At 40.9% G+C, this 282407-nt stretch overlaps 2 protein-coding genes across 4 annotated transcripts; one reads left to right on the top strand and one right to left on the bottom strand.

Moving 5' to 3' along the window:
- Window positions 1-85580: 85580 nt before the first annotated feature.
- On the bottom strand, window positions 85581-182434 carry LOC124712515 (ras-related protein Rab-35). The gene is made up of 6 exons (XM_047242825.1): window positions 182215-182434; window positions 181927-182101; window positions 181725-181849; window positions 180804-180928; window positions 180276-180426; window positions 85581-86184 (listed from the first exon to the last, which is right to left on the bottom strand). The coding sequence occupies exons 1-5, from the start codon at window positions 182264-182266 to the stop codon at window positions 180301-180303; spliced, it is 603 nt and encodes a 200-aa protein (XP_047098781.1). The 5' UTR covers window positions 182267-182434; the 3' UTR covers window positions 85581-86184; window positions 180276-180300.
- Window positions 182435-182469: 35 nt separating this feature from the next.
- Window positions 182470-237417, top strand: LOC124712513 (protein ABHD11-like). 3 transcript variants are annotated; one of them, XR_007005584.1, is made up of 7 exons: window positions 182470-182709; window positions 182789-182936; window positions 183014-183187; window positions 203341-203514; window positions 203591-203775; window positions 225791-226174; window positions 237119-237254. XR_007005584.1 is itself a non-coding variant. In XM_047242823.1 (6 exons), the coding sequence occupies exons 1-6, from the start codon at window positions 182570-182572 to the stop codon at window positions 237255-237257; spliced, it is 960 nt and encodes a 319-aa protein (XP_047098779.1). In that variant the 5' UTR covers window positions 182470-182569; the 3' UTR covers window positions 237258-237417. The 3 variants fall into 3 exon arrangements, 2 of the variants coding, with proteins under 2 accessions (XP_047098779.1, XP_047098780.1); XM_047242823.1 differs by lacking the exon at window positions 225791-226174 and having other exon boundaries at window positions 237119-237417; XM_047242824.1 differs by lacking the exons at window positions 203341-203514; window positions 225791-226174 and having other exon boundaries at window positions 237119-237417.
- Window positions 237418-282407: the final 44990 nt, after the last annotated feature.

The following is a 282407-nucleotide window of genomic DNA, read 5'->3' as shown; positions in this document are numbered from 1 at the left end:
CAGAGCATAGACACAAGCACAACTGCTATCCCCAGCATTGTAGCATATCTGAGTTGATAGTTATGTTGGGTGGAACCAGTGGCGGATACAGAAAAACCTCATGGAGGGGGCCCATAAAGATATCTTGAGCTACCTTTACTTTTACCATAATAAAAATGAATCAAGTCACATGCAAAGTTTAAGAAAGTTTTATTGAAGACAATGCCATCTTATGATATAAAAAACTTACAATTGTGGTTCTCTTCCTTAAATGATGAATTCTATGTGCCTATTCTTTCTGGCAAATTGGTTAATCACATCATCAATAGGACAATCAATGTCAGGCTGAGTGTTCAACCAAGATAAGCCATTAAGTTAAACCTCCTTCATTGCTGACCTCAGCCATATCTTTGTACGCCGCAATGGTGAAAAACTTCTTTCTACTGTAGCAATAGATGCAGGTAGACAAGCAAATATTTTGTGTAGTATGTGCCAAGTAGGATAGTCAGATCTAGGACAAACAGACAACACTTGAATCATAACAGAATCAAGATAATTAAGGGTGTTTATACTCGTTTGCTTGTATTGAAGAATCTATCCCATGAGTCTCTTTTTAATCACAAGGAGAGATTCTTCTTCAAAGAATGAATGGCAGTGCGGGTGGCTCTGCAGGGGGGAGGGGGGAGATGTACACCCCCCCCCCCCCCCCCCATATGTATCTCCCACTGGATGGAACAACTGTGGTCAAAAAGAAAGGTGAAAGGAGATGTCACACATCCCTGCCTTGCAAACACTTGTTCATCGTCATAATTTTCATCTCTTTGAATTTAATTTACTGCCAGTTCCCTTTTAAATGTTTACAGCCACACACCCCAAAAGTTTTATTTCCAGATCTCATTTATATTCTCTTTCTCATCCTATAACTACATCTCATGTGTAATAGCTTCTTGTCGAATATAGCTAAGTCAGCTCTGGAAAATGTCCTTATCTGTAGCAAACACTCAGTCCCATATCCTGTTTCTGAAATGCTGCCTAATCTGTTGACTTCATAACACCCCCCTCCCCCCCCCCCACTCCCTTCCTTAAATGCTGTGACTAAAAATACCCAACTCAGGAAGTCACACTTACTTTCACAAGGACCTCTGCAAGTCTTAAAATTCCTGCAGTCCCTAGCCTTCAAAAGTCCAGTAGTTATATGGCACTGGCATCCCTGAATTACTGCAGCATCTTTGGAGAGTTATTTCTGTCTTACGCACCTAGTTTCATGCACTCGTTCCTCTTCACCAACTGGAGCTAGATTGCAAAAACAGTAAGAAAAACATTTCCAATCTATTGTAAAAATCCATTTATGCTGGACTAATTAGAGGTATAATCTTCTTCACTCATTATCTCCAATGGAAGTACTTCTCTGCCCCAACTTTCCTGACCAAAACCAACTTGGGGAACCTATCTTACCTTGCATCTGCTACTTTATACTTCAGTAGAACAGTGATCTTCTCCCAGCACCACAGATCATCCCTTCGTTGATTTCCAGGAAATCCTTACCTCCAACCTTGGCTTGTCTTTACCCCTTGGCTTGTCTTTCCTCAAACATCGTGATGGGAGAAAGAGCAGCCATTTGTCTTTAAAAGGCCTTATGTGTTCATCCTAACTAAAATGTCATATTCCAGAAGTTCAGAATAGCCTCTGATCCCTAACCCTCTCCCAAATCAGTCTCATTCATGCTGTCTCCACACTCCCACCTTCTAAAATCCACAAATCTAAACACTCCTGAAACGTTTGAATGTAGGTGGTTATTGTGGCTCCGCAGAAAGGCTCCCTGTCCAAGACGACCAATACATTTAACTCATTTGCTGCAGTGTATATTCCTTCATAAAGTACACCAAACACTTAACACAACACAGAGAGGCAGTGGTTTACCAACAGATTTTTTTTTGTTTTTGGGACACACACACACACACACACACACACACACACACACACACACACAATGAAGAACCAAAGAAACTGGTACACTTGCCTAATATTGTGTAGGACCCCCGTGTGCACACAACATGGCATGGACTCTACTAAATGTCTGAAGTAGTGCTGTAGGGAATTGACATTATGAATCTTGCAGGGCTGTCCATAAATCCGTAAGAGTATGAGGGGGTGGAGATCTCTTCTGAACACCACATTTCAAGGCATCCCAGATATGCTCAATAATGTTCATGTCTGAGGAGTTTAGTGGCCATTGGAAGTGTTAAAACTCAGAAGTGTGTTCCTGGAGCCACTCAGTAGGAATTATGGACATGTGGGTTGTCACATTGTCCTGCTGGAATTGCCCATGTCTGTCAATGCACAATAGAGATGAATGGATGCAGATGATCAGATGAGATGCTTACATACGTGTCACCTGTCAGAGTCATATCTAGACATACCCAGGGATCCCATATCACTCCAAATGCATATGCCCCACGCCATTACTGTGTCTACACCAGCTTGAACAATCCCCTGCTGTCAAGTAGGGCCCATGGATTCATGAAGTTGTCTCCATACCCTTACACGTCCATCTGCGTAATACAATTTGAAATGAGACTCATCCGACAAGGCAACGTATTTCAAGCCAACAACTGTCCAATGTTGATGTTGACGGGCCCAGGCAAAGCGTAAAGCTTTGTGTCATGTAATTATCAAGGACGCACAAGTGAGCTTTCAGCTCAGAAAGCCCATATCAATGATTTCGTTGAATGATTTGCATGCTGACTCTTGTTGATGGCCAAGCACTGAAATCTGCAGCAATTTGTGGAACAGTTGCACTTATGCCACGTTAAACAGTTCTCTTCAGTCATCATTGGTCCCGTTCTTGCAGGCTCTTTTTCCAGTTGCAGTGATGTTGAAGATTTGATGTTTTACTGGATTCCTGATATTCATGGTACACTTGTGAAATGGTCGTATGAGAAAATCCCCACTGCATCGCTATCTTGGAGATGCTGTGACCCATCGCTTGTGTACCGACTATAACACCACATTCAACCTACTTAATTCTTGATAACCTGCCACTGTAGCAGCAGTAACTGGTCTCAACCACTGCTATATAGGTGATGCCGACTGAAGTGCCCTATTATGCCTGTTAATATATCTCTGTTCAGTGGTATTTTGTTTTACAAAGAGAAATCTTTAATTAATATTAAAAAATATCAGTGTGGTCCCCATTTTATAGACCGTGCTTTTTGGAAACTTTGTCCATTTAATTTAAAAAAAAAGTCACAAGTAGGAAGAAATCAGTTCTTTTCTCTGAGGTCACTTACGAACAATAGCTCAGATTTACTATAGACTTCAGTAACAAAAGGCCATTGATCATTAGTATTAAGAAGTTCTGTATATAACAACATAATTTCTTTGAAAAAGAGGAAGGCATTTATGTTGTTTCTTTTTAGATTCCAAAACTTTTACTTACAACAATTTCTTAAGTTTTGGGGGGGTGGTTGATGGTTCAATTTTCAAATTCACATCTAGCCAGCTACATTTAGGTTCCCTAAATCACTCCAGGCAAATGCCGGGATGATTTCTTTGAGCAGAATCAATTTCCTTCCCCATCCTTGAACCAATCTGAGCTGGTCTTCCATCTCTAATGACTTTAATGTCAGTGGGACTTTAAACCCCAATCCTTCAGGCCATCGTTGATCTGTGGCAAGTTTTTAAGTTGGCACAGTGCAATGAATGACCTCTCAGAGGCTGACAGTGATTCTGGAACTGTCTTTACGAGACTGCTCAAATGGATAATTTCTTGAAATAGTTCCTTAAACGTACCACATTCAGCAATAAGTTGTCTTTTGAGAGAGGATACATTATATGATTTCACACCAGCTGTAACGGTTTGCAGTATTTTGAGCTGTGCATGGAGCTTGTACATGTTAAAGCTTGCTGTGTGTATACCCCAAGCAAATCTTCCAAACTCTTGCTGAATGTCTACAGAACTTCATGCTCCAGTTATATTAGAATGTGGACTCCATAGAGATCTGATCAGTTCTTTTCATAGTCAAAAGACTTCAATAGCAACAGTCATACAAAAGTAATAGTCCCAAACTTTTTGAGCTGCTTCACGTAACCTTACGGGACTGACCATCTTTTGTCTTTGATTGGTCACTATTTTGTGGCACATATCAATATTTTTCCTGAAATGCTTCAAAGGTTTAACCTATACCACTCATGGGGTCAAGCACATTGGTATTGTTGGCTGTTGAACTATTTGGATTCATCTCATCGACACTCGATGATAGCACTTCATCTACTTACATGTTTTTTCTGTTTGTAAGATTCCATAATTATATTTGAGACATCATTTCAGAGATACAAAGACATCACACAATGGATCACAGCTTCTTGAAACTTCTTATAGTGCAAAATCCAAACTATGATTAATGCGGTGGAAGATCTTTTGCTGGTCTTGGTGGACTTCTTTCATATCCTTGTTCCAACTAGAAATATTGGCTGTGCCATGGAAACAGTGGGCAAGTAGAAACTTTCAATAAATTAAGTAAAAATCGTGATTAATGAAGTAAGGACATCATCTTGTGCATAAAATGTAGGCTTGCAAATGTTGGAATGTAATAAGCACAGAGACAAAATGGAAAATGTTGCTACTTGTAAAACTGAATATTAATTATCTCATAAATTAATTAGTTTATAGAATTTGAAATATGGGACTTGAAAGTTGGACTGCCAATCTTTATAACTGGTGGGCTGTTGTTGCGGTTTTCAGTCCGAAGGCTGGTTTGATGCAGCTCTCCAGGCTGCCTTATCCTGTACAAGACTCAGCTCGAAATACTTACTGCAACCTACATCTTTCTGTATTCATCTGTTTGTCTTCCTCTATGATTGTTACCTTCCCTGCTCCCCACACTTCCATCCAATACTAAACTGGTGATTCCTTCATGATGTCTCAGAATGCGTCCTATCAACCAACCCCTTCTTCCAGTCAGGTTGTTCCACAAATTTGTTTTCTTCCCACTTCTCTTCAGTACCACCTCATTAGTTATACGATCTACCCGTCTAGTCTCCAGCGTTCTTCTGTAGCCCCACATTTCGAAAGTTCATGTTCTCTCCTTGTCTAAACTGTTTATCATCCATGTTTCAGTTCCATACATGGTTACACTCCGGACAAATACTTTTAGAAAAGACTTTCTGACACTTAAATCTATATTTGATGTTAACAAGTATCTCATCTTAGAAAAGCTTTTCTGACCATTGGTTTTCTATCTGAGCTCTTGATATGATATGGAGCATGGAATGTTAGATCCGTTATGAAGAAGTTTTGCAAATACAGCTACCAGTCACAAAATTTGTTTACTTCTAAATTATTTATTCAGCAACATGTTTTGAGTTAACATCTCTCTGTCAGGCTATAGTGACATTACAGAAACATTTAACATAACTGTGTACAAATATTAAAGTTCCTTTACATGACTCCTGTGATCATCCTTTGAAGAGAGAGAAGAGGATAATCTAGTAAGGGTTTTCAAATTATTAGAGCACTTAATCGGGCAGGTAGGTTAGAAAATTTAAAAAGGGAAAAGGACAGTTTGAAGTTAGATGTAGTGGGAGTTAGTGAAGTTTGACGACAGGAGGAACATGACTTCTGGTCAGTTAATTACAGTATTATAAATACAGAATCAAAGAGGCCTCTGGCAGGAGCGGGTTTAATAATGAATAAGGAATGCGAGTAAGCTATTACTAATAGCACTGTGAAAGCATTATCATAGCCAACACACACACACACACACACACACACCACCAGTGGAAGTTTATGTGCCAACTAGCTCTATAGGGTGATGAAGACATTGAAGAAATCTATGATGAGACAAAATAAATTATCCAGATAGATAAGGGGAAACGAAAATTTAATAGTGATATAGGACTGGAATTCAGTAGTAGGAAAGGAAGAAGAGAGGGGGGGGGGGGGGGGGGGTTCTTATGAAAGAAGGTTATATACATGGAAGATGCTTGGAGACACCAGAAGTTGATTACATAATGGTAAGACAGGGCTTTTGAAACCAGATTCCAAATTGTAACACATTTCCAGGGACAGATGTGGAGTCTCACCACAATTTATTGATTATGAACTGTATATTAACACTCAAGAATTTGCAGAAAGGAAGGAAATTGGACATGGACAAGTTAGAAAAAACCAGAGGTTGCAGTGAGTTTCAGAGGGAACTTGAGGCAACTGTTGACTAGAACAGGGGAAAGGAATATGGTAGTAGATGAATGGGTAGCTTTGAGAGATGAAACAGTAAAGGCAGCAGAGGATCGAAGAGAGAAAAAGGCAAGGCTAGTAGAAATATTCGATATCACTAGGAGATATGAACGAATGAAAAGAGAGAATATAAAAACAAACCAGGTGAAAGGGAATACGAACATATGAAAAGTGAGATTGGTAGGAAGCACATGATGGCCAAGCAGGGATGGCTATAGAACAAATGTAATGGGTTTTTTTTAGAATGCTTTGCCCGTGTGAAACTTGGCTTGCCATTTTCTCGCATTGTATTCTGCGAACTATGGATAAAGGGCAACAGGCAGATTCCATATATCTGGATTTCTGAAAATTATTAGACATGGTACCCCACTGCAGATGATTAACGAAAGTATGAGCATACAGAATATATTCCCAGATATGTGAGTGGTCTGAAGACTTCTTAAGTAATAGAATCCAACATGTTGTCCTCAATGGTGAGTGTTCATCAGACAAGGGTATCATCTGGAGTGCCCCACAGTAATGTAATAGGAGCGCTATTATTTTCTGTGTACATAAGTTATCTGATGGACAGAGTGGGCAAAATATTGCAGTTGTTTGCTGGCGAGGCTGTGGTGACTGTCGGAGGATACAAGATGACTTAGACAAAATTTCTAACTGGTGTGATGAATGACAGCTAGCTCAGAATGTAGAAAAATATGCTAGTGCGACCTATTCTTGATTACTGCTCAAGTGTTTGGGATCTGTACCAGGTCGAATTAAAGGAAGACATTGAAGCAATTCAGAGATGGACTGCTGTATTTGTTACTGGTAGGTTCGAACAACATTCAAGTGTTATGGAGATGCTTCGGGAACTCAAAAATTAGAATCCCTGGAGGGAAGGCGACATACTTTTTGTGGAACACTATTGAGAAAAGTTTGAGAAATGGAATTTGAAGCTGTTAGTAGAATGATTCTACTGCCACCAACATGTTGTTGTTGTTGTTGTTGTTGTGGTCTTCAGTCCAGAAACTGGTTTGATGCAGCTCTCCATGCTACACTATCTGTGCAAGCTTCTTCATCTCCAAGTACCTACTTCAACCTACATCCTTCTCAGTGTGCTTAGTGTATTCGTCTCTTGGTCTCCCTCTATGATTTTTATTCTCCACACTGCCCTCCAATACTAAATTGGTGATCCCTTGATGCCTCAGAACATGTCCTACCAACCAATCCCTTCTTCTAGTCAAGTTGTGCCACAAATTCCTCTTCTCCTCAATTCCACTCAGTACCTCCTCATTAGTTACGTGATCTATCCATCTAATCTCCAGCATTCTTCTGTAGCACCACATTTCAAAAGCTTCTATTCTCTTCTTGTCTAAACTTGTTATCGTTCATATTTCACTTACATACATGGCTATACTCCATACAAATACTTTCAGAAAAGACTTCCTGGCACTTAAATCTATACTCAATGTCGACAAATTTCTGTTCTTCAGAAACGCTTTCCTTGCCATTCCCAGTCTACATTTTATATCCTCTCTACTTCAACTATCATCAGTTATTTTGCTCCCCAAATAGCAAAACTCATCTACTACTTAGAGTGTCTCATTTCCTAATATAATTCCCTCAGCATCACCTGATTTAATTTGTTTGCATTCCATGACCCACATTTTACTTTTATTGATGTTCATTTTATATCCTTCTTTGAAGACACTGTCCATTCCGTTCAACTGCTCTTCCAGGCCCGTTGCTGTCTCTGACAGAATTACAATGTCATTGGTAAACCTCAAAGTTCTTATTTCTTCTCCACGGATTTTAATTCCTACTCCAAATTTTTCTTTTGTTTCCTTTACTGCTTGCTCAATATACAGATTGAATAACATCGGGGAGAGGCTACAACCCTGTCTCACACCCTTCCCAACTACTCCTTCCCTTTCATGCCCCTTAACTCTTATAACTGCCATCTGTTTTCTGTACAAATTGTAAATAGCCTTTTGTTCTCTGTATTTGATCCCTGCCACATTCAGAATTTGAAAGAGAATACTCCAGATAGCATTGTCAAAAGCTTTCTCTAAGTCTACAAATGCTAGAAACTTAGGTTTGCCTTTCCTTAATCTATCTTCTAAGGTAAGTTGTAGGGTCAGTATTGCCTCATGTGTTCCAACATTTCTATGGAATCCAAACTGATCTTCCCCAAGGTCGGCTTCTACCAGCTTTTTCATTCATTTGTAAAGAATTCGAGTTAGTATTTTGCAGCCGTGGCTTATTAAACTGATAGTTTGGTAATTTTCACATCTGTCAACACCTGCTTTCTTTGGGACTGGAATTATTACATTCTTCTTGAAGTCTGAGGGTATTTTTCCTTGCTCACCAGATGGTAGAGTTTTGTCAGGGCTGGCTCTCCCAAGGCTATCAGTAGTTCTAATGGAATGTTGTCTACTCACAGGGCCTTTTTTCGACTCAGGTCTTTCAGTGGTCTGTCAGACTCATCGCACAGTATCATCTCTCCCGTTTCTCTTTCATCTACGTCCTCTTCCATTTCCATAATATTGCCCTCCAGTACATCGCCCTTGTATAGACCCTCTTCCACCTTTCTGCTTTCCCTTCTTTGCTTAGAACTGGTTTTCCATCTGAGCTCTCGATATTCATACAGGTGGTTCTCTTTTCTCCAAAGGTTTCTTTAATTTTCCTGTTGGCATTGTCTATCTTACCCCTAGTGACACATGCCTCTACTGGCCACCCCTTCTTAGCCATTTTGTACTTCCTGTCGATCACATTTTTGAGACTTTGTATTCTTTTTTGTCTCCTTCATTTACTGCATTTTTATATTTTCTCTTTCATTAATTAAATTCAATATCTGTTCAGATACCCAAGGGTTTCTACTAGCCATTGTCTTTTTCCTACTTGATCCTCTGGTGCCTTCACTATTTCATCTCTCAAAGCTACCCATTCTTCTTCTACCGTATTTCTTTCCCTCGTTCTTGTCAGTTGTTCCTTAATGCTTTCTCGGAAACTCTCTACAACCTCTGGTTCTTTCCATTTATCCAGGTCCAATCTTCATAAATTCCTACCTTTTTGCCATTTCTTCAGTTTTAGTCTATTGCTCATAACCAATAAATTGTGGTCAGAGTCCACATCTCCCCTGGAAATGTCTTACAATTTAAAATCTGGTTCCTAAATCTCTGTCATAACATTATAATTATTATCTATCAGAAACCTTCCAGTGTCTCCAGGTCTCTTCCATGTATACAGCCTTCTTTCATTATTCTTAAACCAAGTGTTAGCTATGATTAAGTTGTGCTGTGTGCGAAATTCTACAGGTGGCTTCCTCTTTCATTCCTTACCCCCAGTCCATATCACCTGCTACATTTTCTTTTCTTCCTTTTCCTACTGTAGAGGGGATCTTGGACGTGGATGGTAACTGTCAGGATGTGCCGTATTAAAACCCATCCGAGTTTTCCAGGTGATTTATTATTTTCAGCTACAGTGCCCCTATTCCTCTGTCTCCCCCCTGCGGGTTCGGGGGTAAGAATAGGCCCGCGGTATTCCTGTCTGTCGTAAGAGGCGACTAAAAGGAGTCTCAAACGTTTCGGCCTTCTGTGATGGTCCCCTCTTGGGTTTGACCTCCTTTTTTTTCCAAATTTCCGTTGTTAGTGCGCGCCATTTGGGGAAGGACACTTTACGTGGTGTTTTTCTGTTGGTCCATCATGCTCCACCATCTTGCATGTTACCTATTGTCGTGTGGGGGGGACTACGCCCAACACCTTCTGGGTTGTCTCCTTCTCGCCTTGTGCGCACTCTTCTTCTTAGCGCCTACGACGACTGTGGACCCTTCCAACACCTAAAATCCAGCACGGTAGCCAGTCCGTTGTGGTGGGGTCGTCATGTACCCTCTTGGTGGTAGCCCCCTGACCACGCAGGGATCGCACTACAGATGCCAGAGCTGTTTCCTCCCCATGCATGCCAAGGAGTATGTGCCCATCTTGTCTGGGGCACGGGGACTCCAGGCAACGGGATATCGGCCAGGTACCCGTTGCTTTGGCTGTGTGGCGCCCTTGGGGAGAGCCCTCGTTCGAAGTAGGTGGCATCTGGGCGGATGTGGCGCAATGAAGCGCAATAAATCACACCAAGCTGGTGGTCGCACGGCCACCAGCGTCTCTAAGCGTGGTAGAGTAGACTTTGATGCTGCACAATATGACCCTCAGTCGTTCCCCTCGTTGGCTGCGCCATGGGAGGGACGCCGATCTGGTGCCAAGCGGGAGCCTTACGTACCGCAATACCTTGTCTGCAGCAGGACTGATGGTGACTCCTTTTTTATGACGAAGCCTCTGTTTTTTGTGGAACACCTGGAGGATAAGTTTGGGGAAGTGGCGGGGTTGTCTAAAATGAGGAATGGGTCCATCCTCCTCAGGACGTCCTCCCCAGCCCAGTCACGAGCATTGCTCTTGTGCGATAAGCTGGGTGACGTCCCTGTTATCGTCACTCCCCACAGTAGCTTAAATATGGTCCAGGGGATTATTTACCATCGTGACCTCTTGTTACAATCCGATGACGAGCTGAGAGCCGACTTGGAACGACGTGGTGTACATTTTGTCCGTTGTGTACATAGAGGGCCCAAGACTAACAGGGTGGCCACCGGTGCCTTTATCTTGGCCTTCGAGGGTGATGTCTTGCCCGAGAAGGTCAAGGTGATGGTTTACCGTTGCGACGTGAAGCCATACGTCCCTCCCCCGATGCGGTGCATCCAGTGCTGGAACTTTGGGCATATGTCCTCCCGTTGCCCATCCAGCGCTACATGTCGAGATTGCGGACGCCCCTCTCATCCCGATTCTCCATGTGCGCCTCCGCCTGTATGTGTCAACTGTGGGGAGCACCACTCTCCATGCTCGCCGGATTGCCCCATTCTTCATAAGGAGCGGAAGATCATGGAATTTAAGACCCTGGACCGGCTTACTTATCGAGAGGCAAAACTGAAATATGAAAGGTTGTATCCTGTTTCCATTCGACCATCTTATGCTGCAGCCACGTTCTCGTCGCCCACGCGAGCGACGGTTGTCGCCTCATCTGTGCCGCCTTCAGTGGGCCCTCGGGGCCGTGTATCTCTGTCTGCCCCCCTCGTGTCTGGGGGCAAGCCTTCCTCTGTTGCCCCCTTAGCAGTTGGGGGCAAACCCTCTTCTGTCGCTCCCCCCACGCTTACTTCGGGAGTGACATCTGCTCCACAACCGGGAGGCTCGATCCCTCCCCCTCCCTCTCCGCCGGCGTTGCCTCCGCCGGTTCCTCTCTCGCGGAAGGGGTCCCTCGGGGCTCTCCCTTCCTCCGTTTCTTCTCCTTCCCAGCCAGATGTCAGCCAGTGGCTGAAGGTTCCACCACCTGCTGGTCGTAGGGCTTCTGACGCAGAAGCGTCAGCCTCCGACGCTCCTTCAGAGAAGCTCTCCCAGCCCTCTCACCCTAAGGGCCGACGTGAGAAGAAGGAACGGCATGTGTCCAAGAAGAAGGACGTTCCGGCGGTTTCAGCACCGCCTGTTGTACATAGTCCTGGCTCTGGGGATGAGGTGGAGATCCTTGCCTCTGCCGCGGATCTCGCCCTCACGGAACCCTTGGGGGCCTCTCCTATGGACTCAGCTGACTCTCCCCCGGTGGCGGCAGTTGGCTCTGAAGCGCTGTCTGCCTCTTAGTCGCATTCACGCCCTCCCAGTCCCTTCCTGCTTCCATTCTCCAATGGAACTGCGGCGGTTATTTCCGCCACCTGCCTGAGCTCCGGATGCTTCTGAGTGATTCCCCTGTTCTCTGCATTGCTCTGCAGGAAACTTGGTTTCCTGCCCTGCGGACTCCCGCCCTTCGCGGTTATCGGGGATACTATAAGAACCGTGCTGCCTGTCAACGAGCGTCAGGTGGGGTTTGCCTCTTTGTTCACCACTCTGTCTGTAGCTCGCCAGTACCCCTTCAGATGCCTTTAGAGGCAGTTGCTGCCAGGGTTGAGCTCTCGCCGGCTATTACTGTTCGCTCTGTTTAGATTCCTCCGGATGGGGAGCTCCCCCGACATGTCTTGGCTGCGCTGCTGGCTCAACTCCCGCCACCATTGCTGCTTCTGGGCAATTTCAATGCCCACAACCCTCTCTGGGGTGGGACTGTCTCTGATGACCGCGGTCGGGCCGTGGAGCATTTGTTGGCTCAGCTCGACCTTAGCCTCTTGAACACCGGTGCTCCCACGCATTTCAGTGTTGCCCATGGCTCGTTCTCGGTCATTGATCTCTCTCTTTGCAGCCCCGGACTTGTCCCATCCCTCCACTGGAGGGTGCACCCTGACCTGTGCGGTAGTGACCATTTTCCCATCTATTTGTCACTACCCCAGTGTCGTTCTTCTGGGCGCCTGCCCCGCTGGGCTCTCCACAGGGCAGACTGGCCGGCTTTTACTTCTGCTGCAACCATTGAGTCTCCCCCACAGGGTGACATTGACGAGGTGGTCCGTGTTTTAACCACGTCCATCATTTCAGCGGCCGAGGCTGCCATCCCCCGATCTTCTGGCCTCCCTCGGAGGAAGGCTGTACCCTGGTGGTCACCGGAGATTGCTGAGGCTATTCACGACCGTCGGCGGGCTCTCCAGCGTCATAGGCGGCACCCGTCTCTCGAGACCCTCATCGCCTTTAAGAGGCTCCGTGCCTTGGCCCGTCGTCTTATTGCACGGTGTAAGCAGGAGTGCTGGGAGAGGTATGTCTCATCCTTGGGCTCCCATGTCTCCCCCTCACTCATGTGGTCCCGGATCCGGCGGATTTATGGATACCAGACCCCTATGGGTGTCCCTGGGCTCTCCTCGGACGGCGCTGTCTGCACGGACGCTGCCAGGCGTCGGACAGTCCACCCTCATCCTGAACTTTACCTCGACGGCCACCTGCTTGAAGTGGTGGACACTTGCCGCTTCTTGGGACTCGTGTTTGATGCCCGGCTCACATGGGTTCCTCATGTTACTCAGCTGAAGCAAAAATGCTGGCGGCACCTCAACGCCCTCCGCTGCCTTAGCCACACTTCTTGGGGTGCAGATCGCTGCACGCTGCTGCGATTGTACAGAGCCCTTGTGCAGTCCCGGCTTGATTATGGGAGCCTGGCCTATGGGTCTGCATCACCCTCAGTGTTGAAGTTGTTAGACCCCATACACCACTGTGGGGTTCGGCTTGCCACTGGCGCTTTTCGCACTAGCCCCATGGATAGTCTACTGGTGGAGCCCGGGTTCCCCCGCTGCGGATTCGCCGCCATCGTCTGCTCGCCGACTATGCTGTCCACGTGCATTGCTCACCAGGCCATCCCAATCGTCGCCTACTTTTCCCTGCCATGGTCCTCCATCTGCCCGAACGGCGACCTAGGTCTGGGCTTTCCGTAGCTGTCCGTGTCCGGTCCCTGCTGTCAGAACTGGGGTCATTCCCTCTTCTGCCTCCCTTCCGGGTCCGTGCACCTACGCCTCCCTGGTGTTTGTCCCGGCCGTCCGTCCGTCTGGACTTGGCTCAGGGACCCAAGGACTCGGTTCCGCCTGTGGCCCTCCGTCGCCGTTTTCTTGCGCTCCTCACCTCATTTTCGGACTGTGAGCCTGTCTACACGGATGGTTCCCTGGTTGATGGTCGCACTGCCTACGCTTTTGCTCATGCTGCCCATGTTGAGCAGCGCTCCTTGCCGGCTGGCTGCAGTATTTTTACTGCAGAGCTGGTGGCCATATTGCGCGCTCTTGAGCATATGTGCTTCTGCTCAGGTAGGTCCATCGTCATCTGCAGTGACTCCCTGAGCAGCCTTCAGGCCATCGACCGCTGCTATCCCTCTTCTCCTCTGGTGTCCTCTATTCAGGAGTCTGTTTCCGCCATTGCCCGCTCTGGTCGTTCGGTGGTCTTGGTTTGGACGCCAGGTCACGTTGGCATCCCGGGGAACGAACGTGTTGACAGGCTGGCCAAAGGGGCGATCGACACCCCAGCTTTGGAGGTTGGCCTCACAGCTCGCGACCTGCAGCTGGTGTTGCGCCGTAAGGTGCTTGGGGTGTGGTCTGTTGAGTGGCATGGCATGACAGCCCAGAATAAACTGCGGGCCGTCAAGGAGACGACCGCTGTGTGGCGCTCCTCCCAGCGGTCTTCTCGCAGGGAGTCTGTTATCCTGTGTCGGCTCCGCATCGGCCATACATACCTGACGCACGGCCATCTTTTGTGCCAGGAGGATCCCCCACTGTGTCGGTGTGGGTCCCGACTGACGGTCGCCCACGTTTTATTGGAGTGTCCCCGACTGCGCACCCTTCTGCCTTTGATTTTATGTGACGATGCCTCCATGGCTGACAGTGTTTTACATTTCATCCGTGCTAGTCCTTTTTATGGTTCCATTTAGAGTGGTCCTGCACCTTTCCCTTTGTGTGTCTCTTGTCCTCGAGTCTCTCATATTTGGTTGCAGATTTTAGTGTGTAGTCGGTTGGTTGACTCTTTCCCTTTTTTGTTGTCGTGGTCAGTCAACCAGTCTCCCATCATCTTCTTTTGTTCTGTTTCCTTTTGTCTGGTGTCTTCGTGTCTGTAGTGTTCGTTACCGCATTTGTGTTCTTTTAGGGCCTGGGGGGGAGTCTCCTTCCCCTTGGGGTTTTACCTGCTTCGTGCATTTCTGTCTCGCCTTTTTTTTGGAATGGGGGACTGATGACCTTAGCTGTTTAGCCCCCCTTAAACATCCCAACAACCACCACCACCATCTCAGTCTCCATCACAGGGTCCCGCAATGCTGAGGACACCACTTCACTGTCTGCGAAATGGCTTGGTGCGGAATGGCTGCCTCAGCAACCCCGGCAGTGCGCTGCTGTGTGTCGGCCTTGTATGGCTGCGGAGCTGTGACGATGTCAGGAGGCGCCGGCAGTTGACTCAGTGGTCTTTGCGCCTGCCGCCTCAGTGCCGCTTGCGGGAAGTCTCAAGGTTTCCGCAGCATGCTTCTTCGCCGGCATGGCTAAGATCACGGCGACTACAAGCGTCCGCGATCTGGCGTCCGAATCTGCAGCCTTTGCCTCAGGATGCCTCCGGCATGTGTTGGAAGCTAACAAGACTGCCCGTGGTAGTGAGCCGTGGCATGGCCCGCCACTGGCTGGCTGCGGACCTCACGTTGGCTTCTGAGGGTCGAACTAGTGACCTGCTGTGGACTGGAATGCTGGTGCCCCATCTGCTGCTGTATGTAGCCAGTGGTGTGACAGCCCCACCGTCCAGGAGAGCTGTCACATGATTGCCTTGTTAGGGAACCGGCGCCTATTTGTACATGGGTGGGTGCCTCTGTTTTGCTAACGTGCCACTCTGAGTCATCCGCTCATAACACTTAGGAAGGCCAGTGATCCCCTCCTGCCTGTAACTTACACCCTGCAAACCACTGCGTTTACTCTTTTCAGTGGGTCTAAGGCCGTGTGGCCTCCATTCTACTTCACAACTGCTGGTAGCATAACTTACTGTTAACAGGCCCATGCCTGGCTGTAACTTGTGCGCTCAGAAATATTGCACTGAAGCACTTTTTCCCATCTTAAACGATCGTGCCGCTACATTTTCCCCCCCTTCAGAAAAGCCTGTTCCCCGGGTCGATCTCTAACTACTCCTAAACTTGTTTGGGTCGGCAGGTATTTCTGATATATTTACTACTACTATTAGGAAATGTAGATTTGGTCTAGTCCTCTTGAAACACGACATGAGACAAAACGTAAAAATTCCTTACTGGATGACCACTCCACTTAATACTCGATCAACCCCTTATGCTCTCGGTATTCAATCCACTGGGATCTGGACTACCATCGGTTGCCTCTTGGAATTGACTCTCCGCCTGATCAGAATGAAAATAACGCACAACAAAGTTAAGGTTGTAATGGCACTTGGCACAGAGGTGCTCAAAATGATTGTTACTTGTCATTGCCTTTCCCTATATTGAGTGACATGCTGCACAAGCTGCTCAGCTGATATGTGCCCCTCTCGCTCTGAAATGAACTGGTTTACGGATCTCAACAGACCTGACTCCAGAGTTTGATTTAACAAGGTCAGATTCTGTCTTGGCAAAAACTCTTAAGTTGCTTTTGGCCAGTACAGCTGTGGCTGTGTAACATTCAATTGCATGACTACCAAAATTGATGCTGGCAGATGGAAGGTTGGTCTTATCACACTTAGTTCCATTGACTGAAATTCCAGCCCCCCTCGAGCTCTATATGTTCCGCTTCGGCAAATACTCCCTGCTCAAAACAACTTGCTACTACTTTTAATTTTTCGTAGGTGGAGAAGATCTAATGCATCCCGACCTGTGGAAGCTCAATTTTGACTCCACAGTGTCCCTTGGACAGTCTATTTCTTTCCTCCTGGCTAAAAATAACTGCATATGCTTGTGTCCGGATCAAAGCTTATCACCCTGGCTAGCCATACCATTACCTTCCCTCTATGGCAACTCCATAATTGCTCCCTTGCCATCTCGGTGTACTGGCTGTTAACTGCTGAGATCAGCAATACATCCTCAGTGACCTGAGGGCAGAGTATCACTATTATCCTTCCTCCCTCTTCAAAAAGACTGCTGCCCCTAGCAGGCTCACAATATTCGAAAACACATACAACATATGAAAATACAATGCCTAATTAATCTACGCAAACCCAACAACACATAACAAGGAGAAGAAAAAAAAAACTACATCACTACTTCCTGAATCACAAAGCATATGGTACATCATGCTGTACTCTATCTTCCTGGTTTTCTCTGCGCCGAACACCTCTCTTTACTCTCTCCTTCCTCCTCTTCCTTCCCTGTGACATGCCTGGAATCACATCCGGACAACCCTTGAATGACCACAGCCGCCCAATGTGTACTATCATTGTTCTAGTTGGCAGCTGAAGCTTAACATTAATGGGGTATGCGGTTTCAACTACTTGGTATGACTCTTGATACCTCATGGCAAACTTCTTCATTTTCCCTTTTGGCGTATAGGGCCTGGATAGAATTACCCATTGCCCTACAGTAAACTTCCTTTCTGCCTCACTGTGTGTGCCTGGCTTTCCAAAGCCTTCAAATTCACCTTTTGTATCCATTTACAAACATCCCGAATTGTTCTTGCGAATTGACATACAAAATCACCAGTCCTTCCTTTCTGTAGCTTCACTAAATCAGTGATGACATTTATCGCCTGTACACTACCTCGTACGGAGACAAACCAGTATTGGTATGAACTTTTGCATTGTATGCGCATGCAATATGCTTCAAATACTTGTCCCACTGATGATGATGAGAATCCACATAAAAACTCAACATCTTCCCGATTGTTCTGTGTACCCATTCTGTGGATGCAATGTGCTCCTCCTCAACTTCTTTACATTCAACAATTTACACAGTTCCTTCATTAAATCCGACATGAAGTTGGTCCCTTGGTCAGTAATTATTGTCTTCGGTGCACCAAACTTCAAAATCCAGTTATTTACTAACGCTTGCGTGACCATTGCTGCCTGTTGATTTGGCATAGCCACCATCTCCACATACCTCGAAAAATGGTCTATTATCGTCAGAAAGAATCTGTTCCCCAATGGTGTTTGACTGAAAGGTCAAAAGACATCAATTCCCCACATAGAAAATGTACATGTCGCTTCTGGCAATCATTGTAGCTGTATCCATTTCCTACTCAAATTTGCTCTCTGTGCACATGGTATACAATTCTTGACATACTGTTCCACGTCCACTTCCCTACCTCTCCACCAATACCTCTCCGCCACTCTCCTATTCGTCGCTTTACACCCTCCATGACTAGATAACACGTGATCGTGTGCTTCCTATAAAGCCTTATCTCTCAGTTTCGCTGGCACCACTATCCTTGGCCCTGCACGGAAGACCATCATACATATTAAATTGTGGCTGTGTCCGATACACTTTACAATTGTTGTCAGCGTGCTGTAATTCTTGCCATACTGCTGACTTCTACTTTTGCCACCTTTCTACTCAGTGCATCCGCATTCCCGTGCTTCTTCCCAGGCTTGTGCACCACCTCGTAGTTGAATTCACTAAGCCTCACAGCCCACCTAGCAAGTCTAGTGGACAGATCCTTCGACCCCAGCAACCACTTCAACGCAACTTGATCTGTCACTACCCAAAATCTTCTCCCATATAAATAACATTTAAAATATGTGATTCCATAGATTATGCTTAGCATCTCCCTCTCTGTTGTTGAGTCATTCCTGTCTGCTGCATTAGGCTGTCTAGATGCATAGGCTACAGGATGTTCTTTCCCATCGCATGCTAGAATAAATTCCTTTTCAAAATCTGGAAACACAAGAACCAGACTTGATGTTAACACTGCTTCCAGTTTGTCAAACACTTTCTGACACACTTCTGTCCACTCAAATTTCACACCCTTCCGTAAAAATCGCATCAATGGCTGTGCCAAATCTGCGAAACCCTTCAAGAACTTTCGATAGAAATTGCAAATTCCGACGAATTATCGCACTTCCTTAACTGTTTTCGGCTCCCGAAAATCCCTTACAGCCTGTACCATCCTCGGATCTGTTCGCACTCCGTCCTTACTGATGATATGACCTAAATATTTCACTTCTTCCAATGCAAAATGACACTCCTCCAGGCTCAACGTTAAATGAGCTGCTCTTAACCTCATAAAGACTTCCCTTAACTGCTGTCTATGCTGCTCCATACTACTTGAAAACACTATAATGTCATCCAAATAGACAAGACACTGCCGTGGTTTGAAACCCCTCAACACACTGTCTGATGACCTCTGAAACATTGCCGGAACGTTTTTCAAACAGAATGGCATTCTGATGTACAGGTAATGACCTCCCAGAGTAAAGAAAGCAATTTTTGGACGATCCTCTGGAGCCACCTCTAACTGATGATAACCATTTGTCAAATCCATTGCAGAAAAGTACTGGCACTGTCCTAAGTGATCCAAAGCCTTCGGAATGGGGTATGCATCCATTACTGTCTTGTTATTGAGGTATCGGTAGCCACAACAGAACCTGTATTTCTTAATTCCATCCATAGAATTTTTGGGCAGAACAACAATGCCCGCTCCCCAGCTACTATTACTATGCTCTATAATACCGTCCACAAGCTGCTGATCAATGAAACCCTTGGCAATCAGCTGCAAATACCTCGGTTTTCTGTATGGTTTACAGTAAACAGGTGCTTCATTCCCTGTTGGTATCCTATGTTGAACTAATGGAGTTGCTGGTAACGGCCCTAGCAGAAAAAAAAAAAAATCCTTAAATTCCCACAACAATTCTTCCATATTCTCTTTTCCTTCTCCTTTAGATGCAAAAGTTCGTTATACAATGCAGTTCTATCGGCAGTTAGTGGTTGATCGCTACACCTACCTCTCCAACCCCAGTCTTTGTCATCTGGAACATCTAAATTCACTACTAAAACTCCTTTTCTCAAATTCACGTCTACAATGCTAAAATTATCCATGTTCACGGGGACTACTCGCTCATCGTTTCCCTCTTGTACACGTACAGTACTATGTTTCACAAAACAACTTAATCGATCCAAAAATTCATTATCCTCCAATGGTTCAATAACACATACCATACCCACAAGTAGATTTGACTCTACACTTACCCAAAGCGACTTCCTGGTGCCACTAAACACACACTCATGCGAATTAAGCCTTAATGCTAATGTATGCGGTTCAATTGGTTTGTTCGTTATGTTGAATACCCCTCGCGGCAGCTCTGCATCAACAACAGTTTCCCCTAGCTGAAATAACATTCCACCAAGTTCCATAGTTTGATGTCCAAGGTCAATTTTGGCATGACGTTGATGCAAGAAATCTACTTCTAGGATCATAGCCCTCACTTACCTTTGTTACTACCTCCATGCATGCATCAAATCAGACACTCCCTATGCGAAAGTCAATTGTCACTGGCCCCACAGGTGTAACCTCCTTATCCCCCACTCCACGCAACCTATAACGTGGTGGGTCTAACTTTCTTCGTCCCATTAAACTCTTAGTAGCCACTGACACTTGCACCCCTGTGTCCAACAAAATCTTAATATTTTTAGTTCCTATGAATCCTACCACTGATCATTCCACCTCCGCATACATATTTGTAGCATTGAAATTAAACGGGAGCTCCCTAAGGTGGGTCTTGGGCCTCCTCTGCCATTCAACGATTGTCCACCTCTACCAACTCCACCTCTCCATCCTTCACGCTGCTGATTTCCACTCCTTCCTCTATTCCTCGGTGACTGGGTACATTGCCTCTGCATGTGTCCCGTATGACCACACTTATAACATTTATACCCACTGTAAACACTGCTAGTCTATCATGTACCCCTGTTGCCATGTCTATTTCCTCACATTGGATTGCCAGCTGAATGACCGAGCACAATTCTTTCAGAGTCCTTTCACGCACTTTCCACGACATATGCGCCAGTAACACCCTCAACAATACAACTGTCCTTTGCTCGGCCTCCTGCAACCGAACACCATTTTCTTCATCGCTCTGACCCATCTCGTAAGTATACTCATTAATTTCTCTTATCCTGTCCGCAAATTTCTCTACCATCTCCCCCTGCATCTTTGTCATTGTAGTCAACTTCTCCATTAAGTACCGAGCTCTATTCTGTTTCTTATTGCTCTTTAAAAGCCCCTCCTTCAACTGCTTAAACTGTCTCACCTTCCTGAAGGCCTCAGAACCCCTTACATATGTCTTTGCTTCACCTGTTAATCTAATCTTGGCTACATGTAACAACTGTTCATCAGACCAACCATTCATCACAGCTGAAGTTTCCAAGTCCTCTACAAATGAACATACATCCTCAGATGCCTTGCCAGAAAACTGAATAATGAAACTTGCAATGGCTGGATCAATCTCCTGCTGTGGCATCCTAGGCAAAAACAACTGATCCAATGCGGTTTCCCGCTCATTTCTAGATGTTAACTCACTTCTCAATTGCGTATTGTCCGCTGTCAGTTGTGCTGCCTTTTCCAACAAAATCTGTACCGCTTCTGGGTCTGACACACCTTGCGTCCCCGACTCTGCCATTGTGTTGCTTTCGTTCCCAGTTAGTCCCGAAACAAAACATTTAAGTACAAGAATAACCTGACTTCCTACAGCTCCGTATCATCATACTCAGTATCATCATAAACCAATACAAAAGTAATCCAATGCCATGGAAAACAACATCTTACTGCCTCAAACACACTAGCACTTATTCTAACAAAAAAAAAAAAAAAAATGCCTATACAAAACATCTAAAATGACCTGCCAGAAGCCATATTCAAAGCACAAACAAAAGAAAAGAAAGAAAACGTCCAACACTCAAAAAGAAAAATTGGTCAACTCTCACCACATTTTGTGATTGTAATGCAGGTGATGGACTTGAACGTCGTACTGTACAGACAACGCCCACCATTATGAATCCAAATGTAGAGGGGATGTTGGACATGGATGGAAACTGTCGGGATGTGCCATATTAAAACTCGTCTGAGTTTCTGAAGTGATTTCTTATTTTCAGCTACAGAGGCCTCGTTCCCCTCAGTCTGCGTCTCCGGGTCCCGCAATGCTGAGGACACCACTTTGCTGTCTGCGAAATGGCTTACTGTGGAATGGCTGCCTCAGCGACCCGTACAGTGCACAGCTGTGTGTTGGCCTCATATGGCCGCGGAGTTGTGACAATGTCGGGAGGCGCCGGCAGTCGACTCAGCGGTCTTTGGCCCTGTCACCTCAGTGCCGCTTTTGGGAAGCAGCAAGGCGCCCACGGCGTGCTTCCTCGCCAGCATGGCTAAGATCACGGTGACAACAAGCGCCTGTGATCCGGCATCCAAATCTGCGGCCCTCGCCTCAGATGCCTTCGGAATGTGTTGGAAGCCAACAAGACTGCCTGCAGCAGCGGACTATGGCGGGGCCCGCCACTGGCTGGCTGCGGACCATGTGTTGACCTCAGAGGGTCGAACCAGCAACCTGCCGTGGACTGGAACGCTGGCGCCCCATCTGCTGCTGCGTGTAGCCGGTGGTGTGACATGCCCCACAGTCCAGGAGAGCTGTCACACTTGAATGCTTGTTAGTGAACCAGCACCTATATATACGCGGCTGTGCACCTCTGTTTTGTTAACGCCCCGCTCCAAGTCATGTAATACCTAGGTAGGTCAGTGGGCTCCTTCTGCCTGTAACATGCGCCATGCAAACCACTGCATTTACTCTTTTCAGCAGGTCTACCGCCCTGTGGTCTCCATTTTACTTCGCAACCGCTGGTAGCATAACTTACTGTCAACAGGCCCGCACCTGGCTGTAACTTGTGTGCTCAGAAATACTGCACCAAAGCTAACCTTTTCACATCTTTAACAGTGGTGCCACTACACTACTATTGAATTCCAATCCCCCATGACTATTAAATTTTCATTTCCCCTCACTATCTGAATCATTTCTTTTATCTCATCATACATTTCTTCAATCTCTTCGTCATCTGCGGAACTAGTTGGCATATAAACTTTTACCACTATGGTAGGCATGTGCTTTGTGTCTATCACAGCTGCAATAATGTGTTCACTATGCTATTCTTAGTAGCTTACCCGCACTCCTATTTTTTTTTTATTCATTAGTAAACCTACAGCTGCATTACTTCAATTTGATTTTGTATTTATAATCCTGTATTCACCTGACCAAAAGTTTTGTTCCTCCTGCCACCGAACTTCACTAATTCCCACTATAGCTAATATTAACCTATCATTTCCGTTTTTAAATTTTCTAACATACCTGCCTCATTTAGGGATCTAACATTCCATGCTCTGATCTGTAGAATGCTAGTTTTGTTTCTCCTGATAATGACGTCCTCCTGAGTAGTCCCTGCCCAGAGATCCGAATGGGAGACAAATTTACCTCCGGAATATTTTACCCAAGAGGCCGCCATCATCAATTAACCATACAGTAACGCTGCATGCCCTTGGGGAAAATTACGGCTGTAGTTTTCCCTTGCTTTCAGCTGTTCGCAGTACCAGCACAGCAAGGCCGTTTTGGTTAATGTTACAAGGCCAGATCAGTCAATCATCCAGACTGTTTCCCCTGCAACTACTGAAAAGACTGCTGTCCCTCTTCAGGAACCACACATTTGTCTGGCCTCTCAACAGATACCCCTCCGCTGGGATTGCATCTACGGTACAGCTATCTGTATTGCTGAAGCACCCAAGCCTCCCTACCAACGGCATGGTCCATGGTTATGGGGAGCCATGCCACCAACATACATTTCACATAATGACCATGAAGATAAGGTAGGATAAATTAGGGCTCATATTGAGGCTTAGACAGACTATTTTTCCTTCACTCTATTTCAGGTGAACTGAAAAGGAAGTGTCTGTTAGTTGTACAGGGTACACTCTGCCATGCACCATACAGTTGGCTTGCGAATGTAGTTGTAGAAGCCCATTTCAATAGGGGGAAGATAGATACCACCTACAGGAAAATTAGAGACTCTGGAAAAAAGAGAAGCAGCCGTATGTATATTAAGGGCTTGGATGGAAAACCAGTAGTGTCACTATACTCGGAAATATATATTATCTCACAAGGTTTTTGCCTGTCATATAATGAGATGGAATTTTCAGTTATGTACTACTTTTAATTAACTGATTTGCCAGTAATACTAAGTGCAGTATTTCGATTAGCATGTCAAAATTATTGTCTTGAATAATGAATCTAAGTGGGAAACAGTTTAATTGACATTTTGGAGTATTTGAACTCCCCTCCCACCTGTACACAATTTAGAAAACGGACAAAATTTGAGAAATAAGCAAAGGAAATATAATTGTTGTTAACATGAGTTGAAGTCACTACAGATGGAATACTACCAACTTGCTATGTCAGAACACTGTGAAAAGGCCTGATGCATTATATATGGCACTCTCTTCTTTGTAATATAGCCATGGATTAGACATGAACTATTCTGGTTTACAAGATCTTTCACTTCTTCACAGAAACTGATGACATGACAGGACAGGGTAAGAATGTAGTTGGAGTTACAAGAGGTTCAAGATTGTCCAGCATATGGTTGGATGGGACAGTTTGACTTCGTTACAAGTGAAAATTGTTTCAATCAAAATACTAATTGCATATTTGTTGACATAGAGAGTAATTTTATTGTTGGCTCTGCCTGTAGATCAGTTACATCTCTAAATGATTTTTTTTTTTTTGGGGGAGGGGGGGGGGGGGGAGGTCATTAGCAGGAACAGTAACTCGCACACTCACTTCCTGCCAGACTTTGAGGTTGTTGGGCGAGGGAGGGGCGGGGGGGGGGGGGGGGGGGCAGGGCGTCATGGTGTCCTCCCAGATGATATACCATTGTGGAGCATAATGCTCACTGTGTTTGTGGCCATGTGCTTGTTGGGTTGCCCCAACTGGCAAGTGCCTAAGAGAACATGGTCTTTGCGGGCCGGCTACTGGTTTGCAAACTGACAAGTGCTGCCAACCACCTTCTACTGTAAGCTCTGTGAACACTTCACTGATGCTAATGTGATGTGGAGCATTGTGGCACAGGCAGTGAGGATCTTGATTTAACCACACCCATCACTCCATTTGAAGAAGACAAGAAAAGCGTACTATGAACTAATGAGATTGTTGGTGGCTGTGATGAAAGAGTCTTTAGCAACACACTCTGGGAAACATGCCACAGCTCAGTTGTATAAAATATGCTCCAGCGAATATAGCTCTGTTTGGGTGGACTTCTATATCCCTAGCTGCAGATGGAAACACCATAAAATTTTTTGTAGAAGCATCTGCTTCTCTGCAGACCAGCCAATAACAAAAGTCAAGATTGCTTAGCGATTATCCAATATTTACAGAGCTTCACAAGCTGCTAAACTACAGCAAAGGGTGTGTGTCATGCAGAGATTTGACAGGGACAGGTATCCAAGAGCTGAGAAGATGAAAGTGTTTTTTACATACAAAGTGTAATGAAACTATTGGATGCCATGCGAGAAAACAGCTGCAATTTGCATTCACCTTCATTTCATCATTTAAGTCATATCGGAGTAGAGCAGAGCTGGTGGATGTATTCGTCTTGGGTAAATCACTATGTGCCAAATCCAATGTGTTGCTCATAATGTCAGTTCTGTGGGCACAACACTATAAATTACAAAGATCAGACTGCTTGTGGTAAATCACCTCGTGAGCTTAGAACACCATGTTCTTCGTCTCTGTCCAGCATTAATTGCATTGGGAATCTTGCTGTCTGTAGTCACAAGTGGTCAGCACTCATTGAAGGGAAAAGATATCAAAATCACAAAGAGAATCCCTTATACTGAAGGAAAAGTAGCATATTGGTCTGCTGGCTGCTGTGGCTGAGCGGTTCTAGGCGCTTCAGTCTGGAATCGCGCTGCTGCTATGGTCGCAGGTTCGAATCCTGCCTCAGGCATAGATGTGTGTGATGTCCTTAGGTTAGTTAGGTTTAAGTAATTCTAAGTATAGGGGACTGATGACCTCAGATGTTAACTCCCATAGTGCTTGGCGCCATTTGACCCATGTTGGTTTACACAGCCGCCAATATTTTCAATGTTATTTTGCTGCTGTGACTACAAGTTTAGCAGACTATTAATTTCTCTATCCAAATATCATCGGTGGAAGCAGGTACTAGCACCCATACTTGCAAGCACTTCTGCCAACAAATACTTGCTGTAAAGTCAACCAGACCTATCAAATCGTGTACAAATACAATGTTATTCTTAAGAACCTCTGGGGTTTCAGAAGATGACTATGCAAAAACTACAAGACATAAACAAAACAAACAGAAATCAGTGGACAGAGCAAGTTTTTATTTCACATTGCAGATGGTCAGTGTAGGTACTATGTTTCTTCAGCTTTTCTGGGAATGATTCATGATAAAATAGTTATTTATGTATATTTGGCGATGCTGGTGCTGATTTTGTGCTTAACGTTTGACGATGCTACTATGGCTCCAGTAGATTAGGACATGTTTTTATAAAACAGGTATGCCTCTTCATATTCAAAGTGCACAAATGCACATGTATGTCAGTGATACTTTTCATTATGGTCTATTTTATTGTTTTAAGCTGTAGACAATCTGCTAGTGTATTTGTGTTTCTCCCAAATTTTGCTGCACATCTGAAGTTGGTCATTATAGACCAAACCAGTAGTCTGATGACAAAGAAATTTGTGACCATTGATGTGAAGTAAAGGAAATGTATTTAAAACACCTTCACCATCTAAATTTTCAGTTGTTACTTTATTTGAGTGACCAGTTTCAGCACTATGTCATGCATCTAAAGACCCCCCGACTGACATATAAGGAAGAATCCCACCTTGTGTCCAGTTGAGATAGGGGCCAGCATACAGTGACTGGTATCCATAGATTTCTGCTTGACACACCGATCCCTTAGATCACTGTTTTCTGACTGTTAGTCAGCAAGTGATGATTGAAGAGGTCACCGTGTCAAGTAGAAATCTATGGATGCCAGTCACTGAGTGCTGGCCCCTGGTTTGACTGGATATGAGGTGGGTCAGGGGCCCTGAATATGGTGTGACGTAGTGCTGAAAATGGTTGCTCAAATAAAATAACAACTGGAAATTTAGATGGCTGAAGGTGTTTTGATGTGACATTTCACTATTGTCAGATGAATTGATGAACTGACTGCTTAATAGCTGGCATGGCAATTTTCTCTCATCCCTCCTGACCTGCTGCTCTGTCTGCTGTCCATGCCCAGCAGCTCTTCTCCCATTCTTCCAGCTGACATGTTGTTCCATGCTTGGTTCGTGCCCAGTGATGTGTATTGACAGCATATCTACTGTTGCCCTGCATACTCCCAAAGTCAGTTGGTTGCGTGATACCTCCTTCCTCTTCTGAATCAGACTAAGTGCTGATCCCAAGCCATATTAACGATGTAGCCACTATCGCAGTTGATCAGCAGTTCCCTTACTTGACTCTCAATAGATTATTAAATAACTCAATCCCAGAAGTTAGACGTCTGTGTCAGAACCGTAGTATGATTATAATCCATTTGTGTAATTTCAAAAGGCAATGTTCGGTGACAGCCAATTTGTCACGCTGCTGCAATATGGTATACCACTGGTGTTTTTCTGCAATGGTCTGTGACAGTCCACACTGTCTAACTTATATATTACTTGCCACATTGCCAGAGTATCTGATAGACCTCAGATTTTCATAATCCAAGGTTGTCCTCCCCAGCACTGCCTGTGATTTATTTGTTGAATGGAAGACAGTCTTCACTTGATGATTCTGAAGAATTCAACCTTTTTTTTGGTGCAGGTAATGGCTCACAAAACTGAGAAATGCAATGGCTGCATCCTCCAGAGCTGCTTCTTCCATTTCCGCCAGTTGTATCGTAAGTGTAGGATATGGAGTTCTCCTAATTTTGCCACTCTATGTAGCCATTTTACTGGCTTTTAGGAAGCTTTAATTGTCGAGTGCTATTAATAGTGTTCCATAGATTTCGTGTTTGTTTTGAATACAGTCAGAGAGAGTCCCTTTAGTCAGCCATAGTGCCAGTAGTGCTAGTGGTTGTTTTCAATACAGTCCAGAGACAGGTAGTCCCATTTTCATTGTTTTCTACAAGAAGTGGCTAGCAATCGCAGTTTAGTCAATAATCAGCCGCCTTTAGTGAATTAGCAGTCTAGCTAAAAGTTGATTAACTCTCTTCAGTAAATTGATTCCTTAGGATGGATAGGATGTGTGACTGCTGTGTACGGACGCAGGAGGAGCTGGCCACTGTTCGCGAACAGCTGAGCGTATTGATGGCCACGGTCAGCCGTCTTCAGGCTACTGCCTCGGAGTGTAGCGGCAGTGGGGGGTCTGGTGCATTGCAAGGTACACCCCAGGTGTTACATGCTTCACCCACTGTCCCTGCTGTCGAGACATCTTCGCGGGTACTGGGCACGGTTGGGCCACCCTCTCCCCAAGGGGAGTGGGGGGTTCAGCGGCGTTCGCGGCGCACGAGGCGGAGGGTAAATGTGGAGGCTGGCCGTGTGGCATCACCCGCTCTGCCTGTGAGTGGACATGTGGCTGCTCCTTCAGCAAGGTCCGAGCAGGCACACAGGGGGAGGGGTTTATTAGTTATTGGGAGCTCCAACGTTAGGCAGGTGATGGAGCCCCTTAGGGAAATAGCGGAAAGGTCGGGGAAGAAGGTCAGTGTTCACTCTGTCTGCTTGCCGGGGGGTCTCATCCGAGATGTGGAGGAGGCCCTACCGGCGGTGATAGAGAGCACTGGGTGCACCCGACTGCAAATTGTTGCTCATGTCGGCACCAATGACTCCTGCCGTCTGGGTTCAGAGGTCATCCTCAGTTCGTACAGGCGGTTGGCAGAATTGGTGAAGGCGGAAAGCCTCGCTCGCAGGGTGGAAACAGAGCTAACTATTTGTAGTATCGTTCCCAGAACCGATCGCGGTCCTCTGGTTTGGAGTCAAGTGGAAGGTTTAAACCAGAGGCTCAGACGATTCTGCAGAGATCTGGGGTGCAAATTTCTCGACCTCCACTATCGGGTGGAGAAATGTAGGGTCCTCCTGAATAGGTCAGGTGTGCACTACACGCCGGAAGCGGCTACAAGGGTAGCGGAGTGCGTGTGGAGTGCACATGGGGGTTTTTTAGGTTAGAGAATTCCCTCCCTAGGCCCGACAAGATGCCTCCTGAGACGCGGCAAGGTAGGAGTAGGCAAAATGCAACAGGGAATAACAATATTAATGTGCTAATAGTAAACTGCAGGAGCGTCTATAGAAAGGTCCCAGAACTACTCTCATTAATAAACGGTCACAACGCCCATATAGTACTAGGGACAGAAAGTTGGCTAAAACCAGACGTAAACAGTAATGAAATCCTAAACTCAGATTGGAATGTATACCACAGAGACAGGCTGGACAGTGAAGGGGGAGGCGTGTTTATAGCGATAAGAAGTGCAATAGTGTCGAAGGAAATTGACGGAGATCCGAAATGTGAAATGTTTTGGGTGAAGGTCACGCTTAAAGCAGGCTCAGACATAGTAATTGGATGTCTCTATAGGCCCCCTGGCTCAGCAGCTGTTGTGATAGAACACCTGAAGAGTGATTTGGAAAATATTTCGAGTAGATTTCCCCACCATGTTATAGTTCTGGGTGGAGATTTTAATTTGCCGGATATAGACTGGGAGACTCAAACGTTCATAACGGGTGGCAGGGACAAAGAATCCAGTGAAATTTTTTAAAGTGCTTTATCTGAAAACTACCTTGAGCAGTTAAACAGAGAACCGACTCGTGGCGATAACATATTAGACCTTCTGGTGACAAACAGACCCGAACTATTTGAAACAGTTAATGCAGAACAGGGAATCAGCTATCATAAAGCGGTTACGGCATCGATGATTTCAGCCGTAAATAGAAATATTAAAAAAGGGAGGAAGATTTTTCTGTTTAGCAAAAGTGACAAAAAGCAGATTACAGAGTACCTGACAGCTCAACACAAAAGTTTTGTCTCAAGTACAGATAGTGTTGAGGATCAGTGGACAAAGTTCAAAACCATCGTACAATGTGCGTTAGATGAGTATGTGCCAAGCAAGATCGTAAGAGATGGAAAAGAGCCACTGTGGTACAACAACCGAGTTAGAAAACTGCTGCGGAAGCAAAGGGAACTTCACAGCAAACATAAACATAGCCAAAGCCTTGCAGACAAACAAAAATTACGCGAAGCGAAATGTAGTGTGAGGAGGGCTATGCGAAAGGCATTCAATGAAATCGAAAGTAAAGTTCTATGCACTGACTTGGCAGAAAATCCTAAGAAATTTTGGTCTTATGTCAAAGCGGTAGGTGGATCAAAACAAAATGTCCAGACACTCTGTGACCAAAATGGTACTGAAACAGAGGATGACAGACTAAAGGCCGAAATACTAAATGTCTTTTTCCAAAGCTGTTTCACAGAGGAAGACTGCACTGTAGTTCCTTCTCTAGATTGTCACACAGATGACAAAATGGTAGATATTAAAATAGATGACAGAAGGATAGAAAACCAATTAAAATCACTCAAAAGAGGAAAGGCCGCTGGACCTGATGGGATACCAGTTCGATTTTGCACAGAATACGTGAAGGAACTTGGCCCCCTTCTTGCAGCGGTGCACCATAGGTGTCTATAAGAGCGTAGCATTCTAAAAGATTGGAAAAGGGCACAGGTCATCCCCGTTTTCAAGAAGGGGCGTCAAACAGATGTACAGAACTATAGACATATATCTCTCACCTCGATTTGTTGTAGTATATTATGTTCGAGTATAATGTCTTTTCTGGAGACTAGAAATCTACTCTGTAGGAATCAGCATGGGTTTAGAAAAAGACGATCGTGTGAAACCCAGCCTGCGCTATTCGTCCACAAGACTCAGAGGGCCTCAGACACGGGTTCCCAGGTAGATGCCGTGTTTCTTGTCTTCCACAAGGCATTCGATACAGTTCCCCACAGACGTTTAATGAACAACGTAAGAGCATATGAACTATCAGACCAATTGTGTGATTGGATTGAGGAGTTCCTAGATAACAGAACGCAGCATGTCATTCTCAGTGGAGAGAAGTCTTCCGAAGTAAGAGTGATTTCAGGTGTGCTGCAGGGGAGTGTCATAGGACCGTTGCTATTCACAATATACATAAATGACCTGGTGGATGACATCGGAAGTTCACTGAGGCTTTTTGCAGATGATGCTGTGGTATATCGAGAGGTTGTAACAATGGAAAATTGTACTGAAATGCAGGAGGATCTGCAGCGAATTGACGCATGGTGCAGGGAATGGCAATTGAATCTCAATGTAGACAAGTGTAATGTGCGGCGAATACATAGAAAGATAGATCCCTTATCATTTAGCTACAAAAAAGCAGGTCAGCAACTGGAAGCAGTTAATTCCATAAATTATCTGGGAGTAGGCATTAGGAGTGATTTAAAATGGAATGATCATATAAAGTTGATCGTCAGTAAAGCAGATGCCAGACTGAGATTCATTGGAAGAACCCTAAGGAAATGCAATCCGAAAACAAAGGAAGTAGGTTACAGTACGCTTGTTCGCCCACTGCTTGAATACTGCTCAGCAGTGTGGGATCCGTACCAGATAGGGTTGATAGAAGAGATAGAGAAGATCCAACGGAGAGCAGCGCGCTTCGTTACAGGATCATTTAGTAATTGCGAAAGCATTACGGAGATGATAGATAAACTCCAGTGGAAGACTTTGCAGGAGAGACGCTCAGTAGCTCGGTACGGGCTTTTGTTAAAGTTTCGAGAACACACCTTCACCAAAGTGTCAAGCAGTATATTGCTCCCTCCTACGTATATCTCGCGAAGAGACCATGAGGACAAAATCAGAGAGATTAGAGCCCACACAGAAGCATACCGACAATCCTTCTTTCCACGAACAATACAAGACTGGAATAGAAGGGAGAACCGATAGAGGTACTCAGGGTACCCTCCGCCACACACCGTCAGGTGGTTTGCGGAGTATGGATGTAGATTTAGATGTAGACCACCAACCTCAGATAATTACGTTCTTGTTTGAGGTTCACATTGTCAGAGTGGGTACAAGCCCTATGTACCAATGTTTTGAACATGCTATTCCTCTGTGCCAGATGATGTCAGCTGTTCACATGTAAGTATGGGTTGGTGTGCGTCTTCTAACTGAACATATTTGAGTCCCTCATGCCCTATGCCATTTTTATCAGGACACCCAGAAATGGGAGCATTCCATATTATTTGATTTCCGTGGTAATACATGTTTTGGTGTATGGAATTGAGGTGCATGAGGAAATCATTTCCGTAATCTGAGGTAATCTATGACATTATCAAGCAATGCCTGTGTTTCAGGTGCTGGATGGAATGGAAGACTGTTTTACTTGGCATTTCCATAGACTCTGTCGTATCTTACCGGACAATAGTGACTACATCATTAGAAAGGCTTGGAAACCAACACATAGACCGATTAAGAAGAGAAAGAAGCTATGCCACAATGAACTCACTTCAGGGATAGGCAGAGCACCAGTGGAAATGTCACCACTACACAACACTAGGCATGAACGAGGCTGGAGCATCATGTCAGTGGAAGGAGTGGGGGAGGATGTACAGGGAGTGGACATTGTGCCAGGTCAAAAGAAAGGTGGGAAGAGATAAAAGCGCAGCACCTGCTTCTAAACAGCCAGTTCATCAGTGTACCTGATGATGGCAGTGTGGTCGCTTGCTAAATATTATGCCCATTGGGTACTACCATCCAGCCATCCCCTCATGAACAGTTTTGTAAACAAGGGCCCTGTCTGCGATCTGACAGATGTAAATACTAGCACAAGAGCATGTGTGTGCAATTCATTGAAATCGCTTTCTGCCCAGGAAGACACAGCAACAGCAGTCCACTTTGGAAATCAGTTCATTGGTTGCATATCTGCAGGTGTGAAGTAATTCGATGCAACAGTATGGAGCAAATGATTTTTCTTCATGTTGTGATATGCCTTTCCACTTAATACTATGCTGTTAACTACACCATGGTGCGTGCATATTACGAATCAGAGCTTGGAGAGATGCTCTGTCCACTGATATGTGGCATTTTTGTCAGTCACTTGTAGTTTTCGTGTAGTTATCCCAGATCCTGTAAAGAAGAAAGCAGTGAATGGAAGACTACAATTTTAACACAGGTAAATGTGGAAAACCAAACCAGAATGTTTCAAGCAGGTAAGATGTCAGTTTCAAGCCTGAAACACAAATAAGAAAAAAGCTGCAGGACCTCTAGAATTGGACTGAAATCATCAGAACAAGCTGATCTGATTCTGAATGGCACATCAGATCATGCTCTGTCAGCAGACTCTGTGAGATTTGAGGTATTGCTAAGGAAAAATAAAATACAAACACCATCCGAACAGGCAGTGAAGGCCCAATGGTACCGACTGGCCACCGTGTCATCCTTAGCCCTTAGGTGTCACCAGTTGCAGATATGGAGAGGTATGTGGTCAACACTCTGCTCTCCTGACCTGTGTTGCTACATCTAAGTCAAATAGCTCCTCAACTGGTCTCACAAGGGCTGTGTGCATCCTGATTCCCAACAGTGCTCAGCAGACCCGAAAGTGACCAACAAAGTGCTATGTTGGAGCCATGAACGAAGGCGGTAGAGTTCAGGCTTGTTCCTTGCACTTGGCATGACGTCATCCTCTGACAGCCAATGAACTTCCAGTAGTTTTCTCAGTGCTCTACTGTGAACGTCTTGGTCAGTGCAACTGTTAAATGTGATTGTGGCAGTTATTCGGTAAATTTTTATTCACTTTGTTGTGATATGTTATGGCTGATCATGATAGTAAGCAACAAATTCTGCATAAACCAGCAAGAAACATAATTTACAGGAAAGACGCTTTCTTCCAATGTGAAGCAGAAAATGCTGGACCTATCACAGATGTTGCCCGATCTCTGGAACGCACAACAGAAGCGCATAGTGTCAGCTTGAGAACTGTCCAGCAGATTGTCAGGTAATGTATCTGTCCAGACCAGTGGAAGCCCAGTTTTCAGATCACCAGGAAAACATCACAGTCATGAGAAGCCTATCACAAATTTAGACAATCTTGACACAGCTATAAGACGAGTTGTGCTAAATATGTACAAGACAGGCACATTTCCTACTGTCAAAAAAATTACATTGAAATTGTGTGAAATTATAAATTGTGAAGGCAGTGTTACCTCATTGCAATGAATACTGAAACACATTGAGTTCAAATATGCAAATACAAGTGATGGACAAAATTTTTCATGGAATGTTGTAACATCGCTGCTTCAAGGGCAAAGTTTGTAAGAAGTGCTCTTGAAATAAGGAAATGGAAAACAGAACATTTTTTACTTGGATGAAACATGGGTAAACCAGAATCATGCAAGAAAAGTGTGTTGGAAACTCAGCAGTGCTTCCGGTGGTTTTAAAGTACCGGTTGGTAAAGGGGGACAAATAATTGTACTTCGTGCTGGTTCTGCTTCCAGATTCATTCCAGAAAGCAAATTAAGTGTTTTGGGTAAAAAAGAACAATTCAGGCTGTTATCATTCTGAAATCAACTCAGACATCTAAATTATGGTTTAGGAAACAGTTTCTCTCTTACTTGCATGCAAACTCGGTTGTTATTATGGACAATGTGAGTTATCTCTAAGTTGTTGACAAGAAAAAGAAAAAAAAAAAAAAAAAAGCTGATGTCATGCTGTGGCTTGTGAGTAAAAAGATACCGCACACTGCCAGTCAAACTTGTGCTGAATTGTTGAATCTTTTAGGGGTTCATAAGTCTCCTGTAAAAGTGAGTGAAATCTATTGTATTGCACAGGAAAATGGGCACACACTCTTGCCTTTGCCACCATATCATTGCCAGTACAATTTGACAGAGCTCATATGGGCACTAGTGACAGCGTATGTTGCAGAATGAAACACGGCATTTAAAACTGCTGATGCAGAGAGGCTTTTGCACACAGCACTTGACAGCATAACTCCTTGAGCATGGCTGACATGCAGAGCAGTTATGGGAGGACACACACAAGAAAATTTTAATTGAAGATCTCTTTGATTCCACCATCATTATTCTAAGACCAGATGAGTCAGACACTGATAATGACTGCAGAGACGTAGATGACAATGGTTGCAGTGATTAAAAGCAATGAAAAGTGAGGCACACATGCAAAATGCATGTTGTCTTTTCTTTTTCTATTACTTCCTCAGTTGCAGTTTTAACACTAATATTGTAAGAACATATTCAATGTTCATCTCAATGATCCATATTTTAGCAATCAATTGCTTTTGTGTATGACAGACACACTGAAATAAGTTTGTTTTTTAGCACATTGCTCTTCACTGACAATATATTTCAGTTTTTATGAGTCCACAACTGACTTTGTATACTTTTTCAACTAAGCCCTACAAGGTTCAACAACTCAGCCTGAGTTTAACTGGCAGTGCATGGTATCTTTTTACTTGCAAGTCACAGCATGATATCGCCTTTTTTATTTTGTTCTTGTTACAGCAGCCTTGTCAACAACTGAGTGATACCTCACACTGTCCATAATAATAGATGAGTTTGCATGCAAGTAAGAGAGAAACTGTTTCCTAAACAATAATGTAAATGTCTGAGTTGATTTTAGAATGATTATAGCCTGAACTGATCTTTTTTGTCCAGAACACTTAATTTGCTTTCTGGAATGAATCTGGAAGCAGAACTGGCATGAAGTACAATTATTTGTCCCCCTTTACTAACAGGTACTTTAAAACCACCGGAAGCATTGCTGAGTTTCCAACATGTATTTCATCCAAGTAAAAAATGTTCTGTTTTCCAAATTTTCTTATTTCAAGAGTACTCCTTACAAACTTTGCCCTTGGAGCAGTGATGTTACAACATTCCATTAAAAACTTTTGTCTGTAGTATTCTTTTCATTGAGGTAACACTGCCTTTACAATTTATAATTTCACACATTTTTTATGTAATTTTTTTGACAGTAGAAAATTTGTCTGTCTTGTACATATTTAGCACAATTCGACTTATAATGTCTGCATCAAAATCAACTAAATTCGTGATAGGCTTCTCATGACTGTGATGTTTCTGTGGCAATCTGAAAACTGGGCTTCCACTGGTGTAGACAAATAAATTACCTTCACTAGCAATCTGCTTGACAGTTCTCAAGCTGTCGCCACGTGCTTCTGCTGTGCGTTCCAGAGATCTGACAACATCTGTGATAGGTCCATCCTTTTCTGCTTCGCGATAAAAAGATGTACCTTGTTTAATCTCATGGAGAAGACTTTGGATGATGCTGCAGTTTCAGGCCTACAGAAGGGTCTGATTTCAAATAACAAAATACAATTGACTTGAAGCCTGAATGCAAGAAGACATGCCAAGAAGACTTACTGTGTTTAAACTCATGGCAAAGAATTTGGACAACGCTGCAGTTTTGGTGCTACAGAAGGATCTGAATTCTGCACCTATGTCGGGTGCCACTCCCATATGAGATGCAGTTAGTGGAATAGAACAGGCTGTTTCGAAACTTCCTAAGGATGCTGCCAGAGAGATTAGGCATTACACATGCTGCATCTTGATCCAAGCTCCACCTAAGAAGTCTAGCTTTAACATTCCCTCAGCTGAAAGAAATGCTCTACAAGAATTGAGAGGAGACCAAGACATCCTCATCCTTCTTGCTGACAAAGGAAATGCTACTGTGCATCTCTCACACACAGAATATAATGGCAAGATACACAAACTGCTCGACAATCCTGCATACAGTAAATTAAAAAGTATCAATGTGAGGCGGCATGTAGGCCAGACATATTGCATAGTACAAGAATGCTGCAGTGAACATCAGTGTCGTACATACCTATGCAAACCAGCAAAGTTGGCAATTGCAGAACACTGAATACAGGGCATTGCACTGATTTTTGAAAAGATTTAAGTTTTGTTCCCTGGCATCATCTTTATGGGATTGCATCATTGAGGAAGCAATACATATCCGTACAGCTTGATAATCTCATCAACAGGGATGCGGGATTTCAGTTGACCACAGCCTAGATCCCTGGATTGGCTGCTATTAAATCACAACAAGAAAATCAAGATTTTTTTTTCAATAACAAACCCGTCATAACATTAATCTAGCATTGTTTTTTAGTGAATGATGTCTGACCACACTGCTAGTAAACATAGCATACAGCACACACACAGGAGGGTCATTCTGTGATTTTTGGCAGAGGACGTTTGAGTATGGTGCCAGCTATCTGCATATCATTGCACACGCATGATTTCCATGCCAGAGCATTCTTGGTGCATGTGTTATATATACAGGGACATTGACATGTAGGTACCATCAGTTGTACCAAGCCACCAGCAAGGTTCGATCACCTGAAGAACTAGAACAGTTGCTCCGAGGAAATATTGTGGAATTCACACATCATCATCCGGCGGCAAACCTATGAAGACTATTTACAGCAATAGAACTGTTCTGCAGTCAGTTGCAAATGCCAGTTATTTAAATTTTTTTCTCAGCAGTGACAAAATAGTTTACAAGTGAATGGCCTGATGGCATTGTGCAGCAAGTAAAATATTTTGGCAAGCTTAGCTCTTACGTCAGAGAATGTTTACATCATATTTTCAACTCCATGGATTTTGCTGGATGCCTTCTTTCTGATTCCTACATCCTTGTGAGCTTCAGCAGAAGGCCTTTACAAGAGTCTTTGGAACTTAAGAGACAGAAATTTGATATAGAGATGACCAACATTTTTGGGCATGTCTTAATGTTGACATACTTTCCTTTAGACAATGCTCACTACAAGCAGATGGAAGAAGTAGCTATGGGGAGTCCACCTTCACCATTTTTTGCCAACATGACGGGAATATTTCAGGGAGGGATCCCTTGAATCAAGCCAATGGTAGTCTAACTGTTTTTCTGGTATGTCAATGACACCTTCAACATATGACCACATGGGAGAGACAAGGTGAATGATTTCCCCATAAACCTCAGTTCCATACACCAAAGATCAGTTTTATCACGGAAGTTGAAGTGTGTGGAGTGCTCCCTCTTCTGTGTGTCCTGGCAAAAGAAGAGCATATGACATGATAGGCCATAGAGTGTACAGTTATGTATGGAAAGCTGTCACCACCCGGCTCAGAGAAATGTCCTGTTCAGAACATTGGTACTGGGCTCGCATCCTCTCCAACAATGAGAACCTCAAATAAGGACTTGAACACCTGGAGATAGTGTTCTAAAAAAATGGCTACTTGGAGTCGCAAAGTAGGAGAGCTCTGTGTCCTACTCTGACTGTACAACTGCTGGAAATAGAGGAGGACCCTCAGGAGGATGCAGCCATTGCAGCTATTCCATTTTGTGGTGCATTATCCAGAAAAATAGGTCAAATTCTTCGGAAAAATCATGTGAAGACTCTTCCACCCACAAACTAAAACACAGGTACTGCCTGGTAGTGGCAAGGAAAACCTTAGACTATGGAAATCTGAAATCTATCAGGTCCCCCGTCAATGAGGCATGGCTTACAAAGATCAAATGGCGTGTACTGTCAAAGATTCAAAGATCATTGCTAAGAACACCAGTGGCACACCAGACTGCAACAGCATAACAAGTCAGCAGTTGCAGAGCATTGCCTACTGTAATTATACAGAATGGATTACAACCATAGTAAGGTTCTGACACAGACTTCTAACTTCTGGGTCTGTGTCATTAAAGAATTTATCAGGATTCAAGAAAGGGACCCACTGATTAATAATGACAGTGGTTACATCAGAAGTAAGATCTGGGAACCCTCATTGAGTCTGATTATGAAAAGAAAGGAAATATCCCACAACAAAATGACTTTTGTGGCGAAACCAACAGTGGAGATGGCACCAGCACACTTACCTAATTGTAGCCTGCATAGAGAATGCCAGGCTGTGGCAGGGGGTGGGGGTGGGGAGGAGAAATAAGCATCCTGGCAATCAGTTCATCAAAGCACCTAATGGGTTGCTCGCCAAAATGTGCCCATTGGACACTGACATCTGTTCATTCATCCATGAACTATTTTATCATTAATTACTATGCCAGGAGAAACTGCATAATCACTTTCTCAATTGTGTTTCATGAAAATATTGTTGTCTTGCCTCCAGGAATTGCCATTTAAGCTTATGTAGCATCTCTGTAATACTTGCGTGTTTATATAACCTACTGATAACAAATCTAGCAGCATGCCTCTGAATTGCTTCAACGTCTTCCTTTAATCTGGCATGGTGGAGAACCCAGACACGTCTTCAGTACTCATGAATGGGTGACACTAGTATTCTATATGCAGTCTCCTTTATAGATGAGCTACATTTTCCAGCAGTCCTGTCGATAAACAGAAGTTGACCATTCGCCTTCCCTACTACCAACCTTACATGCACATTCCATTTCATATCACCTTTCAGCATTATGCCTGATGTGACTGTGTAAAGCAGCACATCACTTTTGCAGTATTCGAACATTACAAGATTGTTTTTCATACTCATCTGCATTAAATTACACTATTTTGCATTTAGGACAAGATGCCAGTCTTCACTTCAAATAGAAATTCTATCCAAATCATCAGTGGTTCCCTTTCTTGAATCCTGATAGATTCTTTAATGACACAGGCCCAGAAGTTAGAAGTCTGTGTCAGAACCTTACTATGGTTGTAATACATTCTGTATTATTACAATAGGCAATGTTCTGCAACTGCTGACTTGTTATGCTGTTGCAGTCCGGTGTGCCATTGGTGTTCTTAGCAATGATCTTTGAATCTTTGACAGTACACGCCATTTGATCTTTGTAAGTCATGCCTCATTGACGGGGGACCTGATAGATTTCAGATTTCCATAGTCCAGGGTTTTCCTTGCCATTACCAGGCATTACCAGTGTTTTAGTTTGTGGGTGGAAGACAGTCTTCACATGATTTTTCTGAAGAATTTGACGTATTTTTCTGGATAATACACCACAGTGTTATCAGCTAACAGTCACAGGTTGCTGCTCATCATATTCATCAGATCGTTTATGTATATAGAGAACAAGAGTTGTCCATCATGCTTCCCTGGGGCGCTCCTGGTAATACCCTCATCTCTGATTAACACTAGCTGTAAAGAACAATGTACTGAGTTCTATTCCTTTAGAAGTCTTTCAGCCACTCACTTATGTGGTTACCTATTTCATATGCTTGGACCTTCATTAACAGAGTGCAGTGGGGCACTTTGTCAAACACTGTCAAGAAATCTAGGAATATGGGATCTTCCCGTTGCCCTTCATCCGAGCTTTGCAGGATATCAAATGAGAAAATGGAAGCTGAGTTTTGCATGAGCAATGCTTTTTAAATCTGTGCTGATTTGTGAACAGAAGTCTATTTCAAGGAAATTAATTATATTTGAGTTTGGAATATGTTCCATAATTCTGCAGCAAGCTGATGTTAAGGATATTAGTCTGTAATTTTGTGGGTCTGTTCTTTAGCCCTTCTTATGTACAAGAGTCACGATTGCTTGTTTCCAGTAGCTTCAGACTTTGCACTGGACAAGGAATTCATGATAATTGAAAGCTAAGTAAAGAGCTAAGGTCATAAAGTACAACCTGTAAAACTGAACTGGGATTCCATCCAAACCTGGCAAGGTATTTGTTTTCAACTCTTTCAGTAGCTTCTCTTTGCTATGGGTGCCTATTACTAAGTCCTTTCTATGTGAGTCTGTGTAATGGTCAAGCACTGGGGCATCTACACAATCCTGCACAAATGATTTCTTAAATGCAAAATTTAAAACTTCAGTTTTCCTTTTGCTGTCTTCTATTGCCACATCAAGTTGGTTGACATGTGACTGAATAGAAATCTTTGATATTATTGGTGATTTTAAGTAGGATGAGAAATTTCTCAGAGTTGTCAGCAAAATCTTTCACAAAAGTATGATAGTGGAAGTTGTTGTATGTTTTGTACACTGATCTTTTTCCAGATGCACAAATTTCTACTAACTTTGCTGCAGTCTCATCTTCCTCAGCATTTTTTAAATTTTGTTATTGAACCACAGTGGGTCTTTTCTGCCCTGAATCCACTGACTCAGTACATACTTCTCTTGAGTGCTATTTATAACCAGTCTAAACTTCGCCAATAATGACTCAATATCATCATATTGTATCTAAATGATGTCCATTCATTGTCAAAGTAGGATGCTAACACCTGTGTATCTGCTCTTTCCAACATAAATACTCCCCTAGCCTTCTTGATCGTTTTATTAGCTTCAGTAACCATTGTCATTATGATGACTTAATGATCACGAATCCCTGCCTCTCCAGTGACAGTGTTGATAAGGTCAGGCCTGTTGTAGTTACAAGGTCTAAAATATTTCTGTTGTGTGTGGGAAGACAGCTGTGGAAGACAGTTTGTGGAAAATGTGTTCAGAATTGCTTCACAAGACTGTCTTTCTGTACTACCTGTGACTGATCTATAGATTTGTAATTAAATGAAACACCATCAGCTAAGGCCTGAAGTTGGTTTATTGAATTACCAAAACAAAATAACATCAAAATTATGGCTGCAGGTGCTTCATTTTATTACGTAACTGGATGGCCAGTCCCACAGACTATCAATCACAAGGATGGACAAACAAAACTATATCTATAGATGTCCCCACTACTATTTGGTAGGTTAATGTTACATCCTACTAACCATGCATGATTGGAGTATTTTTGAACTACTGAGCTTTCGTTGATTGACCGTACAACTGTTATGGTGGAATCTTATGGCTGGCAAAAACATCCAATGATTATCTTGAGTACACCTGGGCCACTAACTTGCATCCAGATAACTTCACAGTCAGATTTAATTATGACCTCAATAGACACAATATTTTGTCTACTGCAATAAACATTTCCCCTCCTATGGTGTACATATTAAGGGTGGCCTCAGAACCCAAGCAACAGTTGTTATTGATGTCAACATGAGCCACACATTGCATCCTCAACTGCAGATGGGCCACATCTGCATCTTGGATGAGGCCTTCCAGCAGACATACTGAGCACATGTTAGACTTATTTCCATCCCTGGATGCTGTTTTTCCAAAGGGCTCTGTAACATGCCCATCATTAGAGCTCCCAGTAATTAGTAAACGCCTATAGTCTAAGATCCTGGCTTACATCAACCTTCCTTCATTGAGTTTCCTAATGAAATGTACATTTCATGTAACATAATTTACAAATAAACAAAACATACTAGGATTGCTGCCCCATATTCCAGCACAGCTGTTTATAATTAAAAATTGTGTAATTAATTAATGTTTTTCATTAGTTACTCTTAAGCAGTTTGTCAATAAAATTAGCACCGATCAAGAGAAAAAAAGTAAATAAAATGTCAAAGTAAGGTTGCCTACCTTCTTCTAAGCAGTAATGAAAGGTTGCCAGGTGCAAACAGGTAAGGCAGTTTCCATATACAATCTTAAAGAAAATGTAAATAATTGTATTGTGAACACATTAGTATGCAGTTGCCTTAGCAAAAGTGGGCCTATCTTAGCTTTGTCACAATTTTAAATTTCAGTAACTGAGTACAGAAACAGCATTCCATAGAAATGGTGAATGTACAAACCTATGGGACAGAGAAAGATGCGGAAGAGTATGGGACACAGAACAGTTCCTTGACTCATGGAAGGACATTACTTTTATTTTCCTCATTAAAACAGGGAAAAATTGGACATACCCAGGTACCTATCATAGCGTTATTCTCACCAGCTTTGTGGAAAAGGAAAAGTGGAAGGTCAGTAGGCACCTGTCTGAAAGCTAGAATCTGGGCAGCAGATTGCTCACTTCCAGTGTAAGTATAGGAATTACTACTCCTCCAGTAATAACTGTATCTCACTGCACGTAGTTATGTAATAGATTTGAAAATGCAATAGCCTTGGATAGCGCCAACATGCGCCTGTTGTGGACATCTCCTAGTATTTTTACACACCTTTCTCTTGCCAGTTTACTTCAAATACTGAGTCGAGCCTGTCTGCTTAATTCATATGAGACAACAGTAGTCATCTCTCAACCAGGTCGAGAACAGCAGCAGCCACATTTGTCCATGCCCATCATTTAGATTTTATCTTACCTGCTCCTGCAAGAAATCATTGGTGTCTATTTATGTATCTGTGTGGAGTAGCGTTAATTACATTTTGAAAGCATTTGCATATTTTTAGAGCAGTAATCACAACTGACTTTGCACTGATAACCGGCATCAATGTAGCAGCACAACTTGTATTGCATTGACTGCTTGGGTTAGTGTTAAATTCCTTATTATACTTGTATATTTGGAAGTAGATTAAAGATGGATGGGGACTATGCTTTCCATGTGCAGATGCAAGGGGAATTGGCCACTTGTCCATAAACAGTTGGAAGTTTTGCAGGCGATGGTTGACAAGCTTCAGGGTGGTGGTCGAGATCTGGTGGAAGCTATGCCAGTGGCAACAGAGTGCATTGGATGCAGCTAGCTACAAATCATGGCTCGTCTCTGAATGAATGATGCCTGCTGCATTGGTTCAGAGGCCATCCTTGGTTCCTAGAGGTGGATGGCTGGTTTGGTCGAGATACCTAGCCTCGTGCAGGCAGTGCCAGTAAAGCTAGCATTATGGAGCATCATTCCCAGAATCTATCATGCTACTCTGGTCTGGAGCCAGGTGGAAGGCTTAAACCAGAGGCTCAGATGATCTTGGATGCATATTTCTGAACTTCTGGGTGGAGGTTTGTAGGATCCAGCTTAATAGATCAGGTATGCACTACACACAGGAAATGGCTACTAGACTAGAAGACTACATGTGGCATGCACATGTGAGTTTTTTACAATATCAAAATCTTTCTACAGGTTTGATAAATTATGTTCTGGTTTCAGAGAAGGAAGAAAATCAGATAATTAATTACAGAAAGTATAGGAGGGGGGGGGGGGTGATCGAATGAAAATGTGACGGGGGGAAAAAAGTAAGTAAACCATTTATTGCCTCAAAAGTAATTACTTTAACCATTAATATATTTATCACACTGTGAGACAAAATGGGAAATGCCCTCATGGAAAAATGTTTGCAGTTGCTTATGAAAGCATGATTGTACGCAGGCATGCACCTCTTTGTTCAAAGCAAATCGACAGCCATGGCTCCAAAGGCTTCCCAGCAAAACTTCTGCAGTGTCATCGAAACAACCTTGGCAACAAGTGGGCCCGCTCATGTGTTCCTGAGGTTGTTTTGAGTATGCTGCTGAAGTTTCACTGGGAAGCTCTTACACATCCTTCATTAAGTCCCTATCTCTCCCCATGGATTCCTGTATTTTTGGAGCCCTGAAGACAGCATTTGTGACCATTGATTTGCTTCAGATGAATAGGTGCACACAGGATACAATCGTGGTTATGTAGGTAACTTAAAACATATTTCCATGAAGGTGTTGGTCATCTTGTCTCCAGTGAGATAAATATATTAACAGTTATGGTGATTACTTTTGAAATAATAAACAAATTACCTACTTTTCTGCATCTGTCTCATTTTCATTTGACTCCCCATATAGTATTCAATATACCACAATGGTGAAAGAAAATTTTCAAAGTGTATTAGTTAAATGCCATAGCGTCCATGGATAGGTCCCAGAACTACTCACTTGTAATCAGTAATAATGCCCATATGTGTATTAGCAGCAACAGACAGTTTGTTGAAACCAGATGTCAATAGTGATGAAATTTTAAATTGCAATTTGAATGCACAAAGGGTGTTCAAAAAGTTTTGTACAGTCATCTCTATTTTTTTATTTTTTGCAAGAGGAGAATGAAATTTTTTGTGAACATACTTGGAACATTTAGCTATGAGTCGGTGTATAAAGTATTTTCTTTTATCTACAGGTGAGCCATAATGGCCCATGTAGTAGATGTCAGGTTGCGACAATGGTCAGCGGTGGAGTTCCTCTTCAAGACCGGCGACGACTCTGCCACATCGATTCACAGGAAGGTGCTCCCTGTTTATGGGGAGGACACAATGGATCGCAGAAGTATCCAGCAGTGGTTGCAGAGGTTTAAAGAAGGTGATTCCTCTGTACTGGACAATCTGTGGTAGACCATCGGCGGCAATGAGTGATGTGAATAAGGAGACCATTGATCAAATCGTCCAAAATGACAGACGTGATGACACGACAGCTTGCTGAAATGACTTGTTTGTCAATGGGTAGTGTGGTGTCACTGGTACAGTCACTAGGGTACAGAAAAATCTGTGCACGTTGGGTGCCTAGATTATTGACAAGACAAATAAAAACAATGAGGAAGAATGTGTGCAAGGGTCTCCTGAAGACCTTTACTGAAGAGTGGAAACAGTGTTTTGAAGGTGTCATTACCCAGGATGAAACATGGTTGTTTTTGCCTGAACCTGAGAGCAAAACCCAATCCATTGAGTGGTGTCATCCGAGTTCCCCACAGAAGAAGGAACCAAGACTTTCATGAACAGCAGGCTGAAAGGTGATGGCCTCCTTCTTCTGGGATCAGTGTGGTGTCATTTTCATTGCCTTTTTGGAACCTGGCTCCAAAATTAACCAGGACCATTACTGTTTGTCATTGGACAAGCTGCAATGTGCCATCAAGACCCACAGACCACAGCTTCAGGGTCAGCTCATCAGACTTCACTATGACTATCCCAAACCCCATACAGCCCTTATGACGCAGGAGAAAATCAGAAAAATGGGTTGGATAATTGTTCATCTTCCCCACAGTCTGGACTTGGCTCTGTCTGAGTTTTACCTCTTTGGTCATCTGAAGGCCCACCTGTGCGGTAATACATTTGACAGTGAGAAAGACTGTATTTCCTGTGTCAAGCGATGGTGTAAAAGTCAATCCCCAGAATTTTACCAAAGTGCGTTTACATCATGTAAAGAACATTGGGCCAGATGTGTCACAGCTGATGGAGGCTACATTTAGTAGGCTCTATGTACAGCTAAATGTTCCAAGTATGGTCACAAAAAATTTTATCCTCCTCCTGCAAAAATTAAAAAAATTAGAGACAAACTTTTTGAACGCCCATTATATATTGTATACTTTAGCTAGACACCTGTTGTAAAGGCACATTTGTAGCAATAAATAATATGTTAGTATATACTGAGTGTAGAACACATTTGAAATAATTTAGATGAAGATAAGTTTTAAAGGTGGATTAAACATGATGATCTGATTCTTTCATAAACCTGCTGCCTCAGGAGCTATAGTGACCAAGCATTTCATGGAAAACTTGGAGAAGTTTGTGTGTAAATTATTTCCTGGTCATGCTATAGACTGGGAGACTTAAATGATAAAGCCAGGTATTAGGAACAGGGAAACATGAAATTTTACAATTACCTTATATAAATACCTTATCCAAAAATTACCTTCAGCATTTTGATCAGAGAACAGACTCATGAGGGCAACAGTGTAATGACGCTAGTACATTTGTAACAATAACACTACAACAGTGGTAACCATGCAATTGGACTTCATCTGTAAAGCAAACAAACGTAGTAAAATATTTGGAAAATTTGGTTGACAGGCTACTGGCCCAAAAACCTGCACTTGAAAGTAATGTGAGTTTGCCTCAGAGATCAGTGAAGTTACAATCTGTATTTTGTGAGAAAGACACTTTTGTCTTGCAAATTGTTGTGGCAAATATAGAGTGTAATAAGCATTAGTTTGTAGATTGCAAAAATATGTATGTATCCATTAAAAAAAGTTAATGAATCTCTCATGTCACATGCTGGGAAGTAGTCTTTAATATTGGTTATACCTCTGAGAGAGAGGGAGAGAGAGAGCAAAGCATAGACACACTGCAGTGGATTGTCTTTAAGCCAGTCTTTTGCTCTGCATGAAAGGGGGTAGGCTGAGTTTCTGATTTGCTTTAAAAATACCTTTCTCTGCATAGAGCACTCATTCTTAAGGTTTTCTTGTTTAAAATCACTCAATCAATTTACTGAGGTAGCTAGTATGTATATGTAACACACAAGGTTAGTAGGCCCTGCTATTTCTATGAAATCTCATCATCCCATGGCCAGAGAATTCAATAAAAACACACCTAGCATCGCCAGAAGCATTGGTGAACATTTTCTTTCTAACAGAAGTTGTTCCCCATGACATGGTGTATTGCACCTAGACATTTGATGCATAGACTTTGAAATACCCACTAGACTGCTCTCTGACAAGAAAATTGTAATCAGTCTCCATAAATGCAATGTGACGGTTTGATTTACAGTTAACTGCTTCCTCTGTCTCTATCTCTGTAACAGAAATCTTTAAAAAAGTGGCAGGCTGCTATCTGGATAATGAAAAATATTTGCTGTTGTTCAGGTACATTTGCTAAATCATGATATCCAACAAAATACAGTCTCTCTCTCTCTCTCTCTCTCTCTCTCTCTCTCTATTTACAACATCAAACAATGTTTCCTAAATACATCTCATTTTTAACATCATGAGATGTTAAGAATGAGATGGAGTTGGAAAAATATATATTTATCTGTGCATTTCATTAAAAGAAAAACACAAAAATTCTTTAATGGTAGTGATATGCACCTAAAGCAAAGAACATTGTATTTTTTATAATTATGCAAATGCCACATATTTAAAATATTGTCTGGTTTTTTCCAAACTTTTTTCACTCACTCACAGGTGATGTCCATGACATCTGTCACAGATTTTCTATATAGTTCTCATCTTTCACACCCAGATGGCATTTGCATCTCTCATGGATTTTTATTTCAAGTTTTATTTTTCACATAGAGATGACACTCATTTCATCTTTAGTTGATTGTCTCTTTTTCCAGAGCATACAAAAACCTCACACATCAAGTATGAAATTCACTAATTCTTAAAGTGTTACCTTACGATGACTTAAGTATTCTGGCTACAAATAGGCTCAGTCTTTCCAACTTAGTTGTTATAGAGCAGAGAACAGGGGATTGCAAGACTATTTTTGCACAGCTGATAGTGAGTGTCAACAGGAATGTAAAGAAAGGTAAGAAGATACTTCTACTTCGTGAATGTGACAAGAAACAGTTTCATATTACCTTAGGAGTCAAGCTCAAATATCATTTCTGAGGCTAAAAATGTTGAGTGCAAATGACAAAGTTTAAGAGTATTGTACATCACATCTTTTACACACAAGAGCTGGATAAAGTTGTGACAGATAGTAAATTTGCTACTGTGGTACAATATGTTGGAGAACTGCTCCAAAAACAAAGATAGCTTCACCACAGATTTAAATGTAGGTAAAGACTCATAGACTGACAAAAATGGAACAAAGTCAAAATTAGCATAAGGAGAGCCATGTGTGAAGCTATCAACAAATTTGAAAGTAAAATTCTGTCTATTAATGTGACAAAAAATCCTAAGAAATTCTGGCCTTAAGTTAAATCAATCAGCGGATCAAATCCTTTAGTCCAGACACTCAGTGACCACACTGATATCAAAACAGAGGATGACAGAGAGAAGGTTGAAATACTAAATTGCTGTTTCCAAAATTGTTACACTGAGAAAGATTGTACCGTGGTTCCTTCTTTCAAGAGCACTGACAATAAAATGACAGATATCGAAGTAAGTGATGGCAGGATAGGAAATAAACTAAATTCACTCAACAGAGGAAAGGTAACTGGACCTGACGGGATACCTACCGATTCTACACAGAGTATATGAAAGACCTTGCTCACTTTCTAGCAGCAGCCTATCGTAGGTCACTGGAGGAATGAAGCATTCCAAGTCAAATATAAGCATGCAACTATAGATCACTTCACTGACATTAGTGTGTTGTAGAATTCTGTAACATGATTCATGCTTGTGTGTTATAACCATTCTGTTGGCTGGAAATCTCCCATGTAGAAATAAACATGAATCTGCAAACGCTAGCCATGTGAAACCCAGCTTTCTCTGTTCATACACAAGACTAAGAATGCAGTAGATACTGACAACCAGGTTAGTGTCATGTCCCTTGACTTTCTTACACACTGTGCCCTAATTGACAAAAGACAAGTGTCTGGAATATCAGCTTTGTGAATGAACTCAGCTGTTCCTAGGAAATAGAACACAGCATGTCATTCTTAATGGGAGAAATCTTCAGATGTAAAAGCAGCCTTGGATATATGACAAAGAAGTGTCATAATACCATTACTATTCATAATATACAGAATGAATCATCTAAAACTCACACCACAAATATTTTGGAAATGGAAAGCATTACTGATGTGTGGTTTTCACAGAATGGATTGGCAGTCAGGAGCTCATAGTGTTAGCTAATAAACAGATTGTAATAACACTTAGCAAGTGTATTTTTTGTGCAAACATACACTTTTTAAATGGAAAAATTCCTGTTGACATTAACAAACTAAAAGTAGGGCAAATGAGAATGTCAGTGGTGTTTGTTGCATGATTCTAATGCAAGTCATTCATGAGATATCATATTTTGAAAAGTTGGAACCATTCAGTCTGCATAGTTGCTAGGTATAGTGTTGTTATGTTTGCTTACAGTGTGCTTAGTTGTTCCTTGAGTGGACTGCAACTTGCAGTTATGTGAAAGTGGCAGGGTAACACCTAAACAACATAAAAGAAGGAAAAAATGATGACAGAAGAGCGGGAAATCAATGTTCTTGCTGCTGTTGCAGTTGATCTGCACATTAGCTCCTGTGCGATCACACGAGGAAGTCGCATGAGTCAGGTAAGTGTCCTATGCATTCTCCATTGACATCGGTTCCATCCCTACAGCATCTCTCTCCATCAAGAGCTCCATGGAAATGATTTCAAGAATCATGTTAACTCCTGTACATGGGCTTTATGGCAGGAAACTTCAGATTTACCATGTGTCTTGTTTAGTGATGAAGCTACATTTACCAGTCATGGCCAGGTAAACTGCCAAAACATGCAGTATTGGTCTATTGACAATTCCCGTTGGCTTAGTCAGGTGGAAAGTCAGCATCCATGGGGTGTAAATGTGTGGTATGGGACAGTGAATCATCAGCTAATAGATCTATGTTTCGTGGACAGAATACTGAACACGCACGAGTATCGCAGCCTCCTAACAGACCATCTTCCAAAGATGCTGGATGATGATCCTCTGCAGACTAGGAGGAACCTGTGGTACCAGCCCATAGTGCACGAACTACTACATCATGTCTTCATAAATTGTTTCCAAATTGTTGGATTGGACACAGAGTACCTGTACCTTTGCTGGCCTATTACCCAGGTTTTATGCCTGTAGACTTTCTATCATGAACCCCATGGAGATGGAGCCTTTGCCTCCTCCGCCTCCTCTCATCCTACTGATGGAGCTGGACTGCCCATGCCACAGCAGCTGATGCCTTCTACATCTTACTGTGGGCCTCAGGAGGTGGACACATAACCTTCTGGTCGTTTTCCAGGAGATGTTTCTGCCAGAGCGAAGGCCAGATGGCAGGGTATGACTGGAAGCCTGACCCCTGCAGCCACACATTCCAGTCCCTCAGAGCATCCACACTCCTGCCTCCACCACCATTGTCGAACAACTTATATGACAATGGTCCATCGCTTTGAGGGGGGAGGAATGTCCCGGTGTAAAGTCAAGTGCCGGTATGCCAGTTGTGAATGACAGAGCGGAGAGAGCTGTGAAGATGATGTCAGCCAATTGCACACTGACTGACCCCCTCTCTAGGACAAAAATGCGATGGCAGCAACCTCTGAGTGAAGAGAACATAAGCACCATGCCGACTGGCCACAGCCCAGTTCTGCAGAAGTGTCAAGACCAGTGACCTGGATAGAAGCAGTCACTGTATTACTTCACTTGTATTGGAATCGTTTTACTGAAGGCATTGATTATATTGCATGTCACCCTTTGCTTGTGACACATCTATGTATTTCTCAAAGTTAAGTATTATCATTTATTTTCTGTAATAAAACTCTTTAATAAAATTTGCTTGCTAGCGATCCAAGAAGCAGGTTTGCTAAACACCCAGCCTTAGACAACTAGGCAGGATACAATACTTTGTACTCCATCAAATGAGTCTAGGACAAACGGTGCTCTGCAACCAACAACTTATAGGGACACATTAGTCGAGTGTGCCACTGGTGTTCTTGGACCAGTCATTCACAGTGTACATCGTTTGTCTACAGTATGTCTTGCCACATGGGTACAGAATCTGGTATGCCCCAGCCTTCCATAAAGCAAGGCCATCCTTCTTGCTTCCCTGTAATGCTTCTGTTCTGTTGGGCAGGGAGAACATGGTTTTTACTTGCTGCTTTTTTCGTATGCACTCGATATTTCCAATTCATTTGATAGCATATGATATAAAGACTGTGGCTGCCTCTTTCTCTATAACTTCTTCCACCTCCACAGGCTGTTCAGTAATGGCAGGGTGCAAAGTGCATCTAATCTGCATTTTCCAGAAACTGTTTTTCCAGAATACCATCATTCTAAGGCATTCCAGTTCCTGGGGAAGACTCCATACTCAGCCTGTGTACTAGTGTTTTGAGCAGCCCATTCTTTGCACAGTCTGGTGGCAGCTGTCTGCGTGCTGGCACAGGACAGTGTGAGCTTTTTTGTAGTAAATCCTGTGGCCCAGGCTGCCATTTGCTCCTCTCTTGACCATGGCATCATAATGTTTCAATGCTTCTGGGAAAAAGCTTGAATACTTATGTATCTGCTTTTCATTGAAAGGATATTGTATCTCTTCATAAATAAATAACTTTTCCTTTTTGAAGCATGCCTGGTATCCATATACATCATTAACCTGACAGTTTTTCTGGTACAATAATTATTGAATGAAGAAGCGACACATTGGAACTGATGTTTCACCTATTTATTTCTACTAATACATACACATACTTCTCATCATGAAATCTCACCCAGGACTGACTCAACGTTCGTGGAACTAACTCAACTGCATTGCCCCTGTGGCTACTGCCACTAAAGCTTATATAACATGCAAAAATTACGAACACTTTCTATGTATTGTCTGACCTGTGCATAATTAAACTTACAATTGAAATCTATATGCTTTCGTAACACTGATTACAGAATTTAGTTTGACAGATGGTAGTAACAAGTTTGATATAATTAGTAGGTTGAAATAAATCAGTTTTCATGTCAAAATTTCATGAAATACCCACTAATAACAGTAGAGTGATTATATCCTTTAATTACTTCATAAATGCACCATGACTTTTGATGGTAATATGGTTTCAGTGTCTTTACATTGGGTTCTGTCAGTCATTATTACTACTGATTTTTTTGAATCCTGTTCTAACAAATAATCATCTCAGTGTCTGTTTACATTTGGTCTAACACATTTTGAGTTTGCAGTACATTTCTACCACAAATCAGTTAGATTTGTTTGTTATGCCCCTAATTTTATTTAAGGTAATTAGTTTCCACAGATATAGTGAGTGTAAGACAACACAGTTGAAAGCAATGAATTTTTATGACTTGGCTTAAAGACTGAATAATGGTATCACAATCTCTGAAATGCATGGTATCTCTCTATTCATTTTATACTGCCCTATTTTGCTACGTTGCAACTTCCAGGAATGTTAGTCAGCCCTCTGTCCCAGTTTCTAGAGTGAATCTGATGTAGGGGTGTATAGAGTTTGCATATGCAAGGAAGTCATGGAGTTTGTCTCTTCCATGCAGCCAGATGAAGAACATATGGTCCACATAATGGAAAATGTAATTAGGTTTCCACCTGAATCATATCAGGACTTCTTGCTTGAAGTGCCCATATACAAATTGGCAACCACAGGTGGAAGTGGGCTGCCTATCACAGCCACTTCTTTCTGTTCATGGTATTCTGCATTAAATAGAAAATATGTTGAAGTCAAGACATGCCTGAGAATGTTTATAGTATTTGGGTGAAAAAATCTGACCAGTGAGTTATAGTGACTCTTGTAGAGGTGCCCTGGTAAATAGTGAAACTTCAAAGCTCACCAGGACGTCTGAATGGTACAGCCTGAAGTTGCTGAGGTGTTTCACAAAGTCTAGAGGATTGTGGATGTGATGTGGGTCTTTACCCACATAGGGACTTAGCATGTCTTTGATATATTTTGTCAGCAAATATATGATGGCCTTGACATTGCTGACAATAGGACATAACGGCACCCCCCTCTTTGTGAACCTCAGGGAGTCCAGAGAATTTTGACAGTCTGTGTTCAAGGAACACAAAACTGACCAGCATTACTTTGGTACATAAGGGAGTTCCATTTATTCGCTGGAGCCTGGGGAGCATCAGACAAAGTCTATTTAAACTACATTTACAACATTTTCAGTTCTTGGATCTGGCAACAGGTTGATTAGGTTACACAGGCAGCACCTGATTCCTGCAATTCCTCACTACATAGAAATCTTCTCCTGTGTCTTTACAATCCTCTGCATGTCCCTGCCACCATAACAGTTTCCTCCCATTCTGCCTTCTCATTTACTTTCCCTCTCCATTCTCTGATCCTAGGGCTCTGATGCTTCCTTCCACATCATCCAGCCATTGTTTATGTGGTCTTCCTTTTAATCCTCTCCCTGTTGGTGTCCGTAGGAAGACTTTCTTTGCAGTTCTTGTGTCCCTCGTTCTTAAAATGTGCCCACACTATTTTTTTTACTTTCAATTAGCCTTACAATCTCAGCTCCCTCTATGAGACAATCCAACTCATAATTAGTCCTTGCTCTCCAAGTAGCATCATTATCTGGGATACTACCATAAATTTTCTGCTGTATTCCTTATTCAAATATTCTGAGTTGCTGTTTGTCAGTCCTGGTTAGTGTTGTGTATGACTTCATACACAGTGGTAAGGAGAGACGGGCTACAAAGTGGCGCAGCAACTGTTGCCATAGAAAAGCTGGACAGGAGCAGAAATGATTAGGAAACAAGTTAACACAACGAACAGACGATTTACTTAACTTGCATTTCTTCAAGCAAACAAAGCCTCATTACAAATAGTACAGCAAAAAGTAGAGTTCAGCTATCACAATATCAACTAGGATGAGACACTCTGAACAAAAGCATGAAGTATGGATTTTTGTGAATTGTAATTTATTAGTCTCATAACATACACTTACAAATCATGTGAGTATGGTACAGGAGACACGTCAAAAATTAAAAACTCAAATCTAATATTAATTTTTAAAACTATATTTAGTCTACATACCAGTATCCATATTTTCTTATTTTCCAGCATAGGTAAATATCTTTCTTGATAATGGACAATTTGTTTTCTTTTCACAATATAATGCTAATTTGCATTTGGATTCTACTCAAATTATCAGTTCATCTTCCATGAACTCTTCTAATGAGTAATACCATTTGTGTAAAAGAATTTCATGCAACTTCTTTTTTAGTATCCCTAGTTCCATGTTTAGAACGTTTTTGTCTTTAAGTTTGTTGTAGACTTTCATGCCCATATATTATGAGGTCTGAGCAAATAATTTCAATCTATGGGCAGGAAGCATAAAATTATCTTTATTCCTTGTACTGTATGGATGATCAAATTGGTTTTTAATGAACAATTCCAGTTTGTTGTGTAAAAATATCAATAGCTCATATATGTATAGGGAGAGGACAGTCAAAATTTTTAGTTTCTGTAATAATGGACGCTTCCCCCCCCCCATGAACCATGGACCTTGTCGTTGGTGGGGAGGCTTGCATGCCTCAGCGATACAGATGGCTGTACCGTATGTGGAACCACAATGAAGGGGTATCTGTTGAGAGGCCAGACAAAGGTGTGGTTCCTGAAGAGGGGCAGCAGCCTTTTCAGTAGTTGCTGGGGCAACAGTCTGGATGATTGACTGATCTGGCCTTGTAACGCTAACCAAAACGGCCTTGCTGTGCTCGTACTGTGAACGGCTGAAAGCAAGGGGAAACTACAGCCTTAATTTTTCCCGAGGGCATGTAGCTTTACTGTATGATTAAATGATGATGCCGTCCTCTTCGGTAAAATATTCCGGAGGTAAAATAGTCCCCCATTCGGATCTTCGGGCGGGGACTACTCAAGAGGACGCAGTTACCAGGAGAAAGAAAACTTGTGTTCTACGGATCGGAGCGTGGAATGTCAGATCCCTTAATCGGGCAGGTAGGTTAGAAAATTTAAAAAGGGAAATGGATAGGTTGAAGTTAGATATAGTGGGAATTAGTGAAGTTCAGTTGCAGGAGGGACAAGACTTTTGGTCAGGTGAATACTGGGTTATAAATACAAAATCAAATAGGGGTAATGTAGGAGCAAGTTTAATAATGAATAAAAAAAGTAGGAGTGTGGGTAAGCTACTACAAACAGCATAGTGAATGCATTATTGTGGCCAAGATAGAGATGAAGCCCATGCCTACTACAGTAGTACAAGTTTATATGCCAACTAGCTCTGCAGATGATGAAGAAATTGATGAAATGTATAATGAGATAAAAGAAATTATTCAGGTAGTGAAGGGAGATGAAAATTTAATAGTCATGGGTGACTGGAAATCGAGAGTAGGAAAAGGGAGAGAAGGAAACATAGTAGGTGAATATGGATTGGGGGTAAGAAATGAAAGAGGAAGCCGCCTGGTAGAATTTTGCACAGAGCATAACTTAATCATAGTTAACACTTGGTTCAAGAATCATAAAAGAAGGTTGTATACCTGGAAGACTCCTGGAGATACTAAAAGGTATCAGATAGATTATACAATGGTAAGACAGAGATTTAGGAACCAGGTTTTAAATTGTAAGACATATCCAGGGGCAGATGTGGACTCTGACTGCAATCTACTGGTTACAAACTGTAGATTAAAACTGAAAAAATTGCAAAAAGGTGGGAATATAAGGAGATAGGATCTGGATAAACTGACTAAACCAGAGGTTGTACAGAGTTTCAGGGAGAGCATAAGGGAATAATTGACAGGAATGGGGGAAGGAAATACAGTAGAAGAAGAATGGGTAGATCTGAGGGATGAAGTAGTGAAGGCAGCAGAGGATCAAGTAGGGAAAAAAGACGAGGGCTAATAGAAATCCTTGGGTAACAGAAGAAATATTGAATTTAATTGATGAAAGGAGAAAATATAAAAATGCACTAAATGAAGCAGGGAAAAGCAATACAAACGTCTCAAAAATGAGATTGACAGGAAGTGCAAAATGGCTAATCAGGGATGGCTAGAGGACAAATGTAAGGATGTAGAGGCTTATCTCACTAGGGGCAAGATACATACTGCCTACAGGAAAATTAAAGAGACCTTTGGAGAAAAGAGAGCCACTTGTATGAATATCAAGAGTTCAGATGGAAACCCAGTTCTAAGCAAAGAAGGGAAAGCACAAAAGTGGAAGGAGTATATAGAGGGTCTATAAAAGGGCGATGTACTTGAGAACAATATTATGGAAATGGAAGAGGATGTAGATGAAATGGGAGATACGATACTGCGTGAAGAGTTTACCAGAGCACTGAAAGACCTGAGTAGAAACAAGGCCCCAGGAGCAGACAACATTCCATTAGAACTACTGATAGCCTTGGGAGAGATTAGAACTACTGATAGCCTTGGGAGAGCCAGCCCTGACAAAACTCTACCATCTGGTGAGCAAGGCAAAATACCCTCAGACTTCAAGAAGAATATAATTATTCCAATCCCAAAGAGAGCAGGTGTTGACACATGTAAAAATTACCGAACTATCAGTTTAATAAGTCACGGCTGCAAAATACTAATGCGAATTCTTTACAGACAAACTGGTAGAAGCAGACCTCAGCGAAGATGAGTTTGGATTCCATAGAAATGTTGGAACATGTGAGGCAATACTGACCTTATGACTTATCTTAGAAGCTAGATTTAAGGAAAGGCAAGCCTATTTTTCTAGCATTTGTAGACTTAGGGAAAGCTTTTGACAATGTTGACTGGAATACTCTCTTTCAAATTCTAAAGGTGGCAGGGGTAAAATACAGGGAGCAAGGCTATTTACAATTTGTACAGAAACCAGCTGGCAGTTACAAGAGTATAGGGGCATGAAAGGGAAGGGAATGAGACAGGGTTGTAGGGAGAGGCTCCCTGATGTTATTCAATCTGTATATTGAGCAAGCAGTAAAGGAAACAAAAGAAAAATTCGGAGTAGGTATTAAAATCCATGGAGAAGAAATAAAAACTTTGAGGTTCGCCGATGACATTGTAATTCTGTCAGAGACAGCAAAGGACCTGGAAGAGCAGTTGAACAGAATGGACAGTGTCTTGGAAGGAGGATATAAGATGAACATCAACAAAAGCAAAACGAGGATAATGGAATGTATTCGAATTAAGGCGGGTGATGCTGAGGGAATTAGATTAGGAAATGAGACACTTAAAGTAGTAAAGGAGTTTTGCTATTTGGGGAGCAAAATAACTGATGATGGACAAAGGAGAGAGGATATAAAATGTAGACTTGCAATGGCAAGGAAAGTGTTTCTGAAGAAGAGAAATTTGTTAACATCGAGTATTAATTTAAGTGTCAGGAAGTCGTTTCTGAAAGTATTTGTATGGAGTGTAGCCATGTATGGAAGCGAAACATGGACGATAAATAGTTTGGACAAGAAGAGAATAGAAGCTTTCGAAATGCGGTGCTAAAGAAGAATGCTGAAGATTAGATGGGTAGATCACATAACTAATCAGGAGGTATTGAATAGAATTGGGGAGAAGAGGAGTTTGTGGCACAACTTGGCTAAAAGAAGGGACCGGTTAGTAGGACATATTCCGAGGCATCAGGGGATCACAAATTTAGCATTGGAGGGTAGCATGGAGGGTAAAAATCATAGAGGGAGACCAAGAGATGAATACACTAAGCATATTCAGAAGGATGTAGGTTGCAGTAAATACTGAGAGATGAAGGAGCTTGCACAGGATAGAGTAGCACAGAGAGCTGCATCAAACCAGCCTCAGGACTGAAGACCACAACAACAACAACAACAATGGATGGGGACTGATGACCTTAGCAATTAAGTCCCATAAGATTTCACACCCAATAATGGACGACATGATTCTCTTTGCTGTGAAGTGCACATATTTCTGATAATTTTCTTCTGGAGCTTCAGTACACGAGATATATTATTGGAGCTCCCCCAGAAAATAATGCCATATCTTATCACTGATTCAAAGTAACTTAGATATGCTACTTTGCGAGTGGACATATTAGTAGCACTTGATAATATATGCATGGCATATGCAAAGCTACCCAGTTTGCTGCACAGGTACTCAATGTGTGTGTTCCAGTTTAAATTCTTACCAAGGTGCAGACCTAGAAATTTGGCAGAATGCACTTCTGTTAATTCTTCACTTTTATGATTTATACTAATTTCCTGGTCTTTTGACTGTTTCGTTCTGAATTGAATCAAGTTTTTTTTTGATATGTTAAGCTTCAGACCATTTAACTGGAACCATGACTCTAGCCTGTCTAATGTACCAGTGACTCTATCAGGAATCGTTTCTGTTTCTTCGCTTTCTATCAAGACAGACATGTCATCAGCAAACAGAATGGATGGTGAATTTATGTCTAATGTTAAGTCATTGACTTACAGCAGAAAGAGAATTTGGACTGAGGATCGAACCTTGCGGGGACACCCTGTGTTACTGTTTTCCAGTCTGAATGGTAGTTTACACCATTTGATTAGATGATTGTTCTTTGTTTTCTATTAGATCAGTAAGAAGTAAGCCATTGAAGTACTGCACCCTTAAACCCATATTTTTCTAGTTTGTGGATTAGCAAGGAATGATTTATGAAATCGAAAGCCTTTGTCAGGTTGCAGAAGATTCTGGCTACTTTACTGTTTTTGTCTAGAGCTGTGCTAATTTTTTCTATGAAATTATTTACGGCATCTGTTTCGTTTTTCCCTTGCTGGAAGCCATACTGATTGCACAAAATAATCCCCTGCGATACAATAAAGTTTTGGATCTGGATAGCAGCTACTTCTTGAAAATTTTTGACAGCAATGGAAGGAGGGAGATAGGACAATAATTCCTCATATCGTCTCTTGATCCTTTCTTAAAAAGTGGTTTTATTTCTGTGCATTTTAATGATTCTGGAAAACAACCTTCTTCAAATGATTTGTTGATTAATTCAGCTAGTGGAAGACTTACTATTTTGTACACTGATTTAATTACTTTCGCAGGTATCCCATCTCAACCCACCGAATTTTTATTTTTTAGTGATAATATAATGTCTTCTATTTCTTTCATTGTAATATTTCTAAATTTCATGGGAGATATATTTTTTCGATCAAGCCCATATGGACATGCATTTTTATTGTAATTTATAACACTGTCGTTTGATTTTGTGACATTGATAAAGAATTCATTGAAGTGTTCCGATATTTGAGCAGGATTTACAATGGTAGTGTTTTCATGCTTAATTTTACAAATTTCATGGCTGCCGACTTTAATGCCCAATTCTGATTTAACAACAGACCACACTGCTTTTGATTTATTCTTATGATTTGAGATTAGTTTGGTGTTAAACATTTGTTTTGCCGCCTTTACAGCATTTTTGAAAACATTTTTATAATGCTTCACATATTCAATAAAAGCTAGCTCTTTGTTATATTTCAGTTTCAGCTCTTTGTGCAGCTGTCATTTCCTAGCACTAGAAATTTTTATCCCTTCTATTACCCAAGTTAGTTTACTTGTCACTTTGGTGTTGGCACACTTAGGTGGAAAGGTTTCATTGAATACAAGAAGAAAGCTGTTAAGGAATTTTTGAAAGTTTTCATTAATTGACTTGTTATTGTTACATTGCCAGTCTGTCTTTTGAAATTTCTTTTAAAGTACTTAGGCTTATTTTTAGGTGAGGTTTCTGTGTTTGTTTCTGCCAGTTCAATAAACAGTGCTTTATGATCAGATGTTCCTATATCTAAGCAAAATTTATGAACGTCTTCAAACACATAATTTGCAGAATGTTATCAATGCTGGTTGCTGACTGGGCATTTTCTCTGGTATATTAAAGTTTAGTTTGAAGCTGGATTTTTTTTTATTAGATCAGTGAATTTGTCAGCTTCATGGCATTCACTTAACACATTGATGTTGAAGTCAGCTACTATTACTACTTTTTTCTTTTTTTTCTTTAATTAGGCTTTCGAGCATATTTTCTAATTTGTATAGGAAGTGGTTCGTTATATGATTTCCCAGAATTCTGTAAATTGAAATTACAATAATACCTAGATGTACAAGTTCTACACAGCAACTTTCAAAGCTGCATTCCTCATTTAAATGATCAAACTCATTCCTTATTTTAAATGTTATGTTTGAATGAACAAATATACATGAGCCTCCATGTGATTTATTTTGTCTGCAGTAGCTAGCAACTATGGTGAAGTTTTGGATTTTATTTAGAAATTTTACAGTGTCTTTCATCAACCAATGTTTGTTCAGACATACAATTTTTTTCAAAGTTGCATTCAAACAGAAATATTTGCAATTCATCTATTTTACATATGCTATTCGAGGAGTAATGCATAATATACATGGTTCGGGATTTATTTATTACTGTGTGTAGATTTTCGTTTGGTAAGCATTTTGATATAATTTGGTTTTTTTGCTTACATGTAATTTTGCATCCCCCTCTCTGCTTATTCGTTTCCCTTTTCAGTACTTTTTAAGATGTGGCACACATCAATAAACATTTTACACATAATGAGGCTCCAAGTGCAAGTGGGCTGTGCAGCTGCTGGATGTATGGCTTAGTAGTCATTCATCGGATCTGCCAGATCCCCCATGACTGCTGTCAGTGTTGTTGTTGTTGTTGTTGTTGTTGTTGTTGTTGTGGTCTTCAGTCCTGAGACTGGTTTGATGCAGCTCTCCATGCTACTCTATCCTGTGCAAGCTTCTTCATCTCCCAGTACCTACTGCAACCTACATCCTTCTGAATCTGCTTAGTGTATTCATCTCTTGGTCTCCCTCTACGATTTTTACCCTCCATGCTGCCCTCCAATGCTAAATTTGTGATCCCTTGATGCCTCAAAACATGTCCTACCAACCGATCCCTTCTTCTAGTCAGGTTGTGCCAGAAACTTCTCTTCTCCCCAATCCTATTCAATACCTCCTCATTAGTTACAAGATCTACCCACCTTATCTTCAGCATTCTTCTGTAGCACCACATTTCGAAAGCTTCTATTCTCTTCTTGTCCAAACTGGTTATCGTCCATGTTTCACTTCCGTACATGGCTACACTCCATACAAATACTTTCAGAAACGACTTCCTGACACTTAAATCTATACTCGATGTTAACAAATTTCTCTTCTTCAGAAATGATTTCCTTGCCATTGCCAGTCTACATTTTATATCCTCTCTACTTCGACCATCATCAGTTATTTTACTCCCTAAATAGCAAAACTCCTTTACTATTTTAAGTGCCTCATTTCCTAATCTAATCCCCTCAGCATCACCCGAATTAATTTGACTACATTCCATTATCCTCGTTTTGCTTTTGTTGATGTTCATCTTATATCCTCCTTTCAAGACACTGTCCATTCCGTTCAACTGCTCTTCCAAGTCCTTTGCTGTCTCTGACAGAATTACAATGTCATCGGCGAACCTCAAAGTTTTTACTTCTTCTCCATGAATTTTAATACCTACTCCGAATTTTTCTTTTGTTTTCTTTACTGCTTGCTCAATATACAGATTGAATAACATCGGGGAGAGGCTACAACCCTGTCTCACCCCTTTCCCAACCACTGCTTCCCTTTCATGCCCCTCGACTCTTATAACTGCCATCTGGTTTCTGTACAAATTGTAAATAGCCTTTCGCTCCCTGTATTTTACCCCTGCCAACTTCAGAATTTGAAAGAGAGTATTCCAGTTAACGTTCTCAAAAGCTTTCTCTAAGTCTACAAATGCTAGAAACGTAGGTTTGCCGTTTCTTAATCTTTCTTCTAAGATAAGTCGTAAGGTTAGTATTGCCTCATGTGATCCAACATTTCTACGGAATCCAAACTGATCTTCCCCAAGGTCCGCTTCTACCAGTTTTTCCATTCGTCTGTAAAGAATTCGCGTTAGTATTTTGCAGCTGTGACTTATTAAACTGATAGTTCGGTAATTTTCACATCTGTCAACACCTGCTTTCTTTGGGATTGGAATTATTATGTTCTTCTTGAAGTCTGTGGGTATTTCACCTGTCTCATACATCTTGCTCACCAGATGGTAGAGTTTTGTCATGACTGGCTCTCCCAAGGCCATCAGTAGTTCTAATGGAATGTTGTCTACTCCCGGGGCCTTGTTTTGACTCAGGTCTTTCAGTGCTCTGTCAAACTCTTCACGCAGTATCTTATCTCCCATTTCATCTTCATCTACATCCTCTTCCATTTCCATAATATTGTCCTCAAGCACATCGCCCTTGTATAAACCCTCTATATACTCCTTCCACCTTTCTGCCTTCCCTTCTTTGCTTAGAACTGGGTTTCCATCTGAGCTCTTGATATTCATACAAGTGGTTCTCTTTTCTCCAAAGGTCTCTTTAATTTTCCTGTAGGCAGTATCTATCTTATCCCTAGTGAGACAAGCCTCTACATCCTTACATTTGTCCTCTAGCCATCCCTGCTTAGCCATTTTGCACTTCCTGTCGATCTCATTTTTGAGACGTTTGTATTCCTTTTTGCCTGCTTCATTTACTGCATTTTTATATTTTCTCCTTTCATCAGTTAAATTCAATATTTCTTCTGTTACCCAAGGATTTCTATTAGCCCTCGTCTTTTTACCTACTTGATCCTCTGCTGCCTTCACTATTTCATCCCTCAAAGCCATCCATTCTTCTTCTACTGTATTTCCTTCCCCCATTCCTGTCAATTATTCCCTTATGCTCTCCCTGAAACTCTGTACAACCTCTGGTTTAGTCAGTTTATCCAGATCCGCATGGAACTTCCGACACTATCTACTAGGTCATTTATATATATATTGTGACAAGCAATGGTCCCATAACACTCCCCTGTGGCAGCCAGAGGTTACTTTAACGTCTGTAGACGTCTCTCCATCGAGAATAACATGCTGTGTTCTGTTTGTTAAAAACTCTTCAATCCAGCCACACAGCTGGTCTGATATTCCGTAGGCTCTTACTTTGTTTATCAGGCAACAGTGCGGAACTGTATCGAACGCCTTCCGGAAGTCAAGGGAAATGGCATCTACCTGGGAGCCTGTATCTCATGATTAAATAAAGTGAGTTGGGTCTCACATGATCGCTGTTTCCGGAATACATGTTGATTCCTACAGAGTAGATTGTGGGTTTCCAGAAAGGACATGATATGCGAGCAGAAAACATGTTCTAAAATTCCACAACAGATCGATGTCAGAGATATAGGGCTACAGTTTTGCACATCTGCTCGACGACCCTTCTTGAAAACTGAAACTACCTGTGCTCTTTTCCAATCATTTGGAACCTTCCGTTCCTCTAGAGACTTGTGGTACACAGCTGTTAGAAGGGGGAAAGTTCTTTTGCGCAGATTGACAGAAAGACCTGGATTGTGGAACGAACTGTAGTACAAAGTGTAGGAACCATAAAGGGAAATTTGCTGAAAGCATCAAACGACAATGAGCAAACATGTATTCAAGTAATGACCCGCAAAATCCAAGGTGCTTGAGGTCCGGACATGCAAAGAACTGCTGAGGCGGGGCTAACTGATGTTCAGCATGGGCTTGGCAGTGGGACGTCAACAGTTCAATTTGCGCATCCAGACCGTGCCAAGTGCAATGATGTCACTCCGACTGATGCGAGCGACAGCCTAGTGACCTTGGAGTAGCAAATTAAGCATATCGCTCTGGAGAGCCTGGGGTACCATAGCACATGACTGGTCATTATTGGTGCGAACCAAAATTACACCTTGGTGATCTTCAAGAATGTGTCAATGAGCAAAGCATTGGCAAACCACTGAGCTACGAAATACCTGGTGAATGTGGCCAACCAGTTGAGATGTAGTGCAACAGAATCTGCAAATCAGGATCCACTGCTGTGGCCTGGGCAATTTTCTGGTGATTAAGCATAAAGCTATGCAAAGCATCTGTGTGTTATGCCTCAATGTACCAACAAGAAGCAGAAGAATCTGGGCCAACAGGAACGTGAGAAAGGGCATCTACTATGGCATGCTTAGAAGTGGGCTGTACACAATCTCATACTGGTAAATTGACAAAAGAAGAGCCCACCATTGCAGCTTCTGTGCTGTGTGAGTTGGGACCAACTGAGAAGGGTTTATCAAAGATTCTAGAGGCATGTGGTCAGTCACCAAATCAAATTTTCTGCCAAAAAAATACTGGGGAAACTTAGTGATGCCACAGACAATGGTGAGAGCCTCCTTTTCAATTTGCCAATAATTACATTGAGCTTTATTCAACAACTTTGAAGCACAGGCAGTCAGCCTGACAACAGAACAAGTTTATGTGGCAAATCTGCAGTGATGCTGTACGTGGGAGCATCCACAGCCAAGACCACAGGTTTGGCTGGATCAAAATGAACTTCTGGAAAGCAGACTGACAGTCTTTCAACCAAACAAAAGAACATTTTTCCTGTGCAACTGATGAAAGGGAATTGCATGCAAATATATTGTGAGCAGCGTCAGGAATAAATTGGCTGTAATTCATGAGCTGCTTTAACACATATTGCAATTCCCATACATTGCTGGGGGGTGGAAGGTCACAGATAGCAATCAAATGTGGTTGCAATGGGTGAACACCCTGGCTGTTAATGACATGTTCTAAGTACTCAAGTTCCATCTGGAAAAAAAAAAAAAAAAAAAAAAAAAAAAAAAACGCACACACACACACACAGTTGTCTCTGTTGCATCTGAGACCAGCTGCAGAAAACACATGAAACAAAATACGAAGATTGCTAATGTCTTCTTGAGGAATGTGGCTTGAGATGACAATCTCATCTAAATAATTCAAACATCAATGAACTTTTGCAGTCATCTGTCAAGAAAGCACTGAAAAATGGTGGGTGCGGAAGCACTGACAAAAATCTCAAAAATTTGAAGAGAGACAGATGAGTAGATGAGCATAAATGACAAAGACCTCATACGACTGCTCATCCAGACAGATTTGCAAGTAAGTATTGCACAAATCAATTTTGGAAAAGTGATGACCCGCACCCAATCAATCCATCAGTTCTTCCAGGCATGGCAAGGGATAACTGTTGTTTGATACAATCACAGGAGATCTTACTAGTCACCACCCTCAACTATTTATAGTGTGCTGAGAGAAACACTATGGGAGGAGAACACTGAAACACTGATGATGATTAGTGACAAGAATACACACATTTATTGACAAATACTCAGCTCTGTACAAATCATCACACACAGCAGATCCTGAAGTTCAACTAATATTCCAGAAGCTAAGGTTGGATAGTGAACAGTTCTTGTCCCACTAGAATCTTCACTGAAGATGGGCTGGTATGGACCTGCTAGAAGCAGATGATGTGAAGTGCAGTACAGAAGTAGAAGGCGGTCTTCTTGGTAGTCGAGCTGATGTGGAACTGCCCACTCTGCTGTGGCACCCACAAACATCACTTCTCTGGTGGCACCACCGCAATGGCAACAATCGCTGGGCTATACACCATCTCTGGAGTGGGTTGTCAACCTGTCAACACCTGTGGTGCTGCCTGATGGTCCATGCTGTGCTTATGACACCAAACACCTCTCCCCCCAATCTCCTGGCCATGGTTGCATATGGTTGTGGTGCAAACCAATGGCAAGGGGGAGGTCTGCATGTAGGCAACGCAGATGGGACAGGAACTGGGACTGAAGCCAGCGACAGGCCCTGTCCGTGCTCTGGCATTCACCCTGAGTGCCCATGGGGGAACACCTGACAAGCCACAGGGAGGGTGCATGGCTCCATCCAGGACTTGGGTCTCAAATGCTGGAGGACCCCTTTGGATAGGAAGACAGCAGGGCACAGAGGTGTCACCTGGAGTGACATGGGCTGCTGTCATGATGGCATGGGGGATGAGGGCAAGCCCACCTCCTTGGACAGAGGTGCCACTTGGTCCATGGTGGATGGCAGCGATCCTGGCTCCTGACTGCATGCTGAACCTGTAAAACAAAATGCAACAACAGGATCTCTGAGGATGGAGCTGGTTCTGGTGTCTTTTGAAAAGCAACCCTGTAGTGGGTGAAACCAAGAATTTGTTGTGTCCAAGGACACACGAAGTGGTCCTCTGTTGTTATTGCTTCCTGGGCTGGAAAATACTGAAGAGTACTGCATCCTGGATCTGAAAATGAAAATTTTCATACTGACTGGTACTCCTCATTGATGGGTGCAGTAGGTAAGTCAGGGTGCGAAGCCAGCAGCCAAACAGGAGTTCAGTCGGGGAAGGCACCACATGGTAGGTGGACAGGAATAGTTGCAAGCCTGCTACTGTGGGTGAGTTCCATGAAATGTACTCATCTGCACCTTGAATGTTTGCACAACTTTCAGCTTCACCATTTGATTGCAGGTGGAATGGCATTGGTCAGATGTTCAATACCATTAGCTGCACAAAATTTTTCAAATTCCTATGAGGTAAACTGTAGTCCACTTTCAGACACTAAACTGTGGATGTTTCCATGGGCCACTGGGGTGAGACCAGACAGAAAAGGATTGAGATGGAGCCGCCTGTTGCTCGATGCAAGCTGTACAGTGTGACATCATGTTTTCAATCTAGGCATCGATCCCTGGCCAAGAGCAATGGTATCGAGCAAGCTGCTTTGTTCTGCCGATACCCCAGTGTCTATTATGTAACAACCTTAAAACATCCTGCTGAAGAGTGCCTGGGATGATGACCTGGGCCTGGTCATTCTCAAAGTGCAACAGGAAGACACCATGCTGTACTGACAAGGCTAGACAATGAGGGAAGTATCAATGTACTTCCTGCTGAACAATGTCTTTCACTCTCCTTGGTCACTCTGTCCACATGTAATTCAGTACAATGCTTAAACCTGCATCTGCAGTTGTCTCCTGTGCTACGCGATGAAAATCCATTGGAAAATTAAGAACTCCAGAGCATCTATCTGACAATACAATGCTTTGGAGGAGTTGAACTGATCATCCTTGCCCACCACCAACTTTGACAACACATCGGCACAGGAAAGTTGAGCCATAGGATGGTACAAGATTTCATAGTTGTAGTTCGACATCAACAAAGCCCATCTTCGAAATTTCTGCACAGTGTGTTGCGGAACAAGCTTAGTTGAGTGGAAGAGAGAAGCGAATGGCTTATGATCCATGACCAAGTAGAACGTCCTTCCATATGTTGAAACTTCGTTACACCATAAATCATTGCTAATGCTTCTTTTTCAATCTGACTGTAATTTGCCAGAGTCTTAGTCAGAAGTTTGGAGGCAAATGCTGTTGGATGATCCATTGATCCAACATGATGTGACAGAACAGCACCTAGGCCAATAGAAGAAGCATCAACCACTAACACCGCTGGTTTAGCCAGATCAAAGTGTGTGAGGCATGCATTACTAAGTAGTGCCCATTTCAGTTGATCAAAAGCCAACTCACATTCCTCAGTCCATGCAAATGGGACATCCTTATACCATAACTTAAACAGAGATGGAATCTGAGAGGTGCGAGGAATGAATTTGAACTAGTAGTTCAGTTTGCCTAACACTGCTTGCAGTTACTTTCAGATATTATGGAGCTAGCAAATCTTTGATGGCTTGCATTGATACCCTGCAGATTAATGAGATGTCACAGACATTCTATTTTTATCTGGAAAAAAGAGCACTTGTCTCTGTGATACTTGAGGCCTGTTGACAAGGTTGAGAAGGTGGAAAAACTTGAACGTTGCAGCAGCCATGGGTGTCCCCCCCCATCAAAGTAAGTGGTTAACTTGCTAACTAAAGTCTCTATCTCTAACTGTTCTGGTTTTTTGTTAGGAAACAATTTCACTATGACCCTGTAAACTTATCTATTTGTCACCATTCTCAAGACAATTGATCTGATGTAGCATGCTCATTTGCTATCACACCGTGCCAGCCATAAAAACAGAGTGAAATATCCACAACATCCCTCATATTTCATAAACGGTTTCAGTTATCGAAAGGAGATTTTGGCAAATGATAGCACGCAAAAAGAAGAGTATTTTGCCATACCGTGATTCCACTAACCCCAGGCTTTCTTATGATAAAATGTAATTTTTAAGGGCCATCAATAGTTGATGAATCAAGAAATGCTACGAGTTTTAGAACAACATAACTAATACATTACACTTTTTTTTGCACCAAGGATGTACTTCTTCATAAGCTATGACCTTAATTTTCCTTAGTTCCCCAGTTAATAAGCTATTAAGTTTATTAACCACTGCATCAGAATTCTCTTGCAACTGTGAGGTGAGACTACATAAACTCCACTGTGTTTTGGCAAAAGAAGCAAATTTTAACATGGCAACCAGAGAAATGTGTAGGTTTTACTCAAAATTCGCGACTCATGAAGCTTCTCTGAATGTTATAAGTGGTTAACAAGCCAGGTGAAAATAAATCTCTGCATTTTCCGCAGAATTCTTTTTAGATACAAACCAAAGCAGAGGTGACAGCAGATCTTTTTGAATGGTCATCACACAAGTGTAAGCGTGAGGGTCTAGACTTAATATTTACAAAAAATGTGAGCATAGACTTCAGCCGGCCAGGGTGGCCGAGCGGTTCTAGGCACTTCAGTCTGGAACCGCGCGACCGCTACGGTTGCAGGTTCGAATCCTGCCTTGGGCATGGATGTGTGTGATGTCCTTAGGTCAGTTAGGTTTAAGTAGTTCTAAGTTCTAGGGGACTGATGACCTCAGATGTTAAGTCCCATAGTGCTCCGAGCCATTTGAACCATATGCTTCAGTTTTGAACAGCATTTACCCTCCAGCACTCAGCATTTCCATACAAAGCCTGTCCGTAATCCCCCACCCCGACTACTGCTCTCCCAACGTGTGCCATGCTGTCTTCGCGCCTACCAGTCAGTGCGGACTGTACATGCTGCTGCAAAATTGAAACTAAACAATTATGGGAATTGTCATGGGAGCGCCGTATTTATGGAGTTGGTTAAGTGTTTTACAGCAGTTGAAATGGAACCACCTTCCCATTACTATGTGCAGATCTTAGTGTCTACTTTCATTTTTATGCAAATATGTGCAGATCTTAATTACGCATTTTACCATGTGCAGATTTTAATGTCTATTTTCAGATTTATGCCAATTGTTAATCAAATCTTATCATGCATTTACTAGTGTGACAGAATTATCGATATTAATTCTAGTGGTTACATCACTAATCTTCCATTTCCAAAGATGTTAATGTTTTTTCAAGTATCACTTAACACTTCTGGGCTGAAATACCATGGTCCATACATAAGACTCTCCTGTGACGTTTGGCCTTCAACTGCGGAAGGCATCCTCCGAGGACAATCGGCAAACTGCGACGAGAGCACCGTATATATAAGACATCCAGAGGGTGCCGCTGTCAATCACATGATGTCGGCTGTGATATGATCTCTGATATTGCCAACTCTCTCAATTGAAATTAATCGATTGTCACGCTATTGCTGCAATGTTGACATCCATATCTTATCCAGCTTAATGCCTTCATCTTTTCTATTAAAATTATTGCAGTGTTTGGCAATCTCAATGGCCTCTCGGTATATTCGCACATAATAATGCGATGTCTTTGCTATGATGGTCATCTCACTAAACTTTATTTCATGATCACCTTCCTGAAACACATCTTCTGCTACAGCCGATTTATCAATACGTCCGAGGCGGCAGTTCCTTTTATGTTCACCCAGAAGAGTGTTGACGCTTCTTTTTTTTGTGCCTATATAGACCTTTCCACAACTGCATGGAATTTTATGGACGCCTGGTGTAGCTAGAGGATCTTAAACATTCTTTTATTTTCGTGGTGGGTCTGAAGACAGTTTCCACATCGTACTTGCTTAAAATTTTTCCAATTCGCTCAGTGACCTTACTGATGAATGGTAAGAACACTTTCCCCTTGGGTTGGTGTCAATCCTCGTCCGTCCTGGTTGTCATTCTAGAGTGTAGTGCACGATCTATCTCTCTGTTGGAATACCCATTCTCCTTGAAGGTCGCTCTAAGGTGTTCGCTCTCATCATCTAAGTTAACTGGTTCACATATTTTGTGTGCCCTGTCTATTAACGTTTTAATCACCCCTCTTTTATGTCTTGGGTGGTGGTTGGAATCTTTCTGCAGATAAGGATCAGTGTATGTGTTTTTTGTAAAAACCTTATGACGAAATCGTCCGTCCTCTCGTTTGATCACGGTCACATTTAAGAAGTTGAGGGGACCATCGATTTCGATTTCCATAGTGAATTGAATTCATGGATTAATACTATTCAGATGTAACAGGAAGGCATCCAGTTCCTGTTCCCCATGGGTCCATATAACAAAAGTATCGTCTACATAACGACACCATCTGGCTGGTCTTTTTCTAGCTATTTGAAGCGCCCGTTGTTCAAAGTTCTCCATGAACAAGTTAGCCACAGCTGGACTAAGAGGACTTCCCATAGCCACCCCGTCAATCTGTTCATAAAAAAAAAAAAAAATTATTATATTGAAAATAAGTTGTTGTAAGGCAATGTCTGAATAATGCCAAAATATCACTAGGAACAGTGAAGTTTCAGTACTTGCTAAGGGTGGAAATTTTGCAGTGACGCCTCGAATGGTTCCTACGGAAGATATTGTGGCTAATGTTGAGGCAGGTGTCTGTCAGTTGTCTGCTGATGTTATAAGCATGGAAACAGCTTGAATCTTGCGCACATGTAAGCCACCTAAAAGTAATCTATCACAGGCACAAAGGAAGGTACTGAGGGACATCAACGCAGATGAAATCATCATTGTGCTTTCTGCAGATAAAGATTATCATGAAAAAATCATGGACATTTTGGATCCCAACAATTACAAACAACTTCAGAAGGATCTGACATCGAGGATTTTAAAAATGACCAATCGTTTGGTGAAAGCGTCTTCCCCCTCTTCAGAAGACAAGAAGCAACTCTTAATCAGAAGCTTACCCGCGCAGACTCTATGGGTTACACAAGGTACATAAACCGCTGGTATCTTTGAGACCTATACTGAGCACAATAGGGTCTCCCACCCAGACTCTCTGCAGCTCGTGGTCTTGCGGTAGCGTTCTCGCTTCCCGCGCACGGGTCCCGGGTTCGATTCCCGGCTGGGTCAAGGATTTTCTCTGCCTCGAGATGACTGGGTGTTGTGTGTCTTTCATCATCATTTCATCCTCATTCACTCACAAGTTGTCGTAGTGGCGTTAAAGAACTTGTGGAGCGTCAGCCGAACTGCCCCGCAAGGGGTCTCCCGGCTACCAATGCCATACAATTATTTTCTATATCTCCCCCCATGAACCATGGATCTTGCTGTTGGTGGGGAGGCTTGGGTGCCTCAAAGATACAGATAGCCGTACCGTACGTGCAACCACAATGGAGGGGTATCTGTTAGGAGGTGGTTCCTGAAGAAGGGCAGCAGCCTTTTCAGTAGTTGCAGGGGCAACAGTCAGGATGATTGACTGATCAGGCCTTGTAACACTAACCGAAACGGCCTTGCTGTTCTGGTACTGCGAACGGCTGAAAGCAAGGGGAAACTACAGCCGTAATTTTTCCCGAGGGCATGCAGCTTTACTGTATGATTAAATGATGATGGCGTCCTCTTGGGTAAAATATTCTGGAGGTAAAATAGTCCCACATTCGGATCTCCGGGCAGGGACTACTCAAGAGGACGTTGGTATCAGAAGAAAGAAAACTGGCGTTCTACGGATCGGAGCGTGGAATGTCAGATCCCTTAATCGGGCAGGTAGGTTAGAAAATTTAAAAAGGGAAATGGATAGCTTAAAGTTAAATATAGTGGGAATTAGTGAAGTTCGGTGGCAGGAGGAACAAGACTTCTAGTCAGGTGAATACAGGGTTATAAATACAAAATCAAATAGGGGTAATGTAGGAGTAGGTTTAATAATGAATAAAAAAATAGGAATGTGGGTAAGCTACTACCAACAGCATAGTGAACGCATTATTGTGGCCAAGATAGACACGAAGCCTACGCCTACTACAGTAGTACAAGTTTATATGCCAACTAGCTCTGCAGATGACGAAGAAATTGATGAAATGTATGATGAGATAAAAGAAATTATTCAGGTAGTGAAGGGAGACAAAACTTTAATACTCATGGGTGACTGGAATTCGAGAGTAGGAAAAGGGAGAGATGGAAACATTGGGGATAAGAAATGAAAGAGGAAGCCGGCTGGTAGAATTTTGTGCACAGCATAACTTAATCATAGCTAACACTTGGTTCAAGAATCATAAAAGAAGGCTGTATACCTGGAAGACACCTGGAGATACTAGAAGGTATCAGATAGATTATATAATGGTAAGACAGAGATTTAGGAACCAGGTTTCAAATTGTAAGCCATTTCCAGGGGCAGATGTGGACTCTGACCACAATCTATTGGTTATGAACTGTAGATTAAAACTGAAGAAACTGCAAAAAGGTGGGAATTTAAGGAGATGGGACCTGGATAACCTGAAAGAACCAGAGGTTGTACAGAGTTTCAGGGAGAGCATAAGGGAATAATTGACAGGAATGGGGGAAGGAAATACAGTAGAAGAAGAATGGATGGCTTTGAGGGATGAAATAGTGAAGGCAGCAGAGGAGCAAATAGGTAAAAAGACGAGGGCTAGTAGAAACACTTGGGTAACAGAAGAAATATTGAATTTAATTGATGAAAGGAGAAAATATAAAAATGCAGTAAATGAAGCAGGCAAAAAGGAATACAAACGTCTCAAAAATGAGATTGACAGGAAGTGCAAAATGGCTAAGCAGGGATGGCTAGAAGACAAATGTAAGGATGTAGAGTCTTATCTCACTAGGGGTAAGATACATACTGCCTACAGGAAAATTAAAGAGACCATTGGAGAAAAGAGAGCCACTTGCATGAATATCAAGAGCTCAGATGGAAACCCAGTTATAAGCAAAGAAGGGAAAGCAGAAAGGTGGAAGGAGTATATAGAGGGTCTATACATGGGCGATGAACTTGAGGGCAATATTATGGAAATGGAAGAGGATGTAGATCAAGATGAAATGGGATATATGATACTGCGTGAAGAGTTTGACAGAGCACTGGAAGACCTGAGTCGAAACAAGGCCCTCGGAGTAGACAAAATTCCATTAGAACTACTGACAGCCTTGGCGGAGCCAGTCTTGACAACACTCTACCATCTGGTGAAAGGATGTATGAGACAGGCAAAATACCCTCAGACTTCAAGAAGAATATAATAATTCCAATCCCAAAGGAAGCAGGTGTTGACAGATGTGAAAATTACCGAACTATCGTTTAATAAGTTACAGCTGCAAAATACTAACGCGAATTCTTTACACACGAATGGAAAAACTGATGGAAACTGCCTCGGGTAAGATCAGTTTGGATTCCGCAGAAATGTTGGAACATGTGAGGCAATACTGACCCTATGACTTATCGTAGAAGAAAGGTTAAGGAAAGGCAAACCTACGTTTCTAGCATTTGTAGACTTAGAGAAAGCTTTTGACAATGTTGTCTGGAATACTCTCTTTCAAATTCTGAAGATGGCAGGGGTGAAATACAGGGAGCGAAAGGCTATTTACAATTTGTACAGAAAGCAGATGGCAGTTATAAGAGTCGAGGGGCATGAAAGGGAAGCTGTGGTTGGGAAGGGAGTGAGAGAGGGTTGTAGCCTCTCCCTGATGTTATTCAATCTGTATATTGAGCAAACAGTAAAGGAAACAAAAGAAAAATTTGGAGTAGGTATTAAAATCCATGGAGAAAAAATAAAAACTTTGAGGTTCACTGATGACATTGTAATTCTGTCAGAGACAGCAAAGGACCTGGTGGAGCAGTTGAACGGAATGGACAGTGCCTTGAAAGGAGGGTATAGGATGAACATCAACAAAAGCAAAACGAGGATAATGGAATGTAGTTGAATTAAGTCGGGTGATGCTGAGGGAATTAGATTAGGAAATGAGACACTTAAAGTAGTAAAGGAGTTTTGCTATTTGGGGAGCAAAATAACTGATGATGGTCAAAGTAGAGAGGATATAAAATGTAGACTGGGAATGGCAAGGAAAACGTTTCTGAAGAAGAGAAATTTGTTAACATCGAGTATAGATTTAAATGTCAGGAAGTCGTTTCGGACAATATTTGTATGGGGTGTAGCAATGTACAGATGTGAAACGTAGACGATAAATAGTTTAGACAAGAAGAGAATAGAAGCTTTCAAAATGTGGTGCTACAGAAGAATGCTGAAGATTAGATACGTAGATCACATAACTGATGAGGAGGTATTGGATAGAATTGGGGAGAAGAGGAGCTTGTGTCACAACTTGACGAGAAGAAGGGATTGGTTGGTAGGACATGTTCTGAGACATCGAGGGATCACCAATTTAGTATTGGAGGGCAGCGTGGAGGGTAAAAATCGTAGAGGGAGACCAAGAGATGAATACACTAAGCAGATTCAGAAGGATGTAGGCTGCAGTAGGTACTGGGAGATGAAGAAGCTTGCACAGGATGGAGTAGCGTGGAGAGCTGCATCAAACCAATCTCAGGACTGAAGACCACCACAGCAACAACAACCACCCTTGAATTAGCCGGACACCTTGCCTCACTGCTTAAACCTCAGGTTGGTGGAGCTGACAGTCATTTTAAAAATTCATATCACTTCATCGATATTATTAAGGATATTAGTGTGGGCCCTCATGATCTCCTGGTCAGTTTTGATGTGGTGTCGTCATCTACCATGATTCCAGTGAATGAAGCGATCACATGTATAGTGGACATTGTTCCTAACGATATTTTGGCATTATTCAGACATTGCCTTACAACAACTTATTTTCAATATAATAATGTTTTTTATGAACAGATTGACAAGGTGGCTATGGGAAGTCCTCTTAGTCCAGCTGTGGCTAACTTGTTCATAGACAACTTTGAATAACGGGCACTGCAAACAGCTAGAAAAAGACCAGCCAGATGGTATCGTTAAGTAGACGTACATTTGTTATATGGACCCATGGGGAAGAGGAACTGGATGCCTTCCTGTTACATCTGAATAGTATTAATCCAAGAATTCAATTCACTATGGAAAAGGAAACTGATGGTCACCTGAACTTCTTAGATGTGACCATAATCAAACGAGAGGACAGACCATTGGGTCATAAGATTTTCAGAAAAGACACACACACTGATCGTTATCTGCAGAAAGATTCCAACCACCACCCAAGACATAAAAAAGGGGTGATTAAAACATTAATAGACAGGGCGCACAAAATATGTGAACGAGTTCACTTAGATGATGAGAGCGAACACCTTAGAGCGACCTTCAAGGAGAATGGGTATTCCAACAGAGACGTAGATTGTGCACTATGCCCTAGAATGAGAACCAGAACGGATGAGGATCGACACCAACCCAAGGGGAAAGCAAGTACGATGTGGAAACTGTCTTCAGACCCACCACGAAAATAAAAGAATGTTTAAGATCTGCAAAAGATAAACAACATCCTCTAGTTACACCAGGCATCTATAAAATTCTGTGCAGTTGTGGAAAGGTCTATATAGGCACAAAAAAAAGAAGCGTCAACACCCGTCTGGGTGAACATAAAAGGAATTGCCACCTCGGACATACTGATAAATCGGCTGTAGTGGAACATGTGTTTCAGGAAGGTGATCATGAAATAAAGTTTAGTGAGACGACCGTCATAGCAAAGACGTCACATTATTATGCGCGAATGTACAGAGAGGCCATTGAGATTGCCAAACACTGCAATAATTTTAATAGAAAAGATGAAGGCATTAAGCTGGATAAGATATGGATGTCAACATTGCAGCAACAGCGTGACAATCGATTAATTTCAATTGAGAGAGTTGGCAATATCAGAGATCATAGCACAGCCGACGTCACGTGATTGATAGTGGCGCCCTCTGGATGTCTTATATATACGGTGCTCTTGTCGCAGTTTGCCGATTGTCCTCGGAGGATGCCTTCCGCAGTTGAAGGCCAAACGTCACAGGAGAGTCTTATGTATGGACCACGGCTTCTCAGACCGGAAGTGTTAAGTGATGACAACACCTGCCATGAAAGCCTTCATTCTATGGTTTTGTCAATTGTTTGTTCTTTGGAGGAGATGGGTTGGAGTGAAGCTGGAACGGCAGTTGAATGCACGTGGCTGGTGTTGATGCAACGATCGGACTTTGAAAATGTTTTGTATTTTTCATGAACAAATGACGATAACTCAAAATTCTGCAGAATATTATTGCAACATACACATATAGGAAGACCAGTTGCAGCAACCTACATTCAAAAGAATTTAGGTTAAGCATTCCTTAACCAGCAACAAAGCAACATGTGCTTCATTCTGTAAGTGCCGATATTACTATTCGATGCAATCTTTAACATCGATAGTAATTGGAATGCTTCCCAAGGTAGCGGGAACATTTCAATATGGTGGAGGAGCTAGGATTGCAGAAAGCTGGTCTATAATATGTTGGCATGTGTGCAGTTAATAGTGTGTGTTGCCATGAACAAAATTCGAGCAAGGATTTGCGGATAAAAGAACATGATATGTGAAGGGTGACCAAATCATCGCTGGACTGCCACACAAAAGATGAGTACAATAATTTTCAGTAACTTGCTCTTCAATTCCTTTCGTAGTGTTTGTGAGTGTCTATATTGTAGGCAGAATAATGTGTGAAATACGTGTGACGAAGTCTGAGGTTAGGATTTGCTGTTCTGTATACTGTGTCTTGCTATAGCAATCACCATGTCTAGATCCGAGAGTAAAGACGTTACAGCAGAAACATCTACTCCACCACAACAAATCCACATGTCGACACCCAACCAGCAACAATCGTCAGAAAACCCGCCATTTTTGGGATTTGGACCAAGTGAGCAAGCATCTGGTTTACTAGCAAACTGAGCAGAACTATTAAAACAAAATAACAAGGACCTGCAACATGGTTTACAAAAGGACATTAAAGACCTGAAAGAGGACACTGATAGCAAACCTGAATGAATCTGTTAGAACAATTAAGCAAGATATTACAGACACTAATGAACGTGTAGCAGGCACTCTGTTAGAAATTGATCAGCTAAGCAAATATACTGCCTTAGATTTTCAAATAGTTAATGACAAGCAGGAAAATGAAGAATCCCATGTTAAGAATACTGAGGATACCATTTGCAAAGAGCTGGATAGACGCAAAGTAGAGTTTAAGGTCATGAATCAATAAACTGAGCAAGAAAGCGCCTTTATTGAGGAGAAACTAAAACAGAATGATAATCAAATGCAGCAACATTTTTCAAATGTTACCTGTAAAATAAATGTTGTTTCAGACAATACTCAAACTTTTGAATCTGTCTGAACAATGTAGAATCGGCTACGGTGCACCAAGGTAACAGTAGCTGTGTACCATCCTGAAACTTATTGCTTAAGCATTTTCCCGGGGATTTTAAGATGCACCCAGTTGATCTTATTTGTCAATGTAGGGATAGCTTTCCTGCTGGCATGTCTGACTCGGCTAAGATAAAATTAACAAAACGGTTTCTTGATGGCGAAGCCTTGCCTTGGACCAATCAGCATATTAAAGCTGAAATTACGTTTAAAGATTCTGAGTAGTTATTCTTAAACAAATTCTGGTCGGTGAACAAACAGGCCAGCATTAAAAGAGCATTTTTAAATGATAGCCATTATAGGCCTGGTAATGTATCAATGAGGGAATTCAGTGAAAGACAGCTGCATAAGCTTGCTCATCACGACAAACCACTAGATGATTTAATACTTATAGATGCTTTAAGGAGACGTTTGCACGGAAGAGCTCAATGGGGTCTAGTATGCGGTCCCGATGGCTAAATTGACAATTTCTTAAGACATGTTGATAAATTAGGAAAAGCTTTAGATGAGGAAGACAGATACAAAAATTCACATGACACAAACGGTAACCAGAATGGTGGTTCTGCTAATCATAACCAGCAGAACTTTCACAACAGACACAGAAGGAACCACCACAATAATTGGAATGGTAATAGGAACAATAACCACAACTCCCACAACCAGGTAAACCAATAATTCCTCCACTTGAGGCCTGTCAAGTAGAGGAAACTAGTACATTTTATGACCAGGCAACTCTGAATACATGTGCAGAGGTATCAGATAATTGTAAGTATGAGTACCCAGTAAATTTAACTGTTGTTGAAAGTAAGTTTTGGAACATGCACCTAAAGGAAATGTATAGTGGAAATAAAAGTATTGTACCTGAATATGAATTGGAGGAGGGTGTCTTAACAAATTTATTTTCTGATTGTTCTGCCTGTAGTGATGGCAAAGACTGTGATTTCTATGGGATTGCTAATCTTGTGTGTTCTAAACATACAAATTCTGAAACTTATGGTCATGAAGGTAGGAGAGCTTGTCCTGACTCTATTTTGTTGGAAGTGGGTGACACTCAAGAAAGGGGTGACAACACAAATGATTCTGTTGAAAATGCAGTGATTAAAACAATAGATTTGAGTGAGCTGGACAGAATGGTATACTTAGAAATATTCAATAATAAATGTATCAGTCATTCAATGCAGTAAAGTCAACTAATCCCCATTGATGTAAGTGACATTGTAGCAAACCAGGACACAAGTAGTCAACATACTGAAATTGACAGTAGAATTAAGGAACACTTCAGAAACTTTAGGGAGGTTGCAACAGATAATATGAATGATCCTCAACTTGATGTGAACAGTCAGTTAAATGTTCACACCAATCCTCTCTTTAATTATGAATCGAATCAATAAAGCGAAGACGTTCTTAACACAGATATACCCATTCATCCTATACAAATGTCCAACAATGGTGTGAACCAGTTATGTGACTTAGACTTTAAGGAGGTTGAGAGTGGTTTATTGAGAGAAGATAATGTTAGAGAACAGCATAATTTTGTGGGTAGCCCACACATAGAGATATCGGTTGGTAACTGGACAGGTTTATGTCTAATTGACACCGGCAGTGCAATTTCAATCATATCTGAGAAATTTAGAGACAGAGTACAGAATAATCCTGACTACAATGAATTTCCTATCTCCAGAGTTAACATTAAGGTGCAACTGGTAAGTACAGCAAAGTAATTCATAAACAAGCATTAATTACCCTCCAAATAGGAAAGACTGTGTTCGAGCAAGGTTTCCTGATTGTCAGTGATCTCAACGAGGAGATACTCCTGGGAATGGATTGGATCCTAAAGAATAATATATATTTTGACTGGGTTAATTCAAAGGTCTGGTACGGAATTGACCGTTGTGAGAGTGAAGTTCAAATTTCTGGTCATGCTAAGCTACATCTAAGAACTGGTGATACTACAACTAACAAAGTGTGTGGCTATGAGATAGAAGTAAAGAAAGGAGTTTTAGATGATGATCTTACAGGTGTTGATGTTACTGTTAAAGACTTTGATCATTTGGTTAGTGATAAGGTCAATGAGGCTGATAGCTTACTGAGTACGAAAAATCTGAACTTGAAAGTGTATTGAGAGAGTTTGAAGATATTTTCAGTGAAAATCCAGGTAGTTAACAATTATTCTTGTAAGCTTCGGCTGAAGCAGCATCAGCCGTTCTTCATAAGACCATACTCAGTAGCTATATGTAAGAAACAAATTGTGGAGAGGGAACTCTGAAAGTTACAAGAGTGGGGAGCTATTGAAAGAAGCCTAAGCCAGTGCAACAATCCTCTAGTTGTCGTATCCAAAAAAGAGAGTGGAGTCAGGCTTGTATCTGATTCCAGACATCTAAACAAATATTTGGAAAGGGAGACAGATCACCCAGAGTCAATGGAAGAATTATTAAATAAATTCCATGGTGCCAGGTATTTTACTTGTTTGGATCTGACATCAGGCTTCCATCAGATCACTCTCGATCCTAGTTCCAGAAAATACACCGCCTTTTTAGTCTCTGGAAAAAGTTACCAGTACTGTGTAGTTCCTTTTGGTCTCAACGTGTCAATTGCAGAATTTATAAGAGCCTTTGATTTAGTGTTAGGTAGTGATATACTATCGAAGCTGGTTATTTATGTTGATGACATCCTCGTTAAGAGTAATTCATTGAACAAGCATATCAAGACAATTAAGTAGATAACAATGAAAGTCAGAAAAGGAGGTATGACCCTCAAATTAGCTAAATGTAGATTTGGGGTTAAATCTTTGAACTTCTTGGGTCACATCATCAGTGAGGAAGGAATTCTGTCCAATGCAGATAAAATTAAAGCTATTACCGATTTTCCCACACCTAGAAATAAAAAGAAATTAAGATCCTTCTATGGATTATGTAACTTCTACTGTAAATACATAAGATCACAAGTCCTGAATGAACCATGTTTACTTCATTTAGTGGAAAAGAACACATTATGGGAATGGTCTACAGAATGTCAAACAGTTTTTGATGAGATCAAAACACAGCTTTGCAATAGTCAGATTCTATGTAGGCCTGATCTTTCCTTACCATTTTGCCTTATGACAACTAGTTGTGATTATAGACTTGGTGCCTATATTTTTCAGCAGAAGGAGATTGATGGTCAGATGGAACAATGTGCAGTAAGTCCTGCAAGCAGAAGTTTACTTAAGCACGAGAGGAATTACACGGACACTGAGAAAGAGTTGCTTGCAATTGTGTAGGGTTTCAAGAAATTTAGGAACTATCTCACTGGACAGAAAGTAGTCGTATTCTCTGATCACAGAGCTCTGAGCTATTTACAGGAATGTAAGCTGTACCATAACCAGATCACTCGCTGGGCATTATTTCTTCAGCAATTTGATTACACTATTGCCCATATCAAAGGTGAGCAAAATTGTGTTGCTGATGCCTTATCTAGGTTGCCACTTGGTAATGATCAGGAGAATGTTGAGATTCAGGAGGACAAGAACTTTGGAATTATGTTTATTAAGGGAGTAAAGTGAGAGAGAGAAATTAGAAAAATTTGTGAACAATTACGGAGACACCAAAACCAAGATGAGGACTTGAAATTAGTGAAAAGCTTACTCAGTAAGAAAGGTGAGGATAAAGTTGGACAGTGTTACCAGGTGCACATGGGTATTTTGTTCAGGAGACACAGACCAGACTGATAACTGGAAGCTATGTTGGCCCAAACAACACACAGAATTACTAATTAAGTTTATACATGAGAGTTTTGGCCACTGTGGTAGTATGAAATGCACTCAAAAGCTACAAGAAAATGTTTATTTCAATAATATAGCCAGGAGAGTAAAGTGTTGGCTAGCTTCTTGTGATAGATACCAGAGAGTAAAGGTAACAAACCAGTGCCATAATGGTGTTTTAAATAGCATTATACCCAAAGGTAAATCTGTTGGGGTTGACTTCTTTGGACAATTATCTCGTTCCAAAGGAGGATACAGTTACGTCTTTGTCATGATTGATTTGTTTAGTAAATTAGTTAAGTTGTATCCATTGAAAAAGGCTACCAATATGAAAATTATACAATGTTTTGAAAATGATTACTTCACCAATGCTGGCAAACCTAAAGCTGTATTGTCTGACAATGGAAGCCAGTTCATCTCACATGTATGGAAACAGTTTATGACAGATCACAGCATCAAATATATTTGCATTTATATTTACTCACCATCTTGCAATCCTACTGAAAGATACATGCATGAGATTGGTCGGCTTTGTAGGACTTACTGTTCCAAAGATCATTCAAATTGGTACTCATATGTAACACAATTTGAGGATATTCTCAACCATCTGCAACACACAACAACTGGATTTACTCCTTATGAGATACATTACGTTAAAAAACCAACTAATTTATTGTATGAACTAGTTAAGTTTTCCAAGTGTTCTGAGTTGTTTCCTGCTGAGAGAGACGACATTGTGAGGAGAAATATGGAGATGTATCACAGCAAGTAGTTAAAGCATGACAAAAATGTTAAGGTGGTTCAGTTCAAAGTTGGTGACCTGGTGTTAACAAAAAGTTATAGAAATCAAAAGCTATAAATAAGGAGATAAAGTTTTTTGATATTTATATAGGTCCTTTTGAAATTAGTGAAATGTCACATCCCAATGCGTACAGACTCATCTATCCTAGATCCAGGAAAGTGTTTGAATTGGGAAACATAGTGCAGCTTAAACCATATGCATCAAAGTTACACCTCAGTACCACATCACTCATATACAGATTGACACATTTGATTTTTTGTTGTTGTTTGCATATATTTGAAAGTGGTGAATTTTGTATTTTGAAAATCTGTGAGTGATGCATTTGAGAACTTCTTTTCAGTACTGAGACAAATTAGATTGAGAATTTGAGAATGTAGATTGATGGAAAAAGTGTTTCACATTTATACATCAGCTTATGATATTTGACAAACCTATCAGGAATTTTGACTCGGACGTGCTTTTCAACATCTTCATGATTCTATGCTTGCTTGAACACACTGCTTTATAGTGAAGATGAGTTGTTGATTGTTACATGTTCCATGCATATTTTGGCATATACTACAATTATTTGATGATATTACGAAGGGATGATCTTACTTATGCCTTGGTTTTGTGAATATTATTGCTACTCGATCCAGGGGGACAGCAGCAGATAGGGGAGATTGAAGTGACATTGGTTGATATCACTTGAGTTTTTCTTTACTTGTTAGAATTGGTTCATTTGTGTGTGTATTTATAACAAACCCATATTTACACTGTCCGTACTGTTTACACAAAATTTTGGTAGAGATGAGTAGAGCAAGCTATTTAAATTCGGGGTGTTGTGATTATCTTGACTTAGCTATTTGATACCACACATGGATTTGACTCCTCCATAATTACTGAGGACATGTCAGAATGAGAACTATCCTATGATGATTTTTCTTATTTGTATTTTGTGCCATTTTCATTTATCTTGGTTAGTGTATTTTCTATATTTGTATGCATACCTGGATTTGGCTAGTCTGACTGATTTCGTGCCAGGACTAAAGACATTATGGGGAGGAGGAGGGGGGTGGAGGAATTCATTATACTGTGAGGGATGATATATGATAAATAGGTAACATGTAATGTTTAAGTTAAAGGACACTGATTTAAATGATTGTGCACGCAGTATATTCAAATGAACTGGAACCTGATAAAACTAGTTTCAGGAACTGAAAACTCAGTAACATATCTGAGACCAGCTAATATAAAGGACCAAATTTGAGAGCAGACACCTCTCTACAAGAGATCTGGCCTCTGGCAAAATTGAATTTATGTAAAGAGAAAATTTCTGTAAGTAATTTACAATGTCGTTTATACTTATTAACTTCTGTTACATTAATTCTAAAAAATTTTCACTGTTTAACTTGTTTCATAAAATATGTTTCACTGCCTCACACCAATGTATGGAAAACTTTATGGCACTGTGTTATGACAGTTTCCTTATAGAATTCTAGAATGAACTTTTCCATGCCACTTTACTAGTTTCATGTAACTTTTGCATTTTGGTTTCTTTTGTTAAGGTGCCTAACACCATTTAATATAGTTTCATAATTTATGTTGTTAATGGTGTTTCACACAACATGACTCTCATATACTTCATTTATTAATTTGATTGGTGCATCACACCATTTAAAACTTATGTATGATTTTGGGCTTACACTTTTTGTATTTCTACATCAATAGCTGCTTAACACCATTTTAATGTTGTTTTTATGATTTATGTTTGACAATGTGCTGCACACAATTCAATCTGCATTTGAAAGTTTGTTATGTAGGGTTTGAAACTTATTCACTCTTGTTCGTCTACCACTCGTGGTGGAATTTTGCTTACTTTTCCAGATTTCACATGCACTGTACCTGCTGGTTGTAGAAGAGTTTTCCACTAACTGACAGTAGTAAAATCTCTTCATGGGGTATTGAAATGGAACCACCTTCCCATTACTATGAGCAGATCTTAATGTCTACTTTCAGATCTATGCCAATTGTTAATCAAATCTTATTATGCATTTTCTAGTGTGACAGAATTATCAATATTAATTTTAGTGGTTACATCATTAATCTTCCATTTCCAAAGATGTTAATGTTTTGTCAATTGTTTGTTTTTTGGAGGAGATGGGTTTTGGAGGGAAGTTGGAATGGCAGTTGAATGCTTGTGGCTGATGTTGATGGAACAATTGGACTTTGAAAATGTTTTGTATTTTTCGTGAATAAATTCTGCAGATTATTATTGCAACATATACATATAGGCAGACCAGTTGCAGCAACCTACATTTAAAGGAATTTAGGTTAAGCATTCCTTAACCAGCCACAAAGAAACATGTGCTTAATTCTGTAAGTGCCGATATTACTATTGGATGCAATCTTTAACATCGATAGTAATTGGAATGCTTCCCAAAGTAGCGGGAACATTTCACAGTGAGCTCACATTACTCTGCAGGAAAGCAAAATGGACATGAATATTAAAATACAATATAATATGCACATTTATATATACATATATATATATATATATATTTCACACTGTGGATTTGTTTGTCTTTACAGCCAGATCAACACACGATTGACACATTACAATAATACAAAAACTGTCAAGATTAAATTTGTTTTAAAACATTTGGACGACCTGATATGCACTTGTATTTGAAACAGTATCTTACATTATTTCTTACAATACATGTACATAGAGCAAAGAAGTTCTACTTTAAATTATTCCAAAACGATTTATGAAAGTCAAGTTTGTAATAACATTTAGTTACTCCTGTATGCTCAGTTTTAAATGTTTTTCCCAGTTAAGTATGAAAAAAAGAAAAAGAACTACTGTTCAAAGCTATTTTCATAAATGGAGAAATCTTTAAAATAAAGTCAATGAAACAATGATTTTGCCTTTGTTTCATTAGCACATCTTCACACGTAAAAAGACACAACTGAAGTATAGTATGCTGGAATGTGATGATATACTTTGTGTCAAAAAGTGAACTCTCTTTAATTCTAATATTACAAGTGGTCTTAGAAAAAAATTCATATCCCAGATGTATAAAACAGACCCGAAAAAATTTGCTCTATATTTCATATACTAATTTTGTGTCTCCAGCACATCAATGACTGTTGCTGCAAGACGATCTTATCCCCTCACCAACATAATAATACATGGTTGTAAGAGGCTTTCAAGTGCAACACTACAAAGTTCAGTATACTGGTAACATTTAAGATACATACTGAGGTACAGGGTCTTCTGCAAATAAACAAATAATTAAATTAATACATGGAAGTTGCCATAAATCTGCTAAAAATTGAAGATGCATAAAAGCAAAACAGCTATGTTAAAAAAATACTTCTCAGCAACAGTGTGAAACATCTTTTCATCTCAACTAATCTGTTATCTACATTGCTATTAATTAAAGAGTCTGTAGTACTCATTTTATTTTTTACTGTGTGTGTCAAATCTGCTTACAAATACGTTAATTATTGCAACACATCTGTAACAACGTACTTTCAGATGTGAAAATGAAAGTACTACAACTGCAACTGGGAAACAAATACTGGGACAAAAACACCATATCATTGGAATTTGTGTACCTTGGAAAATTAATTAAAAACCTGCAACTGGAATGTACTTAGAAAATGTAATTAAATATGAAATACGATACGGGTTTCAAGAACATTTAACACTCATTTATAAATGCACTCCCTTCACATAGTATTCATTGACAGCAAGAGGTAAAGAGCAAAGCTGATGATGCTATGAAGTATCTGTTGTTGACAATTATTGGTACCCTGTAACTGCATCCAAATTCCACGAAATAATAGGACAACTTGTTTTAAAATATTTAATTTTGTTTCATGCATCATCAATGAATTACAACATCCACAATACTGTAATGCTTTTGAGAACTTCTGACTTATCTACACAACAAAACAAGGCATATATGCCTTACATCTGTAACAATTCATTCACATTTATAGAATACTAATACAATACAAAATTTATTGCATGAAAAATAAATAAAAATATATTCTTTATTTTTCCTATACATTAGTAAATTATTTGAATACATAGAAATGTATGTAAAAATACCAAAGTGTATAACTAGAAATATAATACAATGATTTCTTGATTTCAAATACATGCAGAAAATTAAGAATGACAACATATTTCATATTTGGCATTATGCAACATCTATAAATGCAGACATGCATACACGAATTTCCTCACTTATATTTAGAAAATACTTTTGTTACAGAACTTCGATGATTTCAGACACTCGAAGCAAATGTACAACATGCACACCATCCATACATGCACGCAGTTTCACTCTAAAGAGTATTCTCTAAACAATGTGTCTTTTCTGCTTATTTTTCACTCCTGTCACTCAATGCTTATCCTGTCAGACATTCTATAAATATTTGTGGGTGAAAAGGACCTACGACTGTTGACCCAATGTAGCGAATCAAAATGACGAAACACCACACACTTCAATCCTTAGCTGCAGCTGAATTCCTCAAGGACATTTTCATCGGTTGGAAAAACTTGATTTGATACGATTTTTATGTAATATGTACACCAAACATCAAATTTAAGGAAAAGAAAGCAGTGCTGACAGAGCAATCTGTTCAATGCTGTTCTGCACACTCTGCAGCACTTCTTGAAACATTCTTGAAGTTTTCTGCTCCACACCAGGAAAAAATGTACACCTGAAATGGAAAAAACATTTATTCACTTAAATACTTTTAAAGATGGCTATCTGAAGAGGAACAGTTTGCTAGTATTTTAGTTTGGAGATTCTTTTTTCACATCCCCCCCCACCAGCCCGGCAAGCAGGCGGGGGGAGGAGGGGGAAAAAAAGGAGGGGGGGGGGGGGGACGGCCAACCAATGTTCTTGGGGCGATGCAAGAAAAGCATTCACAGTCCAAGTTGATCAAGACTTGCTATAATAAAACTTGTTATGCTGAAATAAACGTACTACCCGATCTTGAATCACATGAAATGACTGATTCCCATATTGAAGGCTAAAAACCCAGAAATCCACTACCAAGTAACTACAGAGTGGCACACACAAAACCGGTCTGAACCAGAATGCGCATGCGCGTGAGTAGCATTACTAGCTTTTCGGTTTCTTTGCCACCTTCCAACAGCAATATTGTTTGAGTAGTTCATACGGAAAGTAGTCTATATAAACCGTGTACATCATTGTCATGCCTTACTCCATTGAAGAACGTGTATTCATTGTTGAAGAGTATGTGCGGTCTGAAACCATAAAAGTTGTTTGTGACACCTTTCATGAAATGTTTCCTGAAAGTAATATTCCTGCAAAATCAACGGTTCAGGATCTAGTGAGACAGTGGTGTTCGACAGGCAGTGTTGTTAATTCAAAGAGAAATAAGGCAACGATTGTACGTACACCTGAAGTTGTGGCAAGCGTGATGGCACACATTGAAAGTAGTCCCTACAAGTCAACACGACGATTATCACAGCAATGTGGAATATCTCGCAGGTCACGTCAATGCCTCTTTCATGGCTTGAAAATGAAACCTTACCCTGTGAGTGTTGTTCAGCAAATAAAAGACGCGGACAAGGGTAAGAGTACACATTACTGTAATTGCTTGCTGGTAAATGTTGCTGGGGGACATGTTGATCCAATCCTCCTTTTTTCGATGGATGAAGCTTGGTTTCATCTGTCGGGTTACGTTAATTCACTAAACACAAGACGCTGAGCTACAGAGAATCCCCCATGGCATAATGCAAAAGCCGTTACACAATTTAAAAATTGGTGTATGGTGTGCAGAATGGAAATGGAAGAGGGTGTAGATGAAGATGAAATAGGAGATATGATACTGAGTGAAGAGTTTGACAGGGCACTGAAAGACCTGAGTCGAAACAAGGCCCCCGGAGTAGATAACATTCCATTAGAACTACTAACAGCCTTGAGAGAGCCAGTCCTGACAAAACTCTACCATCTTGTGAGCAAGATGTATGAGACAGGCGAAATACCCTCAGACTTCAAGAAGAATATAGTAATTCCAATCCCAAAGAAAGCAGGTGTTGACAGATGTGAATATTACCGAACTATCAATTTAATAAGTCACAGCTGCAAAGTACTAACACGAATTCTTTACAGACGAATGGAAAAGCTGATGGAAGCCAACCTCGGGGAAGATCAGTTTGGATTCCGTAGAAATGTTGGAACACGTGAGGCAATACTGACCCTATGACTTATCGTAGAAGAAAGGTTAAGGAAACGCAAACCTAAGTTTCTAGCATTTGTAGACTCAGAGAAAGCTTTTGACAATATTGACTGGAATACTCTTTCAAATTCTGAAGTTGGCAGGGGTAAAATACAGGGAGCGAAAGGCTATTTACAATTTGTACAGAAAGCAGATGGCAGTTATAAGAGTCGAGGGACATGAAAGGGAAGCAGTGGTTGGGAAGGGAGTGCGGCAGGGTTGTAGCCTATCCCCGATGTTATTCAATCTGTATACTGAGCAAGCAATAAAGGAAACAAAAGAAAAGTTCGGAGTAGGTATTAAAACCCATGGAGAAGAAATAAAATCTTTGATGTTCGCCGATGACATTGTAATTCTGTCAGAGACAGCAAAGGACGTGGAAGAGCAGTTGAAAGGAATGGACAGTGTCTTGAAAGGAGGATACAAGATGAATATCAACAAAAGCAAAACGAGGATAATGGAATGTAGTCAAATTAAGTCGGGCGATGCTGAGGGAATTACATTAGGAAATGAGACGCTTAAAGTAGTAAAGGAGTTTTGCTATTTGGGGAGCAAAATAACTGATGAAGATCGAAGTAGAAAGGATATAAAATGTAGACTGGCAATGGCAAGGAAAGCATTTCTGAAGAAGAGAAATATGTTAATATCGAGTACAGATTTAAGTGTCGGGAAGTCTTTTCTGAAAATATTTGTATGGAGTGTAGCCATGTATGGAAGTGAAACATGGACAATAAACAGTTTGGAAAAGAAGAGGACAGAAGCTTTCGAAATGTGGTGCTACAGAAGAATTTAACTAATGAGGAGGTATTGAATAGAACTGGGGAGAAGAGAAATTTGTGGCACAACTTGATCAGAAGATGGGATCGGTTGGTAGGACTTTTCTGAGGCATCAAAGGATCAGCAATTTAGTATTGGAGGGCAGCGTGGAGGGTAAAAATCATAGAGGGAGACCAAGAGATGAATACACTAAGCAGATTCAGAAGGATGTAGGTTGCTCTAGGTACTGGGAGATGAAGCTTGCACAGGATGATTGGCATGGAGAGCTGCATCAAACCAGTCTCTGGACTGAAGACCCCAACAACAACATATTGCAATTAAGCATATTATATTATATTTTAGATATTATATGGATGGGAAAATGCTAGTCTGAAAGTGCTATTGGAAAACAAGGAGGGAGAGGAGGAGGAAGCTGAGGATGGGGAGGATCACTAACTGCACAAACCACTATCTGTTGCTGATGGGGGTGAGGAGTCTGATGGTCAAATAGCAGAGAGTGATGTAATATCGATTCAAATGAGGATGCTAGCAATGATGGAATCAACGGACATGATAAAATTTGATGACTTCTACCTCTGAAAGAATGGTGTCACCAAGTGGATGAAGAATCCTCCAGATTCACAGTAGTTAGAATCAGATCTTGGAACATCATTAAAGAAGCTCCTGGACCCATGAGAAATGCAAAGACTCCCAATGAAGCCCTCAGCCTTTTCATTACAACAGGGATTGTCGAGATCATCGTCGACTACACCTACAAGAAGGCAGAGCGTGTACTGAAAACTACAAGATCAAGACAGGTAGTCTGAATGGGAAGACAGACAAACCTGAGGTCATGACTCTCCTCGTGCTTCTCTATCTAATGGGAGGATTCAAAACTGGACAAGTGAACCTGGCAAGCTCCTGGTCCACCAATGGGACCAGTATTGAGATCTTTCCCCCTGATGATGACCATGACTTGAGTCAGATTCCTCCTGCACTGTCTCCGGTTTGACCATCTCAGTACCTGACAGGCTCAGGGTGCACAGTAATAACACTGTCCAATCCGTGAAGTCTTCGACCACTTTAACTAGAACTGCCAGGAGAGTTATATCCTTGATAGCAACGTTACGACTGATGAGAAACTAGAGAGTTTCCATGACCAATGCTCTTTCATTCAACACATCCTGACAAAGCCGGGCAAGTACGGTATCAAGATCTTTGCCACGCGCAACGCCGATGTGTTCTACAACTTCTGCATGGAGGTGTACGTCAGAAAGCAACCTGAAGTAGTTTTGCACTAGATCAACTCCCCATCTGATGCGACTGAATGCCTCATAGCCAGGCTATCTGGATCGGGAAGAAACCTAATGAATGACAACTGGTACACCAACATTCAACCTGGCCACTACGCTTTTATGCAAGCACAAGATGACCCTGGTTGAAATGGTTGGGAAAACAAAAAAGAAATCCCTAAGGCCTTCACTGAAGCCACTGTCCACCCAGTTTGCAGCAGCGGAATTAGAAGAAAATGGGTGCCTACCCTTCCTCGATATCATGATGAAGAAGAAAATGGACGGCACACTAGGACACACTGTCTACCAAACGAAAACACACACACAGACCTGAACCTCAACAGCAACAGCTGCCATCATCCAGCACCATGGAAATCTGTGCTCACTACCCGCTTCTGCAGAGCTCATGGCATATGTGACAAGGACAGTTTATCTACTGAGATTCAAAACCTGAAGAAAACCTTCCAGAAGAATGGCTGCACTGAAACACAGATTAGATGCACCCTCAAGATGAGCAAGGAGGAGGAGGAGGAGGAGGAGGACTTCAGGTAGAAGACAACAACAAGGGCCAGGTGCTGCTTCTATATGCAGGGCCACCCACAGCAAAGATTGCCAAAATACTGGAGAAGAACAAGATGATAACCATCTTCCGTCCTCCAGCAAAAATCAGGAATTGCTGGGCTCAATGAAGGTCAACTTGGATCTAAGAACATTGGGTGTCTACAGTATTTCCTGTGAACGTGGAAAACAATATATCGGACAAGTGCAGCATTGCATCACACAATCTCTGAACACGTGAGAAGCTTTCGCCTCGGACAAAAGGAAATATCTGCGGTAGTGGATCACAGCCTCAGTGTAAAACACAAGTTTCAGTTGGAACAAACTAAGATGCTGTGTAGAGTGAAAGGTTTCTGGGACTATTATTAAAGAGGTGGTGAAGATACGAATCAGTGAAACCTGATCAACTGGGATAGCGGCTTCCAACTCAGCACCGCGCGGAACACAACTTTAACAAGAATATGACGAGAGCGCACCGATCGAGGCAGGTCGGAACCCAGCACTTGCAGTCTCCCTCCCCTACCATATGTAGTGAACTATGTAGTTATAGTAACTTATTATTTTTGCTTATGGTATGTCACTTTTCTACAGATTGTAAGCAACTCATGATTTTTATTTTATTATGTCCTTTCATGAAAAGTTTCTTTACAGTGTTACCTGTCAATATTTAGAGTAGTGTTTCGATTAACTGATCATTTGAAAAGCTGAAGCTCTGAGTACAAGTCTCACTCAATTCCTGATCATTTATCCGGTTCTTAATATAATTTTCTTTGTGGTTTATGAGTTAGCACTTGTGATACTTCCACTTTATATTCAAGTTATGATTTTTTCGTACAAGACTCTGGAATCTGAAATGAACATTATAGCATTTTTTTTTCTGTCTAAAATTATTTGTCATCCAATGAAACTTTGATTTTTTTTGTGTGTAGTAGTTTTGAGAATGTGTATCGAAAGCACCATACCATTTCTACAAAATAACTGCAATTTCTTGTGCTGTATACAATTTACTTGTGTTTTAATATGGTAGATATTTTTCTGATGTTTAATGTTATTTTTGTCTATGTACTGAATTTTCATGTGAGCCCACTGAATCGATGTGTTTTACGTATATGTAAAAGAAGAATTTAAATATGAACAATGTACAAAAAGACAGACTGCTAATTACCATAAAGACGACACATCAAGTTGCAGACAGGCATAATTAAAAGATACTTAAATACACCTTTGGCCACAGCGTTAGTCAGTAAAAAAGAGACTCTCTCTCTCTCTCTCTCCCCCTCTCACACACACACACACACACACACACACACACACACACACACACACACACACGCGCACACACTTGCCTGTAAAGGGAAGCACGTAAACGTATGGAAATAAAGGTGATCTATTTCTCATTTTTAACTACCTAGTCATTTCATCCTTTGTGGAAATAAGGATAAATTGCTGAATAGTGAATGTTTAAAGAGGAATTAGATGCCAATGTTTGTAGAGGTACAGATAGTTATCAAACTCTATTTAAAATTATATATTGCCATGACAATGTACAAACTATTTTCATTGTACTGTGATGGGCTACGTCTCCAAACATACCTTATATTTTGATAGTGCGAATTATATAGCATATTCTTTTTATAAATTCTGCTTTTATTACAACTAAGCAGATTAAGTAGCTTTAAGAGCAAGAATGAGGTTCAATCAACAACCACAAAACTCTAAGCTTGTCTTAAAATAAGAAGGAGTAGTCAAAGTTTTAATCATTGTCCCGAAAAAATAAAGGTATATAATTAATTTTTTGTTGTTTGTATGTGAATGCCTGCAGCCCTGGTACACAGTAGAATCGCCGCCATAACATTCAGAAAATAGTACAGAATAGAAGTTTGTAACGGCACTTCATTTTTTTTAACAACATTTTGTCAAACTGTAATTTGACAGCAGAACCATTATTAGTACCTGTATACAATAACAAATACTCATGCCCCAACAAATGAAAAAAATTGTCTAACAAAAACAAAGGAAGAGGTAGATAAATTTTGGGACCTTCTAGAACAAACTGTGAACAGAGTAAATAAAAAGAATGTAAAAATCTTATTGGGAGATTTCAATGCTCTGTTGGGAAAAGAAAGGAAATATAAAGATATAATTGGAAAATGGAGTCCACATAAATTTACAAACAAAAACGGTCAAAGACTTGTATAACTCTGCAGAGAACACAACCTTATATCTAAATCAACATACTTTAAGAGGAAGCAAAGTAAACTTAAAACAGGGAAACATCCAGACTGGAGGAAGGGGGAGTGGCAGCTAGACCATGTCTGTATGAACAAAAATTTTCATAAGGAGATCCACAATGTTAAAGTACTGAGAGGAGTAGACACAGGCTCAGACCATTATATAGTTAAAATTAAAATCAAATTCACTCCGTTAAAGAAGAGAACCGGAAAAACTAATAAAATAAAATGGAGGTTTGACCCACATCAGCTAATTAAAAATCAGAGAATCTAGCTCCCTTGAACCCCCGAAGGAAACATGCATGGTTGACATCAGAATGTGAAAAATTCCATGAAGATAGACACCAAGCATGGTTAAAGTTTCAAACTGAAGAAAATGGCATCAACCTAATAAATGAAGGAAAAAAATTCACACAAAATATTAGAAGAATCAAGAGAGGATTCCATAAAGATATTATAAACCCTATAGAAGGTAATTATCATAAAACCAACTCCAGGAACTACCATAAAATCTTTGGGAAACAACTACAACAATATGAGGCCCCTACACTAATACTGAAAGATGAAGATGGAAGAATGACACTGTAACAAGGAAAATGCAGAAATCATGGCAAAAGCATTTAACAAACTTCTGAATTGCGAGGAACCCAAAGAACCCTCACAAATCAACATAAATACCCCAATAAAAACAAAACCTAACAAACTAGACCCTCCAACTTTCCAAGAAGTAGAAAAAATTCTTAAAGAACAAAAAAATTATAAGGCATGTGGAGAAGATCAGGTTTTTGTTGAAACGTGGACATATGCAAGTGACACAGTCAAGACCTCCTTACACATGGCTCTAGCAAAAATTTGGGTAACAGAACGATTCCCCGAACATTGGACCACAGCTATCATCCATCCACTACACAAAAAGGGAGATAAGAGCAACCCAGACAACTACAGAGGAATCTCTCTTCTAGATTGCACATACAAAATTCCATTCAAGATCCTATATGGAAGAATCAAGGAGCAATTAGAACAGGAGATAGGGGAATATCAGGGAGGTTTCAGACCATGGAGAAGCTGTGCAGAGCAGATAATTAGTTTAAAATTGGTTATGGCATACATAGTCTGGCAATAACATTTGTAGATTTTAAGAAGGCATATGACTGTCTCCACAGACTTTCCGTATCAAAAATTTTAAGAAATCTAGGACTCCATCCAAAACTAACTAAAATAACACAACTGACTCTAACAAACACCAAATCAAAAGTGAAGTTTATAGGAGAAATTTCGGAACCATTCGTCATAAAAACAGGCTTAAGACAAGGTGACTGCCTATCACCATTACTGTTCAACGCTGCACTGGAATACATAATGAGAGAATGGTCCAAGGACAACCCAAAGATGATAAGAATTGGAAGTGCAAAAGATGATATTAGCTTAAACTGCTTGGGGTTTGCTGATGATCTTGCTCTCCTAGCCAACACTGTTCAAGAAGCCAGGCAACAAGTGAAATCACTACAAGAAATACAGAGAAAGTAGGCCTTAGAATATCATTTGGGGTGGGGTGGGGAAGCACAGAGATTATGCTAACTGATCCACCACTTGCAAACAAAATTACAACAGGAGAACAGGAAATCAAAATTGTTGATAAATTTAAATATTAAGGTGAAATAATAACATACAATCTAAATGAGAAGCCATCATGGCAGAATAGGATAAAAAACTGAACTACGCAAATTACATTACCAAAACTACATACAACAACAAAAGCCTATCTATAGATGCAAAATTAAAACACTATAAAACAGTTACACAACCAGAAATAACGTATGCAGCTGAAACTATCTTCAAAACAACTAATACAGCAGAAATTGACAGAATACTAAAAATAGAAAGAAGAATAATTAGGACATGTATAAATAAAGAGCATAAAATAAATGGACATTGGAGAATAGCATCAAATGAAACAGTATATAAGAAAATAGAACAAGTCATGAGCACGATCAGGAAAAAACGCATCACATTCTTTGGACATCTGATGAGAACTCCAGAAAACAGAATTAGTAAAAAATTGTGGAATAGCAAGAGCGACATTAAACGGATCACAGAAATTAAGGAAGATATAAAAGAACTCCAAATTACAGTAGATGACCTAAAAAAACAAGACAGAGAAAACGAGAATACTGCAAGCCAACAAACCAGACTACAAATGAAAATCATTAAAAGGAGTACAGGAAGAATTGTCTCAGATGAAGAAACAAAGAAAATATCTGAAAGAATGAAGAAATATTGGGCAGACAGAAGAGCAAAACACATTTCATATAAGAATAGACTCTAATAATTATATTACCTAAATATCATATTAAGTTATTGTTGAGCCAAATTGTATCCCTGTGCAACAACTTGTTTACAACTTTGTATTTTTGACTAGAGTGGTCCAATGAAGGCCATATAATAAATAATAATAATAATTATTATTATTATTATCATTACCTGCTTCTCAATGCAAATCAAATCAAACACTATTAATCCATAACCAAATCTTTCTGGATGCAAGAGCTGAATTAAAAGTAATGAATTTTGATCAACAAAATAGTGAATAAATTTTGTCTATATTCATCATCTAGCAGAAGAAACATATTTGGTATTCATATATGTTTGAAATCCCTGAATTATCATACATGTTACTGTGGTTTGTAGCAAATTTTTAAACACTTGCAGAGAAAAGCAGATTGGCACAGCAAATAAAGTGCTGGTAACAGAAGGTGGTGGGGACTGCGCACTAACATAAATGGAAATGCGATGTCTCATTTCCAATTTTATTTGTACTTTTTTTTTCTTCCAAGCAACAATTTTGAAGTTAGGCCGCACTATAATAAAAACTTATTGAATAAAAGTTCACGGATTAATAAAACAACAATAGCCATAATCATCAAACCAGACCCGTTAACAGAAAAGGAAAAATGAGCCAACAATATACAGTACATGGATTATTATCTCAGTAAATGTTATGCATGCTGTAAAAACATTGTGTCAATTGTAAAGCATTAGTGCTCTCAGAAGTAATAATCTAGGTACAGAAGGAAAGAGAGACCTAACACACACACACACACACACACACACACACTCTGTCTGACACATTTAAGAGAATGAAGACGTCATTAATACAGGGAGTACTTTCAGCTCGATCTCAATTTACTCTTATGCCTGGCCACTGACACCCAGACAAGGGGAATGTCTGAGTTATTCTAAGAAGTGGAGACAAACGAAAGAATAGAACATCAAGTGAGAGCTTCTACGATCATCATTTTAGAGTTACTCTAGGAGTAATTCGGAATCTGTGGCTGCATTGGTGAACCAAAACATTAAGACCACCTGCTTAATAGTGTGCTGGTCCACCTTTGGAACACATCACAGGAGCAGTTCTGCATTGCATGGATTCATTAAGTTCTTGGTAGGTTTCCGGACATATGTGCACCAAATGTCTACACACTCACACAATTCATATAAATTATGTGCTGTGGGTTTGTGGGTACAGATCTGGAGCTCAATAATGTCCCAGATGCGTTCAGGTTCAGGTAAAGCAAATCTGTTTGCCAATACATCAACACGAGTTCACTAATATGCTCCTCAAACCACTGTACTACAATTGTGGCAATGTGACACAGACACTTGTCCTACTGTAAGACATCACCACTGTGAGAAATACATTGCGCATAAAGGCATGTAGGTGGTCCACAATAATGTTCATCTGGTCTACATTTGTCATACTGCCTTTGCTTCCTGCCAGAGGTCTCATGGAAGCCCAGGTGGACTGTCCCTACAGCATAATACTGCTCCCACCTGTCTGCATATATGGTTTGCAGGACATTTTGAGCAGTTATTTGTCTGGAAGACAGTATATTCGGATGCAACCACTGACTTGTTCTAATGAGAAATGTGATTCATCTAAACAGATGACATGTTTACATTGATCCAAGGTCCACACTCTGATTCCATGCCCAATGCAATCTTGATGATCCCGTTGTGTCAACATGGGAACACATACGGGTTGGCTGCTGTGGAACCTTCCAGTCAATAATGTGCACTGAAATGTGTTGTTAAAAGCACTTGTGCCTGCACCAACACTGTATCTTGTCATCAGATCTGCCACAGATAGTGCTTTACATAGTTAGCAAGCCTCTGACCACCACATTTTGTATTCAGGCATGGATGTCAAACATCTTGTCACCTGCTTGTAGCTTCACCATCTTTATGTTCATTCCCAGTCACCGGGCCATAACAATTTGCCCTTTGTCTATGTCACCTGTCAATGAATTTCTCAATTTGCACTTGAATCATTGCTAGGATTCCAATTTGTCCTTGTTCCACTTACATACTTCCTTCACCATGTAAAATGCCCTCACCACCATCATGGGGCATTCAGTCTAGTGGTGAACAGGGTCAATAATTTCACTCTGCAGTACACTGGTTAAGGTCATTTATTTAAGTTTACTCCAGCCACAGACCACTGTGTTGTTCATCACTGTGTGTCAACTGCTGCATGGATGACTAATGAGATGGACCATGCCCCTGCAGAATTATCATTTCACTATTACATACAGATGACAGAAGAGAGCATCACAGCTGATGTCCCACCATGACAACTTGAGGCAATAGGAAACAAAGACAGAAGGTTACAAAATTATGAGACACATTTTGAGGTAGTGGTATTTATAAATTGTGGTCAGCACAGTAAACTAGAGAGCAATCAACAATATATTGGTAATAGCAGGATCGAGATTCTAAGCTGGACAAGTTCAAACAAATGCATTTGTCTGAAATGTTTCCCCAGAATCCTCAGGTATATCCAGGTGTTTTTCGGTGACCTTGGTTCAATAGAAAAAATTGGAAGACTTGTGTGCTACAGCAAACAACACATTATACTGTTGGCTGACAAACAATAAAGACCTTTTGGGTCAGAAAAATATTTAGTGGGCCTTTCTAAATTTCCGACATAAAACCTGATCACTGGTAAGCTGCTGCAGAGACTTGGTCCATGACATTTACGAAAGTGAATAATAAAGCTGGACACCCCTTGGAATTATATGTCCCATCAGCTGTGCAATCTGGCAACATTGTTCAAAGAACAAATGATTTCTTTATCTTGAGCTTTTACAGCGCTGTATCTGCTCGTGGTCTAGTGGTAAATATAGCAGAATATACACACAAAGTAATGACTGAGTCTACTCATTCCTTGATTTCTTTAATCGCTTTTCGGCTGTCAGTGAAAGGTATCTGCATGAACAAATGATAATTTGGTTCAGTTTCTAACCCATACATAAAAGGAACACTTTCCATGAAAGACCTTGCAGATGTTTTAAGTTAAGAACCGTTCGCACTCCAGAGCTTCCTTGCTCTACAGCAGCCGCTAGCCATTAGCCTTTTGATGTCAGATCCCATTCAACAAGGTAAAAGTGACGTGGCGCACCTTGGGTGCTTTTCTGCTCTCTTACTGATATGCATAAAATAGTTTCTTATGGTAAACTGAATATATGGGCAAAATACATCACCTGAACTGAGTGAACACTGTGCAGATACAAATCTTGCATACATTACTATGAGTGTTATTATCTTATTTGAAGTTCTAGTATTTATCTTGCAATTACAAAATGGATTTTGAATACCTGCATCTTATGAATGTTGCTTGATCACTGGGGCATTGTATGCCAAGTACTCTAATCTTCCTGCATGACCGTCACAGATTTTGCTGAAACTGTGTCAACATTCACACATATTTCTGAAGAATACTGGAAAAGTTTTACTTTCACCTATACAATACTTCTGGAGACAGCCACTCGTTTGAACCCATAGCACAACTAATCAAAAGTGGCTGAAACGACAGTGCCCAATACAAAACCTAGCTAAAATAATCCCCTAGCGGAGAGACTCCAAGAAGTCAGTTAAGCCGCTGGGAGACGTTTAATTCTCCAGAGCTTGTTCCCATGAAGGGAAGACCAGCTGTGATACCCGAGTGACACCACCTTATGACAGATGGCAACAGGGAGATCATAGGAAGGAACGGAAGAACTAGGGGGCCGAGGTAGGATGACTACAGCTTTGGCAGTAGCCTCGTTTCCCATCAGAACAACGTGACCGCGATCCCACAAACATCAGAGTGGCTCCTTCAAGAGTGACCAAGTGGAAGCTTTCTTGGGCCCATTGCAGTAAAGGATGGAATGTGTACAGCACCAATGCTCGTAGGGCACTGAGGGAATCAGAGCAGGTGACACAACTGAAAAGCCTGTGTCACCAAAAAGCCTGTGTCACCAGATGTACTGCGTGGCCTGATAAAGGGCAAAGAGCTCTGCTGTAAATATTGAGCAGTGTACCAAAAATCGCCTGTACCAATGATGAACAAACACCCATCACCAGGGCCAGACTGAGAGACATCATTGTACACAAAGGTAATATGCTAAGTTCCGTGCAAAGGTTGAGAAACTTATCACGATAGACCATATCTGGAGTAATTTCTTTCAAAAGCGAATGAAGTCCAAGGTGAACACGGCTCGCCTCACAAAACCAAGGTGGTGAAGTGTTCACACCTATCAGGAAAGTGGCAGGTCGCTTGAAGTTACGTTGCTGGAGCAATAACCGAAAGCAAACTGCAGGATGTAACAGAGGAGAGGGACACACCCTACACTGGTGGTCAAAGGAGTCTTCAAAGAAAGAGGTATAGGACAGTTGGCCGGGCATGGCAGACAAATGGCGTGCATAACTGCTGAGAAGAACATCAATCAGTATTACAGCAAGAGTTTGGCAGCTTCTGCATGGAGCTATCAACTGAGCTAGTGTAAAAAGGCGCCAGAATCCAAATGGATTTACAATGGTGCATTGTATTTAGACAGCGAAAGATGGACACATGAGCAGATGCATAAACAAAACACCCCTAGTCTAGTTTTGAATAGACTTACTTACAGTACCACTTAGGACACGTAGGAACTAGGTGCAGCTGGTGGCCAAATAAGACACATGGGAGGACCAAGAGAGTTCCCTATGAAGCATGAGCCCCAGTAATGTCATAGTTTCATCAAACCAAGGAGCAGTAGGCTCAAGATTTAAAGGCACTGGAAGAAACCAATTGCACCATCAGAAATTAAATTAATAAAAGCGAAAGCCATTGTCGATGCATCATGAGTAAAGACAATTGAGACATCACTGACAATGTCACTCAAGGAGACAAGTCGATGGAGAACTGCAATAGATCGCAAAATTGTCAACGAAAAGGGAGCCGGAGATGCCCGGTGGAGAGAGAGGCAATAATAGGGCTAATGGCTATAGCAAAGAGGACGACACTCAGGACGGAGCCCTGAGGCACCCCATTTCTTGGATAAAGGTGTCCGACAAGGGAAAACCCACACATACCTTTAAAACCCTGTCTTTTAAAAATTCCTGTAGGAAATGGGCAGGCGGCCTTGGAAGCCCCACAAGTAGAGAGTATGGAGAATATGTCTTCCAGCAGGTGTTGTTATGCTTTTTCCAAATAAAAAATGACATCCACAGTCTGGTATTTCTGCAGAATACTATTCACGACATGGGTTAACAAAGCGACGAGATGGTCAACTGCAGAATGGCACTCTAAATCAACATTGTGCAGTGATGATAAAATCGCGAGACTCTAGCCACCATACCCGCCGGGCATGAATCGTACATTCCATCAACTTGCAAACATGAGTGATAAGAGAAATGAAGCAGTAGCTAGATGGAAGGGTTTGTCTTCATCGGGCTTAGGTATGGATATGACAGTGGATTCATACCAACATCTAAGAAACGTGCCATCTGCCCAGATGTGACTACGTATGAAGGAGAAAGTGCTTGCCCGCGAGAGACAGGTGCTACAACATCTGAAAGTTAACATTGCCTGGGATGACAAAGTGAGTTCATGACCTAGCTCCCTCATAGTCAAGGTGGCATTGTAGCATTCATCATTCTGAGAGGAGAAGGGTATCATCCGAGCCTCTCCCATCAGCCTCCTCCACTTGCTTCCGATGGGGGAAGGCAGGGTGATAGTGGGTGGCGCTCAAAATCTCTTCCAAATAGCAGCCTAAAGTGTTGGAGATAGCAATGGGGTTGGCAATGACATCATCTGCTATGGTCAGGCCAGAAAATGATGACTGGGGCTTGGTCCCAGAGAGCCGAGGAGACAGGCCCACACAACAGAAAAGGGAGAGGAACAGCTATAAGAACTACTAAATGAAATCCAGCTAGCTTTTTGCTATACCATAGAATGCAACAACACTGCACACTCAACTGTTTGTAACAAATACAATTTAACATCGTAGGATGATGGTTAAAAATATGGAGAGCATGTCTCCATGAGCAAGTTGCATCGCGGCACACCTTAGTCCACCTGGGTACTGAGACATAGTGCACTAAAGAAGTGCGAAGAATGAAACATTCGGCGGTGGTAAGGATACCGTTTGGAATGTATTCTATCTGGTCATTACAAGTGGGGAGATAATGTTCATCGAAGGTCACCAGGGAGGAGTAAAGCCGCCAGTCAACCTTACAAAGCTGCCAACTGGGTTTACACGTAGGTGGGATAGGAGACAGCAAAGAGTCAGCACACGAGAAATGATCGCTTGAGTACATGTCATAGAGAATGGACCACTCAAGACGACAGGTAAGGTGGATAGTGCAAAACAAGAGGTCCAAATGGGAATATACAGGCTGTTACAAAAAGGTACGGCCAAACTTGAAGCATTCCTCACACACAAATAAAGAAAAGATGTTATGTGGACATGTGTCCGGAAACGCTTAATTTCCATGTTAAAGCTCATTTTAGTTTCGTCAGTATGTACTGTACTTCCTCTATTCACTGCCATGATTTCATACGGGATACTCTACCTGTGCTGCTAGAACATGTGCCTTTACAAGTACGACACAACATGTGGCTCATGCACGATGGAGCTCCTGCACATTTCAGTCTAAGTGTTAGTACGCTTCTCAACAACAGATTCGGTGACCGATGGATTGGTAGAGGCGGACCAATTCCATGGCCTCCACGCTCTCCTGACCTCAACTCTCTTGACTTTCATTTATGGGGGCATTTGAAAGCTCTTGTCTACGCAACCCCGGTACCAAATGTAGAGACTCTTCATGCTCGTATTGTGGACGGCTGTGATACAATACGCCATTCTCCAGGGCTGCATCAGCGCATCAGGGATTCCATGCGACGGAGGGTGGATGCATGTATCCTCTCTAACGGACGACATTTTGAACATTTCCTGTAACAAAGTGTTTGAAGTCACGCTGGTACGTTCTGTTGCTATGTGTTTCCATTTCATGATTAATGTGATTTGAAGAGAATAAAATGAGCTCTAACATGGAAAGTAAGTGTTTCCGGACACATGTCCACAGAACATATTTTCTTTCTTTGTGTGTGAGGAATGTTTCCTGAAAGTTTGGCCATACCTTTTTGTAACACCCTGTATGTACACGGAGTCTGAAAGGAACAAGGGTGCTGCAGTGTTTAGGCAGATGTGGTTTAGTTAATTGGGATGTTCATCCAAGAGGGCATTTCTTGGGCAAGTTCTGGAAGAGCCCCAAAGGGGATAGTGTGCATTAAAGTTACCGAGCAACAGAAACGGGTGAGGGAGTTGACCAATAAGCTGGAGGAAGTGTGCCCTGCTGACACCGAGCAACGGAGGGATGTAGACATTACATAGAGGAAAGGTGAAGCAAGGAAGGGAAATGCGGACTGCAACATCTTGCAGCTGGGTGTTCGGTGAGATGGTTTGACTATGAAATCATCCCAGATGAGCAGCATGATTCCCACATGAGATGGACAGTGCTGTCCTTAAGGTGAAGGTCAAATCGGACTGGAAAGAAATGCAAGAGGTCAAAGTGGTCACGAGGATGCACTTTCATTTCCTGGAGGCAGGAAACAAGTGGACATTGTGATGCCAGATACACCCATAATTCCTCCTTGTTGGATCTAATGCCATGAATGTGTCATTAGAAGAGAGAGATGACAGCAGGGGGGGAAAAAAAAGAAAGAATGGCTTTCACCTCGGCAGCTGCCGAGTGCCACCCTTCTAAGACTCACTGCTACAGAGCGCAGAGACTGGAGGGAACTGCACAATGATACCTACAGACGCATTGGCAGTCTCTCTGGGTTAGCCTGCGGATTCCAGGGCAGAAACACGATTGGCGGTGTGCATCCGCAAAATGGAGGTTGGCAAGATGAGGGTATCATGCGGCAGCACCACTGAAGAGGATCTCAACGTCAATGAAGGAGAAGACCATTTGTCTTTGATTTCTTAGAGCCTTTGCAATTGGCTGATTGCTCAGAAGTTTCCTGGCTGGAGGGACGTAAGAAGTCTTTGTGGGAATATTTCTTCTGTCCTTTTTGGCTGCCAGAGATGAAGACTTGGTGGCTTGTTGCACAGCTGGAGGAGGAGGAGGAAGAGGAGGAGGAAGAAACTGGGTGATCTTTTAGCTGCAGTGCTGAATTTGAGGTTGCAAGGCTGCATGCCTATGTCCTCCATGGAGCGGGGCGTCGCAAGAATGGTACGGCAAGTGCCAGGTGATAAAATGCAGGGCTTTCGACTAGCCAACAACTTGTGAGCGACAGGGTACGGCACTTTTTCCTTCACCCGGGTCTCCCGGACGGCCCACTCATCGAGATGCAAAAGACATTCCTGGTATGAGGCTGCATGGTCACCATTGCAAGCAGGGAGAGGGAGGCGGAATATCGCCCTCATGAGCATCCCTACTGCAAGCAACACATCTGGCACTGTTTCAACAGGAGATTCGTGTGTGGTTGTAAAGCTGACACTGACAGCAGCGCATAGGGTTTGAAATGAATGATCGGAACATGAAGAATTAATATCCTGCTTTTATCTTTGAGGGAAGCACTACTCTATTAAACATGACAAAAAGAGTGTGTGTAAGCACTAATGTTGCAGTAATCTTTTTTATTACCCGGTGGACTGCACTGACGCCCTGAACAGGGATGTAAGTTTGGATTTCTCCATCAGTCAGACCATTAAGCAGCCTAGTGTAAGTAACACCACTCACAGAATTCACCCTTCAATGGACCTTGACACGAGCAGGATAGCTGTGGAGGAGCGAAGTTGGAAGCAGTTGTTGGGCTTCGAGAATCGCAATTGGTCTCCTAAAGCAAAATGCCATTACATATACAAGAGCAGGATTTCTCAGGACCTGCAGCTGTGTCAACAACTTTCTCAATAATAAATGGATCAACCGTGGCAAAGGATTGAAACCAAGGGGCAGCTGGGAGATTCTTGCACTCTTTAGCCTCATTCCATTTACATTTAGAAGACATAGACTGAGACGATGATTGGTTCACTGCAAGAAAATCCCTCATGTTTTCCAGCATCTCTGATTGTGCACACCTTTTAACTGCACCCCTTCCCCTCCCCCTCTCACAGTGGGACCCATCTGCCTTAGGTAATTGTTCACACCTCTGGCCATACCTCCTGAACTCCTGACAGAAGGACCAAGAGGCAATTTGGGAAGGTAACAGGTAAGGCAATCACCCCACCCTGGGTCTGGCTTGTACTGTGGGATACACATGAATCCTACCTGTCGACCGGGGGCTGGGAATTATGCATTAGCCAGTCACCTGTTGCGCGTCACACGTGTGGGCCGGCATTCAGTAGCGCACAGGGAGGAAGAAGAAACAGAAAAGAACCTCAAATGCAGAAGTGGAGGCAGGGTAGATGGAGAATGAAGAAAGAAAGAAAACAGTGGAAGAACTGTTTTGATGTTTGGCTACTGAAACTTCAGGACACATTCACAAAAATATCCCAGAGGATAGACATGCAGCATGGGAAGGGAAAAGGTGCTGCAAAGGCCAGGGCCCATTGTAGCCCAGCACAAGTTAACAAAAGAGTGGTGAGCTCTTGGGGTGGAGGATTCTGTAGTTATCATAGCAGAAAAACTGGCTGAAATGTATCATGATGGGTTGTGGCAAAAGACACTTATCATATTATCAGCTACCCCTCCCCAAATTATTCTGACTACCTCGAATCTCGTCATCAGGACTTTCAATATTACCTTCCCTAGAGAGTACCAAACAATTGTAGAGCGCAATGAATGATGTCAGATTTACACTGTGGACCAGCGGCATATGGACGTATTTTAAATGCACCTCTGTCTTTTAATTATTTTTAGGTTATTATATGCTCACATTGGGAAACCAAGTCTAGTTTTTCAGGTGGTTTAGAACATGGTCTTCCTGATAAAACTGTTTTAAAAGTTTTTACAAAAGACACTTTTTTTGTAAAAGTAGGCAAAAAGTAGCCATTTTTGCAAGAACGTCAATTTGTAAACTACTGGAAAGCAGTAGAAAAATGAAATTTTATATTCTAAAACCTTGTATTAGTAATTTATGCAAAGTTTCAGGTTTATCCTGTAATGACCTATGGAGATACAGAAAGCTACATTTCACATTTTTTCCTAGAGACTATTTTTTCTGCCTACTTTAGCTTCAAATTATCCATACGAAAATTGAAAAAGAAATATTTTTTCATTATTTCGTTTAACAGGATGCAAGAAGATTGAACAAGGTGGCCTAGCTTTGTCTCTTTCAAGAAAATACTGCAGGATATATCGTGTCTCAAAGCTGCCAAAAACTCAGGAGGTAGACTTTTTATAGTTGCGCTATGGGATCAAATGAATGACTATATGCTTGAAAGTATTATATTGGAAAAACATGTGACTGTTCCATAATGGTCACATGGGAACTTTATCTAAAATTAGTCCACTTGGCACAGAATGGCCCCGTTAAAAAGTTTAGTCACAAGTCGAAAACATCTAACATTCACGACAATTGTCTGTTCTGGGTTTAATAGGATGTAGGATGGTTAAAGTAGTACAGGCAGCTCTGAACATTTGAGTGTGTGTGTGGGGGACGACGACAATTTATCATTTAACTTTTAGCTGACTCCTGCACTCAATAGGAAGGTTCTGAAGTCAGGTGTAGGGGTACTGCATGCTACACTTCAAAGGGGAGTTACTATTACTGTATTTTTGTTTGAACATCATCAGTTTGCTCAATGCAATATTGTTATTGGTGAAATTTATGATACCTTTATATTAACTTCTTACGAAGAAATTAATGGCTGAAAGGCATACATTTTACGTAGTTTCTCCCATGGATGCACTGTTAACATTATGAGTAGATACTACATCCTTTAATCACTATAAACGTGGAACTTTTTTTTCTTTGTTATGAACTCTGTCTTTGATACTATCCCTAAAACAGAGGAACACAGCATTGCTAGCAGAATGCTTACATCCACAGGGAGACTTCCTGAGCCATGAATACTAATAATTGCTCTACAGTGTGGGAATAGCATGAACACCCTTGCCCTCAATACACAACACAGGTCCAGTATATGCCAATTAATCACAGGAAAATGCCCTATGCTTGCACCTTTCTGCTAGTGAATTTTTTTTTTTTTTTCTTTTTGCTGCCGATTATCAACTTCTTGTGGATGCTACGGACAAGTCCTCAAGTCTATCGCACCATCATCATGCCTACTCCCTGCCCCCACACCAACTATGAATGTCTCAAATTATGGCACTAGGCACAGATTTATGCTCAATTTACCTGGGTTTTGTTGTCAGGTTATCTGAGTAGGTGTTCCACTGTTGCTCTGAAGATGAATACTGAAGGTAGCTACAAATATCTGAGGTTTTCATTCTTCAGGCACCACTATTCAAAAAGCAGTGAAAATAAATGACAGGATAGCCCCTATGAATTAGTAAAGAACAATATAGTAATCATTAGCGAAGTTTGGGGAACCATCAGTCATATGATAATTTAAAAAAGTTTCTCTTTTGACACACACAGCACTTAAGTACAATCTCCAGGATACTTAAGATTTTGTCCTTAAATTTGTCATGATACTTTTCAATTACATTACAGAGAGGAGGAAATACATTTGACTTTAAACATACTTTTCCAGTGAGATCTGATTCTACTGCTACAGGTGTACTAGCACGTAGCTAATGATGCCATGAAAAAGTAAATATCCTTTCATTGCTGCACTACTGACCAAGGCAGACTTCCCAGAAAGTAAAAGACGAGAGAAACTGTCATTTAGTCATAAAATAGTTTTCTTGTGTCAAAAAATTAAATTTTCAAACTCACTGCCACTTAATATGCAAAAATTGTTCAGAATATTTCATCAAAATTACAAGTAAATATCTAGTGAACTTAGCAGGATAATTCAGCTACAGTCCTAACTCTCAAGCTGTCAATCACTTTCCAGATGGCACTATTTAGATATATATCTTTTTGAGACAATATAAGTGAGTTGCAAAACATCTGTCTTGGCTTCTTGTGTAACAGAACTTGAATGGTATCCTTTCTTTGTTTTGTGATGGCCAATCAATGCCAAATGCATGTGAATCAAAGTGCAGCACACATTTATTCAAACACATTCCTGGAAATTGAAATAAGAACACCGTGAATTCATTGTCCCAGGAAGGGGAAACTTTATTGACACATTCCTGGGGTCAGATACATCACATGATCACACTGACAGAACCACAGGCACATAGACACAGGCAACAGAGCATGCACAATGTCGGCACTAGTACAGTGTATATCCACCTTTCGCAGCAATGCAGGCTGCTATTCTCCCATGGAGACGATCATAGAGATGCTGGATGTAGTCCTGTGGAACGGCTTGCCATGCCATTTCCACCTGGCGCATCAGTTGGACCAGCGTTCGTGCTGGACGTGCAGACCGCGTGAGACGACGCTTCATCCAGTCCCAAACATGCTCAATGGGGGACAGATCCGGAGATCTTGCTGGCCAGGGTAGTTGACTTACACCTTCTAGAGCACGTTGGGTGGCACGGGATACATGCGGACGTGCATTGTCCTGTTGGAACAGCAAGTTCCCTTGCCGGTCTAGGAATGGTAGAACGATGGGTTTGATGACGGTTTGGATGTACCGTGCACTATTCAGTGTCCCCTCGACGATCACCAGTGGTGTACGGTCAGTGTAGGAGATCGCTCCCCACACCATGATGCTGGGTGTTGGCCCTGTGTGCCTCGGTCGTATGCAGTCCTGATTGTGGCACTCACCTGCACAGCGCCAAACACGCATACGACCATCATTGGCACCAAGGCAGAAGCAACTCTCATCGCTGAAGATGACACGTCTCCATTCGTCCCTCCATTCACGCCTGTCGCGACACCACTGGAGGCGGGCTGCATGATGCTGGGGCGTGAGCGGAAGACGGCCTAACGGTGTGCGGGACCTTAGCCCAGCTTCATGGAGACGGTTGCGAATGGTCCTCGCCGATACCCCAGGAGCAACAGTGTCCCTAATTTGCTGGGAAGTGGTGGTGCGGTCCCCTACGGCACTGCGTAGGATCCTACGGTCTTGGCGTGCATCCGTGCGCCGCTGCGGTCCGGTCCCAGGTCGACGGGCACGTGCACCTTCCGCCGACCACTGGCGACAACATCGATGTACTGTGAAGACCTCACGCCCCACGTGTTGAGCAATTCGGCGGTACGTCCACCCGGCCTCCCGCATGCCCACTATACGCCCTCGCTCAAAGTCCGTCAACTGCACATACGGTTCACGTCCACGCTGTCGCGGCATGCTACCAGTGTTAAAGACTGCGATGGAGCTCCGTATGCCACGGCAAACTGGCTGACACTGACGGCGGCGATGCACAAATGCTGCGCAGCTAGCGCCATTCGACGGCCAACACCGCGGTTCCTGGTGTGTCCGCTGTGCCGTGCGTGTGATCATTGCTTGTACAGCCCTCTCGCAGTGTCCGGAGCAAGTATGGTGGGTCTGACACACCGGTGTCAATGTGTTCTTTTTTCCATTTCCAGGAGTGTAATTAATTGCCAGTATATTTCAGAACAGTGGAAGCAGGAATGCAGCAACCTAATCATTTAACTAACTGTAACATATAGAGCTTACATAGTGACTGGCATTTCAGTTGTACAGTGGATGGGAATATTTATTATGCAACTTTTAAAGAATTAATGTAATTACAACAATTAACTCTTCTCATTTTTGAATCATTAGCAGGTCACGAATTGAACACTATTTTTGTTAAGTTAGCTTGTTCTAACCAATCCCAAATAAAAGAGACTTAGTTTTCATATCAATCTTGACGTGTATTTTCGAACATGGACTTGGACATGTTTGTATGGGCGCACAACTGCAAGGTCTTGAGTGCCCGTGCGAAAACAGATCGAGGCAAGTATCAGAAAATAGACAAAACAGAAGATAAAACTGCACGTAAAACATGGGTAACAAAAGTTGAAAAACTATGTGCGTACATGCACACAACCACTGAACAAAGTATTGCATCAGTATTAAAAAAATTTAACAACAGAGGAAGAAAGTAGTATAAGTAGCTAAGACAATATAGCAGATGGATGTGGCTGGCTGACCACAAAAAAAAAAAAAAAAAAAAAAAAAAAAAAAAAGAAGAGAGAGAGAGAGAGAGGCCAGTGACTCTGCAACACACTAAAATCTCCAGCCCAAGAGTTTAGGCCAGAGTCCAGACACATCACGAAATTTTAAAACAGTCACACTTGTCTCATCATCAGCTAAAATAAACGGCAGATAGAGATGTGCATGCCACAAGCATCACAAAATGGGGCATCCTCTTGCTGTAGTAAAATGCTGTGTGTGAAAGGGCAGTGCCCAGTTCTAAGGTGCGCGAGGGTCACTTCATCCCACCTGAGTAATTGGCAGGAGGAACGCTACGGCTGGGTTGTAGATTTCACCAACTGCAGCTTATTGGCCATTGCCGCCAGCCATTCCTCATCCCACAACTGCATGCACTTCCTGTGTAGTGCAGAAACAACAACCTGCAAGGGAATAGAACACTATGCCACAGGCACAGGCCTCCTTTGCAACCCAATTGGCCGGTTCATTTCCCCATATCCCTACATGGCCTAGCACCCAGCAGAATAATGCCTGTTTGCCCTACTGTTGGAGCATATATCAGTCAGACCAACTCCTCAGCGGGGTACAGATTCTTCAACGATTATAAGGCACTAAGGGAATCTGAGCAAATGAGAAACAGTTTACCCCCAAATATAACGCATCTGCTCCAGTGCCTTCAGGATCACATAGAGCTCCGCTGAGAAAACGGTATACTCATCAGGAAAGCGAATCCTGGTGACATGCTCGGGGAACATGACAGAGCAGCCAAGGGAATTCCCTTGTTTGGAGCCATCAGTGTACACTACTGTGAAACTGTGATGCATATCTAAAATGTTAAAAAACAGATATTGCAATGTAAAATCTGATGTACGATCTTTCTTAAAATTCATCAAGCCTAAAATAAGTCCGGGCCGCCAGAGAAGCCAAGGTGAACATCTGCTCTCACCGCGATGCAAAACATGAAGACTGAACCTGACACCTCTAGAAGGCGACCCGTGCAGAAATCCCATACAGTCTCATTGCCTGTAGCCGGTCACAGAAATGCCTTTCCAGCGGAGGCTGAGCAAAGGTATGGTAGGCGGTTGTGTATGATATGGACAGTGTTTTATGCACCTGGTGCACCATAACCAGCCGTTACCTGATGTAATGTGGCAGTTCATCAACCTCTGCACAGAGGCTTGGTATGGGGGCTTGTTCCGAATGCACCAGTGGCTAACCGAATCCCTTCATGGTGCAACATGTCCAACATCTTTAAATAAGAGGGTGTCGCAGACCCATCCACCGAGCACCCATAATTGGGCCAATCTGTTCCCCATGTACTGTGGCTACGACATTTTAAAATACTTAAAGCCTCAAGTGATTGTTTTTTCAGGTGCTTAAGATGTGATAACCACATACGCTTAGAGCAAAATATCAGGCCCAGAAACGTCACAGCGTCTTTAAAAATAAGGGCAGTGTCCCTCATCCTCAACTCAAAGTTTAAAATGGAATCAGAATGGTTAAAAAGAACACACACAGACTTCTCGGTGGAAAACTTAAAGCCACACTTCTGCCATTCATCCAAATGTCGAAGAGCTAGTCGCAACTGACATGTTGTCGTCGTGAAGCTTGAAGAAGAGCAAAACACAGGGAAGTCACCCACAAACAAAGAACATTGGACAGGACTTTTCACTATGGACGTAATGCTATTAATAGCTATGGAAAAGACAGTCAAATTTAAAACACTATCTTGAGGGACACCATTCTCCTGCTCAAAGGGATCAGACAGGACATCACCGATTCTGTAACTAAAATATTGTGGCGAGAGGAAGGACTGAATAAAAATGGGAAGCCAACCACAAAAACCCCATTCATGAAGCTGCTCCAGGATAAGATGCCTCCAAACAGTATCGTGGACCTTCTCAGTGTCAAAAATGTACCTAGAACGTGATGACGGCATAGGAAAGTCTGTGTATAGCCTCCTTCAGGATGGCCAGGTTATCAAAAGGTGGAGTGATAACCTCCTGAAGTGGCACTGAAAGCGATTAAGGAGTTGCCTGGATTCTAAGATCCAGACAAGGAGGCAGATGACCATCTGCTCCAAGGTCTTCCCCATGCAGCTAGTGATGGCAACACTATGGTAACTACTTGGGTGTATACGTTCTTTCCCAGGTTTTAAAAGAGGAATTAAAACTGCCTCATGCCACGAGTTGGGAAAGTGACCTGATGCCCAAATGGCATTAAAAAGTGCGAGGAGGATATTTTAGTTTCGCCTTGTGAGGTGCCGCAGCATACTGTAATGGATCATATCATGACCAGGGGATGTGTCTGTAGCTGCAGACAATGCAGAATCCAGCTCCCACATGGAAAATGGGCAGTTGCAATCTTCATCAGAGGTGGACCGGAAGTCCAAATTACAGCTCTCAGTAACTGCTCTATGGCGCTGGAAACCTGGATCCTGACTGGCTGTTCCAGTAACTGTGGCAAAATACGCCGCAGTTGTCTGGGTTTTGTCTTGCAGATTGGTTTGGAGAGTGCCATTCCCCATTACAGCACCTGCCATGGAGCACCTGTCTCCTCTTCCAGTAATTCTCCTGATGGTCTCCCATACAACGGAACTTTTGATGGAATGATTAATGGTGTTCAGGAACTGTTTCCATGGCCTCTTCTCACTTTCTCGAATAATTTGGTGATACTTTGCCCTCACTGCCCGAAAGCCTGCAAGATTCTCTGCAGTTGGCCGACACTTTAACCTACACAGAGCCGCCTGTTTGGTCCCAATTACAGAGTGGCATTCCACCTAGGGACAGGTTGTCTCTTCTGTTGTCCCATGGACTGTGGAATGGATGTTGAAGCAGCATGGTGGATCATTTTGGCAATATGATCCATCCATGCCTCAACATTCGCACAATGTTCAAACTGGGCCAACTGGCTATAAAGTGTCCAGTCAGCTTTGTTCAGCACCCATTGTGTAGTTTCCTATCCGGTTCCACCCCATCTGGCAGGTGAATCCAGATCGGGAAGCGATACCTTCCGTGCAGGTCCCCTAACACTTCCCACTGAGTAGTGTGAGCAAGAGCTGGAGAGTAAAGCAAGAGGTCAATGGGAGATAATGACCCAGTTGCTGTGCAGAAGTGAGTGCTCTGTCCCACATTTAGCAAGTATGTGCACGATGACATGAGAAGCCTCTCGACTGCTCTATTACTCCTGGGGCAGGTAGTTGCAGGGCCCCAAAGCACATTGTGTGCATTAAAATCACCACGGAGGATGAAGGGGAGGGGAGCTTTGTAATAAGGTCGGTTAGGGCCTCTTCATGAAGTGCATCATGTGGGGGCAAGTAAAGGTAACATTGTCAACAGATGACGCACGTGTGCTGATACAGCAATGCTTGTAAAGGTGTTTTAAGTGAGAGAGGAGCGGGGTGGCAGTCAGTACTGACCAAAATACATACGCTGCCTCTAGCTCTCTTTCCACTCAGGTCATCCTTTTTGTGGAGTACATAGCCTTGTAGCTCAGGGGTGTACGATTGTTGGAAATGATTCTCCTGGAGACATGAACACAGTGGTCTACCCTGAGATAAGTGACAGAGTTCCTCCACATGCATCCTCAACCCCCGCAAGTTCCACGGTAGGATGGGAGCCATTTCATCAATGTGGTTTTAATTTACCCCTATATTTGCACTGTGGAGGTGAAGCACTTTGAGAGTGAGGGGGAGTGGGGGGGCTGCCTGGATCCAAGGTATCTAACTCCATGATGTCCTTATCAGTCAGACATGAAAGAATGACATCTGACGGCACTTGGGATGGCTTTTGACCTAAACATCATGAACCTTTCCCTGCACCCTATCCCTTCGAGGATAAGGGGGGGAAGGGGGTGTTGACAGGCACTCTGCTTATTGTATGCCTTCTTGACACTCACTACGGAACTGTTGCTGGTCTTTTCTGTGGTGGCTGCTTGGATTGCTTTATCCTTATGACTGTGTCGAGGCATCGACCTTAGGAACAGGTTTCTGCACCATGGAAGCATAAGAAGTGGTAAAGAGGAGAGGTTTCATCGCTTTATGTTCCTTTCCGGCTACAGCATAGGGGATCTGTTTGGTGACTTTTAGTTCCTGAATTTTTTGTTCCTCAGCAAAAACAGGGCAGTCTTGGCTCCAGACTGGGTGGCTCACAGAGTAGTTAACACAGACAGCTGGAGATGGTTAGTCAATCCCAGCTTTGTGGTTGCCTTTCCACATTTCTCTCAGGTCGCTTCACCTCCACAACTCAGCGTTGTGTGACCGAAAAGCTGGCATTTGTAGCACATCACAGTGTTAGGTACGTAAGACTTAACCCTAAGTTGGAGGGAACATACCATGATGTGGTCAGGCAACATTGGAGAATTAAAGGTCACAATGAAGGTGACGGTCTTCTCAATTTCTCCATTATCCCTATGAATCATTTGCTCTATGTCCACTATCCCCTGTAATGCCCATTCCTGTTTAAGTCTGGCCATGTCAATATACATAATATCCCAGCATGTGACCACACCTTTGCTCGAGTTAAGGGAGTTTCGCTGTTCAACAGTTACATCAAATTCACCCAATTTTTCAGTCTTTTTAAGTAGTTGCACCTACTTTACTCTCTTAGTCTCGACAGCCAGGAACCATTCTGCAGCCGCTTAATAGATTTCAGGCTTCCAGCAAGCCCTTCCAAAGCCTTTATGGGTGTAGAAGGGGGACACTTTTTCAAACATCCCTTCCTTCCTCTTAACGACCAAAAACACATTTTAATTTGCGATTCCTTGAGCCCTGTTATAATTCAAATGAGTCAGATTACCAAGAGGGCTAGGCTCCCTCATTGGGGTTGTGTTGTTTGGGGGAAGAGACCAACTGCGAGGTCATTGGTTTCATTGGATTAGGGAAGGCTGGGGAAGGAAATCGGCTGTGCCCTTTCAAAGGAACCATCCCGGCATTTGCCTGGAGCGATTTAGGGAAATCACTGAAAACCTAAATCAGAGTGGCCGGACGCGGGGTTGAACCTAGGCTCCCTCATTCATTTGCAGGATTTGGGAATGAATACTCCCAGGTGGCACACCCTCCCCACTGGGAGGAGGAGATGATGACTTCAAGGGTTACATCTCAGTCCCATGAGCATATAGGGAAACAAGCGTCCGCATGCCTGAGTATGCCTTATGCAACTGAGGTGCGACAGGTTCCCAAAAGGTTGACTGTTCCACTTCAACACCCATGCATCTCATCCCCATTCCCTGTGACACACAACATTCTACAGCCGTGCCATACAGTAGTCACTGAAGCATGCCTAGAGTTTACGGAAACAGGAGACTGATAGCGCTTACCTGTCCCCATCTCAAGAACCCTGGGGTCGCCAAGCCCAAATTCAGTAAACGAATGGTGTGCCCCTGAGGGCTATTTTCAAACAGTGATGCATGATTTAACTGCAAAGTGAGCCATATTTAACCAGTCATATATTATTTAAAAATGTTATTTATTAAATGAGCTGCCTAAAGAATCATTACACATGCAAAAAATGTGTACACACTGTATGACTAGTATTATTTATAGTAATTACTCATTTCATGAATAACTTCCAAGTACAATTTGAAAGTATGATTCATCTAAACTACAGAATTAATACGTGTCACAACTACACAGGTCAAACTGTACTTCATTTCCTACTAGTACTCCATTATAAAGGTGTCATGGAAGTTTTATTTGCAGTTTCTCAGAAATTAACACACAACAGGTTGTGTCATTACACTTACCCACTGGAAACGTTGTAAAAACCTGGGTGCTGTCAACACTTCCATCCTACAGTCTGTTTCTGTTCATACACTCCAAATGCATTTCTACTGCTTGCAGAGTCTTTTTTAAGGGCTTACTGACATGAAGTGTTTTAGCAAGTCATCAGAAGATGGACTCTAAATCAAATTAATATCATTTTCCAAGTCTAATCCAACACAAAATGGAGTACTACTTAAGGCAGTAAGATTCTAGCAATTAGACTTGGATAATTCAGACACGAATATGCCAAAAAACGGAGCCACTGCCATCCTCCACGGCTGATTGATCAGCACAGCTCACTGCCTTTTGGAGGAGCTGAGTGCAGCCAACTGAGGAGCTACTTGATGGTTGCTTGGATATATGATTAAAGGAACTGTACTACTATGTCATCCGATCCTTTTTGCCTCTAACAGAGATGGCTACATGACTTTAGATCATAGATGGCCTACTGTGCAAAACCCAGAAGAAGAAAGCCTCGAAATCTACCAAAGGTCAACAAAGGCTAGATAAGAGACAAAACAGAAGAAAAGGGAGGCATAGCAAGAGAGGTACCCCATCTAGGGAGCTGATGGAAGCCCCCAAAAGCAGAGTGCAATGAGGTGGTCATGCATAGCCCACCCCCTGCCGCTTGCCAGAGGTACCCCACTCAGGAATTGCCTAGGAAGGACTAGCAACACAGACAGGGCAAGAGAATCACATACAGACAAAAGACAAAGAAGTCGGAAAGACCACATGAGGGTGGGAGGAAAAGTAAAAGAGTAGGTAGGGTGAGGGCTGGGCTGGACAACCAAGCCCAGACAGCCACAGCCTAGTCTGGGCAGAGGCAGCAACAGAGGGCTTTGCTAACTACTCAGCAGGCCAATAACATTAAGTGGCCCTTCTTTGAAGAGTGGTAAAAGCCCACTTCATGAATAAAACATAAAACTAAGCTAACACACTGTCTCTTTAACATTAAGGATAGCGAGTCAAGGAGATGAGTCTGCTGCAGAAAGGCTAGATTGGGACACTGCAGCAAAACGTTCACCTCAGTCAAACAGGAACCACAATGACAGTGGGGTTGATCCTCACAGAGGAGGAGATGACCACTGAGTCAACCAAGTATGGCCAATGTGGAACTGGCAAAGGACAGTGAGTCCTTGTGAGAGGTGGCAAAGGATAGTGAATCCTTGCAAGAGGCCTGCATGGAGGACTTCTACAGATTTGTAGTCTCCTATCATCCACAGTTTCTTTGGTGAAGTCAGAGTGAGCCATTCCATATATCACATCCCTAAAACTTCATGGCGTAATACTAATTGGAGGTCTGTTTCCAGAATACTGAGCCTAAGAGTTGGTTTACTGGTAGTCAATTTGGCCAAGTTATCAGTGAGTTTATTCCTCAGGATCCCAAAGTGGCCCAGAGTTCAGATGAAGGTCACTGAGCCTCCACTTTGTTTAAGGGCACAGATGGAATCCTGGTTCGCCATGACCAAGGGATGATGTGCGATTGCGCACTGCTCAAGAAGTTTATGCTTATGCTCTTCACGGGTATGCTGCCAGATATGATCGTCTTCATTGCACGAACTTCCTGCAGATGAGAAATAACTCACCAGTGTAGGAAAGAATATGTTTAAGTGCATGAGAAGTGGCTATTAACTCTGCAAGGATTGTAGTGCAGAACATCCCGCTTGTGTAAAAGCAAAGCCTATATGACCAACAACCACTGAGCCACCAGTATAGGCTACTTCTGAATCCTGGGATGAGCCAAGGATGGAGAAAAATTGGTGGTGGAGGGTGCTTGTGATAAGTCAAGATGAAGCTGTTGCCGAGGGATGCACCACAGAGGTATAAGTGACTGGGCCAACGAAAGAACTGGTAAAGGAAACTAGAGTTCAGAGAGAGGAACCGGATGCGGATTGCAATAGTAATCCCTGATCTAGGCTGCAGCTGCAGGATACAGATTTCCGTGCTTGGGAAAAGGAGACAGTAGTTTGGATGCTTAGGGGAACTGTTAACATCTGTAGCATAATTGACAAGCTGCTGTTGGTGCCTGATCCACAATGGAGGGACCCTAGCTTCCACGAGTAAGCTGGCCATAGCTCTAGTTTGAAAGGCTCCTGTTTCAAGTTGAACCCTGGAGTGGTGTATTGGATCCAATATCCACAATTCTGAGGCCAATGCTGAACTGTATGCCAGCCCCAGCTGCTGTTACTCAGGCAGTGAAGTGTATTAAGGTGCAGCCAGCACTTTCGCTAAAGCTGGAGAATATATCAACCAAGCATCAAAGACCAGTCTTAAAAAGCAATAAGTCTCCATCACACTGAGTAGTTGGTTGTCGAGATAAATTATGGTTGTGGGAGAATGGTATGACTATGACAGAAGTGCATGATGTGAATCTTGGCAGATGAGGGCCCATGCCTGCACCTTTCATAACGTGCCTAGCAGTTTACTTTCAGCGATATCCACACTAGAAGAGCACTGGTAGAGGCAAAAGTTGTCAGCATACGAGAAGGTGATACTGAGGACCCCTCAGCTGCTGCTAGACCATTGATGCTACTGGAAAGAGCATGATAATTAAATGGACACCTTAGCTGCAAACAGGCGTTGATATATTTCATTGGGGACAGGGTGAAAATGTGTGCCCCGACTGGGACTCATTTCATTCTAGCAAAGCTGCAAGGTCGGCAACGGTAACTGTTCTTTTGGGAACAGATACTATCTGTCATATATAGTTAAAATATGGCTTCCTGGCCATTGACCTTCTTGTGTGAACGCACACGCTATGCCCGAACTCGTACGGGACTTGATAGATTAATTTGCCACGAGTAATGAGTATGATAGGCAAACATCTATTAGGTGCACTACAAATGTAGTGGTCTGGACATATTGGGAATGTGGGTCTCATGGGGAGCGTGCAAGGGATAAGTCCCTGCAGACGCACTATCCTCTGTGTCCTCGGTGGCTCAGATGGATAGAGCATCTGCCATGTAAGCAGGAGATCCCGGGTTCGAGTCCCGGTCAGAGCACACATTTTCACCCTGGCTCCAATGAAGTATATCAACGCCTGTTTGCAGCTAGGGTGTCCATTTAATTATCATTTCAATTGTAGCAGGCATAAATCCATGACCCCCACATCATCAGAATGGGATGTGATAGTAAGGAAAGTTTAGAGCTAACAAATTAAATGCTGCAACATAGCAATGGAGCTCTTCTACAACTTTGTGTAAGGTGTGAGCTAAACAAGTCACATACACCATTTTACTGTATAACACTCAGTGAATGGGCAGCTTTCATCATATAAATCACAGCATCCATTACAAAGAGTAGTACATCATCATGCTTAATGTCTTCAGACCACATGGCACCTACGAATCTGTTAAACAATTTACTAATGGTGGAGAAATTTACTTTTTCTACATGTTCAAAGATACAAACTTTTTGCCTGCCCCACCTTCTTCCACAGTTTCCACAATGACATTTGCAATATAGAGTCTGATTTCATCAACTGATACCCGTATTTTTATTTGCAACCCACAGTCTGATCTGTTGAACTGTTTTTTCATAGCTTCAGCTGACACAGACCATTCTTAATGTCGAAGAATCAGGAAGAGATGTGATTTTTTTAAGAATTCAAGAAACTCTGGACGGTTCAGTTTACTTCACAGAATGCTAGCACGCAGGAATTCTGTAAAAATTTCTTCACAGAATGGTGAATAAGATTGATGGGATTTCCCTAGGAGCATCTGCTGTAGTGTTTTTCCATTTTCAATCCACTGTACATCATATTTGTGTTTTCTGTTGCCATAGGATACTGAACATTAAATGACTCCTCTGCAGATACTACACTGTGCAGTTTACAATACAGTACCTTACCATTAGCTGAAAATACTTTTTCAACTTACTCAGACATGAAATGTAATTTTTCTCTGCACATATTTCCGACTTCAACGGTACTGAATAATATAATGAAACACTTGGCTTGTGTCCATGGTCCAGAATGGCTTAAGCAACTACCTGCTCATAGACTAGCAATAGGCTAATTAAACCCACAGTCGCTTAAGAGTGCAGGCCATATTATGAATTCCGCAAACAGCTGTATTTTGAACCAATTTCATTAAGGCACTACTAGTTTCGTGGGTTGTAGCCACACAATCAGGTATCTAGCTGAACAGCAAGAAATAAACAATGCTAGTGATTGGACCTCTATAGATCAAAGTAATACCAGAGTCAATATAATAGAGGGAAACAATCCACGTGGGAAAAATTTATCAAAAAACAAAGATGATGTGACTTACCAAACGAAAGCACCGGCAGGTCGAAAGACACACAAACAAACACAAACATACACACAAAATTCAAGCTTTCGCAACAAATTGTTGCCTCATCAGGAAAGAGGGAAGGAGAGGGAAAGACGAAAGGATGTGGGTTTTAAGGGAGAGGGTAAGGAGTCATTCCAATCCCAGGAGTGGAAAGACTTACCTTAGGGGGAAAAAAGGACGGGTATACACTCGCACACACACACACACACACACACACACACACACACACACATCCATCCACACATATACACACACAAGCAGACAAGCAGATATATGTCTGCTTGTGTCTGTATATGTGTGGATGGCTGTGTGTGTGTGTGTGTGTGTGTGTGTGTGTGTGTGTGTGTGTGTGTGTGTGTGCGCGCGCGCGCGCGCGAGCGAGTGTATACCTGTCCTTTTTTCCCCCAAGTTAAGTCTTTCCACTTCCGGGATTGGAATGACTCCTTACCCTCTCCCTTAAAACCCACATCCTTTTGTCTTTCCCTCTCCTTCCCTCTTTCCTGATGAGGCAACAGTTTGTTGCGAAAGCTTGAATTTTGTGTGTATGTTTGTGTTTGTTTGTGTGTCTTTCGACCTGCCGGCGCTTTCGTTTGGTAAGTCACATTATCTTTGTTTTTTGATAAATTAATACCAGAGTCATATGCATCTAATTATGAGAACAGATAAAAACACAAGTGTACTTACAAACACTGAAACATGGTGCACAATATAGTGGAAATATGGAAGGCCCAACCTTTACAATTAAAGGTATGATGTCCTTAGGTTCGATAATCAATGAATAAATAGTTGCACAACATAAAACATCTGCACCCCTACACAATATGAAATAAAAACTGATAGTGATTGAACCCATGTATATTAACATAATACTGGAGCCATAACACCTAAATATGAGAATACATAGACACGAAAGAGTATTTACAAACATTAAAAAACAGTTGTTGTTGTTGTGGTCTTCAGTCCTGAGACTGGTTTGATGCAGCTCTCCATGCTACTCCATCCTGTGCAAGCTTCTTCATCTCCCAGTACCCACTGCAACCTACATCCTTCTGAATCTGCTTAGTGTATTGATCTCTTAGTCTCCCTCTACGATTTTTACCCTCCACACTGCCCTCCAATGCTAAATTTGTGATCCCTTGATGCCTCAAAACATGTCCTACCAACAGATCCCTTCTTCTAGTCAAGTTGTGCCACAAACTTCTCTTCTCCCCAATCCTATTCAATACCTCCTCATTAGTTATGTGATCTACCCATCTAATCTACAGCATTCTTCTGTAGCACCACATTTTGAAAGCTTCTATTCTCTTCTTGTCTAAACTATTTATCGTCCATGTTTCACTTCCATACATGGCTACACTCCATACAAACATTTTGAGAAACGACTTCCTGACACTTAAACCTATACTCAATGTTAACAAATTTCTCTTCTTCAGAAACGCTTTCCTTGCCATTGCCAGTCTACATTTTATATCCTCTCTACTTCGACCATCATCAGTTATTTTGCTCCCCAAATAGCAAAACTCCTTTACTATTTTAAGTGCCTCATTTCCTAATCTAATCCCCTCAGCATCACCCGATTTAATTTGACTACATTCCATTATCCTCGTTTTGCTTTTGTTGATGTTCATCTCATATCCTCCTTTCAAGACACTGTCCATTCCATTCAACTGCTCTTCCAAGTCCTTTGCTGTCTCTGACAGAATTACAATATCATTGGCGAACCTCAAAGTTTTTACTTCTTCTCCATGAATTTTAATACCTACTCCGAATTTTTCTTTTGTTTCCTTTACTGCTTGCTCAATATACAGATTGAATAACATCGGGGAGAGGCTACAACCCTGTCTCACTCCTTTCCCAACCACTGCTTCCCTTTCATGCCCCTCGACTCTTATAACTGCCATCTGCTTTCTGTACAAATTGTAAATAGCCTTTCGCTCCCTGTATTTTACCTCTACCACCTTCAGAATTTGAAAGAGAGTATTCCAGTTAATGTTGTCAAAAGCTTTCTCTAAGTCTACAAATGCTAGAAACGTAGGTTTGCCTTTTCTTAATCTTTCTTCTAAGATAAGTCTTAAGGTTAGTATTGCCTCACGTGTTCCAACATTTCTATGGAATCCAAACTGATCTTCCCCGAGGTCCGCTTCTACCAGTTTTTCCATTCGTCTGTAAAGAATTCGCGTTAATATTTTGCAGCTGTGACTTATTGAACTGATAGTTCGGTAATTTTCACATCTGTGAACACCTGCTTTCTTTGGGATTGGAATTATTATATTCTTCTTGAAGTCTGTGGGTATTTTGCCTGTCTCATACATCTTGCTCACCAGATGGTAGAGTTCTGTCATGACTGGCTCTCCCAAGGCCATCAGTAGTTCTAATGAAATGTTGTCTGCTCCCGGGGCCTTGTTTCGACTCAGGTCTTTCAGTGCTCTGTCAAACTCTTCACGCAGTATCTTATCTCCCATTTCATCTTCATCTACATCCTCTTCCATTTCCATAATATTGTCCTCAAGCACATCGCCCTTGTATAAACCCTCTATATACTCCTTCCACCTTTCTGCTTTCCCTTCTTTGCTTATAACTGGGTTGCCATCTGAGCTCTTGATATTCATACAAGTGGTTCTCTTCTCTCCAAAGGTCTCTAATTTTCCTGTAGGCAGTATCTATCTTACCCCTAGTGAGACAAGCCTCTACATCCTTACATTTGTCCTCTAGCCATCCCTGCTTAGCCATTTTGCACTTCCTGTCGATCTCATTTTTGAGACGTTTGTATTCCTTTTTGCCTGCTTCATTTACTGCATTTTTATATTTTCTCCTTTCATCAGTTAAATTCAATATTTCTTCTGTTACCCAAAGATTTCTATTAGCCCTCGTCTTTTTACCTACTTGATCCTCTGCTGCCTTCACTACTTCATCCCTCAGAGCTACCCATTCTTCTTCTACTGTATTTCTTTCCCCCATTCCTGTCAATTGTTCCCTTATGCTCTCCCTGAAACTCTGTACAACCTCTGGTTCTTTCAGTTTATCCAGATCCTATCTCCTTAAATTCCCACATTTTTGCAGTTTCTTATGTTTTAATCTACAGTTCATAACCAATAGATTGTGGTCAGAGTGCACATCTGCCCCTGGAAATGTCTTACAATTTAAGATCTGGTTCCTAAATCGCTGTCTTACCATTATATAATCTATCTGATACCTTTTAGTATCTCCAGGATTCTTCCAGGTATACAACCTTCTTTTATGATTCTTGAACTAAGTGTTAGCTATGATTAAGTTATGCTGTGTGCAAAATTCTACAAGGTGGCTTCCTCTTTCATTCCTTCCCCCCAATCCATATTCACCTACTATGTTTCCTTCTCTCCCTTTTCCTACTGACGAATTCCAGTCACCCATGACTATTAAATTTTCGTCTCCCTTCACTACCTGAATAATTTCTTTTATCTCGTCATACATTTCATCAATTTCTTCTTCATCTGCCGAGCTAGTTGGCATATAAACTTGTACTACTGTAGTAGGCTTGGCCACAACAATTCGTTCACTATGCTGTTTGTAGTAGCTTACCCGTACTCCTATTTTTTTTATTCATTATTAAACCTACTCCTGCATTACCCCTACTTGATTTTGTATTTATAACCCTGTAATCACCTGACCAAAAGTCTTGTTCCTCCTGCCACCGAACTTCACTAATTCCCACTATATCTAACATTAACCTATCCATTTCCCTTTTTAAATTTTCTAACCTACCTGCCCGATTAAGGGATCTGACATTCCACGCTCCGATCCGTAGAATGCCAGTTTTCTTTCTCCTAATAACGATGTCCTCTTGAGTAGTCCCCGCCCGGAGATCCGAATGGGGGACAATTTTAACTCTGGAATATTTTACCCAAGAGGACGCCATCATCATTTAATCATACAGTAAAGCTGCACGCCCTCGGGAAAAATTACGGCTGTAGTTTCCCCTTGCTTTCAGCCGTTCGCAGTACCACAACAGCAAGGCCGTTTTGGTTAGTGTTACAGGGCCAGATCAGTCAATCAACCAGACTGTTGGCCCTGCAACTACTGAAAAGGCTGCTGCCCCTCTTCAGGAACCACATGTTTGTCTGGCCTCTCAACAGATACCCCTCCGTTGTGGTTGCACCTACGGTACGTCCATCTGTATCGCTGAGGCACGCAAGCCTCCCCACCAACGGCAAGGTCCATGGTTCATGGGGGGGGGGGGGGGGTAAAAAACAGAAGGCCCAACTTTGTAAGTATACTTGGGTTTATATCCATCATCATCATTAGGTACTTATGGCTCTGTTATTACTTTGATGTACAGAGATTCAAACACTATGACTGTTTATTCGTTGTTCACATATGCATCTGACCATTTGGTTATAAGCCACAAAACCAATAGTGTCTCAATAACATTGGTTCAAAATACAGCTGTTTGCAGAGTTCTACTTTTCAACAAAAAATTGCTTAATATGAATCTTGTGAATTAAACATAAGCTATGGTGTGTCAAGACATATTCTTATTTACATTACATCATTGGTTTTCATATTTTATGGCCAGTAACTGCAATGCAATGTCAAATGACAGTTACAATCAGCTCCTTTGTTAATGACTATGCCTTCACTGCTATTTAACCATTATTTTGACACTTGATGTTATGCGTTTACTGTTGTTAATAATAATCTATCTACGAGAGCAAAAATAAAGTTCGGCTATCGACCTGGGCTGTGTACTGCTTCTGACTGGCTTAACCTATTGTCGCCACCATTCAACCATCTGGAAAGTACTGATTTGACTGTAATGAATTGTTGCACAGCTTCTAAAAGCTGACAAATGAATAAATAAATGTCTACATATCACCTCTGTAAATATGCAAGTTGTTGTGTGTTGATTGCTGAGAAACTGCAAATAAAGCTCCCATGATATATTTACAATGGAGTACAGGTGGAAAATGAAGTTAAATTTGTCTTGTGTAATTGTGCATGTATTTATTCCGTACTTTAGACAAACACATACTTTCAGATCATAGCTGCAATTTTCCATGAAATAAATAATTACTGTAAATAATACTAGTCAACATGGCCACTTTATCTCACCTGTTATAGTACACATGCCAACAAAAGGGTATGCATCATCCCATTACTTCAAAATTCATGGCTAAAGAAATAAAAACTGCCTCTGAGGAATGCTTGTATAATCATTTGCAATGCATCCAGATATATATATATATATATATATTTATAATCAGAAATGTCTGCTTGTGTGTGTGTGTGTGTGTGTGTGTGTGTGTGTGTGTGTGTGTGTGTGTCGCGCACAGATCATAGCTGCAATTTTCCATGAAATAAATAATTACTGTAAATAATACTAGTCAACATGGCCACTTTATCTCACCTGTTATAGTACACATGCCAACAAAAGGGTATGCATCATCCCATTACTTCAAAATTCATGGCTAAAGAAATAAAAACTGCCTCTGAGGAATGCTTGTATAATCATTTGCAATGCATCCAGATATATATATATATATTTATAATCAGAAATGTCTGCTTGTGTGTGTGTGTGTGTGTGTGTGTGTGTGTGTGTGTCGCGCACACACACACATATCCATCCACACATATACAGACACAAGCAGACATATTTGAAGACTTTAAATATGTCTGTGCGAGTGTATACCCGTCCTTTTTTCCCCCCCTAAGGTAAGTTTTTCCGCTCCCGGGATTGGAATGACTCCTTACCCTCTCCCTTAAAACCCACATCCTTTCGTCTTTCCCCTCCTTCCCTCTTTCCTGATGAGGCGACAGTTTGTTGCGAAAGCTTGAATTGTGTGTGTATGTTTGTGTGTCTGTCGGCCTGCCAGCACTTTCATTTGGTAAGTCACATCATCTTTATATATAAAAACTGATTGATATTTGTGTAGTAACAAAATCATCTGTTTCCCTTGGGAGTTTTTTTAAACAGCACTACTGAGCAACATCGAGATTTGGTTGGGTTCATGTCCGGTGAAGCGGCAGGCCACTCCAGTCAGGTGAACCTAGCATCCTGAAGCAATGTGTACATGCGAACAGTACAACAAACATGAGCGTTATCTTCCATCAAGATGATAATTGTCAACAAAATATTGGCAATATGGTCCGTCTGCTTGTTGCAGAACCTCTTTGCTGTACCACTGAGCAGTGAGATGTCCTTCAGCAACCATGAAAGGTATACAGTGACCACCACCACCACCACCACCACCACCACCACCACCACCACCTTGTTGCACATGTGGAACACTGTTAGAGGCATTCAATATTACCTGGTTGTCTCCAAACAGATCCAAATTTCGCCCATAAACAACACAATACCAATTCTGGGGCATCCATTCTGCATGATTTCTTGTCCATCTGTAACTAAGACCACAGTATTATGGTGTACAGCATGGTGCGCACCATAGTCATCGGAAGTGGAGATTCATATCATGAGATCATCTCTTAACAGCTTGAAGTGATAGCTGATGTCCTGTAGCCTTTTCAAATGCCAAATTCTGGAGCTCACAGTCCACAGTTCCTTTGACTCGAAAGGTTGTAGGTATTAACCATCCTTTGCACTGACCAAATGTAGAGAGCCTGTGCGGTGCAGATCCTAAACATTACCTGTTGATTGGAAACAATTCAATGATCGCATCACATCATTTCAATCCAGAGCGCATGTCAAGTAAACATCCATGGTTAACAGGCTTCCTGTGCGTAATGTGACAATGTGGAGCCAATCACTGTTTGTGATTTTCCTTTGTGGCATGATGGATGTTCACGCTATTGTTCCAAGGCCATCTCTAATGCATACTTATTGGTTCTTTATTTCAAATGAAATGCTGCAATCCATTTGAGTGTGGTGTTCTATCCTTACGTAGCATTCATGGTAACTGGGTTTACATTTACAAACAACATCAGGAGTGACCATCCTGTTGGTACATGAACCGTCATAACTGCAACACACCTGCATGAGATATAAGGGAGATATAGCCCTTTTGTTGATGAGTGTACTATTTTTGGATGTGTAATTATTCTTTATGCACCTCGTTTCATAACTAACATTCTTATATATTATATGACAGATTAAACATTGCTCACTTTGCAGTTAAACCATGCACCACTGTTTGAAAGTGCACCTCAAGATGGATATGAAAACAAAATCTCTCATATTTGGCATTAATCTGAATAAACTAACGTAACAAAAACAGTACTCAATTCATGAGCTGCTAATGATAAAAAATGACAACCATGTTCTTTTTGCTGTAAATACATTAATTCTGCAGATAGTTGCACAACACATATCACCATCTGCTATACAACTGAAATGCCAGTCACTAAGCTAATTTTATATGTTACAATTAGTTAAATAATCAGCTTGCTGCCTTCCTGCTTCCAGTGTTCTGAAATATACTGACTTAATTATTTGAATTTGTGCGGATATTCTTGAGTGAATATCACATTTCTTTGCCAACCACCACTGCCTGCTTCATAACGCTGTTCCACATTTGAACCTGTGGTAAGAATACTATTTATACTATATAATATGTGTATGAAGTAGCAAATAGATCTAGTTTCATGGTTAATATTCATAAATGTAAAAGATGTACTGTGTGTTCTTATGTTCCACGTGTTCGAGGACACAAAAAAACGATGGCAGACTGGTAGCAGCACAGTAATGGCAGCTTCGCAAGCTGGTCACTGTACACGCTGAGCTGATAGCCATGCCATGCCAGAGGACCTCGTCACTGGGCCAGCAGATTCCACACAGAACACTGTTAATATGTGCGAGCAGCTCTGGTTGTCTTGACAACAGAAACAAACTGCAATGTATCAGAATATGAAAAGTAGTTTAAAATTGATATTTACAACATGAATCTTTACGAGGGTAAAAGCTGTTAGTACTCGTTTGTCCTTTTTGAAAATATAGAGAACAATTCTTCGGAAGAGACGACATTAAATATCAGCCCCTTCAATGTGATAGCACGGTCAATCTGTGAATACATTTCTGTGCAAGTAAAGTCCAGGTGCCTGCACATCGTAGGTGGCGAAAGAGATTGCCGGATTTGGCCTGCAGAATACTAGATTATTGACAATTTTATGTAGTAAAGAGTATGGCTACAGAGGACTAGAAATGAAGAAAACGCCAGCACAAAAATAAAGTGAAACGAGATTAACTCACAAACCAACCTTATAATTTGAAAGTAAGAAGAGATAAGACGATGGAGAAGAGATGGAGCATGAAAGACGACGAAAACACAAGAAAAGAAGTGGCCCTGGGGAAAGAGAAAAAATGGGGTGGGGGGAGGTTTCTTACAGGTTCTGGCGTTAGTGAGCATATGCGTATATGAGCAAATTGGCTGCTGGCCTAGCAGTGTCAAGAAATTGTTAGCAGAGTAGCTTGTACAAGTTGTAGCTGATCAGTCAGGGGCTGTAACAGCCTGCCAGTGCACCTATACAATGTTCAGCCATCGCCAACCTGCTGCATTCAACAGGTTGTCTCACCACAATTATATCTGACATTATTAATTGAAGAAATCTGGTGAGTTTAGTGAACAATAACTAATAGCATTTTTCATTGGTGATCTCAGTTTGAGTGTTAGGTGGTTCAAAACTTCTAGATGACAAGTTAAAGAGTTAACTGCTTAAGTAATTATACTAAATACACACAATAAACGTAAAGTCAGGATGTAACTAAACAGTTAACCCCTAATATTTACCGTAATTATTCAAAGAAAAGGGAATTTATAATCAGTACTTAATGCCTACAATAAGAAAATGGTCAAAACATGGGGCTCTATAACTGAACAGGCACATGCTATTAAGGAAGCTTAAGATTAAAGATGCTTTGATCACTCAAAGTGATGCTATGGATGGTGAGATTAAACGTGCCAATATAATATAACGGAGATGCTGGGTCACAGATAGGCACAACAAAAAGACTGTAACAATATAAGCTTTCGGCGAACAATGCTTTTGTCGAGAACAGATGACCGACAGAGACAGAGAGACACACGCACACGAAAGAAAAAACCCTCACATGCAACTCACATACCTACACATGCACACACATGACTGCAGCCTCTGGCAGCTGAAGGCACACTGCAAGCAACGACAGCAGTTCAAATGCGAATGGCAACTGGGTGGGGGTAAATAGGTTACTGTGGTGGGGATGCAGAGGGATAGCAGGATGGGGTGAAGGACAGTAAAGTGCTGCTGGGGAGCGTGCAAGAACGAGGTGGAGAGACGGTAGGGCAGCTAGGTGTAGTCAGTACATTAGACGGAAGGTGGGGGGTTGGGGGTTGGGGGAAGTGGGGGGGGGGGGGAGAGGGGGGTGGATGGGTGTGGTAGCGGAAAACGAGAGAAGTAAAAAGACAGGGTGTGTTAACGGAACGAAGGTTGAGGCCAGGAGGGTTACGAGAACATAGGATATATTGCATGGAGATTTCCCATCTGCACAATTTAGAAAAGCTAGTGTTGGTGCAAAGGATCCATATGGCACAGGCTTTAAAGCAGTCACTAGAATGAAGGATGTCATGTCGGACAGCATGCTCAGCAACAGGGCAGTCCACTTGTTTCTTGGCTACAGCTTGTCAGTGGCCACTCGTGCAGACAGACAGCTTGTTGGTTGTCATGCCCACATATAACACAGCACAGTGGTTGCTGCTTAGCCTGTGAACTGCACGACTGGTTTCACAGGTATCCCTGCCTTTGATGGGATAGGTGATGTTAGTGAATGGACTGGAGTAGGTGGTGGTGGTGGTGGGAGGATGTATGGGACAGGTCTTGCATCTAGGTCTATTACGGGGGTATGAGCCATGAGATAAGGGACTGGGAGCAGGGCTTGTGTAAGGATGGACGATTATATTATGTAGGTTTGTTGGATGGTGGAATACCACTGTGGGAGGTGTGGGAAGAACAGTGGGCAGGACATTTCTCATTTCAGGGCACAACAAGAGGTAATCGAAACCCTGGTGGAAAATGTAATTCCATTGCTCCAGTCCTGGGTGGTACAGAGTTACATGGGGACTGCTCCTCTGTTGCTGGACGGTGTGACTTTGGGTGGAGGTGGGAGACTGGAGAGATTAGGCATGGGAGATTTGTTTTTGTACAAGGTTGGGAGGATACTTACAGTCAGTGAAGGCTTCAGTGAGCCCCTCAGTATGTTTAGAGAGAGACTGCTCTTTACTGCAGATGCGACGGCCATGGGTGGCTAGGCTGTATGGAAGGACTTCTTAGTATGGAACAGGTGGCAGCTGTCTAAGTAGAGATATTGCTGGTGGTTAAAAATGATGAAGATAATTAACTCAACCACGTAGTACATCATCATACACCCTCTAAATTTTTTTTTTTGAAAGGTTTGAAGATGCAGTGCTAGGTTCATGGAATGATGAGCAGAAAATACAATGGGCATTAGTACCCTTGGAGGGAGAAGCTGCAAACTTGGGTACATTGCATCGTGATGAATTTACTGACATGGGGCAATTATGTAAAAGGCTTAAACAAAAGTATTGGCCTACAGCTGAGCAACATAAGTTATCATTAGAACATATGATGCCCAGCCCATATCAGAGACAATGGGGGGGGGGGGGGGGGTTCGAACAATATTTCAATGGCATTAAAACAAGGCACAATAGTTTGTCAAGAAGTTAAATAAAATGCAATTAATAAAAGTTCTGATTAGTCAACTACCAACATACATCAGGGAGAAAATGGTAGGTAAAGATTACACAAAAACAAATGAACTTTTACGATACTTGGGTGGGCTAAACATTTTAAGTTAAGTGAACGAAGACGAATGGGCTCGAAAAAATAGGAATGGGGTTTTGGGTCACAATTGTGATGTAAATGGAAAGAGGACAGGTGACAGAAAACACACCAAGTATTGCGAAACTAAGAGAATAAAATGTAATAATAATAATAACCATGGTAATGATCAGGGAAATTGACTGGTTAATAAACGTGCAATTATCAAAGACAATACGTGAAAATCAGAATGACTTAGGATATATTATTGGGACAGTCACGATCAAATCTTGGAAAAAAAGATAGTCCTTTGGAAGGGGCCATGCTGTAGGACCTAGGTATAGAAGTAGGGAGCCCAGGTTGCTTAGTGTACAAACCTTGAACCAAAACCGATTGTTAAGAGAAGAGCTGTTTGAGGCAAGAGAATTTGAATGGCAGATGATAAACTGGTAATATCTGGAGAAACAGACTGTGTAACAATCCAGTTGATTTGAGACATGGTAGCAATATTAGTGTTATAAATAGAAGTACTTACAACCAGTTAAGACAAAATGCACATTATCCCGCTTTACCACTGAAAGGAATACGAATAATAAGTATCTGCGAGAACTGAGGGAAACCGATTAAAGAAGAGATGTTATTGACAATTTCTTCGGGAAGCTTGAAGTTTGCCCATAATTTCTTAGTAATGCCAAACTTAAATGTTCCCCTATAACTAGGCGTAGACTGGATTGGTAGAAATCAAGTCATAATCGATTTTGAAAATAGGAAGATAAAATTTTCCATATTACAACCAATACAGGCAATTAGTTTTAGTAGAAAGGAAATCATAAGAAGATCAGAGACTAAATCAGACGAAGTTTGGGCAAATTCTAATGTCTGTACGATTTCATGCACTAAAGAAAATAAAGGGAAAGCAGACTTAAACCTGTCAGAAGGCACACACAGTATTAACAATAAAATAAGGCAAAGTTAGGTACTGAATGAACAAGAAAAGGAAGATATAAAAATCATACAGAGTAAATACCAAGAAGAATTTTCGGACGAGCCCAATATAATTATAGGGTACGAATGTGAATTAAAAATTAAGGCATTACAGCCATTCTTTAAAAAACCATACCCAGTACCTCCAGTATGTAAGGAAGCTGCTACTAGGGAGATCAATAAAATGATAAAGTATAATCGAGAGATATATTAGTGCATTTAATAATCCTTTGTTGGAGGTAAAGAAACCATGTGGAAACGTGAGATTAGTTCTGGACACCCGAACATTAAATCAGTATACTGAAATGGAAAGGGACCAACCAGTACAGACAGAAGAAATTTTATCAAAATTAGGAGGAGTAAGTAAAGGACCTCTATGAAGCTTGCATCAGGATACTGACAGGTTGCACTACATCATGACCTGTAACAGCCTTCATTTTTGAAGGGAGGTCATACCAATTTAAAGTGCTACCTTTTGTGTTGAATGTGTCAGTGAGTTCATGAGGGCACTGGATCAAGTTCTAGGGCGTGAACTAGTTCAGAAACTAATTTGTATGTAGACGATGTGCTAATAGGAACAATAACTGGATTGAACACATCAAACTCCTACAACATGTGTTAAAGGATTCTTGATGCGGAAATTACTATAAAATTGAATAAGTCTGTATTTGGGGCTAAGAAAGTGAAATATTTAGAACACATTGTTGATAGTAAAGGGATAGGACCAGATCCAGAAAAATTGGAAGCTAAAGTGTAACATCCCTACCCTACAACAAGAAAACAAAGTCATTTCTAGGAATGGTGGGATATTATCTTAGATATGTATATACCAGGAATGAATATAGTACATCCCGATATCATTGCCTTACTTAAACAAAATAGTAAATGGAAATAGGGTCAAAAGGAATGTGAAAGGTTTGATCAGATAAAATGGGATTTACTTACATCTGGTTTATTGCACCATCCCCATATGGATGAGGATTTTAAAACATCCACTGACGCACCTTCCTACAGGATAGCCTGTTAGACTTTTCAAGAGGGTTCTCTAATGTAAATGGTGAATATAGAAGCATTGCATTTGCAAGCCGAGTGTTAAATTCCAATGAAATGAATTATACACTTACTGAGAACGAAGCATTATCTTTCGTGTGGGGGTTTAAAAGATTTAGATATCTATTATCAGGTAGAAAGACCATAATTTATACATACCATCATGCACTCACATTCCTAATGAAAAACAAGTTATTACATCCACGATTAATGTGTTGGATTTTATGTTTGCAGGAATTTGATTTTGAAATAAGATATGTAAATGGAAAGTGAGAATATCATTACAGACGTTCTCTGTAAGGTACCCATGGGATTAGAAAGCTTACCTACATCAGAAGTAGGAGGTAAGGAAATGCATATTTATTTTTTTACGATCACAGAGTACAAAATGGTATGAAAAGAAGTTAGCTGACAGTATTATGTGGGAACAGATTAAAGATAAGTATCTAGCAGGGATAACAGATGTACTGGAAAAGGATAGTATAACTAAAGAAAAGGAAGATCATTGGCTGCTATTCAAGACAATATCGTATTGGCGCAGACAAGCTGGAGACAAGAGATGGTGAATTTGTGTCCCTGAGCATACACTAGACATGCTAGTTACTTATATACATGAAGAATACAGTCATCTTTGTGTAAAGTGCCTACAACATATTAATAAATTCTACTATGGCAGGGTCGTTAGAAGTAACATCAGATGCTGCAAAATATGTCAGAAGGCTAAAGATATAAGAATTCCATATACATTTATGCTTTACCTGATAATACCTAAAGGAATGTGGGATCTCATTGCCATCGATTTTTATGGTCTATTAAGAAAGGAAAAGGTGGAATGTCTTATATTTTCGTGTGTTAAGAGTGCTGGTCAAAATTTGTAAAACTGTATCCTTTAAAGTTGGCTATGGCTAAAGGAACAATTCAATGTACTAAGAATGATTACTTTGTCAATTATCAGGTACCAAAGAGGTTATGGTAGTCAGTTCTGTGGAGAATTATTTAAATAATTCTTAGATAACACACGCCAACGACAGAAAAACTTTTTGCTGAAAATATCTTATTATTATGTTTTTTAGGCTCGGGGCGGTTAGTAGACCCGCAACCGAGCGCCTCCCCAGGTGGCGGATAGGGGAATGCCTCCTAGATATAGGTGGTACCGAGGAAATGAAATACTCGGGGCGGACCAAAACTACTAGTAGCGTCTGTTCCCACAGTGGGCGGCTACAAAAGGCGTCTGCTCCACATGTCAGTGGCGGCCTCAACCAACCTCCTGATGTGGAAAGTCAGGTTGTACTCGGCAGCATGCCATACATCCAACTACTAAACATCATGATGGTACAACGAGAAAAATCTCATTACCCCGGGCCCCAGTCAATAGACTGGGATTGTCGTGAGCATCGGATTCCGGGGGCTCACGGACATCATGAGAAGAATCGGAGCTTCTCAAACTCCCTCAAGACCAAACGCAAACACTACATCGGCACACTCAACGTGAACACACTGATGAAGACAGGAAAGATGAAACAACTGACAGACACTCTCGAAAAATTTCAAATCAAAATATGTGCACTGCAAGAAACACGATTCACAGACGAAGACCATTTCAACACGGAGAATTTCAGAATATACAAAGGAAAACCATCGAGACAACTGAAAAACCTAAGGCTTTTTGGCACAGGATTTGCAGTACACAGGTCCATCACGGACAGCATAATAGACTTTTCGTCACCAAATGAAAGAATCAGCACCATCACAGTGAAATCAGCCAATAAATCCTACACAATAATCAACGCACATGCACCAACTAATGACTACAACAGGAAAAACCCGGACGAAATTGATGACTTCTTGACGACAATGGAAGAAACTATCAGAAAAATTCCTGCACATAGAGTCAAAATAATACTGGGAGACTTCAACGCCAAACTCGGAAAAGAAAAGATATACAGACATATCACAGGAAAACATACTCCACACAAGGACACCAACAAAAACGGAAAACATCTGATAGACTTTTGCAAAAGCCACGACCTCGCCATTATGTCAACAAAATTCAAGAAACCAACACGAAAACTTACCACATGGAAATTCCCCAGCGGAAAGCAAGAACTACAAATCGACCACGTAATAGTGCAGAAAGACTCACAAAAAGAAATTTTGAACATAGACACCCGTAAAGGCTACTTCGACTCAGACCACCACCTACTACAGATCAGGATTCGTCTTTTGCCCAAGAAAAAGCTCCAGAAGAACAAAATTGTTAGACCAGATCCAGAATACGTTACTTTAAACCAGACACAAATATTACACAAAATTAAAATGGAGAAAACGACAGACTGGACACAACTTTCACGAAGAATCCGAGAGGCCATGAAACTAGCACAAGCACCACGAACACGGAAACACCGTTGGTGGAACCACACATGTGACCAAGCTATTGAGCAACGAATCAGTGCATGGAAAAAATTTAGTTGCCATAAATCCCAAGAGAATTGGATGAACTTCTTGAAAACACAGAAGCAATCAAGCAAAATCATTCGCAGTGAAAAACGACAGTATGACAAACGGCGACTGACAGAGATCGAATCGGACTTCATGAAGAACAATACAAGAATACTACGGTATGTTGATGATTTTCACTTATGGACCGTCTGACAGCAACTGAATAAAACACAATTTTAGTGCCATACGCGTTTCGCCTTTATTTTCTGCAAGGCATCATCAGTGGCCTGTAATATGTACATATGTTAGCAATTTTATTTACATTTTTGTCACTGTGCCTATAGGTTATAAACAGTTCTGGTGGTTGGTATTTCCTATTAAGTAGTAATGTTTTGAACTGTACTTACAGGTTGCGTAGACAGTTTCTTACATATTACGCTCCTGTTGCATTTTTGGTCTTGTTCTTCTTCCTATGAGCGCCAATTTGCTGTTTTTTCTGCATTCCACAGCACTATGCACTGAACGTTTGTTTTAATGCAATGTTTTGGTTTCTGTTGCTGACTGTCAAATGTTTTTGCCAAAGATCGAATATTACTGCCAAACTTATGAGTGTAACTATCTAGGTATCTGTGGTCTGTTCATGTATGCATTTGTGTGTGTGTGTGTGTGTGTGTGTGTGTTTTTTGGTGTCATATTAATTTAATTTAATTGTATTGTATTTAATTATTTATTTTTGTTTATGTCCTGTGTGTGTGTGTGTGTGTGTGTGTGTTTTGGTGTTATATACTTTTTTTATGTTATCATTTCCTTTATTAAGTGTAGTAAGGAGCCTGTGCTGATGTGTGTTTGTTCATTTATCACATGTTTGTTTTCTGCTATGGCTTTCTGGATGTGGAAGTTTTCTTGCATTTGTATAAGATGTTTGTCATGGTTGCTTATTCTCATTATTTTCATTTCTTGTTCCATGTTTGTAGGATGATGGTTGTAGTGTTTTAAATGCTCTGCAAATGTGGAATGGTTTGTTTCATACTTCCAACATCTGATATGTTCTTTGTATCTTGTTTCAAAATTCCTACATGTCATGCCTATGTATACTGCATCACAACTTTGACATTCAAGTTTATATATTCCTGATTGTTGGAATTTGTCCCTCTTGGTAGCTGGCTGGCTTAGGTGTGATTGAAGGGTTTGCCCAGGCTTATATGCTATTTTGAAGCCCTGTCTCTTTAGGATGTTTGCAACTCTGTGTGTTAGTTTATGTGTGTAGGTCATGGTGTACCATCTGGTTCTTTTCTGTGTGGTGTTGTCATTGTGTGTGTATGTTGAGTGTGTTTGTAAGTTTTCAGCTTGTGAGTTCTTTTGTATTGTGGAAATGTTGTGTTTGTGTTTTATTTGTGTTTTTATTTTTTGATTGAGCCTGTGTACCACATGTGTGTCATACCCGTTGTTCCTAGCTATTTGTATGATCGTGTTCATTTCTTGTTCATAGTTTCTCTTACTGAGTGGGATTCTGTTTAATCTATGTAACATGTGTCTTAGTGCTGCAAATTTCTGGCTTTGGGGGTGGTTGGATGTGGAATGTATTATTGTGTCTGTAGCTGTTGGTTTTCTAAAGATGTTAAATGTATGTTTTCCATTTTCTTTTTTAATTGTAATGTCAAGAAAATTTATTTGATTTCCTTTTTCTTTTTCAAGTGTGAATTTTATGTTCTTATGAGCTTTGTTTATTTCTGAATGGAGTTCATCTATTTTTTCACTTGGCCTGTCTACCAAACAAATAATGTCATCCACGTATCTGTACCAATATATGATGTAACAGTACTCATGGATAAAGAGCAATACATCACAAAAACCAAGGAATACATAAACACCAACGCAATACAAAAACTGAAGTCAGATCCAACTACACGACTCCAGGCAAATGTGAAACGAACACTGAAAAACATTGAACACACACTCACAGACAAACAGAAATACTACTTAACACAGAAAAACCCACAAGCACCAACACTCCGCAGTCAACCGAAAGTACATAAAGACAGAATGCCAATGAGACCTGTTATCAACTTCAAGATAGCCCCAACATACCGCATAGCCAAACACCTCCAAAAGTTAGTTACAAAACACTATAAAGTAGAAAACAACAGAACAGTGATAAACACAGGAAACCTAATAGAAAATATACAGAACATACAGGTACCACACACAGCATCACTGATTTCATTCGATATAGAATATATGTATACCTCCATCCCTATCACGGAAACAATAGAAATCTTAGAACAAAATCTCTCATCCCACAGCAACCTCACCACAGACGCAATAAAAGAAATAACAGATATGCTCAGACTGACAACTGAACAAAACTACTTTCAGTTTGAGGAAGAATATTATCTACAAACTGATGGACTGCCCATGGGATCCCCAATATCAGGAACACTAGCAAACATTTTCATCAGTCACCTTGAAAATCAGATATTTGATAAGATAACCACAAATGAAAGTTTCAAAATCATATATTGGTACAGATACGTGGATGACATTATTTGTTTGGTAGACGAGCCAAGTGAAAAAATAGATGAACTCCATTCAGAAATAAACAAAGCTCATAAGAACATAAAATTCACACTTGAAAAAGAAAAAGGAAATCAAATAAATTTTCTTGACATTACAATTAAAAAAGAAAATGGAAAACATACATTTAACATCTTTAGAAAACCAACAGCTACAGACACAATAATACATTCCACATCCAACCACCCCCAAAGCCAGAAATTTGCAGCACTAAGACACATGTTACATAGATTAAACAGAATCCCACTCAGTAAGAGAAACTATGAACAAGAAATGAACACGATCATACAAATAGCTAGGAACAACGGGTATGACACACATGTGGTACACAGGCTCAATCAAAAAAATAAAAACACAAATAAAACACAAACACAACATTTCCACAATACAAAAGAACTCACAAGCTGAAAACTTACAAACACACTCAACATACACACACAATGACAACACCACACAGAAAAGAACCAGATGGTACACCATGACCTACACACATAAACTAACACACAGAGTTGCAAACATCCTAAAGAGACAGGGCTTCAAAATAGCATATAAGCCTGGGCAAACCCTTCAATCACACCTAAGCCAGCCAGCTACCAAGAGGGACAAATTCCAACAATCAGGAATATATAAACTTGAATGTCAAAGTTGTGATGCAGTATACATAGGCATGACATGTAGGAATTTTGAAACAAGATACAAAGAACATATCAGATGTTGGAAGTATGAAACAAACCATTCCACATTTGCAGAGCATTTAAAACACTACAACCATCATCCTACAAACATGGAACAAGAAATGAAAATAATGAGAATAAGCAACCATGACAAACATCTTATACAAATGCAAGAAAACTTCCACATCCAGAAAGCCATAGCAGAAAACAAACATGTGATAAATGAACAAACACACATCAGCACAGGCTCCTTACTACACTTAATAAAGGAAATGATAACATAAAAAAAGTATATAACACCAAAATACACACACACACACACACACACACACCCACACACACACACACATACACACATATACACACAGACCACCCTCAAAAAAAAAAAAAAAAAAAAAAAAAAAAAAAAAAAAAAAAAAAAAAAAAAAAAAAATGCATAACACCAAAATACAGACAGACAGACACACATACACAGCACAAAAAAAAAAAAAAATATATATATATTATATATATATCACACCAAAACACACACACACATACACACACACACACACACACACACACACACACACACACACACAAATGCATACACGAACAGACCACAGATACCTGGATAGTTACACTCATAAGTTTGGCAGTAATATTCGATCTTTGGCAAAAACATTTGACAGTCAGCAACAGAAACCAAAACATTGCATTAAAACAAACGTTCAGTGCATAGTGCTGTGGAATGCAGAAAAAACAGCAAATTGGCGCTCATAGGAAGAAGAACAAGACCAAAAATGCAACAGGAGCGTAATATGTAAGAAACTGTCTACGCAACCTGTAAGTACAGTTCAAAACATTACTACTTAATAGGAAATACCAACCATCAGAACTGTTTATAACCTATAGGCACAGTAACAAAAATGTAAATAAAATAGCTAACATATGTACATATTACAGGCCACTGATGATGCCTTGCAGAAAATAAAGGCGAAACGCGTATGGCACTAAAATTGTGTTTTATTCAGTTGCTGTCAGACGGTCCATAAGTGAAAATCATCAACATACCGTAGTATTACGCGCAACTGAGGAGGACAGGACCAAAAAATTGAAGATGACAATACAAGAAACTTCTACAGAACGTTCAGAGAAAATATGACTGGATATCAACCACCCAACTTGTGCTTCAGAAGACCGGATGGAACCCTAGAAACCAATACCAAAAACAATTGTGACATTCTGGCAAAGTACTTTGAAAAACTGCTCAACACGGACCCCCCCATGGAAGAAATGATGACAGAAACGAGCACATACAATCCAGATAGTGAACCTCCAACTCTAGAAGAAGTTAAAGAAATAATAAAGTCACTCAAGAATCGTAGAGCACCAGGAGAAGATGGCATCATCGCGGAAATCTGGAAGTTACAAGACCCAGAACTCACCAAAGACATCCGAAGACATCTGGAAGACCATGAAAATTCCTGACGACTGGAAAACTGCCCTGATACACCCACTACACAAAAAAGGTGACAAGACTAACCCGAACAACTACAGAGGAATATCCCTACTACCGGTCACATACAAGATCCTCTCTAAAGCTTTACTGAACAGACTAGAATGCCAAACCGACCACTTGATTGGGGAATACCAAGCAGGCTTCCGTAAAGGGCGGTCTTGTGCGGAACAAATTTGGAACCTGAAAATGATTTTACAACACAAACAGAACCTGATCATTACCTTTGTTGACTTCAAAAAGGCGTACGACTCTATCGACCGGAAAACTCTCTTCAAAATTCTAGCAGAATACAAAGTAGACAACAAAACACGGGCTATCATAGAGCAAACTTTAACCAACACGACCTCCAAAGTAAAGTTCTGTGGGGAACTATCAGAGCCCTTTGAAATTCGCACAGGTGTCCGACAAGGCGATGGCCTCTCACCTCTCCTTTTCAATCTGGTGTTAGATAAGGTCATAAAAGAATGGGAAACATCACAACAGGGGATAACCTTAGGAAACCTACAGATTAAATGCCTGGCTTTTGCAGACGATTTGGCAATTGTCACGAAAGGTATAAAGGAAACAAAAGACGCTATTGAAAAACTGCACGAAATCGCTTCCAAACTGGACTACAGATCTCTTACGAAAAGACACAGCTTATGAGCACAAAGAAACTCTCATCTCTGAACACAAAGTATGGCACGATTTACAAAACAGCAAACTTCAAATACCTCGGTGAAACACTACAAATGAGTGGACATAACAGAAACTCAAATGAAGAAAGAAAGACTAAACTGGACAAGGCATACAAAGTGGTGTGGAATCATTACAACAAGAAGTCTATCTCACAAAAAGCCAAATTACGCCATTACGACACGGTGGTGCTCCCCGAGGCACTATATGCAGCAGAGACCACACTAATCCGAGGGCATACACGTATCAGACAATTAGAAAAAGTAGAACGGAAAATACTTAGGAAAATATTTGGCGCAACTAACAACAATGGAATATGGATCAAGAAACCTACAGAGGAACTGTACAAACATACGGAGACAACCACAGAAAAGATTAGAAAACGCAGACTACAATTCTATGGACACCTATACAGAATGCCATCACACAGGCTGACCAAACAGATCTTTGACTGGGTAACCACTAGAAACAACAAATGGGTGGCAGAGGTAGAAAACGACCTGAACCAGCTCAACATAACAGCAGACACAATAAACGACAGAATAAAGTTCAGAAACATCATTAAGAAAAGTAAACTACATGAGATACAATGCGACAAACGAACAGGCATAAAATGGACCGAAGAACGAAAGCAAGATCACAGCCAGAAGATGAAAGAAATATGGGCAACCAAAAAGGCAATCAAGATGAAGCCGAAGACACGAAGCCGACAAGAAGCATGGACAAAGGACCGGAAACAGAAACACAGCGAGCGAATGAGGGAAGTTTGGGCAGCAAGGAAGGCAGCAAAAGGAACTGGCCATGTAGTTTAGTCCAAATGCGCTCTTTAAGGGCAAAACACCAATAATAATAATAATTATGTTTTTTAAGATGGGAAATCCAAATACGATACTTAAAAAACTATCACCCACCATTTCTTCACATTTTACAGTTAAATTTATTAACTTAAGCAATTTTTAAAAGAATTTAACAATTTTTATATAGTTAAAATAATTAAAAAAGGACATGCAATCAATGTAGATGAAGTTGTAAGCACTGCTGAAAAATGTATGTTGGTAAAAAAGGTTGATTCTATTTTGTGTTTAACAGATGGTGTTTTGTTTACTGTCAACTTAACCTCACTTTCCCATTTCCTGTACATGTGCTCAGTACAATGTCTAATCACGGTTGTAAAAACTCTGCTGACAGTTTTTGTTATATTTGTGGTGAATTTGTGATTAAAAAACACCAAAGAAACATTACAGACTTTGTGAAAAAGGTTTATCTATCATGCTTTGGATCTAAACTTGGCGATCAAGATAAATCTTGGGCATCACATAAGGTATGTTATGTGTGTGTTGAAGATCTGAGAAAATGGTCCAAAAAGGAGAAAAAAAGCCTTTAGATTTGCTGTTCCTATGATATGGAGGAAACCAAGAAATCATTCCAACGATTGTTACTTTTGCAGTGTTGACATTACTGGTCATAATTCGAAAAACAAGAAGGTAATAAGCTACCCTAATCTTCCATCCGCACATCCGAGCAGTAGGGCATGGTGTAGATTCAGCCCATACTGTTTACTCAGTCCAAGCTTAACGATTTGGTTAGGGATCTGGGCTTAACGAAAGAAAAAAGCTGAATTGCTTGGCTCTAGATTAAAAGGAAATAACTTATTGGCAGTTGGAGCCAGCATATACATGTATAGAAAGAGATAACAGCAATTTTCCAAGTTTTTTCAATAAGAAGGTGATTTAGTGTACTGCTCAGACATTCCCAGTCTGATGAATGAGTTTGGCATTGAATACAAAAAGAAAGACTGGAGGCTGTTTATCGATACATGCAAAACTAGTTTAAAGGCTATTTTATTACACAATGGTAACATGTATGCATCTATACCTGTTGAACATTCTGTATATTTGAAAGAAAGCTATGAAAACCTAGAAATCGTGCTAAATAAAATAGGCTATTCTGCTCATGGTTGGATGGTATGTGGTGATGGCGCCCCTTAGGGAAATAGCAGAAAGGTTGGGGAAGAAGGCCAGTGTTCACTCTGTCTGCTGGCAGGAGGGATCTCATCCGAGATGTGGAGGAGGGCCTACTGGCAGCGATAGAGAGCACTGGGTGCACCCAACTGCAAATTGTTGCTCATGTCGGCACCAATGAATCCTGCCGTCTGGGTTCTGGGGTCAGCCTCAGTTGATACAGACGGTTGGAGGAGTTGGTGAAGGCTCACAGGGTGGAATCTGAGTTATTTGTAGTGTCATTCCCAGAACCGATCATGGTCTTCTGGTTTGGAGCCGAGTGGAAGGCTTAAACCACAGGCTCAGATGATTCTGCGGAGATCTGGGTTGCAAATTTCTCGACCTCCGCTATCGGGTGGAGAAATGTAGGGTCCCCCTGAATAGGTCAGGCGTGCACTACACGCAGGAAGCGGTCACAAGGGTAGCGGAGTATGTGTGGAGTGCACATGTGTTTTTTTTAGGTTACAGAATCCCCTCCCTAGGCTCGACAAGACGCCCCTGAGGCGCGACAAGGTAGCAGTAGGCAAAACGCAACAGGGAATCACAATATTAATGTGGTAATAGTAAACTACAGGAGTGTCTGTAGAAAGGCCCCAGGAACTGCTCTCATTAATAAATGGTCACAACGCCCATATAGTACTAGGGACAGAAAGTTGGCTAAAACCAGACGTAAACAGTAATGAAATCCTAAACTCAGATTGGAATGTATACCACAGAGACAGGCTGGACAGTGAAGGGGGAGGCGTGTTTATAGCGATAAGAAGTGCAATAGTGTCGAAGGAAATTGACGGAGATCCGAAATGTGAAATGTTTTGGGTGAAGGTCACGCTTAAAGCAGGCTCAGACATAGTAATTGGATGTCTCTATAGGCCCCCTGGCTCAGCAGCTGTTGTGATAGAACACCTGAAGAGTGATTTGGAAAATATTTCGAGTAGATTTCCCCACCATGTTATAGTTCTGGGTGGAGATTTTAATTTGCCGGATATAGACTGGGAGACTCAAACGTTCATAACGGGTGGCAGGGACAAAGAATCCAGTGAAATTTTTTAAAGTGCTTTATCTGAAAACTACCTTGAGCAGTTAAACAGAGAACCGACTCGTGGCGATAACATATTAGACCTTCTGGTGACAAACAGACCCGAACTATTTGAAACAGTTAATGCAGAACAGGGAATCAGCTATCATAAAGCGGTTACGGCATCGATGATTTCAGCCGTAAATAGAAATATTAAAAAAGGGAGGAAGATTTTTCTGTTTAGCAAAAGTGACAAAAAGCAGATTACAGAGTACCTGACGGCTCAACACAAAAGTTTTATCTCAAGTACAGATTGTGTTGAGGATCAAGGGACAAAGTTCAAAACCATCGTACAATATGCATTGATGAGTATGTGCCAAGCAAGATCGTAAGAGATGGAAAAGAGCCAACGTGGTACAGCAACCGAGTTAGAAAACTGCTACGGAAGAAAAGGGAACTTCATAGCAAACATAAACATAGCCAAAGCCTTGTAGACAAAAATTACACGAAGCAAAATGTAGTGTGAGGAGGGCTATGCTAGATGCGTTCAACAAATTTAAAAGTAAAGTTCTATGTACTGACTTGGCAGAAAACCCTAAGAAATTTTGGTCTTATGTTAAAGCGGTATGTGGATCAAAACAAAATGTCCAGACACTCTGTGACCAAAATGGTACTGAAACAGAGCATAACAGACTAAAGGCCGAAATACTAAATGTCTTTTTCCAAAGCTGTTTCACAGAGGAAGACTGCACTGTAGTTCCTTCTCTAGATTGTCACACAGATGACAAAATGGTAGATATTAAAATAGATGACAGAAGGATAGAAAACCAATTAAAATCACTCAAAAGAGGAAAGGCCGCTGGACCTGATGGGATACCAGTTCGATTTTGCACAGAATACGTGAAGGAACTTGGCCCCCTTCTTGCAGCGGTGCACCATAGGTGTCTATAAGAGCGTAGCATTCTAAAAGATTGGAAAAGGGCACAGGTCATCCCCGTTTTCAAGAAGGGACGTCAAACAGATGTACAGAACTATAGACATATATCTCTCACCTCGATTTGTTGTAGTATATTATGTTCGAGTATAATGTCTTTTCTGGAGACTAGAAATCTACTCTGTAGGAATCAGCATGGGTTTAGAAAAAGACGATCGTGTGAAACCCAGCCTGCGCTATTCGTCCACAAGACTCAGAGGGCCTTAGACACGGGTTCCCAGGTAGATGCCGTGTTTCTTGTCTTCCACAAGGCATTTGATACAGTTCCCCACTGTCGTTTAATGAACAAAGTAGGAGCATATGGACTATAAGACCAATTGTGTGATTGGATTGAAGAGTTCCTAGATAACAGAATGCAGCATGTCATTCTCAATAGAGAGATGTCTTCGAAAGTAAGAATGATTTCAGGTGTGCCGTAGGGGAGTGTCGTAGGACCGTTGCTATTCACAGTATATATAAATGACGTCGTGGATAACATCAGAAATTCACTGAGGCTTTTTGTGGATGATGCTGTTAATATGTCAAGAGGTTGTAACAATGGAGAATTGTACTGAAATGCAGGAGGATCTGCAACGAATTGATGCATGGTGCAGGGAATGGCAATTGAATCTCAATGTAGACAAGTGTAATGTGCTGTGAATACACAGAAAGAAAGATCCTTCATCATTCAGCTACAATATAGCAGGTCAGCAACTGGAAGCAGTTAATTCCATAAATTATCCGGGAGTAGGTATTAGGAGTGATTTAAAATGGAGTGGCCATACAAAATTAATCGTCAGTAAAGCAGATGCCAGACTGATTCATTGGAAGAATCTTAAGGAAATGCAGTCCAAAAACAAAGGAAGTACATTACAGTACACCTGTTCGCCCACTGGTTGAATACTGCTCACCGGTGTACGATCCGTAGCAGAAAGGGTTGATAGAAGAGAGAGAGAGAAGATCCAACAGAGAGCAGCGCGCTTCTTAACAGGATCATTTGCTGATCGCGAAAGCAATACCGAGACGATAGATAAACTCTAGTGGAAGACTCTGCAACAGAGACACTCAGTAGCTCAATACGGGCTTTTGTTGAAGTTTCGAGAACATACCTTCACCGAGGAGTCAAGCAGTATATTGCTCCCTCCTACATATATCTCGCGAAGAGACCATGAGGATAAAATCAGAGATATTAGAGCCCACACAGAGGCATAGCAACAGTCTTTTGTTCCACGAACAATACGAGGCTGGAATAGAGGGAGAACTTGATAGAGGTACTCAAGGTACCCTCTGCCACATACCATCAGGTGGCTTGCAGAGTATGGATGTAGATGGTGCAGAGTATGGATGTTGATGGAAGTAGATTTAGATGTAGATCTAAAAGCAACATGCATTCTCCTTGGTCAGCACGGTGGCTTTACCAAATTTCCATGTTTCTTGTGTGAATGGGACAGTAGGGCTAGGTATCAACACTGGTGCAGAAAGAACTGGCTTGTGAGGGAGTCTTTAAAACATGGTGAGAAGAACATTGTACGCAAAAACCTTGTAGATCCAAAAAAACATACTCTACCACCTCTACATTTAAGGTAGGCCTAATCAAACAGTTTGTAATGGCTTTGCCTAAAGATAGATCATGTTTTAAGTATCTCTGCATAAAGTTTCCACACCTTTCAGAAGCTAATCTAAATGAAGGCGTCTTTGTTGGACCTGACAATAGAAAATTGATGTTTGATGTTAACTTTGAATCCACAATGACCTTAGATGAGAAAGAAGCATGGGTATCATCCAAGCAAGTCATTATGAAGTTCATAGGACATGAAAAAGACCCAGAATGTGTTTCTATTATCGCTACAATGTTAAAGAAGTTTAAAACTTTAGGATGTTGAATTAGCCTGAAAGTTCACTTTTTGAACAGTCGCCTTGATTACATGCCGGACAATATGGGAGATGTTAGTAAGGAGCAAGGAGAGAATTTTCACCAGGACATTAAAGTGATGGAAAAACACTACCAAGATCGCTGGAACACCAACGTGATGGGGGACTACAGTTGGTCACTTCACCAAGAAGTTCAGCAAGTTACACAAGAAGGTTTTAAAGAAAAACGAGAAAGGAAATACAAACAAATTCCAGCTGACAAGTGAAACCTCTATTAACACACATCATTGTTTTAAGTAGCTTATGTTGTAACAAAGTGTTTCATTCATTTCCCCATTTACCGTAGAGCATAGGATATTTATACTATATAATAAAAATCATATTGCTTGAAAACTATGGGCGATACAAAAAAAACTAAGTCAGATTTGGATTCAGCTCATAAAAATCTATAGAGATCAACTATCAAAGTAAAAAAAGTTTTTTTCAAAAAAAAAAAAATTTTTCTTTGGCCTGCGTAATTATAATGTAAAACGTGTGAAAATTTCAGTGTGCCATCCATCCAGTAATCCGACAGAGAGAATTGTGAAAGCAATCTGACGCCTTTGTAGAACATACCGTAACAAACGACACAGGAAATGGTCCGAAATGATTGGCGAATTTGAAACCTTACTGAATGAACTAACTACACCTAAGCTCAGATTTAGCACCTTATGAAATTGTGGGCCTAAAGATTATAGGGGAACCGTTATTAGCTAAGTTATTATGGTCACCAGGACATCAAATGCAAAAACGTATACTACAAAAACAAGTTAAGCAAAACCTCATTTCAAGTGCGAAGAGTCAATGAAAGAGACATAATGTAAATACCAGAATACCCAAGTTCCATCAAGGGGAGCCAATATTGATTAAGATTCATGGCTGCAGTTAAAAACTTAAAAGGAAAATCGCTAAATTTTGTTTAAGAACAATGGTCCTTGGGAAACAACTGACAAGCCATACCCGAAAGCATTGAAACTTAGAGATCTTAACACTTTGCCGTCCGCACGTCTCGTACAAATTTATTCTCTTGGCGCCAGCAGCGTTAATTCGGATTACTTGGCTTGTCGCCGGCCGTTCTTGACATTATTGGTAGATTATAAATTGTTACATTTTACTAATCTCATTAGTTCTCATAAGTTTTCAACCCTGTTCCCCTACTTTCATGAAATTTCGAAGATATACATAAGTAAATAAATACAAAATTTGTTTATAATAGAGGGAAACATTCCACGTGGGAAAAATATATCTAAAAACAAAGATGATGTGACTTACCAAACGAAAGCGCTGGCACGTCGATAGACACACAAACAAACACAAATATACACACAAAATTCTAGCTTTCGCAACCAACGGTTGCTTCGTCAGGAAAGAGGGAAGGAGAGGGAAAGACTAAAGGATGTGGGTTTTAAAGGAGAGGGTAAGGAGTCATTCCAATCCCATGGGTGGAAAGACTTACCTTAGGGGGAAAAAAGGACGGGTATAAACTCGCACACACACACACACACACACACACATATCCATCCACACATATACAGACACAAGCAGACATATTAAAAGGCAAAGAGTTTTGGCCAAACTCTTTGCCTTTTAATATGTCTGTTTGTTTCTGTATATGTGTGTGCGTGCTCGCGAGTGTATACCCGTCCTTTTTTCCCCCTAAGGTAAGTCTTTCCACTCCCGGGATTGGAATGACTCCTTACCCTCTCCTTTAAAACCCACATCCTTTCGTCTTTCCCTCTCCTTCCCTCTTTCCTGACGAAGCAACCGTTGGTTGCGAAAGCTAGAATTTTGTGTGTATATTTGTGTTTGTTTGTGTGTCTACCGACGTGCCAGCGCTTTCGTTTGGTAAGTCACATCATCTTTGTTTTTAGATATACAAAATTTGTTTGTTTGCATTGTTTTGATACTTAGTATTTGTCTTTCATGTGATATGCAGCATAACAGTCTCCAAGATGTAACACAACTTCACAAGACTTGCACATTAAGTTGTTTGTTGTTTTTTTGTTTTGGAACATACATGGCAGTGTCCTCATTTTTGTTTATTCGTTTTGGAAATATGTATTAGTTGGTGTTACTTTATGTGACTGGAAAGTCTGTCAACTGGATCATGACGAGATGTACACAATGTAGTGGCAACCTACAAGCTTTGCTCAGAAGCAGGTACATGGTCTTTTATCCACGAATCAGAAATTTCCAATGGAAAATCATGAAATCGGAGACTCTTGTGTTCTGTATTGAAATATTGCCATGTATGGAATGCATTAAATAATGCACAATTAAAGAGGTACAAGCAAACCTTTTTTGACCATTTTATAGTTTTTCTGTATATAAGGTAATCAACTCAAATATTGGTCTGCCCGATCCACTCCTTTCATGTATTTGTTGTAGTCTAATACACTTTCAGGTTTTTTTTATTGTGTAATTGGTTTTTCTACATTTTCTTTGAGTGTCAGTCGAAGTGTCATTACGTAGAGATCATTCACATCATTTTAGTTTTCAAAGCTCTCCATACCTGTGCGAGTACTTCACCTTTCCACTTATGACAAGCCTTGAGCACATTGAATTTTCCGTGCTTTAATTTTTCCAGAAATCCTCAATTTTGCCATATCTTTCCACAAACTCGAATTTTGGTTTCAAGTAACTTCTCTGCAAGTTATACACTGTTATAATAATTATCCACGTAGAGGTGATGAAACTTTCCATAAGAAGGTGTCAATAGTTCCACCACTGTTTTTGCTAAGAGCTGTCCAGCACCGGTATATATCTTGAATGAGGAAATGTATCCCATACTCAAATCACACAGCATCCGAATGAGTGTGCCATATTCGTAATTTTTGACGGGTTGTAAACTTTAAAATTTAACCGTCCGCGCCACGGTATCATTCCTTAATCAATTTAGATGTTTTGACTTAGATTAACAGTTTCTTTACAATTACAAATTGCACTTTGATAAGCTGGTCAGCATTACCCGGTTTACTGTTGTCAGAAAAATGTAAAAATGATCATATTTGTCTGAATTGGTTGCGGGACATTGTTTTGCGAAATACTGGCGTGTGTATCAAAGGATTTGTTGACTAACAAACATCGATCCTTGCTTTTTTTTACAATTCCCATAAGGATAGCAAGCCCAAACCATCTTCTAAGTTCGGTTCTCATAATGTCAACAAATTTGGCATTTTTTAAATCCAGTTTCCTTCTGGTGCAATTTTGACTGTAGTACTTGTTGGTTTCGTTGCAATTATATACTCAAAAGATCATTCCCAATATATAATTTTACAATATTCTCGACACACTGTGTATCTTTGGGAAATATGTTTGGACCCGGATACCCTTGAAATTTATTATTGGTCCTCGGTAAATCGAAGTCTGACCACTGTGCACTGTCTTCCTCATTTGATTCATCCGAATCAGTTGGCACCCGTAGCATTCGCTGAATTCTTCTTGTACGTATTTCACTATCTTCTGATGATTCTGCTTCACTCTGATCTTTTTTATATCCATTGTCTTCTTCCCAATCGGCCAAGTCGTCCAGAACATCGTATAGTCTCTTTCGTCTGCCATCATGAAAGGGCACAAGTACTTATAAAAACAAACTTGTTGATGTCTGTAACTTAGTGTTGCCTAAACAAAACACCAACAGAATGCAAAGGATACTAAAGTGCTGTCGTTGGCCACTGTGCGATACTATGTTCATGACACCACCGTACTGTTGCCGACCATTGACCACTATTTCGTGCATGACACCACTCTGGTGTTGCCGGACAGCGTAGTGTTAAGACAGGAAAGATTAAAAGCTTGTACTTCTCACTGCCAAAAAGAGAACAAAGAGGTAGATCAGGGTATAAAGTATTCCACTTTCGAAACAAAAACTTAGAAGCTGCGAAAAAAAGCTAAGGACACAAGACGTAACAGGCCACTCTGTGTAAAACTGCATACTACGATTCTCTAAAGCAAGGACTAACTTGATCATAGATGTGAAGAATGTTCAGGAAAAGGTGTACAAAGCAATCCAGGTGACAATGCTGCCAAATAACGTAGACTGCTTGTGTATAATAAATTCCAAGTAGCAGTTTATATTCTGGTGAGTGCTGGGGTATAAAGTAAGAGATTCTGACTTAAAGGACAATGAATACAAAGGAGTGGTGCTGAAAGAAAGCATATACAGTAAGGCATATCCTAGGTATGATAAATGTCCAGGGACTAGTAGCAAATGGTAGGGATAATGAAATTAGACTCATGAGATTCAATTTACTGGTTTAAGGTGTGAACAATGAGGATTATTATTTTCATATAGAAGTAAATGGAAGGATGTTAGGGATAGGAGAATTTATAGGCATGAATGGAAAAAAACCCTTAGGAAAAAAGTATTTTGGGAGAATAATGGTCTCAATAAGTAAGAAATATTGTTTTGCATGCGACTCTCCTATTTCATTGGATAATGATACAGGGATGCCTACCGCTGAGTATGCTACTTCAGGTCACAGTATGGCACAATAGTGATTAGCAACAGTATCTTAGCTTTAAAAGAAATATAATAACGGTTAATATAAGTATTATTAAGCATAAAAGAAAACCAGAGCAATCTAGAATTCATAGCCTGTAGCAGTCTGGTGTACAAGTTACGGTATTACAAAATTTCCTGGAAGATTGTAGATGCTATTTAGTATGCTTAGAGACAACAATACAATAAGAAAATACCTGGATTTTTATGGATCAAAGTATAAACCAAATTACGTTATAATCAATAAGTATGTAGCACTAACTGAAAGGGCCTTAGAAGGTTATACATTGTGAGTAATTACAAATGCTTCACTGCTACATTAGTTTGGAACCGAAACACTGATCTGAACAAAAGGAACAAAATCTAAGAATATTAGCTGATAAGATATTGCAGTAACTCTGAACATAAAAACTTAAAAAGATGAAACTGTCTGTATTAACGAGTCAATCAGACAAAAGACAATTACATGCCTACAATTGATTAGAAAAAGATTCATAAGCAATGGTACACAGTAAGTAAGTAAGGGCATAATGTACTTTTTATATAAGGGGAACAAATTATGATTGTAAATAAGGGAACCTTTGAACTAATAATGTAAAGATGGAACTGTTGGACAAAGAATAGCTACTGAATGTGCAATAATATCAACAGTACTATACCAAAAATGTATGATAATGATGTTGCTAAAGTACTCAATGTGTAGTAGGGAAAAGTGAATTATGACCTCAATCATATATCGAACTGCTGGAGGGGGGCGCGTTAAGATATTCTTGAGTGAATATCACATTATTTGCCGATCAGCTCTGCCTTCCTTCATAACTCTGTTTGATGTATGATCTTGCAGTAAGAATACTATATATACTATATACTACGTATATTAAGTAGTTGACAAGTTTCATGGTTAATATTCATAAATGTAATAGGTTAAAATTATGTAAAAAGATTTACTGTGTGTAGTGTTTTTGTGTTCCATGTGTTTGAGGATGCTGAAACAACAACAGCGGACGAACAGCAGTATGGTAAAAGCAGCCTTGCAAGTTGGTTACTGTACGTGCTGAGCTGACAGCCACGCCATGCCAGAGGACATCGTCGTTGGGCCAGCAGATTCGACACAGAATACATTATAACATTGTTAATATGCACAAACATCTGTGGTTGTCTTGACAACAGAAACAAACTGCAATGCATCCGAATATGAAAAGTAGCTTGAAACTGATATTTCCAATATGAATCTTTATGAGAGTAAAAGCTATTACTGATCATTAGTTCTTTTTGAAAATACGAACCTGCAAAATATAGAGAATAATTCTTGGGAAGAGACTACATCAAACATTGGCCCACTCGTGTGTGTGTCATAAATTGAGAGGCACTGCTCTTTCATTTATATGTATCTGACATTGACCAGAAAGCAATGAGTAAGAAAGGATACTATTCAAGTCCTGCTACACAAACAGCAAGACAAATGTTTGCAACTCACTTATATTGTCTCAAAAATATACGTGCATTTTAAGTGCCTTCTGGAAAATGGTTGACAACTCCAGAGTCGATGGACTTCCAGGACTGAATCTGAATTATCCTACTAAGTGCTCTAGATATTTACTTGTAATTTTGATGAAATATTCTGAGCAATTCTTGCGTAATAAGTGGCAGTGAAACAGAAAATTTAATTTTTTAACACAATAAAGCTATTTTATAACTAAATTATGATTTCTCTCATCATGTACTTTGTGAGAAACCTTCCTATTTTTGCCTTAGCCACTAGCTCAGCAACGAAAAAATGTGCACCTTTTCAATACATCTCACTAGTTGTGCACTAGTGCAACTGTAGCGTTAGATTGTAATCTTGCTGGAAAAGTATATTTAAAGTCGGATGTACTCTCTGTATTTTATTGTAGCTGAAAATGACCACCATGAAATTAAGTAACAGAAACCTAAGAACATTGGAGATTGTACATCAGTGCTTTGCAAGTAAAAAGAGAAGCTTTTCATAATCATCCTATGATTCTACAATATTCATAGCGATAATGTCTGCAGCTGCCATTCTCTCTGTATTATTACAATTTCGGCTTTGGTCATTTTCAAGTATGTAGAATGGATGCATTAGTACCACATGAATTTAACATAGGAACAAGTCATATCCCAAGATATACTAGGTGGATTATAAAGTACTTTATGGGCAATTCTTAATTTATGTCCTTGCTCCTATGACATATGCAGTTGTCACAAAATAAATTATAAATCATGAATCACTAAAATATTATGTAACTTACAAAAACATAAAATCATGGATGCAATAGAAGAAATTGAAATTTGCATCCATCTGAAAGACCAATCAGATAACGTTTAAAATGAACAAAAAGATCTGAAAAATGGAAAATTCCTAGACAGCTTTCTACCAGTTATATGACAAAGCATCACAGAACCACTGAATGTATAATTATTGCTGTACTCTCAAATAAACAGAACTGTCTTGCAAAATATCTCACACAATGAAGCAGGTCATGAAAGGTTTTACTTGATTCCATGGTTTTCAGTGCTCTTTCATTACAGTACTGCGACTGGCTTTACTATAAGATCTTTGTAACAACCATACAAACATGATGTACTGTCACAACAGAATAAATATTTCCAAGTTATTTTAATGAAATTACTAGTCATATTTACACCAATGATTAATGATAAATATTTTTAACATATTTGAGAATAAAAATATATATTAATTAACGAATTTCAGTAAAATAATTATAATCATCCTAGTGCAAGTACATCAAAAACATCGTACTTATATTCGAGAATGTCAAATTAACACAGGTGCTAACCTGACCCCCTCTGATTTTCACAAAAATTTGGTGTTGCACATGACAAGAGAACGAAAAATATCACATTGCAGAATTTTAGCACAAGTAAGACAAGAGTAATGACCACTTGAAGTTTTAAAAACGTGCGGAAAATCTGACAAAAAATGATGACAAAAACGGCTGTAACCTCTGTTCTAATAAAGATAGAACAGTGAACCAGGTAATTTTGGAAAGGCATTGAAATTAGCTTTTCAATGATATCCAATTTTGTCATATTCAAAGAATGTACACAATTAAGATCAGTGAACTTGACCTTTGCCGTTTAATATCTCAAAACATGCCACCTCCAAAATACGTGAAAGAATATATTTGCTTTTTCATGTTACAATATACAACATTGTTAAACATCAAGTTGGGGTGACAATAGGATTAGGAGATACAAATTAATACGTACAGCAATGCATTGCACTAATACAAAATAAATTGCATTTAGACTCTAATAGTATGATACAAAGCACTGAAAAACATGTTTATTGTTAAACAGTTGGTGTTATAACATAGTACAGTAAGTTAGTGCAGTCAACAGGCTAATAGCAAGCTCTTATAATATGCAAGGTCGCACACTACGACATCTGAGCTTCAATGATGCAAAACGTGATATAGCTATCCCAACTGGACACATGAATGAAAGGCATGGAAAACAGGTTCAGATTTACAGAAACAAATGACAAATGTGTGATCTAGACATACCATACCTCAATACTGGGAATCAACAGACAATGTTAGTGCATCTTTTGGTGAAAGGAAATAGGTTTGCATTGTTGCTGTTCTCACGTCAACCTTTGTAAGAATGTCCTCCTTGTCCACAGTTAAGATGTCAGGTTTCTCAGAGTATACAGGTGAAGTTGAAGGCCCATGAGGATATAGGAAGGTAACTGAAACGCCGTTGGTATATTCACTAACATTCAAAACACATCCAGGCCACCAATTACTTTTGTACAAGCCCACAAAAAAAAACCTGCGATATCACTGAGGCGCGTGTCTTGTTGGGTCCTAGTTAAGAGATTCATTCCTGATGTCTGGAGAACTGGAGAAAACTTTTGTTTGGATATTGAATGGCCAGCAGGAATAACTCAATGTAACTTTTGAGTACCTACAATTGTGTGAATTTGCGCAAACCACTCTTGAAAGAGAGATTCTTCATCAACATTCACTGTTAGTCGCATAATGAAAGTGGCACACTGCTGTGTTCTTAGAGCACCATTCAAACAACTGTCTGGGTGTAATTATTTGAAGATTGTAAATGGACTGCAGAATGGCACAAGCAGCAAGTCTCTTGATGATACCAGCAATACCATCACATGCTCCTTTGCCATGTGATGTAGAAAAGAAATGCCACTCTGCAGAAACACTGAAATCAGTCTGATGAAAAGTTGCATTGGCAAAATTCTTTTGATTCTTATACTGGGCTGTAGCACCATCTGAGAAACAGTACACATACTTAGGTGTCCAATGGAAATGGTATCCCATGAAGCTAAATAAGTTACACTGAAAAAGATTAACACTCACTGTCACATTTAAGGCATTCTGATATTATAAAAAAGGAAATGTGATCGACTGCACAGTTTTCTGGAGGTCTATAATAAACAACAAATGGACCAACAGCGGTTTGGGCATTGTTCCAATGAAACCCCTGCACCTCACCCTGCAGGTTAAATACCCTATACATATTACAATATATTAACTGTCATCAACTGTCTTTTTCAGATTATGTAGAAATTCGGACTGTTGGACAGCTATGAAGGAATACAACAAAAACTTTTTTTAATTTGTCTGCAGGGTTTTCCAAGACATTGTCCACAGATGAGACATGTCTTGAGAGTTGTTCTATCAGTACACGTCCACAGTTTATGTGTTATTTCATCAATTCCATTTTCATCAAACAACTCTTGCATTTGGGTCATGATAGAATGTGTACATGGGCAGTTTTCACATGTGAAGATATAGCATTTTGGCTGTGCAGTATTACAAATGATCTGAGCAAGACAGTGCTTGTAGTTGCTACGTTGACAGTCTGCATCATGTGTCACTTCTTTTAATCTGGAACCTTCCAGCACGAGCATCACCATTTTTGTAAATATTGAAAAAACACACACTGTGGGTAATGGTTGCACTAGCCAAAACACAGTTCTTGGGTCGCAACTGGAAGAATTTTGATAATCCTATTTTCAATCCTGGGATTCATCTTTGAATGTCCGACAGTTCATGCAGGTTTCCCAACACTATTTGTTTTAGTTTAAGAATCCTGAAACCATTTTTCTTAATACAAACAAAACCCTTCTTCCCCAGCAAAAAAAGTGGCTTATATCGTACCCGTTTTAGAATTCTATGACAACGTTCACAATTTGTTCATTTAAGACACGTTTAGGTCTTGGATTGGGAGTTTCTAAGGTACCACATTCTTTGACTATTTGTTTTGCTTTTTTCATTATGGAAGAATTGTCACACTTTGGATCTTCTTGCTCCTTGTCATCCTGGTACTGAATTTCTCTTTCAATTGCGTTATTTCACACTCAACATTTATTTCATATCTACATATTCTTCCATACTAGGTAAGTATTTACTTCGAAATACCTCATACACTTGCTTGAACGTTTTCTGCACATATGCCCTCTCTCCCAGTCTCTTCCTTTTGACCAGGGACTTGCCAAGAGATATTTAAACTATAATTTAATGCATCTAAAGCAATTTTTGAGGCTACAGGTGTGTGTGACTTATCTGAGGCACTATGCAGGTTTGTTGTTTCCACTTGATCAATGTAGTTGGGTCAGCCACGAGTCTTTGTCTGCAAGTTAATTTTTTTCTACGTCTATCACATATTTTGTAGTTTGTCAATGTGCCACTGATCTTATCAACCATCCACATTTGCACTTTTCGCAGATTTTTGTTCTACCTGTTGTGTCCATCTTTCCTGAATGGATTACAGCAATACCATCTCTTTAACAATAAACATGTTTTTCAGTGCGATCACTTTAACTGTGTACATTCTTCAAATATGACGAATTTGCATACCACTGAAAAGCTTGTTTCAAGATCTTTCCAAAATTACCTATTCTATCTGTATTAGAACAGAAGATACAGGCATTTTTGTCAGCAGTGTTTGCCAAATTTTCCGCACATTTTTAGAACTTTGAGTGGCCAATTCATCGTTTTCTTTTCTGCACAAAAATTCTGTTATTTGGTATTCAAACATAGAATTGCACAGCCAATCAGTTGCAAATAACTATTTGGTACACATACCTAGGTTACGACACCTATAAAGCTGTCTTCATCAGAATTAAATTTTGAGAAAACATAAAATTATGCTGCAAGAAGACAATGGTCAGAAATTAAAGCAGATATACTCAAGTCAAAAATAAAACAAAACATGTTCCAGCCTTTGGCACATATGCTTAACTAGGAACCACAACAGACTGAGTCTGAGTCGTTGAACCCTAGGTCACTGCACCAGACAACTACTCGCTGCCTGTGTAATTCCTATATTTGAAAATTATAAATGGTTGCTGAGAAACAGCAATGTTTAAAACTAATTTGGCATTTTTCATTCTCGTCATGTTCAATGAACACACCAAATTTGATGAAAATCAAAGATGGTTAGGTTGAAAATTGTACTTTTCTGTGCTAATTCGACATGGAATGAGTCAAGGGCTTTGCAACAACTATTCAAAAGTAATGAGAGCCTAAAAAAAATGTGAGAACTACATGCAATCACAGGAGCAAGGGCACACCATGCACGATATACCATTAAAGAATAGTCTGTAAAATAAGTTATAATTTGCCTAGTATGTCTTGGTATATGACTTGTTTCTAAGTTAAATTCCTGTGATACTAATGCATCTACTGTGTAATGCTTCCATTTTAGTTGCTTTATAACGGCCTATGGCGAAAACTGTACAACATTACATCAAATAAAGATAATAGCAGCTGAAAGCATCATGAAATCATTCAAAAAAATACTACGATTGATTGAGTTTCGTGAGCTTCACTAACTATTACTATATTGTTACTTATTAGATCATAGGGGATATTCTGTCACTTATTTTCACTACTTTCTGAATGGTGGGGCTGGAAGAATGAAAACAGTATTCAGAGCAACAGCAAAATGCCTAGCCAGAAAAGATGACAACAAGAACTAAGTAAAGTAGGTATAAATCTGAGTCTAGTGTCACAATTTATGACATCCACAGTGATTACGGGTGGGAAGGTGTCGATACGACGATGGTGTGATGAACTGTAACACTTGTTTATCACTTCCACGACAAGATGTGTGCTGCAAAAGGCATTAAGTTGCTGGCAGAAAGGTGCAGGCATTTAACTGGCATATAATAATAAGTCGGGGGGGGGGGGGGATGATATTTATTGTTTACTCATAATGTTAACAGAATAAGTAACGAGTGAGGTGGGGGTGAGTGCATGAGTATCATTTTATAGTTTTCTCCTCACCATATGATAACATTTTCATAATTTCATCCACAGTCATTTCTTTTAATGTGCATAGGGGTGCTGGTGCCGCTAAGCTCACTGTTGAGGTAAGTACTGGAGATGCTACACAAATGTGAATAACATCTCATGTCTAGTGAATAGTTTCTCAGTTTTCAGAACACTTAGGAGATAAAAATAATTGATAGAGTTTTATGACGTTTAATATGCAATCAGTGCATCTGAGTATTATCAGTAACTTGTGCTCTAGTCCCGAAACCTGATTACAGAAATGGGAATAAAATTGTGTATACTTTTGCTATTCCATATTCATAGTGCACAGTATCCTTTTGTGCCACCAGATGCACAATACTATGTACTGATGTTGCTCTCGGCTCGAGTGTATGCCTTTGTTATACCTCAGCTATTAAGTTCTTTTTAAGAAGTTAATATAAGTGCACAATAACATATCAACAGTAACAATATTCCACACAGGACTGCTCAATGAGCAAGCTGACGAAGTTGAAGTAAAAACACAGTAAGAGTTGTCCTTCTGAATTTTGTATTTTGAATTAGAGCAGGCATTACTCCTACATCCGAATTCTGAATTTTGGCTATTGAATGCAAATGTAGCAAAAATGTTAAATGGTCATCGTTCATCAGATGTCAATTACTGATACTTCCTGAATATGGAACATCAGATCATGATTGATACAGTTATATCGTTTCCGGACATGATATATTGAATAGCACTCACCCCACACCTGTCATTCAAACTACAATAACAATTTTATTATTATCAATGGGAGAGCAGAAACATGCCCATGGTGTGATGACAGATGGCTGCCGACATTAATTAGCTAGTGGCAGATGGCCGCTATAGGGTGAGGAAACTTGAGTGAGAACTGTTCTGACCTTGAAGCAATCACAAGCTCTTTTGAAGAAGGTTTTGATATTACTGGTTGGTTAGAAACTGAAACCAACTATCTGCGAGATACCATCATATTGATACCTTTAGCAGACACCCAAAATATGGTTAAAAATAATAATAAAGGAACAACTGGACTCAAAGTTGTGACTACACATCTGTATCTCATGTTTACCACTAGGCCACGAGCAGATACAGCACTGTGACAGCTTGAGAAGAAGAGGACACTTCTTCCAGACACTTTCAGTTTGTGCAGATGGCCGGACTCAGAATTCTGAGGGGAGACCAGTCCTATTGGCCACTTACATGAATGGCTCGAGCTTGGTCTCTACGGTGCCTAGCTGGTGACCAGGTTTTATGTCAAAGAGTTGTATTAATGACCTGAGCTGCAAAACAACAAAAATCATAGCAGAATGTCGCCTACACTAGGGGTCATCGTAAGATGACAACGGAAAGCTATTGGGGAAAAACACACTGTGTGATAACCAAGCGATCGATAAAAATTATCTGCGTCCGCTTTATGGGATGTTTAACTATGGTAGGAGAGTGGTGGCCCACATTCTTACAATATCAGATTCCTTCTGGAAACTTCGGAGACTATATCCACTCCACAGAACTGTGGCACATGCAGTGATAAACTATATTATCAAAATCTTTGGTGCAGATTCTGTCCATCCACATCTATCACTGTGGCAACGATCACAGTTCATGAGTTACATTAGCAAGAATGGACTGGAGGAAATAAAAGTGAAGTAAGGCACATATTTTTAGTCCCAGAAAGGAAACCTGTATGAAAGGGTAATTTGAGAAGTTTAGAGGCTCCTATAGGTTGCTTGTAACAAGAAGTGGGAAGTAGCAAATTTCCTACCTATAGAATTTCCTTTTGTTTACTGCTGCTTTTTTGACATCACAGTATTTCAATGCCACTCTTACTGTTAAAACAAGTTGTACTGAAAAATGGCCTTTGAAAGCACTCATTAATAAAATAACACTTAACAGCAGCTTATAATTTTAGGTGACATTATTTCTAATTAAATGAAAATGTTGGAACATGATACCAAACAAAATTATAGTAGTACTTGGTACGTGGGACAGTATGGAGGAAAGCCCATTCTGTCCCTCATGCAGAAAATGAAAAGATACTGAGGACAGACTAATACATGAAAGAATGAGCGTAACCAGTAATAGGATGAGTTTGTCAAAACTCTTTACCAATCACTGACAGAAGACAAACTAGTTGCCAAATTGATGTCCCTTTTAAAAGGGCTGCATTGAATTAGCATTTGCAACATCTAAATGCTTATAGCTCAAAAATATAGCTGAGAGCCACTAAACTCATACACAGACCTTACTTGGGATTAAGAAGGTGGTCAGGTAGATCGTACTGCTCCTACATTAGGTGGTATCTTAGCAGGAGGATACAAGATAGACAATGAAAAGAAACCTAGCTCAAGAGAGGACAAGTATAATGCAACAGAACCTGCTAAGCCCTGCAATAAACCCCCTGTCAAGCCTCTGTCCAAGCTTACACTATCTTGAATTGACAAGACCATACAGGTCAGGAGCAGAGCTGGCAAAGAAGCAGATCTGATCAGGGAAAAAGCTGTGTCACCTGAAATCAAGAGAGTTAAGTCTTGCCCATTACCATTTTCAGATTTTAGCAACGCAACTTATACACCATATCAATTACCAAGCATCAATTTTAACACACTTCTGTGGCCACCAGACGTCACTTGATGGCAGAGTTAATCACATTGGAACCAAGCAGACAAAACTGTGTAACAGCGTAGTGTATGTAGAAGCATGGATAACGTTCTCATCCATCAAACACAATGAAAGGACCACCTTGAGTGAAGAAAAGAAATAAGTTTACACTAGAGAATGATGATGATGTCCACCTCGCCGTGTCCAGCGATGTGACTCCGTCAGTAGTTTAGTCTGTATTGTGGCGAGCTCGGATGTGGCTTGCAAAGCCAAGCTTTGCTTTGCTTTGAAGTTCCGGTTGCACGAAGAGCAATATAGTTGCCCAGTGGAATTATACGTATAGATGTAATTAGGCTTTGGCTTAGATTTGCGGAGCTTTCATTTATCGTCCAGGTTCTTTAGGAGGATATGCTTGAATTGTTCCACACTCTTGTGTACAGTTGAACGCCACTCTGATAGGTGCAAGGCAAGCTTCTCCCAACATTTGCTCGGAATGCCACAGGCTGTGAGGTGGCGTTTGATGGTGTCTATACCTCAGGTGTTGGCCACCTAGCCGCCGCTTTCCACACGAGAGCTCTGAGTAGAACACTGCTTTGGGAAGTTACTGTCATCCATGCGTATGATATGGCCTCTCCATCTCAGTCGATGTTTCATTAAGAGTTTCAATGCCAAGCAATTTCACACGACGCAAAATCTCTGTGTTTGGAACACGGTCTTCCCATTTTATGCGGAGAATTGATCTCACACAGCGAAGATGAAAGGTGTCTAGCCTCCTACTGTCAGCTTTATAACAGCACCAGGTTTCCGAGGTGTAGAGTAAAGTTGGTAATATTATTGCTTTGTAGACTGCAATTTTAGTTTGCAGTCTGAGATCATGTGATTTCCATACTTGCTGATTCAGTTTGCCGTAAACTGAGGCTGCATTGGCTATACGAACTGCAATTTCTGTTGTCAAGCTGTTGTCGCTTATAATTTGACTATCTAGATGTTTAAATTGTGACACGTTTTCTAAAGGTTTATTGTCAAGCTAAATACTGCAGTCGTCTGTATTGGAACCCCTTGGTTGTTGTTGAAGGACTTGCGCCTTGATGATACTTATTACTAAACCAAATCTTCTGCAGGAGTCATTAGGAGGTTCATGTATGTTTGGAGAGATTCAGGAGGATTAGCCGTCATACATACATCATCTGCGTAAAGAATTTCTAAGATAGATATTTTATTTATGCGACTTTTTGTTCTGAGGCGAGAGATATTGAAGACACTTTTGTCTGTTCTCGAGTCAAGACCCATCTGACCACTGCAAGCTTTTGTCACTAGTGAATAGACTAATATTGTATTGAGTGGCGCAGTCAATTCTTGCTACCTCCTTCTTCTTCTTCTTCTTTTTACTGTGCTGCCAACCATTCTTTGACTGATAGTGCCAGACGAGACAGTTTGGACAGAAGACTTTGTATGGCTTTTTTCTTCTCTGAGAGGTGATCCAAGCGCGCGCGCGCGCGCGGGTGTGTGTGTGTGTGTGTGTGTGTGTGTGTGAGAGAGAGAGAGAGAGAGAGAGAGAGAGAGAGAGAGAGAGAGAGAGAGAGAGAGAGAGAGAGATAACTACATTGCATGCTTTTGTGTAGTACTGTGTTTCTATAATTGTCACGTGTACATTTGTGCAGTCATCATTTCTTTTTGACTGACAGCAATCATCGATCACAGTCAGTCAGCTATCAGCTTCAATATGTGAAGCACCAGAAGATTAGCGAATCACAATATAGCTTTTTATGTTTGTTTTTCTAGCTCAATTCTCGAAGTTACAAGTAGCAGGACGGATTTGGTGTTTGCACGCTGTGTGTGGATGCGGCAGGAGCTAACCACAGTTCACAAACAGCTGAAGACACTGATGGTCACAGTCAGCTGTCTGCAGGCTGCTGCCTTGGGGTATGGCAGCAGCAGAGGAACTGGCACATTGCATAGAACACCTCAAACTTAAGTTGTTTCACCCATGATCTCTACTGTCAAGGCACCTTCCAATGTACCTGATGTGGGGTATCTGCACTCACTGCAGGGCATGTGGCACCTCGATACGCAATCGCATCATTCGAGTTGGAGAGCCAATGTGGAGGCTGCTCGTCTGGCCTCATCCATTCACCCTTGCACCTTCAGCAAGATCCGAGCAAGCACACAGAAAGAGGGCTTTACAAGTTAGCGAGAGCTCTAATGTTAGGTGTGTTATGGAGTCATTAGCAAAATAATGTTCAAGGCCAGAAAGAATTCCAATTTTCAGTGTGCCGACTGGAAGCAGGGAGGGGAGGGGGGGTGAGACGGGGAGGAGAAGGGGCACCTGGTTCATCCAAGATGTAGAAGTGGCCTTGCCTGCCTGAGGCTATCAAAGGTGCAGGGTGCAGTAATCTGCAGTTGCTCAAGTCTGCACCAATGACACCTGTTGCTTGGATTCTGAGAACACCTTCAGTTTCTATAGATTGCTGGTGAAGACATCTGGCCTCACTCCCGGTGTGTAAACAGAGCTCACAATGTGCTACATTGCATCCAGAGTCAATACGGATCCTTTGGTTTGGAGCCAAGTGGAGGGTTGCAACAAGAGGTTTCATCAATTCTGTGATGATCGGGGCTGTAGATTTCTGACCAGTGTTACAGGGTGAGGAATTGATAGGTCAGGGATGCACTATACACAGGAAGTAGCTACTCTAATAGCGCAATAATTGTGGAGTCCACAATTTTTATTTATTTATTTATTTTTTAAGGCTAGGCAATTGTTCGTGGTCATCTGATGAATGCTCATCAGTTTATAAGCAGAGCCTGAAATTAGATCAGATATAAAGTAGACACACGACAACAGTCAAAATTTTAAGAGTAAATTGATGAAGTGTTTATGACAAAGTTCCTCCAGGAAATTTCTCATGTTCAAATTATTCTTTGGGCCGAGAGTGGCTGAAATCTTAAGCAGAAAGCTCTGAGATATTTAGCAATTCATGGAATGTACATCAGAAAGACAGACTAGACACCATAAGGAGGGGTGTGTGTTCACTGCAGTTAACAGAAATAGTATCTCTATCTAGGCTGAATTTGAGTGCAACAGTGAGGTTATCTTGATGCGTATAACAGGTTTGGGTGAAATCAGGTGGATGTTTTTAACAGCCATCTGATTCTGCTGTGACTGTTTTAGAGTCATTCAAGGAAAATCTATGGTCAGTATCATGGAAATACGCAGATCATGTAATATAATTTGGAGGCGACTTTAACCTACCTAGTATAGACTGGAATGTCTATGGATTCACCAAAGGTGGTAATGACAGTCTTGTGAAGCACTTCTGAACACATTTTCAGTAAACTGCCTCAAACACTTGCAAGACAATCCACGCACAATGTAAATATTTTAGACATTGTAGCAACAAACAGCTCTACACTTATCGACAGTGTCAGAACAGAAATGGGGATTAGTGATCACGATATGGTCACAGTGATGATGCTTGCTAAAAGTTAATCTATCAAGAAAGCCAGGAGAGTGTTTACACTAGAAAAAGCAGTTAAGCAGTTTTTAGCATCCCAACATACTGACATTTACCTTCAGTATGATGAGAGTAGAGAGATTACGGGCATATTCTAAAATTTGTAAATCACAGCCTGGAGACATATGTGCTAAGTATGTGGATTAAGGATGGAAAACAACCTCTATAAAACTTCCTGGTGGATTAAAACTGTGTGCCGGACCGAGACTCGAACTTAGGACCCAAGTTAGACACTCCGCTGCAGAGTGAAAATCTCATTCTACAGCCTCTATAGTTTAATAATCAAATCCGGGAAATGCTGTGGAAACAGAGATTTCTAACTTCTCAGTTGGGGCGGGGGGGGGGGGGGGGGGGGGAGCACGCAAATGTTGACATACAAAAATTGGTAGAAATTCATAGATCCGTATGAAGAGAAATACACAAAGTATACAGTCACTTCCGCAATCATAACTTAGCGAAAGATCTTGCCAAGAGCCTGAGAAAATTCTGATCACACAAAAAAATCATTTAGTAGGTAAAATGTTTCTATCCTGTCACTGGTCGACCAGTGTGGGGTGGCAACAGAAAACAGCAGAAGGAAATGATTTTGCGCAAGAGAATTATACAATCATACCATTGTCTGACATAGAGACTCTCACACAGACAGAAATTAGCATTCACGGTGTAGACAGGCATCTAACACAGCTGGAACACCAATTCGGTTTTACAGGGGGTTCCCTGCGGCAACGGCCCCTTACTTAGCCTGCATTTACTGTGAATCTATCGCCCAGTGTAAAGTCCCAAGCAAATGGGAAAAGTGCACATAGCACCAGCATGTAAGAAATTTAAGAGAACATACCCCCACATAATACACACCAATACCCACAACATCCGGTTTGCCGCAGCATTCTTGAACATATCCCAAGTTCAAATATAATAAATTTCCTTGAAACAGAAAAGCTTCTGTTCCACAGATCAGCACGGATTTAGAAAGCACTGCTTGTGTGAAACTCAGCTTCCCCTTTTCTCACATATTCTACTAACCATGGATAGTAACAAGCAGATTCCATATTTCTAGATTTCCAGAAAGCATCTGACATGGTGCTCCACTGCAGATTGTTGACGAAGGTCAGATCATATGGATTAGGTTCCCAAATACGTGAGTTACTTAAAGACTGCTTAAGTAATAAAATCCAGTTTGTTATCCTTAACGACAAGGGACAACGGTATTATTAGGATTGCCCCATGGAAGTGTAACCGGACTGTGTCCCCTCCTCCTCCATGTACATAAATGACCCAGTGGACGGAGTGAACAGTAATTTACAGCTGTTTGCTGATGATACTGTGGTGTATGGGAAGGTGTCATTGTTGGGTGACTGTAGGAATATACAAGATGGTCTTTAAATATGTCTGCTTGTGTCTGTATGTGTGGATGGATATGTGCGTGTGTGCAAGTGTATACCTGTCCTTTTTTCCCCCTAAGGTAAGTCTTTCCGCTCCCGGGATTGGAATGACTCCTTACCCTCTCCCTTAAAACCCACTTCCTTTCGTCTTCCCCTCTCCTTCCCTCTTTCCTGATGAGGCAACAGTTTGTTGCGAAAGCTTGAATTTTGTGTGTATGTTTGTGTGTCTATCGACCTGCCAGCGCTTTCGTTCGGTAAGTCACCTCATCTTTGTTTTTATATATAATTTTTCCCAAGTGGAATGTTTCCTTCTATTATATTAATATACAAGATGACTTGGACAAAATTTCTAGTTCGTGGGATCAAGAGCAGCTTGCTCTAAATGTAGAAAAATCAAAGTGAATGTGGATGTGTAGGAAAACAGTCCTGTAAAATTCAAATACAGCATTAGCAGAGTGCAGCTTGTCAGTCACTTCGATTAAATATTCATACGTTATGTTGGAACGTGATATGAAATGGAAAGAGCATGTCAGGTTGGTAGCTTTATTGGAAGAATTGTGGGAAAGTGTAGCTCACCCATAAAGAAGATGGTGTGTAGAACACTAGTGTGACTTATTCCTGAGTACTATTCGAGTGCTTGAGATCCCACCAGGTTGGATTAAAGGAAGACATCAAAACAAATCAGAGGCGGGCTGCTAGATACATTACCAGTAGGTTTGATCAGCATGCAAGCCAAAGTACATTTCACGTAAGGATCACGAAGATAAGGTATGAGAAATTATGGTTCATTCAGAGGGTTTTAGACAGTCATTATTGCTCAATCTATTTGCAAGAGGAACAGAGAGGAAATGACTAGTAATGCAACAAGGTACCCACAGCCATGCACCATACAGCTGTTTATGGAGTATGTATGTAGATGTAGATGTGTATTATGCCCACAGCTATTTTGAGAGATTATGGCGAGTTTCAATTTTGTAAGAATTGTTTCTCCCTTCTCTGCACTACCAACTACCATTAGAGACTATTCCCAGTCAGGCTTTGAAGCGAGGTAAAATTAAATCCCACATTAGTGGCCAATCAAAGCTAAGCTAACCTTAAACTGAAGGTTTTTCACTGTTTTACCAATCACGGCTGTATTGCGGGTGGCTTGTTGCCTTCATCTGGCCTCTGAGCTGACTTAGATAGCTAGGTGTAAGGGAATGTGCAGTTTCATGTGGGCTGGAAACCAGAATACAACTTGCCATTTTTCACATTATCAGATCACTGCAGAATGTGAAAGATGCGAAGTGGCAAGAAAGGCCACTGGAATTTTTGAAAGCACATCTGACAAAAGAGACAGCGAAAGGGTCTAACAGAAAATAGATGGAACACTTGTGTATCCAGATGGACAGGTAGACAAGCTGATCCTAAGTGCATAATGTTGTTCAGAGCAGCATTTTGTGGTGGCTTGAAAAAGATATTTTCTTGTTTTTCTGGAAGGGGGGGGGGGGGGGGATTTACTTTCACAGGCAGCTTGTCTTTCCCATAAATTTTAAGCCTGGAGCTGAGTACTAGAAAAGTTTTCAGCCATCATGAAAAAACTCAAATCTTTGGATTATTCTCTAGTACACCCCAGCAATACTGTGCAAAGGCCGTGGCAAGTAGGGTAACAGTTCTGCCAGTCTTAGTCAAATATTAATAATAATTTTGAGGCAACCAATCGTGGGGAATTTTCTTTACTAAGGAACTTTCAGAGACGTGATAGGGACAGTAATGAGATGACTACAGGATGAAGGCAGCAGAGGATCATATAGGCAAAAAAGTAAGGCTTGGTAGGAATCATTGGATAACTCAAGAGAGATTGAATTAAACTGAGAAAGGAGAAAAATTAAAAATGCAGCAAATGAAGCAGGCAAAAGGGAATATAAAAGTTTAAAAAATTAGATTGACAGGAAGTACAAAATTGCCAAGCAGGAATGGCTAGAGGGTAAGGATTTAGAAGCATATTTCAGTAACAAAAACAGATATCATCTACAGGAAAATTAAACAGACCTTTGGAGAAGAGAAGCAGCTACACGAATATCAAGAGCTCAGGTGGAAAACTAGAACTAAGCAAAGAAGGAAAATCTGAAAAGTGGAAGGAATATATATAGAGTCTGTACAAGTGAGATAAACTTGAAGGCAGTATTAGAGAAATGGAAGAGGACGTAGATGATGATGATGATTATAATAATATGGGAGATATGATACCATGAGAAGAATTTGACAGAGCACTGAAAGACCTAAGTTGAAACAAGGTCCTGAGAATAGACAACATTCCGTCAGATTAACTAATAGTTTTGGGAGAGCCAACCATCACAACTCTCTTTCATTTGGTGTGCAAGACGTACGAGACAGGCGAAATACCCTCAAACTTCAAGAAGACTGTAATAATTACAATTCCAAACAAAGTAAGTGATGACAGGTATGAATGTTATCAAACTATCTGTTTAATAAGTCATGGTGGGAAAAAACTATCACGAATTCTTTACAGAAGCAGAATGTAAAAGGTGACAGAAGCTGACTTTGGAGAAAATCAGTTTGGATTCTGCAGAAATGTGCGAGCACGAGACAATATAGATTGTACCCACTTATCACAGAAGGTAGATTACACAAAGAGAAAAACATGTTTATAGTGTTTGTAGACTTAGAGAAAGGCTTGACAATATTGACTGGACTAATCTCTTTGAAATTCTGAAAGTAGCAGGTTAAAATACAGGGAGCAAAAGGCTATTTACAACTTGTACAGAAACCAGATGGCGAGTCTAGAGGCATGAAAGGGAAGCAGTAGTTTAGAAGGGAGTGAGACAGGGTTTTAGCCTATAAATGATATTAATCTCATAGACTGAGCAAACAGTAAAGCAAACCAAAGAAAAATTTGAGGAAGGAATTGAAGTTGAGGGAGAAGAAATGAAAACTTTGAGGTTTACTGATGACATTGTAATTCTGTCAGAAACAGAGACTTGGAAGAGCATTTGAACAGAATGGACAGGGTCTTGAAAGGAGGATATAAGATGAATACCAATAAAAGCAAGACAAGGCTAACAGAATGCAGTCAAATTAAGTCATATGATGCTGAGGGAATTATATTAGGAAATGAGACACTTGAAAGAATTCTAAAGTAGTTGTCTGAAGTGTAGCTATGTATGGAAGTGAAACATGGAAAATGAACAGTTTGGACAAAAAGAGAATAGGAGCTTCCAAAACGAGATGCGACAGAAAAATGCTGAAGATAAAATGGGTAGATCACGTAACTAATGTGGAGGTAATGAAGAGAACTAGGAAGAAAAGAAATTTGTGGCACAACCTGACTAGAAGGGATCGGTTCGTAGGATATAATCCGAGACATCAAGGGATCACCAATTTAGTACTGGAGGGAAGCGTGGTGTGTAAACATCTTGGAGGGAGAAGAAGAGATGTATATGGTAAACAGATTCTGAAGGATGTAGGCTGTAATAGTTATTCAGAGATGAAGATGCTTGGACAGGATAGAGTGGCGTGGACAACTGTATCAAACCAGTCTTTGGATAGAAGACGACAACGACAACAACAACAACAACAACAGATTTAATCAAGTTTTTACCGCACACACACTGTATACATCACAGCCAAACCAGAAATTTGGAGTGGTCACACATCACACACTCAGTGAATGTAATGGTGGTTGCAGTTGTCAAAACTGCTAGCTGGAGCTTGAAAGAGCTAGCTGACCACACACACGAATGTGAGTTTCTTCGGTCAATAACTTTTTAGTTACAACTATGGAATTATTATGTCACTGGATCCATCAGAATACCTTTTAATTTAAAAGTCTAATTGTCAAACAATTGTCACAGCTGCAGCAAGAGCACAATTTTGTGACAATTTATTGCTTGACAAATACAAAACAGTCAAAGCAGGAAAAACAAATTCAGAATTACTTTGCAGCAGTTTGCTGAGCTTTGATGTGGTGGAGAAAAATAACAAGGCCTGAGGTGAGTTTTCCTCCAGGACAAACTGTAACATGTCATTTCCTAGCCACATCAGTGGGACAGTCCTAGGCTTTGAGTGTGTCAGAGTTAGTTGCCTGTATCTAGAAGACTGACTGCTTTGTTCAGCCTGGAGATGATATGCCAGTTTTTCTGTAATCCCTGATGGGGTGTTGTCTGTGACTACTACGCTGGCTGAAGGGCAACTGATTTTTCCACGACAGCAGATGTTTTTCAACTCAAGGTGGGCATGGCCATGTTTAAATGGCAGCAATATATTCCATTTTTCCCATGGAAAGTTGAAGCATCATGTTTTTGTATGTCTTCTTACCTATTGGAAGCTGGAGGCAGTTTATGAAATGCCAGCAGCTTACCTTATCCAGTGCAGTAGTCAGATTGCAGAATATTTCTGAAAGTCACTGGACTGCTACAGGATATTTAGTGGCACAATATTAGGGCAACATCGATTTCAAGTTCACAATGTTCCTATTACATATCTTTTCCTGTTGTTTGCACCTTGATCAATTACTCAAGGATCAAAATTAGTTTACCACAGCAATATTTCGTATTAAATGATGGCCAGTTTTCCACACCATTATGAACATGTTACACCAGAAATGATATCAATGATTCAAAAAAGAGCAGCACAAATTGTCACAGGTTTGTTTGACTTGTGGGAAAGCAGCACAGAAATGCTGAAAAAAAAACCTGATTTGGCAGCACGTCAATATTCCTGCGAAATTTCAAGAATCTGTATTAAATGTAGAATCTAGAAATATACTTCAGCCCTCTATGCCTCACTCCCATAAAGACTGCGAAGAGAAGTTTAGACTAATTACAGCAAGCAAAGTTGCAATTAAGCAGTAATTCTTCCTATTCCCGTCTATATCCGTACTCTGCGAACAACTGCAAAATACACAGCAGAGGTTATTTCCCATTCTAATGGTTATTAGAACTACTTCCATTCCATTTATGTATGGAGCACAGCGAGAATGTTTAAGCCAGGACATTGCACATATGTGCCTTCAACTCTTTTTGTAAAATGCCATGGGGCACTCTGTTAGTGTGTTAGTTATGATTTCTGGGCTATTTGCACACCAGAAGTCACTACTATTTTCCCACTGAATCTTACTTTGTTGCTCTGGAACACTGGAAGCCACATTTTGCAAGTTCTCAAGTCTCACCCACACACTTAAACATATAGGTTCTTGCACCAGCAATATTGTAATCAGTTTTATTAGCCTGCAAATGTACCCTCGCTTTCAGATGACAATCACAAATGCAATCTGGTAACAATTGTTCTCGGAGCATCAAGCATCAAAATGATGCTGTAGTCAAAGCTGGGATTTGTCTGAAAAGACAATGTGCTGACACTCCTTTCTCCAGCATTGTTGCTGGATGCACCACTGTCAGTGCTCGTCTTTCTGATGCTGCATGAAAAGAAGCCACAACAATGGTGACTGTTCTAACAGACATGGTGCTGCAAACACTCAGAAAAATTATCAGCACGTTTATCCTGCATTTATAATGCTGAACGTGCTTTACACATTTTCTGCATTATGTATGTTAAATGTCAATTTAAAAAGCCATCTAAATCAAGTTTTTGGCTTTCTTGTTCCATTCCTTTAAGACAAGCTTTTCTTTTCTAATTATCAAATAAAACTGATGCGCGATTTTATACAGAGCAATTGGAAAATCGCATGCAGTTGGAAAGTTCAGCACCTCAAGGCACACCGTAACTCATCTAATCTTGTTCTTGCAATACCTGAAGGAGTGAGACACAAGAATAGTTGTATATTCCTATGGTTCTTGAAACTTTGTAAATAGGCTTTCTGGGGTAGTTTGCATTTATCTTCAAGTGTACGTCAGCTCAATTTTCTTCATCTCCTCTCCAACTGAGCAAACAAATTTGCGACCATTCATGCTGTCCTTCTCTGTATACACTCAATATCCCCTGTTAGTCCTATTGATATGGGTTCCACATATATGAGCAATATTCTAGAGTGTGATGCAATCTCCTTAAATAGACTGACTCCATTTTCCTACTCCTTTACCAATGGGCCAAAGTCTGCGCCTGCTTTACCTGCTACTGAGCCTTTGTGACAATTTAATTTCATATACCTACAAAGCGTTACCCAATAGAGATATTTGCAAGCGTTGGCCAATTCCAACTATGACTCGCTAATATTATAGTCATAAGGATATTAAGCTTTATTCATTTTGTGGCGTGCACAATTTTACATTTCCGAACATTTAAAACAACTTGCCAATCTTTGCAACACTTCAAAATCTTATCAAGATCTACCTGAATATTTGTGCAGCTTTCTTCACACCAAAAGTTACTTCTACTTTGTTGACAACACATCCTTCGTACCAATATATCCTCAATCGAGATACAAATTTCACTTAATACCAAATACAACTGTACTGAGTGAAATGCTTTTCATATATCGAGAAATGAGAACCACTTGTATGAATATTAAGAGCTCAGATGGAAACCCAGTTCTAAGCAAAGAAGGGAAAGCAGAAAGGTGGAAAGAGTATATAGAGGGTCTATACAAAAGCAATGTACTTGAGGACAATATTATGGAAATGGAAGAGGATGTAGATGAAGATGAAATGGGAGATATGATACTGCGTGAAGTGTTTGACAGAGCACTGAAAGATCTGAGTCGAAACAAGGCCCCCGGACTAGACAACATTCCATTAGAACTACTGACAGCCTTGGGAGAGCCTGTCCTGACAAAACTCTACCATCTGGTGAGCAAGATGTATGAGACAGGCGAAATATCCTCAGACACCAAGAAGAATATAATAATTTCAATCCCAAAGAAAGCAGGTGTTGACAGATGTGAAAATTACCGAACTATCAGTTTAATAAGTCACGGCTGCAAAATACTAACGCGAATTCTTTACAGACCATTGGAAAAACTGGTCGAAGCCGACCTCGGGGAAGATCAATTTGGATTCCGTAGAAATATGGGAACACGTGAGGCAATACTGACCCTGCGACTTATTTTAGAAGCTAGATTAAGAAAAGGCAAACCTACATTTCTAGCATTTGTAGACTTAGAGAAAGCTTTTGACAATGTTGACTGGAATACTCTCTTTCAAATTCTAAAGGTGGCAGGGGTAAAATCAGGGAGCGAAAGGCTATTTACAGAAAGGGAAGCAGTGGTTGGGAAGGGAGTGAGACAGGGTTGTAGCCTCTCCCCGCTGTTATTCAATCTGCATATTGAGCAAGCAGTAAAGGAAACAAAAGAAAAATTCGGAGTAGGTATTAAAATCCATGGAGAAGAAATAAAAACTTTGAGGTTCGCCGATGACATTTTAATTCTGTCACTGCAAAGGACTTGGAAAAGCAGTTGAACAGAATGGAGAGCGTCTTGAAAGGAGGATACACGATGAACATTAACAAAAGTAAAACTAGGATAATGGAATGTAGTCGAATTAAATCAGGTGACGCTGAGGGAATTAGATTAGGAAATGAGACACTTAAAGTAGTAAACGAGTTTTGCTATTTGGGGAGCAAAATAACTGATGATGGTGGAAGTAGAGAGGATATAAAATGTAGACTGGCAATGGCAAGGAATGCTTTTCTGAAGAAGAGAAATTTGTTAACATCGAGTATTGGTTTAAGTGTCAGGAAGTCGTTTCTGAAAATATTTGTATGGAGTGTAGCCATGTATGGAAGTGAAACATGAACGATAAATAGTTTAGACAAGAAGAGAATAGAAGCTTTCGAAATGTGGTGCTACAGAAGAATGCTGAAGATTAGATGGGTAGATCACATAACTAATGAGGAGGTACTGAATAGGGTTGGGGAGAAGATGAGTTTGAGGCACAACTTTACTAGAAGAACGGATCGGTTGGTAGGACATGTTCTGAGGCATCAAGGGATCACCAATTTAGTATTGGAGGGCAGCGTGGAGGGTAAAAATTGTGAAGAGAGACCGAGTGATGAATACACTAAGCAGATTCAGAAGGATGTAGGCTGCAGTACATACTGGGAGATGAAGAAGCTTGCACAGGATAGAGTAGCATGGAGAGCTGCATCAAACCAGTCTCAGGACTGAAGACCACAACAACAACAACAACAACGTATCGAGAAATAGTAGATGTGCTTGAATGTCCCGGTCTATGGCCTCCGGGATGTCATGTGAGAAAAATAAGAGTTGGGTTGCACTTGGTCAATGTTTTCAGAATTCATGCTGGTCAACATGGAGGTCATTCTGTCCAAGATGTCTCATTATGTTTGAGCTTAGAATATGTTGTATGATTCTGCAACAAATAGATGCCAAGGATATTGTTTGGTATTTATGTGGATAACTTCTGCTATCCTTCTGGTGGATGTGCCCTGTGTTTTCTTTCAATGACAGGTCACAGCTTTTTCTTCAAGAGGTCCACAATAGATTGTGGTTACATAAGCACCTAACTCAGCCACAAATTTGGTACAGAATCTGTTCGGTATTTTCATCAGGCACTGGAGCTTTGTTCAATTTTAATGATTTCAGCTGTTCCTCCACACAACTGACCCTAATATCTACAGTGCACACATTTCAGTGGACCGAAATTACAGCGGAGCAATACAATTTTATTTCTCTTTGTAAAACAACATTCCAAAATGGAGTTCAGCATTTCTGGTTTTGCTATGTTACTCTCAGTTTCATTTCCTACCTCATCCTTGAGAAACTTTGGTACTACTAATGGTCTTTATATATGACAATAATATCTCTGTACTCTGTAGGGGATCCTTTGATAACATTCTGCTACAAGAGTTGCTGCAGGCTTTGAACATTGTCCTCTTGACAGCCACACAGATTTTATTTTGCATTTCCCTATTATAACTATGCACTGCTGCTTCTTTTTTTACACCTATTATGTGATAGCCCCCCCCCCCCAATGAACCATGGACCTTGCCGTTGGTGGGGAGGCTTGCGTGCCTCAACGATACAGATAGCTGTACCGTAGGTGCAACCACAACGGAGGGGTACCTGTTGAGAGGCCAGACAAACATGTGGTTCCTGAAGAGGGGCAACAGCCTTTTCAGTAGTTGCAGGGGCAACAGTCTGGACGATTGACTGATCTGGCCCTGTAACACTAACCAAAACGGCCTTGCTGTTGTGGTACTGTGAACGGCTGAAAGCAAGAGGAAACTACGGCCGTAATTTTTCCCGAGGGCATGCAACTTTACTGTATGATTAAATGATGATGGCGTCCTCTTGGGTAAAATATTCCGGAGGTAAAATAGTCTCCCATTCGGATATCCAGGCGGGGACTACTCAAGAGGACGTCATCAGGAGAAAGAAAACTGGCGTTCTATGGATCGGAGCGTGGAATGTCAGATCCCTTAATCGGGCAGGCAGGTTAGAAAATTTAAAAAGGGAAATGGATAGGTTAAAGTTAGATATAGTGGGAGTTAGTGAAGTTCGGTGGCAGGAGGAACAAGACTTTGGGTCAGGTGAATACAGGGTTATAAATACAAAATCAAATAGGGGTAATGCAGGAGTAGGTTTAATAATGGATAAAAAAACAGAAGTATGGTTAAGCTACTACAAACAACATAGTGAACGCATTATTGTGGCCAAGATAGACTCGAAGCCCACACCTACAACAGTAGTACAAGTTTATATGCCAAGTAGCTCTGCAGATGAAGAAATTGATGAAATGTATGATGAGATAAAAGAAATTATTCAGGTAGTGAAGGGAGATGAAAATTTAATAGTCATGGGTGACTGGAATTCGACGGTAGGAAAAGGAAGAGAAGGAAACGTAGTAGGTGAATATGGATTGGGGCTAAGAAATGAAAGAGGAAGCCACCTGGTAGAATTATGCACAGAGCATAACTTAATCATAGCTAACACTTGGTTCAAGAATCATGAAAGAAGGTTGTATACATGGAAGAACCCTGGAGATACTAAAAGGTATCAGATAGATTATATAATGGTAAGACAGAGATTTAGGAACCTGAGGAACCAGATCTTAAATTGTAAGACATTTCCAGGGGCAGATGTGCACTATGACCACAATCTATTGGTTATGAACTGTAGATTAAAACTTAAGAAACTGCAAAAAGGTGAGAATTTAAGGAGATGGGACCTGTACAGAGTTTCAGGGAGAGCATAAGGGAACAACTGACAGGAATGGGGGAAAGAAATACAGTAGAAGAGGAATGGGTAGCTTTGAGGAATGAAATAGTGAAGGCAGCAGAGGGTCAAGTAGGTAAAAAGATGAGGGCTACTAGAAATCCCTGGGTAACAGAAGAGATACTGAATTTAATTGATGAAAGGAGAAAATACAAAAATGCAGTAAGTGAAGCAGGCAAAAAGGAATACAAACGTCTCAAAAATGAGATCGACAGGAAGTGCAAAATGGCTAAGCAGGAATGGCTAGAGGACAAATGTAAGGATGTAGAGGCTTATCTCACGAGGGGTAAGATAGATACTGCCTATAGGAAAATTAAAGAGACCTTTGGAGAAAAGAGAACCACTTGCATGAATATCAAGAGCTCAGATGGAAACCCAGTTCTAAGCAAAGAAGGGAAAGCAGAAAGGAGGCATGAGTATATAGAGGTTCTATACAGGGGCGATGTTCTTGAGGACAATATTATGGAAATGGAAGAGGATGTAGATGAAGATGAAATGGGAGATAAGATACTGCGTGTAGAGTTTGACAGACCACTGGAAGACCTGAGTGGAAACAAGGCCCCCGGAGTAGACAACATTCCATTAGAACTACTGACAGCCTTGGCAGAGCCAGTCCTGACGAAACTCTACCATCTCGTGAGCAAGACGTATGAGACAGGCGACATTCCCTCAGACTTCAAGAAGAATATAATAATTCCAAGCCCAAAGAAAGCAGGTGTTGACAGATGTGAAAATTACCGAACTATCACTTTAATAAGTCACAGCTGCAAAATACTAACGCAACAATGTTGACTGGAATACTCTCTTTCAAATTCTGAAGGTGGCAGGGGTGAAATAAAGGGAGCGAAAGGCTATTTACAATTTGTACAGAAACCAGATGGCAGTTATAAGAGTCGAGGGACATGAAAGGGAAGCAGTGGTTGGGAAGGGAGTGTTTGCAGGGTTGTAGCCTCTCCCTGATGCTATTCAATCTGTATACTGAGCAAGCAGTAAAGGAAACAAAGGAAAAGTTCGGAGTAGGTATTAAAATCCATGGAGAAGAAATAAAAACTTTGAGGTTCGCCGATGACATTGTAATTCTGTCAGAGACAGCAAAGGACTTGGAAGAGCAGTTGAATAGAATGGACAGTGTCTTGAAAGGAGGGTTTAAGATGGACATCAACAAAAGCAAAACAAGGATAATGGACTGTAGTCTAAGTAATTCAGGTGATGCTGAGGGAATTAGATTAGGAAATGAGACACTTAAAGTAGTAAACGAGTTTTGCTATTTGAGGAGCAAAATAACTGATGATGGTCGAAGTAGAGAGGATATAAAATGTAGACTGGAAATGGCAAGGAAAGTGTTTCTGAAGAAGAGAAATTTGCTATCATCGAGTATTGATTTAAGTGTCAGGAAGTCGTTTCTGAAAGTATTTGTATGGAAGTGAAACACGGACGATAAATAGTTGGACAAGAAGAGAATAGAAGCTTTCGAAATGTGGTGCTAAAGAAGAATGCTGAAGATTAGATGGGTAGATCACATAACTAATGAGGAGGTATTGAATAGAATTGGGGAGAAGAGGAGCTTGTGGCACAACTTGACTAGAAGAAGGGATCGATTGGTAGGACATGTTCTGAGGCATCAAGGGATCACCAATTTAGTACTGGAGGGCAGCGTGGAGGGTAAAAACCGTAGAGAGAGACCAAGAGATGAAGACACTAAGCAGATTCATAACGATGTTGGTTGCAGTAGGTACTGGGAGATGAAGAAGCTTGCACAGGATAGAGTAGCATGGAGAGCTGCATCAAACCAGTCTCAGGACTGAAGACCACAATAACAACAACAACTACTTTTTTTTCAGGAGTTTCTTTATAGTAATGATATAGTTGGAAGGGCCCTCTCATCATTAACTGTTCTAGTAGGAACATATCTACCAAGTAGATGGTCGACAACTCTTCTGAACTTGAACCAAAGTTCCTCTACATGCTCGTCTTCAGATCAAATGTTTCGAGTTCCTTGCTGAGATATGACACTCCCACCTCTTCGCACAGTTTGCTGAAAATATAAATATTTCTGCTTGTTTCAGTTGCCCTTTATATCTTGATAATCACTGTTGCTACAACTGCCTCATGGCCACTGATACCAGTTTCAGTATGGACGTCCTCAAAGAGGTCAGGTCTATTTGTTGCCATCAGATGCAATATTTTTCCATCATAAGTGAATGTGCAAATGATCTATTCTACTCTACATAATTTGATTTAGAAGTTGGCTGCAGCCATGTTTGCCAGCAAAATTACTGGATTTGAGGTATGCCTATTATGCAAACAAGTGTTTTCTGTAAATGCCCCAAAACGTTTCTACATTTTGTGCTATCATCATTGGGCACTTTTAATCAGTTCCATAAAGTGTAAACTTTTTAAGTAATAATTATTGTGGCAAAACCAGGCCTGCAGCAGTTTCTGTAAAGGGGGAAGGGGAAGAGAAAAATTAAGGTAACAACAAACTAATTTACGCTTAATTTTGTTAGAACCATTATTACATATAATTACTGGAAGGAGTTTTAAAAAGCTGTATGGTTGTTTAAAAACAGTCACTAATTTTCTATGAATCTGTTTATTATCTGACTTGACACGTTTGAGGTTTAACCGATTATCTGATGTCCTATTATAAACAGACAAAGCAACATGTGATGATACAATGTTTTTACAGAAACATAAATGTCTTATAAATGTCAGTTCTACAAGAACCATATTCATTAACAAAACACTTAGTGGTAAATGAATACATACTATTTTTGATATAAGTACATGAGACTCTACCGTAAACGTCAGATTGTCATAATCAAAATCTAGAAAAACAGGTAGCACCATTAATTGTACAGTTTGACCCTACCCGTTCAAGTTCCATACAAGTAATGACCAGTGCAACCGCTTATGTTGCGAGTTCTGGTAATGACATTCTTTGACATCTATGTCAAAAAATCAAGTATTCATATTTAAAGCGGTTTGTATTCCTTTGTCAAAAAGCGTTTCGTTCCTGAAAACTATTAGTGTAGAACTGACTTATAAGGCATCTGCGAGTCTGTAAAAAAACTGCAACATAACATCTGTTGCTTTAGGTGTTTCTAATGTGTCATTAGCCTTAATAAACAAATTAAGAGGAAATTTGTGAACATTCTTAAGTAACCATGCAGCTTTTGTAAATTCCTTTTAATAATTATATTCACAATGCTTTCATGCCTCTATAAGGATTTCCAGTCTGATTTAGAATTGTTTATTACTTAAAATTTGTTTAGATTCTACAAAACAGAATAAACGTATCCACCGACAAAGGTGGTGAAACATGTTTTGGCAGTAGTTTGCAGACTAGGTGGACCTAAAATCCAGTTATGTGTCCTATGTATTTCTCAGATAGGGTATTTAGTAATGTTTCGCAGAACGACATGCCATACCAGCTATTTACGAAACTGTAATTTTCCCAATTAATTGTTGGATGACTAACGTCTCCTCTGTTGACTGAATGATAAGCAGAAATTATGTACCAGTGAGCTTAAACCTTCTCTAAAGTTTTGAGTTACATTTTGAAGTGAATCAGGTTGTCAACAGAAGGATACAATTAGAAGTTTATGCCCAGCCTTGATACTGTCTTACTCAGACAATCTGGCAAGTAGTTTCAATTTCTATCTCAGCAGATTTGCGTTTCCGATCTACTGTGGGAAATACACCACCCCCATTTACCATTAGCATATCCTTTTCATATATACTTAGATTTTCCCCAAATCATTTTTACCATCTTTCTGCAGCCCGTATTATATGAGCACTGCTTTTTATGAGTGTTTAAAACTCTGGCATTTTGTTGTTAATGCTGTGGCAATTAATCACCAAGATTTTAATACTTTCACCAGTAGGAAGGGCACTGCTTTGGCTCTTATACTGACACTTCTGTGTCCTGGAAGCTATTGTTATCTGGTCTAGATGGAGTCATCTAATCCAAAAGAAGTCTTTTGTGCAACCCACATGCAGTCAACTACTTGAGTAGCAGTTTCCAATGTGTAGTACACATGTGACCAATTTAGGAACACCCTATGTTCTCAATTCTACGATACAAGTTCAGGAAGTCGTAGCCTAGTTTATCACAGAAATCTCAAAGTCTAGTTCAATCCTTCCACTCAACCCAGAACCGGAACAATGCTGCAAATTGCAAGCTCTGCTGAAACTCTGCAAGCAAGGTTAATCTTTTCATCCGTCTCTGTCAGTTGCTGGAAATATCCAGAGCTTGGAGCCAGATGACACGCATTGTGTGTTCTGACATGGGCCTCAATCTGCAATTGGTTGCACACTGTTCCCTCAATGGATGCTAGAACAGCCTCTTCAACATGCTAAATGAACCTCCCAGACATATGCACTGAGAGCACCTGATTTTTTTTCCCACCCCTTGCTGCCATTTCCCTAATGGGTATCATCATTCACTGTACACTGAACTGCTGATTACTACTAGACTTATGTACTGTTCATAGGTTGGCAACCTGCCAGTCTCATGTAGCCAATGGGACGACTCACTGACATAAGCAATGAGAAGTGAGAAAAGAGGCACTGTATTTCTAGTGCCAAAATTGAAATCATTGTCTTGTTTGCTCTTTTTTCCACGTATTTGCGAGTTTCGAGAGAAATATTTTGCAATTATGGGTGCGAGTGCTATAAAGTGGACCAATTTAAGTGAATCAGTTCTGCAGCGAGACAAAAATGTATCAAATGTGATGGTGAAATGACTTAGTCAAAGGTTTGTGTGGATGGAATCATCTGGAAACAAAGCAAAAACCACCTCTTTGAGTAAGTGGATAACATTTTTTAATTCAATCATGGACGAAAACCGTTGAGCCACCTATCTTCTCGCATGATTTAACTAAAGAATATTGATCCCCTTACTCAGTGCATTCAAGCATATCAGTTGTGTAGCAGCACAGAACACAGAAATATTTCACTACTTGTGATGCTCTCTTTGGTTTGCTGATACTAGCACAGTTGAAACAGCTGCAGCTCAAACAAGGAGCAAAAATTTTCAAATAATAATCACATTTCTCTCTCTCTCTCTCTCTCTCTCTCGAAGAGGGAATGTATGATTTCATTATGATATAGGATTTACAAGATTTAGCTAGATTATCATTTAAAGAGGCAACTTCAAAACATCCTATTATTTTAGGCACTCTAGCAGTAATCAGTTCTTTACAAGATAATGTTCAAAACTGGCTTCTGAAGTGTAATAACAAAGCCATAAGTGTACCTGTTTATAGGTGTACTCGAGGATGCTAACAGCATTTCCTTTTGCTCTGTTTTGGTTTTCGAAGATTTACAGTGTCATTGTTCTGAATTGCCTGCCTCTCTTTTCGTTCCTTCTTCGTCCTCAGAACTTGTCTTGTAATCGCCATAAACATCTGAAACATACCCCATTTATCGTAACTGTTTGAAAGGTGAAATAATTCAGTAGTTAGAAACAGTAAGTTAACTACTGATGAAAAAGCTGCAACTACTACGTAAAAGCATTATTACAATTCCTTAACTGCATTGAGCTATCATGCCAATGATCAGATGGCTAAGGTTTCCAATTACATTAAAGTACTCATCGGCAGCAATAACGTACTGGAAAAGTTAGTCATCCAAAGATGGGTGTGATAGCCTGAAACCATTTATGGCATTACACTAAATCTTTTTAAAAGTATTTGTGGTCGATTGCGTTCTTCAGCAGCAATCCTTGATGGCCACAGAGTTCCCAAGGTCCAGCACAAACAAAACAATAAAATGAACTACTCACTTCTTCAACATTGATGTTGTCTTTCGCACTAGTTTCAAAAAGCTGTATTCCCATCTGATCTGCAAATCTCTGAGCATCTTCGGTTAACACAACTTTTCTATCAGGTGCGTCATTTTTATTGCCAACTGCAAATGATACACAACACATATTGAAAAGTGACTGCCAGTGACACATACTCCACATTTAATTACCAGTACATTTATGAAGACAATTTCTGCAAGTCAAACCGCTATCTGTTCACCACAAAGAAATCAGTTTCAACCACACAAATTGTTACTGTGCAAAATATATTTTTATTTTATACTACACCATTACCACAATGTGAAGTGCTTGAAAGGCTAATGCATGTACTGCATTACTATAGTGCATTGCTGGATACTTAGTACAGTTCAGAAGAAGTATTGCAATAACAATTTACACAAAAAGGCAAACTAATTATGGAGTATGATTTTTCTTCTATTTTGTGCTAAAGCATTGTTTTCAGTTAAGTAGTATCTCTCCTTGGTGATACATTCAGCTAATATTCAAGCCATCAATCCAGGCAGACATTTAATGAATGAAATACTAATTTCCGTCTAATCACTACCCACAGTAACAAATTGTAGATGCAGAAATTGAAGTCTAGTTACGAATTGCCTGGGAAATGTATATCATCATATAAATTAGAATAATAGGTTACCACATAAAAATTTCATCTCAAAACCAAGATGTAAGCACTAATTCTGACAGTAAAAGAAAATCATTATTTTTCTAATATAAAGTGCTTGAAATTTGTCAGAATAGTGCGTATAGTGCAACAAATTTCTACGATAACAACTGCATCTACTGCCAACGTATATTGTCAAGTTCCATGCACCCATACTATAGAAATTTTGAGAATGAATGCAAGGATCTAGTCAGTTTAATGTGTCAACAGCTTACCGAGTATCCTGTTCACCACTTCACAGTTTTGTTCAATTTCATGAAGCCATCTCTTAACATTTGCGAATGAATCTCCATTTGTGACATCATAGACTACAATTACGCCGTGAGTACCCCTATAGTAACTGTAAGACGAACAGATAAGAAACGGTGTTTACCTTTATAATGCGAAAAAAAGACTTTACTGAACAGACATACTTACGTAGACGTTATTGTTCGAAATCGTTCCTGGCCGGCGGTATCCCATATCTGTAGTTTCACCCTTTCTCCTTCAACTTCGACTGTTCGTATTTTAAAATCTACGCCAATTGTTGTGATGTAGCTGCCAGAAAATGTATTATCCGCAAATCTAAGGAGCAGAGAGCTCTTTCCAACTCCTAGTTTGTGTTTGAAAGACAACATTACTAATGGTTTTTCTTAGACATCCATACATATTCGTAAGATTTTCGGCAACTGTCACAGAAAATCTATGAGTTTGTATTTTACTCACCGCTATCGCCTATAATGAGTAGTTTGAAGAGATGGTCATACTCCCTAGCCATTACGTTTGGTTAAGCGACGAACGCGCTTATATCGTTTACACCTAGTTGCCTGGCTATCGTCGTCTTCTCTACACACACAAGAAAGATAACTTAGAATAAAAAAACAAAAGATGAATAAAATGAATCATCCAAAATATAACTAGACAGTTGCTTTCACAGGAAGATAGCCTCCTACCCAAAGCACACACTTGCAGATATATATCTTCCGGTTCAGCTGATCAGCAGACGACAATCAGTGGCGTCGATCATTTGTATGCAGTAACTAAAATCTGATGTTACATAGTTCTCGCAACTGCTGGTACAATGGGAATGGGCTCTGTATTTACACGTTACGCCGGCCTACGGTGTTTGTTTATTCAAAACACACTTGGTGTGAACGCGTATCGACATATAGAAAATGCAATCAACTACAATAGCAGGAACAAGACACTATACCGCGAACAGTGAGTTTACATTGCATAGTAATTTAATACTGTAATTAGCTGACAGAGTTCGAATTATCATAGGTTTTATTCGTTACAGATCAACATCTGTTCGCCTCGCATATTCGATTTACAGCAAAGAGGGACGTAGTTCTGGATCCCCTGTGTTAATAGTGCACGGGTTGATGGGCTCTAGAATGAACTGGAATTCTGTCTCCAAAGCAATAGTCTCCAAAATTAACCGGAATGTAAAATTATGCAACTTTTTTCGCGTATTAGATGATTTCAAACCTAGATCAAATAATCCAAGCAAGCCTTATTACAGGTGATTGCCATAGACGCACGGAATCACGGAGATAGTGCACATTCGCCTGACATGACATACGGTCATATGGTAGAGGATCTTCGTCTGTTTGTAGATGAACTTAAACTGGGTCGTGTATGTCCAATTGGACATAGTATGGGTGGAAAGGTGGTGATGCTGTTTGCTCTAACGCACGTGAGTGAAACACATTTTATTGTAATTGTTCATAAGTTACAAATACAAAATGATAACTTTGATCGTTTAGGACTGTTCAGTTTGAGTCCTTGAACGCTTTGGAAACCGAAGTACTCTGCTTTTATGTATGATTTTTTTTCTTTCTTTCATTTGTCGCGTTGTAAATGATGTAATAGGCCTACATTACTTTTCTATATTTTATAAGCCGAGCAGGTGCTGTGCTCCAATTACCCTTGGCAATTACATTAGTATTCTTCCATGATAAATTTGTCTTGGACGTCATTCGTGTTTCATTCTCAGTCTTCTGTATTATTTTATGTTTCCTTCCCACTCGTGAATCTTCATATCCTAGATTGTGCCCACACATAATTAGTGTTAACTTTTTGAGTACCATACCAAGAATATAAAAATATATATAATTTCACATTTTTCACAAAAGCGGGCCTTATCAGCATAGTAAGGAACAAATATAAGAAGAAATTGGCAAAAAAATAATAAACATTCAGTTGTATTAAGATGATTTCACTATGGAATAAAATTTTAAAAATTTTCTCAAAACTAAGCTATATTATCACAGCAAGCAACAAATACAAGAACAAATTGACAGAAAACAAATACTGAATTGTTTTAAGTGGGTTGTTTCTCTTTTAGAGCATTTACGACATACAGTTTTCAACCACCCATCAATTTGTGTACTATATTTGAAAGCAAATGCACTTGTTTTCTAGACAAAATACCACATTTCGAAACTTCTTATGAACACTTAATGCCTGAAACAGATTATAGTCCTAAATAACAAACAAATATAAATGTAAAATTTGATAAATTTTATATTCAAACTACATGCTGCCACAGTTGTTTCATTTCAAAACTTCACATAAAAGCAGCAGTAAAAATTCAATTTTTTGGATAGACTTACTTTGTCTCATTAATACAGCATAAAAAGGGGGGGGGGGGTGGCAGCACAATCTCCTACAGTCATGTAACACGGCATCCATGCTGCCTATTGCTTTGAATGCTGTGAGTAACTGCTACAATGCACCACATTCATGGCAATACCTCATTATTCTACTAGATGTCCGTCTGTCTTGCAATAGCATTTCAAGCAGTAACCACTGGTACTCAAAGGGCTAAGGAAACCCAGGAAATTGCTGGTCTCCTGTTAAGCTGATTCATTGTATTGCTTCTTTTTCTTTTGTTGTATCATTCATCTACTTCTAGTGTGGTTTGTTCATATCTTTTTAATTGAAGAAGTGTAACTATTTTGCAAAAGTTTTCTTTTACAGGTTGTGGGTCTTAAAATTAAAAGAAAAGTGTTTTGCAAAATGGGGAGGGCTGCATGTCTTCAATTACAAAGTTATAAATGAACCACCAAAGGAGTGTAAGTAGTGTGGCTCTGTAAGGAGTAAGTAACTGTCATACTATAGATCGAAAAGCCTAGGGTTCAGTTCTCATTTTCCCTGTCAGTTATTGCTCCTTTCATCCCTGCCAGTGATAATGAGAAAAAGCCAAATTGCACTTTGCTTCAGTGTCCATTTTAAACTTTAGGTTCCCTTGTATCTGATGGGCTAAGTCAGTTCATAGATTGGAGGATTTCAAGAGTAGGACCAGGCTGAAGATGGCTTTAACTCGTAAGTAATTTGCTTGTTCTGTTAACACAGTAGGTGTAGATCACGCATGTTGATGTATGATGAAATTGTCTTAAAGTTTTAGTGAGTATGTGATACATTGTTTTAATTTCATATTTTATCTTAGAGCATAATGTCTGCAGTCAAACTGTTGGTGAAGCACGGCATTTTTATTTACAACAGCTTATGATTTATTTCAATTCAATAATCACATTTTCACACATGACTGGCCCGTAGAACAAAAATCCATTATCTTAAGTCAGGTATGAGGTATTCTACTTCCATATGATTTCCAGTTTTGTGTGTTTACAGGTGATTTAATATTATCGTTTTCCTTCCACGATGTTTTGACAACTTCTCTGATTGCATTCAAAGTATGTTGGGTGTAGATTTCATTGTTAACTATTTGGGCTCTCACCTGCCTGTGAATGAGAGATTCTGTGCCTCAGCCTTGCCATTATTTTACAGTGCAGTTCAAGCCTCAGTCTGTCTCACAGAAATTTAAGACCAACCAAAAGACCATGTCAAACCATAAAAAAGGTTATAAGTAAGCCATAAGACAATACACTAAACCTAAAAATGCATTAGCAAACACTTATCTACGTGAACCTACTCTGTACTTTTCTTACATAACATCCTGAAAACCATGGATAAAGTAAATTGGTTGGAAGCAGTATTTTTTGACTTCCAAAAACATTTGAGTTGGTGCCACACCTTTGATGGTTAGCAAAAGTATTTCATGGGTATCAAACAAAATTTGTGACAAGGTTAAGGATTTCTTGGTAGGCAGGATGCAGTATGTTATCGTTGATGAAGAGTCATCGATAGAAGTAAAAGTAACTTCATGCGCGTCCCAGGGAGGTGTGTTGGAACTTGTTGTTCATGTTGTATATCAATGATCTGATAGATAATATTAATAGGAACCTTGGGCTTTCTGCTGACGATGCAGTCATCGTTAGTGAAGCCGTGTTTGAAAAAAACTGCACAAATATTGTCAGTGCTTAGACTATCTTTCATCACACTCTGAACTGGGGAATATTCTTCTCAACTTTACAAAAGTGGTATACCACTAATCACCCAATTAATGAAATATACTGCTCAGTTCTTAAACTACACATACACCCAACTCCCGTTCATATGGACCATAAATATTCTCATATTTTGGTAAGATTTCAAAGTGTTGCAAAGATTTGTAACTTGTGATAAATATCCAGAAATGTAAATTATGCATTTAACAAACAGAAAGAGTGCTTCCTACGACTGCAATATCAATGATTCACAGAGTGAGAACTGTGGTTCATTGGCAGGAGACTGGGAAAATGCAGTCAGTCTATGAAGGATGCTGTGTACAGATCAATTGTGCAACACATCTTACAATATTGCTCAATTGTTGGGCCCTGTACCAAATAGGATTGAAAAGAGTGTACCAAATGTATGCAAAGAACTGTGGCACAAGTGGTCACAGATTTGTTTGATGCACAAAAGAGCATCATGGAAATGTTGTAAAACCTGAATTGAGACTCTGAAGACATAATTAGAGTAATTTCAGCAGGTACAGAGAGATTTGAGTCATTATTCCTGCACTCCATTGGAATGGGAAGAGACCTTAACACATGGTACCATGCTAAGTACCCTCCGCCGTGCACATCTCAGTAGTTTGAGACTTTATTTTTATGTAGTTGTAGAGTAAAAAGAGCATTGAATTATATTCTGATGTGATTTAAACAAATTGAGCACTAGATTGCACACTTAAGATAAACTAAAGCCTCTGTCCATCTTATTTAAAATGCTAATTGCGATTGCCTCTTTTATTAAAAAGTCTGAGAAATTGAGTGCCTGTGCCACACTGGTGTTATGGATTAAAGCTATTTTATCCAGCTGACACTTTTTCCATATCAGTTCAGCTCCAAGTCAAGGGATATACGTCCCTGACTGCAAGAGTTTGTAAATAGCCTAATAATAATTACCACAATAATAATAATAGGCCTCCGGTATGTTCTGCCAGTCGTAAAAGGCAACGAAAAGAACAAACCACTAATAGGGCTAACCCCCCTTTTAGTGTGATTAGTTGGTTCAGGACAGAACTAAAGAAGCCTCGGACAAGCGCTGTCATGGTCGGGGACGATGCTTGAACCCTATGCCCGCCCACAATAGTAACAACACTGCTAGCCAACTGGAGAATGATTTAAATCCAAATAGAGGTGTTTTGCAGGATATGCTTCCTGCAACCACCCTAGAAGGAAAACAGACAGAGGATGAGATGGTCAGATGAAGTTAATCGACACCTCATGTTCTGTTATTACCAAGCAACAAACCTAGGAACCAACACAACTGGATACAGATCACAAGTATACACAACATTTATTACCAGATACCCAGAATTAAAATTTTTAGCAGAACAACGACTAGCTGATCAGATCCGTGTAATAATCAAAAATAATAGGATACCCCAGTCAGAATTAGAAAACATCAAACAACAAGTACAACAAAATAATGTGCAATCAGAGGAAGAAGAAAATACAGTAATGGACTCAAACATCCCAGAGCAAACAAACAAAGAAAAACACGCGTCAGTTAAACAATCAGAGGAAAACGAAATCTTTAGACAGCCACCAGAACAAGCACAAATACACTCCTGGAAATGGAAAAAAGAACACATTGACACCGGTGTGTCAGACCCACCATACTTGCTCCGGACACTGCGAGAGGGCTGTACAAGCAATGATCACACGCACGGCACAGCGGACACACCAGGAACCGCGGTGTTGGCCGTCGAATGGCGCTAGCTGCACAGCATTTGTGCACCGCCGCCGTCAGTGTCAGCCAGTTTGCCGTGGCATACGGAGCTCCATCGCAGTCTTTAACACTGGTAGCATGCCGCGACAGCGTGGACGTGTACCGTATGTGCAGTTGACAGACTTTGAGCGAGGGCGTATAGTAGGCATGCGGGAGGCCGGGTGGACGTACCGCCGAATTGCTCAACACGTGGGGTGTGAGGTCTCCACAGCACATCGATGTTGTCGCCAGTGGTCGGCGGAAGGTGCACGTGCCCGTCGACCTGGGACCGGACCGCAGCGACGCACGGATGCACGCCAAGACCGTAGGATCCTACGCAGTGCCGTAGGGGACCGCACCGCCACTTCCCAGCAAATTAGGGACACTGTTGCCCCTGGGGTATCGGCGAGGACCATTCGCAACCGTCTCCATGAAGCTGGGCTACGGTCCCGCACACCGTTAGGCCGTCTTCCACTCACGCTCCAACATCGTGCAGCCCGCCTCCAGTGGTGTCGCGACAGGCGTGAATGGAGGGACGAATGGAGACGTGTCGTCTTCAGCGATGAGAGTCGCTTCTGCCTTGGTGCCAATGATGGTCGTATGCGTGTTTGGCGCCGTGCAGGTGAGCGCCACAATCAGGACTGCATACGACCGAGGCACACAGGGCCAACACCCGGCATCATGGTGTGGGGAGCGATCTCCTACACTGGCCGTACACCACTGGTGATCGTCGAGGGGACACTGAATAGTGCACGGTACATCCAAACCGTCATCGAACCCATCGTTCTACCATTCCTAGACCGGCAAGGGAACTTGCTGTTCCAACAGGACAATGCACGTCCGCATGTATCCCGTGCCACCCAACGTGCTCTAGAAGGTGTAAGTCAACTACCCTGGCCAGCAAGATTTCCGGATCTGTCCCCCATTGAGCATGTTTGGGACTGGATGAAGCGTCGTCTCACGCGGTCTGCACGTCCAGCACGAACGCTGGTCCAACTGAGGCGCCAGGTGGAAATGGCATGGCAAGCCGTTCCACAGGACTACATCCAGCATCTCTACGATCGTCTCCATGGGAGAATAGCAGCCTGCATTGCTGCGAAAGGTGGATATACACTGTACTAGTGCCGACATTGTGCATGCTCTGTTGCCTGTGTCTATGTGCCTGTGGTTCTGTCAGTGTGATCATGTGATGTATCTGACCCCAGGAATGTGTCAATAAAGTTTCCCCTTCCTGGGACAATGAATTCACGGTGTTCTTATTTCAATTTCCAGGAGTGTAGAACACAAAGTGACACACATGTTAGATATAGAAGAAAAATTTCAGCTGACATATTTAGAATACAAAGACACAGATACAGACATTAGACCGTTCTTGCATAGACCGCCAAATAACCCACAAGTCAAAACAACAATAAAAACTATCATCACAATCATACACAACAAAATAAATGAAAACACAACTATGGAAGAGTTACAACTACTGGTTTATATAGGAGCACTCACTACACTAAATATACACACTAGGCAGAGATCAGAACCAACCAACACACAGAAGAAACCCATAAAACCAGCATGGCAACACAGGCTACAGATCAGAATAGAAAAACTGAGAAGAGACATCGGACAGCTAACACAATTTGTAAGAAATGAAATGTCAGAAAGAAAAAAAAAAAAAACGAAAAAGGTTAGGTAAAATCTCACAACAAGAAGCGATAGAGCAATTAGATGAAAAGAAGCAGAAATTACAAGCATTGGCCAAATGACTTAGAAGATACAAAAAAAGTGAAAATAGATGGAAACAAAACCAAACATTCAGCACAAACCAAAAGAAATTTTACCAGACAATAGATAACACACACATTAAAATAGACAATCCACCAAACATAACAGACATGGAACACTTCTGGTGCAACATATGATCAAACCCTGTACAACATAACAGGCGTGCATGGTGGATACAAGCAGAAACAGACACATACAAGATGATACCACAAATGCCTGAAGTGATAATTTTGCAACATGAAGTCACCCAAGCAATTAATTCTACTCACAGTTGGGAAGCCCCTGGAAAAGATAAAATAGCAAATTTCTGGCTAAAGAAGTTCACCTCAACACATTCACATCTAACTAAATTATTTAACAGTTACATTGCAGACACATACACATTCCCTGATACACTTACACAAGGAATAACTTATCTGAAACCTAAAGATCAAGCAGACACAGCGAACCCAGCTAAATATCACCCCATAACATGCCTACCAACAATATACAAAATATTAACTTTAGTCATTACACAGAAATTAATGACACGTACAACACAGAACAAAATTATAAATGAAGAACAAAAAGGCTGTTGCAAAGGAGCACGAGGATGTAAAGAGCAACTGATAATAGATGCAGAGGTGACATATCAAGCTTAAACTAAACAAAGGTCGCTACACTACGCATACATTGATTACCAAAAAGCTTTTGATAGTGTACCCCACTCCTGGTTACTACAAATATTGGAAATGTACAAAGTAGATCTTAAATTGATACGGTTCCTAAACATAGTAATGAAAAATTGGAAAACCACACTTAATATCCAAACAAATTCAAATAATATCACGTCACAGCCAATACAGGTTAAGCGTGGAATATACCAAGGAGACTCATTAAGTCCTTTCTGGTTCTGCCTTGCTCTGAACCCACTATCCAACATGCTAAATAATACAAATTATGGATACAATATTACTGGAACATACCCACACAAAATCACACGTTTGCTATACATGGATGATCTAAAACTACTGGCAGCAACAAATCAACAACTCAACCAATTACTAAAGATAACATAAGTATTCAGCAATGATATAAATATGGCTTTTGGAACAGACAAATGTAAGAAAAATAGCATAGTCAAGGGAAAACACACTAAACAAGAAGATTATATATTGGATAACCACAGCGACTGCATAGAAGCGATGGAAAAAACAGATGCCTATAAATATCTAGGATACAGACAAAAAATAGGGATAGATAATACAAATATTAAAGAAGAACTAAAAGAAAAATATAAACAAAGACTAACAAAAATACTGAAAACAGAATTGACAGCAAGAAACAAGACAAAAGCTATAAATACTTGTGCTACACCATTATTGACCTACTCATTTGGAGTAGTGAAATGGAGTAACACAGACCTAGAAGCACTCAATACACTTACACGATCACAATGCCACAAATATAGAATACATCACATACATTCAGCAACAGAAAGATTCACATTAAGCAGAAAGGAAGGAGAAAGGGGATTTATTGACATAAAAAACCTACATTATGGACAGGTAGACACTTCAAGAAAATTCTTTATAGAACGAGCAGAAACTAGCAAAATACACAAAGCAATCACTCATATAAATACATCGGCTACACCATTGCAATTTCATAACCACTTCTACAACCCTTTAGATCACATAACATCAACAGATATGAAGAAAGTAAATTGGAAAAAGAAAACACTACATGGTAAGCACCTGTATCATCTAACACAGCCACACATCGATCAAGACTCATCCAACGCATGGCTAAGAAAAGGCAATATATACAGTGAGACGGAAGGATTCATGATTGCAATACAGGATCAAACAATAAACACCAGATATTACAGCAAGCATATTATTAAAGATCCCAATACCACAACAGATAAATGCAGACTTTGCAAACAACAAATAGAAACAGTAGACCAAATCTACAATACTAGCAAATACAGAATACCCCAGAAGACATGACAATGTTACAAAAATAATACATCAACAGCTTGCCATACAACATAAACTAATAAGACAACACGTTCCCACATACAAGTATGCACCACAAAATGTACTGGAGAACGATGATTACAAATTATACTGGAACAGAACCATTATAACAGATAAAACACCACCACATAACAAACCTGACATCATACTCACCAATAAAAAGAGAACCATTATAACAGATAAAACACCACCACATAACAAACCTGACATCATACTCACCAATAAAAAGAAGAAATTAACAAAACTAATCGAAATATCCATACCCAATACAACAAATATACAAAAGAAAACAGCAGAAAAAATTGAAAAATACATCCAACTGGCTGAGGAAGTCAAGGACATGTGGCATCAGGATAAAGTTGACATTGCACCAATTATACTATCAACTACAGGAGTCATACCACACAGTATCCACCAGTACATCAACGCAATACAGCTACATCCAAACATATATATATACAACTACAGAAATCTGTAATTATTGATACATGTTCAATTACTCGAAAGTTCCTAAATGCAATGTAACATATACTGTACAGTTAAAAGGAAGTCGCCCTTGATCAAGGTCTGCGTAACTTTCCATTTTTAACCAGACATAACATCTGAGAAAGGAAAGAAATAATAATAATAATGCAAGTGTCCTTGGTTGTAGTGTGGATTTGTTTATATATCTTCCCAGAAAGGGTAAGTAGTTGTTGGCCACCCTACTATGCCAATCCGTACATGGGCCATCTAGAGGAAACCATACCCTCTGAAAACCCCAAACCCCTTGTCTGATTCAGGTCCATTGATATCTTCATGATCAGTACCCAGGAGCAAGACATCCTATCCTCATCCGTGTGCAGCTTCAACACCTTTTCCATAATGTTCCCCTTGTCCTTCCTGGACACTTATTTCAACCCATTGATGGCTGCATCCCTATCTCTGCCTACACTGAGCCCACTAACCACCAAGAGTACGTGCATTAAGACAGCTGTTACTCCTTCCATACCCAAAATTTGCTCCTATTTTGCCTGTCCAACTCGGATGTCACATATGCACTGATGAGAACTCCCTTGTTCAGTATGCTGATGTTCTCACAAAGGCCTTCACAGGCAAGTACCATCCCCAAAACCTAATCCACAGGTTTCCTGTGCCATATCCTCACAAGCAAATAATCATCCTGCCACCCACAAGAACCAGCTGCCCTTCGGCAAGGCTTTTACTAGCTGCCATCATGTCTGGAAATCATACATCTTATCTGCAATCCCTTCCACCCCTCCTAAAGTGGATTTCATCGCCCACCAAACCTACCAAATAGTCTGGTCCATCCCTATGCTGCTGCCACTACCGGCCCCTTGATGAGGGGTCGTATCTCCAGAGAAGTCCATGTGCAAGACCTGCCTGATTAACTCATCTATCTCATCCTACTCTAGTCCTGTCAAAAGCTTAGCCTATCCCATTAGAGACAGGGCCTCCTGAAAAGGCGTACATTACTTATCTACATTGCCATCAGTACTCTGCAAGCAATCTACTGATGTGTAGCAGCAGGTGCTTCTGGTACCACTAAATGATCCCCCCTTGTCGGTTCCAGGTGCGAAAGGTGTGTGGGGAAAAATATTGTCGGTAAACAACTGCGTTAGTTCTAATTTCTCGAATTTTCTCAGTGTGGTCATTTTGCAACACATGCGCAAGGAAGTAATAGGTTGTCCAATTCTTCCTTGGCCGTACTATCTTAGAATTTCAATAGTAAACTGCTCCATGAAGCACAGTGGAATTTGTCAAGTATCCCTGTAATGTTCTCACACTGACTAAATGATCCTGTGATAAGACTTGCCAGACTTCATTGGATCTTCTCCCCCTCCCCCTCTGTCCCGCCCTGCCCCCCTCTGTCCCGCCCTGCCCCCCGCCCTGCCCCCCGCCCTGCCCCCCGCCCTGCCCCCCGCCCTGCCCCCCGCCCTGCCCCCCGCCCTGCCCCCCGCCCTGCCCCCCGCCCCGCCCCCCGTCCCGCCCCCCCTCTGTCCCGCCCCCCCCTCTGTCCCGCCCCCTCGCTTCCCCCGTCTCTCCCGCCCTTCACCCCCTCTCCCCCGCCCTCCCCCTCTCCCTCCCTCCCCCTCTTCCTCCCTCCCTCCCCCATTTCCTCCCTCTCCCCCCCCTCCCTCCCTCCCTCTCTCCCCCCTCCCTCCCTCTCTCCCCCCTCCCTCCCTCCCTCTCTCCCCCCTCCCCCCTCTCTCCGCCCTCCCCCCTCTCTCCGCCCTCCCCCCTCTCTCCGCCCTCCCCCCTCTCTCCGCCCTCCCCCCTCTCTCGCCCTCCCCCCTCTCTCGCCCTCCCCCATCTCTCGCCCTCCCCCCTCTCTCGCCCTCCCTCCCTCCCTCCCTCCCTCATTCCCTCTCTCTGCCCTCTCTCTCCCCCTCCCTCCCTCCCTCCCTCCCTCCCTCCCTCCCTCCCTCCCTCTCGCCCTCCCTCCTGCCCGCTCGCCCGCCCTCGCCCTCCATCCCTCCCTCCCTCCCTCTCGCCCCTCTCTCGCCCTCCCCCTCTCTCCCGCACCCTCCACCTCACACTCCCCCTCCCCTCCCCTTCCCTCGCCCGCCCTTACTCACTCCCCCTCCCCCACCTGCCCGCTCCCCCTCCCCTCCTCTCCCCTGCCCCCACTAGGTGTTGACTTATCTTGATTATATGCTGAAGCTCTCTTTGTTTACATAGCAGTTTTCTAACATGATTCTAACACCTTGCTCAGAACATACTTATCCAAGGCATACTGAATGATGCTTTTGAATTTTTCCACATCTTTGTCCTCAGCATCAATGTTTTAGCATTTGCTTGGTAAGCAAAAATATTTTCCTACCTTTCTGAACATTCCTTGCAATAACCATAGTCACAGATGCTATCACAGCCCTAGGATCACTGATACCTTCCTTCATGTTGACCGATTTGAAAAGTTAGTCTGTCTGTCTGCTAGGAGGCCTAAGATTTTCTTTTCACAAATTGGTTGTCTAACTATCTGCTGAAAGTAATGTTTGGACAAGACATTCACAATAATGTCTCACGAATCCCTATCTCTAGCACCAGATTTGATCACATGACTTTCTCATTGAATGCTTGGCAAGTCCAAGTCACCCTCTATTAAAGCAGTTTGATCAGGAAACCTGGCCTGCTGAAGCACTACCACTGCTACAGCTCCGTAAAGCATCAGATTACTATTTTTGACCCACCTTTGATGCTTGACTTCACTCACATTCAGCTGCCACCTGTGACGTGCCAGCAGAGCAGAAAGTCACATATTTAGCTTTTTTTATGTTCTTTCATAGCTAATTCTTAAGTTATTAGAACTAGGATGGATTGGACGTCTGCATGCTGTGTCTGGTGCAGAAGAGCTGGCCGCAGTATGCGAAAAGCTGAAGACTGTTTTGGCCATGGTCAGCCATCTTCAAGGTGCTACTTCAGGCTTTAGCAGTGCTGAAGAATCTGGTGCATCATATTGGGAAATCTCGGGTATCAGTTGTTTTGCCCATGGGCTCTGCTGCTGAGGCACCTCGCCATGTGCCCAACACGAGGAATCGACCATCATTGTAGAATGTGAATGGCAGGTGGCAACTCATTTGTATAGCTTGAGACAGTGTATCGATGTGGAGGCTGGCTGGCCTCACCCGTTACCATTGTGAGTGGACAGGTAGCTGCTCCTTCAGCAGGATCCAAGCAGACTTATGTGTGGAGGGGTTCACTAGGTATTGGGAGCTCCAATGTTAGACATGTTATAGAGCCTCTCAGGTGAATAGCGTCCAGGGCTGGAAAGAAATCCAGTGTGCACTTGGTATGTCTGCCAGGGAGCCTCATCTGAGATTTGAAGGTGGCTGTGCTTGTTGCTATTGTGCTTGCAGGGTGCAGTCATGTGTAAGTTGTGGCTCACATTGGCACCGATGACGTTTGTTGCTTAGACAAGCAGGCAGCTGGCAGACATGGTGAGACTGCTTGGAGGGTGCCAGCAGAGGTTACAATGTGCAGCATTGTTTGCGGAATTGATAGTTTGTCTCAACCATGGCTCCATCAATTCTGTGACTGCTCCAAAGGTCTGAACCTGCATTATGGTGTGGAGAATTCTAAGACTCCCCTTGATAGGCAAGAATGTATGTGGAATGCTCATGGTTTTTTAAAGTTAGGTGGTAGTTTGAGGTCCTTTAATGAATGCTCACTCGTCAGTGTGCTGAGTGTGAAGTCAGACAGTGTGCAAAATGGTAATGACACCTTGACTATCGAAATTCTAACAGTTAATTGTCAAAGTATTAATAACAATGTTCCAGAATTCTACCCTCCAGGAAGATAACCATGCTCAAATAACTCTTGGAACCGAGAACTGTCTAAAACCTTAAGTAGAAAGTTATTTACAAAGTTATGATACAATTAATAAATAGTCCTCGTTCACATGTATGTAAGAATTACATTTCAAATTCTTGTACTTCTTTTCTTACAAGTAGGCACAACATGCCCCAGTGTCAAGATGATGCCAACAGAAGCCACCCTCAGTCAAATAACATTGAAAACACTAACCAGCTGGCAATCTAAAACAAAATAAACTAAACTTTAATGCCCAAACAATTATAAAACACTTACTTCAAACCCATGCCATGTGTGAGGTAACCTTGAAACTAATTTAAAAGAGAAAGAAACTTCAAAATCTTAATAAATTTTCAATAGCACTAGTAAGACGGATGGAAGCTCTACAAATCAATGATCGTTTCATGTTTATGAGTGAGTGTGCAACAAAAATCTGATTTACTAAGTACCACAAACATCAGATTAGATTTAGGTAACAATAATTCTCATGAAAACTGCAAAGGCCCACCAGACTTGAACAGTGGAAGCTCAGTTACATCAATTCATGTTTGATATTTATAATCATACAGCAGAAATCAAATTTATGCAGTAGCACAAATCGGAGATTAGATTTAGATAGTAGGTATTCACTTAACAACTCCAAAGCCCACCAAATTTAAACACTCTGAGCTTAACATTTAGAAACACTCCAAATTAACACCATTAGTGATCACTTAATATGACTACTCAAGCAGGAGCCAACAAAGCATTACCGGCACAGACAAGCCTGATACTTGCATTCTATTAATAAGTATGGGCAGTGCTCAACACAGTCAATCATGCCATGAAGTACATCTCAAATGACCCCATAAGGCTCCTCTCCATCCATCCTGAAGTCAATGTTCAATCAATACAGTGCTGTAGCCTCTGCAAAATAACATCTTTTCTGCAGCACGATGGCAAGGCCACCCCAGTTAAGCAGGCTGTGATGTTGACTTCTGTACAAATGCACAGATTTCAGACTGGGTCAAACAAACAGCCGTGGTTGCTTGTCATTACAAAAGGTGCACTACAACCAGTTCAGGTAACTTCATTAGCTCAGCTAATCACATATCCAATTCTACATAGCGCTGTCCAAAACATTTATAGCCATGCACGAGTTCTCTTCCAGGCTCACTTGACGTCCACACACACTGTGTCAAGATGGTGTGTGAGTGCTCTTCAGACCTCTGTGGCCCCATCCTGCCCCCTTTCGGCAATGCAAACCTTGCTTGTAAGGAAATCATCACTGTCATTGACCACAGACTGTCTCAATGTCCCCCACTAAAACCAGAACAACCAGGAGGGGAGCAGAAGTAGCAATGAGCCACTACACCTTAACATTAACATTAACATTTGCTTTAATATCAGGCTTTATTTGACTGATGCCACCCCACATACATTTCTTAATTTTAAAATGTTGCACCCAGAAATTGGATGAAGAATCTTTTCAACTACCTTACATGGACCCACAAATGAGGGAGCATCTTCTGTCTAATCCCATCACTGTCTTTGCTTTGAACCCAGAAGTTACACATGTAAACTAAATCTCCCACCTGGAGGTTGCACTCTTGTTGTCCCTGTTGTACCTCCTTGCCTGTCTTTAATGCACTCGAGGATATTATGCCAGGCTTGCTCCACTTGATCTTAATATCAGAAGAGTCAGATTTCTCTGGCAGGAGATCACCAATCGTCCACAGATTGGAAAGTGGAGAATTAAGAGGATAGCCCAACATCAACTGGACAAGTATAAGCCTATGCGCCCCATGAAGAGTGATATTAAAGGCATACCCCAACTACCTTACCAACCTAACCCAGCACAATTGACTCTTTGCGTGATATATGATTAAAGCCACCTTTAAATTGCAGTTAATGTGCTAATCGAAAGATGGCTGCAGTTGGTACAGTATGGTTGTAAAATGCTTGATTGAATAGTCAAAACAAAAATACTTTGAGGATGCTGACTGAAATGTGGGTGAATTCTCAGAAACTAGGGCCATAGGTGGACCAAAACTGGAGAAAATACTGGTGAGAGGGTTAATGGTGGTGCACGCTGTGATTGATGTACTGGGTAAAGGTCATACAAAGTGACTAAAGGTGTCCACAGCCACAAAGATATATCAATAACTGTCTTTTATACAGGGTAAAAGACCCCATAATTAATAAACAGCTTATCTATGGGCGTGTCCTCCCTTGAGGAACTCAACGACCCCTGCTGGGTGTTAGAGTTCGGCTTAGCCATCTCGAACAACTCGCATTGTGCCATCAACTTAATGTTCTGTACCAAACCATTACAGGTAAAATGTTTAATGCTGTGAAGTGTTTTAGCTAAGTCCAAAATGTGCACAACACAGGAAAGCATGAAAATAGTTAAAAATGGCTGAAACAAGTCTCTTCGGAAGACAAATCTTCAGTTCCTGACCACATCAGGTGCAGTAGCAAAGAACACCGTGGGACAGCAGGTATAGTTCCACAGCTTTGCCCTGTTGATACTCTCCCAGACTTGGGCCAAATCAGTGTCCTGATGGTGCTGTTCCTTCAAATTGCCAAACAGCGAGGGAACATCTGTTAAAACCACAGCAAACATCTCTTCAACCAAGCCACAGTATACAGCCTCATGATATCCTGCACCTTTGTCCTCCTGGAACATCCTACTCAGTCCTACTCAGCACATCTGCCACCTGATTTTGTGTGTTGTGTGTACATTGGACCATGAATTTAAAGGCACAAATTCAGATGGCACAGTGGACGATCCACCCGATCTTTCGTGGTTTAGCCAGCATCAACTCAGCACTTGTCGTCTTGAGGCAAAAGACTTATGCTCCAGATAACAGTGGAACTTTTCAGGTGCAGACTAAAAAACCAGCACTACCAGTTAATGAACAGAGTACTTACATCGTACCTCAGACAAACTGTGTGATGCATATGTGAGAGGTCTCCACTCACCCTGTTCCCCCTGTAGAAGCATTGCAGTTTCTCTAAATGGAAAGCATCGGTCTGCACAATAAATTCTCGATTAAAGTCAGGAATCCCCAATAATGGTGCACTCATAAGAGCTTTCTTCAAGGCATCGAAGGCCTCCTGCTGGGCCAATGACCAACTGAAACTGTCATTCTTCTTACAGAGCTGACTTAGCAGTGGAACTATTAGGGCAAAGTTAGGAATATACATTCTAAAAAATTTTACCATCCTAATGAAACACCTGTCTTTTTTCTTATCTCTGGGAGGTTTGAAGTTATAGACGACTTGTGTTCGAGACTGATCATTGACCACGCCTGCACTCGAGACAACATGTCCCAAAAATGAAATCTGTCTGTGGCTTAACTGTGAGTCTGGGCTCCTTAAGCCTGCTTAAAATCTAAGACAAGTGATGCAGGTGTTACTCAAGTCGCTTACTATATATGACATCATCTAAGTAATTATCAATGCAGTAAAACTTGAGGTCCCCCAGCATTGAGTAAAGTAGTCATGAAGATAATGCCGCCCCAGTAGCGAGGCCAGATGGCACATGATTAAACTTGTATAAGTTGCAATTATTGCAAAATGACACTTCTAGGTTCCTCAGCTAATGACATCTGGTAGTTGCCTCATTGAGATCACTGACACTAAAAAATTTAGCGCCCGAAAACCACGATAAAACAATTATGTAAATTAGGCATGGGGTCTTATTCAGTACAACTTTCTGATTAAGAGCCCTGTAATCAATAAATGGCTTATATCCTTCTCCCCCATACTTAGGCATCAGGAAAATCGGAGAAGCATAAGGCAACACCGATGGTCAAATAACATAATCAACCAACAATTGATCAATAATTTGACGAAGCTTTCATTTTCAGAGGTGGCGATCTATACAGGGTCTGAATCACGGGGATGGAATCAGTTAATCGAATCTGATATTTAATGCAGTTGGTAAACCTTAGCCGGTCAGTAAGGACTTCAGGAAACTGTTGTGAAATATCAGAAACATACTCTCTCTGAGGATGACTTAGGTGGCTCAAATTTTGCCCCTCTTCTCCACCGACCACATGAGCATCATGCTGCACTTTATGGTGGCAAAATAGAATCTTAACATTTGCAAAAAAACATCAGCAGTCAATATAATTATTAACACAATGGATTCTAAGGAAAGAATCACACCCTAAACAACTGAAGTAGTAAGTCCTTTAACAATCAAAAAATAAAATGGTCAGGAAAATTTCCCTATTTAAGTTTCACATGACATCAACCCAGGCTAGGCAGGGCATTACCATTAGCAGCTTTTTATTTATTATTGGCACTGGTCATTGGGCCAGACCATGAAGACAAGGTAAGAGAAATTAGGGCGCTTATGGAGGCATACAGACATTCATTTTTCTCTTTCTCTTTGGGGATGTAACAGGAAAGAAAATGACTAGTAGTCATATACCATATGCTGGCTTGCGAAGTATGTATGTAGATGTAGATTAATACTGTGCATGTTGGGAATGTATGATAACCACACTACATATTATCAAATTCTGTACTGCAGTAAATACACCTTCAGCTTTGGCATCTAAAGTATCGTTGTAACAGGTATCCATTCTGAATTCAGAATTTCATTGCTATTTACTTCTAGTTTCAGCTAACTTTCTATTCCTAATATTATCTGGGCATTATTACCTTTAATAAGGGATACTAATTCTGGGGCCTTGGCATGAACACTTCTGCAGTTCACCAATATCATAGGCCTATTAATCTATTCTGTTTCCTATCTGCAAGGACAAGCATTCTTTAATAATAATGTGGCTAATGTATCTTCAGTTTTAACAGGCAGTTCATCTCTGATCCTGAGGAGGGTTCTGCTAACCTAAAGAAGATGAAAGAAAAAAAATGCATGCCATATGTACTCTGCTACCCTAGTAGCCATTTCCTGCAAGTAGTGCATGCCTGGGCTATTAGGGGGGAATCTTATAATCATCCGTGCAATAGTGGAATGGAAAAATTTGCATCTGATGCCATCGCAGAATCCTCTGAACCTCTGGTTTAGACTGTTCCCCCTGCTCCAAACCAAAAGACCCTTATCAGCTCTGTGTAAAACGCTACAAATAGTGAGCTTAGCTTATGTGTCACATGCAGTGGCTAGTTGCCTTTATCAAACTGGGCATCAAGTGAAAGGAACCGAGGATGACCACTGGACCCAAGTGATAGGCATAATTTGTGCTGACATGGGGCAATGTGTTCGATAGCTGTCAGGAGAGCCTCCTTTGTATCTCAGATGAACTGCACTGAACTTTTACTAGTGTTCTGTAAATGATCTCCTCTACTCTGGTGTAATGTATAGCGTAACTGTTTCACATCTCTGAAGATCCTTTTAAGATGTGCACAATGGAACACATGAATAAATTAATGGTTGGTTGAGAGGTAAGTAAAAACTACGTAAACTGTAAAGTGCTACCTACCACTGATGTAAAAGAACATATGTGCTACAAGGACACAAAAGTAATGGTACAGTTGAGAATAGTTCACTTTCAGAAGGAACCAGATGTTTGTCTGGTGTATTTGTGAAATGACATCACAAAGTCCCACTGGAATTGAACTTTGAATCAAAAAATAGCTAACAAATTCATCTTTACAATATTTCATCATTATAAAAGACTGTAGATTCTGTGACAGTACTGATCCTGGACCAACAGTTGCTGTGAATCTTTGCCTTCATCAAATTTGATTTTAGATGTTTTGAACCCTTATTTGTTAGCACAACTGTACAAAATAAATTTCTTAAAGCCATTGGTTACAAAGCAAATGTTGGCAGCAGTAACAATGATGAAATGGAGACTACCATGAAAACATTGTCTGGAAGAAGTAGCCTTGTTTTGGAATGTACTCATCAGCAATTAGGTAATGATTCCTTTATCATGGATGATAGGATATATTAGAGTTTAATGTTCCAGTGACAACATTTGAGATGATGTACAGGCTTTGAGTGTGCAACGGTTCCAATGGAATCCAACTATGATCTACTCAAAGAGTTAAGAAATCGGAGGAAATATAAACCTGGACGATCAGAGAGGGGTGGAAACATTATTCTGTGTGAGTGCCAGTCCGTCACTTTGCTTGGTTCCTAAACTGTCAAGTTATATTTTTTATAATCTCCACTTAGGTTGTGACCACCTTGGTACGTAGCTCACTATGTGATATGTCATCTTATGTGCACTGGCCATGTTGTTGTACATGTGTTCTGAAAGGCTGTCTATGTGTTTCAGTTAGTGCTGTCATGGATAAGACAAACAGTTATAGTTGTAAAAAGAAATAATCATCAGCTTTTAGGTTAAGTGGGGGAAGAGGCAGGGGCAATATTTCTGACAAGGGAAATTTGTTTACATTATATCAGATAACATTGTGGAAATTGTAGAGCCTCATATGTTGTTGATGTGGGAAATTAATGTCAACTATAAACGTCAGCTGGGATTCTACAGTGGAACAAGTTGGTGTCCAAATGAACCCGGGGGCAACCAGACTCCTGTGACCACAACTTTTTCAATGAACCATGCTACCTTTGTAGATTCAGTGCCATACCTTGGCATGTAACATGGCAACATCTTTTATGTGGCAACTAACTAACCAACCGCCTAACCACAGTTGGACTGCAGCTGAATGGAAACATATAGTATTCTGCATCGAGTGAAGATTTTTGTTATGTAGGGCAGTTGAATAGGGGCATGGTGACTGACAAATGCTGGAGAGAGATGTCTCTGCAGTTGATGCAGGAAGAACAGAATTGGGTACTGTATTGTTATGATAAGAGGAAAATTTTGATACCTTTTACTACCAATCCATACACTAGATACACATGGATGATTCAGTTACGAATCTGTCCTCAATAATAACATTCAGTTGTACATGACGGTTATTTCCCCGAGGGAGGGTGGGGTCTTTTATCAAGGTATTGCATTTACATACACAACTAGAAGGATCACTAAGTAGCTAGAAGAATGTGATCAAAAGTATAAAGTACACTTTTGGCTAACAATTCCGTTTTGTAATCTGAGAGATTATAACAGCTGTGAAGATAGCTTGGTTACCAAAGCACATAAAGACCCATCAGCACCCAATTGAGTCACTTTTATCTTGTCTAGTAACTGTATATTCAGCTTATCGTTATTACTATAGATAATATCACAGAATTATAATAATGTGATTTGGAAGTGTAGTCCAATATATCTGTGACTCTGTGGCTAAGTAGATTCTTGTAAAAGAATTCATCTGAGAAATACATGCATCTGTATTTCTAATTTCAAACAATTGCCTAAGATATATATACTTCTTAAGAAATGAATACTTTGCAGAGAGAGAGAATGATCATTAAATATTGTCTTATGTAATACTAATAAATGTTATATTAACCTGCTGACTTTCGTCTTCTTGAAGTAACTGTGCAAGAGGATCTACGATATTATTTTTCAGTTTAGGTTGTTAATAAAATGTGTTATCATAAATCTAAGATATTACATCTTGTGTAGTGATTTGCCAAACCACTTGCAAGTTGTGTGTGTGTGTGTGTGTGTGTGTGTGTGTGTGTGTGTGTGTGTGTGTGTGTGTGGACACTATTCAACTTTTTCCAATTTCTTGGAACATGTTTTTAACATGTGTTTGTTTTTAGCCAGAACTTGTGGAAAAGCTGGTTGTAGTTGATGTTTCTCCAAGGAGAGTCAGTCCAAGTTTCACCACAGTTAAAAAATACTTAGAGGCTATGCAGCAAATAGAGTTTGGAAAAAGCATGTCATTGTCAGCTGCTCGTAAGCTTATAGAACAGAAATTGTCTCCCATTGTAAAAGTATGTATTTTAGTAAGTGACAGAGGCCAAATACGTATTTGATCTGCATTTTTTTCAGTTCTTTCACTTTTTATAGGTACCAGCTGTCTGTCAGTTCCTTGCCATGAATGTAACTCAGGCAGAAAATGGTGAGATGAAATGGAAAGTAAATCTGGATACACTTGTAGACACTTTTGATGAAATTTCTTCATTTCCAGCAACAGAAAAAGTTTTTGAAGGTCCAACATACTTCATAGGTGGAGGTGATTCTGATTATATAAGGTTTGTTACATTTCTTGAAGTTCCTTAAAAATTATTATAATGTATCATAGTTTACACAAAAAAGTGAATTTCTTGCCCCTAACATTTGTGAAAATTACAATACTGTGGAAGCATGGCATAAATGTTAATTTCTGTTTGTGTAAAAACATCATCTGTAATGTTAAAACTTTATTTATTCACTATAAATGTGATTTTGGTGTATTGTGCCATTTTCAAGTGGTAGCTGCAACAATATAAATTGCATAAAGACCTATTCAACAAGGGAGTCATTCATTCACTCACTCACTCACTTATTCATTCATTCATTTTCTTCTTCTTCTTCTTCTTCTTCTTCTTCTTCTTCTTAGCACCTTCCCATTGGATTGTGGTCTGTCTTTTGGAGCAGTGCATCCATTTCTTTCTGTCTAACGCTTCCTGTGGATTTAGGCATCTTGGTCTTAGACACGTGTTTATAGTGCATTGCCACCATAATTTGGGTCTTCCACATTGTCTGTGGCCCTCAACGGAGAGGTGATAGACTGAGCTGATGACTGAAGCAGGTTGTGCCCTTGTGATGTGTCCCGCCCATAGAAGTCCCCATTCTTAGATCTTCTCATTGATTGGAGCCACTCCAGTGAGTTGTCAATCAATGTATCGTTGAGGTGCCTAGTGATTTCCTCAGCATCAGTATTTCCATGACATGTAGGGAGTGCCCAGTAAATCTTCACACGACCAACACTTTGTACTATATAATGCAACTGGCCTCACAGTCACTTGGTATATCTTTGATTTTAGGTGAATAGGCCTCTTCTTATCATAAAGAATGCCAGTGAGGTCTCTGAATTGCATCCAGCTTGCTTTGATTCTTGCTCACACATCTTCATTCACTCTGTAGACAAGAACCTAGATACTTACCTTGGTAAGAGGACTTCCATTAATCTGTATATTTCCAGGAAATGGAATCATTTTGAGGCACTCAGTTTTGTGGATGTTTGAACAGAGGTCAAATCGTTGCTGAAAATCACACCATGTTTTGACCTGAGTTTAAAGATCCTCCATGGTATCTGCCACAGACACCACATCATCATGCTCTCAAAATATGAGGGTGGTTTGAAAAGTTCTTGGAATGGAATAGAAAAAAAAAGTACTTACATCACTGGATTTTTTTTTATTTTTCGATGTAGTCTCCTTGTAGATTAATGCACTTGGTTCAATGATGTTCCAGTGCTTTGATCCCATCTCAAAAATGAGTTTCCTCCAGGCCTGCAAAATAGTTGTCAACTCCGGTTATCAATTCTCCATTTGCAGTGAATCTTCATCTATGAAGAAAAATTTTCAGTTTTAGGAAGAGATGGAAGTCTGACGGAGCCATATCAGGTGAATAAGGTGGATGTGGCAACAATTCATACCATAGTTCATGTAATTTTGCCACAGCGATGGCACATGTGTGCACGCACATATTGTTTTGATGGAAGATGACTTTCTTCCTTGCCAAACCTGGCCTCTTTTTGCCATGACCTTTTCCACCAAAGGAAATGTCTTTGCTTTCTTTGGTAGCAGAGAGTCTGTGGGGTATAATTGTGCACCCAAGTTTCATCTTTGGCCTCAAACCGGCAAAAAAATTTTTGTTCATTTCTCCTAAAGCGCGCCAAACATTATTCGGATATGTCCATTCTCATGCGTTTTTGATCCATCGTCAAGAGTTGTGGCACCCATCTTGCAGATAATTTTTTCATTTCTAATTCTTCAGTTAAAATGCGATATACCTTTTCAGATGACATTTGGCAAACATGAGCAATTTCACAAACTTTCAATCGGTGATCCTCCATGACCATTTTGTGCACTTTTGCAATGATTTCTGGAGTGGTGACACATCTTGGCCGACTACTGTGTGGATCATCATCTAAGCTCTCCTGACCAAATTTAAATTCATTTATCCACTTGGCAACAGTTTAATATGAAGAAGCAGAGTCCCCCAGTGTATTCTGGAAATCGACATGAATGTCCTTTGCTTTCATACCTTTCTTTATGAAGTACTTACTCACTGCTCGAATCTCGATAATTCCCCCCCCCCCCCCCCCCCCCATCTTCGCAAATCACTATGTGGGAACAACAAGAGAACCAAGTCACTGCCATAGCTCTCTTCCAAGAGCACTGATGTGGCACGTGTTCGCAGGCAACAATCCAATGAATATCACATGAACAACTCATTGCGCTAGCACTGACCTCTCGTGGTGTTTTCGAGAACTTTTGAAACCACCCTCGTATTTTACAAAAAAAAAAAAAAAAAAAAAAAAAAAAAAAAAAATTTTAAAAATAAATAAAAATTGTTTTTTACAAAAAATTATAGTGTGAAGTGTATCAAGGCACTGTTCCTTTTAAGAAGACGACGTCCTTGTGTCATCCATGTTTAAATATTCTATGTATCTTTTCATGCTTTCCCGACATCTGTTGCAAAAACACTTCTCGGGTTTGCCACCAGATTGTATTGTGTAATTTGCACAATATTTAATAGATGCAACTGCTTGACATCATCATGTGGTAGTATCTGCTGCTGTCACTGCTGCAAGGCGTGACTGATGATAATCACGTGGTGGCAGTAAAATTTATCATGCTGGGAGCAGGCAATATGCGTGTGCGAGAAGACACTTGTAGCTGGAGGAAAGTGGCACTTCTGGTGCCCCGTGCTGGGAGCTGCAGAAGGGCCATCTGCATGTGCACCATGGGCAATGACAAAGCTGCTGGACACTCCCAAGGTTAAAGGCAGAACTATATCTCAGTAGCGCTCTGCGTCATGTGATGAATCGGAACTACAGTTTTAAAATTTCTTTAAAAGTGCCATATTTCAGAGAGGGAGGAAGGGAAAAGATCTACTCCAAAGGAGGATGTTTTCCAAAATACTTCATAATAATTACACTCATTTCTATGTGCCTGTTGACTGCTAAAGTCTGAACTGTATGGTGAGTGATACCTTTAGTCATCAATTCAGCAGGCAGAAAAAGAAAAATGTCGAGGAAAAATTGGAGTATTCTTTGCCTTTCAGCTACAGCAGGTGGTTAAAAACCCATGAGCTTCCAGTCATTGTCAGATGGTAGGTAACTGAAGTCTTTTTGATAGCTTCATCCTTATACAGCCATATCACCAGCTGTGATGTCGTTAGTGCTCAGTCCATTGGCAGATACATCATCATTCATCTCTTATATCCATCACACTGTGTACTTCAACCTTGTAATGGCCAGATCCTGCACTACTAAGTTCCAGGCAGCAGCTTGTATTAAGAGCATTTTCCAATATTTTAATTTTTATCCAGTATTTTAATTTCTATCATTTCTTTTATTATGCTTTCTCAAAAATCATTTCTCCTCATAATGACAGAGGTATTTTCAAATACAGTATGGCTATAATTAAACTTTTGCTACTTGAGCTAGTATCGATGGGAAACTATATGGGTAGTATAGATGGAAAACTGTATGGATACCCAACATTATAAAAATGATGTTAAGTCTGTGTTCTGTAGGATTTGCAGCGTTAGTGGTCATGACTTGCCACTAGGTGCCGATACTGGTATAATGATATAGGGTTAAAACACAAGCATCAGCATCATTACAGTTACAGTCGGTCAACATGGGTCTGCAAAAGGTGAGCAGGGCCTTACTCATAAAGCTGTTTTATCAAATTAACATCAGCACTGCTGCTCTTTGAGAGTATCAGTACATTAGAGGGATACGGAGAAGTCCTCTTTCCACACTGTGACTGAAAAACATAATTCAAAAGTTTCATTTGGCTAGTGATTTGACAATTGCTCCTGTCATGGCTGAGAATGCTAAATGCAGTGTACAATCTTCAAGCAGTGTACAAGCTGTGTCACAACAACTGAGCATTCCTTCTGGTAGCTGTAGAGCAATCTCTGTTGCATTTTCAGGCTATTGGGGATTCAGTGGTCATCACATTGAGCAACCTGGAATATAAACATGGTATGCAGCTAAAAAGTGTTACCTTCCCTTATCCTCACTTGCACAGTTGTTTTTTTTTTCCCCAATGTTATTCACTTTTTCTGCTCCAAATGTCCTTACAAATGTTTCCATTTAGTTTTGGCAAAGTCAAACAATGAAAACTCCAGGTAGGAATATCAACAATGCAGGAAAGACAGATTGCTGCATACTGTAAAGAAGACATGTTAAGTTGCAGACAGGCACAGTTAAGGCATATAAAGCTTTTGGCCACAGCCTTTATCAGTAAAAGAGAGACATGCACCATTCATAGACACAAGGATGTGCACCTCATGCACACATGACCACTGACTCTAGTGCCTTGGACCAGAATGCTGGAGTTGACAGTTATTTGTGCATCAGATGTGCTTGCTTGTTTGTATGAATGGCGTGTGTCTCTCTTTTTACTGATCGAGGCTGTAACCAAAAACTTTATGTAAGTGTCTTTTAATTTGCCTGACTGCAACTAATTTACGGTAAGCAGCAATCTGTCTTTTCCACATATAGTTTCATTGTCCTACAGTCACTTGTTTAACCCCCTCCCCTCCCCCCATGGGTCTGGTGGTAAGAATAGGCCCAATTTATTTCTGCCTGTTGTAAGAGGCAACTAAAAGGAGTTCCACACATTTCGACCCTTAAGTGATGGTCCCCTGTAGGGTTTGACACCTATTCTTCAAAATTTTCCTGAAGAGCAACCCAACTGGGGAAGGGTGCCTTACATGGTGCATTGTGTCCATTGTGCATTGAGACCTTTAGCCCACTTTCTCGTCGTCACATTGCAGTCCCACCCAATCTACATCTCTTGGGCGAGGACACCTTCCTGGGTGCGTATTCCACCATTCACTATGCAGTGTCGCTTTCTATGTAGATGATGACCATGGACTTCTTTGCACCTCATATCCAGCACGGTAGCCAGACTGTTGTGGTGGGGCTGCCATGTACCCTGTTGGTTGTAGCTCCGACCACACAGGGATCACTCTGCTGATGCCTGCGCTGTTAACTCTTCATGTATGCCAAGGGGTAGATGCCCATCCCCCTGGGGCATCAGGACTCCTGGCAGTGGCCATCCTGCCAGGTAGCCTTTGCTGTGGCTGGGTGGCGTCCATGGGGAGGCCCCCTGGTCGGAGTGGGTGGCATCAGGGAGGATGACACGCAATGAAGTGTAGTCCATCATCTCTTGCTGGCAGTGAAACACCAGCAGTCTCTAAGCATTCACGAGCTCAATTCAATGCACAGAAGTATGACCCCAAATCGTTCCCCTCTGTGGCCCCACTGTGGGAGGAATGCCAGGCTAAGGATGGCAACACATCTTATTCGCCCCAGTACATTGTATGTTCGAGAGCTGATAGGGAATCTTTCATGATGATGAAGCCTCAGTTTTTTGTTGAGCATTTAGAGGACAAGTTTGGGGAGGTGGAGGGCTTGTCCAAAATGAGATCTAGGTCAGTCTTGATCAAAACAGCATTCTCGGCCCAGTCACAGGTGTTACTTGCTTGTGACAAGCTGGGGGAAGTTTCTGTAACCATCACGCCCCATAAGAGCTTAAGTATGGTCCAGGGTATCATATTTCACAGGGACCTTCTTTTGCAGTCTGACGATGAGCTGGCGCAAATTTAGAGTGATGAGGTGTACATTTTATCCGGCGTGTCCACCAGGGTGCAAGGGATAATCAAATGATAATTAAATCAAGGCCCTACACTGTCGACAGTCGTTGGTACACATAGTTTGAAAATGTGTGCCCGACCGGGGCTCGAACTCGGGATCTCCTGCTTACATAGCAGACACTCTATCCATCTGAGCCACCGAGGGCACAGAGGATAGTGCGACTGCAGGGATTTATCCCTTGCACGCTCCCCATGAGACCCACATTCTTAACTTAATGTCCACACACTACATTCATAGTGCCCCTGCCCACTACACTCATTACTCACGGCAGACAATCTTACTGAATCTCGTAAGAGTTTGGGCAATGCGTGTGCATCCAGCACAGAAGAAGGGGGTCAATGGCCGGTTAACCTTACTATATGAAGATGGTATCTGTTCTTTCGGACATGTCCAAAAGAACAGATACCATCTTCATAGAGGGATAAGCATGTTGCCACTGGTGCTTTCATCTTAGACTTCGAGAGTGATACATTACCCGAGAAGGTTAAGGTGATGGTCTACCGCTGTGATGTAAAGCCCTATATCACTCCCCCCGATGCGGTGCTTTAAGTGCAGGAAGTTCGGCCTACGTGTTCCTGCTGTACTTCCAGCATCACATGTCGAGATTGCAGATGCCCATTACATCCCAATACTCCATGTACCCTGCCTCCCAGCTGTGTCAACAGCAGAGAGCACCACTTGCCTTGTCCACCAGACTACGAGATTCTCCAGAAAGAAAGGAAAATCATGGAGTACAAGACCTTGGACTGACTGACCTACACTGAGGCTAAGAGAAAATTTGAACGCCTGCATCCTGTGCATATGACATCATCCTATGCCGCCACTACGACAATTCTGGCACCATCAGCTTCACCAACCCAGTCACCTCTGAGCCAGAAGACTACACCTGCCCCCTTGACGGTAGGGTGCATTTCCCTCCCTGTTGCTCCTGAACCACCTACTTCGGGAGCAAACACCACCCCCCCCCCCCCCCCCCCAACCATCGGGGATGTCCATCCCCACTTCTAAACTGGAGAAGTGTAAGTCTTCTTCGGCTTCTCTCGCTAGGAAGGGCTCTGAGGATGGGGTGGAGATTTTGGGACCCGCTGAGGACCTAGATCTCGCCAGACCCTCAGACACAATGGCTGTAGGCTGCTCAGGCAATAAGTTGGTGTCAGCAGGTGACCCTGAGGCGTAAACTGCCTCATTGAATGTTCCATGCCTTTCCAGTCTCACAATGATGTCATCATGGAATTGTGGTGATTTTTTCCACTGCCTGGCTGAGCTACAGCAAGCTTTACACCTGCTATCTGCATTGCCCTCCAGGAAACATGGTTCCCAGCAATGCAGACCCCTACCCTCTGTGGCTATAGGGGATGTCAGGTGGAGTTTGCATGCTAAACTCAGTCTGTAGTGAACATGTTCCCCTTCAAACCCCTCTTGAAGCTGTGGCTGTCAGAATAAGGACGATATGGGAAATAACTGTCTGCAATGTATATCTTCCTCCAGATGGTGCAGTACCCCTGAATGTACTGCACTGATTGATCAACTCCCTAAACCTTTCCTACTTCTGGGAGATTTTAATGCCCATAACCGTTAGTGGGGTGGTACTATGCTTACTGGCCGAGGCAGATATGTCGAAACTTTACTGTCGCAATTTGACCTCTGCCTCTTAAACACTGGGGCCACCACACATTTCAGTGTGGCTCATGGTAGTTACTCAGCCATTGATTTATCACTTTGCAGCCCAGGACTTCTCCCATCTATCCACTGGAGAGCACATGATGACCTGTGTGGTAGTGACCACTTCCCCATCTTCCTGTCACTGCCCCAGGGTCAGGCTCATGTACACCTGCCCAGATGGTCTTTAAACAAGGCAGACTGGGAAACTTTCACCTCTGCTGTCAATGTTTAATCTCCCCCACATAGTTACATTGATGTGGTGGTTGAGCAGGTGACTACAACAATTGTTTCCGCAGCAGAAAATGCGATCCCTCGCTCTTTAGGGTGCCCTAGGTGTGAGGTAGTCCCGTGGTGGTCATCGGAAGTTGCTGATGCAATTAAGGAGCATCAGCAAGCTCTACAGCGGCATAAGTGGCTCCCTTCCCTGGAGCATCTCATAGCCTTTAAACGGCTCCGTGCCTGCGTTCGCCAACTTATCAAACGATGGAAGCAGGAGTGTTGGGAGAGATACATCTCGAGCATTGGGTGCCATACGTCACCTTCCCAAGTCTGGGCAAAGATTAAACATCTTCAACAGGTGTTTCCGGTGCAATCATAAATGGCGTGTTTTCTACCAACGCAAACACGATTGCCAAGCACTTTGCTTGAGCCTCTGCGTCGGAGAATTACCCCCAGCCTTTCGCACTCTCAAGCGGCGGCTGGAAGGGAACGTCCTCTCATTCACTACATACCACAGTGTATCCTATGACACCCCATTTACATAGTGGAAGTATGTCAATGCCCTTGTGCATTGCCCCAACACAGCTTCTGGGCCGTATCAGATCCACAGCCAGATGATTAAACATCTCTCATCTGATTACAAGAGACATCTCCTCGCCATCCTCAACCAGATCTCATGTGATGGCGTCTTTCCATTGCAATGGTGGGAGAGCACCATCATTTCAGTGCTCAAACCTGGTAAAAACCCGTTTTATGTGGATAGCTATCAGCCCATCAGCCTCACCAAAGAAGTATGTAAGCTGCCGGCAGTTGGGTTGGGTCCTGGAGTCATGTGGCATACTGGCTCCACGTCAGGGCGGCTTTGCCAGGGTCGCTCTACCACTGATAATCTTGTGTCACTAGAGTCTGCCATCTGAACAGCCTTTTCCAGATGCCAACACCTGATTGCTGTCTCTTTTTGATTTACGAAAAGCATGACACCACCTGGCGACATCATATCCTTGCCACATTGAATGAGTGGGGCCTCTGCGGCCCGCTCTTGATTTTTATCCAAAACTTCCTGTCACTCTGTACTTTTCATGTTGAAGTTGATGCCTCCCATAGTTCCATCCATATCCAGGAGAATGGAGTCCCACAGGGCTCTGTATTGAATGTGTGTCTATTTTTAGTGGCCATTAATGGTATAGAAGCAGCTGTCGGGGCCTCCGTGTCACCTTCTCTGTATGCAGATGACTTCCACATTTCGTACTGCTGTTCCAGTACTGTTGTTACTGAGCATTGCCTACAGGGAGCCATCCCCAAGGCGCAGTCATGGGCTCTAGCCCACGGCTTCCAGTTTTCAGCCGCAAAGGCATGTGTCATGCACTTCTGTTGGTATCATACCGTTCGTCCGGATCCACTCACTGTAGTGGAGACATATCGATTCTTAGGACTGCTTTTCGATGCTCATTTGACTTGGCTTCCTCATCTTCATCAGTTTAAGCAAAAGTGCTGGCAGCACCTCAGTGCCCTCCATTGCCTGAGCAACACCAATAGGGGTGCAGATCGCTCTACACTCTTGCGGCTCTACAGAGCCCTTGTCGAATCCCGAATTGACTATGGGAGTGTTGTTTATGGTTCAGCAGCTCCGTCAGTGTTGCATTTACTCGACCCTTGCACCACTGCGTGGTTCGACTAGCGACTGGATGAGTCCAGTGACCAGCATACTGGTGGAGGGTGGGGTCCTTCCATTGCAAATCAGATGTGCACAACTGCTCACCAGTTACACAGCACACATTCGTAGTTCTCCTGGGCACCCAAATTACACTCTCCTTTTCATGCCCGCAGCAGTCCATCTCCCGCATCGGCGGCCCAGGTCGAGGCTAACAACTGCGGTTCGTGTGTGGTCCCTTCTTACCGAACTGGAATCCTTCCCTTTACCACCCCTACTTACGATCTGTTCACGTACACCTACATGGTGTATGCTTCAGCCACAGCTTCGTCTGGACCTTTTACGTGACCCTAAGGACTCTGTTAACCCTGCGGCTCTCTGCTGTATCTTCCTCTCGATTCTTGATGTGTTCCAGGGCTCTGAAGTGGTTTACACCGATGGCTCGATGGCTGATGGTCACATTGGCTTTGCCTATGTTCACAGTGGCCATATTGAACAGCATCCCTTACCTAATGGCTGCAGTGTATTCACTGCAGAGCTGGTGGCTATTTCTTGTGCACTTTAGTATCTCCGTTCATTCCCTGGGGAGTCTTTTCTTTTTTGTACTGACTCCTTGAGCAGCCTGAAAACTATTGACCAGTGCTACCCCCATCATCCTTTGGTAGTGTCCATCCAGGAGTCCATCTGTGCCCTGGAATGGTCCAAGCGTTCAGTGGTGTTTGTCTGGACCCCTGGTCATGTAGGAATCCCAGGAAGTCCTCAATGAGAGCCTCTTGCAGGGACTCTGTGGTTCTCTGCTGGCTCTGCATTGACCATGCCCGGGCGACCCACAGCTACCTCCTGTGCCGTGAAGACTCACCTCAGTATCGGTGCGGCACCTGGCCCATATTCTGGTGCACTGTCCAACTTTGACTGCCCAGCGATGAAATCATGGCTTACTGGACTCGTTGCTGCTCATTTTATCTGACAACGCCTCATTGGCTGATTTAGTTTTACGTTTTATTCATGAGTGGGTTTTATCATTTGACCTAAGTTTTAGCACATGTTCTCTGTGTCCTCCACTCTAGTGCTTTAGGGTGGAGGTTTTAATGTGTTGCAGAGTGGCTGGCTTCTTTTTATTTTTGTGGTCGGCCAGCCACTGTCATCTGCTTTCTTGTTTTACTCTCTTCTGTTTCTTGCATCTCTCTGTTTTCTTGCCCACTTTTGTTCCTTTTAGTGTTTGTTGCCTTTCCTTTGTCCTCATGTTCTTTCATTTCTTTCTGTTTTGTGTTATATGTCTCGTCTGTTTTATTCTCACACTTGTGGAATTGTTTTATTAGGAACCTTGTAGTTTGGTGGCTTTCCCCCTCTTTTAAACCAACCAACCAACCAATCACTTATTTGTCATTGGTGCCCTCTCGAGTAGCAAAAGTTTAATTATAACAACCATGTACAATTTGGTGCCTCTTTTCTGAAGTGTGGTGTGCCACAGCTATTTTTAAAGTGTACGTGTAAATTTCCTCATGAGCTATCTGGTGGTGCTCCAGAAAAGTCTAGTTGCTTTTATTTCTACACTGACATTACATTTGTCCTCTGTCCATGTGGATATGAAAACTGAGTAGATTGATGCAGCACCGGAACCGAATTTATGACAACATCAGATTTTTGATGAAGTTGGGAGATACGCAGTACCCCTTTGTTTATGTCCTCATATGCCACTAAACCAATGGGTGTCTCAGGCAAAGTGTTTATAAGAAATTCACCTGACTGGACCAGGAGCTGCAGTCCCTGAGTCAGCACAGAACCTCATTTTCCTGATGGTCCTTGTGCATCGTGCAAAAGCTGCCTCAGGTGGAAAAAATTTGCCACAAGAACTGAGACACCTCTCAAAACTTCATCTGTGAAAATCCCTAAAATTACCATCAAACTCCAAAGGCCATTTCTGATGACGAGTATAAGTGAGACACCACTGAAAAATGGAGCAAGAAGTTTGGTATTACACATTCTGTGCCTCAGTGACAGGGAAGATCAGCTGGGCCCAGAAGAGAGAACACTAAATCAGTCTTCAGGTACCCAGCAAAAATATAACACCTTATGATGAGTGACAGTGTAATAGAAGAATTGACTGAAATTAAAATTGCAGAAAACACCCTCAATAAAGACAGCTGTCTGCAACTTGGTACAGCAAGAGATCCACTCGCTATAAGGCTGAAGCTGTTTCAGTGACATAGACTGAATATTGCCATATTTAGCTGTGAGCAGTGGTGACATCACTGCTGACATTATGTTTGTATAAGAAAGAAATCGTTTGTTGTGGCATTTTGTATAACAGCTAAAGAGAACCTGGCTTGTATCTCATGAGATTTAAACACTTGATTTGACAGGGAAACAGAAAATTTTATTAATTCATATCACATTGGGGCCATAGATTTGTGCAGACAAAGAAGCATTGTTTGGGCAAGACTCAGTATTGGTGGTGGGCATAAAATTATTATTGGATCCTTCTATCAAGAAACATACTCTCCTTGCGACGTACATAAAAACTTGAGAGAAAACCTTGGTTCGCTAATACATAATTTCCCCAACCATACTGTAATTATTGGAGGAGACTTTAACCATCCAACAATCACTTGGGAAGATTATGGTTTTGTTAGTGGTGGGTGTGACAAGACATCTTGTGAATCATTACTAAATGCCTTTTTCGCAATTACGTAGAACGGATAGTTCAAAATCCTACTCACAAGGAAAATGTTATAAATACAACAGCAAGATATAGACCTGAACTCTTTGAGGGCGTCCACTTCGAAACTGGTATTAATGATCATGGGGCAGTAGTAGACTAAGTGATTACCAAAGTACAACTAAAAAAAGTAGAAAGACATGCCTGTTCAGTATACTAGGGAAAAAAGTAGTCATATCTCAGTGAGGAACTTGAAACTTCTAGCTCAAGGCAGGAGTGTGTAGAAGAACTACAGCTAAAGTTTAAAAGAATAGTTGACCATGCACTTGGTAGATATGTACCCAGTAGAACAGTTCATTATGGGAGGGACCCTTCAATATATATGAGAGTCACTGTAAAGGAACTTCTAAAGAAAGAGAGACTACTGCATAGCAGGTGTAAAACAAAGCGTAGGGAGATATGCTAAATGAAACGTGTTTAGTTGTCAACCGAGCAATTCATGAAGCCTTTAGTGACTACTGTGGCAGGATACTGTTGAAAGATGTTCTACAGAACTCAAAGAAATTCTGGGCGTGTTTAAAATTTGTTAGTGGCACAAAAGTTGGTGCCCAGCAGTAGTGGACGAGATAGGAACTGAAACTGATGAAAGCAAAGCAAAAGTAAAAATGCTTAACTCAATTTTCAAATGTTGCTTTACAAATTAAAATCCTGGAGTATTGCCCAATTTAATTTTCATTACATTGAAAAATGAGTGAAATAGATATTAGTGTCAGTGCCATTGAGAAACAGCTGAAATTGTTAAAATTGAACAAAGCTCCAGGGCCCATCAATATCCCTATCGGATTCTATAATGAATTTGTGCCTGAATTAGTACATATTTTTTTAAAACTAGAATCTACTATAGATTCCTCGAACAAAAACTGTGCCTAGTTGTTGGAAGAAAGCCCATGTCACATTCATCTGCAAGAAAGGTAGCAGCTAGTGTCCAGTATCCTTGACATTCATTTGTTGTAGAATCTTAGAGCATATTCTGAGCTCAAACATAATGAGGTTTCTCAAACAGAATGGACTACTTCATGCTAACTAGCATGATTTCTGAAAGCAATGGTCACATGAAACCCAATTTGCACTTTTCTTATGAAATTAAATGATTGTATGGCATTGTTGGCCGGGAGGCCCCATGCGGGGCGGTTCAGCCGCCATATTACAAGTTCTTTTTAGTTGACGCCACTTCAGCGACTTGCGAGTCAATGATGATGAATGGCACACAACACCCAGTCATCTCGAAGCAGAGAAAATCCCTGACCCCACCGGGAATCATATCTGGGACCCCGTGCGTGGGAAGCAAGAACACTACCGCAAGACCACGAGCCGTGGACACTTTTCTTATGTGATGTACTGAAAGCCATGGGTCAAGACAGTCAGGCAGATGCACTGTTTCTTGATCTTTGAAAAACGTGTGATTTGATACTGTAATGACACTTATTATCAAAGGTGTGATTGTATGGGGTATAGAGAGAAGTTTGTGACAGTATTATGGATTTTTTGGAAGGTAGGACAGGGCAAGTTATATAGGACAGACAGTCATCGACAGATGTAGAAGTAACTTTGGATATGCCCCAGGAAAGTGTTGGGACCATTGCTGTATGTGTTGTATATTGTTGACCTTGCAGACAATATTAATAGTAAGCTCAACTGTTTTGCAGTGACACAGTTACCTATAATGAAGTTTTGTCTGAAAGAAGCTGCACAATTATTCATTCGGATCTTGATAAGATTTCAGAGTGGTGGAAATCACTTTAAATGTTTAGAAATTAAAAAACTGTGAAATTCACAAAGCAGGAAAAAAACCATAGCAACTATGACTATAATATCAGTGAGTCACAACTGGAATTGGTCAGTTCATAAAAATACCTGGAACTAAGAATATGTAGGATATGAAATGGAATGAATACATGGGCTCAGTCATAGATAATACAGGTGGCACCATGCAGTTCATTGCTAGAATAGTAGAGAAATGCAGTCACTCTACAGAAGAGACTGCATACAAAAAAAAAGAAAAACTGGTGCAACTCACCTAGAATATTGCTCAAATGTGTGGGATCATACCAAATAGGACTAATGGTGGTTATCGGATGTATACAAAAAAGGCCAATGCAAATGTTCCCACATTTGATTGACCCATAGGAGTGTGTCATGAAGACACTGCAAGAAATGAACTGGTAGAATCTTGAAAATAGATACGAACTATCCCATGGAAACCTACTTGGAAAGTTTTAGAAGCAACTTTATGTGCTGAATATAGGAATATATTAAAAACCCCTTTGTATAACTCCCACAGGGATCACACAGACAGTATTAGACTAATTACAGCATGTTCAGGTACATTTCAGCAGTTGTACTTCCTGCACTCAATACGTCATTGGAACAGGGAAAAGGCCCTAATAACTGGTACAATGGGATGTACCAACTGCAGTGTTCTTCACATTGGTGTGTCAGAGACAAATATTAAACTTACTATTGTTTTTTGTGATAATGGATGCAGCTTCCCCTGGAAGTATGATCTCGGTGAGAAACTGGTAACAATTGAGTGACCAACTACAAAGGGTGTTCAAAAAGTTTTGCACAGTCTTCTCTAATTTGTTTTTATTTTTTGCAGGAGGAGAATGAATTTTTTTTTTTTAACATACTTGGAACATTTAGCTACACATTGAACCTACTCAATGTAGCCTCCATCAGCTGTGACGCATCTGGCCCAACGTTCTTTCCATGATTCCATGATTCACTTTAGTAAAATTCTGGGGATTGACTTTTACACGATCACTTGACACAGGAAATAAGGTCTTCCCACTATCAAATGTTTTACCATGCAGGTGGCTCTTCAGACGAACATGGAGGTAAAAATCAGATGGAACCATGTCCAGATTGTAGAGAGAATGAGGAACAATTTTCCAACCCATTGTCGTCCTGATTTTCTCCTGCGTCATAAGGGCTTTTTGAGATTCGGCATAGTCGTAGTGTAATCTGATGAGCTGACCCTGAAGCTGTGGTCTGTGGGTCTTGTTGGCACGTCACAGTTTGTCCAATGACAAACGGTAATGGTCCCAGTTAATAGTGGAGCCAGGTTCCAGAAAATCGATGAAAAAATGACACCACACTGATCCCAGAAGGAGGAGGCCATCACCTTTTGGCCTGCTGTTTGTGAAAGTCTTGGTTTCTTCTTCCGAAGGGAACCCAGATGACGCCACTCCATGGATTGGGTTTTGCTTTCAGGTTCAGACAAAAGCAACTGTGTTTCATCCTGGGTAATGATGCTGTCAAAACACTGTTTCCACTCTTCAGTAAAGGTCTTGATGAGACCCTCACACACTTTCTTCCTCATTGTTTTCATTTCTCTTGTCAATAATCTAAGCTCTCAACATGCACAGATTTTTCTGTACCCTAGTAACTGTACCAGTGATACCACACTACCCAATGGCAAATGAGCCATTTTAGCAAGCCATCCTGTCGTCCCACATCTGTCATTTTGGATGATTTGATCAATGGTCTCCTTATTCACATCACTCACTGCCATCAATGGTCTACCACATCATGGATTGTCCATTAGAGATAAATCACCTTCTTTAAATCTCTGCAACCACCACTGGATACCGCTGCGATCCACTATGTCCTCCACATAAACAGGCAGCAACTTCCTGTGAATTGATGTGGCAGAGTCATCACTGCTCTTGAAGAGGGTCTCCATCACCAACTGTTGTTGCAACCCGACAGCTACTTCATGGTCCATTATGGCTTACCTGTAAATAAAAGAAAATACTTTTATACAGCAACTTATAGCTAAATGTTCCAAGTATGTTCACAAAAAATTTCATTCTCCTCCTGAAAAAAATTAAAAAATTAGAGATGACTGTGCAAAACTTATTGAACACCCTTTGTATCAAGCAGTATGAAATGCAAACATTGTGCCACTCTCATAATAAATATCCAAGCACTTTGTGCATTTCCTTTAGCAATTATTCCACAATGGCTGTTACCAGTTGTCTCTACTGGAGGGAGTAATACACACAAAGTGATTCATATTATCAGAGCAATTACATCTTCTCAGTATGATAACTGATACATTTGTCAACTCTATGATGTGGATCGTTCTTTACCATTCAGCTCTCATCATAATCCTCTGAACTCTCGGACACTACTCAGTGAAAAGTAGAACACTCACATGATAACGCCCCCTTCCCCATTTGGATGTAGGTATCCATAGAACAGTCCACGATGTGGTGAAGTTGACATGATGGTTGCTCAGTGGAGTTGAACAGTGAGACAGAATCCAAGGATTGGATGGATCGCATTACAGTTGTGATCCACTACAACACTTCTCGTAATCCCACCAGACATATCAATGAATTAATCAGTATAATACATATATGTCAGAGGAGGTCACTAGGCATGGTGCAGCATTTATGTGTCAGTGGCATGTGACAGAGCACCTGCAACAGATCTGCTATGGACCATCATAGTGTCACATGTTGCAATCAGCTGATGTTTACAGCAGGCTCTCCAGTGTACCTATTGACAATCACCCTGCACTACTGTTTTCTTATGGACTGTGATTTGGACTTCATTGTTACGTATCTTTGACATTTGGTTGCCACAAGTACTTTCGTGTGTGCCTAATCAGGTACTGTCAGTGACCTGAATAGTTCTCTCTTCAGTGATCAAACTGATGGCATATAAGCATGTTGAGAGCAGAGTCCTTCCCTGACCTGAATAGTTCTCTCTTCAGTGATCAAACTGATGGCATATAAGCATGTTGAGAGCAGAGTCCTTCCCTGTCAAACCTGCAAAATGTATTCTCCTACATGTGAGCTTTTCAACAAACCACCAGAGTACTGTATTGACTGATTGTGAGAGGTTTCCACCACCAGAAGTTTTCTGTTTTGTGTACTTCCCAAAGACTCAGGAACTATAACTATTTGTGATTTATTTGTACATAATTTGTGTTTAATAAAATCTGTGTTGAAGAAGCAGACTTAAATCAACATTGATACAAGAGTCCCGTAGGACTTTTGCATAAGAAATTTTCTTTCCAACGATGACACAACATATGTTGCTCTGCATTTAGCAGTGTAATTGTTCAAATATAAATGCTGTTCACTGAATATCAGAGCATTTTTCATCTTTGGAATAAAAGCAAGACAATTGACTTGAAAGAACAAGTAGTAGTACTTGCAAGGTTTTTCAGGCTTAATCACTTAAAACAAGAGCTCAGGAACTCATCAGCATGAATTGGACAACATAGGATATAATTCCTGGCTGTTGTATTGAAGCAGGGGTGCCTCCACAGAACTCCAACACACATTATCTAAACTACACTGGCATATTAATTTTCTTTACAATCACTGTACTGTAAATCAGGATCTAATTCTATTGTCACCATGCATTGACGGAGATAGTCATTTGGAATTCAGTTCAAAGGACATTGAGGAGGTAGATTTTACTGATCATATGGCAGGCCCAGTTGTTATTGTTGTGATCTTCAGTCCAGAGACGGGTTTGATGCAGCTCTCCATGCTACTCTGTCCTGTGCAAGCTCCTTTATCTCTGAGCAAATACTGCAATCTACATCTTTCTGAATCTGCTTAGTGTATTCAGCTTTTGGTCTCTCTCTATGATTTTTACCCAACAAGCTTCCCTCAAATATTAAATTGGTGATCACTTGATGCCTCAGTGTGTGTCCTACAAAACCCATACTTTCTTCTAGTCAAGTTGTGCCACAACTTTTTTTCCTCCTAATTCTATCCAGTACCACCTCATTAGTTACATAATCTACCCATCTAATCTTCAGCATTCTTCTGTAGCACCACATTTTGAATGCATCTATTCCATTCTTGTCTAAACTATTTATTGTCCATGTTTCATTTCCACACAATGCTACACTCTATACAAATACTTTCAGAAAAGACTTCCTCACACTTAAGTCTGTATTTGATGTTAACAAATTTCTCTTCTTCTAAATGCTTTCCTTGCCATTCCCAGTCTACATTTTATATCCTCTCTACTTCAACCATCATCAGTTATTTTGGTCCCCAAAAAGCAAAACTCATCTGCTACTTTAAGCATCTCGTTCCCTAATCTGATTCCCTCAACATCACATGATATAATTGGACTACATTCCATTATCCTCATTTTGCTTTTTTTGAGGTTCATCTTATATCCTCCTTTCAAGACACTGTTCATTCCATTTAACTGCTCTTCCAGATCCTTTGCTGTCTCAGACAGAATTAAAATGTCATTGGCAAACCTCACAGTTTTTATTTCTTCTCCATGAATTTTAATTCATACGCCATATTTTTCTTGTGTTTCCTTTACTGCTTGCTCAGTATACAGATTAAATAACTTCGGGAATAAGCTACAACCCTGTCTCACTCCCTTCCCAACCACTGCTTCCTATTCATGCCCTCAACTCTTATAATCGCCATCTAGTTTTTATACAGATTGTAAATATTCTTTTTCTCCCTGTATTGTATCCCTGCCACCTTCAGAATTTGAAAGAGAGTATTCCAGTCAACATTGTCAAATGCCTTCTCTAATTGTACAAATACTAGAAACATATGTTTGCCTGTCCTTAATCTATCTTTTAAGATAAGTCTTAGGGTCAGTATTGCCTTGTGTGTTCCAATGTTTCTATGGAATCCAAATTGATCTTCCCCTAGGTCGGCTTCTACCAGTTTTCCCATTTGTCTGTAAAGAATTTGTGTTAGTATTGTAATTTTCACACCTGTCTACACATGCTTTCTTTAACATTGGAATTATTATATTCTTCTTGAAGTCAGAGGGTATTTCGCCTGTCTCATACATCTTGCTCACCAGATGGTAGAGTTTTGTCATGGCTGGCTCTCCCAAGTCTATTAGTAATTCTAATAGAGTGTTGTCTACTCCTGGGGCCTTGCTTCACCTTAGATCTTTCAGTGCTCTGTCAAATTCTTCATGCAGTATCATATCTCCCATTTCATCTTCACGTATGTCCTATTGTATTTCCGTAATATTGCCCTCAAGTACATCGGCCTTGTATAGACCCTCTACATACTCCTTCCATCTTTCTGATTTTCCTTCTTTGCTTAGAACTGGTTTTCCATCTGAGCTCTTGATATTCATACAGGTGGTTCTCTCTTCTCCAAAGGTCTCTTTAATTTTCCTGTAGGCACTATCTATCTTACCCTGTAGTGATATATGCCTCTACATCCTTAAATTTATCCTCTAGCCATCCCTGCTTAGTCATTTTGCACTTCCTGTCAATCTCATTTTTGAATCATTTGTATTCCTTTTCGCCTGCTTCATCTACTGCATTTTTATATTTTCTCCTTTCATCAATTAAATTCAGTATCTCTTGTTACCCAAGGATTTCTACTAGCACTCGTCTTTTTACCTACTTGATTCTCTGCTGACTTCAGTATTTCATCTCTCAAAGCTACCCATTCTTCTTCCACTGTATTTCCTTCCTCCATTCTTGTTCCTTAATGCTCTCTCTGAGACTCTCTACAACCTCCAGTTCTTTCAGTTTATCCAGGTCCCATGTCCTTAAATTCCTACCTTTTTGCAGTTCCTTCAGTTTTAATCCACAGTTCATAACCAATAAATTGTGGTCAGAGTCCACATCTGCCCCTGGAAATACAATTTAAAACGTGTTTCCTATATCTGTCTTACCATTATATAATCTATCTGAAACCTTCCAGTCTCTCCAGGTCTCTTCCACGTATACAATGTTCCTTCATGATTCTTAAACCAAGTGTTAGCTATGATTAAGTTATGCTCTGTGCAAAATTCTACCAGGCGGCTTCCTCTTTTATTCCTTAACCCCATTCCATATTCACCTACTACTTTCCTTTCGCTTCCTTTTCCTACTATCAAATTCCAGTCCCCCATGACTGTTGAATTTTCATCTCCCTTCACTACCTGAATAATTTCTTTTATCGCATCATACATTTCTTCAATCTCTTCATCATCTGCGGAGCAAGTTGGCATATAAACTTGTGCTACTGTGGTAGGCATGGGCTTTGTGTCTATCTTGGCTACAATAATATGTTCACTATGGTGTTTGAAGTAGCTTACGTGCATTCCTATTTCTTTATTCATTATTTAACCTACTCCTGCATAACCCCTATTTGATTTTGTATTTATAACCCTGTATTCACCTGACCATAAGTATTGTTCCTCCTGCCACCGAACTTTAATTATTCTCACTATATCTAATTTTAACCTATCCATTTCCCTTTTTAAATTTTCTAACCTACCTGTCCAATTAAGAGATGTGACATTTCACACTCTGATCCGTAGAATGCCAGTTCTTTTTCTCTTGATAACAACATCCTCCTGAGTAGTTCCTGCCCAGAGATCTGAATGGGGCACTATTTTACGTCCGGAATATTTTACTCGAGGGGTCGCCACCATCATTTAACCATACAGTAAAACTGCATGCCCTCGGGAAACTCTAGTTTCCCCTTCCTTTCAGCCGAGCAGCCCCAGGAAGTAATCAAATCCAGCACTTTACAGCTCGCATGAAATGTTGTGTAGGGAACTCTCTTGGGTGTTTTAAGCGGTACTGACTGAAAACACTTAGAGTGAGAGAATCTTGTACATTTACCATAGGTGATCACCACCAGAAACCATAGTACAAAGACTTCCCTCTTATATTAAAAACACCAACAATTTCCTAAATAGTTTTAAATCTGTGCCCACCCCACTCCCACCACACTGCTTGTCACCATTGATGCCACCTCCCTCTTTACCAACATCCCCCATGTACAATGGTCTGTCTGCTGCTGAACACTTCCTCAGTAAGTGGCCACCTGATTCCAAACCTATGACATCCTTTGTGCTCACTTAAATCAACTTTATACTTACCAACAGCTATTTCACCTTTGAGGTGCAGACATACAAACGTCAGGGGTGTGGCCGTAAGAACCAGGATGGCTCCTTCCTATGCCAGCCTTTTCACAGGTCGCTTGGAGTGGGATTTCCTGGGATCCATAAGCTTTCCTCCTCTGGTTTAGTTTATAATATTATCTTCTCTACAGACAGAAAACTACGTAGTCAGGAGGTCCAAGGTTAATTTCCTAATCATCCTGGGGATGATGCCTCAGCACGCTTTCCTCCACGTGGAGATCTTATAGCCAATCTTTCATGTATCAGTTTTTTTTAGAAGACGTGATACTACTTGAAAGCATTCATCGTCATACAAATCTGCATGTGGGGCTTCCACCAACTTATTCCCACATACATCCTCTTGTATCCTGGCCCAGCAAATTTTAATGCCTGCTGGAAGAAGACAACTTAGACAGCCAAAAGGCAGCAACAGTACCTGTGAAGCACTACAGTTACCCGTATTCTTCATGTGAATGCTCCGGCCAGTAACCCTTGCCATGGTAGAGAGAAGTAGGGTTGGTGATTTATGACTGTAATATTCACTTTTGTTGTGTATATTTGCTGACATGTGACTCTGGATTGACTCTACTGCATTATCACATTGTCTTGGTTACCTGCTTGGCCCATCTTTTGAACCTGTTTGGTTGTTGTTCACTTATCTTTAAACACTGTCTTTTGTCTTGAGTTATTTTGTTCTTACTACATCTGTGACTGTGTCACCTCCTGGTCACAATGTTGATGACAAGGAAACAGCACATTCTTTAGTATCATGGAAGCCATATTGATTTGTCTTGTGGAGCAGTAGCAGCAGACAGTTTTTAAAGAAGTTGCTGCAGGTACTGATGGACAAATTTACTGTTCAGAAGAGCCAATCATTCCAAACCTTAGGGCACTCACAAATGTCCTAGTAAGGAAGATAGGGACATGTGCATGTCTCCTGAGTCTACATTTCACAGTGCATCAGGTTACAGAAGACTCATGAGAACAGTTGTTGTTTTTGTCATGGACATCACCAGAAACATATATCCTAGTTGGGAAGTTAGTGCCACTGCTCAACCAAGATGCTCTCTCTCGTTCACCAGCATATGCACACACATGACTAATTACTATTCCCAGAGGTATCATGTTGTTACCTCAGGGTTAGAGTTCCACAAATGCCACAAACATACCCTTCTTGGGTAACTGATTCGTAAAAACTGAGCTACAAATGCAATTTCATATACACAGACTCAGACTGCAAAGTTTCTTATCCTGACTTTTTTTTTTCAGCTGACTCCAGATCTAGACGTGCACACAGCAGCACTGAAATTGGATGGCTGGTGAACACCTCATGACAAACAGTCCATAGGTGTAGTACCAGTTCATACTGTCCAATGGCCACAATATTTTGTTGATCAGACGTGTTGTCATTGTCAGGTACTGAGTTACGAGCTGTGTGTCCAGATTGATGGGTACAGTGAACACACTTTGGGGAAGAGGGGCACCCTAGGCCAGAGTGATGGAATTGGGTATCTGCTATAATCCTGCAGCGAGGAACCATGTGTGTGCTGCAGTCCGTAGCCTCTAGTGTGGAAATTGTTCCTGTATCTTAGGATTTCCAACCAAGTCTTTGTTCAAGTGGATCCTGGGACCACAGTTTCACTGATTAATCAGGTAATTGTCTTGGTATTGGTAGCTTTTAGGGCAGTTCCATCCCCCTTCTGGTCATTTCTCAGTTACTAAGGCCAACTAACAGGTCATGTTCTCGGTCACCTTATTCATCAGTGGTCATCCTTCAGCTACCAACATTTTCGCCTTAGACATTTCTACAGCATTTGAGTTTTCTGTCTCCTGTGAAGTCGAAGTCATTTCGGACGCAGTCCCATTTTAGGAAATGGGTGAGTTTTGTTATGCATTTGCACCTACATTTAAATCAAAGGGCCGTGCATCAGACTTCAAAGGTGGTCACCACCCACCACCCAAATACAGTGACTTATTCGTCACTCTATGTGCAGCGTTCAAACAAGAACTCTACTGACCCCAGGCTGCTGGGATAGTTGAGTCTGAATTTACCTGGCAGTTGGATATTTGCAGCTGCCTTTAGATTAAGAATCACAAATGTAACCCAGTGCGGGTCCAGGGGTTAGAATAGCCCTGCCTGTCGTAAGAGGCAAATAAAAGGAATCTCTCACTTTTCGGCCCTGTAAGTTCAGGTCCCATTTTATGGTTTGACCTGCCACTTTCCAAATTCTACAGAAGTGCAGGCCATATAGAGAAGGATGCCTTACATGGTGCATGAGTTGTCCATAGTGCCCTTAGATTTGATCTCCTGAACCTCTTGTCATGGCTTTGCATCTCCACCTGCAATTCAACTATATGGGTGAGGACACTTTCCAGGGTATGTCATCTTCTTCCCTTGTTTCCTGTCCTCTTTCGCCCCCAAGACGTTGGATTTCTCTGCACCCAGTATCCAGCACAGTAGCCAGTCTGTTGTGGTGGGGCCATCATGTACCCATTTGCTGGTAGCCCCCTGACAACACAGGGATCGCACTGCTGATACCTGAGCTGTAAACTCCCCATGTATGCCAAGGAGTAGATGCTTGTCTTCCTGGGGCATCAGGACTCCCGGCAACAGCCATCATGCCAGGTGGCCTCTGCTGTGGCCAGGTGGCACCCATGGGGAGAGCCCCTGATCAGAGTGGGTGGCATCAGGACGGATGACCCACAATGAAGCGGACTAAGTCATCTCTTGCTGATGACCGTACGGCACCAGCAGTCTCAAAGAAGGGCAAGATCAAGTACAACGCTGACAGATATGACCCCCAAAATATCCCCCAATGTCCTTAAAATTGACAGCTGTCACTTCTCCTTATGGCATTGAGGCAGCATATGTGCACAGGAATGAAAACAACTCAGAACAGCCCATCTCCTATTCATCGAAACCACTGGAACCAGCACAATGAGACTTCTCACAAATCGAGATGTAGGTTTCGATCATATTGTTTGGCATCAGAAATGTCCATGTCTGTCTATTTGGATCAAAGTTTTCATTAATAACAAATCATAAACTATTGGTGGGTTAAACGTGACAAACAGATGCCTTTATTGAATACCTACACCAGAAGTTGTACTGGCAGAGTATTTCAGAGAGAACTTGCTGAATATCATGAATAAGTTTCCTTATCATGCTATTGTGATAGGGGGAAGACTTCAATTTAATCACAGCTGGTTTCAGAGACTGAGATTCATGTAAGATTATTCAGAAGGTTTTGTAAATTAGCTTGAGCAGATACTTAGAGAACAAACTCATACCACAATGTCTTACACCTCCTAGCAACAGACAGTCCTGAACTTATCAAATCAGTTAATGTTCTGGATGGTTCAGTGATCATCAGGCTGTGACAGCATCAATCACTAAAGACATTATAAGGAACGTTAAGAAATGTAGGAAAATATTTTTGTTTAGCAAGAGTGACAGGATGCAAATTGCAAAGTATTTGTGTAGCCAGCATAAAATATTCATTTTGGAGGATGGAAATGTGGAGCACAAATGGATAAAATTCAAAAGCAGTGTTTGATACACCTTAAACAAGTATGTGTTGAGCACGATTTTAATGGAGTGGGAAGACACCCCGTGGTTAAATAACCGTAATAGAATGTTGCTACAAAAACAAAGAGAGCTTCATCACAGGTGTAAGTGAAGTCAAAGCCTAGGTAACTAGCAAAATGAAGCAAAAAAAAGCTTAAAGAGAGCAGTTTGAAGAAAATTTTCAATGAATGTGAAAGTAAAATATTGCCGTCTGATCTAACTAAAAACTCTGATAAGTTTATGTGAAGTCATTACGTACATTCAGTTCATATGTTCAGTCACTCAGTGATGATACTGGCAACAAAACAAAAGAAAAAAGAAGACCAAAATTCTGAATTCAGTCCTTCAAAACACTTTTACCATGGAAAAGCATAATACGGTTCCTCCTTTCGGTCACACTGAGTGGTGTAGTGCAGTGGTTAGCACCCCATTCTTGCATTCAGGAGGACAATGGTTAAATCCTGCATCTGGCCAAGCTGATTTAGATTTTCTGCGATTTCCCTAAATTGCTTAAGACAAATGCCAGGGTGGTTCCTTCAAAAGAACACAGCTGATTTTCTTCTTTATCTTCCTCAGTCTGAGATATGCTCCATCTCTAATGACCTCATTGTCGACGGGATGTTAAACCCTATCTCCTCCTCCATTCGATCATATGAACAACAAAATGACAGATATTAAAAGGAGTGATCATAAAAAACAATTACAATGGCTTAATAGTGGAAAGGCATCATGATTTGGATGAAATACACAAGAGATTTTGCAGAGATTATGCAAAAAATCTTGCTTCTCTTCTAACAGTAGTTTACCATAGGTTGCTGGAACAAGAAAGGGTCCCAAGCAACTGGAAAATTGCAGGTCATTCCAGTTCTCAAGAAGGGTCATAAGACAGATGCAGATAATTATATCACTGATATATCACTTTGTTGTAGAATTAGGGAACATGGATTATGCTGGCATATTGTGGGAACAAAAAACTTCTATGAAAATCAACATGGATTTCCACAAATGGAGATCTTGTGAAACTCGGCTCATTCTGTCTGTTCATGAGATCCAGAGTGTTGTAGACAATGGCACCCAGATTGAAGTTGTTTTGTTGACATCTTCAGGAAAGCATTTGATATAGTTCCGCACTCATGTAATGAAAAAATATGAATATATTGATTGTTTGACCATATTTTTAACAGGCTTCAGGACTTCCTTGCAGACAGAAGCCAACACATCACTCTTAATGGAACAATATCTACATATGTAATTTCAGGAGCACCCCGAGGAAATGTGATAAGACTGTTACTGTATATGTAAATGTTCTAGAGCATAACACTGGAATCTCAGTGAGGCTGTTCACAGATCATGCGATCATCTATAGCAAGGTAGCAACACCAGAAGACTGTAGTGAAATGTAGGAAATCTGCAGAGGATCGAATAGTTACTGGAGGGTGTTGCAGTTGTCATTGAACATAAATCAGTGTAGCATAAGTGGGCAAATAAATCCACTTCTGTATGATTATGCCATTGGCAATAAGTACTGGATACATTAATTGCTGTAAAATATGTACGAGTAACCGTCCAGGATGACCTATAGTAGAATGGTCACATGAAACAAATTTTAGGAAAATTGGATGTCAAGCTGAGATTTGTTGTGGAGGAATCTCAAGGGAATGTAATTCATCCATTTAAGATGTGGCTTACAAAACACTTATTTGATCAGTTTTTGAACATCACTCTCGCTCTGATATCCTCACCAGTTTGTATTAATAGAAGAGTTAGATAAGATCCAACAAAGGCCATGACAGCCTCGTGGAGATTCTCTACAAACTCCAGTGGCAAGTTCTAAAAAGAGAGGTGTTGTGCTCAAATAGAAGTTTGCTATTGAAACCCTCTGCCATGCACCATACTGTGGCTCACACAAATAGACGTGGATGCATATGGCATTATTGGACCCCACTCTAACCTCACAGAACAGGCACCTCAGCACCTTTAATGTTATTGTTTCTGAGTGGGAACAGTTATATCATCCATTAGAAGCCAAGAGCATATAACTGACAAAATCATCTGCATGAATTTCTGGCAGCTCAGTTTGTTTCTCCCACCATCTTTACATCTTGGGCCTGTTGATCTTCCGTTTGTTGAAACTTCGAAATTCCTGGGGCTCATGCTCAATAGGAAACAACACTCTTTGTCGTCCCATGTGTCTTACCTGGCAGCCCGCTGTACGCGGTTCCTCAATGTCTTGTGTGTCCTCAATGGTACTTCTTGGAGTACTGATCAAACTACCCTCCTCCGTTTGTACTGGTTCCATGTCCATTCGAAACTAGACTATGGGTGCCTTGTTTCCGCACATGCACGTCCATCCCTCTTACGCCATATTAACACTATCCTCTATTGTGGCATCCATTTGGCCACTGGCGCCTTTTACACTAGCCCTGTTGAGAGTCTGTATGCTGAAGTCACTGAACTATCACTGTCCTACCGCCGTGACTTTCTCCTCGGCAGGTTTTCTGGCTGTTTGTCTGCCATGCGTGGCCACTTATCCTATGCCTCCTTCTTCGATGATCCCTTTGATCGCCAGTATACAGTGCATTCCCCTTCTCTGTCACCTTCTGGAGTCTGCTTTTGGCACTTGCTCCAGCAGCTTGACTTCACACTACCTGCAACTTTCCCAGTGGGTGTGAACCCTTCAGCACCTTGGCTTCATGAAGTGGCCTGCGTTAATCTTGGTCTTCATTTGCTTCCTAAGGATACTACTCCAGCCTCACCCTATTGCCTTGAGTTTCACAACCTTTGCATGGAATTTTGCGATAATACCTCTGTGTACACTGATGGCTCTCAGACTGTCCATGGTGTCAGGTGTGCCTTTGTTATTGGTGCCCACCTCTTTCAATATCGGCTTCCAGCACAATGCTCAGTATTTACAGCTGTGCTCTTTGCATTGTGTCAGGCCACGGAGTACATGTGGCAACACGGACTTCTCAGTTGTGTTCTCTGCTCAGACACTCTCAGCGCCCTTCAAAGTCTATGTGCGCTGTACACCTCCCATCCCTTGAATGCAACGGGTCCAGGAAAACTGTCACTTGCTCACTCTTGGTGGAGCCGCTGTGATGTTTATGTTAGTTCCTGGTCATGTCAGTCTGCCAGGAAACGAGGCTGCTGCAGAGGGTGCTGTCCTCGTACCTCAGACCAGTAGTTCCTATATTCCCTCCAGTGATCTCTGTGTTGCCGTCTGTCAGGGGGTTGTGTTCCTTTAGCATTGTCATTTGTCCTCTCTTCAAGGGAGTAAACTCTGGATTATTAAGCCTCTCCCAGCGGGTTGGACGACCTCCTCTTGGCCCTTCCACCAGGAGGAGGTCATTTTAACTAGGTTGTGTATTGGGCACTGCCATTTTAGCCATAATCATTTGATAAGTGGTGCTCCCCCACCTCTCTGTACACATTGCACCCAAGTTTTAATTGCCCACCACTTCCTGATGGAATACCCATTTTTTAACTGTTTACGTTCCTGCTTGGTTTTGCCAGCTAAATTATTGGCCATTTTAGCAGATGCTGCATGGTCTGTTGACTGCTTTTCACTTTCTATCTGAAGCAGTATGGCGAAGATCACTTAATTTTTAGTTTTGGACCTCCATTTCTGTATAGTGCTGTTTGTAGCCCTTTCTTCATGTCCCTGCTTTTAGCTGTCTTCTCTTATCATGACCCCACTTGTTTTTGTGCCCTAAAACAAAACAAAAACAAAACTCTTTCAAACAGTGATGATAATATTGGATTCTCTCTCTGTTCCCCGTCGGCTCATGTTTCTTCTTCTATCATGTCATTAACCAAGTCCTCTGTCTCATAGAGGCCAACAGTGTACTCTTTCCACTCATCCACTCTCTCCTCTGTATTAAACAGTGGAATCCCATTGTGCTCTTAATGTTACTGCCCTTGCTTGTAATTTCACCGAAGCTTGTTTTACTTCTGCTTGCTGAGTGCATTCTTCCGACTATCTTTTCTTTTTAAATTTCTTTACATTTTTCATGCAGTTGTTTCACCTTAGTTTCGCTGCACTTCCTATTTATTACATTCCGAAATGACTTGTATTTCTGTGTTCCTGAGTTTCCCTGCACATTTTTGGACTTCCTCCTTTTGTCGATCCACTGAAGTATTTCTTCTGTTAACCATGGTTTATTCATAGTTATCATCCTTCTACTTAAGTTTCTCATTCCAGCTTCTGCGATTGTCCTTTCTAGAGATGCCCATTCCAGTACAAAAGCTGTCAACTGAGCTATTCATTGTCACAGTATCTGTAGCATCAGAGAACTTCTAATGTATCTCTTCATTAGTACTTCTGTATCCCACTTCTTTATGTTTTGATTCTTCTGGACTAATTTCTTAGACTTCAGCCTATTCTTCATTATAATTAAATTGGATCATAGTCTATCTCAGTTCCTGGGTATGCTTTACAATCCAATATCTGATTTCGGAATCACTGCGCGAACATGATGTAAGTGGAATTTTCCTGTATCTCCCATCCTTTTCCAAGCATACCTCCTCTTCTTGTTATTCTTGAACAGAATATTTGTTATTACTAACTGCTGTTTATTGCAGAACTCAATTAGTCTTTCTCCTCTGTTCTTCCTACTATCAAGCCCTTACTCTCCAATAACCCTTTCTCCACTGCCTCCCTACAACCACTTTCCAGTCCTGCATGACTGTTAGATTTCATTTTCCTTTACATACTGAATTATCTATTCAGTAGCCTCGTAAACTATCTCTCTCTTTATCATTTGCATGTGATGTTGGCATGCATACCTGACCTATTCTTGTTGGTATTGATTTGTTCTCAATTATGATAACAATCCTCTCACTGGACTGTTCACAGCAACTCACTATTTGCCCTGCCTTCATATCCGTGATGAACTCTTCTCCCGTTATATCATGTTTTTGCTGCTGTTGATATTGCCCTTACCCATCTGACCAGATATGCTTTTCTTCTTTCGATTTTACTTCACTGGCCCCTGCTGTATCTAGATTGAGCCTCTGCATTTCCCTTTTCAGATTTTCTAAGTTCCCTACCATGTTCAAACTTCTGGCATTTCATGCTCTGACTCATAGAACATTACATTTACATTTATTATTCACTCTTTTTCTCATGGTTGCCTCTCCCTTGGTAGTCCCCTCCTGGAGATCCTAATGGGGGCTTGTCTGGAATCATTTGCCAGTGGAAAGATCATTATGACACTTTTTCAGTTAGAAGCCACATTGCTTGGATACACAAATGTAATTTTAATGCAGTTGTTTCCATTGCCTTTTGCATCCTCAAGCCATTGATCATTGCAGATTCTTCCATCTTATAGGGACAGTTTCCCACCTCAAGGGCAAGAGAGTGTCCTGAACTGCTGTCCACTCATCCACCCTCTTTGGCTGGGCCATTAGCAGCATGAGGGTGACTTCTTAGGCCAGAAGTCTTTGCCCACCATTGCTGATGATTTTTATTCAAAATTTAAACAATGGTGAGTTTTGAACCTGGGACCCTGGATATTTTGATTTGTAGTCAAAAGTATAAATCGCTTGTTGTCAGATCGAGTGAGCGTGGGGGCCAAGAAAAACAAACTCTGTCATTTGGTCCTTGCAAGCAATCCAGTGGTTGAGTATAACATTGTTTAACCAGTTGTGTACTGAGTTATCGAGTGTGGCAGTGCACCATCTTGCTGCCAAATAAAGCTCAATCGTTCAGCTTCTTCAAATGCAGGAACAGACATAGTTGAAGCACATAAAGGTAAGAAACACAAGTTGGAGTTTCTTCATCGAAAAAGAAAGGCCCATAAACTTTCCATGATGAAATGGAACAAAAAATATTAAATTCAGGGGAGTCTCAATGCAGCTGTACCATTTCGTGGGGATCTGCTGACCCCAGGATTCACACATTGTGCGTGTTCACACTGCCACTTAAGTAAAATGTTGATTCATCACTCAGAAAGTCTTTGTCATCATGCAACAACATTCATTTGCAAAGTTGGCATATAAACTGCAGTTTGTATGATTTAGAAGTTGTAACAACTGCAAAGATAAGGACCTATTTGTCACCATCTCCTTAAGTTTCCACACAGACATCACTTAAATTACTAATTCACCTATGGATGATGTCATTTGGAGATGACAGTGGAAGTTACTACAGAATGCACATTGTACTGTAACAACAGATTCTGTCCTTGCAAACCATAAAACACTAAAAGCTTTCTGTTCACTGGTTGCACTATTTGCTACTAGCGCATTCTAGCAGAAGACGCGGAAACAGTGCATGCACATACACACAGATATACAAACAAAACTGTTGCTGTTTCATTTGATGTATTATTTATAAGTGTAAGTTGAATGTAAGGAATGCTACGAAGTCTTAGGACCCTGCTACTCATTTTCATTTTGAAACACCTCGTATATGACTTGTTCTCACTTACGTCACCCAGGAGGTAACAAGTGATTTTCAGATACGCAGTCTGAAAAATGGCAATGCTATTCAGATAATGGGTTCCTTTTCTGGTGATGAACCACCAGTTTTTTGTGCTTTTACTGTGCAGATTACTGCTTGCTGTCTTTTAGCAAAATATTTTATACTGACTAGAGAGCAATAATTCCATTGCGGTCATGACAATTTCCACTATAATTGTAACAGTCTCTCTCTCTCTCTCTCTCTCTCTCTCTCTCTCTCTCTCTCTCTCTCTCTCTCTCTCTCTCTCTCTCTTACATGCGTGCACACACACACACACACACACACATATATATATATATATATATATATATAATAGAAGGAAACATTCCACGTGGGAAAAATTATATATAAAAACAAAGATGAGGTGACTTACCGAACGAAAGTGCTGACAGGTCGATAGACACACAAACAAACACGAACATACACACAAAATTCAAGCTTTCGCAACAAACTGTTGCCTCATCAGGAAAGAGGGAAGGAGAGGGGAAGACGAAAGGAAGTGGGTTTTAAGGGAGAGGGTAAGGAGTCATTCCAATCCCGGGAGCGGAAAGACTTACCTTAGGGGGAAAAAAGGACAGGTATACACTCGCACACACGCACATATCCATCCACACATACAGACACAAGCAGAGAGAGATATATATATATCATTATAATAGAAGGAAACATTCCACGTGGGAAAAATTATATATAAAAACAAAGATGAGGTGACTTGCCGAAAGAAAGCGCTGGCAGGTTGATAGACACACAAACATACACACAAAATTTGAGCTTTCGCAACAAACTGTTGCCTCATCAGGAAAGAGGGAAGGAGAGGGAAAGACGAAAGGAAGTGGGTTTCCATTTCCCCAATATCCGTGGTGCAAATTTTATATATATATATAAAATTTGCGCCACGGATATTGGGGAAATGGAACTTGCTATTGATGTTGGCTTGGTAGTCAGGTTCATATTGTTAGTCTATACACATATTGTAATAATACTTAGAAAGAGTATTTGTTGTGCAAATAGACCTATGTCTATTGACATTAACAAACTGTAAGTAGGGTAAATTAGAATGTCACTGGTGTTCATTGCAGGAGGCTAGTGCAAGCCATTTATGAGATATGATATTGTGCAGTGTTTCCACACCGACACATGTTTGTGTCATTGAATCTGTGTAATTGCTTGGTACAATGTTGTTATGTTTGCTTACAGTGTGATTGTGTGATGCTTGAGTGCAATGCGACTTGCTAGTCAGTCAGTGTGCGACAGTCCAAGCAGTAGGTTCGGAGGGATGATGGGATTTACCGATGCAGAAAAAGCTGACATGCTTATGGTGTAGGGAGAGTGTAGGAAGAATGCAGTTCATTCTTGTGTGGTGTATGTGGCAAGTCATCTTGCCAATTATGTATCATCCTCATCAAACAGTTACATGAAAGTGGTAGTGTAACACCTAGACAGCATAACAGGACAAAGTGACAACAGAAGAGGGGGAAATTAATATTCTTGCTGCTGTTGCAGTTGATTCGTACATTAGCTCCCACACAATCGCGTGAGGAAATGGCATGACTTAGGCAAGTGTCGTATGTATTCTCCACCGACATAGGTTCCATCCCTATCACACCTCTCTTCATCAAGAGGGGCATGGAAACTATTATAATAATCACATTAACTCCTATTCATGGGCATTATAACAGGATCGTTCAAATGCATGTTCTTTAGTGATGATGCCACATTTACTTATCATGGCTATGTGAACTGCCGAAACATGCACTATCGATCTGTTGTCAAGCCCTGTTGGCTTTGTCACATGGAACATCAGCGTCCAAAGAGTGTAGACGTGTGGTGTGGGATAGTGAACCATCAGCTCATAGGCCCATGTCTGACTAACTGAACACGGAATGCACCCAAGTATCGCAGCCTCCTAGCATACCATCGTCTACAGATGCTAGAAGATGGTCCTCGATAAAGTAGGAGGAACCTCTGGTATCAACATGATGGCTGTCCAGCCCATAGTGCACAAAGTATTACAGCTTCATGAATTGTTTCCCATTTGGATGAAGAGATGCTGTGTCTTTGCTGACCCATTTGCTGGATTTGACACCTGCAGGCTTTTTTCTGTGGAGAAAGCTGAAAGGCGCTGTCGTCAAGGACATACCAACTATATCCAATGATAACATATTCCTGCAGCCTAGTCGAAGGTCTCCACTGAAACACTAGCACGTGTGCAGCAGTCATTTGATACCAGACAGGAAGCATGTATTGTCACTGCTGGTGGTCATTTTGAACACAACCAGCGATGCTCAGTTGTGTCATTACTGGTCAGAATCCTCATAACTAATGTATGAATTTGCATTGTTCTGTAAGGTATTTTATCTGTATTGGTATATTGGTCTGGAAACTAATTTACCCTACTTTTAGTTTGTTAATGTCAATCAGTATTGCGCTCTCTCTCTCTGTCTCTGTCTCTGTGTGCGTGCGTGTGCGCGCGCAGAGAGGGGGGTGGGCCTTGTACTTGGTATACTTATATACTTAATGCTGTATATTTAGTTGCAATGCATTGGAGTATTTTTTCCTCCTCTAGAAAAGAAGATGAGCAGGAAATTAAGAAAATCTTCCCATCAGCAACTTTCAAGTACATTCCTGGTGCTGGACACTGGGTACATGCAGATAAACCTAATGAGTTTGTGGAAGAAGTCTGCAGATTTTTAACAGGAAATTAGAATTAAGTCTTTCTTTTGAAAGTGAGGTTGAGTGGCCCGTTTATTTTTAAGATTTATTTAATTTTTTGTGTCCTGTGTTCAAATAAAATTTATTGTAATTTATTCTGTATACATTACTTTGTCATATTAAATAAGGTTTCCAATAAATGATGAATGCAAACCAGTTGTCATAAAATTAATTTTCATATGTTTAACATTACTCCCTTCATTGAACATACCTAATGGTGCTATTGTATACTAGCTAAAGTAAATAAATTTTATTTTAATGTGACACTTTAAGTAAGCCTCTTGGTCTTTGGATTCCAAAATTCACTTAAAACATTTAAGGGGACCTGTCTTGAATATCAGAGTGCATTCCTCTTGAACTATAACACTGAATGGCATTTGGTTAAGCAGTAATATAACATTTATTTGTTTATTTATTTATTTATCAATAATAGCTTAATTACTACAAGAGTTTGTTCATCCAGTGAATCTTGAACAAACATTTAGTTTTTGGTACCATTACCACAGACATTGTGTACCAAATGTCACTCAAAGTATAGTGGCTACTCACCGTATAGTGATGATGCTGAGTTGCAGATAGTCACAACTGAAAAGAACTGTCAAACAAAGCTTTCAGCCAAACAGGCATTCACAAGAACTAGACAACATACACACACTAGAAGAAGTGCAACTCACATGCACATGGCACAGTCTCTGGCTGCCAAGGCCAAACTGTGAGCAGCAGCACATAATGGGAGCAGTAAACTGGGTGGGGGGTAAAGGGGAAGCTCGGGCATAGAGGGGGAGGGACACAGAAATAGGGGAGGGAGACTGTAAACTGCTGCTTGTGGGAGAATACAGGGATGAGGTGTGGAGAGGATAGGGCAGCTGGGTGCAGTCGGGAGATAGACAGAGGGCTGGGGGAGGGGGGGGGGGGGGCAGCAGAAAAGGAGAGAAGTGAAAATACTGTGAGTGCATACGTGGAACAGAGAACTGTGTAGTGCTGGAAAGGGAACAGGCAAGGGCATAGGTAGGTAAAGGACAATGACTACTGAACGTTGAGCCCAGGGGGGTTACTGAAATGTAGGATATATTCTGGGCAGTGTTCTGAACTGTGCAATTCAGAAAAGCCGGTGGTTTTGGGGAGAATCCAGATGGCATAATTTGTGAAGCAGTCATCGAAATGAAGAAAGTTGTGTTAAGCAACATGCTCAGCAACGGTGGTCCATCTGATTCTTGGCCGCCAGTTTGTCAGTGGCCATTCATATGGACAGACAGCTTGTTTGTTTTCATGCCTATGTAGAATACAGCACAGTGGCTGCAGCTTAGCTTGTGGATCATATGACTGGTTTCACAGATAGCCCTGCCTTTGATGTGATAGGTGATGCATGTGACCGGGCTAAGATGGTAGTGTAGGGATTGTGTAGGGGACAGGTCTTGCACCTAGGTCTACTACAGGGATGTGAGCCATGAGGCAAGGAGTTGGAAGCAGGGGGTTGTGTAGGTTCAGTGGGCAGCAGAATTCCACTGTATGACAAGTGGAAAAGATAGTGGGTAGGATATTCATCATTTCAGGATGCAACAAGAAATCATCAAAGCCTTAGTGGAAAATGTGATTCATTTGCTCCAGTCCTGGTTGATATTGAGTCATGAGAGGAATGCTCCTCTGTGGCTGGATGGTGGGACCTCGGGAGATGGTGGGTGACTGGACAGCTAAGGCATGTGTTCGTACAATGTTGGGAGGTTAATTACAGTCCGTGAACGCATCAGTGAGACACTTGGGATACTTCAATAGGGGCTACTCATGACTGCAGATGTGACATCTACGGGCAGCTAGGCTGTATGGAAGGAACTTCTTGGTATGGAGTGGGTGGCAGCTTTTGAAGTGGATGTATAGCTGGTGCTCAGTAGGTTTGATGTGGGTGGAGGCATTGATGTGGCTATCTTTGTGGAGGAGTTCAAGCCAGAGAAAGGTTGCTTGTTGGTTTGAGGAGGACCAGATGGAGTGAATGAGGGAGAAGGTGTTGAGGTTCTGGCAGAATTTCCTCGTCTTCAATCCTGATCACGAAGATCTCATCAGCGAATCTGAACCAGGTATGGGGTTTGGGATTCTGGTTGGTTAGAAAAGATTCCTCTAGATGGCCCACAAATGGGTTGGCACAGGATGGCACCATGCGGGTGCTCATAACCGTGCCCCAGATTTGTTGGTAGGTGATGCCGTCAAAGGAGAAGTAATTGTGGGTGACAATGTAGTCAGTCATGGTGACTAGCAAGGATGTTGTAAGTTTGGAACCCGTCAGGCATTGGAAAAGGTAGTGTTCAATAGTGGCACGGCAGTGGATGTTAGGGATGTTAATGTAAAGGGAGGTGGCATCAGTAGTAATGAACAGGGCTCGATATGATAAAGGAACATGAACTGTGGAGAGTTGGTGGAGGAAATGGTTGGTATCTTTTATGTAGGAGGGGAGGTTCTGAGTAATAGGCTGAAAGTTTTGGTCTGTGAGAGCAGAGATTCTGTTAGTGGGGGCACAGTAACCAGCCACAATGTGGCTTCCTGAGTGCTTGGGTTTACAGACTTTAGGAAGCATGTAGAAGGTGGTAGTGCAGGGAGTGGTAGGGGTGAGGAGAGAGAGAGAATCTGGAGGGACATTCTGGGATGGGCAAAAGGATATGAGGAGAGACTGGAGATTGTGTTGGATTTCTAGAATGAGGTCACTGTGGAGGGTTTGTAGATGGATGAATGAGACAGTTGGCGGAGTCTGTCTCCCAGTTAATCCTTACAGTTCAAAACAACAGTGGTGGAGCCTTTGTCAGCAGGTAGGATTATAAGGTTGGGATCAGGCATTAGGTAGTGGATTGCAGATCTTTCTGGGGATATAAGGTTAGCTTGAATGTTGAGAGATTTGAGAATGATGATGATGATCCAAGGTTTGAGGTTAATAAATTCTGGAAAGTTAGCAGGGTGGTTTGGGGCAGTGGGAATGGATCATGGTTGGCTGGAGGAGTGAACTGATTTACGCAGGGTTCAAAATTGATCTTAGGGTCAGTCTGATGGTAGGGTTGCTGGCAAAAAAGTCTTTCCACTGTAGGGCCCAGGAGGAAGAGAGATGGTCTTTAACAAGTCCTGAAAGATTGAATCTGGGAGTGGGGCAAAAGGTGAAGCCTTTGGAAAGGACTGATATTTACGTGGGGGTAAGGCTTTTGGAGAAAAGGTTCGTGACTGTATTATGTATCTGTTTAGATTCTGGATTCTGTATGGTGGTGGGAGCGAGTTTTTGAGGACGGGGTAAATGTAGTAGGTCTGCAAGGCAGTGTTTGTCAACCATGAAGGGATGTGGTTGAGGTTTGGAGGTGCTTGTAGAGGTGGTGGATAGTGGTAGTCCAAGGCAGGAGTGTCTGACAAAGGCCTGTTTGGTCGAAAGCTTTGTTCGAAAGTCTTCTCTTCTCTCTCTCTCTCTCTCTCTCTCTCTCTCTCTCTCTCTCTCTCTCTCTCTCTCTCTTCCCCCCCCCCCCCCCCCCTCCCTATGTGTCTCTCGGTATCTCTGCTGTCTGGTGAGTAGCAACTGTCCTTTTCATAATATTGTCATTATTCCGTCCTGGATGTTCTAGACTTTCCATTGTTTGATTTTGTCTGATGGCTTTTCTTCCATCCCATAACCTAGTGCTCTTTTCCATTGTTACTATTTTCTAATGCATTACTATACTCAGTGTCCATCCTCCTTTCTCTTCTTTCTTGTGTTTCATTTGTTGCCTTCCTAACTACACAGTATAGTCTACTTAAGAGTCACACTGTATCAACCATCTCAGCCATGCACAATGGACAGCTAAAGAACCATGCTGATTGTTAGTGTAGCATCTCATGTCCAACATTACTCCTGACAATAATAATACTAGACCTTCAAATTGAAAACTCTTTCTGCATCACTCTCACATATTTTTCATGTTAATTTCCATACCTTCCTGTGCCACACAAACTTGTATCTCAGCCTACCAACCCCTCCCCATGCACCACTCCTCCTCTGTATTTTAGTTTTCACCTACTTACTTCAGCTAATATAGTCACATCAGCCATGCCCCTTCTTCACACTTATCCAACCACAGACCTGTAATTCACATTACAATCTCTTTATTCTATATTTGATCTCATGGTGTTTTCGTGTCAATTTCAGTTGGTTTTCACCATTTACTATTGGACTACACCCTCAGATTTCATCTTGTTTCCCCATACTTATCCAATCCATCAGTTTTGTGATTTTGCACATGTTTTTTGGTGTATTATCACCAAGTTTTTTGGGTGTATTTCTGTGTTATTTACATATTTTTATGCTTTACCAAGAATCCTTGCTCCTTACATCTGCATTAGTACAGAAAAATTTCCTTATCTGTAGCCAGAACCCAGTCCCACATATTGCTCCTGCATTGTTGTTTGGCTCATGGAGTCCCTGCAAATGGACTTACCATCAAATTATCCAACTCTAGCTGCCACTCTTCTTAACACAATGACCCCCACCTATTCAGATTCCGCCATTCCTTAACCCTCACCAATACCGTCCTACAGAACCATGTCAATCAGACCCAAACCTCCTTGCAATACCTTCTCTTTATCCATAAATTTCTCCCAGTATGCAATCCCAAATTGCTAGATCCCATATCACACATTGAAACACTTGCCCTCCAGGAACTAGAGTAGCATGCACAATGCCACCTCAAAAAATTCTGCACCCTGTTCACTTCCTACTCCCTCCACCTCTACAACACTCTCTGAACCTCCCCCGCATCTCCTCATAGCTGACAAACCCTACCTTGCAGACCTACTACATTTATCCCATCCTGAAAAACTCACTCCCCCACCATGCAGAGTCCACAGCATAAACAGACCCGTAATACAATCACAAACCAATCCTCCAGAAGCCTTAACCCCACATAATTATCAGTCCTTTCCAAAGGCCTCACCTTTTGCCCCACTCCCAAACGCAATCATGCAAGGCTTGTTAAAGACATTTTCACCTTCTCTCCTTCTCTTAGTCCCTAAAGCGGAAATAATTTTTCGCCACCAACCCTGCCAACTGGACTTAATATACAACCAATCTTGAACCCTGCCTGCCTCAGTCCACTCTTCCATCCAACCATGATCCATCCTCAATGCCCCCAAATCACCCCCTGTTAATTTTCCAAAATTTCTTTAGCTCATGCCTTGCATCACCATAATTCCCCAAATCCCTCAGCATATAAGCTAAACTTATGTCCACAGAAAGAACTTCAATCTACTGCCGAAAAACTGATTCCAACCGTATAATGCTATGTGCTGACAAAGAATCCACCACTGTTGATTTGAACTACAAGGATGGTGCCATGAGGATGCCCAAAGCCATATACCAGATTTTTTGTAGGTGATACTTTCAAAGTTGAAATAATTGTGGATGGGAATATAGTTAATCATGGTGACTAGCATGGATTTTGTAGGTTTGGAATCCGTTGGGCATTGAGAAAGGTAGTGTTCAATAGCAGCAAGGCCATGGGCATTAGGAGTGTTAGCCTAAAGGGAAGTGGTTGGTTGGTTAATTTGAGGGAGGGGACCAAACATCAAGGTCATTGTTCCCATCGAATTAGGGAAGAATGGGAAAGGAAGGTGGCCATGCTCTTTCAAAGGAACAGTCCTCGTAATTGCCTGAAGTGGTTTAGGGAAATCACAGGACACTTAAATCAGGATGGCCCAATGTGGGTTTGAATCACCATCATCCTGAATGCGAGACCAGTGTGCCCCGCCTTGCTCAATAAAGGAAGGTGCCTCAATAGTGATGAGCAGGCACCATGTGACAGAAGGCCTCTGCCAGCTGTCAGAGTTAATGTACTGCATTGTTATACTGGTTGAAAAATGGGGGGCGCAGGGGGGGGGGGGGGGGGGAGTAGTTCAATACTGACTACTGTAAATGATGCAGCTGACAGTTGCACAGTTGCTTTTCACAGTTCTTTACTTATTCTGTTCACAACCCTACAATATTACACAATTATATGGCCTGTTCGCTACTGGTTAACTTTTGATAAGCCTCATTAATAGTTTGCAGGCAAATGTCAGCATACTGCTACAATAGTTTACTGTTGTGCATCTATAAGCAGTAAAAACCTAACCACACAGTTCTTGCAGAATAATATGGTGTGTGTGACACTGTTGGCCAGACACTGTCATTGTTTTAAAACACGGTCTATTTGTGGTAAACTAATTCCACTGTTAATGCATTTTTGTTATTCTAACCGATACAGACTTCCCGCCTGAAAATCAGCCGTGGACTGACTGTTTTGGGACCAAAAATTGGGCCTTTATATATCCCCACAATAATGGGCACTGATATTCTACATTGTTCGATATTTGTTACAGAAATTGCAATTAAAACATAACTCATTAAATTAACTTAATATATAGAAAAATTCCTCCTTTTAAACAGTTACTTCTACCAGAAAGAACAGGCCAAATTATTTGTTTAAATAATGAAATTAACAGATATACACTATGTGATCAGAAGTATCTGGACACCCCCCAAAAACATAAGTTTTCATATTAGATGCATTGTGCTGCCACCTGCTCCCAGATACTCCATATCAGCGACCTCAGTAGTCATTAGACATCATGAGAGAGCAGAAAGGGGTGCTCTGCGGAACTCACAAACTTCGAACGTGGTGAGGTGATTGGGTGTCACTTGGGTCTTATGTCAGTACATGAGATTTCCACACTCCTAAACATCCCTAGGTCAACTGTTTCTGATGTCATGGTGAAGTGGAAATGTGAAGGGATACATACAGCACAAAAGCGTACAGGCCGACCTCGTCTGTTGACTGACAGAGACCGCCGACAGTTGATGAGGGTCATAATGTGTAACAGGGAGACATTTATCCAGACCATCACACAGGAATTCCAAACTGCATTAGGATCCACTGCAAGTACTATGACAGTTAGGCAGGAGGTGAGAAAACTTGGATTTCATGGTCGAGCGGCTGCTCATAAGCCACACACATTACGCTGGTAAATGCCAAATGACACCTCACTTGGTGTAAGGAGTGTAAACATTGGACAACTGAACAGTGGAAAAACGTTGTCAGAGTGATGAATCATGATACACAATGTGACGGTCCGTTGGCAGGGTATGAGCATGGCGAATGCCTGGTGAACGTCATCTGCCAGTGTGTGCAGAGCCAACATTAAAATTCAGAGATGGTGGTGTTATTGTGTGGTTGTGTTTTTCATGGAGGGGGCTTGCACACCTTGTTGTTTTGTGTGCCACTATCACAGCACAGGCCTACATTGATGTTTTAAGCACCTTTTTGGTTCCCACTATTGAAGAGCAATTCAGGGATGGCGATAGCGTCTTTCAACTCAATCGTGCACCTGTTCATTATGCACGGTCTGTGGCAGTGTGGTTACACAACAATAACATCCCTGTAATGGACTGGCCTGCACAGAATCCTGACCTGAATCCTATAGAACACCTCTGGGATGTTTTGAAACGCCCACTTTGTGCCAGGCCTCACCGACCAACATCAATACCTCTCCTCAGTGCAGTACTCTGTGAAGAATGGGCTGCCATTCCCAAAGAAACCTTCCAGCACCTGGTTGAACGTATGCCTGTGAGAGTGGAAGCTGTCATCAAGGCTAAGGGTGGCCCAACACTGTACTCAATTCCAGCATTACCGAAGGAGTGCGCCACAAACTTGAGTCATTTTCAGCCAGGTGTCCGGATACTTTTGATTATATAGTATAGTTATACAAACAATACTTTTGACAAGCCTGGTAATTATTTTGGAATTAATTAAGGGCTGGCTTTGCTAATATGTTTTCAAGTAGAGCCACATAAATACTTGAAGAATCCTAGTAGTTCTTCTTCCAAGTGTTTATAATTAGGACAGAATTTATATTTGTTTATAAGCCAACAATAGAATTTAAGTCACGAAACAATTACTGATTTCACCCCATAACAAAAGATATTAACTAGGAATAGTCAAAATAAATTAGGAAATTGATTACCCACACAAAACTAAGCACAAAATCAGGCCTGGTGGTACATTCCTTAAGACTGGGACCAACCTTTCTCCTTTATGGAAATGCAGATTATACTCACGTACGTTAATGGTAATTAGGCAAAAACGAAAATAAAACTAATTTCAGGAGGCAGACGGCAAAACGAGAGGAAGTAAATATATCCCAGCACGACACAGACTGGACAGCTTGCTTTGTCACATTACCCCCTTATTTTGTTGACCAGATAGATATTGCAAATAGCTAACTGGGCAAGTCAGTGACCACAAGCGACCCCAGAAAGTGGATTTAACAATCTACATGCAAAAAATATTACATAAGAAATCTTATCAAAAACTGCAGTACATATGTTTTTCAAATTTCTACTTATATGAACTGGCCATATGAAAATCCCCATACAAAATATTTGTAAATAGTGTATCGTACAATGGCAAAAAATATTCACAAATTACATTTTTATAACATTGGGCATCTTCATCATAAGTGATGTTCTTTCTGGATAAACAAAGATTGTATTCTAAGATACATATCATTTTATATGAGTTCTGTCTTGCTTCAAAGAATAAATGATCTTTGGTTGCAAGAAGTTAAATTACACTGTGCGTTGCAGTTCATTTTCAGTCAGGCAATTTCACTTTTTCAATGTTTAGTATTTTTCACCAGCACTTTCACTTTCTTAATTAGCTTTAACACATTTTCTCACCAAGTTGTCCACGCTTTCAACAGGTCTAAGTGGCAGCTAGAAAGGAAATCCACTGCTGTCAGTTCCCTTGGAGGTGATTCTCCTCTGCCACAGTACATGAAAATATTAGACAAAATACCCTTCTTTAGAATATCCGCTTTTACTTCTAAGTATAAGGAAAAAATGTTTCACACTAATGGCAAATAATAGTCATTACATCATGAATAGATACATTACACAGTTCTCATAACATCACAATAATTAGCACTAAAATTGACTACAGTTCAAAAGATGGTGACTAATAAAAATACCCAAGGCCTCGCCGCTATTGTACACTACTTCCCCAATGCCCAACAGGTTACAAACCTACAACATCCTTGCTAGTCACCATGTCTGACTACGTTCTCATGCACAGTTACTTCTCCTTTGAAGGCATCACCTACCAATAAATCTGGGATACGGCTATGAGCACCCCCATGGTGCCATCCTATGCTAACCCATTTGTGGGCCATCTAGAGGAATCCTTTCTAACAACCCAGAATCCCAAACCCCTCACCTGGTTCAGATTCACTGATGAGATCTTTGTGATCAGGATTGAAGATGAGGAAATCCTATCCACATTCCTCCAGAACCTCAACACCTTCTCCCTCATTTACTTCATCTGGTCCTCGTCAAACCAAGAGGCCACCTTTCTCCTGGTTGACCTCCACCACAAAGATGGCCACATTAGTACCTCCACACACACCAAACCCACTGACCACCAGCAACACATTCATTCCAAAAGCCACCACCTGTTCCATACCAAGAAGTTTCTTCCATACAGCCTAGCCGCCCATGGCTGTTGCATATGTAGTGAGAAGCATTCCCTCTCAAAATATCCCAAGGATCTCACTGATGTCCTTACAGACTATTATTAACCTCCCAACATTGTAGGAAAACAGAGTTCGCATGCCTTATCTGTCCAGTCCTCCCACCATTTCCCAAAGTCCCACCATCCAGCCACTGAGGAGCATTCCCCTCACAACTCAGTACCGCCCAGGACTGGAGCAAATGAATCACATTTTCCACTTAGGTTTCAACAATCTCTCATTGTGTCCTGAAATGATGAATGTCCTACCCACTATCCTTTCCAACTGTCACACAGTGGTATTCTGCTGCCCACCGAACCTACACAATATCCTTTTCCATCTCTACACAACCCCTGCTCCTAACTCCTTGCCTCATGGCTCACATCTCTGTAATAGACCTAGCTACAAGACCTGTCCCATACACAATCCCACCACTACCTATTTTAGCCCAGTCAGATGCATCACCTATCACATCAAAGGCAGGGCTATCTGTAAAAACAGTCATGTGATCTACTAGCTAAGCTGCAGCCACTGTGCTGTATTCTACATGGGCATGAAAACCAACAAGCTGTCTGTCCGTATGAATGGCCACAGACAAACTGTGGACAAGAATCAGACAGACCACCCAGTTGCTAAGCATGCTGCCCAACATGACTTTCTTCATTTCAGTGACTGCTTCACAAACTATGCCATCTGGTACCTCCCCAAAACCACTGGATTTTCTGAATTGCACAGTTCAGAACACTGCTTAGAATATATCCTACATTTCAGTAACCCCCCTGGGCTCAACCTTCGGTAGTCATCCCCTCACTGTTCCCATTCCAGTACTACACAGCCCTCTGTTCCACCCGAGAGACAGATCGTATTTTCTGTGTGTGTGTGTGTGTGTGTGTGTGTGTGTGTGATGAAGGCCTGTTTGGCCGAAAGAAAGCTTTGTATGACAGTCTTTATGTTGTGCCTATCTGTCACTCATCATTTCTCCTTCCATCATGGATTTTCAATTGTTTAATGTTGTCAAGTTTTCCAAGATGACGCTAGTAAAACACTGCAGTGATACTTCAGTCTCAGCTAAAAAGCAGCTTTGTAACAATTCATCCTGTAAAGAATACAAAAAATGTGTGATAAAAGGTATATATATCTGCAAACAAAGATGATGTGGCTTACCAAATGAAAGTGCTGGCAGGTCGACAGATGTGGAATGTTTCCCTCTATTATAACCATATATATCATTCCAGCACGCGCGCGCACACACACACACACACACACACACACACACACACACACACACACACACACACACACCTCGTTTTCTTTTTTTAATATCCTCTACTATGGATTCTTGCTCCTTCAATCTGTGCTTATAGACAAATGTTTACCTATCCTGAGGCAGAACCCAGTCCCACATACTGTTGTATTCAGCATTGTTGCCTCATCACTGTTGCCTAACCCACGGAATCCCCCCAGTTAACCTGACCATCAGATTAACCATCTCTGGCTGCAACTCCCCCTTGACAATGATCTCTATCTGTTCAAATTCCATCAGTCCGTAGTCCTCACTAACATAGTTCTGCAAAACCATGTAGATCAGGCCCAAACCTTGCTATACTCTCCTCTCCACCCATAAAATTCTCCTGCTCTGTAATCCTAGACTGAAACTCTTACCCTCCAGGAACTAGAGGAGCATCCACAGTACCACCTGAAACTCACCAACCTGCTCAACTACTATCTCCCGCCTTGGACTACCACTACCACTACCACTACGTCTATGAGAGCCTCCATTTAAAGTCCTGAGCATCCCGGATGGCCAGAAAACCTTGTTTTTCAGACCTACTGCATTTACTACATCATCAGATACTCACTCACATTACCATAAAGAGCCCAAAATCTAAGAGATCCAAAATACAATTGGGAATCTGTCCTCCAAAAGCCTCAGTCCCACAGAAGTATCAGTCCTTTCAAAGGTCTTACCTTTGGTCCCACTCCCAAATTCAATCATGCTTGGTTTGTTATAAAACTTTTCTCCTTCTCCTGATACCTGTAGTGGAAAATTTTTTTCACCACCAATGCTACCAATTAGACTCAGTCCAGAATCAATAATGAACCCTGTGCGATTCAGCTCACCCCCCTCTACCCAGCAGTTACCAATCCCCACTGCCACCAAATCACTCCGTTAACTTTTTAGAATTTCATAACCTTTGTTCTTGCCTCACCATTGTCCCCAAAACCCTGATTGTGGAAACCAACTGTACATCTGCAGAAAGAGCTGCAATCTTCCAGCTGGAAACGGATCCCAACCTTATAATCCTACCTTTTTGACTCTTCCAGCTGGAAACGGATCCCAACCTTATAATCCTACCTGCTGTCAAAAGCTCCACCACTGTTTTTTTTTTTTTTTTTTTGAGCCACAAGGATTACCTGGCAAAAAAACTCTGCAAGCTGTCACTTACAAACTCTGCCACAGGGACCCCACTTCAGAAATCCAGCAGGATCTCAAGTCCATAAACCCAACCACCCAGGATATCCGATTGTGGCTAGTTACTGTGTCCCCCACAGAGAGAATCTCAGCTCTTGTGGATCAGGTCCTTCCACCTATTACTGGTAACTTAACCTCCAATATAAATGACACCAATCATTTTTCTCCACCAACTATCTACAGTTACTGTTCCTTTACCATCCAGTGCTCCGCTCATCATCGTCAGTGCCACCTCCCTCTACACCAGTGGTTCTCAACCTCTCTGAGGCCATTACCCTCTGAGTGCAAGATAGTATTAGCTATTACCTTGCCTCCCACTTTTCCCACACCACACTCAAAATTAACACCCAACTAAACTTTAGAATGAAAAATAAATTTCTTTCAAGACCTCCATTTTAAAAATGATGAAAGATAATTCAGATTTTGCAGGTGTTTTATTAAACTGTGAACTGAGCCAATGGGACAGTTGGAACTGCTTATTCTGACAACCTCTTTTATAGAATTATGAAACAGTTCCCAGGTTATCATAAGTGCTACTAAACATAGCCACTAGTTACAAAAAATACTTTCTCTGCACTACTCTCCTAGTGACACTTTTTTCACCCACACCCTGCACTATTATTTAAAATCAACCAAATTAAAATGTGTGCACTGTACTTAGAACTGTTGTCTTGTAAATAACTTGATTGGTGCACTCCTTACTTCTGAACTGGCAGAAATCGAAGGACTTCAGGCTGTGAATGTTTCGTGTCTTGGCCACTGCCATGTCAATTTTACTGTCATTGTTGCATGGTACAAAGTATGTGTGCAATGGTAAACTACGTGAGGAAGATATTCTTCATGCATTCGTTTTGCAAGCTGAACCTGCATCCCATTGTGTCACGTGTTAATACTAGTATCTGCAAAAAAATTTAATTGTTGGCAACTTATTTAGATTTAGAGTCTTACAAAATAATGAAAAAGAAATGATCTTTCAAAGCAGATTTAGTTTTATGACCAAAACACAATTGAACCCTTTTATTTTTACCCCTAAGAAAATTACATTTTACTCCTCAGAGATGTGATTGGCCCCAAGTTGGGAAACACTTCTCTACAGTAACATCCTCAATACTCATGGCCCTGTCTTTATTGGACACTACCTTTCCCAACACCTGACTGACTCCAAACCTACAACCTTGTAATCTTATCCTCCCACATATCACCATTAAAGTTCTCATGCTTTGCACAAATTTTGAAAACTTCGAGAGGGGTAAGATTAAAAAAGAACAACTTTTTTACTTGATTATCTTGTAGTTGTTGTTGCTGCTGCTGCTGGCTCAAAATCTTGTTGTGTGTAGGAATACATTCTTGCTGCTGAAAATTTTGATTTAATGTTACGGGTTCTTGTTGTACTAAATAACTGATGAAGATTTGCCTGTTGCTATAAATATCTTTTTATTTTATCCCATTCTTCTATACAACACTGGATTCACAATCTTCATTTTTGTCACACCGCAAATTACATTATTTGAGACAAGATTAGCAATATACATGCGTTTGCATTTGAGGCATGCCCACCACTACTTACATTCTGCAGTGCTCACATTATTACAAGAAGTTTACAAAACAAAAGATGAATCATCACTAAAATATATCATTACTTTATAAATTAATCCAGAAATAAATTTAATAATTAGCATTAGAATGTGCAATTAATAATATGAATTTTAAGAATGCCAGAAATTTCATTATTTCAATTATTCGTAAAAGAAGAGTGATTGAAACTATTAGTACATATCGATTGTAACACACTAATTTCATTTTATACATTTTAGCCTGAAATATAATACATCATATACAAAAGGAACACTCCTTTCGCGACTCTGTACTGCTCCCTTTTAATGAAACAGCTGAGATAATTTAACCTATGCAAGAATCGGTAGTATACATGATATCGGTTATCTCTATAAGGAAAAAGTTAATGTTAGAGGAGGATGATTCAATGTAACCTTCTTCCTGGTCACTATGGCAACTACATTCACTTCCAATTACTTCTCCTTTGAAAGCACCACATAAAAACAAATCAGTGGTACAGCAATGGGCTCCCAAAAGGTTTAGTCTATTCATGGGCCATCTAGGGGTATCGTTCGTAACCACCCAGAATCTCAAACCCCTCACCTGGTTCAGATTCATTGATGACATCTTCATGATCTGAATGTAGGGTGAGGACACCATGTCAAAATTCCTCCAGGCCCCCAACACTTTCTTTCCCATTCACTTCACATGGTCCTCTTCAACCCAGTAAGACAATAGTCCTCAATGTTGATGTCCACCTCGAACATGGTTAAACCTGTTCCTCTGTCCATAACTCACCAACCACTAACAATACCTCCACTTTGACAGCTACTACCCATCCCAAGCCAAGAAGTCCCTTCCATACAGCCTAGCCACACGTGGTCATTGCTTGGTGATGAGCAGACCTTCCCCAGATGTGCCAAATGTCTCACCGAGGCCTTGACAGACTGAAATTACCTTCTCAATCTTGTTAAGAAACGGACCTCCTGTGCCTTGTCTCTGCAGTCAGCTCCCAAATACCCACTGTCAAACCACAAAGGAACACTCCTTTCATGACTCTGTACTGCCCAGAACTGAAACTCCGCCTGGGTTTCAACTACCTCTCATCATTCCTGAAATAATGTCCATCCCTACTCCACCCCTGCTGTCAACACCTTGCCTTATGACTCATATCCCTGCAATAGGCTTAGATGCAAAACTTGCCCCCATACATCCACTACCAGCTGCTCCAATCCTGTCACAGGCTTCTCCTAGCCCATCAAAGGCAATACTATCTGTGAAAGCAGCCATGTTATCTGCAAACTAAGCTGCACCCACTGTGCTGCTTTCTATGTGAATGACATCCAACAAACTGTGACAGAGAGACAGCTTGATCACCCAGTTGCAGAGCATGCTGCCCAAGATGTGCTTCACTTCAATAACTGCTTGACAGTCTGTGCGATTTGGATTCTTCTTACCAACACCGGCTTTCCTGAACTGGGCAGGTTGGAATTCTCCTTACAACATATCCTTTGCTCCTGTAAACCCTCTCACCTCATCCTTCATTACTCCCTGCCCTCCATCTACCTGTCACCTTCCTTGCTATCCCTCTGGAAGTACACACAGGTTCTATTTCGCCAGTGCATCTACTAGTCTTTTTGCCTTCTTTCCCTCACCCCTACCCTGTTACACCTCTCCCTCCCTACCTCAAGCCACCGCCTTACCCCTTCTGCCCACCCCAAATTGCTGCTCATGTCAGATGCAGTTTGTCAGGCAACAGAGGCTGGAGCCATTGGCCATGTGCGCGCGAGTTGTGCTTGTGTGACTCTGTGTGTCTTTTCTATTTCTGTAGGAGGACATTTTGTCCGAAAGCTTAAATTTTTTGCAGTCTGTGAGTCACTCAGTGCCAGCTGTGTGTGGTGAGTGGCAGTCTATGCTTTTCGTAATATTATATTGTGTTCCATCCTAAACTTCCCATTGTTAGAAAGAAAACTGGAGAGTTTACAGCTAAGACCACCCACTGTTCACAATTAATTTCTTTTCATTTGTTAGTTTCTCTTTTTCATATGTTGATATGCCTGGACGCTGGATGTTTATCAGTTTTGTGAGCAAAAATTAATAATGTCCAAAGAGAAAATTTGTGTTCAAGATGATGAAAAGAATATGTAGAGAAACCTTATAGTCACCCACAAGAAACCTAGGCAAGTTGAAAATGATAATACAATAATGATAGGAGAAATACAACTGTTACTGCTGAATTTCAAAAAGCTCTGCAGAGCTTGGAAGGGACAAATGTTCAGGCATTAATGGCATACCAGTAGAATTGTTCTGAGGAAAGCAAGCTACTTTATTTTCAAAATGTGGTGGATTTCTGCAGTTTCATAAATTTTGTTGACAGGGTTGTGCTCTTAGGCCTGTAATTATTATGTTTCTGAAGAAAGCATGTGCCCTCCAAGGGGCAACTTTTTACCATGGTTTACCAGATTTGCATTTGATGAGCTGATCAAAAAGTAACAGACTTTTATTTGTAAAACCAATCCATAATTCGATACAATTATTTGATGCTACCTTCAAAGTAGTTCACTTCAGCTTCCACACACCTCTTCCAAGGCTGCCATCACTGCTAGAAACATCTCTGTGAAGCCTCTTGTTTGGTGTGCAACTGCTCTGTATATTGCGTAATATAGTAGAATAGAAGTTTATTGTCTTGTAACATACGAAAGTTAGCAGAAGAGGCAGCAAGACAAGGAAATACAAAAGAGCTCTACAGTACAACCAAATGGTTGTCAATGAAGAAATTCAGACATGAAGGACTAGTTAAGAACAAGGATGGAGTGATGCTTACAACTCAACAGGCACAGCTACAATGGGAAGAGCATTTCAAGGAACTGTTAAATTGTGAAGACAACCAAGAGGAATGGGTAAGAGATGTTCCAGAGGAAGTCGAAGAAGATCAAGATATAAATCTGCAGTGCCCCACAATAGACGAAATTAGGATTGCTCTGAAAACCCTAAAGAATGCAAAGACTCCAGGTGTAGACAACATAGCACCTAAGTTCTTAAAAGGCAATATTGGAAGTACTGTTAAAATGCTCTACTCCTTGCTGAAGCATATTTGGCTTGGAGAGAAATCTCCAAAGGAGTGGAAAAATGGTTTGGTGGTAAAGCTCCCAAAAAAGGGAAACTTGTCCAACTGTAACAACTGGCGTGGTATTACATTGTTGTCAGTGCCCAGTAAGGTCCTCACCAGAATTATTTTAAACAGAATTACAGAGTCTCTTGAAAAAGCAACTGGGTAAAGAACAGGCCAGTTTTAGGGTACAATGCAGTTGTGTTGATCTTGTTAACACTCTTAGGATCATTTTAGAGCAAAGCAAAGAATTTCAAGCAGTCATGTACCTGGCATTCATTGATTTTCAAAAGGCCTTCGATTCCGTGAAACATAAGGTGCTCTGGCAGGTGTTGCGGAATTATGGCATACCACAGAAGATCTTAAACATCATAAAAGGTCTATATGATGACTACAAATGTTGCGTACTCCACAAGGGAAATACGACAGAGCCCATAAAAGTAACAACTGGAATAACATCTGGAATCCGACAGGGTTACATTTTATCACCAATACTTTTTCTACTTGTTTTAGACTCAGTTATGAGAAGAGTCACAGCAGGCAGGAGACGAGGAATCCAATAGGGGATCCATGAACGTCTGTAGGATTTGGATTTTGCAGACAACATAGTTTTACTAGCTCAAAGGTTGACTAATATGCAAGGTAAATTAAACTTACTGAAAGAAGTAGCAGAGACTGCTGGCCTCAAGATAAATATAGCCAAAACAAAGGAAATGAGAGTAAATTCAGGGAACATAGAGGTGCCACTATTAATAGGGGAGCAGCAGGTGGAGATGTCAACTCATCCCTGTATCTGAGTAGTATAGTGATGCAAGATGGTGGAGCTTGAGATGAGATGAAGAACCGCATTAAAAAGGCAATACAGTTGTGTCAATATGGAAAAATAGAAATGTCAGGTACAAAACAAAAATTTATTTATTTATTTATTTTCTTTCCATATAACAAAAAGTTTTCGGACATTGTCAGGAAAATTTAGCTTACATTACACATATACAGTAAAATATTTACATTCTTTCACAACATCATATGGATCAGACACATGTCTATACACGCTATTTTTCAAAAGGGCACTATAAGTAGATTCCTCTATAGTGTAACACAATTTAGCTTATATTTATAATAGTACAGTACACAAATACAGTGTATAATTACATTCTTTCATACCACTGATAGATCGGAGACATTGTCTATATACACTGTTTTCCAAGATGGAACTACAACTTAAAGTCCTCTATAGAGTAACAACACTTCTCTATTAATAATTGCTTCAGTCTACTCTTTAGCATATTTAGATTTGCTTTCTTGAGTTCACAGGGTAGTGCATTGTAGAAAATTGCTCCCATTGTATGTGGGCTGTGGTCCGTTGCCTTTCTGTTGGTCACAATTATATGAAAATTTTCCCTTCCCCGTTTATCATAGTTGTGTATATTATTGTTTGTCATATTAAATTAAGGATTTTGTTTCATGAACATGACTGTCTGCTGTATATACATGGAGTACACTGTAAGAATTTTATATTTTCTAAAGATGTCTCTACAAGGCTCTCTCTTGTTTACCTTGGCTACCATTCCTACTGCCTTTTTTTGTAATCTAAAAAGTCTATCTCTATGAACTGATGATGATGCCCCATTCCACATCTCAATACCATACTGAAGGTGTGAATGAATCAACCCAAAATATATTTGCCTTAAAGTATCATGGTCCAAGAAGGCTGAGACCCATTCAGTACATAAACATTTCTACTGATTTTCTTGCAAATATTATCTACATGTTCTTCCCATGATAAGTGTTCATAAACAATGATGCCCAAAAATTTGTGAATTTGCATATGCAAGACCCAATGGGGATGTAAATAAAGTATCAGTTATGGCAGCATTATAACTGAGGATGAACTTCGTTATTACCATTTTGTCTTTATTTACAAGAAGCTTGTTTGCTGTAAGGTATGTGGACAGAGTATTGAAACTGATCTTGGTACTGTTAGCTGCAAACTGTATATCACTGCCACAGCTGATGAAGGATATGTCATCGGCATAGCTTACAACCATGCAATTTTGGGGTTCAAATTATTTACATATACAAGGAACAGAAAAGGCCCTAGTATGCTTCCTCGAGGCACGCCACATTGAATTGTCCTGAAGGTTGATTTGGTTGTTAGGAGATGCTCATTATTTTTATAAGTTAGCTTTACACACAGTTTCCTGTCTTTCAAATAGGAGGTAAGTAGTTTCAAGGCTAGTCCTCTCAACCCGTACTCTTCTAGCTTACACAGAAGAATGGTATTATTCACAGTATCAAAGGCTTTACTCATATCTAGGAAAGTGCCTATTACCTTGTCACTTTTGTCCAGCTTATTTAATATTTCATGTATAAAAGATGCTACTGCTATTGTAGTAGACCTCCCTTTTCTAAATCCATGTTGTAGGTTGTTCAATAGATTGAGTTTGATGAAATATGATTCAACTTGATTTAGTATTACTCTAACAATTTGCCTAGTTCTGAGGTTAATGATATTGGCCTGTAGTTTTTAGTGTCCGTTTTTAATCCCTTTTAATGCACTAGTATAATTTCAGTAATTTTCAAAAGGTCAGGGAATACACCATTACTGACAGGGGTATTTATCAAGTGAGTCAGGGGTTTCACTAATTCATCCCTGCATTCCTTTGGCAGTTTAGGTGAAATGTCATCCCAGCCACAAGACATTTTTGGTCGGAGTGCTGATATGATTGCTAGGACGTCCCTCACAGTAATGCCCTGGATATAAAAGGACTGGCTAGGTTTTCCAAGTCTAAAATTTTGTGGCTTGGCATGAACTTCATTTGTACCAACTGTACTGAACTTTTGTATAAATTTCTCACACACTTCTTTTGGGTCATTTATTTCTTCACCATTTTCTTTTAATGTTATGTTGCTGTGTTCACAGGAATTCTGTTTCCCATTTACCTTATGCATTATTTTCCAGGCAGTTTTACTGATACAGCTAGAGTTCCTTATTTCAGAGGTATATTTCTGTTCTTTTAGGTTAGTCAAGGACACTCTGTATGTTTTTCTGAGCAGTTTATATTTTGCTCGAACAGTCCACGGATATACTGCTGGTTCATAGTGTCCAATAGGCATGTTGGACACTATGAACCAGCAGTATATCCGTGGACTGTTCGAGCAACAAATACACCAGGAGAAACTGAAGAATCACAGTTTATATTTTGTTGATAAATATGGTAGTTTAGTATCTGTAAAAAGTATATAGCAATCTTTCATCTTCTCCCTCAGTTCAATAATTTCAGAAGGGAGATTCTCAGCTTTATGGTTTACAGCTTTATTTACTTTTTTAACTAAAGGACAGGTTTCATTTAAAGTGTTACTGAATAACTTATAGAAATATTCACAATGGTTCCCATTTTTCATTCTCTAGTGCCATCTTAAGTTTAGAATAATTAAATTTTCTTTTATATATAACTCACCAGGGGTAAGATAGACACTGCCTACAGGAAAATTAAAGAGGCCTTTGGAGAAAAGAGAACCACTTGTATGAATATCAAGAGCTCAGATGGAAACCCAGTTCTAAGCAAAGAAGGGAAAGCAGAAAGGTGGAAGGAGTATATAGAGGGTCTATACAAGGGCGATGTACTTGAGGACAATATTATGGAAATGGAAGAGGATGTAGATGAAGATGAAATGGGAGATATGATACTGCGTGAAGAGTTTGACAGAGCACTGAGAGAACTGAGTCGAAACAAGGCCCCGGGAGTAGACAACATTCCATTAGAACTACTGACAGCCTTGGGAGAGCCAGTCCTGACAAAACTCTACCATCTGGTGAGTAAGATATATGGGACAGGCGAAATACCCTCAGACTTCAAGAAGAATATAATAATTCCAATCCCAAAGAAAGCAGGTGTTGACAGATGTGAAAATTACCAAACTATCAGTTATTAAACTGCAAAATACTAACACGAATTCTTTACAGACAAATGGAAAAACTAGTAGAAGCTGACCTCGGGGAAGATCAGTTTGGATTCCGTAGAAATATAGGAACACGTGAGGCAATATTGACCCTACGACTTATCTTAGAAGAAAGATTAAGAAAAGGCAAACCTACGTTTCTAGCATTTGTAGACTTAGAGAAAGCTTTTGACAATGTTGACTGGAATACTCTCTTTCAAATTCTGAAGGTGGCAGGGGTAAAATACAGGGAGCGAAAGGCTATTTACAATTTGTACAGAAACCAGATGGCAGTTATAAGAGTCAAGGGACATGAAAATGAAGCAGTGGTTGGGAAGGGAGTGAGACAGGGTTGTAGCCTCTCCCCGATGCTATTCAATCTGTATATTGAGCAAGCAGTGAAGGAAACAAAAGAAAAATTCGGAGTAGGTATTAAAATCCATGGAGAAGAAATAAAAACTTTGAGGTTTGCCGATGACATTGTAATTCTGTCAGAGACAGCAAAGGACTTGGAAGAGCAGTTGAACGGAATGGATAGTGTCTTGAAAGGAGGATATAAGATGAACATTAACAAAAGCAAAACTAGGATAATGAAATGTAGTCGAATTAAATCGGGTGACGCTGAGGGAATTAGATTAGGAAATGAGACACTTAAAGTAGTAAAGGAGTTTTGCTATTTGAAGAGCAAAGTAACTGATGATGGTCGAAGTAGAGAGGATATAAAATGTAGACTGGCAATGGGAAGGGAAGCATTTCTGAAGAGAAGAAATTTGTTAACATTGAGTATAGATTTAAATGCCAGGAAGTTGTTTCTGAAAGTATTTGTATGGAGTGTAGCCATGTATGGAAGTGAAACATGGACGATAAATAGTTTGGACAAGGAGAGAATAGAGGCTTTTGAAATGTGGTGCTACAGAAGAATGCTGAAGATTAGATGGGTAGATCACATAACTAATGAGGAGGTATTGAACAGGATTGGGGAGAAGAGAAATTTGTGGCACAACTTGACCAGAAGAAGGGATCGGTTGGTAGGACATGTTCTGAGGCATCAAGGGATCACCAATTTAGTATTGGAGGGCAGCGTGGAGGGTAAAAATCGTAGAGGGAGACAAAGAGATGAATACACTAAGCAGATTCAGAAGGATTTAGGTTGCAGTTGTTACTGGGAGATGAAGCAGCTTGCACAGGATAGAGTAGCATGGAGAGCTGCATCAAACCAGTCTCAGGACTGAAGACCACAACAAACAAACAATATAACTGTATCAATTTCAGTTACATCTATGTTTCCTACATCAATTTCCATAGTAAGGACTCTGTGATCACGAACGTAGTTTTCTAAGGGGCTTACATTTACTTTCTCTTTTCCTACATTTGTGAGAACATGGTCAATACATGTCTTCATACTTGCAGTGACTTGTAGGTTCTGAGTTCATTTGCTTAAAGTTATAACACTGTAATACATCCATATAGTGCAAATAATTAACACTATTATTTAATGAGTCTATGCTGATGTCTCCAACAAGCAACAAGTGTTTTCTATACACAGCTGTCCCCTCCAGCAAGTCCTCTAGGCAATTTAGAAACTCTTCTGTGTTACTTCCAGGTGACCTATACAGTGCTGCTATAGTAAGGCTGTTGTTTCCATACTTTAGGTTTTCTGATGCAACGTCAAATACCATTTCAGTACTCAGATTATCTATCCATTTCACATCATTTCTACTATAAATGTCTACCCTACCACTTTTGTGTGTCTTTCTGCAGTACAAGTTTATAAGTTTGTAATTTTTTAGCCTGTAACCATATGCTTCCTCTTCCTTGCATCCCCATTCACTCACTAGGAAGATGTGTGAAGAGGTGTGGCTTAGTTTCATTTAGGTAAACACTCAGCTGCTCTGTTTTATTAGTTACATATTGGACATTATGATATGAAAGGGTTAATTTATTATGCTTTCCTCTAAAAAGACATCATTGTGACTGAGGATTCTGTTTAATTCATCTTTTTCTTTGATAATTTTCCATATTTTGTCACACAAGAATTTTTTGCCTTCAAAATTTAGGTGCATACCATGTCTGGTATATAAGCTTCTGTTCAGTTTGCCTATATCTAATATTTTACATTTGCCAAGAGCACACATTTGTTTCATTTTAATGTTTGTTTTTCAAATCAACTTATTTACACACGAATTGTACATGAGATCATACCCATGAAGCAGCATTGTAATAATGGTGTTTCGTGATTTATTTGCTTCTAGGAAGTTTTCCAGGCTTGCTAGGCAACTTCGTTCTTCAATTCTTGCGATGTAATTGGCACCAGCTATGCATACTACATATTCATTCTCTTCTTTCTTGTTTCCTTGCAGGTCGACATTAGTAACAGATTTTGTACTTGCACCTGGTTTCACTATTCCCATTGCTTGGATATCTTTGTAATTGTCCTGTAAAACACTTGCCAAATTTTTGCCATGGCTGTCTGTTAATAAGAGAACATTGTACCTTTTTTTCAACGGTTTGAAGATCGTATTTTTACCATTTTTTGTTTGTTTCTCCACTGCATAGTTTACGAAATTCATTTTTGCCAAATTTCACAATTTCACATGTATCACTATTGGTTTCTGGTTAGAGCTGAGGCACAGGTAGGGCAAATCTTATCTGTTTTGCGAGAGTTTTCACTTTTTTTTGCTGTGAAGATAAATCTGTATTTTTAATGCAAATGTGAAGGCTGTCCTTCTGTATGATAGTGAAAGCTGGAAAATGGATGAAAAGATAATATCCCAGTTACAAAGCTTCATAAATAGATGTCTCTGACACATCATGAATATATGGTGGCCAGAAAAAATATGTAATGAGGAGCTCTGGCAAATAACAAACCAGATACCTATAGAAGACCAAATACAGGAGAGAAAGTGGGGGTGGTTGGGGCACACAACAAGAAAACCAGATGGAACCATCAAGAAAAAAGCATTGGAATGGAATCCCCAGGGAACAAGGAAGCCAGGAAGAGCTAGGGGCACATGGAAGAGGACATTGGAAGGGGAAGCAAAAAGAGTTGACAAGACCTGGGCAGAATTGAGGCAAATGGCGAAAGACAGAGACGGATGATGAGTTCTCCTGGATGCCCTATGCCCCCATATGAGCCAAAGGAATTAAGTCAAGTCGAGTAAGTCTCTTCATTTATTAGAGTTTCTCCTTTTCATTTGGTGACATGTCTGTACATTGGGTTTTTTTCAGTTTTGTGGGCAAAAATTAATAATGTCCAAACAGAAAATTTGTATCAAAGATGATGAAAACAATATGTGGAGAAGCCTTATAGTCACCCACAAGAAACCTAGGCAAGTTGAAAATGATAATACAATAATGATAAGAGAGATGCAACTGTTATCACTGAATTTCAAAAAGCTCTGCAGAGCTTGGAAGGGACAAATGTTCAGGTATTAATGACATATCAGTGGAATTGTTCTGAGGAAAGCATGATACATTCTTTTCAAAATGTGGTGGATTTCTGCAGTTTCATAAATTTTGTTGACAGGGTTGTGTTCTTAGGCCTGTAATTATTATGTTTCTGAAGAAAGCATGCGCCCTCCAAGGGGCAACTTTTTACCATGGAGGAAGGTTTGCATTTGAGGAGCTGATCAAAATGTATCAGACTTTTATTTGTAAAACCAATCCATAACCAGATACAATTATTTGACACTATCTTCAGAGTAGTCCACTTCATCTTCTACACACCTCTCCTGAGGCTGTCGTCACTGCTGGAAAAATCACTGTGAAGCCTCTTTTGTTTGGTGCACAACTGCTCTGTCTAATTCCACATAATAGAATAGAATAGGATAGAATAGAATAGAAGTTCATTGTCTCGTAAAATACAATTTCGAGCTTGAAGTATAGGAGACTCGTCAAAACACAAAAACGTTTACAATGTTCCTTAAATACCAGTAATATAATGTACAGTAATGAATAATTACATAATTAAGCAATTAATAATTTTTCTTGAAAAGTAACAAACTTTTAAAGATTAACAGTCCTAAGTACTTGCTCTCTCCTGCTCAAATTTTCAGAATTTTCTTCTACGGAATAGTATCATTTCTGCACTAGTTTCTCAAAAGATGATTTTTTTCAGTGTTTCTAAATGTACGCTGAGAAATTCTCTTCCTTTCACTTTGTTATAAATTTTCATACCCATATGATGTAGAGTTTGAGCATAAAGTTTTAAACGGTGGGTGGGCAGCATAAAATTATTTTGATTTCTGCTGTTGTAATCATGTTGAAAATGATTTGCTACAAATAAATCAGGGTTACTATGTACAAAGATAATCAGCTCATATGTGTATAGTGAGGGCACACATAATATACTTAGACTTTTTAGGAGTGGGTGACATGATTTTCTTCGCCCTACACTGTGCATGTTTCTAATGATGGTTTTCTGAAGTTTTAGTATTCTACACTATGGTTTGAGATACCCCAAAATACAGTTCCATACCTTATTACTGACTCAAAATAGGTGTGACATACTGCTTTTCTTATGCCCATACTGGTTGCATTGTACAATATTCTCACTGCAAATGCTAGGCTATTGAATTTATTTGCAAGGTACCGTATATGTGATTTCCATGACAGATTTTTATCTAGTTGCATTCCTAGGGATTTCACACAGCTAGCTTTCTGCAAATCCTGTTTCCTGTGACTGACCTGAATATCATCTAATTTTGCTTGTTTTGTTTTAAACTGCATTAACCGAGTCTTTTCCATGTTTGATTTTAACCCATTTAAATCAAACCAGGTATCTAATTATTCTAAAGTATTTAATACAGTTTGTGGAATTTGATCAGTACTGTTACTGTAATGATTAAAGATGTGTCATCTGCAAATAAAACTGAGTGACACTCAATATGGGGCATAGGACAAAACCTTGCTGTACTCCATGTGAAATATTTTTCCATTTTGAAGTATAAGTTCCTCTCGCTGATGTTTTAACCACTCTTTATCTTCAGTTGGTTAGATAGGATTTAAACTGTTCTATTACCAAGCCCCTAATTCCATACTTTTCCAGTTTACAGAGTAGCAAGGAGTGATTACACTATCAAAGGCCTTTGATAGGGCACAAAAAATTCCTGTAGCATGCAGTGAGTTGTCTAGAGTTCAGCTAATTTTATCATACTGTCATTTTGCCTTTTTGAAATCCATACCGATTTTTTGAGATTACTTTAAATATTAGTGGTTCATGGTGTGGGTTCCTGTAGTCATGTCCTAGTTCATGAACCACGGGCAACGTATGAGTGGCCAAGTAAGTGGTCCCAGCAGTCGGGATACCAGTTACTTTGGAATAAGGCTGGGCATCTCGGACATATTCTGAGTTGTGGTCACCTTGTGGTCATACGGCAAAGACTACCAAATCCACCGGTTAGTCCCTCAGCCGTTAGGGGTAAAACCCAATGGGACTCGGGGCAAGTAAGGCTAGCAACCTGCTTCCCTGGTACTTTAAATATGATGCTGGCAACAATCAGAGCAAAATGCCTCGGACCTTTGGAGGTGACGGAATCCCACCTCTAACTGACAAACCAGGGACTCCTAAGATACGACTTGGCAAACAAATGGTAATGAGATGGGGAGCTATTAATATCAATGGGGGCTACTCTTGGAAGAAGGTAGAGCTGGCAGAGGCTGCAAGTAAGATGGGGCTGGACGTTTTAGCTGTTAGTGACATTCGGGTAACGGGTGAGAAAGAAGAAGAAGTGGGAGAATACAAGGTCTACTTGTCAGGAGTCAAAGCAGGAATAGCACAATGGGGTGTAGGGCTTTACATCAGGAAAGAAATGGAACCCAGCGTAGTTGCAATAAGGTATGTAAACGAACGACTGATGTGGATAGATTTGACAGTGTCTAGCAAGAAAATTAGGATTGTGTCAATATATTCGCATTGTGAAGGGACTGATCAAGATAAGATGGATAGCTTTTATGAGGCACTCAGTGATGTAGTTGTTAGAGTAAAGGACAAGGACAGTGTTCTGCTCATGGGTGATTTTAATGCCAGGATTGGAAATCGAACAGAAGGGTACGAAAAGGTTATGGGTAAATTTGAAGAGGATATGGAGGCCAACAGGAACGGGCAGCAACTCTTGGATTTCTGTGCCAGTATGGGCTTAGTAATCACAAACTCCTTTTTTAAACATAAGAACATTCACCGGTATACTTGGGAAAGCAGGGGAACCAGATCTGTCATTGACTATATAATAACAGATCAGGAATTCAGGAAGGCTGTGAGGGACACACGTGTATTCAGGGGATTCTTTGATGACACTGATCATTATTTAATCTGCAGTGAAATTGGGATTGCGATGCCGAAAGTGCAGGAGGTCAGGTCCATATGTAGGAGGATAAGAGTGGAGAAACTTCAGGATAAGGAAATCAGGCACAAGTACATAACAGCGATCTCAGAAAGGTACCAGTTAGTTGAATGTAGTCAATTACAGTCATTGGAAAAGGAATGGACAAGGTACAGGGACACAGTACTAGAAGTGGCTAAAGAATGTCTTGGAACAGTAGTGTGTAAAAGTAGGAGGAAGCAAACAGCTTGGTGGAATGACACAGTCAAGGTAGCCTGTAAAAGGAAAAAGAAGGCGTATAAAAATGGCTACATACTAGAACTCAGGTAGACAGAGAAAGTTATGTTGAAGAAAGAAACAAAGCCAAACAGATAATTGCAGCATCCAAGAAGAAATCTTGGGAAGACTTTGGAAACAGGTTGGAGACATTGGGTCAAGCTGCTGGAAAACCATTCTGGAGTGTAATTAGCAGTCTTCGAAAGGGAGGTAAGAAGGAAATGACAAGTATTTTGGACAGATCAGGAAAACTGCTGGTGAATCCTGTGGATGCCTTGGGCAGATGGAGGGAATATTTTGAAGAGTTGCTCAATGTAGGTGAAAATACGATCAGTAATGTTTCAGATTTCGAGGTAGAATGGGATAGGAATGATGATGGAAATAGGATCACGTTTGAGGAAGTGGAGAAAATGGTCAATAGATTGCAGTGCAATAAAGCAGCTGGGGTGGATGAAATTAAGTCGGAACTCATCAAGTACAGTGGAATGTCAGGTCTTAAATGGCTACACAGGATAATTGAAATGGCCTGGGAGTCGGGACAGGTTCCATCAGACTGGACAAAAGCAGTAATCACACCAATCTTTAAACATGGAAACAGAAAAGATTGTAACAACTACAGAGGTATCTCTTTAATCAGTGTTGTGGGTAAAATCTTCTCAGGTATTGTTGAAAGGAAAGTGTGAGTATTAGTTGAGGAGCAATTGGATGAAAATCAGTGTGAGTTTAGGCCTCTTAGAGGTTGTCAGGACCAGATCTTTAGCTTATGACAAATAATGGAGAAGTGTTATGAGTGGAACAGGGAATTGTATCCATGCTTTATAGATCTAGAAAAGGCATATGACCGGGTTCCTAGGAGGAAGTTATTGTCTGTTCTACGAGATTATGGAATAGGAGGCAAACTTTTGCAAGCAATTAAAGGTCTTTACATGGATAGTCAGGCAGCAGTTAGAGTTGACGGTAAACTGAGTTCATGGTTCAGAGTAGTTTCAGGGGTAAGACAAGGCTGCAACCTGTCTCCACTGTTGTTCATATTATTTATGGATCATATGTTGAAAACAATAGACTGGCTGGGTGAGATTAAGATATGTGAACACAAAATAAGCAGTCTTGCATATGTGGATGACTTAGTTGTGATGGCAGATTCGATTGAAAGTTTGCAGAGTAATATTTCAGAGCTAGATCAGAAATGTAAGGACTATGGTATGAAGATTAGCATCTCCAAAACGAAAGTAATGTCAGTGGGAAAGAAATATAAACGGATTGAGTGCCAAATAGGAGGAACAAAGTTAGAACAGGTGGACGGTTTCAAGTACTTAGGATGCATATTCTCACAGGATGGCAACATAGTGAAAGAACTGGAAGCGAGGTGTAGCAAGGCTAATGCAGTGAGCGCTCAGCTACGATCTACTCTCTTCTGCAAGAAGGAAGTCAGTACCAAGACTAAGTTATCTGTGCATCGTTCAATCTTTCGACCAACTTTGTTGTATGGGAGCGAAAGCTGGGTGGATTCAGGTTACCTTATCAATAAGGTTGAGGTTACGGATATGAAAGTAGCTAGGATGATTGCAGGTACTAGTAGATGGGAACAATGGCAGGAGGGTGTCCACAATGAGGAAATCAAAGAAAAACTGGGAATGAACTCTATAGATGTAGCAGTCAGGGCGAACAGGCTTAGATGGTGGGGTCATGTTACACGCATGGGAGAAGCAAGGTTACCCAAGAGACTCATGGGTTCAGCAGTAGAGGGTAGGAGGAGTCGGGGCAGACCAAGGAGAAGGTACCTGGATTCGGTTAAGAATGATTTTGAAGTAATAGGTTTAACATCAGAAGAGGCACCAATGTTAGCACTGAATAGGGGATCATGGAGGAATTTTATAAGGGGGGCTATGCTCCAGACTGAACGCTGAAAGGCATAATCAGTCTTAAATGATGATGATGATGATGATGATGATGATGACTTTAAATATTTCTATGAAATTTTGAATTTGTATGGTAACTACCTTTTCAAATATTTTTGATAGTGATGGAAGAAAAGAGACTGGGCGATAGTTTCCCATATGTTCTTGTGTGCCTTTTTTGAGTAGTGGCATAACTACTGCATACTTCAGTGTGTCTGGAAAATAACCTTCTTGAAGGGACTAGTTAACTATTGTAGTTAGTGGCTGTGCAATTAATTTAGAGACTGTTTTTAACACTTTTGTTGGTATCCTATACCATCCTGCTGATGTTTTACATTTTAGTGATAGTATCACATTTTCTATATCTTTTACAGTAGTTTTGGTAAATGTACTGAAAAATTCACTGTCAGATTGCTCACTGTTGGAGAAATTTACCTTGTCTGGGTAATCTGCTACATTGACATTAGATTTGTTTACGTTTATAAATAATTCATTTAATAATTCAGAAATTTGAGCAGGATTTACAATAGTTTTATCCTCTATCTTGATTGCAGAAATATCATGGCCTCTACCTGTGGCACCCATTTCAGCTTTGATCACTGACCATAATACCTATGATTTAGTTTCACTATCCAATATAAATCTATTATTTGCCAGTTCTTTGGCTGTCTTTACAACTTTTTTTAAAAATATTTTTTTAATCTTTTACATAGGCAATAAAATCAGGACTTTTGCTTTGTTTTAGTTCCTATGTAGCCATCTTTTTCTTGCCCTAGAGATTTTTATTCCATAGCCCACTCCACCTTATTTAATCACTGATAGAATGAGTTCACATTTTCTTTACTGAACTGGGATTTGGTGTAGGTTTTTTGAGCAAGGTTCTATTGTTTTTGGTAATTCCATAAACAGAGCGCAATGCCTTCCCTGTTCTGAAATCTGGTCCCTTTCAGAGTTGTTTTAGTTTAGGGAAATGCCAGAAATCGCTTGATGTTAGATTATGACAACAGGGATGCAGACAGGCCACAGCTGTATTGAGTTTGGCGAAAAAATCTGAATTAATCAATAATCATGAGTGGGTGCATCATCGCGGTGAAGGTATCGGCTAACTGCTGCCTACAGATCTGGCCATTTGTATCTCACTGCTTCATGAAGGTGACACAAAACCCTTTGCTACTTTTCCTTATTGACATTAATACCCTCTAGGATGTACTTGTGGTGGACCATGCTGTTGGAATCGAAAAAGGCTGTCAGCATGACTTTAACATTCCTGCTGACCTGTCTCAGTGTTTTGGATCTCGGGGCGATGGATGCTTCCATTGTGATGACTGGAACTGTGTTTCTAGGTTGTACCCATAAACCCAAGTTTTAGCACCAGTGATCACTGTGTTAACAAAGTTTGGATTAATGTTCAGTGTCCATCATGTCCTGTGCAATCACTGAAAGAAGTTGCTCCTGCTCAGTTGTGAGCAATGTTGGCACAAATTTCGCTGTGATCATTCTGATGGCCAATTTTTTTATTAAAATGGAATTAATGGATCCAATAATATTTTAACCTTGTCTGCAATTTCTCTGATCATGATTTGTCTATTATGCATCACCAGGGTCCTTATGTGACCAATAACAATCTCATTTGCAGATGTTGAGTGCCTACCTGAATGTGCTTCACTCTTCATTGATAAAGCACTTTGAGGCAGTTGTACCACTCGTTTATCTGTGTGGTACCTATTGCATTGCTCCATACACTTGTTGAATCTTGCAGGGTGTCTCAACTTGAAAATAGCCAAGCTTAAGATAAAATTTGAGACAATAACATGGTTCCACTTTGTCTGCCATTTTGGCCACAGCTCAATCCGACAACTGTATGTTCACTTGCCAACAGCTAGCTAGTGCCTTGTTGTTTCCACAGCCATGAAAAAGATCCAGCATCCCACTACATATGGCTACAAACTGAGAGTGCATGCATCCTGATACCATTATTAGTTTCAACAATAAAAATGAGGTTGTATACGTTTTGAACAGCTCTCTGTACTGATGGTAAGGTAGCTACTGGTAGGGTGAGCCAAGCTGAAAGGGTTTGGCATAGAAACAAGAAATGTGTCCCATAACACAGGGTAGATGAAACTCTTTAGCCACAGAGAACTCAGTCACCCAAAGGAGAGTCCCTGACAGAAACTAAGCATATCAGAAGGTTTAAGATGGAAGCCCAAACATCTGACTGGTTTTTTGTGGACTAGGAATGCACGCTAAGGAAAAAAAATCTCAATCTTTACAACAAAAGAACAGTAAAAACAGCTGACAGTGGGAACTGAACCACATGTGGACAAGAGCAATGTTTGACATTGATGATAAATTAATAATTGTTTTGTGGAAAGCAAAAGGATCAGGTGTTAATGAATCTGAATCAGAAGATACATTGTACAAGCATAAAATTAACATTATAGGAGCAACAGAAACAAAGAATAAATTAAAAGGGACCAAAGATGTTGTCACTTACACAATGATGCCCTGTGGCATACCACAGAATATTTGAAGTAAGTCAGTGGTAGCCATTTTTAATAGATAAAAATTCCTTAAGCTTAAAGTTACAAATGTGCACATGCCATGTAACAGTGATAGGAATAGGTAGAAAAGGAGTCAACAGACATGTTTTATGAAGAACTCCAGAAAAACGTAGATGAAACAAATACAAGAGCATGCTGAAAAGTAATGTCTCCAAATTTTCTTATGTGAAAACTCTTACACTTTTAAAATAAAACAATTGTTATTAACATCCTACATAATTATTCTTCACATCTATGTATTTGCATCCCGCCTCCACAAGAGGGCTCTGAATTGTCACGTGTAACATAGAGGCATGTATCGTAACTATATTTGTGCATGAAAAACAACATGCTGTACTCAAGTTTCAAATTTGAAGAGTTGCTAAACACATGGAACACTCTCTCCTTCAAATTGGTAATGCCAGACCACGTATGTGACATCTGCTACAATCTGATGGCTTGTATTCACTGTCAGCAATCATCCTCCAACAATCCTGACTTGGCTCCATCTGATTTTCATCTGTTTCCAAAACTTAAAGAACACCTTCAAGACCTTCACTTTGAAGGTGAGGTTGTAGCTCCATCAGCGAAGCCAAACATTCTATAGTGACAGTGACAACAAATTAGTCTATCGAGAGAAATCTATTTGTCACCAGGGTGACTCTTGAGAAACAGATACGTAGACTTGAAAAATAAAGATGTAGAATGTTAACAACCTTTGTTATACTTAAAAAGCTTTAAGAGTTTTTACTTAAAAAATTGGGAGACATTACTTTTCAGCGTGCCCTCATTGAAATGAATCCCTTGTACAGTGCAGGATGTCGAGAAATTAAATATCTGTTTTGTAGAAATAGTGATGGACTTGCAATGTTTGCTATGGTATTGGTTTATTAGTGACTACTTTCAACATTTTCACCTTCAATATCACGTCACACTACCCACTTTCAGCAGCGACACATTTTGAAGCATTATTGGTGTTATGGCACCAGCAGCTTGTGTACTGCAGTTCCTGAGCTCCGGAAATGTAGTAATGCATTGCATGAACAAATGTCCTTTGATAAATCCCCACCCAAAAATTCCATCAGCATGAGGATATGGTAATGTGCTGCCCACGGCATAGGGCATGCACATCCAATGTATCTCCTATGGAACTGTGAATTCAAGAATGTGAGAACATCTAAGGCGTAGTGACATGATGTCCCATCTCGCTGAAAGTAAACAGTATCCCAACACTCTCCTGGATAAATTGTGGCAACAGAAAATTTGTGAGCATGTCTTGGTACACTGCTCCGTTTACTTTTTTTTTCCAGCAAAGAAAGGCAGTCTGTAAACCCTGCCACATGTAATCCCCATCCAAACATTAACCTTGGGTGAGTTTCGCATGATTTCAACATGTTCCACTTGTGGTGTGTTAGCCCAGATAACACAGTTATGCTTGTTAACCTTTTCACAAATTTGGAAGGTTGCTTCATTGCTGAATAAGATGTGGTACACAACGCTGGGCTCTTCATGTGCAATGAGGAGGCCAATACACATGTCTATACACTCTGCAAAATCATCTTCATGCAGAAGATGGCATGGTTTCTTCCTCAGGGTAAGCCACAACACCTTGTGTACCGCCAAATGTGGAATGTTCAGTTCCACACCAATTTTGGACTCCTTTCAATGAATGTCCCGATGGCCTCCATCTTTCCATTAGAGGCTGATGGACATTCTAGTCCATTATCCATTGCTAGAGACCCAGTGCACCTAAACTTTTATACCAATGTACCCATTGTTTTATCAATGGGACCACCATAATGGGTGGTGAAATCTCATCCAAATATCATCGTATGATGGCCTCTGTTGCCTCCACATCACCATAGCCACCTTCTCTTCTATGGGAAACGTCATGCATATTCACCTTGTAAACAAAGAATAACATGTTTCATTGTTAGCATGAGATTATGAATGATATCAGGCAATAAAATACACACAACATATGTTAAATGTACCAGCAAATGATCTACCACATATAGCCTGCTCATAAAGTATATATTTCTACAAAATAGATATTTAATTTCTGGACAACCTGTATATGCGCTTACTTCAAAACTAGAGTATAAAACACGCTAATAACAGAAATGGTTTGAAATTGTGCAAAACATTATTTTAGTTGAAATGGTGAAGGGTTCTGATAATTTGCCAGCTTAAACCACTTTAAAATCATTAATATCTTCTTTTAAAGTATCGTGTAATGGGACATATAAAAACATCTACTCACTATGTGGTGGCAGGAGAAAACACTTACAAAGGTTACAGAAGTGAGCAAACTATCACAGCCAGTAGGTTTGTCTTCTGACATAAGGACTGAAGGAGAAGGAAGCGGGAAGAAGGAAAAGACCTGGCAAGGTTTAGGAAATGGGGGGAGTTTGTAAAACTAGCCCAGAACATCGGCAGGCCAGTCTTTCCACTTTAAGCAGCTGACTAAAGTAATTAAATGTCTTTGTGGAAACAGAAAATAGTAATAAATGCAAAAACCAAGAAGAAGAAGAAGAAGAAGAAGTAATCTGAAAATAGAAGTTTTAATACATTTTGTATGCAGTCAACAATATAATACTCTAAGACACTGGAATTGTGCACCATTCTGTGCACAGTCTTAATGCAGTCTGTGAAAAATATGGCACAAAAAATTCATTAGATAAATGAAAGTAATGGAAAACTTGGGAAAAGTCTCATAAGATCCAAAATATTTCAGAACAAAACAATATAAAACAAACTTCCTCCTTGCTTAACATTCACTTGACTTAATTGTTTAAGATTAACAGTCATGCAGTTACAGACAGGCACAACAAAAAGACTGTTACAAATAAGTGTGTGTGTGTGTGTGTGTGTGTGTGTGTGTGTGTGTGTGTGTGTGTGTGTGTATGTGTGTGTGTGTGTGTGTCGAAAGTTTATTTGTGACAGTTTTCTTTTTTTCCTATCTGTGACGACTCGGCATCTCAACTATATAATGAGTAGCAACTTTCCTTTTCATGACATTGTTACATTCCATCCTGGATTTTTGACTGTTTGATTAACTGTCACAATTGGTATTTAAGATTCAGTAATTTTTAGGGGAAGTAAGTTAACCAGTGTAAAAATAGTTCCGTAAGTACAATGGAGAGAAAGTGTGTAGACTGAAGAATTGTTAGGCTGAAATTGTTATCTAATAAATAATTGCTTCAATTACAATTGCTTTTGGCAAATTATTAAATATAACCCTTGACATTACACTATTAAATTACAGTGAGTAATGCTCTGAATGTTGGCTAAAGATCGAAACGAGGACCTGATATTGGTAATAGGCACGTGGTCTTTGCTCTTAATTGTGTATAAATTAAAGAACAGTATACAATTTTTTAGTCACTAATTAGATGTAATTTTGATAAAGTTCATGTTTCTGGTGATACACAATTTAGTGGCTTATAAATGTTTACAAATTAATAATTTATTTTGCATCTAAATAAAGCACTCCTTTGTTACACAGGCTACCAGTTAATGTGTACCAGTTGACAGTCTCTCTCACCATAGGTTATTTATATATTTTCTGTACTACATAAAAGATATGTAATCAGACATATGAGGCTTGGACCTATATAGACAACATGCGAGCAGAATGGTATAGATATCTGATAATAAATGTACATCAACTGTACTATTTTAAGCAATAAATATTTATTCTTTCTTACAGTTACATATACAACTGGGCTGCTTCAGTGCATAACTGTGCAGAGTTATAATTTATGAAAAACAGTATTTTGTTAAAAATGTTTCTTTCCTAGTTGTTTCAATGAAATATTGAGTGGAACTATGAAAGGGTGTTGTTATTCAAGTAGTAGCAAACTCCTATCCAGGAAACTGCAATACTGACTGCATTCAGCATAACTGTTACTGCTGTCATATGATATTGTGTACCCATTGTATCACTCCAAAAGATGATGGTTAAAAGCATTTGTCTTACTGGAGTACACCTCAGAGGTGTGTTACTGAAGGGCATTGCAACCACACAACAACACTACTCAGTATACTAAACTTAAATATCATTTGCCAATGCACGTTTGCTGCATCATAATGCTTTTTACATCAAACAACACTGTATAGAGACTGATGCACAGCTTCACAATTTTTTTGTACAGTAACAAGTCCCTCAAGGCACATCAAAGCAACATTTATTTACGCATATAGTTTTTCAACTAGACGATGCATTGTCATGTTACACAGTGTTGTTAGGGTTCTATACACAGTCACCTTATTGTCTGCCTGCCTGCCTGCTGCCTGTCCATCAGTAAAGACACCTTTTTTCCCAGGAATGGGTAGCAATATCAAGCTGAAATTAATGTCTAATACTAAGGTCTACTGTCACTTGGCAATGTAAATAATTTAAGCTTCTAAGTCAATGCAATCAAAAGATATGGCCATATATGTCACATATTTTAGTACTCACAAACTCACTCATCAAAACATTTAGATGAACTGTCTATACACATGACCGACCTGTGATCTTGCATTGAAGCATGTAGCTCAAAACCGAGAGATTGCGGGATTGTTTATTGGTCTGACCATGGATTTTTTTGTCTATGTTTTAACCTAACCACTTTTCAACAATGTGAGGAGTCGCCAGGAACAGCACATGGTTCAGATTACACGTTAAACTGTAGGACCTCTTTCTCCAGTTGGATAACTCGGGTAGGTTAGGGACACACAAGTCACCATAGTGGTGTCCAGCAGAAAGACTTGCACCAGGCCACTGAGCCACGCAGAATCATTATTACTATCTGTATGCATAATTAAGTTTGTACAGAAACTTCAGTGCGTGAGTCCTACTTGCAATTGTCCAGTTTTTTTTTCCCCTTGTTACAGTGTCATATTTTTCTATATCTTATGTTTTTAATTTATGCAGAAGTGGTGCTTCTTCATGTTTAGTTTTACCTTTCTGTTTACGTTACACACCGTAACGTGCTTGCATGCACTCATTAAAATCATATGTAGGTTCTTTTTACATTGCTGTTGGCAGCATAGCTATGTACGTTGACAATTTATAGAATTTCACTTCTGAATCATCTTCAACATCCACCATTCCTACCGGTGCACATTGCACCCCTACAGTGTGTGTTATACCTATCTCATACAATTTTCTCTGTTTCAACTTACTAAGAACTTCATATGCTGCTGTTATATCAGGAAATTTTTGAGATGTATCTTCACTTCCTTTATTTTTTTCGTACCATTGCTAGCTTATATTATGCACTCTTAATGTTATTTTATTTTGCTTTAGGTGTAATACCTAAACAATCATACTGAGATTTCACATGTTGCAGCCTCAAAGAGAAACCTTATCAGATGAAGATAAGCCCAAACTCCGTTACCCACAACAGATACATTATGAGCCTTTCTTCTTATTCTATTGACATTATCAAAGTTACACTGAAGTACTCTGACATGGGATATTCACAAACACTGTGCCTATATCCTTTCTTCATCAAAGCCACATCCAACCACCTGTTCTGCCCTCATAAATGATTGTTTATATATTGTCTATTTTGACTATTTATTTTCGTTCTATTATGATGACAAACCTTACGTCATTCTGCGATAATCCCCGGTGCAATAAATAAATAAGTAAATAATATCATCTCCTGTTCACCGTATGCAACTTCTTCATCCCCAGCTAAATAATTTCTGTTGCCCTTGATTCAGTTTGCAATCACTAAACGAACAAACTGAAATATAGCAATAAAGGGAGGAGTGTTAAGACTCCCCCCTCCCCCCAAAATCTCTCTCTCTCTCTCTCTCTCTCTCTCTCTCTCTCTCTCTCTCTCTCTCACACACACACACACACACACACACACACACACACACACAAGTTTGTATAATCATAATCTATGCCTAGCATCCAAAAAGGTAAAGCTCAAGAGCAGGAAAACATTTGTGTAAGTTTGGAGCACAGCTCTGAATGGGAGGATGTGAAACATGGACAGTAGGAAAGATAGAATTGAAATGATGAGAAGTGTTTGAAATGTGGTCTTACAGGAGGCTCTTGAAGATATGTAGGATTAAGTAAGAAATGAAGATGTCCTGCTTAATAAAAATGTCCTACAACCATAATTAAACTGGAGCAGGTGGAAGGAAAGAATTGTGGCAGCAGGCCTAAATATGCATGTGTAACAAAGATCTTTGATGATGTAGAATACAGCAGTAATGTACAGTTATTGGACACCAATACTTTGTGCATGCTCCCTACACTGTGTGACTGAGTGTAATGGTGGTTTCTTTTTTGTTAAGTTTAATTGCTTCAAATACTGTTGGTAGACATCATTATTGGAACTGTGCTGAATCTGGGGCTTTCTCTGCCCATATGTCGCTGGGCCAAGTCCTCAGAGAAACACTGTGTGCGTGTCTTCTATAATATGTAACTGAGGGTTCGGGTGTTTTGCTTTGAGTTTCCTATCGAGTTTCCATTCAGTATGATATACACCAAGAATCAACTAGTGTCTTTTGTGTTGAACTACACAAAAACAGAATTGTATGTGTGATAATCAAAATATCCACGGGTATGCTGCCGGTCTATAGTCTCCAACGGGCACAATATTTCGGCGATCATACATGTCGCCATCATAATGTGAACTGACGGACTGAGCTCCTGTGAACGTGCCGGCACGGAGATCCGTACGCTATGGCTGCTCAGAGGGAACTGGGTTCGGTCGCAGCGGCGGCCGATTTAAATACCCTCCGCCCGCAGCGCGCTCCCTCCGCCGTCCGCGCCCTGCGCCACGGTCGCGCGGTGGAACAGATTGCGACGGCATCTGAGATGACGTCGGTGTGATGGCTCTGTCCGCCGTGGTCATCACAACTATACGTTTGCTTGATTTACTCTTGATTAACCCGATCGCTGGTTCCCATGCCTTCCCAAGATTATAGCCACAGTCACGGTTTATGAGGTCGTCATTGGTGCGAATTTCGATGGCCTCTCTAACAACGCTGTCCCAGTATCTCGACGTCTGTACCAGAATCTTCATGCGGTCATACTCCATGGCGTGATTTTCCAACAAACAATGTTCAGCGACCGCCGACTTGCTCGGATACATCAGTCGAGTGTGCCTCTGGTGTTCACAGCATCGATCCTCGACGGTACGCATCGTCTGACCAATATACGACTTGCCACATTGACACGGAATCTGGTACACGCCGGCCTTCCTCAAACCGAGGTCATCTTTGGCGCTCCCCACCAGTGCACGAGTTTTATTTGGAGGACAAAACACAGTTCCGACCTGGTGTTCCTTCAGAATGCGGGCGATTTTCCCCGAGAGTGCGCCTGTGTATGGAATAAATGCAGTGCATACCTCCTCCCTCGTGACTTCATCCATCTCAACAGGTTGTGCTGCAGTGGTTGGGCGGAGAGCACATTGAATCTGCCACTCTGAGTACCCATTTTTTTGAAATACAGTTCTCAGATGTTCCAATTCCTGGGGTAGACTCTCTGCATCAGAGATAGTGCGCGCCCTATGTACTAGAGTTTTAAGTACCCCATTCCTCTGTGAAGGGTGGTGGCAGCTGTCTGCGTGCAAATACAGATCAGTGTGCGTAGTCTTCTGATACACCCCATGACCTAGGGTGCCGTCAGCCCTTCTCTTGACCAAGACGTCAAGGAAAGGTAATTTACCCTCCGTCTCAGTCTCCATAGTGAATTTGATGTTGGGGTGTATGGAGTTTAGATGTGTAAGGAAGTCAAGGAGTTTATCCATACCATGTGGCCAGATGATGAACGTGTTGTCCACGTAACGGAAAAAGCAAGTAGGTTTCCATACGGATGACGACAGGGCTTCCTCCTCGAAGTTCTCCATGTACAAATTCGCTACCACCGGTGAGAGTGGGCTACCCATGGCGACTCCCTCCGTTTGTTCGTAGTATTCTCCATTAAAAATAAAATACGTGGAAGTCAAGACATGCCTAAAAAGTTCAGTGGTCTTCTGGTCAAACTTCTGACTAATCAATTCTAGTGACTCTCACAGGGGTACCCTCGTAAACAAGGAAACGACGTCAAAACTCACCATGATATCTGACTCATCCAACCTGAAGCTATCAAGGCGTTTAACAAAATCCAAGTCCTTATGTGGGTAAATGCCCCCATCACATCCGTAATTCCGTGGATTTTGTTCCCTCTGAGCAGCCATAGCGTACGGATCTCCGTGCCGGCACATTCACAGGAGCTCAGTCCGTCAGTTCACCTGATGATGGCGACATGTATGATTGCCGAAATATTGTGCCCGTTGGACACTATAGACCGGCAGCATACCCGTGGATATTTTGATTATCAAATACGCCAGGAGAAACTCAAGAATCACAATGTATGTGTGATGTTGGCTGGAATTCATATGAACAATTTCCCAGTGGGCAAGTTTCCAATGATTTGACAATATGCAGATTATTGTAGGAATTTTGGGTGAGTGGATCTGTGTTACACAAAGAAAGGTCTCAGGAACCTTGCGTTTTAACCAAAAATAAATTACATGAGATAGGGGAGGCCTTGGAAAGAAGTCCAAGAAAACCTGTGTGCTGTTTGGTATTTCGGACTGGCATGTCAAGAGCATCTGCTCACAGAGGTGTGCACATACTGAAATTGAAACCATACAAAACAACAGTGGTGCATCAACTGAAGAACTCGGATACTGTTGCTCAATGTTGTTATTGCAACTGACTGTTACAGTCTATGTATGATGAGGAAGTTGATCCTGAGATGCTTTTTTTTATGATGAAGCATAGCTGCATTTGTCAGGGTATGTAAATTCTCAGAACAATCAATGTTGGAGCTCCAAAAATCCTCATGAATTACTTCTCCCAACTCTGCATGATGTCAAAACAGAAGTGTGGTGTGCAATTACAGCAAGACAAGCTATTGGACCAATCTTATTCCATGAAACAATATGTTCTGACAGGTGAACAATATACTGCATCCTTTTTTTCAAGAACTAACATCTAATGGAAAGATGTACAGTTATTTCATGCAGGACAATTCAATACCACATATTGCCAATGATTCTATGACAGCAGTATGAAGTGTTTTTGATGATAGGATAGCTGACTGGCCTCCTCATTCTCCAGATCTAAATACGTGTGATTTTTATCTTTGGGGAATGTTAAGAGAGAAATTGTACACAACAAATCCCCACACGCTCTAAGAGTTGGAAGACAGGTTTTGGCTAGTCATTTTCCAGATTTCAACAACTGAAATTCATCAAGTGCTTGCTAATACATTCAGATGTCCTTACTACAGATGGACACCATTCTGAGCACCTGCTGTAAATAAAGGTAAGCTTACATTAATCAGAATGCAATGTTGTTTACACTTAACTTGGGGTAAACGCGTGCAGCCGACTACTGCGAGGTTAGTGTCTGAGAGCCAGGTGTGGAGGGGGCCAGCAGAGGCTGGTGGCTGCGATGTGTGACCCATAGACCCCTCCCAAGTGTCTTTTGAGAGACAGCCTATAATCAATTCAGGAAAGAATGTTAACAATATATACAGAAAAAGAGCAGCACCTACTTCGCAGAAAAAGAAAAAAAGGTCAGGAACAGGTGGAACCAAGTTTGTGCACACTTAAGTTTAAAAAAATTGTCGGATATGTAATTTACAGTCAAGGAAGATACACTGACAGGAATGGATAAAATTAAGTTTTTTTGTTTGTCAGTCATCATAAGAATTTTCCTTTCAAGGATGACAATGTACATTAAAGGTGAGATGAGTAAGTTTATTTTATTTACTTATTCATTTTTATTTCATGCCAATGGCCTTGCCTCAGTGGTAACCTCGGTTCCCGACAGATCACTGAAGTTAAGTGCTGTCGGGCTGGGCTAGCATTTCGATGGGTGATCATCTGGTCTGCCAAGTGCTCTTTGCAAGTGGGGTGCACTCAGCCCTTATGGGGCAAACTGAGGAGCTACTTGATTCAGAAGTAGCGGCTCTAGTCTCGTAAACTGACATATGGATGGGAGAGCAGTGTGCTGACCATATGCCCTTCCATATCCACATTCAGTGACACCTGTGGGCTGAGGATGACACAGCGGGCGGGCGGTACCATTGGGCCTCCATGGTCAGTTTGAGTGGAGTTTAGTTTTTAATTTTTATCTCATAACAGATCTCCAAGACCAATATCACATCATTTATTTATGTGTAAGTTACATATGCTGTTGTAGAGTGTTTGTGATTTGTATCTAAATTTATGACTGAGTCAAATTATTAGATTTATTTACATTCAAGCTGAGTCAGTGTTTTGAGGCTATTGTGTAGACTGCTTTTCAAATTTTTCTGCAGCCAATAGCTTTATTTGGCACCAAATTGTAAAAGTTTTCATGTCTTGAAATTTACGATATAGCTAAGAACATCAGTCTTTTGGTAACTGTGTGAAAATTTGTTGTGTACTTCCTATTGCCATCATGTTTTGAATATTATTCCTATTTGTAACTTAAGAGTCTTCTTTCATTACGATATCCAGGACGGGGCAAATAAAAGTAGTCCGAATGAGTGGGTATGATTGGACATGAGAGTATGCATATACCCACATCCCATGACACACATACTTCATATATGCCCACCACATGATCCACATCAGTTCAGAGCATAGTGCAGGCTGTGACAGTGTGAATGGATCAGTGCAAAGGGGACAATGGTACTCAAAGTGGAGAAGTGGGTGTTTGTTGTGGAAAATTATTTGACCAAAAAGTCGTGGAAATGGTGTGGTCGGTTGTTTGCCGGGAAGTTTAATTGTGTGTAAGTGCAAGCAAAGAGTGCCATGCAATGCCTAGTTCAAAAATGGCATCAGATAGAATCTGTTTTGAACAAGTCAAAAGAAAAAACAGTCCAAGAAGTGCCAAGAGAGGAATGGTGATCACTTTCAGCATCTTCCATAGTGATGTTAGTACTCTATTTCCTTTCCTCTGCTGTGTTTCCTTTTACCCTGGAATTCTGTTCTCTGGGCCACTTTTATTTGCCCCACTCTTTATACGAGGGCGGTTCAGAAAGTAACCTCCGATTGGTCACAGTGCGGGTTGTGGGGGGAGTAGCGACGCCATCTGTGCGTTCACGCACTCAACAGGTCAGTCGGCATCAAGCAGTGGTCGAGTGAAAGTCGTACCTGCGCTGGTTTAGTTTTTGTGGCAGTTTGAAATGTGTGCTGCAATAGAAAACCCCACCAAATGTGAAGTGCGTGCTGTCATAAGGTTTTTTACAGCCAAAGGATATTCTGCAGCAGCTTTTCATCGTGAGCTTTGTGCCGTGTACGGACCAAGAGTTATGAATGAAGGAGTTGTCCGTGAATGGGTACGTTTATTTAAAAGTGGACGAGAAAACGTTCATGATGAAGAGAGGAGTGGTAGACCATCATTGGTGACTGACGAACTCGTTCACACAGTTGATGCAAAAGTTCGTGAAAATCGACGTTTCTTAATATCGGAGTTGTCTACTGGTTTTCCACAGATTTCTAAGACTCTCTTGTACGAGATAGTGACAGCAAGATTGGGTTACCGTAAGTTCTGTGCACGATGGGTGCCCAAAATTCTTACTGACCACCACAAAACTCAAAGAATGGCCTCTGCATTAGACTTTCTGTCACGTTATGAGGATGAAGGAGAACCATTGTTAAACAGAATCGTGACCGTTGACGAAACCTGGATTAAGTACGTGAACCCTCAGACAAAAGAACAATCAAAGATGTGGGCACATTCAAATTCACCTACCAAACCAAGAAAAGCCTCGCAAGATTTTTCTGCCAGAAAACTGATGGCAACGGTGTTTTGGGATGCCAAAGGGATGTTGTTGGTTGAATTCATGGAACGTGGTACGACCATTAATCAAGACGTGTACTGTGAAACAATAAAGTTACGACGGGCTATACAGAACAAACGCCGTGGTATGCTGACTTCCGGTATCGTTTTTTTGCACGATAACGCCCGTCCTCACTCTGCTCGCAGAACAACGGCCCTTCTTGAGTCCTTCAAGTGATACGTTATCAACCATCCACCTTACAGCCCAGACCTGGCGCCAAGTGATTATCACCTCTTCATGCAGTTGAAGAAATGGCTCGGGTCACAGCGGTTTGATGACAACGAAGAGCTCAAAGATGCGGTCACAGGCTGGCTCCAGGCACAAGCGGGTGATTTTTATGCAGAAGGAATTTCAAAGCTTGTGAAGAGATACGATAAGTGCCTCAATCGCTATGGAGACTATGTAGAAAAATAGTGCAAAGATGTAGTTGTAAGATGTATATATTAAAATATTTTTATTTAACTTGGTGTATTTTTTTAAATCAACCGGAGGTTACTTTCTGAACGGCCCTCGTATTATTTGCTTTAATTCTGAAACAATTCTTATTGGAGTTAATTTACAAGTCCTCAGGTGCCACCCCACAGTGCTGTTCTGGAAGACAGTACTCATAGACCAAGCAAAGTACACAATTCTTAATTGTTCAGTTTCAAGGTTTCTCCTTTAACACTCACAGACTGGATAGTACCATACTGACATATCGTTAGTTTGCTGATTCTGCGAGTGAACATCAATTAACAAACAAGAGTTAAATGTAAATAAACAAGGACAGTGGGTGGACAAAATCTTTGCTGGAAATATTTTGTGCCAGGAAGAAAGAGCTACCTCTAGTTCAGAGGCAGATGACAAGTGACAGAATGTAATTACTATCCTTCCAGTTGAACAATTAACTTCTACGGTGGCAGCATGTACTGTACCTACTAATAAACAACCATACAGATGCACTTGCTTTGCTCCAAAAACAGGGTACACAACAGACATTAGTTTCAAACTTCCTGAGCAGCTTACCTAAATCATTAATGTGCTAAATACCAGTCATTAAGAAGAAAAAGAAAAAAAGATGGTATTGATTTGATTTGAACAGGGAAGCTAAAACAGCTTAGGTCTAACCTGCCACTGCCCGCCCCGAAACTAAGTTTATTGTGTGGTATCACTCCCTGTATATCTATTAAAGCTAACCAATGCCCTGAAATAGTGCAAGTCATCAACTCTATCAGTTTTTTGTTAAACACAATTTCCCTGGTTTCCGATGTCCTGAAGATTCTGTATCTTTTACTCTCCAGTGCCATGCATTTGAAGATTAGGTGTGATGCAGTTTCTTCACCTTCATCACAGATCATACATTTGGGGTCCTCTTCTGTTATACCCATTGTGTGTATGTGTTTTTTGAAATTCCCATGGCCGGTCATCAGTCCAGTCATGAGTTTGATATCTTTACTGCTCAGTCCCAGGATTACAGAGCTTCTTTTAAAACATGGCTTGGGCATCATTACCTTACCATGTTTTTGTTTATGGACCTTGGTCCAATATCCTACGTGCTGTTTCCTAAGCCAGTTCCATAGCTCTAATTTGATCACAGCCTTGGTGATTGTCAGGACAGGTTCTGGTCCAATAAATGGGAGTTGTTGCCCCCATCATAGCCAGTCTGTCAGCTTGTTCAT

Source organism: Schistocerca piceifrons, chromosome 8, assembly GCF_021461385.2.
Source record: "Schistocerca piceifrons isolate TAMUIC-IGC-003096 chromosome 8, iqSchPice1.1, whole genome shotgun sequence".
Classification (NCBI taxonomy): Eukaryota; Metazoa; Arthropoda; class Insecta; order Orthoptera; family Acrididae; genus Schistocerca; species Schistocerca piceifrons.
The sequence above is the reverse complement of the archived record's forward strand: the minus strand, read 5'-3'. Positions and strand labels throughout refer to the sequence as shown.

Bases quoted from the DNA above. Each gene is read 5' to 3' on its own strand.
- LOC124712513 (XM_047242823.1), top strand. From the start codon at position 182,570: ATGGGAATGGGCTCTGTATTTACACGTTACGCCGGCCTACGGTGTTTG. The intron at 182,710-182,788 runs GTGAGTTTACAT...TATTCGTTACAG, and splicing joins AAGACACTATACCGCGAACA to ATCAACATCTGTTCGCCTCG. The intron at 203,515-203,590 runs GTATGTATTTTA...CACTTTTTATAG, and splicing joins AATTGTCTCCCATTGTAAAA to GTACCAGCTGTCTGTCAGTT.
- LOC124712515 (XM_047242825.1), bottom strand. From the start codon at position 182,266: ATGGCTAGGGAGTATGACCATCTCTTCAAACTACTCATTATAGGCGAT. The intron at 181,850-181,926 runs GTAAGTATGTCT...TTCGTCTTACAG, and splicing joins TTTCGAACAATAACGTCTAC to TTACTATAGGGGTACTCACG. The intron at 180,929-181,724 runs GTAAGCTGTTGA...TATCATTTGCAG, and splicing joins AGTGGTGAACAGGATACTCG to TTGGCAATAAAAATGACGCA.